This window comes from Drosophila tropicalis, unplaced genomic scaffold (genome assembly GCF_018151085.1).
Source record: "Drosophila tropicalis isolate 14030-0801.00 unplaced genomic scaffold, ASM1815108v1 contig_393, whole genome shotgun sequence".
NCBI classification, from domain to species: Eukaryota; Metazoa; Arthropoda; class Insecta; order Diptera; family Drosophilidae; genus Drosophila; species Drosophila tropicalis.
In genome coordinates this window covers 936,118-1,203,272 of record NW_027172855.1, presented here as the reverse complement: position 1 = coordinate 1,203,272, position 267,155 = coordinate 936,118, and the positions used below count along the sequence as shown (strand labels likewise).

Genomic DNA, 267,155 nt, shown 5'->3' with positions numbered 1-267,155 from the left:
TTACAGTACTCACAAAAGTATGCTGTAAAGTTTTAGTTGGTTCGAAGAGCTTGCAAAGAAACGGATAAAAAATAGTTGAGAATTATAAATTTAAAAAGTTGAAAAGCAAGCAAGGCAAAACGAAACTACCAATCGAAAAAATAGTGAAAAATTTAGTTTTTATGCATACCACACACACCAGCAAAGAAAAGCTTACGGAGAAAAAAAATCAAAGTGTCCTCGGTTCATACATATGTGTGTGCGTGTATTTGTGTGTGTGTGGGTGCGTGAGTGTGTGCATGTGTGTGTGTGTATGTAACAGGGCTATTGAATCCTGCCCACAACCAATTTGACATGCAACCGTTGAGCCCGACATCGAACCTTTGAGCCCAACATCTGCCTTGGCGCCACAATAATAAACAATTAAACAAAAAATGAGGAATCAATGTACAAAATGCATACAATAGCGACAGCACCATTATTCGCCTACAATGCGTTCACCCACGCTTTAAATAAACAAAAGCAAGAAAATCTTCTAAACAAACGAAAAACCAAAAATCACCATTAAAAGTAAGCACCGCTGGCTTTTCAACTGCAATTCTACACATACATACATAAATACAAACAAAAAATAAATGCAATATTAATACGGTTTTTATTTTAATACAATCCGGACAATTTCTAAGTAAAATGCTGCACGGCTTTCACTATAAGCTTATGCCTATTGACGATTATAGATTTTCCACCTCTAGCACCGATAATAACGGCTGTTAAGTTTACAGAGACTAAGCAGACCCAAAACTTGACTCAGTATATTTATAACAGGTTTTCATTTGTTAAATTTTAAAAAATCGACTTTTAAAATGTTGATACAGTTTGAAATATCCAAACTTAAACAATACATTGTTCTCTGTATGTGAAACTTGCATAAAATGTGTTTTTGTATTGGGTTATACATATAGTATATAGTAAAAGCTCGTACGTTTTTTTTCAGTATTGTTTTTGTTTTCAAGTCGAGAGGTCGCGTTTTTGTTTTTCTGTTGCAAACGGGCGAGGACGTGGAAAATAAAAGACTGTAATATAAATAAACGCAGAAACGAGAATTCAAAGATTTACATTTAGCTAAAGTTTAAACTAAAGTGAAGGTTTCTACACATTTACCCGGCAAACCAGGTGTGTGTGTGTGTGTGTATGTGCAAAGAAAAAAAAGAGACCAACACGTGAATTTATTTTATTGCAAAATCTCAAGTGAATTTTAGGCTTAGACCAATTAATATGCAGTAAAAACTGGACCAAATAGAAATAGTTTTGTTTTGCAACGAAAGGGAACAATGAGTTAATGTAGTTAAATGCATTTTATAAAATTTTGTAAGCTTACGTGATTTACTCTCTCTCTTTCACTGTGGTATGATTTCTCTCTCTCGCGCTGTCTTTCTCTCTTATCCAATGTGTGGGTGTGTGTGAGTTTCCGTGTTGTGTTCCCTCTGTCTGTGTGTGTGTGTGTGTGTGTGCATGAGACCTACAAATTTCATTCAAGGAAAACAAAAAGAGCAGAAAACGTGGAAAACTAAATTATAAGCTCGACATTTCATACCATTTTCAGGTTTATTTCCCCAGTTATTTTTTTTCTCTCGCTTCCCTTTTTCCTTTTTTCTTCTTCTTTTTGTATATTTAAACGATTTCGCGTGTGTTTTTTTGGGTAGCTGACAGCATTGTCGTCAGCATAAGGTGGGGGTGGTGGTAGGGGAGTAATGTGTTGGGTGGCTTTGCATTTTTGTTATGTCAATAATTAACACTAGTTATTGTGGCTATTTTATGCGTCGAAATGGTAAATTATAAATCCAACGAAATTTGCACTTATTCTGCTTACTTTTGGTTTGCGCTTTAATCACTTGGAATAAAATTGATTTTTCGCCACAAAAATAAGAAGGATATTTGTCTTGTATTTTTTTTTTTGGGTTTGTAATTTCGCTTTGCTTCAGAGTTTTGCCTTGTTCTCCAGGTGTTTTTCGTTTTTGTTGTTTCTTGTAGTTTCGTCCAATTGCCAGAATTCTTGTCTTTGCTGGTACTCCACCTCGTACCTTTCTTGCTCTCGATCCCTCTCTCTTTCAGTCTCTCTCTTTGGCTTTGATTCCCCTTCTCCTCGGTTTTCTCGTTGAATTACATTAAATATTTAAAGCATATGCAAATTTTAAAAAAAATGAAAAGGAGAAAAAACAACGGTACTTTGCGGCCTTTAACACCGCGACCAGTCACTCTCGCATTGTTGTTTTTGTTGGCCTGCTGGCTGCCCATATGACGACACACCCACACCTTCCTGCAAGCTGTCAAAACTACTTAGTGATGGGATGGTTTGAAATCATAAGACTTGGAGTTTGATGCACTTTTGAAACTATAACCGTTAATTTCCGTGTTTTTAAATTATACAAGTGAATACTATTTTTCTCGAAGTTTTAGAAAATTTTTTAGTTTTCAGTGTTAACAGCTTTAATATTTTATTGTTTTAGTAATGTTCTATACGTATGTACATATGTATGTATGTATGTAATATACACAATTTGGTGCTATTGTTTAATATTTTGTTTTAGTTATGAACAATCTGCATAGTTTAAAATGAAGAACTTGTGAAAACGGTATTAAAGGTTTGGAAACCAATCTCTAACATGTATTTGTAATTTATCTGGTCTCATTACATATGTAGGTATATAATTTGCTTATTATTTGTGTTTTATATAATTTAACTTTAATTTCAACTGGTTTGATAAATTAAAAATTTAAAAACCAATGCCAATATTTTCAAATCTTTATCTATTTTTTTAAATAACTCCTCACGCTTTCATCTCTAGCTAGCCTACTTACCTCTTGCATGCTTGCTATCTCACTTTTACTTCCCGCTCCTCACTTCACAACCAACCAACCAACCAATCCACCCACCCACCACCCATTTTTAGTCACCGCCTTAGGAGAAATTTTTGGCGTGCAAATCGTTTTGTGTGGCCCTTTTTTTTTCCGTTTTTTCCGTGTTGTCGTGTATGTAAGAACTTTTTTTTTTGTGTGTAGTTCTCACCCACACCATCACAAATACACACATAGGAGAGATGCATAGGCAGGCACAGCAATCAGCGCGATATTCTTTCTCACTCGCTCTCGCTCTGATTCTCCGTGTTCTTTCTAACAATTCAAATGCATTTCGATTGCTTCGTTTTCTTTAGCTCTACACTTCATCAACCACCCAACTACTCCCACTTACCAATATTTTCGTGAGTGCTCCATCAACTTAAGATGGGTTGAAAAAGAGGTTTTTTAAATACAATTGTCGCTTGACTTTAAGTCTTCAACCATATATATATGTACAAATGTGTAAAGAAAGAGAGACAGATACTTTTAAGGGTCACCTCTATATATGAACATATGTATACATATATATTCCATTTAATTGTTGATAAGGCCATAATCGTAAATTGTTTTGCTCTTTGACGTAGTTGAAAACTTGTTGATTAAGGCTGTGGGTTGGAGTGACTTTAAAGTAATGATAACATCCATCCATTTTGGAATCAGGTATTGCCCTAAATGGTCATTTGTTCTATGGATGATTCAATTGACTTTTTGCTACGAGAATCTTAAAAAGAAATTGTTAGTTTTATAAGCAATAGGTTGTCAGATCAGATGTTGATATTAGAAGTCGCTTTCAAACGAGATAAATTACAAAAGGAAATCCCTAAGCAGATAAATGTATCCTTTTAAAGTAAAGTAACATTTTTCTCAAGGATACTAGGTTGTTGTAATAATTTAAATAATTATTCAATCTTCAATTCAATTGTTCAATATTTAAAAAAAAATCCAAATGCATAGAGTATCGAAATTTGAATTAATTGCAAGGATGGTCACAATTTTTGCCTGCCTTTGATTAAAACAAAAACATTTTTGTAACTTTCCGCAACTAAATATAACTAATAATCCCCAATTGTTTTTCTTTGCAGGTTAAACTAGTGGAAATAAAATAAGCAGAAAGCAAAATAAGTTTGAAGGCAATTAAAACAAGCCCAAAAAGAAAGCAAAAGTATAAAATTAAATAAAGTGAATCGCATTAAGTGTTCAAAAAAAGAAGAAGAAGAAAATAATAGTGTGTGATCAAGTGAATTAGTGCTTGAGAGAGCAAGAAAGTGAGTGTAGAAATAGTCACAACGTCGTCGTCTACAAAACCAACGACATCCACTGCCGCTGCTGCTGCCGCCGGTGTAGGAGGAGGAGTCGGAGTAGGCGTAGTTGGAACTTCATCATCCATAGCAGGATCAACAACTGCAGCTAATTCACGTAGCGGCGGACGCAGCGGTCAGCGACGTCGCAGTAGCAGCAGTAACCCAAACGCCGGCACAACGAAAGCGACCAGCGGCAGCGGTGGAGCTGGCAGTGCCGGCGGTGGAGGAGGCGGTAGCGGCGGTGGCGGTGGCGTCAAACAAAGCGTCAGTCGCAACAGCAATATTAGGAGTAGCAGCTCCAACAGTACCATGGCCTCGGCCAATCATCGCGGCGGCGGTGGTGGTGGCGGAGCACGTGGCGGTGCCAGTGCTGCTGCCGGCCATGATGGCAATCCCTCGGCCATTATGGGATTACAGATCGGTTCAGCGTGGTTTCAACGCAAAATTAATCTAAGACCGCAACATCGCGGTGTTCATTTAGTTACCGAGGAGATACTGAGACAAATGCCAGAATTGGCGCACTTCTCTGTGGGATTATGTCACATGCAAAGTAAGTACATTCAATAATTAGACCTATGTACATATGTACATACATACATACATATATATGAGAATTTAACCATGCTCTTAAGATAAGTACTTGCACTGGTTTCTAATATATGGGCATACTTGAGAAAGTTTACACTCAATTCAAAATTTTCAAGTTGTCAAAATAATATTTACTTTTTTTTGTTTTTTTTTTATATTTTGTTTTTTTATAAACCAGGAGACAAAGATTTATGTTGACTTTAATATGAGAGTGACCCAAATAATCCGGGTATGCTGATTCTGAATTTGATCTGTTTTTGTGAATTCAGGGTTATAAATCTTGCCCCAAAAGTACTAAAAATAAGTTGATTCTGCGTATTGATAAATCTTTAACTAAAGTTGCCTCACACTTCACTCATTTCGAACAGAAATTTTCTCTTCGACTAAGACGCTTTGCATTTAGTTCAAAGTTTAGATGAACAAAATGAAATGCAGTAAAAAAGGAATAAATACTTGCATATTGTAGTGGAATTTTCGTTATTGAAAGAAGGACGGACAGAGAATGAAGGAAGTAGGAGACGATGGGAAAGCGGCGCGCAGTTCATTTGTATTAGTAAGTAACTGGGTTAAACTACACAGATAAACTCACTGACTGACTTACTTAGCTCCATTTTTTTTTTTTGGGTCCACTCTTATTTCGTCCGTTGGGTCCCAAAAGGAAAAGAGAAATATATGTACATATATATATACATTGACATCTTGTCTAAATTGGCGAAAATCGTTCTTGAAAGACCAAAGAGATGTGGTGGATGACGACGATAGCGATGACCCGAATGTCTGAGTGTGTGTGTGTGTGTGTGTGTGTGTTAGTACAGGAAACTAGTTCAAGTTGTCAATTGCAGTTCGTTTCACCTTTTCTTTCTTAATTCGTTTTTTTTTGCGCCCAACGGCGATATGAAGTTTACTTTTTAACTAAAGCTAAAGTGAAAAATCAAATTCCTTCAAAAATACACCAAATCAATTACATTGACAAGAGAGAAGAAAACCATAAAGAAAAGTTAAATGGGGAAGGGTGAACAAAAAAAAAAACATGAACAATTCATGTACGAAATCGTTCGCTTTGGCATAAGTCCAAAAACTACAAATTGAAACTGGCTAACTAAATATTTACAGCAAACACTTAAATTCATGAATAAAATAGCCAAGCTTAAATTAGTTTTCAAAAAGGAGCAAAAACCATTTCTACCTAGCAACTTGTTATGTCATGTTTTGTGTTGTAATGTGCAAAATAACATTTGGAAATCATTATAAATAATTCGGACTGGACAAATTTTAGACAGGTAAAATGACAGTTTTACAAATTTGCTAAATTGATTTGGTCGAAAGAGACACACACATACACACACACATACACACACACATACACACACATACATATTTAACGGAAAAAACGAGGACAAACAGCGAGCACCACCTTGCTGAACGTTTTAAGGTGGTGAAGGGACTTCGGAGGAGAATGCTCTGCAATTAGTTGGCTCCTCTTGTCTATAACTAAGTATGTCTCCTGTTGCCTACTTCTAAATAAATATGTTAATGCCTTCTTTTTGCCTCGCCACCCCCCTACACCCCTTGCCCTTGCACGTTTTGCCGCAGACATAATTGTGCGTATGAATTTCTTCAGCTTTTTTTCTGCACTCTAACACAACGACGCTTAACTGGCGCATCCGCCTGGAATACTTAACTGACACTTTGCCTCCACATTCTGTGTGGTTTTTACCACCCAATGCACCAAAGAACATTTAGGGGGCACATAAGGAGAGGAGGGATAGAAGAGACCTACTAGGTAGAAAGGACGACTTTAATATGATTTAGCCGTTGGCTTTGTGGTTGGGCGCCTATGTTTGTCTATGAGTAGCATAGGGCTCAGGGCGCTAATAAACGGTTTCCCTGCACTCAAAAAAATTTAGTTTTAAAAACTTTGTATTGACAGGATAAAAACGGGGACATTTTCGAACCAAAATTAGTGTGTCTGCATTTTTTAAGAAAACATTTAAAAAGTGTGGCTGCAATTTTTTATATTTATATTTCGTAGAAAATACAAGACAAACTAAAATACCCATTCCTTTTTTGTGATTAGTTCCGCGTTCAGTGTGGGGATTTTCGCCTGCCAAATTCCTTTTTTAAATGTTATTTTTTTTTCTCAGTGTTGAAACATTAAGTAGCAGGTGGCAACATACTGGTGGCCGTCTGTTTAGTTAAGGCAAAAGCTAGAAAGAGAGAGCGGTACATACATACATAGATAGATAGGAGGAAGTCGTATAAAGAGAGAAAGAGCGAGGGAGAATGGAGGAACTAAAATGAGGGGCTAAAGCATTTAGGCACTACAAAAGTTGGCTAATGTTTTTAAAGAGGCCTTTTTATTATACAAAGTCAAACACACACTGGCATAAGGAACGCACACATCCTGTTTTGCTCTGCTATGCCCTTCCATCATCATTTCAACTCATCTTATCCCATTCCATCCGCATACCGCATTACCCCCACCTCCCCTTAGCAGGCACAACTCGACTCATTCATTCATGTATACGTAGCGAGGTACACATGTAGTGTGGGTAGTATATTTACTTATTCATGCTCACGTGAGGAAACCAAGAAACAAAAAAACCAAAAATGTCTTTACAATATGTTGATATGTACATATGTATGTAGGTACATATCTTTTCACAGGAATATACATACCTATGTATGTATATGTGCTTAATTTCATAATATCTGGGTAACTAGTTCAAGTTTGTTTCGCGTGCATTTAAATTCAGTATATTGATTTATTGGGGTTAGCATAGGAGCAAACAATTTTTAATGAAGAAACCTGTGGTATTGGGTGGCACACATTTCGTTTCGTTTCGTTTTGTTGTCACGACAAACTCGACAAGGAACCCCCCTCAAACGAACTAAAGAAATAAAAGGACAAGGGAACGCTTTCATATTCATCCATCCAATTCGCAATTTTACTCATTTTATGTTGTCCTTAGATGACTCCAATCTCAATTTAATTTACATTACATTTCCCTTTTGATTTATTATCTAGGATCTTGAGGTTCGGAAAGGGGATTATAAATTTAGTGGGAGTCTCTTTTCGCTAGCTACAATAAGTGTATTAAGTTTTCCGAAAAAAACACAATTTACAAATGGTACAAATAGAATGAAAAGGTTAATATGTTTCGCGATATACCCTGTAATGTTATGTTAATAAAGTAAAAATATCCAAAACGGCATCATAGGATTTGAAAAATGTCAATTTAAAAATTCAGATTTGTAATACTTTTATGAAATATAATAATTTAGACCCAGCATCAGTCCTTCTCTAATCTTAAGAGCAGGTCAATGGGGTGACATCATTTCGGCTCCTGGTCTGCATGCTTGGAGCAGCCTAGAGCAGTACCAAATTTCATACCTTCGGATTACGGAGTTAAAACAATTCTGTATTGAAGCTTGTTCTGGAATAGTGGCAGAATTTCAATAAAACAAAGCCATTGGTATACAACTTTTTTTCGACGGATCGAGAAAATCTTTATGGTCGAAGACACTGAAAATATTTAAATGTATGGCTCTAAAATGTGAAGCACCAGTAAATAATCAAACCTTAATCTCTCACGTTTTTGTATGGGTTTCTATTTTAAAGTTTGTTTTTGTCGCCATAAGCTTAAATTCATATCACATATGCATATATAGAAATGTATAAGCAAAAACAATAAACAAAAGTGATTTTATGTTTTTATGAGTATGAGTAATAATGTTTGCTTTAAATCTAAATTGGCTATATATCAATGCAATTCAAATTGAAATCACAGTCCTTACCAAAACATTCTGTGTGAATCATTTTAAATAGAAATAAATAGCTGGCATTAAACGGAAACCCTAACAAATACCCGGGCTCAAGACAAGCTAAACTTCAATATCACACGACCAACAGCCAGCAAATCAACCGCCGACCTCCATAAGCGTCATTCAAATTGCTTGGGAATTGGCGAGGTCCTTTCATTCACACTACAAATACATGTACATGCAAACAAACATATCTAACTTCTGTAGGTCATTTGTTGTTGTATTTGGTGACCAAAGTCCGGAAAGCATTTCACATACATATGAATATTAAATACGAACAACCAAAAGACTAAGACTATATCATTTTCATATACTCTAGTTGTTCCAAAAGTCCTTACATATCTTTATATTTATAAATTGAAAAGAAAAACATTAATCCTATTAGTTTCAAAAGTTTTGATGATGTAGACGCTTGTTTATCTTTAGTTAATTAAGCTTTTTAAGCTACGATGTAAAGTAAATTAGGATTAGTCATAAAAAAAAATCATTTTTTCAATAAATTGGTAAGAAAATGTCTGTTCAAAATAATAAGTACATTTAATTAAAATTATTCTTTTAAGAAAAAGCATTTCTTTTCAATTTTGATCTATTGATTTCGAAATCATGGCCTTATTGGGTAAACATGGCTCATTTGGCTGAACATTTTCACTTGATCTTTTCTTCGAAGAGAGCGAACTCACTCATTTTGTTCGCTTGCTCACTTCATTGTTCAGTTGCTCACTACATTCCTCAGTTATTTAATTGCTCACTACACAGATCACTTAACCAGTTGCTCAGAATACGCATTCTGAATTTGATTTTAATAAGTGCATAGATTCCAAGTTAAATTATTCTGTTTCAAATTGAGTAAATGGAAAGAAAAAATTCAAAAATTCATAAAAATATCATTCTTGAATATTTTCTATTACCAAAATTAAAAAAAATGGAATGTAAAATGACCTGTTGTCGTTTCAGAACGTTTTATAATCGAAATGCCAATGCCATTTTTTATTGAAAATTGTGAAAAAATTAAATTCATTTCCCAAATTAGTTTCAAAAGCACTCACAAACGAAACCTGAGGTATTTTTGTAATTATAAAGCTCGTCAAGCCTGTAAGCTGAGTGGGCGAAGCAAGAGTGATTCGAACTAAGTGACATTTCACTCGAAATTAAGAACAAAAAGCTCTAAAACAAGAGGACTGATTATTAATAATAATTTTTTTTAGTTGGTAAATAAAAAAGATTAATTGAACAAAAAATGACAATTTGAAGGGAACATGTTCGGTTGCTGAACATAATGAACACATCCTTTTTGTTCACACACTTATAAGCAACCCAAACCTAATTGACTGTATGGCATATGAATAGGGTATGATATAGTAAGGATTTTGGATTTAATTTTGTGTTTTCGAACATCGTTTTTTTATTTAACAAGTTACCATTACATGTCGCCTTTTTTTCTATTCCTTATGCCACGGCTCTGCTCCTCACAGTTGTTTTGTTTTTTTTTTTTTTTTTTTTGTTGTTTTTGTGCCTTTTGCATTTCCCCATAGAAACAATGCGGGGATATATGTATGTATATATGTATGGAGATGTATATGTGTAGATTCAGGTCAATAGTAAAAGACAACAACAACGACAAACAAAAAAAAAGCGAACATATGGCAAGGTTGCTTTGGAAATCATTTTTATTAACTTTTTTTCGCTTTGCAGGTGATAGGTATAAGGGGTTAAAGGGTCTAGAAAAGAGGGTCTAATTAGGAAGTCCTTTTACCAAAAAAAAAAGGAAAAAAATAATAAAACCAAAGAAAAAAAATCAATAAACATGTCTTGACCTCAATTAGATTTTTGCTTATAGTTCACAAAACAATTGCACACAACGACAAGAAGGATAATGATGATGATGAGAAGGAGGACCAAGGGTGAGGATGGTTAAATTGGGGCTCTCTCTTTGCTCTCTGCCAGCCACCAGACAACAAACACGCACACAGTGAGAATTGAATGATAGATGTTGGGAATGGGGGAATATAGGAAGACGGTTTTGGCACCGTGTACACGTGCTTTTGATTTGAAGTAAAAATAAGAAAGCAAAAGAAGTTCATGGATGGGTCTCAAAGAGAGTGCGGTGGAAAGTTTGCCTCAAGCATTCACACGCCATGACGATTGCTTTTGCGACTTCACCTAACTTTGCTTACTCTGACTAAATGAGTGTATTCCCTTCATGTATTCCCTTCAACCATATGGAGAAAGGGCATATTGAAGTTACCATAATGTACATTCGTATAAAACTGTTTAAAATTTGCCCTTGATTAGTTACCACAAATGACTGGATCTAAGGGGCAATAAGAGCAATTCATTTAATCTTTCAGTGCGATCGTCAGTGTTGGCAAACGTTAAACTATTAATAGTGTTGTCTATTAAGTTCTTGACTTGGACTTATGTTAGTCACAATGCTTCTTTAGGATAAAAATTAAAAACAACTTTTTATTTAATGTCTGAATATAAAAAATGTCAAGAAAAAATATCAAAACTTTCCAACAAAATAAAAATGCTTAAAGAAATCGTTAAAAGGGTACTTTAAGGTCTGCAACTTTTGGCTTAAACAAATCTTTTGGGGTTCAGTTTATTTGTTCATGCCTCACTCAGTGAAATGCAGAAAGAACATAGACAGAGAGAGAGAAAATGAGAGTGAGAGAGATAGAGTATATACTATTGCTTGACGTTGCGTCCTGGTGGGGCATTGTTGGTGTAATGCAAACTGTCAACATGAAGCAAAAAAGCTTTGCATCTGCTCTACTGCTACCCAAGTCTCCCGTTTTTCACTCTAAATATTAGTGAACGAATTTCTGCTCCCTCTGTCAAAAAGAAACATGCAATATTGCGCATTATATTAGCATTTTTCGAATTTCCATTATTGAAAAAAGATTTGATAATAGAGCATTGGGACATACAAAGAAGCACTTCGCAATGATCTTTAATCAAGGTTTAATAATAACTATAAAAAAATATGATTTGGAAGCTTCAAACAGGTTTAAAAACATTTTGTGTTATTAGTAACTTGAATTTTTAATAAAGTTATAATTCAGAGGCTAAAGGTTTGAAAATTTGCAACAAAATTTCTAAAAATACCCCAAAATTTCATATAGTACAAAATTTCTCTTTATTGCATACTTTTAGGCTAAAATTATTGTTAAAAATTTTGAAAATTATTTACAATGAATTTCTGTTTTAATTTCATATTTTTCCAAAGATTTTTCCTAAAAAGTTAGTTAAAGCATTAATTTAATCTGATTTACCAACAATCCAGTCAAAATAAGGATATAATTTCTTATCTAAAATTTGGCCTAGTACTGTATATTACGAAATATAAGTACAAAAGTCCATAAGTACATCTTTTTGACAGTATTTGTAATTTAGTTGACAAAGATTTAGATGCTTCAGCACAAAGTATCAACTTTCTTTTGTTTTCCAATCTAGTCCCCGACAAGATTATGGTCTGAGTATATTGTTAATCGTGAGGAGAAGAATAGCACAGACAATTTTCGATGAACCCATAGCAATTGCTGACGAAAAACGAAATTAGCCGGAACCGCTGCGTGTAATCCTAATAGAGAATTGAAGGTTGCATGGCTATAGTTATTATTTATACATATACGCCATGTTATATAATAATATAACCATTAACTGTTAGACAAGGAATCAAACTTTAAGCTTTTTGTATTATTTACTATTTGAAAAGTCATTTATAACTATTTTTAGACTTTCGAAATGTTTTTGTTGGAAGTGTTTTGGATTAATTAGATGACTACATGCCACATTCATAGCCCCCCATATCAATTAATTGTCATCTAAATAAATTTGTATACAAAATTTCTCGCTATTTTATTGCTTTACGTGTGCGGCTAAAGCAATTATTATTCATGTTAAATATTTTTGTTGTAGTTTTTCTTTTGACTAATTGGCCAAGCTTAATCTTTTGAGAGATATGAGGCATTATACGCCCACATTTTGTAATGGTCTAATAATCGAGTTAAGATAAATTAATTGACTTTGGTTTTAATTTTTTATTGCAGTTCTTCACACCTCGGCGAGTTTAGCGTTAAACGAAAGCTGGGATCCAGACGTCAGGTGAGTAGAAGTGAGATTAATTTTAATCAATTCAAAATCTCTAATGTTGAATATGTATTTTTGAATATGAATTATTAGAGACGATATGGAAATGATGTTGAATAAAATAGTTCCCGAAGGTTTGCCCTATCGACATTCATGCGAAGGACCCGATGATATGGTAAATAATTTGAAATATATTTGTATTTTGTAAATATTAATTAGTCTTTCTCTATCCTGGTTTTTAGCCGGCCCATGTAAAGGCATGCTTCTTGGGCAGCTCACTGACAATCCCCATAACCGATGGCAAACTTTCATTAGGCACCTGGCAGGGTGTTTGGCTATGCGAGCATCGCGACCAGGCGGGATCACGCAAATTGGTTATCACATTAACCGGATGTCCACGCGAATCATTGGCACGCAGTCCCCTGTCACCAGTATCACCGATTGCCAGTACGTCCAGTTAGGGGCGGCCTCGCTCCACCCGTGATAGTCGGTAATCGCGGGGGAGCGACAATAATGTGCACATTTCGTCGAGGAAGTTGATATTACAAAAGAATTTAGCTAGGGCAACGGCACAACAGCGTGCAGCGGCTGTGATAGCAGCTGGCAGTGGCAATCAAGGATTGAGAGCAGCAGCGGTAGCAGCTGGACGGGATGGTTATGGCATGGCAGCTGGATTTGCAGCAGCGATACCACCAAATGTTCCTTCAATAAAGATGCGTAAACAACAGCTAAGACCATTGCAACTAAATTTGAATGTGCAAGAGACCTTAAAAGATGGCATTGATATGGATGATGTTGATGATGATGACGATGAGGATGATGATGATGATGAAGTGCAGTTAGATGCTGATGATAATATGAAAGAGGTGGATGATAAAGATGATATTATTAATCTACAAACCGTCACATTAGTGCCTCAATTAAGAACTAAGATCACCGCAACAACAACATCAACAACAACAACAACACCATCGAGTGCATTAGCTAAATTCAATCGACTCATTGATTCAACTAGGGATAATAATGAACAACGGGATTGGGTTCAAGAACATGAATTAGATGAACTTAATAGTTCCAATTTACATGAACGTCTATCCATGGCATATCCAGAGTTATTATCATTGGGTACACCATCCGATAGTAAATTAATCAACAACCTCTCAAGGGTTAAACAGGATCATAATCGGCATCATCAAAAGGATTATCATTATAATTATCATCATCGTGGCTCTAAAGTCGTTGATACTAACTTTGGCACACCATTAACATTTTCAGCACAATTCACTCAACAACAACAACAACAACAAGAGCAAGAAGCAACGACACCCGAGATGATATTAGAAAAGAATAAACTTATCGATCATCATCATTTTTTGCATAAAAATGATGTTGATAATGATGATGATCAGAATGATGATGATGTTGAAGATGATGATGTTAATCAAATGAAACGAAATGATGTGCATTATTTGTTGAAACAGTTAAATAGTTTTAGTGATATAGAAGAAATAGAAATTGTTGATATGAAGCAAAGTAAACAGCAGCTGCAATTGCAACTGGAGCAACATCAGCAGCAACAGCTGCAGCAGCGCTACCAACAGCAGCAGCAGCCGCAGCAGCAAATTCAACCCCAACCCTCTCAAACATCTAGCTCTTTATCCCCCACACATTCGCATAAGCAGCAGCTACATCGTCGCCAAAGACAGCGACATCAATTTGCCTCTTTGTCGGCATCGGGCGACTGTTCCATTCTAATGACACCACAATTCGATGATTATCTATTTGAATCATCACATTATTTAGAGACTGCTGTCACCAAAAATTATTGCACTGCCATGATCGAGAGATCAAGCTCGCATGAGTTTCGACATCTTTCGATAAATAGACGTGGTAGCAGCTCAAATAGTTTCCATTTAAATGAAATGGAATTGCCCAGTGTTACTTGCAAAGCACAACCACCACCATCATCGTTCCAAACGATTCCTCTTCAGGTGGAAACACGTCTAACCACAAGTGGTGTACAGACCGAACTGACTGCTGAATCCTTGAATAAACTAAGCCAAAGTTCTAGCGATTCAAGTGGATCAGATCAGCGTGGTTTGCCCTTCTTTAGATGCTGCTATACGCCCATTGATCGCTGGCGTGAAAGGCGCCAACAGAAATCATCAACGTCAACGGCCGCGACGACAAACCAGAAAAATGATAAAAATGGTTGTCATCCTGTCTGACATCGCTTCTGTATGAGGATGTGGTAATGGGAGCGGAAGCGAGAGCATAAGCTAGTTAGGGAAAGTTTTTAGCCAAAAACAAAACTAAGAATTGTTGTTTATAAATCTTTGAGAAGATGAATTTTGTTTGAGTAACGTTTGTCTACATTCCATAAATTTGACTACCGACTCAAGTTTATGGAACAACAAAATACTCACTAATATAAGAAAATGTTCAATTTTATTACTTAAAGAAGATTAAATTAGGCATTAAATTGTTAAAGATTTCACTTGAAGTTGTTAGAATGCTTTTATTTAAATTACTTTTATAAAATTAAATATTTATCATTGAACCATTGTCTTTTTTGTTAGTTGTGATTCTGCTTTTAATATTAATACGATTAATTGTTTTTGCTTAAGTTATAAAGTTTTTGATTAGTCTTTTAAGAAGATAAACAACAATTCTTTGCGCTTAGAGATACAAAATGTGCCTGGTTAAAGAATATTAAAGAAAACAAAACAAACAAAAAACAGATATTATACTAACTGAAACTGTTTTCATTTGCGATATCAACAAGAGATTCCATTTCTTATAAACCCCAAAACACACACTTAACACACGCACATACATACCAAACACACACACACCACAGAAACACACACACAACTATCTTTAATCATTCCAAAAAAGAAAACAAAAACTCTGACTTCATAATCTTGTACAATTTCTATAATGCTATAAAACAAAAAGGATAGAAAAAAAAAAAACAAAAAACGAAAGAAATTATTAGTAAACAATTTTTTATACACAACACATTTTTGCAATACACAGGAAAAATCATTTGAATATTTGTATAAAACCTAAAAAAAGAAAATTAATAATAAACTAAATGAAAATGAAGTAATATTATATAGAAAGTTTGTGTGGCAAAAACAAAAAGTAATAATAATACTAATTATAAAAATAATGAGAACGAAAAAACACAAAACAATTTTTGGCAAACTCTTTGTTAGATATTTCTTGTTAATAATACAATAATTAAAAGGCAAAAGCGGGAAAAACGGAAAGATTAAATAATAAACGAAAGAAAGAGAGAGCTTGTATAGTAAGTTTTTATTATAATAAAGTAAAGCTTTTAGTTTAACACTTAAAACTTTTATGGGTCTATGGAAATTATGTTAATTATTTTAAATTGTTTTTGTTTGATTTTTCTTTAAAAGCTTTTCTTAAGGAATTGTTACAGCACACACACACACACACACACTCACAGTTACACACGCAAAGACAAAACATAAAGCAATATTAGTTTATAAATGATTTTTGTCAATTTGGTTAATGGAAACTTGAAAACCTATATATAAATACCATATATCATTAACATAACAAAAAAAAAAAAAAAAACCAAAACAAAATAAAATAAATATATTAAACAAAACCCAAACAAAAATAAATGATTGCCTGGAAAAAAAATATGAAACACGCTTTTAGTTTAAATACACAATATGCAAGAAAATAAAAAAACAAAAACCCAAACAAAAAAAAAAATTGGACTATAAATGAATGTACTCGTAGTTTCAAGTTCTTTAAGACCCAAAAAGAATATAAATAAATGAATACAAAAATGTATAGAGAAATGATCTGGCAACGCTGACACTGATTAAAGGCTTTTATGACTAACCATAGAAAGGAAAACCAGTTTTTTTGAAAACAAACCCTCATTGGGGTTGGGTTTTCCCGAAGTTCTCGGGTTCCATGACTGCTATTTAAAAAAAAAAATTTTTTTTTTCTCTTTTTTTTTTTTTTTTTTTTTTTTTTTTTTGTGAAAGTTAAACAAAATTTCCAATTTTGACTTATTTCAGCCAGAATTAAAAAAATCTAGCTTGGTTTTTAGCCATGTGGTAGCTTTTTTTTACAGCTAAAACTCCAAAACAAATTTTCTATGACTTTCTAGCTTTTTTTTTCAATTTTAATTAATTATTACATTTTTTGGTCATTGCATTACAGTTAATATGAGCTTCATTTTTAAAAACGTTTTATTTTTTTTTCGGAAACATCTATTATGATTTTATGATATTTACAACAGTTTTGGATAAATGCTGAACTATTTAGCTAATTTGATTTTAATCTGTCAATATTTTTATTAGTTAGTCTCAACAATTTGGCAATTGAATCTCTAAAATAATTCTAAGCAACATTTTATTAAACTTTTAATGTGTTTTTAGGTTCCTCATTTTAATTTAAAATCTAATATTTCTCAATTATCTTCAGCTAGATAGGTCTGAATTTCAAAATCATTTTCAGCTATTTTAAAATTTTGATCCTTTTTTTTTTGTGGGTGTTGCCAAATTATATTTTCTCAGCTCAGTTCTTCCAACAACAAAAATTAAAATAAAAATAAATTAAAAACTAAAGCAAATAAATAAATAAAATCAATAATTAAATTGAAAATCAAATAACTAAACCAAACAAATGCCTTTTACATGCCCACACGTACACTAAAACTAAACAAAACAAGATGAATAATACTATAAATAAATAAAAAACAAAACTAATGTTAATCAGCAAAAAAAAAAAAAAAAAATGACAAAATAAAAGCAACAGCCGAAAGAGAAATTTAAATCTAGTATATCAACTTGTTAATGATTATGTTAATCATAAACGAGAACAGACATTAACCATAAATAAGTTGTTAACAAAATAAAATGAAAAACAAAAAATGTGAAGAAATCAAGAAAAGCATTAAATAAATAAATATTGTTGTATGTTTTATTCGAAGCGCACGAAACAAAAAACATTATAATGAAGAAAAAAATATGTAGCTAAAACGAAGAAAGCAAAAAAAGAAAAAAAAAACTAAGAAAAATGGTAAAATAAACAATTTTTGTAAAACTTTTTGATATGTGATGATGATTAATGAAATTACATTAAACAAAAAATCGTTAGCCAGAAAATTTAGTTATTTGTAGAGCTAATAAAACAAAAACACCAAAAACAAAAAAAAAAAAGGAAACCAACAACATAAAATAAAATTCAATAAATGCAAGCAAAAAGCAGAAGAAAAAAGAAAATTTGTTATAATCTAAAAACAAAAACTAAGGAAAAACATTTGGAAAACACCTTTTCCTATAGCAATATATTCCAAGCAAATGAAAGAAAACAAAAAAATAAGAAAACAATTTGTAGGTTTGTAGTTAAAAAAATCAAATATTAAATAAATAACAACAAAACCAATTTCATATATAATTATACATACATAAATACAATTAAGTAGCAAAAATTATAAAAAAAAAACAAAAATATATATTAAATTGTATATAGATCATTTTTACTTAACAAACAAAATCAACAACAACAAATTGAGTTAGTGATTTTTGCATTCCTTTTTTTTTTGATTTGTTTACTAAATATCTTTTGTTTATACACATAAAGACGCATACAGCTAAACAAAGAAAAACAAACCATAAAAATAAAAAAAAGAAGCTTTAATTAATTTAATTACCAACCAAAATTAAACAAAACATTTTTGATATCATTCCCCCCCACACATTGTAGATACCTAATAACTGAGTAAAGTGTAAGAATTAATATGTATATGCGAAGGTAGCTTAATAAGTCTTTAAAAAAACAAAAAATGATTGAAGGAAAATGATAAAAATGAAAACAAAATGTTAAAAATTAAGCAGATAGAACAAGTAATTGAACGCAAATTTCTATAAATATTTCTGTAAAACGTTCTTTTTAAAAACATTCAATATCCCTGATCAAATACATGATTTTCTCAATCATGTGTAAAATTCCTTTTATATCAGTATCTTTAAAATCAAATAAGTATATAGTTTCTTCATTACCATAATATTTGACTTAAATATGATGTAGTTTAAAATATTTTGTATATACTTATAACATTCAATCGATTTCTATAGGTTTTTCAATGTAGAGTCACATCTTATATGAGTTTCGAAATGATCCTTTAATCTTTTCAGTCTTCTGTGAGGTCGAGGCAAGGAACTGTTTCCAGATCCTTATCGATTCCGAATGAAAATAATTCTAAGATTGCTGTGAAATTTCTTTCCTTGGTTTAAGAACGGAAATCAGGTTCTAAAAACTTTAAAAAAATTGGGTATTTATAGACTTATTAAGCTACTCTCGCATCCAGAAAAGGTTTAGCCAGCTAAGAGTCAATGTCGCCTAAGAAAAAAAACTTCAACAATAAAACTAAAACACATCCACACATACAAAGACACACACACACACACTAACCACAAGCTTTTATAAAACTATTTGAAAATATACACTCACATATATATATATATATATATATATATATATATATGAATAAAAGAAGAAAAAAAATAATAATCCTGCCAAGTAACATTCGAAATACCTGCTTGAAGAAAATGAAGAAAAAACACCCGCTTTTTGCTAAGAAATAAACATTAAAACAAAACAAAAGAAAAAAAAGAAAAAAAAAACAAAACAAAAAAATAACGACAAAAACGAAATACTAAATACAATTTTTATACTTTCGATATAAATGATTTTTTATACACAAAATCGCTTTGATTTGACTATATATATATACATATATATATATATATATATATATATAAACCCTAACAAGAAACTGCAACTAAGGAACGAGAGCACAAATTTTGTTTAACAAAAAAACACCAACACACACACACACACACACACAACCACACACTTAATACACCAACCCACAAACTCACAAACATACAGTCAGCTACAACATAAAATCAAATATATATAATATATATATATATAAATATATATATATAAACTTGTATGTATAAACCAAATCGCACAAATTGTTCTCACCCACAAGAAAGCTTCAAAACCAAAATAATAATAATAAAAAAAAAAATATATATATATAAAGAAAAAAAAAAACAAGAAATTTCTAGCCAAGAAACTGACGAAAAACAACAACAACAACAAATATATATATATATATATATAAAACATCAAATAAATAAATCAATTTATAAAACAAAAACTGTCCACAAAAAAAGGAAAAAAAATTAAAAAACAATTGTTTCTTTGTTTGTTTTTTGTACATATTTTTCTTTTAATGATTCTTTTTTGTCTCTCTCATCTATATATACATATATATATATATATATGACTAACTTTAGATATCGGCAGAGCAAACACTAAGCATACTTTAAAAACAACAACAACAAAAATGTCAAACTACAATATGAAATAAATAAAGAATAAAATGATGAAAAAAAAAAACCAAAATGTTTAGTGCAATAATTAACAAATTTGTAAAGTAAATATGAAAAATTCATGGTAACAATGGTAAATGGAAAAGCGTTGACAGATACCAAACTCCCTCATAACACACACACACCCGACACACACACATATAATACACATGTGTTTTGATATCTCATCTTATAAGCAAAAATGAAATCAATAAGACACAAAAATAAAGTTTAAAACAAAATACATAAACATTAATACATTTGAATATGAAAAGGAACAAAATTAATTACAAAGTAAATGAGTTTATTTCATTAAATTTAAAAAAAAGAAGTTTAACAACGATTCATTGTATTGCTCTGCCCACACCATCGAAGGCTTTATCCTTGTGATCAGCTGCATTGGCTCGGGCTTCATAGTTGCATATAGTTACACCATGATAATGCGCTTCAGAGAATTCGCCACGTAATCCTAAAAAAAACACAAAAAGAAAAAGATTGAAATTGTTATAGACTTTGTGTATAATAACATTAGTGCAAAATATTAGCCAGATTAGCCATGGCCTGTAGCCATGTATGTATATTTAGGGTTCATAAAGCAAATTAAAAAACTTCTTTTCAACTTAAACGAAAACAGGATTAGAAACAAAACCAAAAATTTTTCTATACGATTCTTTGGGAAACTGACAAAAAAATTTGGTTCTTGAGATTAAATTTAAGAGACATGAATATTATAATTAAAGGCAACTTAAAAATAGAGACATGAATTTTTCAAATATTCCAAAAATTAACTTAGAGTTTCAAGAAATTAAGGTTTATTGGAATACTTTATTGCTCATTGGTATTGATAATCAGCAGGATTCAAGCATGGTCCCAATTAAAAATTCCACCTAGGAGCATTAAAATGGTAAATATTTAGCAAAGTTTCAGATCCGTAAACTTATAAGTTTTTGAGAGTATTCAAAATTTTTGCTTATCGTTCGAAACTATACTTTGGTAAATAAAAATCCTAAGATATATTTGATCTGTCACTGTACTGGTTTATATCCATACAATCTACGATCCTGAATTTTAATTCAAACACTTATTCTTAAGTAAATTACACTAAAGACAGTCTTGGGTGTCTCATAACATTGTTAGAATCTAGAAAGAAGGTTCAAAATTTTAGATTTCTCACTTTAAATTATGACTTATATCAATATTACTTCCCTATTAATTTATTTGTGTTTTGCTTAAAACAATATCTCTTAGACTTTCCTAGACATGTATAATTTCATTTAAGTTACGTTTCCAAGTAGATTATTAAGATTTAAACCATTCTCAATGTCTTTTAATATGGATTAGTTTGATTTTTTCAATTGAAAATATCTTGAATTGAAAAAGAAAAGGAAAGAATATAAAGGCTTCGTCTGTCTTAAAACTGTCCATACAATTTTTTCAGATTTTCTATTATCTTCTTTCCGTCGCCTAATATTATATACTTAGGTTCAATGTTAATTGTTTGTCTTACCTATATAGAATATGCGTGTTTTATCATCACCAAAATTGCTAGGAAAATACAAAGACAAATGATGCACCGACGAGAAGGTCACAACTCTATAAAAAAGAATTATTAAATCGAATTTGCAAAAAAAAAAAAAAAAAAAAACACAATATCTCAAGATACAATATAAATATTATATGTAATTCCTACTTGGGTGAATATTCAATTTGTCCGTTTATGTCCCGGGTTAATTCAAATTCTTGATCAGGTTTTACTTTGGCATCATCAAAAGTCATTTTGGGTCTGTTTTTAAAACTTGAGAAGTGCAAAAAGATAGTTAGAAGGGTACAATGTTTTTGTGTTAATTTTCAAACTTACAGTTTAACTTTATTGGGATGAGTATCATCATTAGCTCCACAAATGATAATGCCCTTGAGTTTAATGTTACCGGTGAATGGAATATTGAAAAGTAACTCTTCATCGGCATCACTTTCGACATACTATAATGAAATAAATTTTAGTCTAGACACTTTGAACTAATATCACATTTACCTTGGTCATATCCAAACGGTTTTCATAAGGCTTAAATACGGTTTTACCCGAATTCTCAATTTCTTCGTTCAGGCATTCCATATTATCTTTATCAATTTTGGTGTATAGGCTATATTCAATGCCCATTTCCAAGGCATGATCCACATCCGAGGCTTCATGGCCACATCCTTGGCCATGTGAGTGTGAATGTCCGTGTGGCATGACGAGTTTAATTTTTTACTTAAATATGTTTATTGTGTTTTTGTTTGTCACCGGCACAGTGTTGCTTTGCTTGAGACAGTGTTGTTCATTTTAGACTTTTTGCGGCTAAAATATATATTTTGGCGTGAAAGAAATCGTGGAAATTCATCAACTTTTTCTTATAAGTAAACACAATAATGACAATCAATATGTGTTATTTATTAAATTGTTATCAATATAGTTCTCATTATAACGAATGGGTAAATAACAGATTTCGAGGCATTTAGCTTTTTTATTTCATTGCACTGTTAACATAGTCAGTTAAGCTTTGTTAATAACAATCGATAGGCTACAAAGAATAATCGAAGTTTGAAAATTTAATATAAGCTTTAAAATTCATTTTCCATTAGACCAATTCGCCAACAATTTGTCTAATTATATTGCAATCACACATAATTCATAAACGCCTTAGCATTAGACACGCCAAGCTCATTAGGAGGCGTCACCATAGCCGCGTACTCCCCTCTGTGCACAACAAAGCAGACACCACCAAGTGAAAGTCCTTTCTATAAGGACAGAAGAGTGTGGGTGTGTCAGGTAGGTGGGCTAACTAACTAAACCATATGCAAAAATTACTTTGCAGGACCGTACCAAACTGGGAGCACAAGATACCGCACCCTAATTTTTTGAGTTTGTTGTCATTTGGCCATCCTACTATGAACACAAAATAAACGACTTGCTATACTAGTAAAATATCAAATATTACATTACACGTATATTTTCAGCTTACATTTGTTTAGCAAGAAAAGATGACAAAAGGAAAGGTAATATTGGTAATGAAAACTATGCGAGAGACTTTGCCATTGTGCGAATAAAAGATATAGAAAAATATTGTTCATCTAAAGTTGGGAAATTTATGTCAAAGATAAAAAATAATATTTTTGCAGAATTAAAGTCGTAACAAAGTTTCATCATCAAAAAATCTACCAAATATTATGAAAAATTTCTTGAAATATTTTGAAAGAAACCAAAAAATTATTTAAAAGAAATTTTAACCATTTACTAAATTATACACATAAAACAATCTAGAAAACAACCAAAAACTAAAGATAATAATAAGCTAGTTCAAATTAGTCAAATATTTCACGTTCAATTCGTAATAAAAATTGTTTTAAAGTTTTGTTGACTCAAAGTCAAGATTTTTAAGAACCTCAAGAACTTTAAAAATTTCGAAAACAGATAGAAAGTATCAATTTTTTAAAAGTTATGTAAAAAAAGACCTTTCGAAGAGTATTTTGGCGTCCTTAATGCGTCTGTTCGTTCAAGTTTTTACATAAATTCTTTTGTTTGTTATTTTACAAGTTGATGCGGTCCACTACTCCTCCATCCACTCCCTCACATTTATACAGGGTGTGTGGTATTTTCTTTGCTTAGCTCTAAGCATGTTGGTTTCAGTCGAAGTTCGACCATCAAGCAGACAGGACGCTTTTCGTTTGGCTTCAAGGAATTTCATTTGAAAAATCATAATGGTTAACGATACGGAATTCTTTTGGCTGGAACGGATAGCAGTTGGTAGTTTTCGTTATTGGCATATTATAGCCTCAATTCTAGGCATTTGTTTGGGAATAAGTAAGCAATTGACAGGAAATTTAAAAAAAATATAGAAAAATTATACGATTTATTGCAGTGATTATGGTCTGTTGCTGTATTAGATTTCGGATACCTCGAACTAAACAGGAAATCGAAGCGGACTATCAACGTAAACAGATTACTAAGAAGTTTCGAGAGAAATTACAACTGATTAAAAATTCCGAAATGGATGACATGGATTTGCAGAAAGGTTAGTTAATGAAAAAAATACCACAAAAAAGTGTCCCACTCATAGATATATGTATATATGGACTATGGCAAGCCAAGCCCTTTTATTTTATCTCCTCCTCCTGTTGCTGTTGCTCCCTTTCTACACACGCATATGTATTATACAAAATGATAAACGATTCCTTTTTGACCACAAACCACATGGGTGGAGTCAGAGGGTTGGGATTGTAGCCTTTCTATACTCTTTCATTCACTCACTTCTTTCTTCTATCTACAAATATTGTATATATATATCACACAGCACTTACTTATATCAAATCGGATGCATATGATAATTCTGATCCCTAAAGGACCAATTTGCCAATCATCAACTACTTTGTATATATCAAATAAATCTACAAAAATATAATTCCAATCTTCATCCAAACACAAATCAAACAAAAAAAAAACTGTAAGTAGCACTTCTGTTAAGTAGTTATAAAATCACCAAATTATATTAGATAAATTGATATATGTACATTCATCCATTGTATAACAGTTTTTTAATCTCTGTCATTTTATTGCAGTCTGTGCCCGCATTCAGAGTGATTATATAAATTTGAAATCGAGTGTCGAGAGTGTGAATGGAAAACAGAATGTTAAATTTAAAATTTAAAACAGATAATTACTACAAACTGTTATATGGCTTCACTTCTATTTCTAAGACTAACTGTTATATGAAACTGTTATATAGTATCCCATAAATATTGCCTTATAGAAATTGATATTAGATATTAAAAAGTCACTGCATTCATAAGCATACTTAAGAAAAGTATTATAACTGTTATACCAGAAATATTTGAGTCACCCTTATAACAAAATTTTAGTATTTAATTAATTTTGTATATGACGACGCTTGGAAAATATGTTTGTTTTACGTACAACAAATTCAATAGAAACTTAAAATTGATACTTTCATTCAAGGATTAATCCACTAAATTATCTGTGCAATACTAACCATACTTACTTATGACCACATTAGATATATTTTTCAACCAAAATGTACGGATATATACTTTATATAGAAGGACGACCATGATATAGGTGACACACATCTGTATAACATTGGAAATCATATTCTCTGTTTCCATTTTCAAATGGAAGAAGAAAAAAAACAAAGAAGTCATAAACATATTGCCATGTAATTTTTGTTGTTTTCTTTTTATTAAATTTTTGTTTTGAATTATTTTCGGTTGTCGATAGTATCAAAGGTTTATTTGTTCTTTTAATGGTATTATTTTTAATATAAATTTTATAAATTGTTTCGCTTGTTTTTTCTTTATATATTTTTTTTTTTAATGCGTTCTCTACACATATAGGCTGACGTTCTTTTTTTTGGGATATTTTTTTCCTTTAGTACATTTATTGTAATTCTTATAATGAGGGCAGCATTTTTTTTTTTTTTTTTTAACAAGATGTATTTTGTATTCTGTTCAATATGACATTTATTTTCTAAAAAAAGTTTTAGTTTTGGGTTAAAAAATGTTGTTGTTGTTGTTTTTACGTTCAATGTTGTGTTGGTGTTGTTGTAGTTTCTGGTAACAAATTTAGTGACTCGACAATGCACAAAACACACATGCAAATAATTTAATTGTTGCCATTCACTTGTTTAACTATTAATTCTTTGTTCATTTCGTATGATTTAGCTGAGCTTACATTTTTAGACTTAACGTTTCATTTTCAATAATTTGTTTTGGAATACTTTGTTATGTTTCTTTTTGCCAAAAATTCTGTTTTTCAGTTTACACAAATTTCAATATTTTTATATCTTTTATATATAAAAACAACTAAACTTACTGAACGATAACATTCTATCATTCTTTGCGTATAAATGTTCTCCCCCTGCAATAAACAATCCAAAATTTAACTTTTAGAATATGTTATTTAATCAAAATAATTATTTAAACACTTACGTTATAGTTTTCTTCTCCGTATTTTTGGGTTCGGGCCTTGCACGATTTAGCACCTTAAGAAAATCTGAGGTTTTTGCACGCATACGCGAATGAATATAGGCCTTTGAACACTGTTTAAAAACGTAAAGAATAATATTACAATTCGAAATAATCTTGGATATACAATAGATAAATACCTTGATGTGGTAATGCAAATAATCACGGAACATTTGTATTAAATTGATGGTATTATCCCTGGTTTCTTTATTGGTATGTCGTGGGAAGAGCACTGTAATATATATAAAGGTATGGTGCAAAAGTTAGTTAAGTTACAAAATAGTTTAAAAGAGCGATCCCTATAAGAAATTTTAAAAATAAATCACACAGTACACAAACATAAGTCATCTGTTTTAATATGAAGGATTAAACAGGATGCCGTTCGGATCTTAACTTAATTTCGGAGCATTTGAGACACAAATTGTAAGAATGGAAACTAAATATGCCACTTTGGCTCCGTATAACAGTCGCTCAAAGGGTTTGTTAAAACATTTTAAGGGGTTGTACACAAACATAAGTCATCTGTTTTAATATGAAGGATTAAACAGGATGCCGTTCGGATCTTAACTTAATTTCGGAGCATTTGAGACACAAATTGTAAGAATGGAAACTAAATATGCCACTTTGGCTCCGTATAACAGTCGCTAAAGGGTTTGTTAAAAGATTCGAGGGGATTGTACACAAACATAAGTCATCTGTTTTAATATGAAGGATTAAACAGGATGCCGTTCGGATCTTAACTTAATTTCGGAGCATTTGAGACACAAATTGTAAGAATGGAAACTAAATATGCAACTTTGGCTCCGTATAACAGTCGCTAAAGGGTTTGTTAAAACATTTGAGGGGATTGTACACAAACATAAGTCATCTGTTTTAATATGAAGGATTAAACAGGATGCCGTTCGGATCTCAAGTTCATTTCGGAGCATTTGAGACACAAATTGTAAGAATGGAAACTAAATATGCCACTTTGGCTCCATATAACAGTCGCTAAAGGGTTTGTTGAAACATTTGAAGGGGTTGTACACAAACATAAGTCATCTGTTTTAATATGAAGGATTAAATAGGATGCCGTTCGGATCTTAACTTAATTTCGGAGCATTTGAGACACAAATTGTAAGAATGGAAACTAAATATGCCACTTTGGCTCCGTATAACAGTCGCTAAAGGGTTTGTTAAAACATTTTAAGGGGATTGTACACAAACATAAGTCATCTGTTTTAATATGAAGGATTAAACAGGATGCCGTTCGGATCTTAACTTAATTTCGGAGCATTTGAGACACAAATTGTAAGAATGGAAACTAAATATGCCACTTTGGCTCCGTATAACAGTCGCTAAAGGGTTTGTTAAATCATTTTAAGGGGATTGTACACAAACATAAGTCATCTGTTTTAATATGAAGGATTAAACAGGATGCCGTTCGGATCTTAACTTAATTTCGGAGCATTTGAGACACAAATTGTAAGAATGGAAACTAAATATGCCACTTTGGCTCCGTATAACAGTCGCTAAAGGGTTTGTTAAAAGATTTGAGGGGGTTGTACACAAACATAAGTCATCTGTTTTAATATGAAGGATTAAACAGGATGCCGTTCGGATCTTAACTTAATTTCGGAGCATTTGAGACACAAATTGTAAGAATGGAAACTAAATATGCCACTTTGGCTCCGTATAACAGTCGCTAAAGGGTTTGTTAAAACATTTGAAGGGGTTGTACACAAACATAAGTCATCTGTTTTAATATGAAGGATTAAACAGGATGCCGTTCGGATCTCAAGTTCATTTCGGAGCATTTGAGACACAAATTGTAAGAATAAAAAAAATTATTAAAGTTTTTTAAATTTTTTTTGGGGTTTTTTAAAAAAAAAATTTTTTTTTTTTAATAAGAGGGTTTAAAAAGGGGGGTTTGGGGTCTTAACTTAATTTCGGAGCATTTGAGACACAAATTGTAAGAATGGAAACTAAATATGCCACTTTGGCTCCGTATAACAGTCGCTAAAGGGTTTGTTAAATCATTTTAGGGGATTGTACACAAACATAAGTCATCTGTTTTAATATGAAGGATTAAACAGGATGCCGTTCGGATCTCAAGTTCATTTCGGAGCATTTGAGACACAAATTGTAAGAATGGAAACTAAATATGCCACTTTGGCTCCATATAACAGTCGCTAAAGGGTTTGTTAAAACATTTGAAGGGGTTGTACACAAACATAAGTCATCTGTTTTAATATGAAGGATTAAACAGGATGCCGTTCGGATCTTAACTTAATTTCGGAGCATTTGAGACACAAATTGTAAGAATGGAAACTAAATATGCCACTTTGGCTCCATATAACAGTCGCTAAAGGGTTTGTTAAAACATTTGAAGGGGTTGTACACAAACATAAGTCATCTGTTTTAATATGAAGGATTAAACAGGATGCCGTTCGGATCTTAACTTAATTTCGGAGCATTTGAGACACAAATTGTAAGAATGGAAACTAAATATGCCACTTTGGCTCCGTATAACAGTCGCTAAAGGGTTTGTTAAAACATTTAAGGGGTTGTACACAAACATAAGTCATCTGTTTTAATATGAAGGATTAAACAGGATGCCGTTCGGATCTTAACTTAATTTCGGAGCATTTGAGACACAAATTGTAAGAATGGAAACTAAATATGCCACTTTGGCTCCGTATAACAGTCGCTAAAGGGTTTGTTAAAACATTTTAGGGGATTGTACACAAACATAAGTCATCTGTTTTAATATGAAGGATTAAACAGGATGCCGTTCGGATCTTAATTTAATTTCGGAGCATTTGAGACACAAATTGTAAGAATGGAAACTAAATATGCCACTTTGGCTCCATATAACAGTCGCTAAAGGGTTTGTTAAAACATTTGAAGGGGTTGTACACAAACATAAGTCATCTGTTTTAATATGAAGGATTAAACAGGATGCCGTTCGGATCTTAACTTAATTTCGGAGCATTTGAGACACAAATTGTAAGAATGGAAACTAAATATGCCACTTTGGCTCCATATAACAGTCGCTAAAGGGTTTGTTAAAACATTTGAAGGGGTTGTACACAAACATAAGTCATCTGTTTTAATATGAAGGATTAAACAGGATGCCGTTCGGATCTTAACTTAATTTCGGAGCATTTGAGACACAAATTGTAAGAATGGAAACTAAATATGCCACTTTGGCTCCGTATAACAGTCGCTAAAGGGTTTGTTAAAACATTTTAGGGGATTGTACACAAACATAAGTCATCTGTTTTAATATGAAGGATTAAACAGGATGCCGTTCGGATCTCAAGTTCATTTCGGAGCATTTGAGACACAAATTGTAAGAATGGAAACTAAATATGTATGCCACTTTGGCTCCGTATAACAGTCGCTTAAGGGTTTGTTAAAATATTTAAGGGGATTGTACACAAACATAAGTCATCTGTTTTAATATGAAGGATTAAACAGGATGCCGTTCGAATGTCAAGTTCATTTCGGAGCATTTGAGACACAAATTGAAAGGAAATGGAAACTAAATATGCCACTTTGGCTCCGTATAACAGTCGCTTAAGGGTTTGTTCAAAGATTCGAGGGGATTGTACACAAACACTAGTTTGTTTTTTTTTTAATGTAAAGAACGGAAACTTTGGATCCATTGTTCAACTTACCAAAAGTTACATAACCAATATTATCGCCCACTCTGGCATCCGTATTAGCCAATTCCAGCGGCGGTTCGCGATGCGAGAAGAGCACTTGTGGCGCTGTATGCGAGGCACGGCGTCCCTCTCTCAATTCCTGCATAAATACTTTGCCAATGATCACATCATCTTCGTCTCGAAAAATAGTACTAAAGACAACAGTGACACGATCGGGCTTGGCCTCGACATAACTAATATCAAAGAGATTTCTTTTGTTAGGACAATTGCATACATTTCTGTAAATTTATTTACTAACAGTGTTTCATCGTTGCGATAATTGATAACGGCTCTTTTCTGACCCTCTTCACCTTGCTCTTGGAAGTCGAAATATTTCTCAAATACTGAGGCAAAACAATTACGTTTTAATAAACCAATCTTTTTAACAATTTGCTCATAATCAGATGGTATATCTTCCAGATTGATAAGTACAGAAACATTATATCCTGGAATGCAACAAATAAAAATGATAAATATGTATGTTAACTAAAGCTTAACCAAAAGATACCTTCTTCTGTGTCTGTTAACAGACTTCCGTATTCACGTTTAAGCAGTTCATCGGCACCATGCTCTTGCAATTGCTTATAGAACTTTAATGATATGCTGATCTATAATAAAAAATACCAAAAATTAAAACACAAGTTTATATTATTTTCAGCTCATTTTTATTTATATTCTTATCGAGCAAAAAGCTTACCCGAACTTTCGTTTTATCGCCGTTCACATTAGAAATGTGATAAAGAACACCATCAAAGTCTGCTATTCGTATATCTATCGATTCTGTTTTAAGCCTAGAAAGGTAAAATCAAATTTGGTCATTTCATATATATATCATTATATGTATGTATATGTATCTATATGATGTATCTTTATAAGTATTATAGAAAATAGGGCAGTACTTTGTTTGTTTGCATAGCTAAGCAAACAAATACATCTATCTTATCGTTATAAATACATATATAAATGTAAACAGTAGGTAGCAGAAAAGAGTTTTATTATGATCTGGTTTGCGGGCTCGTATTTGTATTTTAAATGACGATTTCTTGATAGCAAAGCAAAAAATATATTCTGTACACAAACATAAGTCATCTGTTTTAATATGAAAGATTAAACAGGATGCCGTTCGGATCTTAATTTAATTTCGGAGCATTTGAGACACAAATTGTAAGAATGGAAACTAAATATGCCACTTTGGCTCCGTATAACAGTCGCTAAAAGGTTTGTTAAAATATTTGAGGGGTTGTAAAAATTCAAGGATTGTACACAAACATAAGTCATCTGTTTTAATATGAAGGATTAAACAGGATGCCGTTCGGATCTTAACTTAATTTCGGAGCATTTGAGACACAAATTGTAAGAATGGAAACTAAATATGCCACTTTGGCTCCGTATAACAGTCGCTAAAGGTTTTGTTAAAACATTCGAAGGGGATTGTACACAAACATAAGTCATCTGTTTTAATATGAAGGATTAAACAGGATGCCGTTCGGATCTTAACTTAATTTCGGAGCATTTGAGACACAAATTGTAAGAATGGAAACTAAATATGCCACTTTGGCTCCGTATAACAGTCGCTAAAGGGTTTGTTAAAACATTTGAGGGGATTGTACACAAACATAAGTCATCTGTTTTAATATGAAGGATTAAACAGGATGCCGTTCGGATCTTAACTTAATTTCGGAGCATTTGAGACACAAATGGTAAGAATGGAAACTAAATATGCCACTTTGGCTTCCGTATAACAGTCGCTAAAGGGTTTGTTAAAAGATTCGAGGGGATTGTACACAAACATAAGTCATCTGTTTTAATATGAAGGATTAAACAGGATGCCGTTCGGATCTCAAGTTTATTTCGGAGCATTTGAGACACAAATTGTAAGAATGGAAACTAAATATGCCACTTTGGCTCCGTATAACAGTTAGTTAAGTGCTTTTTAGGACTCTTCAAGTATTGTTATTAGAGAATAAGGATGTTGCCGTTCGGGTAACGAACTTATTTCAAAGTAAATGCTACTGTTACACAGTTTTTTATGTTTCGTAGAACAGTTTTGGTCCATTCAAGATAGGATAACTGTTTAGTTCAGTTAATTTTTAAAAGTACAGTAATTGTGCACAATGTCCAATGCTGACCTCCAACCTTTTCTTACATGGGAGTCGCCGCCAAGCATGATGATGAGTCAGTTCCCAAATGGATTATGCACAAAACGATGCGATAAAATGAATTAACAAATACGTTGCGGGTGGTGGAAAACGTGCGGGCGGGGGAAAACTATGAGTGTACAAAATAAAATTCATTTTTTAGAGGGAGCTGATAAACCGAACGGTTGTGTGGAAAAAAATTGCTGATAACACGAGGTTCATCGAATACCAAAAGGAATTAGAGATAAAAAGAAACCAAAAAAAATAAGGTCACATTTAATTATTACTTACCCGGCCTGAGCATTGCGATATTTAAGCAAGAGGGTCTCCTCGATGATGCGATTATTGATTTCGAGCAAGATCATTGTGAATATTTGATTTTTATAAAATTTTCGCTTATTGATGACAAATTTATTTGCTCTTTCTTTGATTTTTTATGACGTTGCCTTCTTTAGCGTTCTCCAAAAACTCGGGTACTGTTTTTCTTCTTTAAGTGGAGAGGTGTGAGAGAGAGAGAGAGATAAAGAGAGGCGATAGCAGCAAATAAGCAAAGAGTGGGTCGGAGGGAGCGGGGGCGACTGCAGCGTTTTTAATGAATCAACAACAGCAACAACACAAATGGGCGCAACTGTGTTTTTCTTCTTTTTTGCTGCTGCTGTTGGCTAATGTCGGCTTTTTTGGTCACAAATTCCCATACACATACACACACGCGGACACACAGACAAATTGGTTTTTCCTTTAATAGGCCAATCGTAGAAGTATAATAACATTAACTAACGTTCTTTACCGAATGCTAGTATCGATTGCAGTTGCATTTATAATTTTAAATGCTTGTAAACATTTTAAATTTCACTTTTGGATACAAATCAGTTTAACCAGTAGTGCTGCAATTGTAGCTATAAAATTATCGGTGTACCGTCGATAGTAATAATTGTTTAGAGGCTATCGATAAGTTCTAGCTAGTTTTTTTTTATTTATTTATTTTAAAACGAAGGTTTATGTTTTTAGAATAACTAATTGCTTGAATTCCTATACCAACTGTTTAATTTTTTATATTAATTAAGAAACAAAATTTCTGACTGATATCTTGTGACTCCTCACTTCACTGTGACTAATAGTCGAGTTCTAGTCTTCCTTATGTGTTTTTCTCATCTCTAAAAACACATTTGACCATCTCTAATTAAGAGTGTAAATAATATTTTTTAGTTTTTGCAATGGATGATTTACAATTAATTAAATTAATTGAAACCTTCTCTATACTTTATGACAAGGATAGTGCAAGAACTGCTAAAAATATGGTACTTAAAGATGAAGCGTGGAAGAAAATATCACAGAAACTAAAAGCGTCAGGTAAATGCCAATTTGCGGTTGTTCCCAGTTTTGATTTCGCCATATTACCTTGACCTGAGTCAACTCGGATTAAACTCGGATTAAAAATCACCTAAAAAATACATAACAAATAATTTAAGAGAAAATGTTGGGTATATTTTCAGAACGCGCCTGTATAACACGCTGGAAAAGCCTACGAGATCGTTTTGGCAAAGAATTTCGGCGCCTTCAAGAGAATCCCGAAGAACCGACAAATTGGGATATATTTCCACATCTGTTATTCCTTAAGGATCACTATAAGCATGGTTTGAATAAAAATGAAAATCTTGATAAACTAATATACCAACCAAAGGAAAAACGTAGAAGATTAAGTACAAAACCAATTGAAAAGAAATCAAAACCAGAAGAACTTCATGCAGATAAGGATGATGGTTCAGAAGATGATTTACAAGAGGATCTGTTAAACCAACAACTAATTGAATTGGTGAAAATGCATCCAGTGTTATATGATAGACATCAGATACGTGTATCAAAAAATTTATCAGCCAAAAATGAGGCCTGGCATGAAATATCCGAGAGCTTAAATGTATCAGGTGAGTACACAATAAAAAAAAAATAATATATTTAATTAACTATTATCTAAATATTTCATTCTCTATTTATGTTTAGAAGAACTTTGCTATAATCGCTGGAAAAAGCTGAGAGATCGTTTTGCCAGAGAATACAGAAATCAACAAATTAACCAAAATGTGCCCATAACCTGGAGACATTTCAATGATTTACTCTTCTTAGATCGGCATTTTCGTAAAGGTGTTCCATTGGTTTTAGAAAATATCAAGAAACGCGGTCGACCTCCCAAAGTCAAAAATTTGGAAACGACTCAAACAAGTAATGAATATAATTATAGTACAGATAATGATATATTGCTTCATGAAGAGAATGACGAGGAGTTTGAAGATGGGGATGTGGAGGAAATTGAGGTACTTTCCGCTTCAGATTTGATACTTAATCAAAGTGAGGTTTCTGTTGTGACAACAACTACAATGGATATACCCTGTACAACGAGTATATATAATTCAATTATTGCCGAGCCCCAGCGCGAAGAAAGTGAAATAAGTTGCTCTTCCAGTCAAATTCTAACAACTGTAATAGCCAATATGGAAACAGTTTTACAACAAACCAAAGAGATGCAGAATCAATTAGAATTAGAGCAACAACAAAATCAACAACAACAAATACCAACGTGTGCCAATAGTTTTTTATCAAAATCAAAATTACTACTCGACGGACTGAGTCCAACAGAAAAACGCAGTGCCGAGCGAAAAATTGTGCAATTTCTTTGCGAATGTCAAATGAAAACATTGGATGGTGAGGAAATTGAAGATTTGAGACATTGTCAATTTAGTTAGTAAGAATTTAAGATGAAAAATTTACCAATACAAGGTGTAAATGTTCTTAAGGTTTATTCTATTATTGTTAAAATACAAAATGTTTCTTGAATTCCAAATAAGTAAAAAAAAAAAACATCATACATTTAAAATTATTATAACGGCCGGTTAACGTTTTTATGGCCAAAACAATTGTTTATCTAAATTGATCCTAGGAAAAGTTTTTATAAGAGAAAATCAAGTGTGGGTTTGTTTTACAACGCCTACTTTAGTATTTTTTTCTATTTTCTGCTCCTCTATCTGTCTTTCGCTCGTTTTATTCATTTATTGCAATTAATAACAATCACATACACTCACACACACTCACACATATGTCTGTATAAAGTTAAATAATTATAAACAAGTAAATGGGTTATGCATCTAACAATTAGAAATATTTATACTTTTGTATTTTTGGGTATAATGAAAAAAGAAGACATCTTAATCAAAGCAATAATCTGTTTTTAATTTTAATTCGAATGGTTATATTCAATGTAGTGTAATGTAACTTTAGCTGGATTGGAATTTATAAAATTTGACTTTTATTAAATCAGTGGATCTTTTTATTCATTTCGAATTAGTACAACATTTTTGCTGTTGCTTATTTACTTTCTGTTTTTCTTACAAATGCTTTTTAAAAATCTTAATCAAAGTTTTCGAAATGCAGTTCAAAGATACTTATATGAAATAATTTGTAAGGGTATTCAAAATTTGTTATGTGCAATGTTTGGTCTGGCCCTCTGGTCTATTTCATTTGCTCTCATTGCAGCTGCTGGGCCAGACTGGCTGCTCCTTTGCGTGTGTCTGTTTCTCTGTCTGTGTGTGTTGTGTGTACGTCAAAGATCGAAATCGGGCAAACAAAAAGAAAGGGGAAGAATAATTTGGAAAAAACTACAAAACCAAAAACAAAACACATCGAGAATTATTAAAATAATAAACGCTAAGAAAAGCAACCGCTGAAAGCGCTTTTTAAGTGTCTGCAAATGGGTTTCCTTGTTGTTCTTGTGGTTCTCGTATTGTTGTTGCGGCATAAACTAATTTTGTATAAATAAACGAAACGAACAACAAAAATGAATTGAAACGTTTGAAGTTTGTAGGATTTTTTCTCTGTTTTCTTTTTGTTGTTTTTTCTTTTTCTCTCAATATTTTATTTTGTATCACGAGGATTTTAACGTTTAAGCGTGCGCCATGTTGTTGTGACACCTGATTGAATGAATGTTCATGTGTGTGGGTGTGAGTGGGTGAATGTGAGACGGGCTAATGTTGTTTTTACTGTCATTTCACCGTTACAACTGTAGAGCCATTTGGATAAATACACACGTTTAAGAAGTAAAATTAAGCTAACTTGTAGCTGATTTTGAATAATAATAATTATATTATTTTTTGTAGAATGTTATAAATTATCCTCTTTATAATAATTAATCTGTTCTTAAGGAAAGTCTACTTTACTAGACATCATTCTTCATTTAGTTAATCCATAATTCTATCAAATCAAGAAATCATTTTAAAATTTTATTGTATTTTTCTATGGTTCAACTAAAATTGTACGAATATTTGTGTATTCCAGGCTTTCATTTTCATATTTAAGAGTTCCTTTTTAATGAACTTACTAAAATTAGTTTAAGAGCCATAACTGAAAATAATTTAATAAGCCTTATACCAATTAAAAAATAAGAGTGAATGAATTTACCACATAAATTTTTACATTCCACAACTTAAGATATATAAAAAATCCCATTTGAAGCATCAAATATAAAGAAAATCTTTTGAAAGAACTGTAATACAATTAGCCGGCTTAGCTATAGGATCAGCAGAAGCTATCGGACACACCCTTTTTGGGTGCTATCAAAACAAATTCATTGTTTATTTATAAAGAAAATAAAATTCTAAGAGATCATTTTTAAAAAATTCACAAAAACTCGTTATTTTTGGGGTAATTTGTAATTTTGACAAATTTTAACCCATTTTCGGAAAGAATATCTCATTTTAATGGTTATAAATTTATAATTCAATTTATTAGACTATAAATGCCAATGAATAAAAAAGTATTGCAATTATCCATTAATTTCATGAAGCTCTAATTAAGTCAATTTTTGAAATACTTAAAAAAATCTATAAATTTTTCAATATGGATTAAAAGCACTATAACATAAATTTTTTGATTTTTAAATATATTATTATTATTTTATCATTAAAGCATAACAATAACTATAAAGTGTGTTTAGTGTTTACCTTTACAAGTTTAAAAACAAAGCCTAGTAAAGTAGACTTACCCTTAGAACAGATGAGTTCAACAAGGAAAAAATTAAATTTATTATAAATAGGTTAATGTGCTTTAAAAACAAGGAATCTGATGAAATGACCATAATGCCAATAAGTAGGTATGTACAGTACTAAACGAAGCATATGCAAAAAGTTTTACTTAGTATTATTTATTATTTTCGTATTTGCCTCAGTGTAGATTGTTGTGTTGCCTTTTGGTTTGACAGTTATTCAAATGGCATTCCATTTATTATTTTGACTATGAAACATTTTGCAACAGAAAATGTAAATGTTACACTTTTATTTTTAAGAGCACATGACCTTTGACCTGAGCTATCTGTGCGCCACCCTGCGTTCTGCTTGTATCTATCAGCAGCCAAGCTACTTAGGAGATGAATCATTTTACATATATACTCGAATGCTCGGTATTCCTGCCACATCGTTTGAGGTCGTCGCTCAGTTGGTTTCATCAATCAAACGTTTTCAATGGGCGGCCTAGTCTGGCCATGGCAACAATTTTGCAGTTGTCGTTTCTCTTTTTATTTTTATTTTTTGCAGTTCTCATTTTTTGTTTTCTTTGTTAGTTTTTTTTTTTTTTGTATAATTGCCAATTGCCACGGATTTACTCAATTGCAGACGACGAAAATAATATTCCACATACGCCGTGTGTGCCAAATTAATTGTAATACATTTTCCCATCGCCATAGTTGCCGACGTCTTCGTAGTCGTCGTCCACAAACAAGTGTGAGTGTTTGTGAGGAAAATGTTTATATGTATGTACATATATAGACTTACAAGTATGTGTGTGTATATGTATGTGTTAAGGTATAAAATTTGTGAAACAATAAATCTAAATGAAACATTTTGCCGGCTTTCTCCTCGTTCTCGAGTTGTCTGATTTTCTGATATGTGTAAAACAAATGTCTATGATTTTGTTTGCCAAAGAGAGCGAGGGAAAACGAGGGGCCTAGTTAGGAAATGGAATATAAAATGAGGTAAGAGATTTGAATTTTCTTATGGAATTTCTTAATTGAAAGCTGGTTAAAAAAAAAAAACCCTAAAAGGATGAAGTTAAAGATTAATTAAGTTCGCATGAAATGCGTGGCCATTATTTACTGGTGTAAGCGTAAATATTTCTACAAGAATAAAAGCGCTTCTCAATATTAATACCCTTGCCCAGAATTCATCTATTGGTCTTTATATAAACTGGTCTCTTAGTTAGAACCATTCAACAAAACTTTGCGTTTAAGCTTCATGTTAATATATGCAGCACCTTTTAAGCAAATCTAGACGATCATACTACTTAAGCAAATAGAAAAGGTTTTCTATATAACATAAGAGAGGATAATAAAAGCAGTGAATAGTTAGACATAAGAAATCTTCCTAGAACCTCCATAAGATAGTTAAGAATTGGTCGATTTCTTTTTTTAAGCTAAAATTTGTAATGAAGCAGGTTTCGTTAGTTGCGCCAAATTGAGCCACTGTGAAACTAAAAGACCTTTTGCTGCCCCTTGTCGAAAAATAACGTATACGTAACATATATATATTTATCGCATACACTAGGTTTTAGTTTAGGGCAGGGCGCAAAAACCCTCTTAAACAAAGTGAACCTTGGCCAAAAGCTTTGGCTCTGCACTGCAGCAACATTTCCTTTTTATTTCTATTTTCTTTTTGGGGTTTTTAGTTGATGGCTAGTTTGTTGTTGTTGTTTTTTTTTTTGTGTTTGTCACAAAATGTTTTGCATGGCCCAAAAAATTGAAAGAGAGAGAGAGAGAAGAAGAGCAAAAAACTGTTGCAAACAATTTGCAATAAAATTGAATGCACAAGCAAAACTCAATCATGTTGGTCCTTGCACTAGACGCACAACAACAGGAGCAACGGGGTGGAGCCACTTAGTGGCCAAACCCCTTACTACCTATGACCGCACCTCGCTGCCCCTTTCATTGGGCAAGTGCACACTGCACGTGCAACCTTTTGTTCGGGGGTCAGGCTCTTTGAACTTTGGCGCCATTTCGCTGCTGCTGCTGTTTCTGTTACTGACCGACAGACGCCGCTCAGTCAAGCGCATAAATTTCCTCTAGCCCGTTTCAAAAGCGAATTTTCCCAGAGTTTTGTAGTTCAAAAAAAAAAAAAACAAAACGAAAAAAAAGACGGAAAAAAAGTTCAATTCAGTTCGAAAGTTTCTTGTTCTTGGTCGTTTCTTTTGGGCTCTCGCTCTCTCCCTTTCTCTCCTTCTATGTCAGCAGCAACAATGACCTATAAAAAGGCATTTAAAATTTACGACTTGGCTGTGAAAATGAATGAAGATAAACTGCATAGACACTGTGAGAGAAGAAAAGAGCAGAGCTAAGATGCTAAAAAAAAGCTAACACCAACAAAAAACAGAAAATGTGTTATATTTATATTTAAAAAATTTAGAATAAATTTATATTAGAATTGTTAGACCTATTAGAAGTTCATTGTGAATAGTTAGTAGACGAATTTATTGAAATATTCCTAATCAGATATAGAATTTGTCTATGCGACAGGTCAAGGACACTGTAAAAAAGTATTTTTACCACCTAAAAGTCGCAAACATTTTATTGAGTTTTGATTTTTTATTTCAGATTCGTGTGGCCATTCCATTAAAGTGGTCTTTGAAGGCCCCTAGCAATAAAGACTAAAAAAAAACTATCGCAATTTCAAGTTCATTTAAGAAATAAAAAGAAAAGACAAGAAATTACATACATAGTTCATTTAGTTTGTTAATTAATTGAACCTTTTCTTAATCAATTTTTAAATACACTTATTCAATTTATCGGAAATACAAAAATTTTCCACACTGTTCGACTTTATTTTCCTTCTGTTTTTAGCTCCTTTATTCCGACGGCCATTTAACAAGGCGTCACTTGCATTTAGCTTCAACGTGGTCCATCAACCCCAGGCCGCCTACCCCATCCTCCTTGGTGTGTGTGTGGGTGTGTCAACTGTTTAATTGCACTTGTGTTTTATTACATTTAAGTAACTGCAAAGGGAACAAAAAAGTCAATGTAGAAGCCAAGTGAGCAATTTGGACAAGAATTACAGGGCACAAATAAAGGAGACGCTCAAGAGGGAGAGAGAGAAGAGAGAGGGGGGGGGAAGAAAGCAAGAAGAATGAGTAAAAGAAAAATAAGTGAACGGGCGGAGGCGTTACCCATCAGCAGCTGCTTCAATTAGCCGACCAACTGTGCGTATACGTAATCAACAAAATATTTTTTTTTTCCCCACCCTAACAATCATTAATGTGTATATACGTCAGTTATGCTCCTAAGGCTTCTGAGCAATCTAAATATATATTTTAATATATAAATATATGTATACGTAAATACGTCTACAATTATATATAGACGCGTGTGTGTGTTTTTTTTCTTTTACTCCCTTTGTTCAAATTTTCCTTAACGATTCTCAATTACTTTATTTGCTATTTGGCAATAGATTTTCCTTTCTCTCACTCTCTCACACTTACCCTCTGGCACTTAGCGTCGCAGGGTCTACGATGCTGCAGTGGGGTGGCCTTATGTAGGGGGTCCTTTGTCTGAACAAGCTCCATGCTCCATATCAGAAATCGAATGCTTTGGCTCATTACTCATACGCAACGTGGCTCAATTTCGCTATTAACAAGGCGGCGAGAGAAAAAGAAAATTCATGCAAAAGTTGAATGAAACCAACAAATATGTTTTGTTTTCGATTCAGAATCATAAATATTTGTGTATGTGTGTGTGTGTGCTTGTGTTTATGTGTTATTGTACAAGTGACACACGAATTTCAATTTGAAAAGTTCATTGCTGGAAATAAACTTTGTTTTTTTTTTGTTAAGGGATAAATGATTTTATCATGTATATGTAAAATAGAGACATAATTTTCATTGTGAATTCGCCAATTAATTTAATAATTATTATATAAAGAAGAAACCTTTTTTCTTCTAAGTTCTTAGTTTACATTGCTTAATTTTTTTTTGATCTCATGTCTTTTGTAGTATAGATATAATCAGTTGTCCTTTTATCCCATCCAATCGTAGTCTGCTCTCATATTATTGAATTTTCCGTTTTCCCAGTGTCCAATGTCATTTTCAAATTGTAAATAAATATAAAATTCAATAGCCGTTGGCAAAACAAAGTTTATTTAATATTAATTATTTATATACAATTATCACCACATTCAATAATATCAAACGGTAATTATGTGAAATTTTTACAAAAGCAAATAGTTTTCCACCCAAAATACATAAATAATAATAAGGTAAAAATTGAATTTGAATTTTCGTAAATTTGAACCAGAAAATGCGAAAGTTAATTATGCGCAAAGTGAAACCAAATGTTTTGGCTCAAACAGAAGGAACAGGCCAACACCAACAACCAACAACAACAAAACACAAACCAAATGTCCAATGCCAAATATTGTCTATGTAAACTGAGAGAAAATATGAAATTCAATGCGTTGACACGGCGAAAGTAAGGGGAGGAGGGAGAGGAGGGAAGGCAAGGCGACCACAAAAGGACACCATCTTTTAATGGCCAAACTGTCCATTTCTTTGACCACAAGCTAGACAATATAGTATATATGTATATCTATGTAGACATGCACATAAATCCACATCGAAAGATTTCGCTTTATTTGATATGAATGTTGAAGCATTTTCAAGAAGCTAAAAGGAAATTGTGGAAATGTTTTGATATGAAAATTGGACAGTTTCGATTAAGATGAACAACGACCGCATAATATCCTGTACTTAAGTTCAGTATAAGCGCTGCCAGAAATCTGTTAGAAGATAAATATTGTTGTTATGAAGTTAAAAATATAGTAAATTGATAAAAACTTAATTTCGTAAATTCTGCAAATTCATAAAAATTCTGAACTTTGCGAGGGTGTGACTTAGAAAAATTTTAACCTATTTTCAAAAGTGATGTCTCTTTTTAATGATTTTATATTCGTTTTGAATTAAAATATAAATCCCATATGTTCTGAAATTTAAAGCTAAACCAAAAGCAACTAAATGAAGAGATTTCAAAAAAACCTTCATTTCATGAAGCTCTAATTTAGTCGATTATTGGAGGATTTAAAAAATGTTTGTGTGAATTTTTTTAAGTTTGAATTATGTAATTGAATTTGCTTTAAAATCTTGAGAAAAGTGTTCTTCTGATGTGCATTCTGTCCTCGAGAAAATATATGATTTGTATTTTAGTGTCCTTGGCATCATACTGTATATCGTATTTTAGTTCGGCATTAGGTCCTGGTGTTGTCTAAAACCCTCAGCTTACTTTGTGCTTCAGAAATTTACATGAACCATTACACAGGTCGACATCTCTTTTGCGGCAAGGGTCACAAATCCTTTTTTAGGGTAATTCAGTCGTTGATTCCGAATAGGAACTCAATTTTTCTGGATTGAATTTTTCCTGAATTTTTAGGTACCTCATTCCCCATTGACATACATTTTTTCCCAAAATTAGATTAATTTAAAAAAATTTAAACTAATTTAGAGTTTTGTAAGTTTTTTCACAAGTATTCAATATTTTCTGGTGATTTGGATCAAAAATAATACTTGTTAATTATGTATTGGTATTTTAGAAAAATATTACTTGAGAAAGGCATTCGAATTTGATGGTTGATTAAGTAACTTTGGTTGAATATGATCAGCCCAATGCACCTTAGTTTAAAGGGTATTACAAATTCAAGCAAACGGCGGCAAATTAGTAAGTCGTTTATATAGTATGTATGTATGTATGTACCATTCACCGAGAATCGAAAAGTTGGCAACAAATTCGCGCGCAAAATATTCTCAAGCATCGTTTTGGCTTTTCACCTACCCATCTTGCACCCTTCGATACCCGGCAAATACCCTCCCTCTGAAGTGCTTGAATGCGGCTGGCACTCGACAATATTTTTTCTCAGATTTTCTTTTTTTTTGGCGTTGGGCGCCCCATTGAAAATATTCTCATGCCATAAAGTTTAGCCGCTTGAGTTTTATATACAGATATATATATATATGTGTGTGTTTATTTTAAGTGTATATCTCTGTGTGTGTGTGTGTATGTGTGCCTATCTGTGTGAGGTTACCAATGCATTATAAAATATTCAATAATAGTCTTCTTCGCCTTGACCAAGCTCATTCCTTCTCTGTTTTTGCATATGTTGAATGCCAAAAAAATGTAAAAATTTGTGTTGTGGTTGAACTTCCCATTCTCAGCAGAGAGTAAGAGAGATAATAAAAAAGTACGAAGATTTCTAAAGGGAATCATTTGCTTACCAAGGGTATTAGTGTAAAGCTTTAAAGAAGATTCCACCAAGAACGAAAAGAGTTCTTATGTATTAGAAAATATTTTTAGTGCAAAATTAAATGGAAATAAACTAAAGAAATGACTTTCTTATATTGATAAAGGAACAAAAGTTATTTCCTTTATTTGAGAAAAACTAAAGCCACAATTAACTAGAGACCTTTGGAACTATTGGATAGATGGCGATTAGAGTCCATTAACATGTTTTAATGGTCCACTTTAAATGCTTTTTGGACAACAATGCGAATCCCTAGCACAAACTCAAGTTTCAAATGGTATAGGATGCCACAAACCATGGTGATAATTGATAAAAATTGGGTTAACTTTCACTGATATTTGACGGAATCGGTTCAAAATTTCATAAAATTAAAAAAAAAAAATTATAAGCGAGGAATAGTGCTAAGGTAAATATTTCAAAAACCATTTTTTAAGTATCTTTTAAATATTAATAAATATATGTGACGTATTCAATTCCTAAACCCAATTCAGTTCGTTGGTGCTTTTACGTTCTACTTGACATTGAATATATAGTGTAGGTTGTCTCTATATGTTTAGGGTTAGGGTAATATATAAGACCCAATTAAATGGAAGTTGAAAATGGAACAGCTGTTGCCCTATGTCCCAGGGAAGTCATGCCAGTAATGTCTGAAATGACTTTTTATGTTGTATTGTATGTGAGCGAAGCCTTTGGTTCGGTTATTACATTTGGTCTTGTTAGTTTCCTAAGCTACTTATAGTTGGCAAAAGAAAAGTGTAATCAACTTTGTTGTTCACTTCATGTTCATATTCAGACAACAATTGGTAAAATTTGCTTTAATTTACAAATATGTAAGCACTTCAGTAGTTCTCTTGTAAATTCACTTTATCTATTATCTTAGACATTTTCGGTGAGTGAAAAGCTAATTACTGTGCCTTGTTCTATGATCAGATAACCTTGCCATTGTAAAATCATTTACAATTGAGGTAATGTTTACATTTAAGCTTATGTTTTGCCAATACTTACGTACAATTGATAAGAAATAAAGATAGTTGGAAGTACTGTAAGATAAGTAAGTACATATTTAACTTTATTATTTTTCACCTTGCAGCGTAAATTATTTGATTTATGTATGTAGAAGAAGGTCGGGATGAATATTTGTCTAGTTAACTTCACTTTTAAATATTGTACTTATGATTTATGTTTTTACTTTTACAAGTTTATTTACTTTACTTTTTGTCTTTGTTTGTTCATAATTTGCTTTGTTGTTTGCTTTTAGATTTATTGTGCTATTGTATTTGCATTAATTAGTCGTAAGTATGACATTTTAATTTTAAACAATTACTGCCAAATGCTTGAGAGCACATTAACCCCGCATCCCCGCAACCCCGTTCCCTGTAATCTTTGGCTCATTTCGCTTTTGATTATAAAAAATTTAATTAAATTTTTTAAGTGTTAGTTTAATGCTTTCTATTTTATATAACTTTTATTTATCTACATATATTGAATGAGGCGACAGTGAAAGGGAAGTAAGAGGACGAAACTTGGCACAATCTAACAGAGAACAAAAAAAAAAAAAAAAAAACCCCGAATATAATGCAGCACACATGACGCAACGAGAATGAATGGTCTTGGTCGAAATGGGAAGATTTTCATTTTGCGGTTAAACGAAATGAAAATGAAAATGTGCAAAATGTGAGAGGGGATATACATATGTACATACATATGAGGAAAATGCTTTTCTTTCTTGTTTTATATTTTGTTGATTTTGCAGTAATTCAAAAGGCATTTTAATTACTTGACAATTAATGGTTCTAAATCAACAAAACGATTCAAATGAATGTCTATAAGTCATAATTATAAACATTCTCTATAGAAACAACATTAATGTAGACCGAATAGTTTTGGATGGGGGAGGGGAGAGTGGGCTTATTTCAACTGCATCGTGTGTTTCAACTAAAAATATCACAAGGTATATTAGCCGTAAATAATAATTTCAACATAGATACCACAAATGAGCCAAAGACAAACGGTTTTCTATATTAAACTCAACGGAAAATGTCGTCAAAAGGAAGCAAAATTGAATCAAAGTTTAGTTTAAATTCGCATAAAATTAAAACTAAATTGTCAATAATTTTTTATGATCAGTTGTAAAGAAAATTCCGGACAGATTTTCTACTTTAACTTTAGGAAAGTAAAAAAATACAAATTAATTACTTTACAAATGAAAATGAAATACAAAGCAAATAGAAAGTAAAAGTAAAATAAAATTTAAATGCATTTAAAATTCAATTTAAACTCAAAGAAAGGTCTATGAATATATACCTATATTTTTTTTTCAATAAATACAAATTAATTACAAATATTTGAATAATGGAATTGTTAATATTTATTTTCGCTTTGCCGCATGACTTCCAAGGGCAACTTTTACATAAAGACCAGAAATTTATTTATGTGCATTAATCTTTTGCCAACAAAAACAGTTGCATCTTCTATTTTTATGAAAAATACAAAGCAATATTTGCTTGTCTAATGCAAAAGAAACCCGCAATTACAATTTCTACAATTCTACATAAATAAATAAAAATATGTGTGAGAAGCCGAATACTAAAATAATGCATGGCTCATTTGTTGCTGCACCTGAAGGCTTATTAAAATATATAGAGAAACAAAACGGGCCACAACGTACCGGACCCGAACGACTCTGATGAACAGGGACCACAGACCAAACTCACATCATCATGGCATAGAGCATAGAGTAGAGTAGAGCGATTCGTACGTTTAGCAGCTAGCCACATAGATGATGACCGTTTCGGCCTGGTTGACAGGCAGCAGATAAAACAGCAAACAGAAAATGTACACAAAAATGAAATTATGATACCCCTAAAAAGTGAGAGAAGCAAGCAAACGAAAGGAAAAGAAGGGTAGGGAAGGCGAGGCAACCAGGCAGTTGGCATTTTCGATTTGCGTCAACGTTGTCGTCGTCAGTGTTGTTGTCGGTGTTCGGACACCAACCTCACCAAGCCAGGAAGGAAGGGACAACACAACCAAAACGATGTATCTTCGTATGTGTGCGTGTGTGTGTGTCTTTCGGATTCATGTAAAAATTTTTGTCTCTGCATGTGAAATAATTATTAATAATAAAAACAAGTATATAGCCATACTATATACAAAGTGCCATGTCGCTGTCGGTGTCCTCGACTGATGCACTTCCGCTTTGCTGACTTTCTGGCAGATGATATTGTGGATTTTTAGGTAATTAATACCCAGCAGGGGTTAGATGTGGAAAACTGCTTGTCTAAAGTCAACTACTTAAAATGGCAAAGTTGGCAACATTATAGGTAGCCAGCATGACATCAAAATAATTAAAAGTAACCTTCAAGGCATAAAGTTGAAAGTCCTTGTCATTACATTTAACTTGCTTGCAAAATTTTGCCAAAAAAAAAAATATTTGATGAGTTTTACTTTCTCTTCTAACGATTTAACTCCACCACCTGTTCCAATTTAATTACTTTCTGTGGGATTTCGAATTTGAATTTCTAATTTAATATTTATGTAGTACATATTTCATTTTGGAATGACAATATTTGTTAGTGTAAGGCTAGCTAGGAGTATTTACATTTTGCATCTCTTTTAATTCCATTTCAATTTATATTTTAATTCCATTTTAAAAAGGTTTCAATTGAGTTTCGATTTCATTTACATATCAGTTTAGTTGTAAGTAAATAATTATGAAATTTTACTTTCTTTAAACTTGACTTTAAATTCTTATTATTAAAATCTCATGTATGTAAAAATTTTCCCAGTTTTCTTGTTTCTTGGCAAAAAAATAAAAATAAATTCTCAGAGTAGATTTTCAATCAAATTATTGTCTGGAAGTTCTGATTTGGTTTTAATTCCAATTTTAATATTAATTGGTATTTAATACCATTTTCGTTCCGTTTCCGTTTGCAGTTGAAGTTATTAAAAATTGTGTAATTTACAAGTTCTCGGCTCACTTAAAGTATTCCATTTGGAGCCCTCATCCTGAAGAAAAAGAAAGAACACAACAAAAACGTAAATGGAACAAAGCGTCAGTGCCTGCATATCCTGGCCTGGGCATTATCCTTACTTATTTTGTCACTGACATGCTGTCTAACAATTCGGAATCCAACTCTAACCATGCTTTCCCCTTCTGTACTCGTTGCCTCTCTCACTCACTTTCTCTTTGCAATTCTCGCCTAACTCATTCCCATTCGGTGTATTTTGATTTGGACGACCTTATCGACTCACAGTTTAGTTTGTTCTTATTTCTTTTTCTTTTTTTACATTTTTCCTTGACATTTTTGTTGTTGGTTTTTCCTTTTTTGTTTGGTTTTGCCATTGTTGGTCTTGTGATTTGTTTTCCTGTGGGCAAACACCAAAAAAAATGTTGTACAGGAGCTGGGTTATTTTTTATCATACACTGAGGGAAAAGGTTTAAAGTATTATTAAGATTAAGAAGAACAAGAACAAGTTCAGTGAACTTCCAATTAGACAAGTGACTTGAAGAGATATTTGACAGCTTTAGCTGTATCCTTAAATTTTCAATAAATGTAAAGACAGATTCCTTTAGAGAAAGCGACTTTTTGCACTATCACAAGATTGAGATGGATTCTTACCAACAAATTTTCTTTCCATGTATTTGTTAGCATTATTTTCACTTTAACTATGAAACTTTTCATCATTGTTGTTATTTTTGGAGGGTACATAGTTTGTGCTGCTTACTAAAAAAGTAAGTAAAAGTAACAAATATGTGGCAAGACGCGTTGAATAAAAAGAAAATAAATAAAACTACACGGACACAAATACACAAACACACACATAGACCGAGATTTTTTCTACATACACACTCACCCATATGATTATTAATATAAATAGAGCCAAACAAAAACAGTTTTCTTTTTTTTGCTTTTAATTGGAGTAAAGACCTACTAATACCCTGTAACTGGCAAGAGGAAAACTTGAAGGACATTTCCTTCAGTTCTTTCATTGATTACCTTTACTGTAAAGGAGAAGACTTTGTTTATGATGATTTTGATTATAACTAAATCTTTGTATTTTTCAATTGAATTAAAAATTATTTTTTTCTTTCGAATTAAAAATTCTTTTTGTCTAAATCGAATATAAACATATTTTTTAGTAAAACAAATAAAGATGAAAATATTGTTTATCGTTTTTGGTTCTTGGAATAGACTTTCTGCTAGTTTTTGTTTCTTCTATCATACCCCTTTCCTCTTAGAATTATAAGGTATGCGAACAGAGACAACAAAAACAATTTGCTCTTGCTGAAAAAGTACCCAAAAAAAAAAAAAGAAAACTTTTGCGTTTTGTTTTCTTCTCTCCTTTTCTCCATAGTCGTCTACCTCTGACTGTTTCCTTCTTCTGTTCATCTTGTTCCTCTTTTTGTTCTTGGCTCTCCCATTAACTTTGGCCGCCCGCCTGTTTGTCTGCCTTGATTCGTCTTTGGCTGGCATTTTATTGTTTTTCACACACAACGCCCCCGCCAAGGCAAAGGCAATGGCAGTGGCAACCAGCAACCAGCTAGCAGCTAAGGCAAGTGAAACGTATTTCCACCTTCCATTTTTTATGAATGAAAATGAATGAAAATTTTTCTGTATGCCCGCTGGCGGCAACAACAACCAAAACATTTAGTTTGCTCGCGTGAAATTTGCACAACAATAACAACACGGAAAATGGAAAACCTCAGGGAAAGGCAAAGAACAAGTAGAAAAAAACAAAACAAAATAGAGAAAAAAATAATAAAAATCTTTAACTCATTTTCCACAAAAACCAAAAATGTTGAGCTATAATTGTTTGAAGGAGCTAATTAAAATTACCACTGAATATCTCTCTTTTGAATATAAATTAAATGAACTTTAAACAAAAGTTTCCCATTATAATTCAAGTGTAGTTTTAATTGAATTTTTAATTAAATCAAATAATGGCACATCATTTTCAATTCGGACAGAATTAACTAAATAATTATTTTTGTAAATCTTTTCAAGTATTTTGGCATTTGAGAAGAATTCCTTGAAGTAATTAAGGACTAAAGATTCTGTAAAACTTAGATGACCATGTCAATTGTTATACAAATGATAAATGGGTCTTAAATTTTCCCTGGTTTTACCACACTTAAACTTGTCAAGTTCTAATATTTTTATTGGCCATCCAAAAGTTAAGAAGGAAACAAGTTAAGGTAAGAAATAAGTGGATCAAACTCAATGGGCAAAACATTGACTTAGTTATAAGCTTACACAAACTTTTCCTAGCAATATGATTAAGTCGGCTAAACCTTACAACTAAGCACTTACACAGCTAACGATTGTACAACTAGTAAAGTTAATATTGTTCGTTAGACAAGTTTCATTTACGTACCTAACTTTTTCTAACAATCGCTAAGCTATAATAGATAAAATTTCAAAAATTTCCAACTTTCTAATTAGGTCAAAGGATTATGAGTGATAAATTAACTAAATAAAATTCAAATTTTAAATGCAAACTTTGTAAAGCGAATTATTTTAATGACTTTGTTTCTGTTTGATTTCTTTAGGTATTATAATTAGTTTAAGTTAATGTACAGTATTTTCCATTTAAAAGCCAAAAAAGCCCTTGAAAAATCAAAAACAAGTCAATTAACATAAATCTAAAAGTTAAACGATTTGTGGCTTAAATAGTTTTCAATCCACCTACCATCCTACATCAACGACAGCCAGCCTCTCTCAGCCACTTGTGGTGTCATCTATGAACTTACATCGAACCACTAAAGAAATATTCAAGCGGTTTTAAGAGGCAATTTTCCGGCTGTTTCTATTATTTTTTTGTAGCTACGCGTATTTCTCTTTAGATTTTGTATTGTCGCGCATATTTTGGTGTCTTAATTTCTAGTGATAAGCGAAGCAACCCGAACCACCCCAAAACGCAGAAGGCGAAGCCCGAAATACCACCCACAGGTTTGTTACATGCAGCCAAACCACCCACACACGATGACGCCTTACAACAAGTTTGGATTCGTCATGCCGCATACGACATGTTGGCTCGCCGCTTTTGCTCTTGCTTTTCAATTTCAATGTTCAGAGGTTTCAGTTTATAGCGCGTCGCTCATACGCAACGTTGTACACAACGGGAAACTGAAATTTATCCCCAAAAACAAAACGAATATAAACGAAACAACAACAAATCATTTTGCACTCAAAAGCGAAACGTGCCAAGGCGTCCATGCGTGTGTGTGCGTGCGCTTCAGTGTGTGTGTGTGTGTGTGTTTGAAATTTTGAAAATTTGAAAAATGTTCTACATTAAAATCGCAATTCAAACAAATTGATCCCAATTCTCTGGCTGGTATAACAAAAACAAAAACAAAAAAGAAAACAAAGTATAAACAAAAACTCTATACATATCTCGCTTATCTTTTGGATCGACAACACATTTTTTTTCGGAGTTGGCTTTGATTTTTTTTTTTTTTTTTGAAGGGTAAGCAACAAAACCAACATTTGTTTTTCCTATCCACTTGGCAACTCGAAATTTAAAAGATTCCATTTCCGAATATATCTTATCTTAACTTAACTTCGATATCGTAAATATAATTAAACTTATCTAATTCCACTTGACTTTAAAGACTTTAATTAAAAACTAACAGAAGGTCAACAAATACTATGTAATTATTCCATTTAAATGAGAATACTATAAGAATTCGTTGAGAGAATTGTGCAATCAAAAAGGTCAATTGAATGTAATTATTATTTCTCTTAAAAGGAGGTTGAATTGTTGCAGTTAAACACAAATATTGCTAAAATAAAATTGAAATTACATTTTTTGTGTTCTCACAATTTTAGGTTCAAGTAAATTATTAATTTAATATTTAAATTTCTATTAGTGGTCAGGTTAATTACATTGTTTTTCAAGAAGTTTATTAAATTGTATAAAGATGAGAGGGAGTTTTTATGTTAAAAGTTTGACGACATGTTAAAGTAATTTATCTATTAGGCAATTAAAGGAACTTCTTTATTAGTTCTCTTTAAATTATAATAGTTTAGTTTTTTTTGGTGTTTGAATATATACATATATATTTATATGTACTAGAACATTCGGCTCAATCCAGTTTGATCAAAGAAAAATGATAATTTTTCAGTATTTGAGTATTAACTTACCCATATAATTGAAAAGTAAACAAATGAATGTGAAAATAAATGATCAGCTGCTTAGCTTACATTGCTTAACCTTAATTAGTTTTTCTTAATTTCTGTTTCCAACATTTTTTTGATTGAAACATCCTTTATTTATAAATAATCATGATTCAAATATGCAATACACCCAAAAAAACGATAGAAAAATCATAATCGTTAAGAAAGTTACTATGTAAACTTAAGTTTATTATTATTCCGAATTCTTTAGTTCATAGAAAGGAAAAGCTCTAAATCCTAAAAGCGACTAATTAGGTCATAAGAGCGACTTAGTTCCTAAAATATTATCTTATTGCATCGTCTATGTTAAAACTAAGCAATTGGCTGAATTATAAAGAACATTAAGGACAAACAAGGAGTCATGGAAAGGCGAATGATTAATGAAAAGTTGTTTTCTTGGACTATTAAATATTTACCAGGTATTGTGGGCCAAGTTGGAAAAAACATGGTTAAGGAAATGAATCTCTAAAGTTTTATAATCGACGCGTCTAATATATCAACAACAAGGTCCTTAATAGACTATAGTATTGAATTGTCTCTGCCAAAATTTGTATTCCAAAATATTTACTTACTTAAATTTTAAATATTTGCGGAGTCGGGGGGCTTATATAACTAGAATTTTGAAGAGCTTTGTATACATTTTTAGGCCTAAGTTAGAAAGCACAAAGGTCCTTGAAAGAAAAGCCATGTTTTTGTTGATTCAATATTTGCAATGATAATTACAAATCGTTAATATAAAATTTGCAAATTCATAATGAATATATTCAAAATATTACCTGGCTTAATAGATTTTAATGACTCTCATCTAAAAAGCTTGTTAAAATTATCATCAAATTTTTGATTTCATTCCTAATAATGAATTATCAATTTGAAATGCAAATTCCCAATTCAATTATGCAAATAATTTAGTCTGATTTTCTATTATGGAATTAGTTAGTTAATTTTGAATTCAAATTACAAAATTTTAGATTTAGTTAAGAAACAAAATTCCCAATTGAAATATGCAAATTTTGTTGTTTGTTATTAAAGGTGTGAGTGCAATTTTCAAAGAGTCTTTGGACTAATTAATTGTATAAAATCTAATCCTGTTTCATTCTTTGTTGAATTTAATATCATAATAAAATAAATCAATTGCTGCTTACCATTTCTCCTTTCATTTGTTTAATTTTCAATCAAATTGTGTCACTTGTAATTTATTTACCTTTTCAAGTTCAATCTTAAATAACAGCTTAAAATTTATCTTTGGTTTTATGACCAATTTAAACTTGAAATCGCCAAACAGCAAAAAACTGACATAAATGTTGATTTATTTAGATATAAAAAAAAAAAACTTTAAATGATGCTGATAAAGACATCAAAAGATAAAGACAGCAAAGCGAAAACAGGGGGACAAATGGTTTTTTTTTCTCTTTTTTGCCATCATAATAAAGTTTTAATACTCTTCCATTCCATTAAGTGAGAATTCGTTGGTTAATCTCTGTATTAATGTTGAAGTTTAGCATTCAGTTAGCACTAAGCGTCGTGTAAAATCACTTTTGTTTTAAGGAGGATTTTAAATTTTGGCAATTTTAAACTTAAAACTAACATCCTTTGCAACAGATTGAAATTCACCAGGAGTTGATAAAAATAAAATAAAATCTGTTTTGCTCCATGGACAAGGATGCTTTGTTCAAAAGAGTATACCAAAAATGAGAAGATTTATTGGATATTTATTGATAAAAGTTGAGTTGATTGGTGCACGGCGTGATGGTGGGTGGTGGGGTTTCAGATAGCTGGCGGGTATGGAGAGGTGGGTATGATATGGATACAATGGTTATTCAAATGTGAAACAATTTGCAATTGCACGTGCCCGGCTAATTTGTCCTTGTCTTTGTTTCTCTATGCGGTTTCTCTTTTTGCCATTTGACATGCCCCACCACACACTTCTCGCCTTTCTCATTCACTGTGGTTCCTTCTAATCTTTGGCTCTTCATCTGCAAATGGCACTAATGTCACGCTGATGAGTATTAATTGAGTTCAACTTGCACACACACACACACACACACATACAGAACTATACAAACACACACTCACACATACCGCCAAATGAACATTGGCATATATGGCTTTAAGGCTATAAATCTAACAAACACTCTGTCCTCAAATCTGCCTATCTCTCCCCACCCTGTCCCTATACACCCATACCTATTCTATATAGAACACATGGCGAAAGCCGTTGCCGCCACCGCCAAAAATCTCTTTGACTGCCTGAGGGCCTTTTACGCTAAAATGCACTGAGAGAAAAGTATTTGTAGCTTGTCATATAATACTAAAAATGTTGATTAGAAGTCTATTGACTCTTTAAAGCCTTCCAAGTTAGATTTAGTTTATGATTTAGCGCAGACATTTTTTCCCTCAAATAAAACCAAAACCCTAAGACTCAACTTAATTAGGTGCAAGTTTTTAACAAAACAAAAAAATAAATGAAGAAAATAATGTCTTTAAGTTCATTACCCTATATATTTGATACTTCTTTAAAAATTCCATAATTATTTAACTAAGACTCTTAATATTAGACGGTTTCAAACAAACAATTCTTTGTTTTTATTGTGGTAGTAATTTCATTTTGGTTGAAGCATTCTTTTTAACTAAGGTAATTATCATGGAATGAAGAACTTTTGGATGCGTTAGTTTTTTTTTGTTGTATTTTATAGTCACTTTGAAGGATGAAGTAAAATCTTGTTTCAAACATTCTCTGAGTGTATCAACTTGTCTTTTTGAATAGGATGAGGGCCGAGAGAATCTATTTGGTTTTGTGACTTATGTTGACCATGTGTGTCTGTGTATGTGGGATATATGTGGGTCTTCTTTGCATATGTGTGTGTGTGAGTGTGTGTAGGTTATGTGTGTGATATGGGGTGTGGTGGCTTTATATTAGGTAGCTGGCCATTGTCCTTTAAGTCCTTATGTTGTGGATTGCCTCAAGCACTTCAAGCCATTGCAAGGCTTTGGTCTCACTTTTGCTTTAGTTGGTTTCTTTTTTGTTGATGCAAGTAATTAGTGAATACTCACACACACACACACACAGGCACAAAACATACGTGTATTGTGTTATCATTAATTAAAACGTACATCAAAGTCATAAACGATTTTACCGATCACAGCATGTCACAAATTTAACCATTACAAGAACAATGGCAAACAATTTTGTGATTTATCGGCAAAAGTTACTCACTGAGACACAGACTCAGCCAGCCAGTCAGCCAGTCAGCCGAGTTCAGTTCAGTTACCACTTGACAGGGCGACGGCTGGCGTCCTTGTAACTTAATTGAATTTTTATTGCCAAGTTTGCATAATGTGTGTGTGTGTGTGTGTGTGAGTGTGAGCAATGCATCCACCAATGCACTTTTAACCCCATAGATGAACAGTAGTATATAGCCCAAAAGGGGCAATTGCGTTTGCCTAAAAAATTAGCACAACCAAATGGTGCACGGCATTCCAATGGGTTAGATCCTGAAGAGCCAAAATTTGAATGAAACACATGTTGTTATCAAAAAACCATTAACCATTAACATTAAAGCAGGGACATGTCCTTTGGTAATCAGAAGGAATCGAACATATTCAATTTAACCTTGTGATTAAATTAAGACCACTAAATGTAAAATGATTGAGAAAATTGAAACTCACCCACTTCTTGCGACTGATTTAAAGGCTTGTTACCTGGGAAAGTTAATATTGGGTACCATTTTTTTTTTATTTTTAGCTATTCTCAATGTGTTATAGGATGAATAACGAAGCATTTAGTATTAAAAAATAAGCCATGTAAGATTTTATCATACATACATACAAATACTGTAGTATCCTATAGCAATTATTTCCAAATTTATTAATCATACATCACAGAAGGATTCCATTAGGTGTCCAAGAAATACTACTTCAAAATAAATTTTGAGTTCCTAATTCATTATAAGATGAGATTATTTGCAGTTTACACCGTTGTTTTTTTATCTTCATTTTTAATTAACAGAATTTCAGTATTCCTCAGATTTAAGCTGTAATAACATTTAGTATTTTGACTGAAATATGATTTGCTATAGAAAAAAGTTTTTTCCCGTCAAAATCCATAAATAAGCAAGAATGGACGATTGACAAAATCAAAAGTAATCATTAATCATAATGATTAATGTTTGAACTCAGAGAAGAAACCAAAAATTAATTTTGAAACCTGAAATCTTCATACTCTTGAGACAAAAATAACAAAATGCGATGAGTTCTATTCAGCAATAAGTAGACGAGACTTTTAAACAGAAAGAAAGTCGAAACTAAACAAAAGCTAATGATTTCTGTATTTAAGTAAACAAAATAATTCCATGTTTTAAAAATAGTCCTTTTTTTTATAAACCAAATAATTTTTAACAGGTCAACAAAGTTTAAAAAAGAAATTTCTCTATATCTTTAATTGATTAGAATGCAATTCATTAAGTTTAAAATCAAATTAAACAGATTTCAGCTTGAAAGAAACGAAATTAAGTTTGCAAACTAAAATTTAAAGACTAATTGCTAGTTTAGATAATTGTAATTCGACAAAAGTCAACCAAGTTTAGTGAGAGTTCAACTGCATTGCAACACCTGGCACACAAAAAGTGTGTCTACGCTTTGGCTAAACGATAAACAGCTGCAGTAACCGCAAAAAAGTTAATGGCAATCACCTACAGAAAAACAAATATATATACGTATAGACAGTCAGGGCGATAGATAATGGCACACACCCAGGAAGGCAGGAAGAGGAATGGTGTGAATGAGATGGAGGGAGCAAAAAAGAGTCAATGTTAGGACACCGTGATTTTTAGATAAGACAAAGCCAACCGAGCATGAGTTGGCATTAGATTTTTTGTAGATTCATATGACACACTTATAATTTGCAAATTTCATTGATTGAAAAGAGATCGAAATACAACCTGAAAGTTTCTTTCTAGGTAAAACACAATCAACAGACCACAAATTAGCTTCATTTTAAGGTAGATAAGCTAATGTTGTTGTTGTTATCCTTCAGTGGTTGACTTATCTTATAAAAGAAAAGAAGAAAGAGTGATTTTTTAGTTGTCTGCCAGGATACTGTGATTCTTGGTCAAGACAAACTCAACCGACCATAAAAGGACAATTGTTGTTTTTTTTTTAAGATTTGATTTCTTTTTTCTTTTGCTTTTGGCCTTTCCATCGTGGGTGGTGTTGCTGCTGTTGTTGTTGTTGTAGTAAAGCTGTCACCCTGTCCATCAGTTAGTCAGTCTATCAGTCACTGCAAGTTCATTTCAGTTAGTTTAGGTTGCCCTCGAGGCCAAAACTATAGTGACAGAAGATGGAGAAGAAAAAAATGTAAGAGTGAGGCGCAAAAAAAGTTGCATGCGTCAAGCTGATTTTTCATTCATTGCAGCTTTATTTTTCTCATTGTTGTTGCAGTTGTTGTAGTTGGCGTTGCTTTCACTCTCCACTCTTGACTTGTGACATGGACACGCAAAGCCCTTCACCGCTTACCCCATCACCCAATCGCCCTTTCCCCCTGTTCCACTTCATCTCTCCATAGCCACTCGAAGCTCAGAGAACTCATTGCGCACACACACGTGCTCATGTGTCAAAGTTCATTAGAAAAAAAAAATATATTATTTATATATATATTTTTGATTTCTATCACCTTCCATCCACCCAAGACCCCGCCGCTCTCTGTTGTGGGGTTATTTGATATGGAAAACAATAACAGGCAAGTCTAAATTGAATTTCTTATACACAAATACAAAATGCAATTGTGCAATGTTCAATGTGAAATGTGCAAAGTGAAATGCCAAATGAAAACTAGTTTTCTATTCTATTGTTTGATTTATGAAAAAAAAAAGAAGAAAATAATCCTCTCACACACAAATAGATAAACTGTTGTAGTTTTTCTTTCCACTTTACATATATTGCGCATACATGTTTTCCAGTTGAAAGATTTATGGTCTCAGATCAGGCCAATGAGAATGATGAAAAAGATGTTGTTGTTGTTTTTGCTCATCTAATGGATAAAATGTTTAAACAATTTTCAAAAGCGTTTGGCATTTGATATTTGCCTTTTTTTTTTTTTTTTTTTTGGGGGAATGTGCTGAATACAAATATCAAATTATTAATAAATTTTGTGGTTTTTTTTTTTTAAATATGGAAAGTTTATTTTACTAATTTGAAATTTATGTTTTAAATTTTTAGAACTTAAGTTAACATAAAATTTATTACCTTATTTATGTAGATCCAAAAATTGTTTTTTATGTTTTAAATTTTAGCTGATTTTTAGGATTCTTTGATTATTCTAAAAATCTTTGCATTTTTTAAACTACTTTAAAAAAACAAAATCATTATTTCGAGTTTTATTGTTAGGGAGTAGTAGGAAGTTATACATATGTCGGGGCGTTAACACTTTTACTGAATTCACTCATGTTTTTATACTATTTACTTTTAACTTTATCACTTTTTATTTAGAACTGTGTGGTTAGTTCCCAGGGTTTTTTATTCAGAGCTCTCTGGCCCGAGGCCCCTCTTTATATAGGACCTGACCTAAAGGCAGCTCTCAACATTTGTTGCTAAGGTTGCTTAGATGCTCATCAAGGGCTACAACTGACCGACCTGTCAATCAATTGGAACCAACTAGAAGGCTTTGACTTATTAGTCACTTAACCAACACTATCCGACATATACATGTGGACTTTCAACCCTCTCCTGAAAGAAATTTCCTTGCCGAGTCCCTGAGATGAAGAGATTCGATTCGAGAGATTGCACACACTAGGTTTTAATTTTGTCAGCTTTATTGTATCTTGTTAAAACTAACAAGCTAATAAACATTAGCTTATCGGTATAATTATTAATTATTTCACAATATTTCTCTTTATTTTTCGAACTCTATTCCACACTCTGCTGTCCGACTGACTGACTACTTCTCACAATTGTATATCGTTTTTATCGATATTACGTCGATACCGATTCTCACTCAAAGTCACCTCCACCATACCGCGATCCTACATACAAAAGAATATTCTTGATCAGCCTGGGCAGCCAAGTTAATATATAGCGATGATCCGTAATAGTAATATTTTGAATGAACTCGTTATAACAGTCTTGCTTTTGTGATAACAAATTTTGATAAAGCAAAAGGATTAGCTACAGCAATTGAAGTCAATTTTTATATGTTCATAAAACACATTATAAAGGGATCAATTGTAATCGTAATCTTTATAAAACCGTTTTAAAGATATAAAAGACACCGAACACAAATAAAAATTACTTGGAGAGGATACTTTCTTGTAATTCAGATAGTATAAATTCGATATAGGGGTTCTTTAAGCTATAGTTTGTTTTTCATTATTTTTATAGTCAGTTGTTATTTGTGCTTATTGTATATCTAATTTGTGTTTATAATATTAAATATTATAAAAAGGTGAGCTTTATTACTTAACCTTGATTAAATGTTAACGAGGAATGTCCGAGGGTGCTGGTCGTCTGTCCAATTGATGCCAGATCGTTGGCTAAAGGATATGGACGAGTAAAGCTATCCTTGGCTAATCGTTATGTAAAGCGAGTAAAGCTAATACTTGGCTAATCGTTATGTAATGCTTAGAATTAAAGCCAATTAAGTCCCACTTTTTTTGGCTAATGTCTGATTCAAAAAGAGATGTTACAAAATATTGCTAAAATGATAACAAAATCAATGAAACTCATTTCGATGTAGTCATCAGCGAATATATATACATATAATATTTTGTTAACATAACATAGAAACTAATTATGTCATTGCGAATTACTATCTCGGCCATAGAATCATTCGATTACCAACAAATTATCGCTATAACCAAAAATAAAAACATGATGGCCCAACAACATTTATATTTATTTCTATAGACAAATTTATTTTGTTTTTTTCTTTCTCTATTTTTTTTTTTATCAAAATCAAAGTCAAATAAAATCATTCACCTGCCACTCAACTTTGAAATAAGACAAATGAAGTAAACATTTTTTGATAAGCACTTGTCAAATTTAGTCAAGTTGCGTAAGCATATTGCTTCGTTTAAGTAAAGTAGTCACTTTTTTGTGAGGGGCAAACGAAACAGAGTGGGGGAGACTCTAAAAAAAGGTCAATTTCGTAGGGAATTCAAGTATGTGGACATATGTGAGTGATGTTTACTTAGTCAGTTGACCCAACCCAATCTAATCGAAGCCGGTGCGTGAGAGCGCTGAAGCGTGTGTGCGTCTCTTTCCAGCTGAGTGATGAAAGCATTTAGACAGACTTATGCATCTCTCTTGCTCTTGTTCCCTCTTGCTTCCCAACATCATCATCATCGTCATGGCAGTTTACCTTTCCTTTGCTCGTTATTCTCCCTCCCTAGCCACCAGCATGTCATCGGCTTTCTCTATATCTCTCTTTATTTTGGCAAAGGACCACTTATGTGAAGAGGGAGCGGGAAAGGGAAAGACATACAGATAAAGGGGGAGAGTTAGAGCAGGAGGAGGTGATAAACGAGACCCTTTAACCAAAATAGGCAACATACCAATTGGGGTTGAAAAGAATGTTGTTAGTACGCAGTTTGGTCGAAATGTAACTTTAATTGTGTACTCATTATTTGAAATCTGTTTTACCGAGGGCTCTAGGAAAAGTATTTGAGGCCACCAAAAATTCCTTCGCATATATTTGGGTATCCGATTTGATGTCGTTATTGCTTTTTAACTCAAATCAAAGCAAAGTAGTACCCAAGGTAATGTTAGACACTGATCTTGACAAGTGGTTTATAAGCAGCATGTCCTTGGACACTTTGGATAATAAAAGGCATACAACATTAGATATTGTTTTGCAAACTTCGCAGGGAAGATCTTGGTAGAGTTATAAGAGGGGAAATAGCAAGCTTTACTTGTGCATTTGGAAAACAAGTAAAGACACTCAGATGATGGAAGATCATTAACGGATTCAGGGAGGGAGTCTGTCCTTTTTGGCCAAACTAGTGAATCGTAGAAGTGCTTGGGCAATTTTGACGATAATTTGTCTATGTTGAAGATTATTATGTTATTAAATTAATACCGACAATAATCATAACCCTCTAGTGGTAGGTAATTGCTATAAATCAATCCCTTCAAAGATTAATGAAGCATTGCCTCTGATTGCTTTTGAATAATAGATAGTCCTTTTCGGGTTTGGTTTGAAAAAAAGCAATAGCTACTTTTTCAGCACTAAAATGCATTGGCAAACGAAATCTCTTATGATTTTGAAAAGACTTCAACCGTTAGACATGAGCCTCTTATCAACTTAGATTTGTTAGGTCATAAAGATGCCATAACATAGTTTTGTACATAAACAATAAACACTTCATATGACTAATTACTTAATGTCTATTTAAAGGATCTTAATAGAAGTTAATGAGTAGTAAGAGTCACTTAAAACTGGTTCCTTATTGCTCTTTAGTTTGAATTAATATTTAATTTCCCTTTTAAGGAAGTTTGCTATACATTTTCCACTTTATCTACAACCGATTTGATTAAACTTTTATAAGGATTTTGTGGGCAAAACAGGATATTTGTGGATATTTCTATGTTTTATGTGGTCTTGAATAATATAAAGGGGTAATAATAAGATTTGCGCACTGCGTATGCTTTCGACAGACAACGAAATTTAACGGTGTATCTATTTTATGGTTTCCCTTTTGGTTGGTTTTTTTTTTTGTTTTTTTTTTTTGTTGTTGTTGTTTTTTTGGTTTATTTTTATTGTTGCAAAGTAAACTTTAATGGCTGACGAGAGTAACTAGTAAAGAGTGGAAATCCCATGGCTCACATTGAAGACACACGTTCAACACATTTTGCTTAACTTGTCTGTTGGGTCTGTTGCTGGCAGCATGGAAGCAGCACCAGGACCAGCACCTGAGGCATATGCAATAGCCCCATCTCCCCAATCATCCCTGAGAGTAAACCAGCTGAACAACCTTATACCCACACATCCACTCCCACTTTCACCCACAAACACACACACACACATACATACATACACAGTCAGTTACAAGGACTATTTATAGAGACTTGACAGAGTGTCCATGTTTTTTCTCTTACATCCGCATCAGCGTTGAGTAGAGGAGCTTCAAAAACTTGGGAAACTGTCACCATGGCAAGTATGTACCAACACACACCCACATCCACTTGGATATATGTACATATATCTGTACTTGGATATGTATATGGAAAATTGTTTATTAGACAAACAATTTTCTTGCTGATTTATGTATGCCAAATATGTACACATATTTATGTATGTATGTATATAGTATTTCCATTTCAAACCTCAACGAAAATTGAGGATAAAAAAAAAAAACGAGAAGTTCTGCCTGTCAGTTCTCTAATTGGTTTAAATCCAATCCTCTTCCCTCTTCTGGGACTCTAGGACTTAATGTCCTTACATATTAAAGTATACAAAGTGGATTAGTTGGTTCGGTTAGCAAGGGGCATGGCGGGGTAAAGAGCATTTCTGTTATGTTAATGTCAGGGGCTGTTATTTTTCAAAATTATGGCGCGTGCCTTGGAACAAGGAACAAGAAGGAATCTTTGTGCTCTGATGATTAAGAGTTTTCTGGGGACAAACAATGCCATACACACACACACACACACACACAAAAAAAAAAGGTCAATTTTCTCTCTAAAGAGGATAATATAATAATTCTTTTTCTTTCGCTCCTCCTTTTTTTTAAGCATCTGAAAATGCCTTACGCGCCTTTCCTCTGAGAGAAGTTTTTCCCAGAAAAATATTTTACATATTTTCAGCGTATGTCGCCAAAACAAAAAAAAAAAAAAAAAATGTGTCATAAGCAGGCACGAGGCAAAACAAAAAAAAAAAAGGATAAACCAAGGAAAAGAAAATTTTGTGTAAAGTTTTAAATTGCCTGCAAATGTCTATATGAGTGAAAAGTCAACAAATTTGTTTAATAAAAATGCAAAAAGTGGAGCTTCGTTTGTAATTAAACTGACTGATGTTTAATAAAACAATTAAACAGAAATAACATTAACATTAAAAATGGGTAAACTTATTTTTAGTTTATGATATTTATAAGGCATTTCGCACTTACAAAACTTGATAGGAAAATAAGAATAAATATTTATTTAGGGCTTATTACGAATTACATTTTATCTAAAGCTCTGTTTAAACTATCAACTCACTAATATTAATTTGTTTTTAAATGTGTTGGCTAGCTATGTACTAAGGAACAAGCTGAACAATTTTAAACTAATACTCACAGATGTTAGGCAAAAACTTTATAACAAAATGTTATTCATGTTATGGCAAATATTGTTCCTAATGGTTAATCAAAGTTTATGCCATATTGTCAAGGGGGTCATATAGGGCTTTTAGAATATTCAAAGGTATTTACTCAAAGATATTGCAATATTTGCTGGTAAAGTCAATAAAAAGTTGCATTACATATTTGCTGTATGTAAACGAACTCATAAGTAATTCAGTCTTCTGGGAGTCTATCAATAATAAGTGTATCATAAATGTAAACAAAAGGTCAACCTTTTAAATGAAAACCTAAGCTTTTATATCGCGTGTATACTAAAAGTAAACCACTTAAACAAGTGGTTAGAAAGCTCTTATAGCAATATAAATATGTCTTAGATTACATTAAACTCTCTCTCTCTCTTCTTTATATATCACTTTTATGTGTTTATAGTTTATGAAGGTAATTGTTGAAACTTGTAAAATGTATTTATAGTTTCCACATGCACATATATATGTACTTGAATATATGAACTTTCTGTACAAACTTTTCAAATCAAATAATGCAAAGAGAAGAAAGTTTTTGCTCATAAATTTTATTTGAGGTAGCAAACAACGTGCAAGACATTTGCCACATAATCGACAAACATTTGTGGAATCTTTTTAAACTTTTCATCTACTATTCTGTGTGAATGTCATCATGCGTTTGCAGTTCGCTTACCTCGATAAGCCAAAAGTGGGGGAAGAGCAAGAAGTGAGGAGGCACAAGTCATGTATTATTATCTTTGACTGAATGAGCATTAATGTATGAATGACAGACCAGACAGGCCAATAAAAAAAACTGACCAGAGACAGAGACAGATGTACTTCCGTTTTCAGTTTAAGGAAATAATTTAATTAATATGGGTTTATTATTATTTTTTCCTCTTTCTTTTTCAATGGTTTTGAACTTCACAACAGATGCGAATATATATACTATATACATGTACATACATATGTATGTGTATTGATTGCGTTGGCGTTTGCCCATTTGGCTTGCAGTCAAGAAAAATCAAAAACAAAAAACAAAAAAGAAATTGGCCAAAAATTGAAAAATTGCGGCGCGGGAGAAAAATCAACTTACAGGCGTAAATCTGGCTGCCTGCATGTTTACTAAACAGTAAACAAATCGTCAAAATAATACACACACACACCCTAAATAGGGAAAGGGATTCTAGGGGGGGGGGTGTGGAGGGACAGACCAGACAGTTAGTTGCTCATAAATCGATGGGGATTATGTGCGCTAATAAAACTTTAAGACTCACCCCAAACAAAAAAAAAAAAGAGGAAAAAAGAAAAAAAAAGGCAAACAAGCATACGTACCGTAGAAACGTTGATTACGAATACGCAACGTATGCAGAACATCATAATGATGAATCGCCAAGAAATATTGTGTACAGACATACACTCCCATGTACATACAAGTGTGTGCAAGTTTGCTTGTGTAAATTTGCAGCAAATGTGTTTGGAATCTCCGTTTCAAATATTGTAAAGTTATGCAAACAGGGAAAACAAGAAGTCCCCTAAGCTGTTACATGAAATTGTTATAGAGATCTTACAAAATAGTTCTAAACTTGTTGGAACACGTGTTTGTTGGTAAACTTGTGCATCAATTGCAATACTTTTACTGCAAATTAATGGAGAATATCACGCTTGAAAATGTTGGAAATAACTTAAATGTTTTTTTAGAAAGGTAGCGAAGAATCAAATCTAGGTTTTAGCTGGGTTTGAATTCAATAAACTTGATCAATTTATAGGATTTTAAATAATAGGCAGCTCAAAAGGTGGCAAGAACCACCAAGTTCTATCATCAGCAGGCTTTCCTTAATAATCTAGAGTTATAATGGCCATACCATATCTTAAATAAATATTTTTTTGAATTAGGGAGTTAAAGAAAGAGCAAGAACAAAATATTTCTACAGGTTTATCATCATATTTTCTATTGGAACACTTTTGTGATAAACATTTGGGTCCTAAGATTTATTTTATAACTAAAAAAAATTGAATAATGAGAAACTTTATAGCTTTGACTATTGCTTTTGACTACGTTTAGACCCCTCTCAGAACCCTTTAAAATAAACGTCTTGATGATCAAATATACATATGCTGATTGCTACTGGACTTTATTTATTTATTTATTATTGAATGGAACCGGATCAAATACTGGACTTTAATTTTATAAGAATTGTCTTCAAAATGAAATTCATTTGATAAGATTTCACCCACCAGAATTATCTTGAATTTGAAGTACTTTTAGTACTTCAATTCAAAGAATAGATTAAAAACCTTAGAGATAGGAAATTAAATTTAAGCTAATAAAGCTTACAGTTGACTTTATTTTACTTCATTGGGTTAATCTAACTCGTGTGTTGTGCCTATTTAAACATTTGTGTATTTTTTTTTTGTCGAACTTCAAGGTCAGAGTCAAAGTGGAAAAAAGAGCGAAAAATAAATAAAGCAAGCTGAACAAATTGTCATAAATAATAAATTTAAGAGTAATGGAAAAAACAGAGACCAAGAGGGGCAGACTGTTCACATCACATATGTGAGATAAGTATATATGTATTATCGGGAATATATACGATTGCGTGTTGCCTGGTCGTTGACAGAAAAAAACACGCAACTTACTTGAGTCGCAACTCAAGTTTTGTTCTTGGTAAACTTTTTGTTCCTTTTGGCAAGAAGAAACTTTTTCAAAGTGATTGAATTGAATTGGATAAATTTGCTTTCATCATCATCATCGCCATCATCTGCCCGAAACCATTGAAGACCCCCACTTCTCTTACGCCTTGGTCCTTCTCTTCATTGCCTTGCCTTGTACTTGCAAATTAAGCTTAGGTGTTAGCAACACGCTTTCCCATAATCACTGACCAAGTTTAACTTTGTTTAAGCCAGGTTTTGGGGCCGGGGCCAAGTTTGTCTTGGGCCCTGGGATTATACATAGTTTAAACTTAAATCTCTCGCGTGAAAAACTTTTCATGTTTTTAATATGCAAATCAAAAAGTTTTCCAAAAAATAAAATACAGAAAACACCCAATCGAGGGGATTGGGGGAGTCAAGTAAAGTTTTTGGGTACAAAAGTAGTTGGAAAGGCTATTAAATATTTGATTACTTTAATCTGAAAAGGCAAGAGCAGATTGATGAAATTTCAATTGGATTTTACAACAAAATGGTGAATTTTTAATTTACTTTTTAAACCAAATGGATTCTTATTTAAAATTTAAAATTAAACAAATAGCTTGTTCAGCAAACAATTGTTCTTTTTTTTTTTGTCGAAAAAGAAAACTTTTGCTTTAAATCTTTAACAACTTTTTTTTTCGTAGTTGACTGTATTAAAATTAGTTGGATGAAGCAAACTTTTTAATCTTATAAAAATTAAGAGCTTGATAACTTTTGCCTTGTGTCTTTTACCTTAGGGAAGAAGTTAAATATCAAAGAAAAGTAACATGCAAAATTTATTACTTTAAAGTAAGTGAAAAATTATGCAAAAATCGTATTCGGTTTAAAAAACACTTAAAAGTGTTGTTTAATGTTTAGTATAAATATAGTTTGATTTCCAATTTTCCAACTAAAAAAAAAAAACAATTAAAATTTAAATTTATTGTGTTGTTTTTTTAGCTTGTTATTAATAATAATTATTATTTGTGTGTTCAATTGTCAATTTCTTTTTCAACTGTCACCTAATTGAGCCTAATTATTTGTTTGGTTATACTCGGCACACCCTGCGTATACTTTATATTTATCCTCAGCACAGGCTGCGTATACTTTATATTAATTGTTTATAGCGTAAGATTGCAAAGTTATCTATTTGCCACGGCAAATTGTTGCTCATTTTCAATGTTTTTAAATTCCGCATAATAAATTCGAACTAGAATGAGTTTTGAATATTTTTGTTTTTCCTCATGGTAAAGAAACTTTATGAGCCTTCATTTTTCCTAGGCTCTACAGAGAAAGGCAGCTATGTCCTGTATTTGTTATTGGAAAATTTCTTTAAGGCTTGACAGGGATCTATTCTTGATATTTAGGTCTTGATAAGAGCGAGATCATAGAGTTTAGGTGAAAGTTTTTAACAATTTAAAAGGTCTGCAAGCATTTAAGTTAGAGTTACATTTCAATAATACAAAAGCATATCCTGTCTTATAAAACTGCGTTTGATTATCAATTAAGTTTAGTTTATGCTTCTGATTTTATGTTTAATTAAGCCAGGAAATATGTATATGTTTATTACACAGCTCGATTCCTTACAAGTGAACAATCATATGACCTCAGAATATTTCTGTAAAGGGTTTAATCTAAGGATGTGGCATAAAGGCACAAGGCTAACCCACTTTACACTCAATTAAAACGCATCCGACCTAATGTATCGTACTAGTTAAGTGCCGCCTGGTAGATGTTTACATATATCTTTTGAATGGTGCTTCAAGTTAATGCTTATGTCGAGAGAGTTAATCGATGCAACTGCAACTAAGTCATGGCAAGTGGTTGCTCTCAAGGGCTATTGAGTGGGAAAGATTATCGAACGCATGTCAAATCATTTTTAATCGTATTTTAATCTTTGACTAATTTATGATTTAACCACACATGGGCTGAACATGCTAATAAACGCTTTCGAACATGTATGCATAATGTATCCATTTTGTGTAAAATAAAATTGGGTTAAGTTCAATGAATTTGCATGAATCATGACCCCGACCTTAAAGTTTACCTAGAATCATATCGGTAGAGGAATGCTGTACAAATTGCACGAATTCCATTCACCTGTCTACTTCCTCCTTGCTCACCCACACACTCAGACTCATTCGAACTCGCTCAACCCATGCACACTCCTTCATATTTACAAACATGGCATTGATTCAGCAGAATTTTAATTACTCGGCCTTTTGATTACGCACTTTACTCATTGCCAACGACCAGACCAGACCAGACCCGACCAGACCAGGGCAGGGCAAACCACAGACCATAGCAAGAGAACTGGTAGGAGTTGGGTCGCAGGTGTCAATGCCCACCCACCGAACAACAAAAACCAAAAAATTAATCAGAAATCTACGCCCATTGTGTGTGGCCGCCTTCTTATCATAGGGACAGACTCCATATGTTTGTTGTTGATGGGTGAAAAACAACAACAATAACAAGAAAAATCCCCCACATCTTCTTCAAAATTTGTGTGTTTTTTGTGTATGTGAAAGAGTTTTCACGTCAGCACAAATTCAAAATTGCTTTTATGAGCTGTAAAATTTCTTAATTTTGATGAATTTATACGCAGTGAAAAATCCATTGCAGGCGGCTAGCCAAGGCGGAAGATGAGGCAAAATGGTTCATACGATTTATATATCTATATACATACAAACCTATGGGTGTGTGTGTGTATAAGATATTCGTTGCTGCTTTAGCGATTTTAAAATGTAATTAACATAGCAATTTTCTTATTTTATTGTTTTTTTTTTTTACCTAATAAGAGAAGTAACTAAGGGGTAGATTAGTTTGTATTGTTCGACTAAATATGACTAAAGTTTTGTAGTCTCATGTGTTTTGTCTTTATATTTTTTAAAATGGGTAACAAGCGATATAACTATAATGGCTATAAGCGATATAATTTCAATTTTAACCATTTTTATTAAAATTAATAATATGATGAAGTGAAACATATGAAATTTTAGAGCTACTATTCTAGAAAGGACTATTTGTAACGATTTTGTGTTTTTTTATACATTTGTTTAAAGTATTAAGTAAATGAAGGATATTCCACTATGGACGTACCTGTTTTTAGTTCCGAGTCTAGAAATATGGGGAGGTCTGGCTGAAGTGCTTTTTGGATCATTTTTTAAACATTTCATCAAAAATGCATGTTCTCCAAGTTCCGACCGAATGAATACTTTGAATACATCATTCCATAGTTTTCTAGTGCTATTTAAGTTATGTTTTCAAAATACCATTACAAAAATTTAATATATCTTTAATTTAGGTATTTAAAACAGGAAACTAAAAGGATATAGAAAACGGTTTAGATAATTTAACTAGGAGAAGGAGAAGGTAGGGTAAATTATAATAAGATATAATAGCCTAGTCCGGAAAGTGATAAGTATCGGTGGATTGTCTTTTGATAGGCTATATTGAGAAAATAAATTGAACATAATGGATAGTAAATGTTAAACAAACTTCTATTTATTTTTGGGACATTGCTTTAGAAACCAAGAAAATCGTCGATGACACATTGCCACAATTGTTCGATAAATCAGTTAGTCCCATCTAAATGATCATTGATCAGTAGTTACACAATGAATTAACCTTTCATTTAAGTGTTTCAAGTCAAGCTATTTATGTATTTAGAAGATTAAAAGAAATTGAGTCGAAATTGCGTTTAAATAAAATGACCTAATAAACTGTTTTAGAAACAAAACGATGTAAGATTAAACAGACAAAACACTTAAGAAACTTGAAAGTACATTAAACAGTTTCTAAACCTTTTCCATTAATAAATTATTAAGCAAGTAGATATTATAATTATATTTTTGTACACGATTCTAAGAAGGTCCTTAAAACAGTTAAAACAAATTATATTTATCAGATATGACAACTATTATATAAGACACAATCATTTTCTATAGGGTATCTCAGTGGTCGTCTCCTCATTGAAATTATTGGAGGATGGACTACTTAATATACATAATTTTGATTTTCATATGCAAAAGATTAGGGAATATTTTATTATACATATTTTTTTTTAGCTTTTTTTATGGTCGAACAATTTGCATTTTTAATGCCATTAAAAATTTATAATTGGATAATAATGGACCAGTGGAAAAGAAAATGTTGAAAAAATGTTGATTATGTATCTACAAAATATTGCGCCTATATAAATTTATCTAATATTTTTCCATTCTCTCTGTGTGTGTGTGTGTTTTTGTTTTGTTTTAGGAAAATGAAAAGCTGAGCACCCCAGAGGAAAAATGCCAATGTCAGCAGCAACAACAGCAGCAGCATCAGTACAACAAAATTCAACAGAGCAAAAGCAAAATCAACTCAACATTGTCCCGGGCAAAGAGATTGAGGCGACGATATCGTTGCTTCTGCACTATAATATTGATAACACGCTGAATGCCTACAAGGAGGAGCACAAAAAGATGACGCTGGATGCCAGCAGATTAGAAACTAATGCGAAAAATTCAAATAATAATCGAGCCAAAGACATAAATCGCAATAATATGACAGAAGAGGAGGAGCTACTCGAGGAAAATGGAAGTGGGGGCAACGCCATGGAAGAGGACAAAACTCAGCATCAGCCCTTTATGCCACCCACACCACCAGCCACGCCCAATTTGCAACAACAACAGAATACCGCACAGAAACGTTGGCGCATTTTGGCCAAAGTATTGCGCAAAGACTCAGAGGAAACGGTGTCCTCCAATTCCAGTGATGCGGAATTCACTGAAGAGCAAACGGCCTCGGTGAGGCGATTCAAAAGCTTCGATCTCCTGCGTCAAGATAGTTTCGAGGATCATGTAAGCCTTAATTGTTTGGGTAAATCCGAGAATTGGTATAAATATCGCATGATGCTATTAGAGGATAAAGAGTATTCGGTCAACATACATCATATGGAAAGACAATTGACTGCCAGCGATTTGATGGGATTCAATAACACCGGTAACATCTGTGTCTGGCCCTCGGAGGAGGCTCTAACTGCCCTGGTCCTGTCCGAAGTCCACGAATATTCGGGCAAATGGATATTAGAACTGGGCGGTGGCTTTACCTCGTTAGCTGGCCTAATGTTGGCAAAGTATGCCAAACCCTATGCCGTCCACTTGACTGATGGCAATGAGATATCGGTGGAGAATGTACGAAAAACCGTTTGTCTAAATGAACTTAGTTGTTATACCAAATGTTCGGTCTTGAAATGGCAAAACATATCCGAACGTTCACCCGATGAACAGGGTAAATTTGAGTACATCCTCTGTGCAGACTGCTTATTCTTCGACGAGGCCCGCTCCGCTCTGGTCGATACAATTTGGTATTATTTGGCTCCACAGGGCATTGCCCTAATTATGGCGCCACGTAGAGGACGTACTCTGAATGTGTTCCAGGAGGAATGCCTGGCCAGAGGATTTCGGGTGGATATATCGACGCGCTACAACGAGACCATCTGGAAACGTCATTTACAATTGAAGGCAGACTCAGCTCTATATGATGAGGACCTACATTATCCTGTGCTGCTACGAATATGCAAGTCGCATAGCTAGAATAGTAAAAACTTTATAGGCAATTCACATTAATCAATGTTTTAGTTGATGGCAAAAAAACCAAAAACCCAAAAAACACAAATTCCAGTTTACACCTAGCACAAGAAACACACAACAAAAACACGCACACAAAAATTCCTTCCCACACATTGCAAACAAAATTAGGAATATCATAAAAAAGAAAAAACGACAAAAAAATGTTTAGGCTGGTCCTTGAAACTAAAACCCAAAGATGAAACCACGATAAAGAAATATATTTTGCTCTGAATTTAAGTGTTTGAAGAAGATTTATTAATTGAAAGATTTAGCACACTTTTTTGTTCACCTATTCTATTTGCTTAAAACAAATGCAGAACGAAAAACTATTTGTTTTCTATTAAGAAAATTTACCTTGACACCCAGAATCCAAGGTATGAATGTTTATTCTTAAACATCAATGTCTTAAATTATTTAAATTTATTTAAATTTAGATCTTATTACAATAACTGACTACGAAGAATATCAAAAGAGCTAAGTCAAGTTAATCACATTTTTAAGGACCAGCCTAATCAGATGAATGAATATAGATTATGTACCTTTTTTAGCATATAGGTCACTTTGTTTCTTGTAACAAAAAAAAAATTCCCTTTGATATGTAAATTTGATTTGCGTTTATTCCACACACAAACACAAATACAAAAAACACACAAAAAACAAAGATTTTTGTAAACTGTTTTACAAAATACTCCTCGTTATATATGTACTTAGATGTGCATATAAAGATAAACATAAATATATATATATACATAAACGTATAGTTGTATCAACAACATACAAACTCACACACACACACGCACACAAACACAAAGTATTATTTAAATTTAATTTCAGTGTATAGCATACTTTTAGGCCACATAAAAAAAACCCACTACAAAAGAAAATTTACTTACAAAAATACGTTGCCAGCGCTCGACCAATTAATTAATAGTTAACTAAACTTAGTTTTTATTGTAATTATAGAGAGCATGTGTTAATGGTTATATCCAGATAGCAACTATGATAACTATGATGACGATGATGATGATGATGATGAGGAGGAGATAAATACAGTATCAAAATGTCAATGTTTGCCTGTGTGTAAGTGTACCTCATTTAATGGGCCAAGACAATGGGAATATGGGTTTTATTGCTATTGCGGAATGATGTCAATGAGAAATATCATTAGCAGCAAACGGAAGCAAGCCGAACGCAGTAAACATATTCTCAAAGTTATTAGCCCAGCCGTTTATTAAGCAAAAGTTGCCCTAGAGAATGATGTGGAATGAGCTCGGAATGGCTGTAAGGTTGGTCCAACTATGTCCAACCAGCTGGGCTAAAAAAAAGTGGGCGTTGCTTTAGTAGTTTTTTCCCCCCCTTCCTTTATATATAGCAATTGTGACAGTGGCCTAGTAATTACTTTAATTGACTCCGGATATAGAGTAAAAATGAGTGCGAGCGAGCAAGTAAAAGAAAAATGCTGACGTAGTCTCCATATCCTGGATATGTGTAAGTATAAAGGGAGGCTCGAAAAGGTATCAAAAATGTTCTATCCCTTAGTGTGTGATAAGGCAGGTGTGGTGTGGTTATAATTCGATTTTTTACAAATTTGTTAGGTTACAGGAGAAACCAAGTTACTTTTTTGTTTATTTTCTTTTTTTAACAATTGGACAGCTGCATTAACAATACTTCTTAAGACTTTATAAGTTGTTTGAAATTTAAAGGTTATAAAATGTTGATCAAAAAAAGTTATAAATTGCTTTATTAGCCAAAATTTTGATGCGTTTGCTTGATTTGAAATTCCCCCTAATGTATGCAATAGGTTGCAAATAGCATACTTTGTTTTCTAACAATTTATTACTTTTTATATGCATTCTTAAGATACAAAATCGACGGATTATTTTTTTTCATATGTTCAAAAAGCAAATTCTTGGACTTCCTCTTTCATACTTTAGGGGACAAAGCTCATCCAATTTGAAAGCTCAAGGTCTGCCAGAAAATCTGAAAATTTCAATTCCATTTTTCCTTATGTGGAGATATTTGGTGAAGAATAACAAAAGTTGATTTAAAATAATTTTAACGTTTCATTCTCTATATACATATTGTCATGTATATTTACCTTTTAGGCTGTTTACTTCAAACACCATTGCATACTTATGTGGGCTTATATTTAACAGGGTATCAATGGAATATATATGATATATAAAAAATTGTATTGTTTTTTATTTTGCTTTCATGTTTGTTTAGTGAAAAGAAGAAAAAAATCAAAAATGAAAATAAATCTGATAAGCGAAAATTACAAAGTAAACTTGAACAACACACGCATACAAATACAAATACACACACTCGTACGTATGTACAAAGGATACATAGTTGCCTTTTTGGTGCGTGTGTGTGTGTGTGTGTCATTAACGAGGTCATTGGTAAGTAAGCTTGTTTGATGTGCTCGAGACATGTAATCCTAGTCCGAGGCAAGTAGTGGGTGGAAGAGCTGAAAAACTGGCGTCAACAGTAACGATGATGATGATGATGACGATGACGTTGCGCATACGCCGCGTGTGGCACGCAGTGGCATGTAAATTTTCGGTCTCTGTCCGTGTCCGTGCCCCTGCCTCAGTCCAATGCCTCTGTCAGCGTGAAGCCAGCTGCTAATGACATGAGCCTAGGAGGACTATGCAAATCACTAAAACTTGGCGACGACGACAATCAAGACCACAAGAGACAGACCTAAGTCCACTTCACTCAATTATGTCAAACATATCACGAAAAAAAAAAAAAGAAACGACGAGAAAAAACATTTTCGTTGTCTACTTTTTGGGTTCGTTTGGACGAAACGAATAAAACCAAACTGTGTTGCTTTTCAATTGGCATATCCTTTTTTTTGTCATGGGAATTTAGCCAAAGAGTTTGTATTGCGCCTGGGACCAACAACAGGTGTTCCCGATTCGTGTTCATTTCGGTTCAGTTATTTTTAGTTTTCCCTTCATATTTTCTTTCCTTCTTTCTTTCTTTCTTTCTTTTGTTTGTTGTTATGTGTCTTGAAAGCCTCATTAAATTTTTAATTAGATAAATTAAGGGATGGCGAGGAAATTTGCTTTTGGCCCAATGTGTGTTTGTGTATGTGTGAAATTTTAATGAGAGTGGATATGGTAATGTGGCGGATTATTCGTATTGTTAGTTGGGTCACTGTACCCTCAAAAGCAAGTATGACGTTACTCATGACCTTGATAAATGTCCAAAAATACTAAGGATAATTATATATGTACATATATACGTTTGTATATAAATAAATAATAGGCTTATCCCCTGTTATTACATATATTCCGCTTGTCCTAATTATCATATAAATGTCCGACCACAAAAAAAAAGCGAAAAAAATCCATAATTGAACAGGAAATTACTTTGCGTGTTTGTGAATTAACAAGTTGCCCCGAAATGAAATAGGAAATTACGTTAAGTTAATAAGGTTAACTTTAGCTGAGGAAATGCTTCTACACCATTGCTAACCAATTAATGTAACCGGTAGCAGGTGAAATATGGGATTGAATTTGCATTACAACAGGAAATTTTAAGGGCAGCCATTATATATAGGCACTTCCTTTGGCCAGATTGCCATCTTGGGGTCATTAATTTTTTAGTTTTACTAGAAAAATGTTAGCCCCTTTAGGAAATTAGTAGCTCCTTTATACAATCTTGAAAAGACTTTAAAAGATGATTTTGCTTCGGGTACTTACCTACCCAAAGACCCATGTTATATTATTTATTATGAGTTAGAAATGATTAAAGATTTTGGTTTACTTGATGTATATTTATAAATTTCATCTATGAAAGAAGTTAAATTAAGTCGATTACATACTGATGATTCGCGGTGGGATCGATTCTGTTGGTTCCTTCATCATATTTTCATATGAACGGGTTTTGGAAAGTAATGTACTATAAATAATATTTTACCACTTACAATGAATATAAAATGGCACTTATTAGTGGATTTTTAATATAGGAAAAACAAATTTTTTTGAAAGATTCATGTAAAATTTGGGACGTATTATGTATCTTGAAACATCCCCGTTTCGTAAGGGACTAAAATAATCGACTAAAGTCGGGAACACCCCAAGATATGTAAGTATAATCATTACTTCATTAAATATTTATATGTAAAGGATTGGCAAGTTAAAAGATTAATAACTTTCTGATGTCCTAATCCAGTGTGAAATGTTTGACATATAATTTACAAATTTGTATGGTATTTTTGTATTTTAAAATGGATCATTCATATTTCATTCACAATACAATACAACAAAATATTGCAAAAGATTTATTACAACTTGCCTCTATTTAGTTTTGTCATCATTAATAAATTTTTTTTTGCTAATTTGATTACGCAATGTTCAAACTATTGAAAAGAAAACATTCAATTCAATAGAAATTGTTTTAATTGTTGCACTTTGATCATTTTATACATATTTATTTATTTATCAAAGAGAAACTCTTTGTTAAGCGCTTTTTGTTATTATACCCTGTATAAATATTGTGAATGGGTATGTTGGAATATGCAAGAAGATGTAAAGATAGATTTCATGACTACATTTTACCATTTTGACAAAAGATAATGACATTTGAAGAAAGATTAATAAAGTTAAATGTGAAATTCAATTTCGTGTCCCCATGGGATGGGAATAGGCGCAGAGACAGTAAACAGAGTCATTAGAAGTTAATTATTATAATTATGCTGAGGCTTTAAATTGATTTGTTTACTGCATAATACTATTTCGTGATATCTAATGTACATAGTAATGCTGACTGCTTTAAATCATTGCTGGAAACTTAGTAACTTTTTGGATTGATGAAATTTTTAACAAGATAACACCACGATTAATATTGCTCGAACAAGAAAGACATTTGCCACGTGTCAAAACGTCAAAATCATCTACCATACTCTCCAGACCTTAACGTAATTGAAAATGCATTGAGCTGGCTTACAAGAACAATTTTTGAAGGATAAGAGCAGAACGACAATAAAAAAGCATTAATCGGAGTAATTAAACTTACTAGGTTAGATTTAGCTCATCCACATAAACTTCTTTCATCTTTCTATGAATTTATATTTTAACCTTCAAATACTTCTCATACAACGTTTTTAAATTGTTTAATAAATAAAGCTGACTATTTTACTTCAAAGATTGACAAAAGAAATTCAAGACAATCAATCCTCTAAAAAAGTACAGGGTATGCTAAAGTCGTTGCATCGAGATCCATACTAAAATAGTTTTTGTTTTCCTTTTGCCATTGATTTGATTCGATGTAGATAAAATAATTTATGAAAATGTGCACAATATTCATGATAAGAGGAACAACAACAACAGCAAAATCGAAAATAGATGTTACCATAGAAAACTAATAACAATAATATTGCTGATTAAGCATTAATCAAAGCCAATGGCAAGAAAGAAACTTAAAGCAGATGCACAAAGAAAGAAAGAAAAAAAAAACAAAGACAACAAGACAATAGACAGTGAAAAGGGAAAGTGAACCAAACAAAATAACGGCAAACGAAGCAAAGTTGTTTGTTTCTTTTCTTATTTTTGGCCTAATTATAGAGAAGCCTATGGATTTTTAAAATTTAAATTTAACATTTTTCATTAATCTCCAAAAAAATAAAAAAACAAAAATCGAAAGAAAAACCAAAAACTTCATTACCAACTGATAAGCCGGTAAATGATAAGCAGAACATTGAGTGAGAAAGAGAAAGAAAACTAGAAAAACCAGAAATAAAGAGAGAGAAGTCCACCATGGTGAGAGCAAAAAGCTCTTCAAAAAGCTTCAACTTTTACATCGGCCTTGGCATTGTAAAACAGCTGCTTCGCAACTTCTTCTTTTGCAACAACTTCTTTTGGGCCAAGTTAGTTGTGCGGCCAACTTCAAGGCGAACGGTTCGAGTTTTCCGATGTATTGCGGCTCCAAGTCAAGGGCGTAACAAATTCTAACGGACGTGACTCTTCGGTTACGGATTTTATTGTGCTGTGACCAATTGCTAAGAAGATTCTCTCCAAATCTTTTGTAATTGCAAAGAAAAAGGTGTAAAATCGTATCAAAGATTGAAATGGAATATATGTATCAAATGTACCTATTGTAATGTAATCAAAGACGAATTGTTAAAAACAGAAAAAGTGCTTCACTTCAGGATTGCAAAGATCACAATTTAAAATGTTGTTGTTTTAAACAAAATTCCGATGGGATTAACCTTATGTGCATTGTGGAATTTATTTATTTAAAAAAGAAGTTTAAACAAAATCCCCTATTGATTCTGTCACTGAGTGATTTGTGTTTTTATAGTTTTTTAGTTTTTTTTATTACCTTTTTTAATTGAAAAACTGATCTGTCAAGTGACTTGCAGTTGTATATTTATACAATACGATTAGATCAAAGTTACCAAATTAATGTTGACCTAGAGATTGTAGAAATCCATAATAAGTAAATGATTCTACAAGAATCATTTCTGTTCTTGTTCCTCAAGAAAAATACATAAAAGACTTAGATTAATTACCCAAACTAACATAAAATTAACAATTCAGAATGCAATTAATTTTTAGTTTATTGCTATGTAGTCCAAAGATCCTTAGAATATGGAATATCAATTGAATATTAAATAATAATTTTCATTACACTTCTAAAGAAACAATTTTTCTATATAAAGCATTTGTTGGTTTGATCTTAAAATTAAACCAATTAAAGGTTTTATTTCGATTAGATAAAGCATAAAGTTCTTAAGGCTTATAAAGATCAAACTAAGTACTTTAAAAATGTAATGATGGACCAATAATTAAAAGCTAAGACTAGTTGAGAATTTTAATTTTGCATATTGAAAGAGACGCCAGCAAATTGCATTGTTATTTGACCGACTATTTGATATATAAAATATCTTAAATTCACTTTGAAGAGAAAAATTCGCTTTGATGTAGAAAGGAGGACACTTAGATTGAAGTTAATTCAATTTGAATTAGCATTTTAATACATTTTTAAAGTATTTATATACAAGCAAGACTAAAACGAATTACTTCAAATTTCTAATGTTTAGGATTGACACACATTTGATGAGTGAAATTGATGAAAAAATATAGTTAAGAATTACTTCAAATTTCTAATGTTTAGGATTGAACACATTTGAGAGTGATATGAAAAATATAGTTAAGACATTGAAATAAATTGAAGCCCAAGACGAAATCATGTCAACATTTAGCTATTGTTGTTTTGGCAACATGTTGCCAATGGTCATGTTGCTTATGTTGCTATGTGTGTTAATGTTAATGCCAGAGGCAAAGGCAGCAGCAGCAGCAACAACAACAACGACAACAGCAGGAGCAGCAGCAGCAGCCACAATGCGAGGCCTAAGACAAAGGCCTAAAACGAACAATGAAACATCTGGCGGCAGCAGCATCAGCAGCAACAACAACAACAGCATGAAAAATAATAATGCCAAAGTTGGTAGCAAATATGGTAAGTCCTACCACAAAAAGCCCCCATGAAAGATGAAGTTCAAGTTGAAGTTGCCAATGAAGTTCAAGTCTTACAGTTTGAAGGAGTTGCATTTGTTCTTGGCTTTGTGTGTGTGTGTGTGTGTGTGTGTGTGTGTGTGTATTTGTGTCTCGTTGTTGCCTAATTGCATTCGGTCACGTTTTCTGTTCAGAATTTTTTTCATACCAACATATTTTTTTTTCTTTTCCCCCCATTGAACCCCCTCTGTTGGTATTCTGTTCGCTCTCACTGCCCTTTGCCAGGGAAAATTGTTTTAAAAGACTTAAACAGCAAACTTGTTTTCATTTTTTTTTTCTCCTCCTTATTTCACCTCCTTATACCCTTTAATATGGGCATACTTCATCTAGAGCTACTGCTGATTGCCAAAGATGGAATAGAAGATAATCTCTATATTTATATATTCAAGAAAATATCTTGTGACTGTGTTATTTTTAGTCTAGATTATAAAATTTTTGAAATTTTAAGAAGAATTTTAGTTTTGGCTTCCATTTATTTTATGTTTTGCATTCGAATTCTTTATTTAAGAAACTTCAAAAACAATTGTTTGACAATTTCAAAATATAATAAACTCATTTATGATCTTTCCATTACTAGATAAAAACCAAATATGCTAAAGGGTGTATGAAATTCGGTACGATGATAAATTAGCCTTATTCTTTACTTTTTAGTCAATGCCAATCAAGTCAGTAAGCTGGAAATGTTTAGACATTTCCTGACCACATAAGCCAGATCGAAAAAAAAAATATAAAGAAAAAAGAGGCCGCTGACACGCCCCTGCTTGAAAAGAACCGCAATAAAAACACCAACAAACGGAAATTGCTTTTGGCGGAGGGGGAACAAAAAAAAAAAAAACCAAGAAAACATAGAAAGAAAAAGAGAGCAAAAGTGTCATTAATGATAGGAAAAAGTAAACATCTGTTGAGTAATTGATATCTATACTTTATTAGATATATTAAAACTTCCTTTTTAGACGCTTCATGCCATATAATTAAATTATATAATAGACAAAACCATGTAATGGAATAAACAAAGAATAATGTCTTTTAACTACATAGTTCTTTGAGAGGTTAGAAGCCATTAATGAAACATTGGGAGTATCATTGAGTCAATAGATTCGACTCAGGCAGGTAAGATGTCATCACGGATTACCTTCGGATTACTTTCTAGTTATGAACTAGAGAACTTTACTTTGCTTTTTAGAATAGATTTCATTAAAGATGTCAATTTCTAAAAGTCTAATATAGTCAATCAATGAATTTTGGCTAAAACTATGTCTTGTATATGTCAAGAAAAAAACCTGCAAAACATTGCATGATGACAAGAAATTTGGCAAACACTCGTTGACTTACTGCTTTTAGTCGATAGATGTATTTCGCCTACATTTTTCAATTTCTCCTCATCAAAGAAGGCTTTTCATCAGAGACTCCTTATTTTCGTCTCATTATCCATTATTTATAGCCGTCTTCTGACAAGAACCTTGCATAATCTGCAATTAGAAATGCCATTTGCTTTAACCAGCAACAACTTGATCTCATCCCCAGCCATCCTCCCCTCAAACCGTCCCACTATCCAACTTGTATCTCTTCTTGTAGTATTTGGCGCTGCTTTTTCCCATGTTCAAATCATTGACACCAATTTTTTTGGTGTTTCTTTGGTAGCAAACATTTTTAGGCGAGTCGCAACATGGAAAAGTGAAAATTCCGTCTTCGTCTACATGGCACAAATTCTGACATCGAGGCTAGTGGAGGCAATGAAGAAAAAAATGCCATTAGAACATGATGATTAGAAAATGCCAAATGGGTGGAGAAGTAGAAGTAGTTGCAGATAGTAAAGAAGTTGAATGTTCAACGTGAAACCAGAAAATGTGCAATGTGACATGATGACTTTGAAATGACTGCTATCCTTCGGAAATAAATTTCAGAATTTCACTGAAAATAAAATGAAAATCCATTTTGGGTTTCCTCACTCTGAGATGACATTGCATTTCAGTTACTCAAATGCGACTGTCATCGATTGGTTATGCAACAAAAGATGGAAAAACCTTTTAAGACGAAAGGTCATTACATGAAAGAAAAACCACAAAAAGAAAAACTCATTACACAGTTGGCAAATTGAAAAGAAAAGTGGTAGTTAAAAATATTATGGGAGAGTTTTGCCTTTTGTTAAAAGGCCATAGACAATTTTTTTCATGGAAAGTTTTTACAGTTATTGTTTCTGAGAGTTTACGGATCGGTAAGATCTTGTCTTGTATGAAAGAATTTTTTATAAAAACCGTATATTGGTAAAAGACAGATGATACAATCCACTTTAAATTATATGAATCGAGAATTTTAATGAATTCGCAAAGTATTTAAAAGTATTTTCCAAATTCAGAGCTTATAAGGGTTTTGCCGCCTATAATTGTTGGGGTCTTTTTAAACTTACCCAAAACGGGTCCAATTTCATAAGTAGGTATTTCTTTTCCATAGAAAACTTTTGGCGGTTGAAATTGATTCTTCATTTTACTTGGAAAGATGACCCGATTCACGATTAATTGAGCTTCAAAGAAATGCGATCGTGATGTGACTCTCATTACCACTAATCACCCAATTGAGAATAAAACTACTTTCGACCTTTTTTTCATTGAAATATATTAAACTTTCAATTGAAATCGTAAATGCTGAAGTTTGTGAGAATTTCCAATCAAACCAAATGAACTACACGACTTTTAAATGAGAATTACTCAACTAAACAAAGTCAAATTAAAATTCTTTTATATATTTGTTGGAAAATACATTTTCTTTAATTGCCTGTCGATGCTTGTTACCTTGAAGTACAATCAAAATACCATTACATTCAGTTTATGGATCAAGTTCAGTGATCATCTGCCAGCAGACATTTATATGCAAGTTGCCATTTTGTAGTTGGTGGTTTTTATTGTTGTCGTTGATGCTAATTCACGTCACACTTCTTGGGCAAATCCTGTAGCTGTAGCTGGGCATCACCTGCCGAGTTTGGTAACAAGGTAGAGTAGAAGGAGAAGAAAAAAAACTGAAACACAAATCGACCATGTAGCCAAGACTAACGCTCTACACTGTCCCAGCCCATGCTCTTATCGACAAACGAGTTCTTTGCCCCTAAACTTTGTGTATATTTTTTTTCCTGCTTCTTGTTCTTTGTCGCTCTGGTAGCTGATTTGCATGCAACTCGGCAACTTGAACTGCAACAATAACAACACCAACAACAACAACAACTTGAGCTACCTTCCGATGAACTAGACACGAATCTGTGGAGTTGCAGTTGCAGTTTCGCTGCAGAGGTTGCTCTAACCCCATTTTCATCAACATACTATATACCTATATACATATACATATATATACTTATATTTTTGTACTCTTTTTTTTTGTAGAGATACGCGGAGTGGCTGGTGAACCAAATTACAAATCGGTGAATCTGACCTGGGAAGTTGAATTCGTGCCACTGGCTGAGGCTGGGACTTGGGCTGGAACTGAAACCGAAACAGCAGCCCATCATGACACACTTGGCCAAGATGCTGGCGATGATGATGTGACAAATATGAGCATCGATACGAAATCAAATAGCGATTCACTTACAAATTTATTACCGCCCAAGCCCAAGGCATTTCAGATATATTACTGTGAAATTCAGAACTATGGTCCACAGAGATGTAGAGTGAAGGTAGTGAATGCCTCGGCAGCGGAAATCAAAGAGGAGGACCAGGATCTGTTGATAAATGAGGAGAGGTAAGCTTGACTTAAATAAATTTACTTACTTTCCAACAAAGAAAATTAAGAAATGGCATTCCGATTTAGTGAATTTATAATTTAAGATTTTGACATGAAATTTTCCTAGAAAATCATAAAGAAGTATGAAGTTAAAGAGTCAAGTTTCTTTTTTACTTACAATATCGAGAAGAAACTGTTTAAATTTTGTTTTGAATTTAACAATCTCTTCTCCATTTGTTTCTAGTAATCACATTCAACACTTTTCAACGGCTGTGGATAATCTTAGAATGGCCACCAAATATAGTTTTCATATACGACCAGCGATGAGTTCCAAACGACTTCAAACACCACGCAGTCAGAATGGTCGATCCGAATTCAATGAAGAGAATGAAATCGAAAGTTTGAATTCAAAGCATTTACCTGGTCAAAGCATCATAATACCAACAAAGGGCTGTAAGTTGCTCTATAGACTCTGATCGATGGATGATCTTCTATGTATTTCAAATGATTTCTCTTTAGTTTCTGCCTATGCCACACAATGTCTGCCACATGCCTCGGAGATCGAAGTGGAAACTGGGCCATATTTTGCCGGACGCATTGTGGTCGATGGTGGTAATTGTGGTGTGAAGGGTGATGCCAATGATCCAGCTGATAAATATACAATGCGTATTGATCATAAGAAATGTGGCAGCATGGTCAAACCGGAGACAAATACAGTGGAAACTTTTATAACTGTGCAAGAGAATTTGGGAATATTCACCCATAGTACGAGGAGGTAATTAGCCAGAAAATTTCTCTTCAAACAAAATGCGAGCCAACATTTTTCTTTCGCATTCTATCTCTTACAGATTTGTTGTGGTCTGTAGTTATCAATCAGGCATGCAGACGGTACGAGCAAGTTTTATGGTGCCTGGTAAAAATGGAGTTGCCGCTGCCTATGAGCCAAACGATCCCTTTCAGCCAGATGGGGAAGATGAGCGTTTTGGTCGTGAAATGCGTCATATGCGTTATGTCAATAAAAGTGAATTGGTACTCAAAGAGCCCGAGGAGTCGGTGGAGCAGGCAGCTATGGTTGTAGAAGAATTAGCACCATCATTATCATCAACGACAGCAGCAACAACCAACGAATTGGCAAGGGGCCAACAACAGGGACGAGCCTTAACTCTGACCAGTCTCAATGAACTAAACAATTTGGCGGAGACCGAAATGGAGACTGAGAGGGGACTGCAAGTGGGTACCAAATATGCCAAACTGGTTGTTGATCAGTCGGAACCGGGACTGGGTCTTAGCTACAATACATGGACAAATCCCTCCGATCACGATGAAGATAGTCAAGATGGTAAGTAGATAATAGTTGGCAAGACATAAGAGGAGGAACAAGACTCAGGAGTTCTCTTATTCTTTTTATCGTCTACGTCCACGTTTTTTTTTTATCTTTGCAGCATTTGCCGCTACCTTACGTTATATAAGCTCTAATCTGGGCAGTGTCCTGGTAACTGTTTCCATATCTGTGATAATAATCAGCATATGCCTCATTCTGCTGCAACGTCGTCAGCATCGACTAAGCTCGAAGTTGTCAGGCAACCGCAACTACTGCTCCTCTGCCAATTCGCCATGTTCATCTGCATCTGGCACTGGCGTATCCCATCTGCCGCATAAGACATTGCCGCGTGCCTTGCAACAACAGCAATATCAATGCACCTTGTAGGTGCAATCGAATCCGAATTCCTCTTCCCCTCTTTCCCCTTTAAAAGTTGCCCCTGAACTATGCCCACTTGTCTTGCTGAATGTTGAATCGAACTTTATGCAAGCACAACTTTTAGCTGAAGACGACTGTGGCATAGACCTGGCCGGGGCCCAATCGACAAATTCCAAATTCTACTTCCCCTCCTTCACCTTCAACACCATCATACTCAACTTGATTTATGAACAAAAATTTCGTGTTTCTTTTTTTTAATTTAGCTTTAACATTGCAATTCGAATGATATTGAATTTAAATATGAATTGATATATTTCTCTATATATACGATAAGACTTTCTCATATTTATATTTACAATTTAAGGATGGAATTTAGGATAAGCTGCAATATTTTTGTATAAAAAAATCTATTTATAATATGAAAAGTAAATATCTATATATATTTTTTAACAAATCAGATTTAACTTTTACTCTGGAGAAAACTGAAAAAGGTAAGAAATAGGTCAAAAGCTAAACACAAATTGTGCGTACAGCTATTTCCCAATTTTGGACTTCCTTTCTCATAAACAATTTTCGAGAAATTAATGGGTAATGTTGTCAGCATAATTCCAGGGCCGGACTAAGAGTTACAAGGGCCCATAAGAGAAGTTATACCTAATTCTCCCATTACATCACATTAAGGTCTAACTTTCCTTTAATTCTTATCATTAACAAGAATTTTTTGTGAGGGCCTACCCTCTACTTTCAAATCCAGCACTGACAATTAAACTCCAGCCACAACAACCAGAAAATTACAAAAATTATGAAATGATGTTAAGAACCTCAAAACAGACGACAATAATTTGCATAAAAGTGGCACAAATTGTGTGTTTGACTTTGAATGTCTTTCTGTCGAAGTTCTTAAACGGAAGCCGGCAGATAAAACAAACAAACCGACAAAAACAACAACAAAAAACATTAAACCAACGAAAAACACATAAACCCTAACTTCAGCTGCAATGCTGAAGTCGTCTGTTGCCCAATATGGTTAGGCCGGCAATGTCCGACTTCGCATGGAGTGGGAGTTGGGGGTAAAGAAAAACCAGCGAAAGGCGTTTAGAAAACTTTCTGATTGAAGTGCCTTGACTTGGGCCACTCTGCACAAGTCTAGGAAGGGGAAGTGCTCAATGTTTGAATTTTTGCATAGGAAAGCCATTAAGCATTTTTTCCCTCATCATCAGCAGCAGCGGCAACAAACAGCAATAAAATCAGATATAAAAGTTTCCTAAACACTGTTCAAAAAATAAGTTTCACAAATTTAAAGTTTAAAATTAAAAACTGTAATTTTATGCTCAATTTAGAGGTTTTTCTGGACAAATCAAATAAGCTGTTAAAATATAATATTTTTAAGAAATTAGCCAAGGTTTAAATAAAATGAAAAAATCATTAAAAGTAATGTCTGCTGAAAAAAGGATTTTAGAATAGTTAAACAGATAATCTCCTTAATTTTTCGGGATTTATAAACCTTTATTGTTAACTAAACCTTTAAGTATGAATACATTTATGTACATATATTTACTTCTATATAGTCTTATTCATGAATCCTTTATAAAATTTGTAAATAAAATCAAAATTTCCGTTTAAGGCAATAATATTTGGTATTATGGATCATTTAAGATTGGGTTTCATAATTAACAATTAACAAAAATGGATGCACTTGCATAAAACTGAAACAGAAATTCAAATGAAATATACAATCTGTTGTTAACTTATCCAAGAATTTAAAAAAAAATTGAGAAATAATAGTTTAACTCTTTCTAAGTTTGGCCCTTCAGCCTTTTAATAACTTAATAGAACGAGTTCATGTTGAACAAAACTTAAAAAACTCATCAAAAAACAAAAAATCTGAAGATTTATGATTAAAGTTGAACAATTTAAGAGATTAGTATAATATATTCTTTTAATGAAATAAAAAACAAGAGATGCAAATCACAAATATCAAAGATAATACTTGAAAAACTTAAACATTAAAAAATTTTGAATAGTATAAATCGATTTAAAGTGAATTGGATAACAAATTTTACATTGAATAAAAACCAAGATACAAATTGAAACAAAGAAAAATTTACTTGTCATCGAAGAGCATCATTAATTTAGGCATTTGAATTGGTTTAGGACGATAAAATTCTATATAGGACTGAATGTTTGCATTAAAAAATAATTAAAACTGGCTTGAAGCTGACTTGAGATCAAGAAATCTAATTAATATATTTAAGATTTTGTAATTGGGTTGTTTGTATAGCTTTCTTAAGAACCCACTGACTAGTAGTTTCATTACCAGCAGACTTTGCCAAAGAAACAAGAGTTGTAATGTAACACCATATGCTCAACGCTAGAACTGGTTGGGAATTACAGCAATAGCAAGCAAAAAAAGAACGGGTTAAACAGTTCTTAACAGTTGTAGAAAAAGTATAAATGCATTTTGTATTATAAAATGCAATAACTCTAGGTTGAGCTCTTTTATTAGTTTTCTTACTATTGGATTGGAATCCTGTATTTGTGTAAACTTATATATATATTTTTTTGCAGTGTACAGCTCTATTGTTTTGTTGTTTCTATTGTTGGATAGTATTATTAGAACACAACAAAAAACTATATATATATAAACCCAAGTGAGCGTTAAGATCGCCAACGAGTGGAGAATACAAAAAAAAAAAAAAAACAACAACAACAAAGCCTAAATAGAAAAATGGAAAACCCAAAGGAAGGAAAAAAAAAAAAAAAACTTTCTCATCTCGCCAGCTAGACCACAAACTAAACTTAGTCAAAAGACCTTAGACTACAAAAATCATTTCTTTCTATCTATTTGTATATTATTTATTTTTTTCTTTCTTTCTTTTTTATCTCTTGCTCATTCTTTTTCTTTTCATCTCTCTTACTTTTCTGCCTTCACCTTCACCCATTTCTAAATGCAGCTCAAATTTCACCCACTCACAGAAGTTGCGTTTCATTATTTTTCGTATTTTTGACGTTGATTAGCATGTGGCATACATAAATCTTCATCTTCTGACTCAGTCTCTGAACCGGCAGCGCCTTCTACTCTTTTTAGGGCTTCCGTTTGCCCACCTCAAGATATAGCATAACCACTGCACTTAGTAGAGGAGATAGTTTTGGTCTTTGGTCTTGGTCTATGACTTCTTTTGTCCATAATTGAGGTCAAGCAACTTTGAGGCTTAATGAGTTAACTCTTTTACATAGAGAATGCGATCAGATCAGATTTTCGGACGAAAGTAAAACCTATTTTGTGAAAGTTTTGCTTCTTATTTTTGGCAAACCAAAAAATAAAACAGAAAATGTCTGAAACGCATTATAATCATCATTAATGTTCATCGGCCATACAATTGAAAATTGTTTATCTAACACCAAAAATCATTATGGCTTGAAACAATTTGCTTTCGGTAAGAAAGCTGGAAAGATTTTTCGTTCCTCGTCTCGTTACAAACTTCAAGTTGGTATATAATTATTGCGATTTGAACTTAAGATTTGGGTTTTGTGTCAGCAGCCGACGCCAGAGCAGCAGATGGGTGAGTAGGAAAAGTTCTCTTTGGAAATAACTGGGTTATCTTTGGGGGTAATCGTGATCTAGCTAAACAAAATGTTAAGGAAATGGAACAGCAACAGCAACAGCAACAATTCTGGGCTAATGACAGTCGCACTTTTAATGATCATGATTATCATTATGAATTTCTATGTGGTTTTGTTTTCGTCATTTCAAACTTAATGGACATTCACTGAAGACAATAGACAATGCCAAGAAACCAGATTGATGTCAACTCATTTTCGGGGAGAATTCTTTGCGGCATCAAAAGGTGTCAGCAGAGCAGAGCAGAGCAAAAGATTTGCTAGGGCAGACTGGAAGTAGTTACCAATAGTTAATCATTCTTAATGGTTTTTAAATTACACTCAAAAGACCCGTTTTTTTTTTTGTTTGTTTATTTTTGCCAGTCGTTTTTAATTTTCTGAACCTTAAGCCAAGTTAACTAAGCAGCTAATGAATTCGTAACTAAACCAAAACTAAGATAAGGAAATCGTTAAAAGGATGTTTATCCTTTCAATTTGGATGCGTACTTAAGTAAACTTTCTTGAAACAAACAAAGATAAGTATTAAAAAGATTTATAGTTTATACTAAATCTACCTACTAAAAAATCTTAAGACTGGTTTTTAATCGTTTATTTGAGAAAGCGAGTCAGTTGCTTTTGTCATGGATGAAATCCTAACATTCAGAGTAAATAGAGTTGAGTATTTTTACGACTTTTTGATGACTTAGGGGATATTATCTGAAAACCACTTGGCTTGGTGAAATGAAATTTGTTTTAGGCTGGTTACATAATAAATGCTGTTAATTTGTATTAACTTAAGTATGTATAAGTCGTATTAGACCCAACCCAAAAGGAATTTTTTAACAAAAATCTGCTTAAATTTTTAAAACTGCTGAGATCCGTACTTGAGTAAAGTTACTTTTAAATCTGACTCTAAAATTTGATAAATATTTAATTTAAAAATTTCGGAAAACTTTTAAAAAAAATTCCAACATTTGGAATCTGAAATTTTGCTAAGTCTTAACACATTTTTTAAATGGGTGACTAATTTAAATGCTTTTTAATTTAATTTAATTTAAAATAAAGCTACGCTAATTATCAACTTATCTTGTCAAAAGAGTCATAAACAGCTAAGAAAGTGCAAAATATTCCAATAAACCTTAAAATCATGAATTTAATTAATATTTCTGAGTAAATTTGACAAATTTATGTCTTTGTTTTAAAGAGGAATAATAAAGAAAAGTTTAATATGCATTAAAAATAGTAATTTTTTCTAATTTTCTTAAAAATCTTTCTGCATACATTAAGATTCTTTAATAAAATTGGGTTTAAATTATTTATCTAAATATTCAAGTATTTGATGTCATTTTAATTGCGATTTAATTAAGGTAAGCTTTTTAAAATCGGTTAGTACTTGGCCAAAACACAGTCTGAAGAAAAAGGCTGATTAGGCAAAAATTATCTTTGATCTTATTTTTAACTGTTTTTCATTCATGTTCTAACTTTTAGTGATCTTCTAATTTGTATTATGACTCCGGAAACTTAAACTAAAAATTTTGAATTGGCCTAAATAGGCAATGGGTCATGAATGAACTGCTTAAATCTTTTTGTTTTTTGTTTGTAAATATTTAAAACTTGGAATTAATTTAGCTAGTTTTTTTTTGTCACCTGTTCTGTGATACAGATGAGATTCATTTACACCAAAATGGGAATTCTAAATAATTATATCTTAGCACATTACATAGTTCTAGTGTTTTTCTTAACTTTGTGAATCCAATGTGATGACTATTAATTTTTTTGCGAATATACATTGGTAACTTTTTTTGTTCATTCTTCTATACCGAATCAAGATAGCTTCTAACTGATGATGAATTAACTGTATTTTGATGATAGTTCTGTGATATCTGTAAATAAGTAATTGCAGAAATAACTAAACATCTTTTATGATCTACCACAAAAATCTCTTAAAATCTGTTTGACATGCAGACAAAGTGTAAGCAGCAAAAAGATTCCAAAGAATTTTAAAAACACAAACTAAAAGATAGTCAAAAGCGATTAGTTCATTGGGTTCCAACATTTCTTTCACAAAAGCCTCTCACTAGCCCGCAGGGACATGGAGGTCAATGCTCATTTCACGCTCATTCAACATAATAAACTAAAAGTCAATTCTAAACTGGTCCCTCAATGACATCATAGACATTATAACCATTCCCATTTGCCATTTCCATCATACAAGTATATAATCAACATAATCATAAGTAGCCCACTAATTTGGCATTATGAAATTGGCATAAACAAACCGACTAAATGCTCTGGTCCAAGTATATGCTAAAGAAATGAAACCAACATGTGGTTAAGTAGAAAACCAACCTAAAGGTAGAAGAATCACATAAGTAAAGTGCCTTGTTGGCTTGTGCCTTGTATCCACCTGTTGCACTCTTCTTGATGTTGCTGATTTTGCTGGTGTTGCTGTTTTGTTGTAGTTGCTGCATCTGATTTCCTGCCTGGTTGCATGCAAGTTATGTCTCTATCTAAGTTTAGTCAAAGGTATTTGTGAAGCTAAGGCTGTGTGCAGAATATTTTGCCGGCCAGAGTCATCAACATGGTATATGAGAGCAATTGAAGCGCAACGCCAGCAGCAGAAGCAGCAAATAGCAACAGCAATAACTAGTCTAGGTAGCCAGGTAGATAGGCAGTTGAGAGCCTATTCGCAACCAGGCCCATACCCATTCCCATTCCTTCCATTTCCAGTCCCCTCTTATTCATTCCGCGTTTCGTATGTATCTTGGTGTCGCAACTTCATTTCCAAGCTCTTGGCTCTCTCATAACTGTTCTTGACGCCAAAAAAAAAAAAAAAAAAAAAAAACCAAAAATTTTTGTGCGTTTTGGGCCAACTTGAGTGACAACAACAGCAACTACAACTATGCCACGCCTACCTCCATCTCATCCTCTTTCGGTTTCTTTTACCGTTGCACAAAAAAGAAAGCAACCAACAAAATAAAATTCTAGTACTTGAAATTTTAGTTAATTTCAAAAAAAAAAAGAAAAAATGTATATTAGTCGTTGTCCGTTAGATATTTGCGTCTTATTATTGCTTAAGCGAAAAATTGTGGGAGATTTCGCATTGTTTTGGAATTATGGCTGCGGTTCCGAGACTCCGATTCAGGTTCACTGAGACTCCGATTTAGATTCTTCCCTGTGCCACACACAATCACATTAAGTCATTTTCTCATTGTATTTGCTCCAGATTCCCATACAATTGGCTCGCTCATCGTACTTATTTTGCTTCCTCCAATTTTTTTTGCTCCTACTTCTTATTTGTTTGCACTAAAAAACAAAAAACTTAACGCAAGGTAAGTTAGAGGTAAGAGGAAAAGAGCAGAATTGCTGCTTTCAGGGCGAAAGTGTGTGGTATGGCACCTAAAATGGTCTTTTTTCGTTGCTTTTTTGCCTGATGAAACTCATTTGGTAATTTTTTTTTTGTGTTTTCGTCTATAAACTTTAATGTCTGCTTCGTGAGAGATTTAGAAAAGATAATCACTAAAAGCTGGTCCAATTAAGTTTTGCCTAAGTCTGGGCTCATAAGTACAGGAGATCAACTAAGGAAGATATATTTAAATGGAAAATTAAGAAAAAAGGGTTTGGAATGAGCAACATATGTAAGTAGTTGGTCGAATATCGTAAACACCTATGAATATCGTAGTTATCCAGTGAAAGGTGGATTGCAAGATTGAACATTTTCATTTTGACTTCTTTATCCTAATGTTTAAAAGTCGAAATGAATAATAAATTTGAAATGAATCAAAGTTTTGAAAAAACCAATTATCCATTTTGATATGTTTAAGTAGATAATTTCTACAAATATTTTTAAGGGCTGTGCTTTAGTTTATTCATTCTTTTACTTAAGTTTATGTTTTTAGTGGGTCGGTAAAAGTTCGAAAAAAATCGGATTCCTGGCAGCAAGCTAAGAAAACTTTACTTTAACCATGTTGTCTTTGATGAAGATGTACATAGATCCAATTGTAGAATTTGTTATAATTTTTTAATGTCAACAAACTTTATAAGTTTAAACATATATGAAAGTACCAACATTTTGTCTAAATGAATTGTCATATAATAAATGTACTAACTAATATCTGTGCCAGATCTTTTTTGGTCTAAAAAATTCAATTTTGTGTCTTATGTGATTATCGTCAAACTTCTTAATAAACAAATTCTCTTAATGAGCTACTCATAATTCTGTAGAGTTGAAACAAAATCGGTTGACTATATCATTGAAATTGATATGTATCTTGGGGTCGGCATTTCTTCGGCTTAAGTTTGTAGAATTTCACGTGGAATTCGATATGTTAGATAAAAATTTTATCACTTTGACTCTGAAAGGTGAAAAACGAAAGACTTTAGTTACCAAATTGGCCAACAAATTGGCAGTTTATGACTTTTAAGCCAAAAGGGTAATATAAAGAATTACAATTTGAAAAAATAAGAGATAATAAACATAAATAAAAGTCGTGAATACGAACATAAAAACTAAAGATCCTAAAGTTGAAGACCATTTACCGCAAGTAATATCTCAATTTCATAGTGCATATTGTAATCTTAGCTAACGATACTTCATTGAGTTACATTTTTATCCACATCTAAGTGGATCTCTCTCCGAATACCCGCTAGATGACTGATTGCACACGTTGCAAATGTGTTGGCCCGCGTGTTTAATTGCATTTGGCTAACGCGCACGTTGGCCCGATGAGCAAATTAAAAGCAAACAATGGATGAAGAAAACAAAAACGAATCCTCCTCACACATCTAACGGGCTAAGATTATGGGCAAAGTGAGAAAAAAAAGTGCAAAACAAATTTTAGCAAATGCAACGGCAATTTGCAATGCATACACATACAAGACACATACCATCCACACACACACACACATCTCTCTATCACCTTTCATCCATTTTCCATTCCTCTCCTTCTTCAGTCATTTCATCAGCTTCTTTCATTTATACTGATTTTCACTCTGCCTTCAACCTCAAAGCACTTTCATTTTCATGCTCATGAAGCTGATTCAAGCATATTAATCTAATAATTAAGTTGTATCTATGTGTGAGTGACTATCTAACAATCTGTGAGTGTGTGTGTGTGTATCTGTATCTTTGTTTTAGTAGACAGTCATAGAATTAAGTTAGTAAATCGTTGGCATTGTTTGTCTTCATGGGCATTTTCTTTTTTTCTTCAGCTTTTTATGGAAATTGTCTTTGATTTAATGGCCCTCTATCCCTCTCTCTCTCTCTCTCTCTCTCTCACTCTTTTTCTCTTCATTTAAATATGTTAAGTATGAGCCACTTTTGATACGGTTTTCATATTTTGATAGTGAAATTAGATAGTTTTTTCCTAAAGGGCCATCTGAAGATTTTTTATTCTTTAACTCGAAAATATGATAAAAATCTTTTGTGTAATTTTCCAGTCGATGATTTTAACTAAACATTCCCACAGAACCACAAATCTTTAATACCCTTGGGAAAATTTAGATTTAGTTGTTCTTGTCAGATGTTTGTAATGTTAAGAAGTAAGTAATGGTAAGAACTTCCATTTGAAGTATTTAAATGTTCTTGAAGAGCTCTACTTTGACTGCACAGTGGTTGAATTTTCTCTGTTTTCTTAACATGACAACCTAAATTTGGTTTCGCTTTCCTTGAAGTTTCTCTCTTTTAAGTCCTTTGTGTCTTTACAAGATGTCGTCAAAATTTTGATACTTTAGACAGGAGAAATGTCTCTGATGAAAGTGTTTATTTTTAGAATGCTTACTATAAAACAATATGTATGTATGGGACCTAACGTTACGTGAAATTACAACCAATATTAATTTGAAACTGTTTATTTACATATTTTTGAAATATAAAGTAAAGGAAGACCAAACATTTTAGGCTGCATGATTAACCAAAACTATTCTGATACATGTATGTAAAATAAACTTTTGATTTTGAATCCAATCAACTTTTATTGCATGAAGCTTTTAAACATCCAACATTATGTGTATTTAGTTTTTAAGATTCGAGTTTAAGTTCGTTCAATTAATTCTGCAAAATCTTTCTTTTCATATTTTGTAATCTCTAATGAGCCAAATAACCTAAGAGAAGTAAATTTAAGTTGTTTTTCAAAGGTTTCAGTTCGGGGACAGGTCTAGAGGGACTGTCCAATCGATGAAAGCGTAATGAAACCGTTCCTGGTTAGGTTAAAATCCTTAATATAATCAACCTAACTAATTATATAAATAAGAAATTAAGAGGATGGAAAAGTTAAGCGCCTTATAAACAATAAAGTTCACAATTGATTATTAATTAAGAAATTATATATATAGTATTTTTGTTAATTAAAGCGGCTTTACATGTAAGTACTGTATGTATTATTCTGATCTTTATTAAAATCCAAGTATTAATTTTTAAAAAACAAATTAACGCCAAAACAAAATTCAAAGTTTTCAAAATTATTTTTGTTTTTTTTTAAGCATTTTTTCAAGCACAAACCTAATTTAGTTTTATAAAAGAAAAGCTAAGCATTTAATGAATAAATTTACCTTTTTATATGTTTCAACCAGCTGAGCGAGATCCAATGACACATTTTCCTTTTACCTTAAGACACTCCATTAATAACTGACTAGTTAAATACAGCCTAAGAGCCTACTCTCGATCTTCTGGTTACCTACAAACGGCAATTAGGGTCAAGCATGTGGTAAGCGGCAGACAATGAATAAAGAGTGCCTCCTGAGGGGAATAACCAAATATGCAGTTCCGTCAACCAACTGGCAGCAATCGATGACAAATGCCGTCCATCAATGCTGAATGCATTGGCATAGACCTTTTTTCCAAATAGATATAGGGCAAAATCCAGCCTCACATCAATCAAATGTCAAAAGAAGGAAAATGAAAAGAGAAGAGAAGATGGTAAAACTTTTGCTTTGCCTACCTCAGAATTGGAATTAGGTTAGAAGCATCACATTGCCAAGTTATCGATGATGCATAAACTAAAGCCAAAGAAGATACGTCCGTACATACATATATCGAATAGATGAGTCTGTGCACAACTTCAGAGTATCAATTGATGAAGAAGCTGTTGATGAGTTGATGAAGTGTTTAACTGGGTCGATTTCTAGCCACATGAAATATTTACAAATTATTGTAGGTAATTAGCCAAAATCAAATTAAATTAACAATTAAACAACTTATGATGTGGTTTTTTGTGGTCAGTAAGAAACCAATAATGATAGAGTTAAACTAAATGAACTTACATAGGCCTCGCCTTCTTTGTGGTTACAAATTAATATAAAATGCTAGATGACCGACAACTGCTTCTCTTTCTTTCATCTCTTGTTCTCTTTTGACCATGAAATGCAGCCTCAACATAAATGGGTTAACACCCTGCAGGTCTTAGCTCAATTGTATGGAATAGAGTTGAGCGATTTTAGTCTATTAAGACTTTAAGGCATAACCAAAGCAAAAGCAAAATCTCAAAGAACAACAACAGAAGCCTAAGCGGTGTACATTTTAGTCTTGGCTAAGTCTATTATTTTGGTAGGAGGAGCTCTTAGCTCTCTCCTTCTCGCCTGCTCTTTTGCTTTCTAGGAATTACACTAAGAAATACAATATCTCACTTTAAGCTGATCTCTAATCTGAGGATATAGGGAATGAAATTTCTTGTTCTTTCTGCAGTTACAACATTTGATGTAAGGCCCAGATTTGATTTGGAATTTGCACTTATTTTGCTTAGTGTACCTATGACCCTCGGATAATAAATATTTTTAGCCTGGCACCAAACATAATTGCTAATTATTAATAATTTTTATAAAGTAAACCCTGTGGCCAACATGCCTGGGTGAAATTGCTAATGATTATCATTAAATAAAAAAATCCAGAGAGTTGGAAGGAAGGAAGGAAGGAGAGATGACTGCTTTAACAATTTTTAACACAATTAAGTTAAGCAGCTGCAATAAATTTTGCAATGCCAACAGAGACTAGTTGGGCTTAACAGTTCCAGGGCCTGAGGGATTTGAGGGAGAGGAAGAAGTGGGGTAAAAACTTCCTTCTTTACAATCTACACACAGGAAGTGGAAGTGACACATCTAGAGAATTGTTCTCTCTTCACATCTCTTCACCTATCGTATCTGTACTAACTAACTGACATACTAAAAATTGTTTTTGTTGCCGTTTCGCTTGTCGCTCATTTGTCGCCAGCTGCCGCTGCTGCTGCCAACACTAATGCCGTTGTCTCTTGTCTCTGTCTCTGTTGTCTGTGGCTGTTGCTCTTGACTGCTGTTGGCTGCCTGATTGCAATCTCATTATGTGTGTCTTCTGTTGGATTTGGCTTAAAGTTAGTCAGACGAACTAGCCATAAGCAGAGCAGAAAGAACTGAGAATTTGTCTAGTCAGAAGCTATGCAAGAAGAATTGCCAAAGCGTTGGAATTGCGGTTGTTCATTGTTTACACCCGCCTAATTATTTATTGAGATCTTATTTTAGTTTCTATACCCTTAAAAAAAAAGGTCGTTGTCGTTTGAATTAGAAATGTTTTCTTTGCGAAAAGTTTATGGTGATTTTTGAATGTACATGAAAAAGTGAGTTAAACGTTTCTTCAATTTGATCAAAATATTTAATCCCAAAAATAATTTTAAACAAGAATATTGGATGAGGATTAGGATTAGGATTGCACTGCTTTGAAAGTTAAAAAAAAAAAAAAAACATTTTTTTAATTTCGTTTCATACTTTAATTGTGAAGAAGCTATTATATTTTTTACTTAAAAAAGAATGCATAAAACTCCCAACAACTCTTGTCAATCACTTTGAACCATCATTGCTCCTTTTTAAAAATGGTTAAAATCATTTATACTTCTTTTTTCTTTAAGTATATCAGTAAATTTGAACAACTTTCTGATGAAAATTAAAACAAATTCTTTGCAAAATATGTATGTTTTTTAAAATTATGCTATCACATCCAAGTTTCCTTACTCATAGATATTGGGATCTTCTTGAAAAAAACAATAGACAAATCACTTACGAATTCTTTTCGGTGGACAAATAACATAAAAAAAATTTTAAACTGAAACTGATTCACAGTTTTTATCGTAGATGAATAATATAATTTAGCCATATAAAAATCCTTTCCAAAACTAACTTATATGTAAGTATAATTAAGGTAATGGATTATAAAAAATAAATCACATCCTACATCTGCCTTTATTATGTCCAGAAAAAATTGAAATAAACATTTTTGAGTTACATCTGTAAAATCATCTTTTACTTTTACTTTGTTTTGAAGAACATAACATAGCAAAATAAAACTTGGTAGTTATTTTTAAGTTTTGATGATTTTGACAAACTCAATCTGAGAATTTTTAATAAGTGGTCTAAAAAAATATTTCTATATTTATTATGCTGTTCTGACAGGTAAGTCTGCCACAGACGGACGTCAATCTTACTTTTTATCTTCAAACTTTGAAAGCAACTCTTAAAGTCGTTTCTTTAGAGAAAGGAAAACAAATTGATATATATTTCATTTACATTTATACTCTTTAATTTCGGTGAATTGTCTATATACTAATATACACATACATTCAAATACATATATATATATAAATACAACTTGCATTGGGAGTTGTTTTTACATACTACAAAATTGGCACATTTTTTGTTTCTTGTTGTTTTGTTCTGTTTCTGAAATTTGCATATATGTAAATACATACAAATGTGTAACTCTGGATCCAAACTGGGTCTGATTGAATTATTACAAAAAACTAAACTAGGACAATTATAGCTAAGTACAAATACAAGAAACTAAAAGTAGTTGATAAATAAAACAAGCCGAACAAAAAAGAGATACATGATGACACAAGTATTGTCCATTTCACAAATAAATATATATATATCTCCTAGGTTTATAAAGGTCCATACATAGGTACATAATATACATTTACATATGTATGTATATGTATATATAATTAATTCTTTTTTGTTTTTTTTTTTTTTTGTGCAAAGTAAAGAATTTTTGCTTAAAGACTACAAAGCAGCAGCGGCGGGCGGTTTGAAGTTGAATCGATAATCCAAGTCCGTATCCAAATCACTTGCATAGTCAACATTTTGGGGTATTCGCCCCACTGCTCACACTACTCGTCTCCAGATGCTGCATCAGCAATTGCTGCAGATCGGCTCTCAGGGCGCGCTCCTCGTTGATTTGCAACTTGATCTGGGACATATCCTGTTGCATTTGTCGTATGGCAGTCCAAAGTTGTCGCAACGTGGGCGTCATGTCCTCATTCTCTAGTCCTGTGATTGGTTGCGTTGTTTGTTGGTTGTTTCATATATTTATTTATTTTTGTTTGTTTGGTTGGTTGTTTTTTAAGTATAAAATAAATTAAGAAATTATAAAATATGTTAGAGTGTTTGTTTGGTTTTTGTGTTGAAATGATATATGAAAATGTAAGATATGGGTAAATGTATGTATGTATGTGATATATAGAAAGATTTAAAAAGTTCAATGTGAAATGTGATAAATGAAAGGACGCAACTGTAGAATGAGATGATATATGGTATATGGATTATGTGGCTAATACTAAGATGCATTGGCTAACTACAATTTTAAAAAAAATATGATAATGTATAATTATATTTATCCTAGAAAAAAAAGTAAAAGTTAAAAAAAATTAAATGCTATGCACACAGACACACACAAAAAAAAATCGTTAAAAAAATATATATATATTTATGTAGCAAATTCTTTTTTATTTCATATTTTTTAATTATCATTATTATTGCGGTTTTTTTTCCATCTTCTTTCGTTTTCTTCAATACAAATGTATAAATATTTATTTGGTTAGACAACATTTTGCACACACAACAAAAACACTTACAATTTAGTTATTAAATTATTCATTTTCAATAGGTTTTTTCCCCCTTTTTTGTGTTTTTGTTTGTTTTTTTTTTTAGTTGACTAACATTTAAAGCATTTAATTTGATTTAAATTTCGATTTTTTTGATTTCGATTAACAACTCACTGGTTCTAGTATTAAGTTTGATTCTCTCTTCAACTATGGCAAATCTCACAAAATATACACATATATATCTTTTTATATTCTACAAAAATCATCATTTTGTTTGGTTCCACTTGTAAAAACAATAAAAAAGCTGCGTGGACGGATTTAAAGCCTTTTTTCTTTTCAATTGTTTAGAGGGCAAGAAATTTGGCTAAAAAGGATAAATCAAGAATTATTAAGTTTCATATATGTATATAGCATCTAATGAACTAGTCTCTGTCTTGGTTTGTTCTCGCTTTACTCTATATAGGCCACACACATTGCATTAATTTCGCACCTAACTAGTTAAGTTTTAGGCTTACACTATAGAAAACATACATATATGTATATACTAAGTATATTGTTTGTATATATCTAGGAAAAAGAATTTCAAATTCAAAAAACATTTTTGTTGTTCGGAAAAGGCAAACAAGTTCTAAATACACAGATACATATACGTATAAGAGTAAGTTTTCGTATAAAAGGCAAATAGCTTAAAGCTAGTCTTAGGCGGGCAAATAATTTGTTCATTTCAATTTAAAAATGTTTTTCGTAGACCAGATAATAGTTTTTAAATTTAAATACAAAAAAATCAATGAAATATATCGCAGTTAGATGAGCAAAACATTCTTCTTTTGTGCACATTATTGTTAGAGAATTTCTTATTCTTTTTTTAAATTTTTTTGTTTGGATTTTTAAACTGTGAACACTTTTGGGATCATTTTCTAAAAATTGTTTGGAATAGTTTTTAGTCTTATTAACAATTAATTTGTTTCTTTTTATTTTTTGGTTTAGAATGGGAAACCAATTTAGAAAGTTTTTTGTGTAAAACAGTTTAAAATATGAGTTAATAATTTTGTTTGTTTTTTGAATTTTATGGCAAATATTTAGTTTAAGGTTTGGCTACAAATTATTTGCCCGTTTTGTAGGTAAATTCTAAGGCCAAACAAAATTACACACACACACAGGCGTACACACACGCACACACACACATATATAGAGCAGCAGCAGCCGCAGCAGCGCATTCAAAGCTATTACTCGAACTGGAGCTGGCGGAGCAGCAGGCGGATGCGTAAATGCGAATGAATATGAGACCCTGCCCTCTGTGACCCCCCAAACCCCTCAAAGATTGTTGATTTTGCGCCACTGTTTCATCACAAAATTACCGCAACACCAGCTGCCCGATTGTCGTTTAGATCCATCCGGATTTAATTCCATTCCCATTCCAGCCGTTCCACTACCGTTTCGCATTAGAGAGGCAGAGGCGCCGCCGCCAACGCCGGAACACTCCACATCACTGTCATCTGTAATTTCGCCAATTCCGCCAACGCTGTTATCCCCCACCAATTGTGGTGTGCTCCTCTGAAGGGTGCTGGTACGTAAGGCACCGCCACAATTCATCAAGTAGCCAGCCCCATAGCCAGCATACCGATGCGAAGTGGATGCAGTGTCAAAGGAACGATTTAAACGACGATCATAGAGTCCTGGATGAACAGCAGCTGAAACTGCTGCTGGATTGGGCTTAACTATGGTCGTTGTGCTGTTACTGCCGCCCGCCCGTTGATAGATAATTTTGGGTTGAGCCTTGTTATTTTTCCTTGGCATCAGAGGTGAGGAGATGCCGCTACTGCAGACATTGTCATAGCCGGAACCAAAGCCACTTTTAAGGCGATTCAGGGATTTTCGTGTGGCTCGCTCTTCGGACAAGGCACGCTGATAGTCCTTCATGGCAGGAGAGCCACCTGTTCCTGCCGCTGCTCCAGCATTGGCACCAGCTCCTGCATTTGTTAGAGAGTAACGTTGTCCCGATGTCACCGAACTGGAGTACAAATTAAAGCTATTCGGACTAGCCTCACGCCAAATGAAGGATGAATTTAAACTGCCTGCCGAATGCTGGCGATTTTGTTGCGATTGCCGTTGCTGGTGCTGGTGTTGATGTTGCTGCTGATGCACTTGATTGACGCCACCGGCATTTATGAAGGGCAACTGCGGATTGGAGGTTGAGAAGGTTTTGCTCGTTTTCAATTTACCACCACGTATGGGTAGACAGGGTGTCCAGGGTTGTAAGGCTAAAATTGTGTAGTTATATTTTTTTTCGTTGGGTTTTTTTTTTTGTTGTGGGGTAACAATACAAAAAGAGAAATAGAGAGAAAGAGAGAAAAATGAAGAGAATTGGTTGGTTGACAAAGAATGTTGAAGAAACAACAAGAACAACAACAACAAGGACAACAGAAAATTAACGACAAAAAAGACAACAATATGAAAACCAATTAAAATCCACACCAACTAAAAATTATACAAAAATAGAGAATGGAAAGTCATAACCAAAATTAAGGTGATATATATATATGTACATGGATCTATAAAGGGTGGAATATTATATGAGAGATTTCCGAAATGGTTCAGAATGGTATATAACAAAATTAAGAACTTTATAATATTTCTATTTTAAACTTCCTACACTTTTTGTGACTATAATTGACTTTTTGTGTGGCCATTTCCATTGAAATATCAGGCTTTACTATAAGTCTCACGATTTTTTGAAAATTGCCCTGTGCTTTTATGATTGATGATTTTTCTGTACCACAAATACAAGTTACTATTTAAGCTAAAAAAAAAACACCCATAATAGTCATCCATGAGATGAATCTAACTAATGTAAACGATAAAGGAAGAGAGCTTCAAAGCCTTTGAAATGTATAAAGTGTATGCTAAACTTTTAATGGAAATGACTATTTACATAAAAATAAAAAAGATTAATCCTTCATCCTTCTATAAATCACACAATTTGATGCTACAGAACTTGCTTCCTAGAAAAGTTAAAATAAAATAAAATAAAAACAACACAAAGTAATTCTCAACATAAATTCTAAAATTCTACTGGCTTTTTTGAATTAAACAAAACTCAAATTCCCATTTTTGAACCATTTAGAAAAAGGAGATGAGATTAAAGTGAAAATTTAGAAAAAGGAGATGAGATTAAAGTAACTATATGGTGGAAGTTTTGGAACCAAACCCAATTAGCTAGTTAAGACAAAAGCACCAAATTTTAACAACCGCAACCAAAGGAAGATGGTGGTGGGAAGGGCGAGATAAAAAGGAAATGAAAGCATTTTTTTATAACGGATTGGGATTGATGGAGACAACGGCTAAGACAAACCACATAATGCTGTTTAAAGAAGCCGGGATAAATGTCTTAAAGCTAATGATTATGGATAGCAAATTAAAATTAACTTAAGTGAGTGGGATTTGCTTGGGCAAAAGAATCAAAGAATATTTATTATAAAATGAAACTAAACAAATTTAATAATATTTTTTGAAACAATAACAAAAATTAAATGTTGTATTACAGGTAATCAATTGTGAGTTTCTGACATTGTGTTTTAACAAATATCAAAGCTTAAAAAGAAATTATTTAAATGCCAATACGTATGTAGTAGTTATTGTTTAAACATTTTTTTTCCATTTCAGTGGTCTGTGTTTTTCCTTTTTGATTTTGTTTGTTATACAGTTTTAGACTTAAGATTAAATTTGATTTTTTTTTTTTGGTTGCTTTGGTTTTTAATTTAAAAAGCTTGTACAATTTTGTGGTTAAAAAAAGGATGAGTAGAATAAAAACAATAACCAAACCAAAATAAATAAAAATTTACATAAATATCAATTATAAATTTTTCTTTGATTTTAGCAGATGATTTCACATTTAGGTGACGTTGTGTGTGTGTGTGTGTGTGAAAGGATTGTACAGTTGATTGTGTGTGTGTGTGTGTGAGTGAGAAAGCATTTCTTTAAAGGCTAACAACATTTGCAAGAAATTTATCTCGTCTTCTTGACACTAGACAAAGCACATATTCGATTTGCGAAACTTACCCGAATGAATCGTATTCCTAGTGCTATTCTGATAGGCGGCACAATAGGCCTCAAAAACCCGCAAAACCAATGCATCCTCCTCATAGGTCGGCTGATTTTTACGACCGCTGCAATAGCCAGCTGCTCCTCCGCCGCTGCTGCTGCTGCTGTTGTTGCCACTGCCGGAGCCAGTTGTGACATTTAATAAACTGGGACGTAATGGCGGAGTGGGACGCAAACAGCTGATGGTCCAGTTAGCTGTAAGTAAAGTCGGTTAATATATTGATTTTCAAATATATACAGTTTAAATATAAGAATATTTTCGTTAATATTTATGGGCTAACCCTTTGTGCTTCCTTTCCTTGCGCTTGGCCCCGCCGCTGGGCCCGTTGCTGCTGCTGCTGCCACCGCTTGATTGCCTTCCGTGGTTGCTAATTGCTGTGGAGCTACTGTCTTGTTGTTTGGTGTCTGGACTAAACTTGATTTGTGGCTTAGTGTTCCCAGATGACTTGGTAGACTTGGTGGTTGTGGTGGATGCATTAGATGTGGTGGAGGCTGAGTGTGCGTGTTGTATTGATTGTAACTGAGGTGATGATTGAAGGACAGGCTCCGTTTGTGTTGTGACATTGAGTTGTTGATGTTGGCTCCCCCCGCCGTTGGCTGCTGTTGTTGTGGGTTGCTCACGCCTCCTACTGTTACTGGCGGCAAGCTTTGTGGCTGCTGTTGACGGTTGTTGCCTGGTGGGATAAGCAGATTGTGGCCCGTTGGCGGTGACATCTAAAAATATATAAAAAGATATATACAAAATTCATTAAAAATAAATCTTTCAACTCGCATTTTAATAGTAAATCTAGTTGATTGGGTTAGAGAATCGAAATCAATCAGAACAACAACAATAACAACAAGTAGAATCTGCGAGCGAGCAAAGCTTGGCAAGCAAATCGAATCGTATGGGTTTTGGTTTGTTTATTATTTTTTTTTTTTTTGTGCATTTATATATGTGCGTGTAGGTGTGTGTGTGTTGCTGAGCGTTAGATAAATGTTTTGTAATTCGTTTGGCCTTTTTGGTAAAAAACAAAGAGAGAAAGAAAAAGTTTTTTTTAAATGATGGAAATGAATGTCCTGATATGTGGTTAAAAGTGAACTAATTGATTATGCTAAAAGGCTGTAGGTCCTTATCAAACGGGAGAAAAAAATCTCTAAAAATTGTTTTGTCGTTAATTCGTAATTATTTAGTGGTTTTTACCACTTCGTACTATTGGGCTTACTATGCGAAACAGTACAGAAACAGGATGCTGAAGGTGCAAAATAGAGATCTGGGTTGCAGATAACATTTTGTCAAAGAACAAATCCTATGAATGTGAAGATGAGTGCAAAATTTAATCAGAAAGTATAATTTTTTTAGGTATTTATAGAAATAACACTTATAGGGTATACACAAAAAGTTGAACTCTGGCATTGTAAGCCTTGCCAATCTTTATTCGCTTCATTTAATTGCAATTTCCAACTAGTTTTAGCGTTGAAGACCATTGGAATTTTGGAATTCTTTAACAAAGTCTGCTGTGGATGCAACTTGGTGGTTCTTAGAATAGCTGTACAGACAACTTTCAATCTTCAACCGCCGTTAATGCACGGTTTGACTTAACCCTTTCAAACTAATTATGAAAACTAAACTATTAGATTAATTTACTTTTAACCAGTTTCATTATAGTACATAAAGCATTTAAAAGAAGGTTTTTTTTTCAAAACTAATGGGCTTTTGGTAAGTCTCACCGAAAGTAGAATGAGCTGTTAGTCAATCAGTTTGAGTTTATAATTTTCATGAGTGAGTGAATCGAAAAGCAAATGAATGAAAAAGAAAAAAAAAATTATTTTTGGACGTGCTGCATTTGATATTTTTGGAGCAAAACGAATATACAAAACAAATCGAAAAACAATCGGAACACGTGCACAACAAAACGGCCATAGACCATGACGACCGATTGGGATTGGATTTGCTTGCCTTCTTCGCGAGCCGCACACAATGAACAATCGATGGAGTTTGAGAGTCTGCCACCGCTTGCTCCAACATTGTCACAATCCTCATCCTCACTGCAAAGAGGACAAAATCCGGAAGTAGATGATGATGAGGTGGCTGTGGTGGCTGTTGTGGTATTTGTGGTGTTGCTTGTGATGCTGCAACCACTACAACAATTCTGACAGATTGAACAATAGAGAGCACCCTCACTATATCCACTGGCCACGTCCAGAGAACAAAAGCAACTCGAACAAATGGAATTTTTCGAATCCATGCTGGAGGAGTCCTTGCTCTTCTTATAGGCATGAACAATGCCGCGAACTACTTCGGGTGGTAGACGTTCCTTCTTCCACCAATGGGCATACATGCCGGAACGAAAAACTGGTCCAGGAGCTGGTACTATTGGAGCAACTGAATCCAGTTGATCCGATGAGTTGGAGGTGAAGAGAAGTTGATCGTTTTGCAAATTATTACAACGATGACTAGTCTCATCTACACTTGAGCTGGAGGGTAAGAAAATACTTTTGGTATACACTTGAAATGGCGAAGGTGGCGGCAATAAAGGACAATCTTCCACATTATTTTCCATCTCCTCGTCCTTTCGGTTAGTGGGGGTGAGCGGCTCCGTTTCCTCCGGCTCCGCCAGTTTGTCTTCATTGAGGTTTTCGTCTTCTACAATTTGACTTGCCTCTGGTGTTAGAAATTTTTCTCTAAATCTACCACAGACGTCAAAATGCTGTTCATCCAAAAGATTCTCATGGCCCCGGGTCTCATTCGGGGGATCGGGTGACGCTATGGTACAACTTCCAGCCATGCCACTATCACTAGACCTCGGACTGGGGCACTGAGAACTCTCACAGCATCGACATTTACAATCTAAATGGAGATCTCCACCCCGATCCCTATAACGATCACGTTCACGATCTCGTCGCGGCGGCGGTGGTGGTGGAGGAGGTGTTGGCGCTTGTCGTGGCTGAGTAGACATCGGTTTGTCATTCATTTGAAGATACTGATAGCTTATACAGCGTCGTATAGAATCACGATTCTTTGTTGCGTTGGTATCTATGCATAATTCTGATGATGAACTACTACTACGATTTGTAGATGGATTGGGTTCAATTGTTCTATTCTCTTTCACAAAGGATGATACATCATTATTATTATTATTAATATTATTGTAGAGTAACTCGGCTTGAAGTTTATCTGGTGCTGTGAGACAAGCAGCCGGCAGATCTAATGAACTTGAGTGGACATCCTCTTCGACACTCTGTTTTTGTATCAACTCCTGACGATCGCGCCAACTGGGCACATAGACTTCAGTGTTTTTCGAATGATTAAAGCGATTGCCCACAAATATGCTAGGCATGCTGTGACGTTCAATGGGTGAACTGGGATTTGAGGCAACGGGAGGATTAGATGAGGCTTCCTCCTCTGCTAGATTCTCGCATGCTGTGAAAGCGCCACCCAAACGTCCGATATACATGGAACTGGCATCAGATCTTTGTTGTTGCAACTGAATGGGACGAGAGGTGTCTTCCACCGTTTCGTCTTCTTCTATATGATTGGTTAGACTAGTGCCACCCAATTCCAAGGTTGCTGTGGATGTGTGAATACTTGAATGCCTTTCCCTTGACTTGCGAGCCAAAGCTCTCAATGCCTGGGAGCCTATTATCAGAGATTCCTTCTTCAATTGATTTTGTCCCAGGAATCTATCTTCATCATCATCGAAAGATTCCAATTTAATTAAATTAATCGATGATAAATGTCTGGGTTTACTTCGTCCACCGTCTTTCTGATGATCCACAAAAGTGCCCGTTGAATTGCAATACAAGGAATCATCGTCTCGTTTATTCTGGTAGAATTTCACATACTCAAATGGATCCGAATCACAGGACCGTAGACTGGTACCATCTTCATATTCGTCTTCATAGCTCTCCGAATCGGTGGGAAATTCAAAAGCATCTTGACGCTCTAGTTCCGATGACTGGTTAGAGAGTTCCATGTTATCGTTTTTGAGATCTTTCAGTTTGGCCGCTGCCTTATGGCAACGTTTCTTACGCAAAGCTATCCGCTTGAGATCAATGCTCTGGCGAGCTTGGGGATAGAGTAGCATCTTTACAATGGCACCACGTAGGCGTCCCGCCTTTACAAGGCAAGCAAAATGGGCACTTAAATTGGCATAGGGTGCTGTGGGCGGATAATTTCTTGGAGGTAGAGTGATGGTTGGGGAAATGTTGTTGTTGTTATTGCTGTTGTAGTAGGCGCACAGGGAGAAGCGTGTACAATAGCCACGCGAATCCAAATGCTGACTGAGCTGCTCACATATCACAAGTATTAAGTATTGGAAATTGCATTTAAATAAAATGAATCTAAATGTCTAAATTTGATCTAAACACTTACATGACTTGCATTCAACTGACCACCCAAAGAGGAATTACTCAGATTGCTCAATTGCCTCTTAATGCCCATGGGCAGACTAGGATTATTTGCATTTAGTAGCTCCACCCATTTGTTGGCTTCATTTGGTCCTTGACAAACGGCTACAATGCGATCAATTAATGAGCTACTAATCTCGAAAGCATTTTTAATGGCCTCCGTATCTTCCAAACGATTCACCACAATGCCAGTTAGGGGAAGTTTGCCCTGAAAATTAAATAGAAGTTATCAATACAAATCCATGAAATGCTATTCAAGTCCCTTCCCAACCTCATAGATAAAAGCACTCATCCTTTGGCTAACACTTAGAATTAGCAGCGTTTGTGGAAAGAGTACAAAATAACGATCTCGATGATCGGCTCCAACAGCCACACTACCCATATGAATGATATCACCCAATGAGCTTAGCTCTTGGCCCTGCCAGCCACGAACTGGACCAGTTAGCACTTGTAACTCCAATTCCTTTTGTCGCCGAGTCGCCGAACATGTGGCAGCAATATCTTTATAGACGGCAACGCTGCGTTGAGTATCACCACGATCTGGATGACTGCTCTCCATATGTCGTTCCAACTCTTGCAGCATGGCAGAATATTTATCCAGGCGGCGAAACGGTTTGGATAGACCTGTTGTAAGAACCAATAGGCCAGGAGTGGCAGCTCCCTGACGTTCCATATACTTTTCTAGCTCATCTCTGCCAATGCAAATACAAATTAATGAATAAACTCATATAAAACAAGGTAAAGTAATCAAATACTCACTTGTACTTATCTAATATGACTATGGCCTTGGGATGAGCAGCACAATAGGCCTGATGTACCTTCTTCATAAGCGGGGCTATGGTTAGAAATAGTTTTCCAACTCTCTCCTTGCACTCTTCAATTTGTGTTAGCAAATCCTCATGGGTACGAACAACTTCCACAAAATTGCACATCAATTGGGCATATTCATCGGGATTCAGACTGCAAAAGAGGGTCAACAAAGTGTTAACAAAAAGGGAATTGCATGTCTTTCTATTTACTTACATTTGTGTCTGGAGCATGGGTTCTAGGAAATTCTCAAAGAGTCCCTGCAATTCAGCCACATGGGCTCGCTCGGAATCTAATAGATCTTTTAGTACAACCGAACGATACTCCTGTATCTCTTCGGGGGCACGTATGGATACCTCTTTTTGTGGCAAGGGGGCATTATATTCATTTACATAATTGCTGGGAAACCAGCCAGTCTTATCATTCAATGTTCCCTCCCACCAGCCGCCGTCCTCACGTTGAGTAACCGTTATTAGATCACCCTTCTTGAAGCATAGCTCATCATTGTTGCTTCCCATAAAGGAAAATTCAGCCTGTACCACCAATGGTTGATCCATGATGATTCGATTATGGCTCGGCTGTGTCTGCTTCTCGGCTAAATTGCTTCAACTGCACCAAAAGAAAAAGAAAAACATAAAAATGAGTGAACTTGAAATATCAACATAGGCCCCGCCTCCTCCCCCGAACCACCCACGCAGACACATATGGAACTAAAAAACTTTTTTTTTCTTGACATCTTTTTTCTTCTCCCCCTCCCTCTCAATTGTAATTGCCTGGAAAACTCTTGGCCAAGGTTAGACATTGAGAGCACAAAAAAATATACAAAATAATTACGAAATGCCTTCTTTTTGAAAAACGAATTTTAGATAGCCAAAATGATGTGAGAAAAAATAAATATTGCATGGATTGGAAAGAAAATATAGTCGAGCATTTTCAATTCTCAATGGGGCCATAAATCATAAACCGTAATTTATGAGCGAGTCGAAATTTTGTTTTCCTATTTTATAGATATGTCCGTATGTTCGAAACATTTACTTTAAGAGGCATGGCATGTACACACATTTGCAAAACATGGCATTTTTATGTGATTATCGTTAAAATTTAACAATATTCACATGGATTTCATTCTTAAGAAAGATCTCAGTCTCTCTTTCATTCTCGCCCCATCACCATGACGTCATAATTAATAAACAAATTTGATAGTTCTGTTTCGTTTATCGTTATCTTATCTGGCATGTGCAAAGAAAGCTTTAATTTAAAACATTTTATAGGCAAATTCATCTAAAATGTGACTAAGATGCACAAAATCTTTTATACTGACATGGAAATTCTTAGTATGAATTTGTTTTTCTCCTTAACGAAGAATAATTTATTTAAGCGTCACAAAAGTTAGTCTCCTTGAGTTTAAGTTTTATATTTTTGTATTGAACTTCCGATAGGCAGTGACAAATGTTTGGAGGAAACTGATGAACTATGAAGAACACTTTGCTTACATCTTCTTGTGTTCAAACCGACATAGCGTTAGTCTTTAGTAAAAGGCTATATTCGAGATCAAAAATGATTTGGGTATCCGTGATCTAAAGAAGATTTTTGTTTGCTTTTTACATATTATTGGAAAAACTTTTCAAACCTTGGACCAATTTTAGATATAAAAGAAAGTTGCCATTGCATAAATAACATACTTGTTCCATAAAAAAAAAGTCTAAATCTATCACTGAAGTCGTTAAAAGTTCCACAAATTAAAAAATATTATACATGAATTTCAAAACTAATAGTTTTTACTGCTTTAGTTAACGAAAAGTGACGTCTGCTCAACAAATTTGAACTGAAATATGTCGATATTTGCTTATAACTCATTAATATAAAATTTTAATGGAAAATTTTAGCTAATATATAGACAACAACATACATATATAATAAGAACGAACCATGATATAAATCTTCTGGATTTGTTAGGCTTATGTCAAGATATTTTCTATAGTTAAAATCTAAAATAACTAAATATTTAGTGGGAGGGAAACTAGATATAACCAAGTAACATTAAGGCGAATATTTAATGAAATATCTTGTCAAAGTTGTTTCTATTTTTTACCTTACATTATTTGCTATATTCGACTTGCTTTCTTTTTCGAATAATTGATTATAAATTACTTTATTGCTTAGTACTACCAAGTATTTGAGGCATTTGAGTGCCTTGTCTTTCTATAAAGTATAAACACTTTATACTACGATGCAGAAAGTAAAATTTCATTAATTTGAAATAAGCATTTCGTGCGATCCGATTTTCTATATGCATCATCAATAAAATATACAAATTATCACAATTTGCTCCATGATATAAAAGGATTAATTGTTCTATTTATGGTACACTTGAGGTTTTCTATATACAAGAAATATGTCTTTATACACATTATACATTGGATTAATCACACATTTTCAATGATTAAACGTAAAAATATGACAAACGTGTGTACCACTTTTTGGTTTGCTAAAAATACGGAAAATAACCAACAAGCCGAAGATAGAAAAATAATTTTTTGTCATTTTGACGTCTGCTTGAACTTCCATATGCTGCATACATACATATATCAGGCGATCATTCGAGTATATACATCATGAGTAGACATAAATTGACAGGAAGAAGACCTTTTCCATTACAGAGTCAGAATATCTGATGAATTCTATAGAGATATAGTATAATTCTACTTGGATTCCCTTTTCCTCTCTCGGACAAGGTCACGTTGTGTGTTAATTTTCCACTTTGAGCAACAAAAAAATTCTCTTTGCCCACTTTTAGGCCACTTTTAACACATATTTTTATATAGATCAGGTATAAATACATATATAAAGTATATATGTAAGTATAGCACTTAATTCTTTTTCATACTTTTTGTTGGTGTACGAAAATTTGCCGTTCGTCAAACGATAAGGCTGCACCGCACGCGTTCATTGCTTCAGCGAAACTGAGGGAAAAACATGGCGACAAAATGCCAAATGAATTTTCACGGTTTTCCCTCAATCTCTCGCTCTCTCTCACTCTCTGTATGTCTCTGTGTCTGTCTGTGGGATCATATATATATTATATAGCATATATTTATACATGAATCTTTTAGCCGGATACATCGCATATTTTCATGACAAAAACAAACCAAACGAAACAACAACAAAAATAAGAAAAACAGTGAGCGAATCTTAATGCTTCTTTTAATTTTCCCATAAGGGGGGATAAATCGGTGGGAAAAATGGCCGAAGAAAATTATACAAAATTCTTTCTTTCTTCTTCTGGTTTTTCTTTCATTGACAAAAATGTTTTCAAAACAGATGAGAATCGGCAAAAAAATCTCTACGGATGTTTTTTTTTTTTTTTTTTTTTTTTTTTCTTTTTTGCATTCTATGTTTATAATTTTGGTAATCGGTTAAGAACTTGAATATCTATATAGACGACTTAACAATGTTAATGGAAAATGATGTGAAAATTCACCTGTTCCATTCAATTTGTGTGCCACACGAGCGAAATGCGAAAGTGGTATCGAAAATATTCAATGGAAATAGAAATGGAATATTTATTACAAATCGGGAATCACCTTTATAAGAACATATAAGCCAAATGTGGTTTTATTTTTGTATACAACTAATTTTAGAGATTTCGTTCATTCGGGTGTAAAGTTAAAGTTTACTCTCCAAAAAAAAAAAAATATAAAATTAAAAACCTTAAAATTCCTGGATTAAAAAACATTAATACAGAGTAATCATAATGTCGATCCGAAATCATTTTATCTTTTGGTTGCTTTTTCTATTTCATTGGTTTTAACATTTCATTTAATAATTATTGTTATTTTTTTTTTGTTAAAATGCAAAACAAATAACATATAGAAATGTTCTTCAAGTCATGCGCCATACAGAAAAAACACAAAAAAACAAAACAAAACAAAGAAATACTTCATCTTTCTATATAGTTGACCTCATTTATCGAAAAAAAATATTTTCTTCACATATATACATATACATATATACACCCAGTATTTATGTATGTGTGTAGTAGGAGTTCTCTCTCAATCAAGTCAAATGAAAACCAATCAAATTATGAACTTCCTACACTTTAGGTTGATCAAGAACTTTACGCCCACTTGAAACTCTATAAATACATATCATGAAAGCGAAGAATGATGAGGAGGAGGTGGAAAAGACGGGCAGCTGCAGAAGGGGGGAAGTAGACAAAAGTCAAATTAAATTCTATTATGGTCATAGATCTTCCCTTACACAGATGTATGCATCCTCAAGTGGTGAATCTCAAAATCGACGAAAACTTAAATAGTGGGAGTGGAAAAGGTGGACAAGACGATGCCAGGGGATAAGGAACCAGATTTTGCCGGCCAACTAACTGCATCAATTTGGTTTTTTTGGTTGACTCTTTTTTTTGTTTAGTTTGTGTTTATCTTTCTCTTGGCTACTCTTTCTAGTTACCTCAATCTGCTCTTTCATTTCTTATAAATTTTTATTTTCATATCATCTCTCATCTGAAAATTGCGCACTTCCGGATGAATGCCCCCCTACTAATCCCTCTGATTTTGGGTGACAGTTGGGTTATTCTTCTTCGTTTTGTCAGTTTCTTTCCATCCATTTATTTGCACATATTTTGCTTGGCACTCTGCCGCACGTCCATCCACTTCCATCTGTTGCATTTAATGAATTAATTACAACGAAAATTGAATGCTTCGATGGTATGAGATCGTACATAATGCCAGAGAAGGGATCTCTGTGTGTTTCTCTCTTTCCGTCGCTTTTTCTCTCATTCTTAGTTTGTTTTGTGACCTCTAGTTGCCTCATTTCGTTGCACCGCCTACGGAAATTTAATTGTTTTGCGGCCATGGACCCCTCTAGCCATAACGAATTCAGGGTTAATAAGCCTAAGGGGAGAATCAAAGTTGATAAACTGTACTACCATCTGAAATTTATTTTATACGCGTTTCTATTAGGTTTAAAAATAACTTATTTGAACAAACTACAATAAAAAATTAAATAAATTTTAAAATGTATCACACATATAGTAAGTCATATAAATCACACTTTTCATTTCAGTGTTAAAACAAAACATAATTCTCGAAATTCTGGTTGTGGGCTCATACACCTCTGCTGAATCTAAACTTCAATTCTGGACGATCCTGAGTCGAAATATCCTTGACTTTAGTGGCCGATAACATTTTAAACAGCTCTCGTTACCGAGGAAAACACTTTTTTTAACTTCATATTGTTATAAATTAAAAAATAACCTCAGTTTCATATGATTAAATAGATTAAAATATAATCAATTAATTAATTTACCATTTATTACAACTGTAAAAAAAAAAAAACGATCCTTTCGGACCTCCTTTAGGTCCTTTGCAATAGATCATTCTCCCTACCTGTTCTATTGAATCATTTATAAATTAAATTTAAATATTTTTGAAGAGAACAGTATTTAAGGGCAAAGTAGTCTCAAATTATTGGAATCCGCAGCCTTTAAAGACATTATAGTGTGAAATGAATATAATTTTTGCAAGGTACTAATCTAAGTTGCATTCCAATGGATAATAAATAAATAAAGATTGCTAAGGCATACAATTCCACAAACTGCATATACCCCAATTGCACTATGGCTCGAGAGGGTATAATAAAATGGCACTAGGTTCAAATTATTTATGAATGGAAGCCATGAAAAGAAGCTCTTTGCAGCAGGAGTCAGAAACTAGGGAGAGGAGCAAGAGAGAGAGAGAGCCGGGGGAACAAGAGTCTGGACTATAAAAAAGTCTGTATACAATTTGGTCTTTTCAGGCGTTGACAGAATTTGTCTTTTCTTTATTTTATTTCAATTTCTTTGGCAAAAGTTCAAATTTTCTTTTTTTTGTATGGCTAGAACCTGACTGTGACTAGGTAGAGCAAACAGGCCTGGACTCGCTCTCCCTATATTGACCCAATGGCTTAGGCAGCATAAAGTGGCAGACCTTTGCGGGGCAATAAATTACAAAAACTAAGACTGGTATGAGACGGAAAAGTGGGAGCAGGAAAACTGAGAGGAGAACGCGAGAAATTTGTTAAATTTACTTGTCGGCTGCAACAAGAAACTGAACGAGGGAAACCAGGGAATAGAGGAAATGCAGCCATGGGCATAGTTGAAATGCTCCCAACTATATATACATCAGAAGGGGGGAAACTGAGGAATCAATATCAGTAAAGTTTCCATTTAGTTGGTTTTTTGCAGTTCTGATAAGAAATTTTTGTTAAACTATCCCCCATTTGCTACGCCCTTGGCCTTAAGAGTTTTCCCCGTTATGCATTTGTTGTTGTTACTGTCGCCAGTCTGACGCATCAATTGTTTGATATTTGGATAACACCACGGCAAGAGCGGGAGCCGAGGGTCTGGGAAGTGCCACTAAACCCTTTTGGTCTATGTAACATAGTCGTAGATATAGAATTCTGACTCATATGTTTATTGCTAATGTTGTTTAAACATTTCCCACCACCTCCATCCTAAGTGTGTGACGTTAGGAGGGGGTGCTGCTGCTGCTGCTCACCTTCAACTTTGTTTCGTTTGGACAAACATTTGTTGCTTTCGTTGGATATACTTCTTTCGTTGTTATATTATCACCGTTTCTTCAACGTTTTCATTAACTTTATCGTATTTTGAGCACTCAGTATCTATAACGCGATTATTTTTCTATATTTATTTATATATTTAACAAAAACAAAACAAAACTGAACGAGAATTTACACTTTTTACCAAAATCGTCCGTACAAACACAACAACGAAAATAGTGGGTTAAAATAGTGGGTACTCTCATTCACTTTAAACCCAGCAAACATTCTGAATTCACATTGACTATTGGGAACCGAGAGAAGCATTTTTTGCCAGAAATCTTGCATTTATGATGTTACAATTCGCGGGTTTAAATTTATAGTATATATTTATTTTCCTCGACAATATTGTTGGGTCCTTTTTCCTTTTTAAGCTACAAGATATAACTGTTCAATTTGGCAGAAACAAATTTTCATTATTTTGTTCTTTCAAATATTCATACATTGTATGTTAGCTGAAATTCAGATGGAAAAATAGGCTTTGGATCAATTTATGGTTCTTTTTTAAACAATTACATTAAAACTCTGACAGGGTGTTTAAGGACTTTTAGTAATTTTTACTTTTCTGAATTAAAATTATCTGTTGCATAATGTTAGGAGTTGTGTTCGCTATTACTTCCCTATATTTGAGAGTCCACAGGCTCGTATTGAGTGACTGTTGACACACCGATCGATGGTCCAACCTATCGTCAATGTTATCGATAGCCCGCCGCACACGTGTTTGGTTTTGCTTTTCGCTCTTTTGGAAAACGTTTGAATTATATTGACGAAGTAATGGCTGACGTTGCAGAAACAGTCCCCGAGAAGCCCCAAGAGGAGGTCAAGCCGGAGGAAGAGCAGAAAGTGGAGGAAACAGCACCAGCCAAGAATGGAAAGACCGAAGAGAAGGAGCTACCGGCATCCGAGCCAGAAAACACGGATGCAGATGCCGAAGCCAATTCCGATTTGACCAAACAAGAGCGCGCTATTATACGTCAGGTAGAGTACTATTTCGGTGACGCCAACCTGAATCGCGATAAATTTCTTCGCGAACAAATAACCAAAAGTGAGGAAGGAGAAGGCTGGGTGCCCCTCTCCGTTTTGATTACGTTCAAGCGCTTGGCCGCTTTGACCACAAATTTCCAAGAGATTATTAATGCCCTCAACAAATCCAATGAGGGTCTGCTGCAGGTCAGTGAAGACAAAGAGAAATTGCGTCGTCATCCCGAACGTCCCATACCCGAACACAATGAGGAGCGTCGCAAGGAGATCCAGGAACGTACAGCCTATGCCAAGGGCTTTCCTCTGGACTCTAAAATGAGTGATCTCCTAGATTTCTTCAGCCCCTACGAAAAGGTTGTAAATCTCACAATGCGCAAACATTACGATAAACCCACAAAATCGTATAAATTCAAAGGCAGCATTTTCCTTACCTTCCAAACCAAGGAGCAGGCCAAAAAGTTCCTCGAGGGCGAGAAGATTTTGTATAAGGAACGTGAATTGCTACTTAAATGGCAAATCGATTATCTCAAAGAGAAGCAAGAAGAATACCAACAGAAGACGGAAAAACGTAAAAATAATCAGAAGAAAGAAGCCAAACCAGAGCCACAAATTGAGCTACCAAAGAATGCTATTGTAGTTTTCGAGGGAGCTCCAGACACTTCAACACGTGAGGAAATTCGGGAAGCTTTTGAAAAAGTCCAGGATTTCCCCATAGCCTATATTGAGTTCAACAAGGGCGACATTAAAGGTTCGGTGCGTCTCACTGAGGCTGATGCAGCTGACAAGTATTTGGAGAAGGTCGATGACGGCAAGGTAAGTCCATCACATAAAATAATTCCCCATAATTTTCTTCTCACACATTTTCTTTCTTCAGCTCAAATTGAATGATGAAACTTCTCTGACGCTACGCAAAGCCACTGAGGCTGAGGAGAAGGAATTTTTGGATAAGGCGATTGATTTCATGAAGAAACGTCGCGATTTCTCACGTAACAAGAATAAACGTTTCAATCGTAAACGCCATGGGGGCCACGATCACAAATCGGGCGCCAAAAAAGCTCGTGCGGACTAAACGTTTTGTTAGCTCTAGTTGGATTTAGCTTTAAGCCACTTACCACCCTACCACTTTCATGTAGTAATTACTGTGAAAAACAAAACGAAGAAAAATTATGTTTCTTTTTATATATATATGCTTCGAAAAACTCGACGAAAAAAAATGCTAAAAATTTAATTTATAACGAAACAATTTTTCAACGACTTAATCACTCAAAATACTGAGAATGGAAATAAAAAATATAATTTTGTAAAAAATTAATACAAGAAAATATGGGTCCTCTCTAATATTATTCTTATTTTCAAAATACTTGACAGGAATAACTACCCAAAATTTAATTGATAAAGAAACATGATTATTTCAACAATTTGATCATTCATTATATCGAAAATGGAAATAAAAAAAATATTATTTTGTAAAAATAAATACAAGAAAATTATTCAAAATGTTTTGTGGATATACCGAAAAGGATATTTTTTTTATTGGAAGCAAAAGGAAAGTCGGTGTGCCACGTCCATCTCCTTGGATTTACCTCTACATACCTACATACAGCTGTATCACTGCGCCTAAAAGCACGCCGTTAATTCTTGACATAAAACATTGATTTTTTAGTATTTTTTATTTTTTGATCTGTTGTGTTTTTTTTCTCTTTTTTATGTATGTGTATTTATTTTTTGTGTGTTTATGAAAAAAGAACTTAAAAACAATAAAATTAATTCAATGATTTTCTTTTTTTACAATATTATAAATTAAGTTTCAAATAATTAATAAAGTTCAATCAATTTTAGGAAAGGTCACTTAAAACAAAAGTAAAGGCAACTAAGAATAAAACTAGATTAATTTACATAGATACAAATATATATATATATAGATAAAGTTCTTTTTGTAGGATTATTTTCTCGATCAGTTAAGTTAAACACAAATATAGACATTTTATATAGAATTTGATCAACAATTCACAACAGTTAGTTATCATAATTATCTCATTCTCTTTCAATATCATCATGCTAAATCGAAGGCATAAGTTCTATATGGATCATAATCATGTACATATATGTAATTATATATATATATATAAATGTTTGTGTTATTATTGTTGTTGCTTGAATCTGTGTGCATGTTTTTCATTTAGAAGACTTGCGAAGACTTTTTATACATTTAAATTAAACAATGAACAAGCAAACGGCTTGATTTATACAGACAGCTACACATATATATGGATATATATAGCATTACAACTTATACATTAATAATATGGTGGGGGGTGCGCTTTAGCGACAAATTTCTCGATATAGTTTGTAGTTTTTGTTAAGCTTATTGTTTTCCTTTACTCGATTTTTTGTTTTTTGTTTATACAATGTTTGATCAATGCAGATTAAACTAAATATTTAACAGTCCTTCTATGTATATTTTGGTTTTTTTTCACTTCTAACAATTTTTAATTATATCTGAACGTGGCCTATTTCCAAACAGGCGTTAAATCCAGTGTGAGATTCTGTATGGTGCGATTTCTAGCCGAGCTTCGCTTCTGTTTCACTGAACTTGTTATCTCGTTGACCAAGCCTTGGCAATCATTGCAAACGGTAACCAAGTCGCCACGTAAATTCTCTTTAGTATCTTGGCTTTGATGGTTGGCCAAATGGCTGCCCGATGATGAGAAAAGACCGAAACCGCGCGGGAAACGGGATCTGGAAAAAACAGAAAGAGAAATTGTTAATAAACCCATTTGGGTTAAATTTAAATTACATTTATTTAAGATTTCTTCATACTTTCTTTCCAATGTACTGCTATTTGATAAAGGACGATGCGCTGGACTGTGTACCGGCAAACTGCGGGGTCCTTCCATGCTCCTGGACATGGTATTCACATTGTTGTAGTGCTGCTGCTGCTGCTGGTGATGATGATGATGCTGATGTGGTTGCGATTGATGATGCTGGGCACCAGATGTTCTTCGCATGGCTGCTGAATAGGAAGCTGACATGGCTGCCTGATCATGTAGGGCTTCAACTGCCTGACCTGGTGCGGTCGAGGCCGATGCTCCCGGGCCCATGGTAATACCCGGTGTACTCATATTTGATCTTTGGTGTTTGGGCGATGATGGTGCACTACCCACAGTGTTGCGAGTCTGAAATAAATATCACAAAATGTAGGCCCAATCAATGTTAAAACAGTTTTCAACTCTGTACTCATACCTTTCGCTCTGACTCGGAACGCAAAAGACGTTCAATTAAGGATTTGGGAAACTGGTCATCCATTATGTTGCCCGTTGAGTTGGCATGCAAAGCCTGATGATGCGATGGTGAGGGTGTATTTGAGCTAGCCGGACTCGATAGCAATGAAGGTGAGATCAATACAAGAGGAACATTACGAAAATGTTCCGATGGAATGCGCATCTACAGGAAAATAGATGTAATGTGAGAGATGTTATATATGCAAGATCTCAACGAACTCACCTTGGTGTAACATTTAGCGCATACAGTGCGCTGACACAGCTTACACTGTATGCCCCACGGTCCGAAGAATGAGAATCTTGTGCGTAGACATAAAAAGCAAACACGACGCTTTTCAACATCCTCCTTGACGCGCACATCCATGGGTAAACCCTCCAGTTCGGCTTTGGTCATGACAGAACGTATGTGTACAATTTCCTCCAATGTCACAGAGAGACGATCATCACCACGTTCCATCCACGTTTGTTTGTCCATAAAGGATTTATTCCATGGGCCCAGGGAGGATGTTGAACCAGCTGCATCTGCGTTTTCCGTGGAAGCTGCTGACGTTGCCGATGTCTGTTGCTGATCCACCATGGCTTGTTGAGATGAGGAATGATGATTATCGTTGGATAGCTGAAAATATAAACAATTTATGAAAATGGTATAAAATTTTCCCTTTAATAATTAAATTGAGTATTTTTGAACCCGTGGTGATCTAAATGCCAAAATTCTTACTTATATTTATAAGATATTTACGATAATGAATTGCATATTAAAAGTAATTGCCTTAACAGTCGATAACTACTGTCTATAAAATCTATATTAATCTCTTGAATCACAATGTATTTGAAAACAATCCCAAGTAATGGCAATTAGCTTTGAAAGACTACTTCGATTCACGACATAAATAAGTTAACGCTGGAATACAAGTGAAACGTGCATACCTCTTTTAGGCCATCTGATTGACGCGATTCGGGACGTGTGGGTGGCATTGAATGCGTCATTATACTCGTTCCGCTTGATGTCGTCGTCGTTGTCGTGCCGGTGACCATTTCATCAAAGTTACTCTGACAACCCACAATGGTGTGACGACGCTGGGAGCTGCGTCTCGCCTCAGATTGCGTGGCCAGGTCGTAGGCTATACAGAAAGGACATAGAGAGTAAAGACAAAAGCGTTAGTTAATATGGTCAATCACGAGGCGGGTGGACGGTTGGGGGATATGTATGTATGTATGTATTTAATTTATAAAGTTATATATAGAAAATAGTGAAAAAGTTGATAATGTTTAAATGTGTGCGAAGCTTTTCTTTTGTGTGGTTCGGTGGTGGGTGGTTGGTTGAGTGGTGCGAAGTGCGTGTGCTATATGTGCTTTTAGAGTGTGTGTGTGTGTGTGTGAGAGAGGATTTAATGAGCGCTTTTATTGAATTTTGTTTTTCTTTTTGTCTGTTTGTTGAAGAAAAGCAAAATGATTTGGAATTATCGAATAATATTTACATTCCAAGGCATTATCGTAGAATGTGTTTAGCTCGTCCTGTGTTAAGGATTGCTCAGCTTGTGGGTGAACTTGTGGCTGCTGCTCATGTTGATTCATTGGCTGCTCCACTGTTGCATAGTTTATTTAATCGTTTTGGTTTTGTTTTTAGGCAAATTATTTTTTGTTCGTTTTTTTTTTTTTTTAACGAAATTGAAAATATATATTCATACATATATTTAAAAAGTTTCATATCAATAATTTTATTTTAATTACTTAAAGCATTTATTGAATTTTTTTTACAAATAATTCGAGATTTTTTTGGTGTTTGTCTGTGGGCGTGGTTGTGTCTGTGTATGTGTGTGTGTGTGCTTTCGCCATAACCCAAAAACAAATTTCAACAATTTAGTTAAATTTGGTGTACTAATTTTGTTCTTAGTGCGTGTTTTTGTTTTTAATACATTTAATAAAATAAGTTTAATAAGTTAAATTAGCGCTTTTTGCAAAATCACCAGTTTAGAGAACTTAAAAAAAACGATCAAATACCTTTTTGCAATCAAAGGGTAATAATATATATAATTTTTTGTTGTTTTTTATTTTTATGTGTTTGTTTTGGTAAGGCAAAAAAGAATAAGAAATAAATAAATAAAAAGAAAAGTAAATTAAATAATAATAAAGAAACTCAAACCACTTAATAATAGTTAAGATTATCAGTGAAATTTTGATAATGTATAAGAATATACAGAGTGCACAGAGTGGGAAAGATTTAGTGCGATTAACTGGAAATTTCGGGTAAACTTTTCTTTGCTTTCTTTTCTGGTTTATTTCGAACCTAGATCGAGTAATGAACTTTGGATAACTAATATTTCAAAACCCTCTTCTGATGGTAAAACATTTCTACTAGAGTCTTTAAGTACATAGATTTATTTGGAGAACTGAAAATATTTTCAAAAGAGTATAAAAGTAGTTCAAGAATGAACATCTAACATAGGCTTTTAAATTTCAACTATGTACTTAAATTAAATTGACCAATTGAAATGGTACAGAGTTTCTAAAGTACTGACATCTTTTGCCCTAGGTTGCTTGAGTAAATACTAATTTGGTATGTACTTAGTTTATGAATTTGCTATAATTAATGACTCGAAACAGATATGTTTAAGGTCAAATCTAAATAGTTGTGACTTTTCGAGTTGTGTAATTTGCAAATGCATTGTTAATTTGAAACTATTTCAGGTATATCACATTTCCTTCTCCCACTTTGCGCTTGGATATGTTAAGATATAAATATGTATATGGATTTGTTCAAGATTTAAAAACTCACTTGTGCGTCTTGGTCGCATCGCTTCACAATCTGGTCTCGCCTGACTGCCTATTATATAGCCACCAATGGGATATGGCGGCATTTTGGGCTGTGAGCAGCGGTGGAATTCCGACAGATGATGATGATGATGGTGATGTGGATGTATGGAATTGGAGCTGCTCAGGCTTGATTCATCGAAGATATGCTCGTCGTCCTATCGCAAAGGAGATTAATATAGCGTACAAAGGAAAGGGTCTCAAGATCTTTCTCACTCACCTGCAACTTTGAGAAATCCACTTTGATGAGTCTCTGTCTGGAACGTGATAATGTAGAGTTTGCATTTGGAAGCACTGCAAATGATAAAAAAAGACAAAGTTTAATTAATGCTCAAGCTCACTGGGAAAAATATATGGGACACATAGGCGCCTCAGGGGAGGTGTTTAGGGTGGGGAACACATTGTGATTAGATTAGACAATGTAAAGAGACTATGGGAGAATTTCTTATAGACCTGAAACCTGCTTCTCTCTTGCCATCACTCTGTCATTACACAGTGATGTTGCGCAATTATGTTGAGGCGACCTGAAATCATGATCGGGTTCTCCTTTCCCCTTACTTTCTGAAAGTGTTTTTTTCTCTTTAGATTTTTTTCTAAGTTGGTTTCGGTTTTTTACTAACCATTAAACTAAAACCGTTAAAACCTGACGCACTTTATGCTTCTACGTAGAGAAAAAAGTATTGTGCAATGTTTGAGCTAAAAGCGGAAAAGGTCGAACAGTTAAATCAACTTGCTATGACAAACTCAAAGAGCTCGAAACTCTATCTTAGGGGTAAACAGCTAACACAATGGTTAATACAATTTGTTCAAAAAGTCTGTCAACCAAATTTGTAAGTTGACGTGACAAATTACAATCTTTTGATGTTGTTTGTTAGTCAATTAGTTATTTAAGTTAAATGCATAGTTTTCGTTGCTTAAGTTTATAAAAAGACTTTCAGACTAAAATCCAAAATCAAAAATGGATTGACAAATGGATAAAGATTATAAACTGTACTCGAATGCGATAAAAAGATATTGTTGTTGGGGTTGAACAGCAAATTTATGAAGCTCCGTGCCTAAAAAGACAAAAAAAACTTTTGATCTCAAGACGGCCAAAGAACTTAAAGGTTTGATAAATTGAAGATGAACTTAGTTTGATTTCTGTGTATGATTTCATACGATAACATAAGAAAAATTCTGAAGAAACCTACGAGGAAAACAGTTTTGTTATGACAACTACTTTATAAAAACTTTATAAATCATTTCACCAAATTCAGATAATGTTTATCAGAACGATGAAACAAAAACGTATCATAATTCGTATAATGCTTTGTGAATTAAGCATATACTTTTGATAAAGGTTATAAATCTCTTTTAGTCTTATGCTTAAAATCGATTAAAACAAAATCTCTCATTATGAAATAAAACGAAATGAAAGTGTATATACTAGGTCACCTAGGTGTTTGCCTACTTTTAATGACAGTTAAATGTTTTGCGAGTCAAAGCTGCAGTCATTACCCCACCACTGCGGGCATCATCATCATCATCATCATTTTGATCATAATGAAAAGGCACTGGCTAAAGTGGCTCAAATAACTCCTTAAGCACACATGCTGTTGTTGACTCCCATCACTCTTTCATTTCGTTCATTCCCCCAACCTTAAGGTCCCGGCCCTTTTCATTCAACCTTTATGTAAACCAGGTCAAAAGTAAAACGATTTTCCTTGAGGCTTCTACCACTACCTTTTGATGATTTGATGGCCTGACGTGGTTTGGGTGTTGGCGGATTAGCCGCTGTGGCACGTGGAGCTGGTCGTGGCGTCGGTTGTGGAGCATTCCCAGCTGCATCTGGTGAAGATTGCTCCTGGTGCTGTTGCTGCTGCTGCTGCTGGTCACCATCGTTGCCACAATAGAGTGAGGCATCACTGGCCATATCGACAATATCCGCATGTCGGACAATGTGATGAGATTTGAACACGGAAGCAGCCGTTGAGCGCTTGGCACTTGGCATTGGCATAGAATTGGCATCCATTTGGATACAGATTTCCTTTAGATTTATTTTTGACAATTTTCTTTTCACTCTTAATGGATCCACATGTCTGCCTGTTGGTTCGCTATTGTTGTGTGTGTGTTTGTTGTTGCTGCTCCTTTTCACTTTTGTTTTTTTAATACGCTTTACACGGTTGCATTCAGGTTATCGATCCGAAATTGAAATGAGAAACAAACCAACCCCAATTCCTTTTGGGGTTTGTTTGACTTTTGAGAGATTTTTAATGCGGATGGCCACAAATGACTAACAGACAGACAGACAAATTGTTGGATAGTTTTCCCTTCATTTAATTCATTCTATTTTCTATTAGTTTTATTAGTCATTTAAGCATTTTCTATCCACTATCCACTTTCCGTCAAGTTTCAAACAAATTAACTACCAAACCCGATTTGTCTCCATTGAGACTCCACATGAAACTGTCAACTGATTTCAAGCGGACTCAAACATGGCCCAAAAGCTGTTTCAAAACGTTGCAAGCTCATGCGCAGAGAGAACAAGCGAGAGCCACTGAGAGAGGAAGACAACAAATGTTTATGTTTTGTCTGTCTCTTGTGACGTCATTAATATATACTAGGCGGCATGCGACAATGACGTCCTTTGAAGGCCAAAAGAGGGTGGAATGTTTCACATATGTGATGAAACATGTATGATGAGTAAGCGCAACGGAAAATACAATATTTAAATGATTACGGCAAAAGTTCTCTCCATCATTCAGTTTTCTTCATTAGTCTAATGGACTTACAAACAGAAAACACACTTCAAAGTTATAATTAAAAATTTCATTAGGAAAAACAAATTTATGACCAATTCGATAAGTCGACTTAACACGTTTCCAAAATTTGAAGCCATGGAAAAGCTTCTTAAATGTCCTGTCTTTTGGAAAATGAACTTTATTTTCTATTTAACATGTTGAACTATGAACTTTCATATAGCATTTGTGATACCTAAGAGTATACATACTTTAAAAGTATTTAAAGATGCTTTCACTGAAAATATAAATCTATTGCCTGCTTTTCAGCTGGTGGATAAAATTCACTGCTTTTAAAGCCTGTCTTGGGAAAATTAAAGCAGTTCGTTGTTTACATATAAAAACTAATAAAACATATGGTCACAGTATTTGGTTTATTAAAGTTGGGTCTTGTCTTAGTAATTACAATCCTAACCGTTTAAGACTCGTAAGGTTTTAATTAATTGTCATTTAATGAATAAAAAATTCAAGCTGAAGTTTTGCTAAATATCTTAACGTGTTTTTTAAGTCCTTTTTAAGAGGATTTAGCCGTCAGAAATGATTGTTTTTCTGTAGGAAAATCAATTACGCCTAGAGGTCCTTTCAAAAACTAATAACCAACCAAAACATCTATAACATCAATATCATTTTTGATAAAAACAATGAGAAAAATTTCTAAGAGAGGATTAAGGTTTTTAAAAATGTTCAAAAATCTTTTCCAAAATATTAATAATTTTCATAAACACTTTAACATTTGCATGTGTGAAGACATAAGTTACAGGTCCTAGTCAAATGAAAGTGGAAATTCTAAAAAAACAACTTAAAGAAACTCTACTAGCCCAATTAGATGACTATTACCATATGTTTAATCGAATATAGGTTTGTTAAGTTTTTGCAACGTGACAAATTTGTTGTATGTATTTTTGGTAATATGATTTTGGTCAGCAGCTGCAGTGACAAAAAGAGATATTCCCACACAAAATCAACTTTGTAAAAACCAACAACAAACAACAACCTCGTGGCTGTGGCTGAGTCTGAGTTTAAGGTGAGGTTGTTGCTTGTTGTCGTGTTACCTCTAGCTGGCTGGCTGGCTGGCTTGTTGCCTCAACGGTTGTCGCTATCTTTGTGTGTCACAATTTTGCACGCTTCCTTCAGCAAAGAGGTTGGGTGCATATATAGGTGGAGGGGCTGAAGGCGGGGCTTTCTCTCTCTCTTTGCTGAAATGTTGCCGTTTTTGATCTATGTTGGCATGCGCGCTGCGCTATTGCAAAAATTGGACAAACAAACGGAGAAAGATAGAGCCAGGGAGGCTGAGTTGCAATCGGAGATGCAACGAGACAAGTGCCAGCGGTGAAAAGTTTTTTTTTTTTTTTGCGGCTAACAAGTTTTTCGTTTTCCCTCTTTTTCCCTCCCTATCTCTCTACCCCACTCTGTCTGTATTTTGGAGATGACTTTGGACCATTGACAACAGCAATTTATGGGCGTTTGGCGTTTAAAATTTGAAATCGATGATGACAACACAGAGGAGTACCGACGACACCAACAACTCTAACAACCCAAACACAACGAGGCAAAGAGAGATGGAAATCCCATGAATTTTGACATTGAATGGAAGTGTGTTTTTCATCTTTTTTGGTATCTGTTTTTTGGGGGGATCTGTGGAGAGTTGCTGCTTATATTTTGGGTTAGGCGTAATTAGAGATTTGCGGAAAATCTTGCAAAGTTCATTAACGTTGACTTTTAAGGGTATTATAATAACGGAATACAATGGGGATACTCCTGGTGGGATTAACGAATAATTTTCCTTTTTAACATAAACTGAAAATCTCTACCAATTCTTTTAGCTAAGAAAGCAAACAAACGAAACGATTCAAGAAGAAAATAAGAAATGATTCTCATTAAGTTTTTTTAACTCAAATTATCTTGAATGTTAATAGTTGGAACATTCGCAAAAATATTAAAATATTGATATTAATTACAATTTCAACGCCTGACTTTTGACCTGACATTTTAGGGACCTTCTACATCTTTTAGACCTGCCATTAGACTATAATAAAACAGCCAAACAAAAATGAGTTAGTTAAAACGAAGATGGAGACCTTGTAAAACACATCTCAACTAAAACATCCTCAACTCGCTTAGCCCAAATAGAGTTATAGGATGGAGCCTTGATTCTGGTATGAGGTATTTGGTAAATTGGGATAATTAAACAGATATTATATCTGATCTGCTGACTTTTTACATTTCTATTCAATGTTATTTTTAAAATATTAAATTCTACAAAATTCATCTTTGTAAATGGGTGTATAGAAAAATATAACTTACTTCTTTCTCTCAATGTTGGTGGTTTTGGTGGTGTAATTTGTTTTAGTTCCGTTCCCTGTCGGATCGACTCCAGTAATTGTTCTCTCGGCGATGGAATGCACTTCAACAATGGCGGCCCCAACTGACGTTCCGAGGCCTATATATAAATATTTTTTTAAAATAAAAAAAAAAAAAAACAAACAAACAAACAAGGTAAATCAACAACAATTTGTAATGCAAAAATGAGTACAGACAACAATTTCAATTTTTATTAAAACAAAATTAAATTTTCTTGACGAACACACAGCAGAGATGTGAGGAGCGACAGAGTGAGGGATCTGGAGTGTGAGTGTGATGGGTAGAGGTAGAGTGAGAGGGAAGATGAAGGGAAAGTTAAATTGGATATTCGATTTTGTTATTGGGAGTTGAATTCATTTGGACTGCGGTTATGCCTTTAGATTTGGTTAGATTGGGGCCAGTAGTAGTTGTTGGAGTTTCGACTTTACTGCCATTGCCGTTGCTGTTGTTGCTGTTGCTGCTGATGCTGCTGCTACCCACCTTCTTCAATGGCGGCCGTGACCTAATGAACTCCAATATCATGGCATGGGCATCTTTCTTAACACGCGGCGGTATATCACCATTGACCATTACTTTGCGCAATTGATACTTTCTGTGAATTAAGAAAAATGAGAGAAATTCGTTGTTAAAATTATTGATGACCAACTGAGACCAGCTGAGATTGATGAAATAATGATGGGAATTCTATAACTTACTTGGCTCGTATATCACCCATGAGTATCTCATAGGGCGTCAACTCGTATTCAATTGGTGTCCGCTCATAGTTGCTCTTCTTCAGGCGTACACCTCGCCGCAGTTCATCGATCACTTGCACCCAAAAGCGTGCCTGGAAAAAGAAAAAGAATGAGCTTAAAATATTGTAAACCCTAAAATCGAGTAGTTTGATTTCTTTAGGACATTGATTTGCGTTAGTCTAATTACCAGCTCAACTAAGAAGAGTATAAGAGGTAATTTCAAACTCAGCTTGTTGAAAACAAAAGTCACAAAAATGCCTCACCATCATTATTTTAACTTATTTCAGCAATTGACAATTGATAAGTAAAATCTCGAGTTGTCTTAAGCAAGTCATAAGTCAATTGAAAGAAGGAAATTGTCAGCAATTGATTAATTTAATCAACATTTCGCTTTTATTTTTTGCTCTCTTTCCTTATTCCTTTTGATGTTGTCAGTCCCGTTACAAAAAAAAAAAAAAAAAAAATTATTTTAATTTGTTATAATTTTTTCTTTTTTTCGCCCGCCGTTAGTTGAATCATTTTGAAATCAATCCAATTATGTTTGTTTGGGGCCTAAGACATGACAAGTTAGTTAGTTAACTGTGCGTATGAGTAATATGGAAATTGTAAGTTGGAATACAGGAAAACTATTTAGCACACAATGAGTAGAGTTAAGAGATAAGAGGCGGGGTTAACTATAGACGCATATGTAACATAGCTATTCGCATTTTCACTTTCCATTTCCATCTCTTCAGTGTGGTTTTTCCTGATTTCCTCTTTCTTTCCTCCTACCTCTCTCCCATAATCACACAACTAACAATTGGCAGCAATAAATTTTGAGACAATTCGCTCATTAAACATGCAAAATGAGGGAGGGAGCGAATTGAAGATGCCGCGACATGCTTCAATTAATGCATTCCATTTTAAAGACGGCAAAGACGGGAGGGGTGTTCCAGCTTCCGGAAGAGAGTTGAGTTTTATGCATGAAATATAGCTTATGTGTGTGTGGTGTGTGTGTGTGCTTTGGAGTATGTGTTTTTGGAACTGTCAGTCATTCAGATGAATTAGCATACAAGTTGGCCCAGATCATCATCATCGTCATCGTCAGCTACGTCGGCTTCATGGTAAGAGGCACCAAAGCGAAACATAGGCCTTTTTTTTTTTTTTCTTTTTCGGTTCGTTGTAGATAGGAAAATGCAGTTTATGTTTTGGATATGCTTGATGAAATAGCTTAAAACGTTTGGAAATGGAAATTGATCATGGTAATAAAGGAATAGTAAGCAACATTAAATTACAATTTCAGATAATTGTACAGATGGAAGTCAATGGGGAGTCAACATTTCTTGGGAAACTATTCACAATCGAAAGTGAAATGGAAGTATTAAAACTATAAAGAACTACTTGCTACTTGATGAAATGATGGCCAGAAGATGTTGTTAATAGAAGATGTTGCCTTGTAATGTCTTGTTTACAAATTAGCTGATTTTTCCAACCACACGGTCTAGAAGGTCCAAGTTCTTCAACTGTAAGTAACCAATAGCTTTAGATACACATACGAATGTATCAAAAACGAGGAGTGTTGATCTAGATCTGTCGGTCTGTTCATTCAATTGTTACAAATCTAAAGTGATCATCTCAAAATTTGTTGCAAATAGTTAAATAAACAATTGACCTCCCCCCCCTTCCCACTCACACACATACCTACACATACACTGAAACAAAGAGTTGCATAGCATTATTCGGAAATGAGGGCTGAGATTAAAAAATAAGAAACCTTCGCATATCGCGTGGGTAAGTACTCAAAGTCTATTGTCGTTCCGGTGATTCCGTGTGACATTCTGAAGGCTGTTTCGTTTCCGAGAACAACAAAAACTAAATGATAAAAATGCTGAGACGACGCAACAGCCAGCCAGCCAGTAACAAAACAAAACAACAGTTGAAGAAGAATTGATGAAAGTCAAGTCAAAAGCAAAATGCACAATATACGCAGAAGTCATAGACAATAAGAACGTTATCAAACAAGTTTCTGATACAGATAAGAAAATTTTTAATCAAAACTTTACATTAAGACCTAAGAAATTGCACCAACTGTCAAGGGGAATTAATTGGGCAATTGGCCAACACACAAGCACACACACACACCAAGCCAACCCACAAAAAAAATCAGAAAGTGAAAAAGATATAGATGTTGCTACTATATATTTATAGTCTATTTATTTAATTACATTTATGGCGTGAGACTCCAGAGATATCTGGTTGATAGATATGTCCTCTGTCACGCAAAGATTTCAATGTTTGGCGGTTTCATTTCTTTTCGCCAAACATGCAAAGTTGACGTGTGCCAAAAAAAACAATCTTTAAACTGAGAAGTAGGAGAGGAGAAACCACAGTCGGAACATTTGAACTGTGAATAATTTTCAGTCAAATACAGTGAACCTCGATATAACGAAGAGGGGACGCAAAAATCGTTATATCTATTGATCCTATAGGTACTGAAAGAAGACCTTAGCCTTTCAGTGGGTTCGTTATAACGAAGTTCGTTATATGAGGTTTCACTGTACCTAAAGCAAACATTGCAGCAAAGAAACCAATTTTACTGTGGGACATATGAGAAAAGTATTTTCAGAAACTAATGGAAATTGATTTCAATTTAACTAAAGATCATATAAAGTAAAGCTGATGCTTAATTCTTACTGTCAAAAAGAAAGAAAAGAAATTTTGAACCCAAGATCTAAAATATTTTAAAATTATTAGAAAAATAGTTTTACGCTCTATTCAGTTCTGTAATTAATTTGCCAAGTAAAATATGTAAAATTTATTTAAGTTTAAGGAACAGTAAAGTTTAGCTTTATTTCTAAACAAATATTTGCTAAATGAAACATTATTCAGATGAGAAAAACTATAAAACTATAAACTAAGGTAGATTTAAAGGTAAACACAATAATATTAACATTTTACTTGTGACAAAGATAACTTTCAATCTAAAACGAAACAACTTTATAGAGAAATTTAAGCTAAAAGCATGTTTACTTCAAATTTAAACTAAAGACCAAACAAATTTGTTGAAATATATTTTCCAATGCGAAATCAATTTGTCCGTAATTGTCTAGCAAATTGTTAATGTTTAAGATGGTCATTTTCTGAATTGTTTACCGAGATAAACTGTAGACAAACAAATTTAAAAAAATGTTTGCATTAAGAAACAAATTTGTACATCATTTAATCATTTGGTTTGTGTGTTGAAGTTTTACTTAAATAATGGTTATTTGGTAAGATTAAAAGACAATATTTGGTTTCAACATGGAAATGTGTTTTCAAATCAAGGAAGTTTGTTTAATGTACATATAAATTTTTAATTTTGTCTGGAAAAGAGACAAATAATTTAATTTATATTCAAATGCAATTTAAAACGCAAAGTTTGACAAAGCACAAAACAAACTTCAAATTGTTAAATTGTTTATTTATTTCATTAGAATTGAGTTCTTTCTTTTAACATTTGCGCAAATTAGTCTGACCATGTTAATTTGTTGAAAAAAAAAGTTTCATGCACCTTTTGCCGCTTCAAGTCAAGGAGTGTAGAATTTTCTGGTTTGCCTGGTTGTTGAAAACTTCGGTGCAAATGAATTTATCTTTTCCATATATCAGATAACATTTCAGGTTTCTGGTCTGAACCAGATCTAGTTTTAATTTGATAATATATTTTTTTTGCTCACCACATTTATTTTACTTTTTTTTTGTGCTTTTTTTGTTGTGTGCTGTTTTAAGTTTGCGTGTTTGGCCAATTTGCGTGTGTGTCTCAATGAGTGTATGGAGAGGTGATGAGTGAATTCCTTTTGGCTCTGGCCTCGACATTTTCAATGACGCAAAGGTCATTTCGTCTAATAGAAATATTCGACCATAAAAATATTGGATAAATTTTTCGCATATATGGGCCAAACTCATTAGGAGGAAGCCGCAGATTTTGCCGCAGGCCAATTATTAAAATTAAAATTAAAAAAAAACTCCAAGGAAAGAAACAAAAAAAGTGAATTTAAGAGTATGAAATAGTTCACTTTTGATGATGATGATGATGATGGCTAGCTGTGTCTAGTGGTTGATGGTGAGGTAGGCCCACTTTAAATTCCATTAGCGGTTTGGTTTCTTACTGTTGTTTTTGTTTGCCGTTGTGTTATATGTTTATTGCATAATAAAACTGAACTTACCCAATCATTGAAGCCCAGCTTCGCCAATTCTTGTTGAGTGGTTTGAGATGATTCTGATGCTTTGATTAGTTTTGCGGCACCTACAAATCGAAAATGAACAACAATAGACGGAAGTGAAAGCCAAGTTAAGTCTATGTCTTGTTTAATTGTTAACTTACCATTATTTAGAACTTGTTGCAGGAAAATGCGTAATTCTATTGTTTCAGTAACCAAAGCTCGACAAACGGCCTTGTAATGATTCTCAGGTAAAGCGGGCTCAATATGTTTTCTACAGGTCTACAAAAACAGAAAAAAAATGTTTAAAAAATGTTGTAGTTAATGTCTAGAACTTTCAAAAACTGTCCCACTCTTAGAATTTATTTCAATTACAATCGATATATCGATCTATTTCAGGTTTTTCGAGTTCGAATTTTCAACAAATTGCAAAAAAGTTTAATAGCAGGAAAAAACATCTCTCTTTAAGTCAAACTAGGCCAACGTTTTTTTTTTTTTGTTACCGCTTTTGTCGAAAGATAACACCTGAACCAACATGAAAAGGAGTCTAATGCAAATGCAAATTTGTACACATTAGTTGCTTTTGTTGTTGTTGCTATTGTTGCTTTTGTTTTCCCCCATTGATATGCTAGAAAAGTCAGACAAGTGGAAAAAATTGCACAACTTATGATGGTGAGGGTAAAGAGAGTAGGAGACATTGTTTAAAGGAGAACGGAACGGTACAGTGGCGGTAAGTGTTCAGTGTTGCTTGACAGCAATGTGTCAATTCTATAAAGTGGCTCATTAGACAAGGTTTTCTTCTCCCCCACCAGCACCATCACCGCCACCACGGACACCACACTTTGGTTCATCCTCCTTTCTGTCTTCTGTTCATCCATAGACGATTCAGTGAAGCGAGACAAAGTGTTGTTTATCACACGCCTCAATGCCAAAGTTAGCTAAATTATTTGATACGATCCAAATCGATCTTATTGCGGATGCACTTGTGCTCTTCTTCAATATGGAAGCAGCAAAAATATAAATTCCTACAACGCATTTGACTGTGAAAACCGAGAAATAGATATAATTTAAATTGATCTAGACTTGGAGACTGATGATCAGTGCGATTTGTGTGTGATTTGTGATTTCCTATTACGAAATTGTGGTTATGGTTATTTCGGTTATTTAATATGCCACAACAAAGTGTAATCGAGTTGCAATTTGAAATCTTGATCTAGAACCCGGGGCCAATTTGAGCCAGTTTATGTGGTTAGCGGCCGTTACAGATACAACAAGTATCTAATAGATACATTTACCCGTTCGTTGTTGCTGCTGAGTGGCAAACAAGTTTCTGTTTTTCTATTTTTTAGTTGCATACAATGCAAAAACTCACAGTCTAATGCCTGGTCAAGAGGTCATAGAATAATATAGATTTGGAGAGGGAATCGAATACAAGTCACAAGATAATCTCAGTAAATACTTTTAGTCTTTAGCTAAAATAAAACTTACCTCAATTATATAGTCTAGTTCTTTGGTATGATTTCGCTCTTCCTCGGTATCATCATCCCAGCGTTTATCGCCCTCGTCAATGCCTTCATCAATGCAGTCTTCGTCATTCTCTGAAAATATAAATGCAAATTTTTTTATATTTAAATGTACTATAAACCTATTTAATTTTGATTCTTTATATAGTTGTATTCTTTGTGAGTCATTTTATAAGATTTGAATTGACCTTCCTAAAATATATGTATGTACATATGTATGTATATAACAGTAGAAGCTGATATCATAATAAGGGGATTGTTTTTATGAATATATTAATATATTTATCTTGGGAAACAACCTTCTGAGTTCCTTAAGGGTGATGCCTGCTTTAATCGTATTTGACGAATCATCAATTGTTGTTCAATTAATACAAATGTATTTCACAATATTACTTTTGAACATTATAGGATTATCTCATTTAGTTTTAATTCTTAGAATTGACTAAATTGAATTAATACTGAAAAAGTTTTAGCATCACTTTTTACTTTCTATTAGTCTGTTGTTTAATATCTTTGCCTAATCTGTTTGTAAACAAGACGTTGTTACTTAATTTTCTATTTTCCTTATTCTAGGAATTTCAGTTTTTTCAAACATTTAGTCTATGGATAGAACACTTCTTTGTCAAAAGAAATCACTTTGTAATCTTAATTTAATCGATGCCTAGAGGTAACAGTATAATTCAAATTAAAATTTGTCTTATTTTTGTATTAAATAATATTCTATTCACTTTTCGTTACCCTGTCGAAGGCGGTACTAGTCGTAATAATAATTTAAAAAGTAAAACTCACCATCTATTGTCATATAGTTGAACAAACTGTTGAGTTCCTGCGATAATTGGCATTCTTCATCCTCTGGCAAATTGTAGTCCAAGGCGGTATAAACAATTGTAACCAGTTCACCGATAATCTGCAATGAAAGCAAAAAAAATATTTTAACAAACAATTCATAAATTTTACGAGATTCCCATTGAAATGAGCAAAGGTTAAGGACGCCTATGAATGTGTACGAATGGTAGTAGCTAGTAGTATAAGCAACTTGTTGGCTGTTGAAGATTGACTTCCCTCTTTGCCACTTGATTGTCTTTTGGCCTGATCGGTCCTAAGGTCTCTACTAGCAGTTCATTAAACTGACACTCTAATTGGAGTTTCCAAGTTGATTTCGTAGAAAACTTAAGCTAAACACTAATTGTTGGTGTTGGTGTTGTGAGCAGGTGGGAGTTGGGAGGGGAAGTTGGCGTTAAAGTTAGAGTTCAGGTGCAACTGCTCCTCTGCGCGCCCAAGTGCAGTTGTTTCACTTTCACTTTTGCTTTTTGGCGTTGGCGAAAAAAACACTTGGCCAAGTGTTAAAAAACCTCCCCAAAAAAACACAAAAAAATAAAAATAAAGACATAAAAAACAACGTCCAAATCCGTACTGAAGAAGCAGTTAAATAATAATTTGCAGCTGCCGGTGCGGCTGCTGTTGCGTTATTTTTAGTATCACTGTAGAGCCCGCCAACCAAGCCAAGCCTCAAAAAAAGTCAAACTCGATCAAATAAAACTTCGCCCACGCAGCCTTCAAATCTCTCACAGCATACATACATATATGTACCTATGTATATCTCTCTTGCATGTTCCCCCCCGTCAACTCTAATCCATCCATGTTATTGTTGTTCACATGATTTCATTTTTATTATGAAAATTAAATGATAAAAAGAAAAGAAATAAAGAGAAGAAACATTGTGACAGCTGTGCATTCGATTCACTTGCTAGGTGACTGGCATTTCCACCACGAAGATGGGGACGACGATGCGAGGTGGAGATTGGAGGTTGTCAACCAACTTACCAAATGGCAGCTAAATGCTTCCCACTTTTTTTGCTTCTCTACCCCACTCTCTTCTGCACGTTTGCCTCTTAACTTATGTCCCTTACATCATTTGCAAAAGAATTGCATAGTTGATTGTGTGAGAGGGAAAAGACATAATAATTAATAGTAGAAAAAAAAAAAAAATAAATTATGAAAAAAGCTAAAGAAATTTAAAATAAATACACAAAGTGTACAGCGAAATACTCTGTAATTATTTGTACATTTTTAAAGAATAAAATTTAGATGTGTTTTTAGGTTTACCAAAGAAAATCTAACAACAATTCCTAGAATTTTTAAAGATTTTACTCAAGGTTGGTCTACGAAATTTAAGAGATTAAACCAATTACTTCTATATTACGTGTTTTTACTTCAATTAAATATATTTTGCAAATTTTTGGTTTCAGTTAATACTCACTATACAAAGCAAAGTTAAAAACATGGCTAGAAATCGTACAAAACTGCAAAGGGAATGTAATACTGACCTTCCAAACTTCTATTATACTATAGTATATAAGTGTGTCTTTCGAACTTGTCAAACTCATAAAATGTAATTGTTTTCGCAATGACCAAATATAGTTGCTTGCACTCGACAAAATGTCATTAAAATAAATGTCAATTCTAAAATGTTTTTTCACTTATGACCTTTAGTGAATAATATAAAAAGTAAAAATCTGTAAACTTCACCTTAAATAGATGAGGGATCAAGTGAAGTTAACCCTTTTTTGGGAAGAGAACTTGAAATAGACTTCTGCAGAAGCCTAGAAAATGCGTCCATCAGTCGAGACCCAATTTCATTCTAGAGATCTTTGTGGAGGTTCCCAAGACAATTAGTGCAAAAGCAGAACACAGTAAGTAAAAACTACTGAAATGTAATGGCCCTGGTGGCAACTCGATGGTAGTCAGTCATTCATGAGAGTTCAAATACCAAAGGGGCTTTTTATTTTTTTTGTTTTGGATAATTTTGCATATCCATTAAGTAAATAGTATGCAAAACACACCCTAGTAGTATACTATACTAGACTATAGACCCGGCCCAAAAAAATGTTTGCAAATTTTCTCACCACAGCCAGAAAAAATAAAATACAAAAAAAAAAAAAAAGGGAAAAGAAAACAAAAGAAAAAACTAAAACGAGCAACTACCATTTTCAATAATATCAAAGTTGAAAACATGCAATGCGGCAATTATACGAGCTAGTTTCGAAATGGGGGAGAGTCAGTCGTCCATGGGGGTGGTGGGAAGTCTTTACTCCCGGCCCGTTTTTTCGGGGGGCCCTCTTAGAGACTCCATGTCCATGTCGTCGCCATTTTATGTGGCTCCGATTGGTGGTGCCTTGTCAATCTTGTCAGTTTAACCTTTTGTCTGACCTCGTTGGCTCTATGGGTTGCTCTTTTTATTTTATTTCAATTTGAATTTTTGCGCTGATTCACATTGCCAATGGAGGTAGGTAGGTAGGTGGTAAGGATGGTAGGAAGGAACTGAGAGGTGCGGTATGAAATTCAGTTTATGTTTATTAGACTTTGTTTTATATATCAGCAGTTCGCAACCCAAAAACACAAAAAGGGGGAGTGCTAAATTCGGTGTTAAAGAACTTGATTACGCCATGGCGTTTATGGAGAATTTCAATTTCTTCGTCACTGCAAAAAGTAAACAAATCGTAACCAAGAAGCAATAATGCCAAATATCTCATTACAATTATTATAGCTATCTCTTTTATTTTGTGCAATCTACTACTTGGGCAATTGTGGGAATATAATGCTATCATTTTTTGTTTTAAACATAATGGATATATCTCTATATATATATAGGAAATTAACCCAGTTCGCACGTCTGTGTTCCGAAACAAATACGAGCCATAGAGAGCGAGATAGAAGAGACAAACAAGTTGCAGAGAAAGACTCTAAAATAAGTACACTGGGTAGAAGGGGGGTTTAAAGGGTAGATAATCATATTGTTGTTGTAGCTTTTGTGCAAATATTATTTCAAGACACTCTTGGTAAATATATAGATATAGTCGGTGGTACGCGCTATACAAAATATAATAATTTGAAATATACTTTTCTTCTTCATATTCCCATACCCATTCACTTTCCCTCGAGCATGACAGACAGAGATAGAGTCTGACAGTAGACGACACCTTGGCTACGATAAACTGAGAACGTAAGTAATTATAATATGAGCATATAACATGCTATCTATGCCCCCACCCTACTTCTTGTCTCCCATTATACACTGCAAGAAACTTTTCTAATTAATTAAAGATTTTAGTTTACAATTGTTAATTTTCATGTTTCATATATGAGAAAAACTTCTGTAGCCCCTGAAGGCAATGGCCCAAAGAAGTTTGAAACATATTGCTAATAAACAAAAGGTAAAAACAACCAACCATTTAATAACTTAAAAAGGATTTGGTCCTTTTGTGGCCACTTAAAAAAAAAGCAAATTCGTCTATTTGAGCTTACAAAAATAAAAAGTAGTAAAAGAATAATTCAAAGCACCTGTTTTTTGTCTCAGTGTAAAGTGCATGTGGCTATATGCATCTATCTTGAGTGAAATATTCATATTTCTTTCTCTTGTTTAACTTGTGTCTTGTATTTGGGTCAAACATGCATACTCATTGGAGGCAATCCCCCCCACCTCTATAGACCCCCACCAACCACCTTAACCCCAACTACATTACCAGCTAGCAACCGCTGCCAACCCCCGCTCAGTAGTCTTTCATGGGGCAACTCCTTGCCTGTCGCATAGAGTTTGCAAGTATGGAAAGAGAAAAAAAAAAAAAAAAAAAGAAACTGGAAAATCTAAAATTGTATAACCTGCTTCAGCCTGTTGTTGGTCAGCAACCGGCAAATGTTGTAGCCGTTTTTGTTTCTGTTGTTGCTTTGTCCAGGTCTAGCCTCCAGTCTGCATCTTGCATCTTGTATCTCTTGGATATCTGAGGCCATAAATTTCTGTACAATTTTGTTGTTGGTTTTTTTTTTTTTTTTGCCTTCTCTGTTTTAGTCACTTTGATCTTGCCACGTTGAATGTAAAGTGCTTAATGGTTTGCAAAGAGACAGAGAGAGGGAGAGAGAGAGACACCAAACTAAACCTTTTTGTGTGGCGCAAAAAAAGGAAAAAAGAACTACAATATATTTCCCAGTTTGCTCTCTCATTGTCTCCCCAGAGATTTTAATCGTTGTCGCCAATCCCCAAGCTGCTTTACATTGGCGTCGCATTTTTTCTTGACCCATTCCTTTCTCCTCCCTTCGATCACGACTGACCGTCACACACTAGATAGTAAAGGATGGATTGAAGGGGGGAATAGGATAGAATTGCCGCTGCTGCTGCTGCGCTTGGCAACTTGTATGGGGGCATTCTTTCTATGGAAACAATTGCATAAAATGTGAATTCTGATAGCAGACAGAAACATTGACAATTGCCAGTTACCACCACCAACAGCAGCAGCAACAGTTGTTGGCCAACCAAATGCTCCATGGTCCAAATGGTCAAGACAAGTGGGCAGCATTGGACACAAAGAAGCTCTCTAGTAATATTTTTATTCAGTTCTCTTTTTTTAATGGATTCTTCCCTTAACAATAGACGAGATCATCTTAAGAATGACTTTGTGCATAAATTGTTACATTTATAAGCATTTATTTCTATCGGAAATCTTTGAGTTTTCCAATATGAAATCGTTTTTTTAGGGAAAAACTAAAATTATAAAAATTAGTCTCAAAAAATTTTTCAAATCAGAAGCAGGCAAAGTCGGCAAAAGGCATCTAAGTAAATTTTAAGTAGCTTAATTTGATCCCCTCAAATGAGTTTTCAACAATCCTATAAGTAATCTAAAATCTGAAAATCTGAATTATACTCCTTGTCAATGAGCTATCAATCAGTCAAAGTCAATTTATGTTGTTCTCGTTCTTGTTCCCATTCCCACCATTTTGGCAAAACGCTTTTAGTCAAAATATTGTTGCCTTTTTTTTTTGTAGCCCAACCCATTTAGAAACTTCCATCAAACTTCAATCATAATTTTGGTAAATGCAGTTCCGGTTTCAGTTCAAGATCAATCTGGCTATGGGCCTGGGCGATGGCTATCAAAAGTAGAAAAAATAATCGCTGAAACAAGTTTCTCGGTTCACACACTGAGAGTTTGGCAAACAACTAATGCTTGACCCAAACATAATCCCTAACAGCATTCTAACGGGAACCCACCGCACCGCTAATTGTACACGCCTCTAAGATAGAAGGAACAACAACAACAACAATATGACTTCAAATCAAAATCAAAAAAAAATCAAAGTCAAAATCAAAGTAATAGCCAGAAGCGGGCCAACAACAAACCAACAAAATGCTATATATCAATATTTTTCTATTTTTTTTTTTTTTTTTTTATGGAGCTAGAAACGGAGGGCAAGGCATGGCAAAGGCGACGATGAGATTGCACAAAATGGTTTTGGCGGTTTAATTGGGTAATTGGCTCAAGTACCGTAAGTACAGACAACATACACACAAAAATTGAAATACTCGCAGAAAAAAAGTAAGCAAAACTTAGACTGAAGAGCTTATGAATTGACGGCAAGCCTCTATCCAGAAAACCCAGTACGTTGCCTGCAACCCAGTCAAATGGCTCTACACTAGAATAGAATGGTCTCTGCCCGTGGAGATAGAATTGGTTGGGATGGGATGGGTGAAATTCGTGACTGGAAACCACCACCGGCACCGAGAGCACCACCAGTTGCCAGTTGGCCGCCTCTAACTCTTAAAAGTTTCCCATGATAGGCACCAGCAACAGCATCCACTTCTCTCGCATCTATGTATATGTATATGCAAGCCCAAAAAAAAAAAAAAAAGGAAAAAGTTTATATAGGAAAAGTAACTGTTAGTCTTTAAGTCCAAGTCCAGCGCCAACTTGTTTTCTCTATACTTATATTTGCAATGCCAGAAGGAGCCACAAGCTCAAGCAGAAGCAAAAGACATGCCAAACGAAGTGGTCTTAAAACTAGATATGTAAATACCTGGATACACTTCTATAATCGAAGAGATATGAATTCATAAAGCAGTGCATTTTATGTAACAATAATTACTTAGGCAATAGCATTGATTACAGATTGTATTCAGTTAAATTTTGGGATTATAAATGAGTAATTGTATTACAAATTTGCCTCACTAACGATTGTATTTATCTAGTAAGGCATATTTTATGAACAATTAATGATAAAGTAGAGATTAGTTATTGAAAAATGCAATAAAAAAACATTATATGCAATATTCTAACATCAAAATACTATAAATTGAATAACAAATTTAACTAGTTGTTAAGATTACCATGTAGAAAAAGATTCTTCTACTAAAGTAAGTCAAGTAAGGCATAAATGACTTCAAAATTGTATAAATAGTTCTTAATAAGTGTCATTACCTAAAGTATTTATTAGTAATTTCATTTTTGTAGCACTCAGTACAAAGAAATGTCCTCATATCATAGCTAAGTCTGTGGTAAATGAATATTTTCAGTAGAGTATTCTTTACGCAAAAGACTGGTTCGCGTTTTGGCCTTAAAGTGGCAAAGCAATTGAACAAGTGAGTAAGTTTTTCTCTTCCCTACCCCCTAAATTTCCTCTCTCTCATTCTATCGTTGTGTCTGTGTATAGGCCAACTCAAGTCCAAGTCTGAGACTCTCTGGATTTGGAGGCTGCCCCATTGAAGTGATGTTTTAATGAGTCCTTTATCACGTCCAGGTAAAAAGAATTATGGCTTCATTGTACGACAGCATCAGCATTAGATGCTGCAATTCCCACACAGCTCTCTCGATGTGCCTGCTATGCAGATGCATTATTCTAATTTCAAGTGTTGGACACTCTTGAAAAGTTTTGGTCTATTCTTGGGAGATTTTTTTCCCGAAATATAAGTACATATTGTTTACCTAACGGTCATTGAATCGGTGGCCAAGTATCAAATATTGACATGCATTCAATTTTGTTTCCCCGGCTTCAACTTAAATGTTTATTTAGGTGCCGAAAAAAAGAAAAAGATTTTCTTTTGCTCTTCGTTGTGGCCGGGTCATTGTCTTTCTCTCCAAGTTTGAGTTGTTCTTGTTGTTGTCTTTAAAGCCGCCTCACACGGCGCATGCAATTACAGTATCTACAATTGCTGCAAAAGTATCGCCGGCACCAGGAACCGACTCAGAAAAGCAGACAGAAAGCCAAGCAACCAGCCATGAAGTTGGCCAACACTCCTTCAATTCTCTCCCCCATCCACCTTCGTCGTCTTCCTCACCAACATCATCTTCTAGGCTGGCCGACAACATTTAGTTGATCGACACTTTTATGTTGACGTCGTGCGCGTTGTCATCGTTCGTCGTGGCAGTTCTGGTGCCTGCCACAGCAATTGATTGATTCTATAGAACAATGTGCAATGCTTGAACGATGTTGATGATAATGATGGAAATGATAATGATGCGACCAGAGCACACGACTGGCAGGCACACTGGGATGGGCCAATAAATATAAATATTAATTCAATTTGCGATCTAATGTTGGCCTTTCTTCTGTGTAGTTTTTACTTTATTAAAATGTTAATTTTGGGTAATGGTATTTACAAAGGGTTCATCCAGAACTTGAAAAGTTAATCTTTCAATTAGACTAATAACTAACTTTAGTTTTATAATTCGATTTCTAAATATCATAAATTAAAAGAATAATGCCTTCGAAGTAAAGAAATTTGAGCTTGAATTTTTTAAATCCAGAATTCTTTTAGGAAGTTTCAAAACAGATATTGATTTTAGACCACTGTGGCGGCAACTTGTTCCGCTTATTACAAATGCGTAGCAATAGGCATAGACCGTGGCCATCCGGACAGCGGGAGCAGCAACAATCAGAGAATCAGAGAACCAGAGAGGCCCCCAAAAGAGTCTAAGCCAGACGGAGCATAAAACAAACGGCGGCCAAGAGGCAGTCAACCAAGTCGCCAAGAGTCAGCAGCACAACCAGATATAAAGTCAGAGAACCAGAGTTGCCATTGTGTGTGTGTGTTTTTTTTTTTTTTTGGCGGCATGGACAGAGTCAACAAGCAGCAGCAGCAACAGCAGCAGCACTTGCAACATTTGCTGCTGCTGATGTTGATGTTGCTGCTGCTACTGAAGCATAAGGTACAAACGAACCCATAAAAGTACGGGCGAGCCAGTTAGCTAAATGGAACAGGTAGCTCAGTGCTAGCAGCAGCTGTTCACGCTCTAAAAAAAACCAAAACCGAAACAAAAATATAATGAAAAATGCTGTAACTTTTTTTTCTACTGTTATCCAGAACTTGAGTCACACACAGACTACATTCTGTTGGTGTTTCATTTCAGGCAAATAATTGTCCACACTTATTTGCACTAACAATAACAGGGGAGAGCCCCTCTATCCATCCATCCATCCAATCGCCATAATGTAATATTTACTTTGATCGGCACAACACAAAACAAAAACAAAACAGAGACCAAAGTTTACATTGCTTAATTGCTTATGAGAGAGAGAAATATATTTTTGTGAAGATTTGAAAAGGGAATGTGATGAATAGGTAAGTACTGTAAACTGACATTTGAGATATGCTCGTTAAACTGGGTATATTTGGTTTTTCGAAGAACTATAACTAAAACTACGCAATGCGTGTTATATTCAACTTCCTTAATTCGATATTTCAAACAAAAGATGAAATCAAAGTTTTAAAAAGTTTTGCTTTACATTCTCAATATTTGCAAATTTTATATATTTACAAAAGAAGACTTCTTTGCATTCAATTTCAACAATTTTGGTCAGCTAAGAGGGTTTATATCTACATACAAATAGGCCAATGTAAATGTTAATTACATTAACAATATTATTTTCGAAATACATATTTCTGTACATACATATATGTACATATATACGCTGGTGTGTGGTATGTGTAATATTTCATCCATAGGCATCGTATGATCAGCAAATTCGGCAATTTGCTAGGGTATTTAGTATCACAGTCGAGGTTACATTTGCAATTTGCTTTGAATTTTAAATTGTTTTTGTCATATTTCTTTTTCAAGTAATAATGAAATGTCTTTTTGTCGTTAAATTAAAATTACAATTATGAAATAATCTTACATTATCTATCTGTATGACAATTTGGGCCATGGCTTCTTTTTATCTTTGTCATAGATATGGGGGGCTAGACTAAAAAGTCTTTTACACGTGACTTGCTGGCCAGCCCTGACAAAACACAACCCAACTGAAGCCAATGACTTTATGATAATTACATTTCATAGATAAGCATAAAAAAATGTGGTTTTTAATAAACATGTTAGAAGTAAATGCATTGTGCAATTTCAATAATCCATTTTGAAGTTTAAAAGTCATAATAATTAATACTTACGATATATACAAGAAAACTAGTCACCCGGATCCAAGATAATTAAGTAGCTGACTACATCAAAGCTGAGAATAACAATATATTTGTATGATTCATTGAAGGCATTAAAAAAAAAGTGTTTCGAATTGTAAAATGTGTTATCGACAAATTGGATAATTTAAAAACTGAAACTGCATTACACATTTTTATAATAAACACAAATCTCTATAATATATAGAATCGTATTATACATAGTCACATTTTAAGTACTGTTTTCTTATAAGATAGACAAAAGCATTGAGAAACAGTTTCTTGCAGAATATCTCTATTCATTTTTAAAATTTAAGTGCTTATAATCAAATGCTTTTTTGTGCTATTACTCTTGTAATCTAACAATTTTTGAGTTGAAGTAATTAACAATGAAGATCAAAGGCAAAATTGTGAATACCCTTCAAATCGTTTCATAAAAGAAAACAACTCGTAATGGAGTATTGATTTAACAAATGCCACTATAACTTGGATGACCTTGTCAACTAGAAATGCGATCATAACCTAGCCCATCATTATGGATTTTTATAATTACTTAATTTTCTTATGGGCTCTGCCCTTATTTTGTATAACTCTTGGGTAATATTTTGCTGTCCCTTTCAACCATTTCCATATTATGTTTCCTTCTTTTTTTTTTTTTTTTTTTTTTGAAAAGCTGTCAAAAGTAAATCCCTCTCTCAGCTGGGGCTGAGAGACCGCACCCAAATAACAAAATATTGAAACCAAATGAAGTTTTAGTTTGTTGCATTGTGCAGGAAAAAGGGTAGACTGAAATTGTGACTATTTATGGCCACAATTGGTCTAACCAAGCCCTTAAAAATGCCATTTTTTCCCTTTATTTGTGCATTGAAGTGCGTCGAAGCATATCAGGGGGAGGGGAAAACAAAAATGATTCACCCATATAGGATAGATGTATGTATGTAGGCATAGATTTATATATATGTATAAATACATATATAGATTACCAATCACCGCAAAAACTGGCATTTCCTAGATCAAAAGTAATGAAGGAAATCACAAGCAGTCAGTTACTCAGTCAGTCAGTCAGTCACGAGCTTAAGCCTCAGTTTCAAATTCAACATTAGCTTAAGCCTTTTGTGGTTAGACGACAGCAATTTGTATATATAGTAGACATATCATGATGATCATGATCATCATTATGTTGATCAGCCATATTTGCATAATAAGTAATACTATTTTGTCATATGATATGTTGGAGTTCCGCATGGTTCCTTTAAAAACCCCAAATTGCATAAGCCTTCGCCTCATTCAAAGGTCAAAAGGAAAAGCGAAGAAGAAAATGTCAACGATGCACGCGCGCAGCCACTCAATTTCAATTGTTTTTCTCGTCTTGTTTGTTTTTTGTGTTAAACAAACAACGTAAAATATAAAAAGTTAAATTGTTTGTTGCTGTGTTTTTTGTTTTTATTATTTATGCTGAATGCAGTCACACTTGCAATTTCTGTTGTTGGTGGGGTTCATCTACTACTAACCACCAACCCCGTTTTATATAGGAAATTTATGCAGATCTGCATACCCTAACAATGAAATAAGTATACTGACTTTTTTTATAAGAAAAGATTGCATAAAATGCTAAAAGCTGAATATTATACAAATTTTAAGAATTTGAAGAAATTCAATAAAAATTATAAAATATAAATTATAAAAATTCAATTTGAATTATAAACTTATTTGAAATATCACTTTTAGAATATATTGTTGAAATGCAATGAACTAAATGGATCTTTCGAAAAACTAAAAAAAAACAACCTAAACCTATTCTCTCTTGTGTACAGATTTATTCGATTCTTGGTAAATACTTTTGGTATCCATTTGTAGACCCCTCCTTGGGAATATAAGAAATACCAAATACGAAAGGGTGTAGAAACTAAAGCAAACTACTATTTGAATTCTACACCCTTCTCTGGTGATTATTGTTGTATAATGTTCAATTGTGGCTTGTTTAGTTGTTAGTCATAAATTGAGGGTAGTTCGCCCTAGTCAATCCCAAATTGAAATAGATAGACAAAAGTATAGCTATATATAGGATTGTGTAACAATAACAGAATTGGCATTCGATGGATAGAATAGAAGGCATTGAAAAAATAAAGATATAAGCTTCCAAAATTTTGATTACTTTACACATGTATCGAGATGTATAAATACAAAAACTATGTACAACTTTTATTTCTGCCAACAAAATGAACCAGAAATCTATTTTACATGAGAATTCTCATATTCAATTCTTGCATTGCTTTGTTCAATGAGTAATTTCAAATATAATTTTTTTTTTTTAGGTTGTAGAGACATTAAAAATAAAATAGAAAATGGAAATCCTTCTAAAAGAGATTTTATGTATAATTTTTACCCCAACTAAGTCTTATGTCTTGATGATATTTTTTCCTCCCTTGTATCATTAAATTATTAAGAATTTCTCAAATCCCAACAAAAGAATGCAGCATGAAAATTTTCACATAAAGACAATGGAATTACATGCTTGCATTTTATGCTAAACACACTTCGCTCCATTCCATTCCGTCCACTCTCTGAAATGGCTGATGGCAAAGAATGAATGAACGAGAAACGTTGGACGACCTCCATTGAGTAGCTGCACATATTTCTCACACACACCCAACGACTCCAACAACCGCACTTAATTGAAAACGGCATCCACCACCACTAACAACAACAACACCTCTTCCCATACTCTAAAGCTAAAACTAAGAGATACATTAAACAGTTTTTTTTTCTTTTTTAAGGCGTAGAGAAACTTTGCGCTTCCATGTTACGATTTTCTTTCCACTTCTTTTCGGTTTAGGGGTCGCCTCCTACTCCTACTCCATCTTTCTTACTCATCAAAGTGCCTAAATGCAGTTGCTGCTTGCAGTTGGTAGTACTTTTAATTACCTTTACCCATCACCAACACCAGCAACAGAACAACTAACGATCATCATGTGAATTCTCTATGCCTAGGAGCACATTTACTCAGCCTATTTGTTATGGTCGCTTAGATACTCTATCATAAAGGTACATATATCAGTTTAAAATGCATCAAAAAATCAAACGTTTTTGATTTGACAAAAACGCTTGAAATTGCATGAAGTTTAAGTTGAATAAGTATCTATCGGTATGATATAAATGGCAATAGATTCTTTGTTCTAGTCAAGATTATATTGTATCAAAAAACAAATACCTATGTACAAATGCAATCTTTAGTTGTTCAATTTCTCAATAATCGCTCCATGGTATACTTATGTATATTTTGTGGAATTTACGCTCTAAGAGTTATACGTTTCAAGATTCTATCATATATACCATTTTAAGGCACTGTATTTCGTTCATGCGGAACTTTAGAGCAGCACAACTAAATCCTATAGATTATAGTTCAATCTGGCCCTCTTTCAGCCAGATATGGCTGGAAATACTACCAAATGTTATGTACCCTTTATTCGCAAAGGTCTGTAATGTAGGAGCCAGTGTATGGACACTTCGGTATGATTGAAAACAAGTCCATAATATCGGAGAAGTTAGCTTTTCTTTTCTTTGTTTTGGTTTTATTCGGTGGGAACCTTCATCAAGTAACCCAAAATGCATTCTTCGTGGGCCTGGAAAACACTTTCGCACTTGAGTTTGGAGTTTCAGTTTGAGCTTGAGCGTTTGGGCCGCATGTGGAAGGGCATGTTGGACATATCTGCTAAAATTGCCATAAAATTGTTTTTTGTTTCTTTTTTTTCGTTTGTTTCTTTTTGCTTTTTGGTGCTTCGAGAGGATCCCGCCAACACTTTCACACATTAATGCTTGTTTGTTGTTAATGTTGTTGTTGTACCTCATTTTGTTTTATGATCTTTAACCGTAAAATTGAACTTTTACAAGACAATACAGTTTACCTTTTGCTTTCTGTGCCAACAATTTCCTAAACAATTTCTTTAACCATAAAAGGCAATAAAAAATTTTATCAATAGTTTTCGTAAATTAAGTTCTAAGTTCTCATATTGACTACTTAAAAACAAGTTTCGTTCCACTTTACACCACAAAATTTATTGTAAATAAAATAACGTGTCAAAATATTTTATTTATAATGGCAACGTAATCAAAAAGATTTAATTTTTATGAGCGTTTTGGATTAAAACCTGATGCTTAGACTCTGCAATGTGTGAACTATAAAAATGGATAAAGAAAGTCACCTGTAAAAATGTCTTTAAATTTAACAGCCAACAAACTTTAAGAGTTGTTAATTTCCTAAGAGTTTGGATTCCAAAATCATTTCCAAAATATCTAACTGAAACACCTAATTATGAAATTAGTTTCAAAAATGGTTTTTTTAACACACACACACACATTTCATTTGGGCCAGAGCTAATGGAATTCTAAGCACAGTTATTATTTAGTCAAGAATAGCTTTTGATCTCTTAAAGAAATTCTTACGTTCCTCCCACCAGTCTACCATTTATTTTTATTATCATAAATCATTAAGACTTAATTAAAATTTTCAACCGGAACCTTGCAGAAAATCAAAATAAACCCATTTGAGTTACTTTATAGGCCATAATTCTAATCGGTAATCTCTAAGCACTTAAAGCAGAGAGATCCATAAAAAAATAAAAAAAAATATTTAAAAAAAAAAAAAAAATCTCTTACCTTTCTGTGGGATAATAATAGCGGCGTGTGATGATGATGATGATGATGGTGATGATGATTGTTGTTCTCAAAGGCTGCAAAATAGAAAATAAAATAAGGAAAAATAATTACTCAATTAATTCCACAAATAAATGAGACAAGTCTAACTTTGGCTTGGCCGAAGTTACAAATACCCTAAGTGAAGAGAAAAATGCATTTTATGGTTAAAAACTATAAGAAACTAGCTAAGTTTCAACATTGATAAAGGGTTCAAAAATTTGTCACAAAATTTGCAATTAAGCAAACAAAATTTCAAAAAACAAAATAAATGTTCACCTTTCCAATTCCAATTCCATTTTTGTTTTGTTTTAAAAATAAATATGCAATCTGTTTGAATTTTCACCCCTCTCCTTCTTTTTGTCTGTTTGCTTCTTGCCCCTGTTTTTGTTACCGCTTTTATTTTTTAAAAAAACTTCCGCACTTAATGGCCAAACTCAAGTTGGCAAAAGATCGAGACAAAGTCAACGAAAGACAGGTGAACCACAAGAGGGAAAGGCAAGGGAAATAAAAAAGGAGGGAGAAGAAAAATTGTAACAAAAATAAAGATAATAAACATGAAACGGGTTCAGCAATCATAAACTTGTTGTGCAGACAAACAGACAGACAGAGAGACAGACAAAGAGACAAACCCACCGACAGTTCACCGGAAAATTGTCAATGAACATTTTTCATATGTAACTTATATATTTACATACATACATATGTATGTATGTATGTATATCCTATACATATATGTATGTATGTGTATACAGTTTGGCACTTGGTTGGCATTTTGTTAAACAATTAAATGCAATTTTTGAACAAAACTTAATCATTTTTTTTGTTGACTCAGCCCCAAAAAATAAAAAAAAATGGCCAAGGTGCTTTTTCTGGGTCCGGCCGGCTTTTGATTACACGGCCCAATTCAGGTGACGAAGCAACAAAAATTTGGAGAAGGGGTACTCGTTGGAGGGATGGCAGGGGGGAAAAACAGAGGTTAGGTTAGCTGTTTACCATTTTGCGGTTTATTAGGCGTGACTGACATTTCAACGTTACGCCCAAAAAATCACACTAAATTGTTATAGACAAAAGAACCGGGTTTAGAGTAGTATACAAAAAATATTTAACGAAACATGGGTATTATATTTCATATTTCAACTACCACACAAAAGATGGCACCTCAAAGCAATCAGAAATCGTATTTTAATACATACAACAACTCTAATTAAAATGAATTTGTTAAAATAACAATGACGACCAGTGCTAGATAAAGACGATTGGACAATACTTTCCAATGTGAAAGTTAGAAGATGAAGCTTCCATGTTTGGTTTTATGCCTTTTTTATCAGCATGTAATTTACGCCAATTTTAAAAAGTTATATATCAATTTAATGACAATTTTAAACTGACCTCAAACGATTGGCATAAAAAGACTAGTTCGAGATGTTATTGCAGAATGAAAGACTTTATTTAAGCTTAAAAATAAGGACATGCATTTTTCAAATACTGCAAAACCTAATCAAATCAGAGCTTCATAAAATACAAATTTATTAAAATATTTTGCTTTTCATTGGCTTTTTTCTCTTTCTTGAATGTAGCATGACATGTAAATTTTAATAAAAATTTGGCAAAGTTAAAGATCCCCAGAATTTTTAATGTAATTATGATTTTTAAGGGTTATTTATGAGAGACACTTTCTAATTACAGTAATACTTCTTGATTTCGATTTCAAAAACCTATTTAATAAAGAAAATCCCAAAATGCTAAATTAATATTTCGAAAAAGTTATAGTCATAACCCATGGAATCCGATTGTGCAATGTTCTTCACTTCATCCCACCCAAACCCAAGTCATTCAGGCAGTTATTTTTTCAGATCTACTAAAACAAATTGCTCAAACTACATACCATAAGTAATAAATTTAGCGAAAACTACAAATATTAGTCATAATATATAAAACTGTTGAATTACTACCTGAAAATGTCATGATCTATGCCCCAGAGTCTGTGTTTTTTGTTTTACCATCAAATTTGTTGAACTTACAACTTGGGTTTAATTTTTTTTTTTTTATTTTCTGCTGTTTTTTATGTTGTTGCCCTTTTTCTGTTTTTCTCGGGTCAGTCGGAGCAGAACAATTTTCGGTAAAAATAAAAAAAGATGAAGCTCCCCAGCATGATATCATTATATGCTAAAGTTATATGTCTTTCCGTCTTTTTCTTTGCGTCTCATCCACATCACTTTCGCAGGAAATGAGGCAAGTCAAGCAAAAAAATAACCAGAGGAAAAAAACATGTGCCAGAAGAGTCTTCACAAATGTGTAGAATGTGAAGGAGGAGAAAGATGTGAATATGCAGAAGGAGGTGGAGGAAGTTGTTGGGGGCGAAGTTTAGAAATTCCAAAAAAAAACATGCGGCGACTATATAATTAAATAAGCGAAATATAATAAATTCAATGCTCGCGGTTCCACTTAATAAACATAATTAATAATTGACATTTGAAATGAATGAAAGATGTGAGAAATTCACTTGATTTATGGCACACATCATGCGTGTGTGTGTGTGTGTGTGTGCGAATTTATTTCAATAGAATGGAATGCCATAAAATTCGTTACAAATTTGAATTTCAATTTAAACATTTTCGGTTATAGCTGTTGAAGTTTTTATGATAGATTAGGCCTAACCAAAACGACATTAACAACTGTCGTATGGATTAAGCTCGTGGATTTCGGGTTTAAGTATTCCATAATGAGTGGCCTAAATGTCAAACTGATCGTTAAAGTCAAGTAGGTAAAAAGCAGGTGGTCCGGGATACCTACTTAGTTGAAAATGCCAAAGGTTACCCTTGAGAATCAGGGTAATTAATCAAGAAAAGGTCGAATTTGCACAAGGATAAGGAATGGTAATTTACAATTCAAACGAATTGAATTATAAAAAGTTGTTTTAAAAAATAAATAATAAAACTAAATTTAGGCACTTCCTAAGTTGATTAGGCACTTGAGTTATCTCTTCGATTAACTTTTGTTATCTCTTCTATCTGTGTGCTATGAAATATTACGTAGTTTCAACTTTAATGCTTGATTAGCACACTCAAATTAGTTTAATAGCACCAGCAAAAAAAAAAAAATGAAAAGGCCATCATTAAAAATAATTAATTAATTTATAAGTCGAAATATAAAAAAAAAAAAAAATAACAAGAAAATGCCAGCTGATTAACGCTAATTGTAAGTATCTCATCTGCCCGCATTTTTGCAGATTTTTTGGTTTTTTTTTGTGGATTGATAAATATTTTTGTATATTTTTTTTTTGTGTAACAAAAATTACAGTTAATTACAAAACTCTCCCAAAAAAAAAAACCACAAAAATTTTTGTTAAAAATTATGATTTTTTGTTGAAAAGTGCCGACAAATGCGACGCCTCAACAGGTCCAAGAGTGTTAATTAATACGGCAGAAATGAAAAATAAAACCAAAAAGGGGGAGAAGAAAAATATGTTAAACTGCGTTAAAAGTTTAAAGAAATCTGCATAGATATTATTTATCAATTTCTTTTAGCGTGGGTAAAACTATAAAAATGAACAAGAGAGGGCCGAGAGGGAGGTTAGTGGATAGAGGGGGTATATATTTATAACCAACAAAAACTTGCACATGACTTTCATGACATTAGAAAGTAAATTGCCATGAGGCCACTTGGTCAACATCATCAGAGAGCTTGGTTGCAACAGCAACAACTTAAAAGGAGAATGGGGGAGGAAATGCTGATGCTGGATTGGACTTGGATAGACTCGGTGATGGGTGGGGTGGGGGGTATAGGTGGATGGTGGTGTCCACCACACAATTGAAAGTCATTCAAACAAAATACTTAAGCCATTTTGTTGGTGTTGTTGTTATTATTATTATTAATTGGATTGGTTTTCTGATCAAGTTCATTTCACATTCACCTCAATTCAACTCTCGTTTCTCAATCGGAAGTGCAGTTTTTTTTTTTTTTTACTTTTTCCTTAAAGCAAATATCTAATCTTATCAAGTAAAAAAGTGGTTTAAAAAAAATTTACTTCTCTTTGTACAAAGTGCAAAATTGAATTATTAATTTTGTTTTTTCCTTTTCGCCTTTATTTCGCCTCTTCGTTTCGATTTTACTTGACTTTTTTGTGACTCATTTTTTTATATTTTTTAGCTGATAAGACAGAGATGCACATACATAAATATTTTTGTTGATTATTTGATTAGGTTAACACATGCGCGAATAAGAACGAACGAGTGAGAATGGAAAGAAAGAAAAAGACAACTGAATGAATTTAGTTTTGATTGTAAATAATTTTAAGATTAATTTATATATTTTCAATATCTTGAAGCGGTTCTTTCATCTTTAATTGTTTGATTGTTTTAGATTTTATATCAATTGTGAAGAATTTATTGTTTTTTGAATATTTTTGAAGTAAGAATGTTAGTTAATAAAAAAATCTATCAACTAATCATTTCTTAGATATTATTAAAAAAATTACGGTGGCCGAAAAGAGTATAGGGCTATATGATATAAATGAATTTTGAACGTATTAAGAACAAAAGAAGCAAAGAAAGGTTTTTATTGAATAAGAGGTAACTCTATCAAGTCTAGTGAAATTTTTCGCACAATTTGACATTAGAGCTTTGCTTATGAAATTATAGTTATTTCTGTTTGTCAATGTTGCACATACAATTACTTGGCAGATTTTGAGTTGGAGAATATCAAGCAATATCAGCAAATCATCTTGAAATGACGCTTTGAGAGATTGCAGAGGACTCTCTCAAGAGAGATGACTTTGCAGTGGTCTATGCCGTCGACCGGCGGCTCAACAAGTAAAATGTAAATTGTAAATTGTAATCGAGACTCTCGCTTTCTACTTGAACGACTCCACCATGGAGTGGACCTGATGACTGTGAAATTAGACATCTAAAGCAGTGGGTGCTATCTCCCTCTGTTATCAAATGGCTGGACTGACTGACTGACTGACTGACTCTCACTTTGCATATTGCCGGCATTACAGTATATTTATTTATATACAAAAAGAAACAATCTTTAATCAGCATTTACGCTTTCATCTTTTCACATTTTTCACAAAAGCGCGACAACAACATTGAAAAAAAAAAAAACTAAAACAAAAACAAAAAAAACCTGTTGACTATGTAGATCTCTTTTTAGACGCTTTGACTTTAGAGCTCGCCAACTATTTTAATTTGACTACTGACTAAATTTACATAGTTTGCATACTTTATGATGCACTTTTTTTTTGTTGTTTTTTATTTTTTCAGTTTTCATTTTATGTTGTAGTCAAATTTGTCTCTTTAAAATTTGGCGGCCCATAAATTTTTTTTGGTTTCTTTCTCTGCTTCTTGGCTTAAACACACAAAAGATGAAAGCAAAAGTCGAATCCAAAAAAATGCCATAAATATATATACATATCTAGGTGGTATCTCCTATTATATATGTATCTACGAGTATAAAGATGTGTCTACTTTTATTTAAGCTTCATTTTTATACTTAGACCCTCTGTTGTTCCATAGCTCTTATGTAAGACATTTGAAGAATCAAAAAGATGGGAATATTTATATATATTTATTTTTGACTCTCTTTGTGTATTATAGAAAAGATGAGTGGTGGGAAAAAAATTGATAATACATTTTTTGATCTTTGTCTTTTGTGCTTAAGCAAGATTCAATGTAATTTGGAATTTATGTAAGATATCTTCAGTCTCTTATATTATTCGTTCCCATCTAGATATAACCTAGATCTAGATACGACCCGAAAGTGTAAGTAACACCTAATTTGTAATTAAAATCCGTTTCATTGAAAACCCAATTTATAATTAAAAATCCTTTTCAGTTTCCTTTTTTTCAGAGAATTTCTACAAAAAGTTTAAAATCTTACACATATTTTTGTTTTGTTTTATTTGTTGGCCCATTTAAAGTTTAATTATGTTTAAATTCCAGCTAAAAAAAACCCTGAAAAAACATCCACACAAAAACTTTATATACATATCGAGCATTTTGCAATACAATTTTCGTGGAATTTCCATAGAAAATGCCAAGCCTCTCCATAGTGAAATGTATTATAATCTTATGGTAATAATTTACCACGTGATTTCAAGTTTCCACAAAAGCATAGAAAAAAAAAAATGATGGTTAACCATTTGTTGTTGCTCCACTTTGGTGGTCGGTGGTAAAAAATTAATATAATAATTTGTGATTTGTTCAGGGATCGGGGCACCATTCATAATGACCACACACACACACAGCAAAAGAAGACACAGACCGAATGACATAAGCTCGGCCAAAAACTGAACCTGAACCAAATTTGATGCTCTACATTTTTGTGGTATTTTCTTTCGTGGTCTTCTTCTTGTCTTGGGCCTTAAAAAAAACTTGTCCACCTGTGCAGTTTGTTGCAGTTTTGTGTGCGGCTTAGCAGAGCATTTGGGTTATGAAAGTGTCGACTGGCAGCAACTTGGCTGAATGCATTTTGAAATTTGTTTTGTTTTGGTGTTTAACGGATTTTGAAAGTGCTTTGTTGTTGTTGTCTGTTATGTTAGTATGTATGTACATAAATCATTTGTATTTGGATGACACTTCTGATTGTCATTGAAATATGGTGTAACTCTCATCTTTGTTAAGTGTTTGAGTTCTTCGAATGACCCTGAAGTAAAATACCTTCATATTATATATTTTATGCAATCATAGTACACGTTATGAATTATAAATAAATTGTTGATGCAACTTGTTTCAACTTTAAACCCAATCGAAAGTGAAAAAGCAACACAAAAGGGGGAAAAATTACTTTAATCACAACGAGAAACTAATACCCTTTGAAAAATTTCAAAATTTCCTTTGAGAAAACTTAGGGTTTTCCATTAGAATGTGAGGGGAATGAGCATGAGATGACCTAAGATGTTAAGACATTTTTAAAAATTTTGAATAATAAATTTGTTACAGAACATTTCTTCTTGTAACTAAACCCTTTTTTGTATAAGAGTGTACAAAATTGGTAAAATGCGCCATCAATAGAACAAGCAATTTTTGCCGGCCTCTATCTTATCGGCAAGAACACAGGTAAATCTATATAAAGCTCTAAACACGACTACTAACACATAGACTCTTTTAGATATGTCAAATGTATGTCGAGTGGTTGTTCTACATTAAACTAAACTGATTTCAGTATAGCAAAATGAAGAGCAGCTTTAAATTAAATTAAAATATTTTTACTTTGTGATTTGTGATATAGCCACTTTTTCAGTTTGCCAGAATAATAGGTGTGATCTACAAATTAAGGTCCCAAGATTTCATTTCTACCTAAGGGCAATGCCAAGGTGACAGAATGTTGTTCTTAGAAGCGGTCATTACCCCTTAACAAGCTTCCGATTACAAATCTTATGATTTCCAATGAATGATTTTACAGGAATGTGACAAATTTTACAGCCATATGCAGATGGGAAAAGGTGGACTCCCAAATCGCAGAATCAGAGGCGATTTCTTGGGCTTCTTGGCATGAGTGTCAAACCTTTTAAGCCGAATTTATACTAAGGGCAAACCAAAGCCATTCAAAAACGTATCATATTAGCTACTGGATATTTCTAATTAAAACATATAAAATGTTATTCATAGTTTGTCAACATCGGTCTGGAGGGACATCTTTACCTTTATGTATTGGTGCATATATAAAAAGAATCTCTGGCATATATGTTTTCAATTATGTAAACAGAATACTGCAGGGTTCTGACCTAATACGTTTTAATTTATAAATAGATGGGACATAAAGGTTTATATTTACTCAAACTAGATTAGTTTAATCAGTCCTGAAGTAGAGAGAGAGAGAGATTAAGCACTTTTAACAACCAAAAGCAGACACAACAAAAATTGCATTGCAAATCGAAATCGAACCTAAAAGTCAACTTGAGTAACTGACCATTTTTTATTTGGCTTTGTTTCAAGATATTTGTTAACTAATTTTTTGTTTGATGTTTGTTTTAGATAAGCATCAAAGAAAAAAGGGGGGAAAAAACATTAGCCATTAGGGGAAATATTTCGACTAAAAAAAAGAGTTTGTGGGTTTAATTTTTGTTCGTTGTTTAACTACTGCACCAATTTGTTGTTATTGTTGCCCCTAAGTAAACTTCGGGTTTCGTTATAATTTTTTAAGTCCATTTTTTTTTTTTTTTTTTGTGGTAATTTTAGTGTAATTATTTAAAGATTAAACCAGTTTCTTTTGTAATTTCCATTGCATATACTACCATAGTGAAAGAAAGCAAGAAAAAGGGGACAAAGAAAAAGATAAGAAAAATCATCAATTTGTTGTTCGTTAGATCTGTCGGCGGAAGAACCAAATAAAATGAATTTTCCCTTATTAGGGCTAAAGATGATGCCGAGAGTGAAGGAGGAAGAGAGAAATATTTTTGGACACAGCTGAGATGAGAGAACCTACCACAACATTTTTCACATATTTTCCATAAGTTTTCCTACGTTGCATTGAAATGCGCATGACCTATGACCTTCAATTTTGAGACTTTCACTTCCCACACACCACTTTACAGCTGTCGGTCTCTCTCTCTCTCTTTCTCTCACTTGGTCTTTTTCTCTCTGTTGCTTGCATCAATTCCTGTTAGCCTGGTGAATATCCTAATGGCGAGTTTGTGTGTTGCCAGTTAAGGGCGCCAAATAAAAACCGAAATGCCAGACACACATATGGATGGACAAACCCAAAAATATATTTCCATCTCAATTTTCTCCTCTTCATTTTCTGCGAGCCTAATCGAGGCGCCAGCAAGCCGCGCCGTCGACGTCGTTTGTCCTCCATCTCTCCATTATTGTGGCCATGGCCAATCTCGCCCACGTCTCGGCTCGGCTCTTTTTCGTTTTTGTTAGAATTTTTACACACAATCAATGATTCGATGCGGCAAGCGATGCGGTTGCCAGAAGTCGATAGACCGCAAATTGAAAATTTCAAATTTTCAAATGTCTCTAACCTACCCGCCCCCACCCCATTTCTCTCACCCCTTCAAGGGAGTGTGAGAGAGAGAGCGGCAAGTTCAAAACAGATGGGAAAAAAAACTTTAATGTAACCTGCGAAAAATTTTCACACTTTTTGCTGCTGTTTAATGGATGTGAACTTGTCTATAACAAAAATCCGAAAAAAATTAATGGAATGTTTTTTTTCCTGCTCTTCTTCTTGTTTTTGGTATCTGTAATAACTTGTTTGAGCAAACTAATTGGCCGCCCAAAGGCGGGAACATAAATCGACACACCAAATAGCTTCTCTTCATGGATCAAGGTAAAACTTCTTTGATAGATAGTCGGTCGGCCGAATGAAGTTTGTTCTTTTGTTACCTGCTAAATTAGTGATAATTAAAGTGTTACAAGTTGTTTGCCTTTTATACCCTGCAAAAAGTCCAATTCGTCGATTTACAAAGAGTATATCAACAAGTTGATTAGAATCATTTCCACCCTCTCTCTCGCTATCTTTCTAGGAAAGTAAAAAGTATTGGATTTAGATTATGACTAATCTAAATCCATGTCTATCGCCTTTTATGAAACGATTAGATCTAACGGCTTGATAGGAAATTTGAAGTTTATATTTAAAAACAATTTTGAAATGGACAACAGGGACAGGGACAATTGTCCTCTACTTGTGCATAAATAATTCATTATTAAAGGGTATCACAAAGTCCATGAACTTGCTGAGTTTCTGTCATGTCTTTTAGCTTGTTTTTTGTTTTGTTGTCTTTTTTTTTGGTAGTCTATGCCCCGAAGAAAGTTAAGCGATTAGCTGCTCTTCTGTTGGTCGGTTGTTGTTGAAAATCAAAAGTTTAAGGTGTGGAAAATTTTTAGAATCCACAGAGTTAATTTTGTTTAAAAATGTAAATTTTAATAAAAAATTGATTTAAAGTTAGAAAATAAAAGTAAACAATAAATCACAGTGTGGAAAATGTTTGAAAAATATTCAAAGAAAATATTCAAGTTGAATATACATATGTTTGTAGATTAAGATTAGGCATTTGACCTCATCTAGGGACATTATTTTTAAGATTCTAGATAGTAAACTCCATAGAAGACCTTTTCTTAGTCCAATCTTAATTAACCAAGATAATTTTTAAAGAAAAATGTAACGTGATCTGACCACCCGCAAGTTAGAGCGACCTCCCAATAAAAGTGATTCCAAAAACCATAAAAGCTAATCTCAGGTCGATGCCCACCTGTTCCTATCTCTTTCTTTTCCTCTCTGTCTATTGTGACAGAACAATAAATGATTAAGCAATTAGTGAAGACACGACATTCTTAAAGAAAGAAAAATATTATCTTACTAATCAGAGAGAGAGAGAGTGAGTGAAAGAGAGCCCCCTCCGTCATCAATTACATTTAACGAAAGATGAGAAGGCTCATTTTTTGGGTCTAAACAAAAGAAAGTGAAAAATTGACTTGATTATGGATAGAGTCCGAGACTTCTTCCTCTTCATTTCCATCACACCATGGGAGTCACCGTTTACACTTTCCCAAAAAAAAAACACGCAATCAGCTGAGGCGAGGAAAGAGAAAAACCTCCAACTTCTCCCCGAGACTCTCGAGCTGCATAACTTAAAAAATGCGGCAGAGGTCATCATCATCATCAAACCAAGCAACTTTGTGTGTGGGTTGTTTGTTTGGAAAGCCAAGAAAACACCAACCAAAAGAAGAATAAAAGAAAATAAATGCCAATGCCTAGATGAATGAGACACGGAAACGCACATCAAAATGTCAAAAAAAGAAAGAAGTTAACTGTAGCTTATTAAGTGAAAATGAAAGCATTTGCCAAAGACCGAAAAAAATGAACTACAACTCTTTTTTCTTAACCGGTTTAATCATCATGGGGCCTAACACCAAAACTATAAACTTAACGCTTTTTTTTTTGGTCACTTAAACTTTGAAACAATCCAAAGATATATTCTCACTTTTCACACAATTGTTAAAATTAGTTTTCCTGTTCGTTGCGACTGGGACTGAGACTAAGAACGAGCTTCAAATGAGGGGACCAGGATTAAACAATTCTTAAATTATTTAGTTACACAAATTTGGTACATTATTCTTTCCTAACATTCTTTCTTTAATCTTTGTTAGCAGATTCAAATAGTTTCTAAAAATCAATAATTCCCTAGGGAAAACGAAACGTTTCTTGAGGATTTCTTTGGGTCATTGGGAATCTAAGATGGAAATTTCATAGATTTTGCCACCAAAAATATGGCCTAGTAGATATATGTAGATCTGTATACCCTCTATTGACCTTTAACTAAGCCAAAGTTAAACTAATTTTCACTATACAAAATGAAAAGCATCTAAATTTTGAAGTGAAATTTATAATTTTCAAGGATATCTTACCTGTAACCAAGCTACTATTGCCACTGCTGCTGGCACTGCTATTAATTTGCTGTTGCTGCTCCTCCTCCTGGGATTTCTCCTGCTCCTCTTGTGAGGTCTCTTTCTTCTTCTCGTCCTTGATGGAGAAATGAACTGAGCCATCACGATGAAAATGCAATTCAAATCTGTACGGCAATGCGCCATCATAATCTCCTAAAGAGTTTTGTGCTTGGACAGCAATTTTATGATAAAGCGATGAGAATTGATAAATCAATGCCCAGGCCTGATCCTCCGAAAGTGGAGCCTTAAATGAATCCAAAATGTTATCCAAAGTGACGCACTGATTGCCGCAATTGCATTGATAGAATGCCTGATTGATTAGATCCAACATGGTGATGGTTGTGTTGGTATTGGTGGTGTTAGTATCACCACGGTTATTATCTTTACTGTTGGGTTTTTTGCAAACATTATTATTATCATTCTTGAGGCCATCACCATTGGCACTGTCCGGTGAGGTTGAGAAAAATGAATGCTCCTCCTCCTCTCTATCCTTGACCTTGGCCATTTCCAAGGATTTCGTTGCGATCTCCATCGACATGGTTGTCGTTGTGTCCGTCGTAGTGTCCGAGAATTCCGTCATAACTGTTGCTTCTGCTTCTTTTAGAGAGAGAGAGCGAGAGCAAAATACTTTTAAATATTCAGTTGCCCAATATTCTTGTCTTTGGCAACTAAATTTTGTTTTTCTTTGGCCAATGCCAACATAAAAATTGATTTTGCTCTTTTTTTCAATGCATCCAAAACTAATAATTTCACTGTTAAAAAAAAAATACTATGGTGTTTTTTTGTCGCTTTTTTTTAACTTTTTATGCTATTTATATTTTGTTTTGTTTGTTGTTTTTTTGTTGATTGTTTCACGAATAAACACACACATAGAAAACTATATACTTTTACATTAGACATACAGAATTTTTATAATCTTTGTCGTCGCTTATATTTTCTAACACAAAAAACACAGATAGGTAGTATTAAACAGATTTTCAACTTTCGTCACGTTTTTTTTTTCTCACTGCCCTTTTTCATTCTTTATGAATTTCCATTTTCTTTATTCTTTTGGCACTTTGCGCTTTTATTTCGCTAACAAATTTCACAACACTATAACGGATTTTGAATTCTTTCTTGTATATTTTTCTTCTCCTCGCTTTTGGTCTGCTTTCGCATGATTTGCTGATATTCAATTGGTTTTAATCAACAAAACTATATTTTCGCATTTGCTTTTAATTCACGTTTTCTTAAGCGCGTTTTAGCTTTGATTACGACTTTTGACAAGCCGCTTAAATTTTAATTTTTCCCGCGTCTTTTGACAACACAACCGCTCGCTCTAAATTTCGAAATTTTTTTAAATTTAAATTTTTCTCTTCTCGATGGCAGCTATTATCGTTGCTCTGTTGAACATGTTGCAAGCATCCAACATGCAACAAAAGAGTAAAAATCGTGAAAAATAGTACCAACATCAGGTAAAGGAGACGAACTCGAGCAATGATGTCCAGCAAAAGAGTCGAACATGCAACCTTGGAGTCGAACATCGTGCAAAAGAGTACGTCCGTCGACCAAAAGAGAACGACAAGAGATAGAAAGAGAACTAACAAAAATAAAAACCGTTGTTGGCAAAACAAAAACATAACCCAGCTAACATTTCTTAGCTAGCTTAGCTTGAAATGTTAGCGTGCAATTTGCCTGCATGGACCCTGCTGCCATGCGTTTTGTCACCGATCTTTATCGGGGATAATGGAAAGAAATATGGTTAACAACTAATTTTTATACCCTTGCAGAGGGTATTATAAAATTGATCAGATGTTTGTAACGCACAGAAGGAGACGTTTCCGACCCCATAAAGTATATATATTCTTGATCAGCGTGAGAAGCTGAGTTGATATAGCCATGTCCGTCTGTCCATCCGTCTGTGCGTACGCGTTTTACTCAGCCGTCTTAAGAGCTATCGGGCTGAAATTTTTTTTCGTGGGTTTTTATTACCCGGCAAAAATAAAGTATGAAAACCATAAGGATCGGACCACTATATAATAGAAGAACTAGAAGAAACATTTTCATAAAAATCGAGTATGCTATGAAATTTACATACATATATGAGAGTAAAATTGTTTTGTTTGTATATTGATGAATTGAGTTGCAGAAAACAAATTTTGAACATGTAAAATTATTATTACCAAGGACTGCAAGGGTATACAGACTTCGGCATAGCCGATGTTAGCTTCTTTGATTTTTTTTATACATTTACATACTTTTTTAAATAAATTTTTCAATTTATATCGTTTATGATAAGCATTGCTGTTAACCAAATTCCCGCTAGACTTAGTAGGAAAACAGCTGAAGTATCAACACTGAGCACACACTCTCTCAAGCTCTCTTCTGTTCTCTTTGTGTTTGCTTATTGGTTTTTATTTGATTCCGGTTTTCGTTGGCAACTGATAAGCGGCTTTTGGCTTTGTTTCTGTCGTTTCGCTGTGGTCTTTTAATTTTGTCTTTGTGTTTTTTTTGGTTTCTGATTTTTTCTTAAGGTCAATAGTTTTATTACACAGATGTTGTGGGCGTGGAGGGGGGTTTTCGGAAATGGGAGAGGCCACTATAACAATGAGGAAATTACTAAATACTCTTTTTCAAGCGATATCATTTAGTATTTAGAACTTTTATTATACCTACATTTTTTATTTTTATAATAGAAGTGAAAAATTTTATTTCAAGAGCTACCTAGTACCTACTTTTAGTGGCAAATTTTCAGGATTGGCATTAATCAGTCGAATTAACTCAAAGAATAGAGCGATCATCTTCCCCATATACATTTATTCTTAAATGTTTTTTTTAGGATTAATATATTATGATTGCCATCAATATTATTTTAAAGAGTATAGAAACTTCGTTGTGACAATGTTTATTTCCGTTATATTTCTTTTTTATCATTCTAAAAGCTAATTAGTTTTGAGAACAAATGGTTACTTGTATTAATTTTGGGTTTTTTGACCGTAATTTAATATAAACTCAATTAAATATCCATAAGTATATACGCTTCTGGAGTTCCAAAATAATGTAGAATAATTTTCGTAGCCATAATCAGTAGCGGATTAAGCCAACGCGGGGTCTGTAGTTATAAAAAACTAAAATATTAGTTTTCGAGGACTTAAGGCAAATTAAAAGATCACTTTCCGAAAATCTATTAACAGTTCTGATAAACAAATTTAAGAATTTACAGAATTAATGAATTTAAATTTTTGACAATTTAACGATTATTTCTGGACTGCATTTTGGTAAATGATTAAATTAATAATATTATTACCTAAAGTATTTGCTAATCCTCCGAAATGGGTAATCCGGCACTGGCAACACTTTAGAAATCATATAAATATATTTCATAATATTAAAAAAGATAAAATTTTAAATCTAAGATGATTATGCTCTCTGCCTTAACGTTTTATATTAACTCTTGTTTAATATTGGCTTTCAACCTAGAAAGATGGATTAAAATTGAGACAAAATATCTGTTTTTACATGGGTATTTTATACTTAGATAAATGCTTTTGAATTTTGAGTTATTTCAGTTTTTAGTTTTTACAAACTTTCAGGTGTTTTGTATTGTTGCATTTTAAAACAAATTCCTAATAAATACATTTCCGAGGAATTATAAATTTCTAAGGTTTTCATTACGGCTAAAAATTACAATTACTTTATGCTTTATCTTAACAGTTGTGATTGAATGAGTAAGTTTTTAAAGACTTTTAACCTTTGATTCTTTTATTTTCTAAATATTTGGATTAAAATCAGATCAGATTTTTAAGACTATTGTAAAATATGCACCCAAGTGGCTTATAAACTATGATACTTAATCAAACAGATAGAATCGATATTATTGACATTCTAAGTACATACATACTGATTGGACAGAGACACATGGAGAAATGATTATAAAATTCCAATCAAATCATAAGTAGCATGCATCAGTATCATCTTCAAGGTCTCCATGTTACCGCAAAACATTCGACCACAATAACAACAGAAAATCGATGTAAAAATCAGATATGGTGACACTCGCAATTTTTACGATTTAATAAGCTTCGCCACATGTACGAACAACAAGTAAGTACCCAGATATGATATATGAGCCGTAAATTGAAACTTTATATCAATGGCAGATTATTTGCAAAGATGCAAATATTATTACAACATCAGACGCATCGTCAATTTTAATGACAACGGAATGAACAAAATTTCACTCTACGCATTTTATTAATTGACCAAAACCTGAGGTGGAGACTCAATCTGCCCACGTAATCATGATGACGACGATGATGATGATGATGATGATGATGATCATTCGATAGCCATAAAAACTAGGTAGTTGCAGCTGCATCTGCAATTTGCTGATGACATCAGCAGACAGAAGCCAATTGGCATCTTTGGATGTGGCAATGTTTAACTTCTTCTACTTCTTTTGCTTTCGCATATTATTTTCCTCTTTTTCCATCGTTTGCTAATGAATTAATTAAGTGTAGGTAGTTGTTTGGGTTTTGTGTGGCTCTTTATTGCCAATGCAATTAAATTACCCATCAATTGAACAAATTTTTTTAACCACAATTGTCTTCAATATCAGACAGAACTTGACTTGTTAACCTCTTCGATTTTAGGAGAAATCTACTCAAAATGGTTCTAAAAACAAAATGACGAAATATTTATATCATGCAAATTTAACTTTGTTCTTTGGTGAACAAAAGTTGTATTATGAAATCGAAATTGAAATCGATATAGCGTAACATATATGTTTATTTAAATCATACAAGCATAACGGACAATTTAAAGTAATTAATACTTGCATCATGCTATCTACATACAAGCATTATTTATGTACTTCCTCAATGCTAAACATAAAAAAGAATTGTTTTAGAGCAATTCTAAATATAAGCAAAAAGCTAACTTAATATAAGTACTCTTACCGTCATGGACTATTGTTCCTATGACAGCTAACTTGCAGCTGGCAAACAATTTAAAAGGTTAAAAACAGATAAGTACCGAGTTTTATCTCATGACTAAATGAAAGCATATAAGTTTTCGTATTTATTAGTAAACAGGACAGATCGAAAATTCGTAGTCCATATCCACTTTGATAAAAGTTTTTTTTGGCATTAGGAAATGATAGATGATCCATCATAAAGGAGAAACATAGAAATTTCCCAGGTATGCGAATTAGCCTTAAAGTCCTGGGGACCAGCACGGATTCCCTCGACTAACCCCCTCGATTCGCCACTGGGTCAGATTATGGTATTTCCACTTTTGTGCAAGGTTGGGTTGGTTGTCTGCTTTACCTGTTCGGGCTCAATAATGTTGACAGTAATCGTCTCTGATATTGACAATATGTATGTATGTATGTACATAGTCTCTCATAACATCCAGGCTGAACTCCTCTTCGATATTTATGGCGCATAAGACAATTGCCCCAAATATATAGAATATTATTCTCAACATTTAAGTTCAAAATTTAAAAATTTACTGATGCAGACAGAGGGAAAGAAGTCTTGCTCAAAGGATATTCCGGAAAAACATATGTACACATGGATAAAAAGTATAATTTTTACCAATCAAACAACAGAACAGAATTAAAATAAATCAAATAACACAAACAATTTGTTTTAAAGCCGTGCCAAAAATAAAATGCAGTACAACACAAAAACCTTAACGTTATCTCGAAACGTATTAGAATGAGATTGGGAGGCTTGATTTTCCAATATAAAGGGTGTTTCAAAGATTTTGTATGAAGTAATTTTTACCCGATATTGTATTCCATACATACATAACCCTGAAAAATTTCTATTATAAATCATATTTATGTATATATTTATATCAAAGTTACTTCTTGCCCGATTAATGTGACACACTTTACTTATGTACTGGGTTAGGAATTTCCAAGAAATTATCAAAACTGTATTTCTATTGAATTTGATAAAATTCGAACAAATATGTATATATCGTTCAACAAACGCAAGCCCTTTTCACAATCAGAGAAAATATGGTGTATATACATATGACATATATCGAATTTTACAGTCGATTGATTAAACAAGACAAAAGTATTGGAAAATTGAGAATTTTTTAAAATTTTTTAAAAAAATATTAATGTAAATACTTTTTATTTCTGAAAGTTCTAAAAATATCATAAAAATTAAGACTGGAATTACATTAATTCTTTATGTAAAGTCGTCTTAAATTTAAATTTCAGACGATCCTTCGTCGAGTTATACTTGCCTCTAGCAGGATGGCCAAAAACTATTTAAACAGCCCTCGCACCAATTTTGTTATGTTTCTTTAACTGTAATTTCTCCTTACCTAAAAAAATAAACAATATACCAATAACTCTTTCTGTTATTATTGTTAAAAAGAATCCAAAAAACACTCTCCCAACCAAGAATATTCCTTAATTTTGAAAATTACATCCATATTTTATTATTTATTTTAATTTATGTCTCTGCTGTTCATTTTGTTTGTTTTATTCTCAAAGCAGCCAAGCGTTACATATTTGGTCAATTACATTTTGTCGCGCGGGTGGCTCCACTTGGTAGTTCATTTAAGTTGGATTGGACTTTGCATTTTGGTCTGGTCAGTTCGATTGCATTGTTTGTCATGCAACTGCTAGTAACTAGCCAGCCCACTCCAAGGCAAGAACCAACCCACCGGAAATGTGCATCCGTTTTGTGTTTTGGTGGGGAGGCCTACCATTTGATATTTTATTCTCCGCCACGTACAAATAACCAAATTAAATGTTGTTGTGCAAATTTTTGTTTCAGTCAGTTGTGATCTGTCTCTCTCTCTTTCTGTTTTTGGGCTTAAGACCAAATTTGGCTTTTGCCCAGCAAATGCGTAAGAAGATTGCCACATTTTAGTTGCAAGTTGTTGTAACTGAAGTTTATAGTTGTACTTGTAGAGGATGCAACGCTTGGTTGACGCTTGACACTTGCAACAACCGCAACGAAACTCGGTGGCATTAAAAAGAAGAAGAAAACAAAAATTGGAAAAGGGAACATTTGCTCATAGTGACTAAGTAGTAAATGTAACGAGTGTAACAACGAATAGCGATTAGCGGATTCAAAGATGTTAAACTCTTTCATAAAATTTGAATTTACTTAAGTTCAACTAAACTTTTGCTGGTGTAAGCCGAAACCAACGACAATATTAACTAGTTAGTCAGCTTTTTTCTCTGATTTTTAGTTTGTTTTAGATGAGCTTAGAAATGTTAGCTAGACTTGTTATTTCTACGATAATTTAAAGAATTTAAAGAACTTGCTCCCAAAAGTATGCAATAAGCACTCAAAGCAATCGTTTCTTCAAACATACATATAAAGAAACTTTTGAATATTCTTGTGGATAAAAAGAAATCCTCAAAGCAAATATTGCTTGTACACAATTTTTCGGTTTTAAGGATTACGAGCTATAAATTTGTTGCAAATAATGAATACTTTTCCAGCCTATTGCATACTTTTGGGAGCAAATTTCACTTATTAAATTTTAGAATTTCGAAAACTTAAAACAACTGTAAAATAAACAATCATTATTAGATTAAGAATTGTTTATTTTTTAGAGACATTTATTTTAGTTGTTATTAAACTTTCTTTTTGTTTGCTCGCAGTACTGGTTATTAAAGAAACATAAAGTTCTTACATACATATATTTCAATCTTTCCAGTGAATTTTGTTTTATTAAATACGTTAAATAGCCTTATAGATAGAAAGGTTAAGACTAGATTTTTGTATGTATACTCTAATGAAGAAATGAAAAAAACGCACAATTCGAGAAGTTTTTCCTGTTTTATTTAAGCAAGTCTAGAGATGAAAAGACGCCAGTCAGTCAATGAGTCAGTCAAAGAGACACTCACACATCCATATGCACACATGTACGTACATATGTATGTGGAAATCATTACAACTAATGTGCATTATTTCTCTTTCTTCTGCACATGCAACTGCAACAGCTTCCCCCCTCTCTGAGCAGCATTCAAACAATTGTGTAATATTCTGTCGGCATGTTGATGTTTTGTGCCCCCAAGTTGAAGTTGCTCTAAAAACGTGATGCAATTAAGCCTACTAAGAGGATCCGCCAACAAACCAACCAACCGAGTAAGTAAGCCAGCACTGCAGTTGGGCTCCATTATAATGGATGATGGCCAAAGAAGTGTGAAAAGGGGTTCAGGCGGAGAGTTACCCTAGAGTTATGATTATCGGTACGTGTTCTTCTACATTGGTCGAGAGGTAATCAATTTTTTTGTTGTTGTTGTTCTCGGCTTTTTGTTTTTCGAGTGTGAGAATTTTACATGACTTAATGGATGTTTCGGTTTAGGTTGAGAGCCTGAGAAAGTTTTCAATGAAAATGTCTTAATTGTGATGGGGAGCGAAAAACTATAACATTCTATGATCTTTAACATCGTGGCAGGAGACTCGGTCCTAAGTAAAGCAATTTGTATGAGGAAGTCAAAAGGTTAAAACTAAGTATCAAGAGTGTATAAGACTATCAAGTCGTCAAGATCTTAAATATTATAACATTTTCTACTTCTACTACTAAGTTGCCTAAATATTGGGTATATCACTTTTATTTGGTAAAATGATTAGATCAAAAAGTTTTTCCATCTAAAAAAATACTTTTCATTTTCAAAAGTCATGTTTTCTTTTTGCCTTCATCTTCTGATTGCATTGAAAACTTGTTAAATTCTCATATCCCACGCAAATTGCCAGCAAATCAACAATTTAACTTAAATTTATTTCGTCTGTCAACACGCAAGTAAAATGGTTGATTACCCCTTTAGGGGCTACTGTTAACCATTTTTGGTAACAAATTAAGAAGCCCCATAAAACCAATAAAAAAAAAATTGAAAACAATTCTCAAATGTAAGAAACAACAAAGAAAGGAAAAACCCACACAGAAAAACCAAAGAAAGGCGTTTAGCTCGACAATGCCGACCCATCAATATCCTTTTAGTCTCCCCAGTTCCTCGGTGGATATCTACTCAATCTATGATGTATTCTGATTACATCCTGAATCTAAGACAAATATTTCGGTATTTCAGTATGTTAGATCTAGTACATTTAGGACCATAATTTCCAATTCGAAAACCTTCCGTTCCAAACGTCCAGATATAGCAGATGTACTCTCTTTATGAAGGGTCATAACAACACCCACGAAATGCCAATCGATCGACAGTCAACACGACACGATCAGCGGTTTTTATTTGATCTAGGCAATAGGAAAAACAAAGAAGAAAAATACAATGCGATATGAAAGAAGAAAAAAAGTACACGAAAATCTGAAAAACAAACCAGACTTTTCACAATATTCCCTGGCTTGGAGCTACCATAATCGTTTAGGGGACGAAACTGTCTGTAAGTGATTCGAGTCAACGAATATTCAACTCTAAGACACAAATTATATTAATGGGGTCTTTTCCCTGTGTGTGTGTCTCTGTGCACGAATCACGTTTTGTCAGCAATTGCAGAAAGGCATGTGAATGGATGAATAGATGGTCTGGAAGGGTCTCACTTACTTACCTCTCTATGAATCTGTTGTCAGGGCTTTTTGCGCAAGTTCTTAAGTGGCAGTTAGATTTAAGTTAAACTTATTTTTCTTTTTTGTTTTGTCTACTTCCAACTTTAGCAGAAATAATTATATAAATTTAAGAAATTGGAGCATTAGTTATATGGAAATGGTTATGGAGAACTATTCTCTACTGATTACTTGCTTTCACTCAATCTTCAGTCACTCAAGTCACTCAGGACTCAACTGATGATGATGATGACAATGCTGAGATGGGTTGCCTTCCTCTTTCTGTGCCTCTTCCATTCTTTGGCGAATGGCACGATACATTTAAGCTGCTAAAAAATGATAAGTAATAGTAATGAAAATAAATAGAAAATTGGTGACAGTTTTTTTTTTTATGGTTTCTAGGTTAACTTCTGCTTTGATGGTTGGGTTCATTGTTCCACAAAGAAACTCAAAAATTAAAAGCAAGACGAAGCTATGAGTAAGAGTAATGGAATGAGGGTGAAGATAAGTGGAAGCTGTACTACATATAAGACCTTGTGGAATTTAGGTCTCAATTACAAATTGCTAAGTATATGGAAAAACACAGGTCATAAAAAAAATTGCAAAGAAAAAGTTTGCCAAAAATTGTGCAATTTGATAAGAAAATTTAGGCTAATTTCTATATAACTTTTGAAGACTATTTTTCATGTCAAATAAGAATCGTTTATTAAAAGTGGGTAGAAGATTTAAAAAAACGCCAGACAAATATTAAAAGAGGGAAATTCTCTTTAAAGACTTTTGGATTTTGTGGAACATAGAATAAATTAAATTCAATTGTTAGCATTTCTCTGTTTAGTAAATAAGATTTATTTATATAAATTAAAGGTCTCAAAAGTTAGGAGAAATTCAATTTTCATTTTTCCATCAAATATTTCAACATTTTTGAGCCAATTAAGAAAAATATCGAAAAAAAATCCCAAAAAATAAAACCGAGAAAAACAAACACCTTTAACAAGAAAACCTCCTTCAATTGGTGGCAAAGAGTCATGGGGCCATTTTCCTTGTCATTTTACCTGGTTGGTTGCCACAAATCAAAACCCAAAACAAGCTAAAGCAAAGTGCCAACTTTCATTAAAAGTATTTTTCGTGCAAGTTTCGGTTTCAATTGTTTATTTGATTTGGCTTTTTCGGCTTTCAGGGTTTGTTAGCCTCACCAAAGTTTAGCTAAATCCTGATCATGATCTGCACTGACCTTCTTTGGCCAAGAAAATCCACAAAAAAAAAGTGTGTTGTTTTTTTTTTTTTTTTGCTTTTGAGTCGAAGGAAAGTGAATTTCTTTTTAAGCAAATCAACTTGCCACGCCAAACTGCGCTTAGACTGGGCGACTCTCTCAGTAGGGGAGATTCCGCTCGATGCTGTTTTTTTCCTTCTTTTCTTTTTTTTTTTTTTTTTTTTGGTGAAATTTTCATGTGCCATTAAACTGGTTCTGTCAGGCGGCAGTCGATTGGATCGGTTCACTAGCAACACTCCTTGCAGAATGAAAATAGCAACGACTTAAAGTTATACCTTATAAAACTGGACAAAAGTTTATGTTCAATCACTAATAATTGAACGACTTATTTACATGTTTTCACATATGAAAGAAGAAATATATTGAATATACCTTTTTAGCTAAAAACTTGGATGAGTTTTGGGAATCCGGTAAGATTTACTTTAAATAGGTTTTTTGCAGTGTATGTAGTTAAATGAAATTTGTACACTATTTGAATAAAATTGTATTAAATTCTAAAATCGGAAACAAAATTTGTGATTCCAATTTTGGACTTTCAATTTAAGAATTCTTATTCCATTACAGGACTCAAAAAAATGGTCTATTCGAAGAATAATTAAGTATTATTGTCAACAGTCACTTTAAGCATTTAACTTGGTGTAGTATATGTAGTACATTGAGTTAGTTTAGTTAATATATGTATATAGTTTTTAAGGACTTCTAATAAAGTAACGTAGTTTTTTCAATCTATCTGATCTACTGATTAAAGTTATATGAACTGGACCCGTTTTTGCATTGTTTTCCTTTCTAAAGATCAAGTTGGACGACTATGAGTAATCGTTTTGACTATTTATAACTTAAAAACATAATCATATATGACAAAAATTACAGTTAAGGTATTTTAATTAACGTTTTATCATAAAATACAGCGTTTCTCGAGATTTTACTTGATCTGATATCCTAATTCAATCAAAAATTAAAGTCAAATCGATTACAAAGTAAAGTTTAGAAATCAACTATTCCTGTTTAACTGATGGGAAAATGAAAAACTTTCATTTGATAGTTGGTCTAATATACCCCATAAAATTCGTAGCGATATAACTAGGTACATATGTATATATCTTTGTAATTTATAAACATTGAATGCTGAATCGTGTGAATGAGGCATGAACTCAGCTCCCCTTTTCATTTCCTCACTCTTTGTGCGGCTCGTGGGCGTCCTTCTGCAAATAAATACAGAGCCCAAGTGGAGGGAATGATTACGAGGGGGGGTAAGCACACTTGTTGCACTTGCCACAAGTTTGCCGTTGCGTCAGTTTAGTGTGTCAAAAGAAGCCCAGAAGAAGAAAGTTGCCTCTTGCCAGCGATTTGATCCGGTTTCTGTTTCTGTGCGTTGTCTTGTACATATATATTGTGTCTCCCCCCTCCCCAGAAAAGCAACAGGTTCGTTGTTCCTGACAAAACTTTTTACTTTCTGCCAATACAGAAAACTTTCGGTCGCAATTAATTATGCCTGAAAATGAAAGTGCCCCTCCAATTGGAGGATATTGCGATATCTTACAGAATGCAATTCTCTATCACTCTCACTCTCCCCACTGATTTCCTCACTCTGTGTGGTCAATTCTAAAGAAGTGAGAACATTGTCTTTGTAATCATTAAAAGGTTTTCTTTTGTTTTGCCTTTTCTGCTGCCTTCCGACCAAGCCGTTGCGGTTGCGGAGTTGTCTCATAAAGAACTTTGCTTTATGTTAACCGATTTGAAGTGTCATTTCAGTGGTGGCCAACCCAGCAGCCAACCAACCAACCAGGTGGTCACTTAGTTTATGGGCGGATGGTTTTTTTTGTTGCTTTACCCCATTTGTTGTGCCACGTATTCCAGACAGAATCCAAGCAAAATGAGAAGTTCAAAAAATGTTCATCAATTTAACAAAAAAGGAAGTAAAACTAATTGTTATACTTTAAATTTCAAGCAATTTGTGCTCTGGTGTTTTTTTTTTTTAAGATATCGGCTTATACAGAAGCGGATTAACTTGACTATTTATCTTTACTGAAACTTTATCTATTAATATACATCACATAATAGGATAACTGGTTGGACAACGATCTTTTTGAAACTTTTCTTCTTTCTTTTGCAATGTCTTCAAATCTAAAACTAGTTGGGAATTGCAACTAAATGAAGCGAACAAAAAGAAACCGAAATCTCTTGGCACTCGACCATTGACAGCGCTTAGTACACAATCTGGTGGAACAATTTTAATTGATAAAATTTGAAATTACTTTTTTTAATGTTCATTTAGGAACTTTTAATTCAATTACACACATTGCGAAACAATTGCCACGCTGTTGCTGATCTTAAACCTTAATTCAAGTTTGTGAGTGTGTATGTGTGTGTGTGCGTGTGGGTGTATGGAAATCCAGTAAAAGAATCTTATAACTTGAAGTCACCGTTTAAAATGTGTTTTTGTTTTGAAATACTTGTACTTGTTATTTCTGTTGCTCCTCTGCCATCTCCTGTTCAGCCAGACGCTGCTGCTCCAATAGCTCCTGTCGCTCCCGCTCCTCCGCATCCGGATCGATGCCATTGTGCAGCTTGGACCAGCGTGGCATTTGGGATAGAGCCCAAAATGGTATGATCATCATTGCCAGTATAGAGCCCCAGCCCATGATGAGACGCTGTCCAGTTGATAAGGGGAATCGTGGTGGACCGGCAATTGGCATATGATGACGTATCTGTTGCAACTGTCCGCCGGCTCCAATTTGCATCATTGTTGCTGCTGTCGCCTTGGTTGTGGATGCCACAGTTTTTGGCAGCGCAGCATCACAGGCCCGCTTAAAGGGCAGCAGAAGTAGTTTACGCATCATCGCAAAACTCATTTTGATTGGTTGTCCTAACAGAAAATAACTTTTTTTTTTTGTTTTTAAATTACTTTCTCCAAATATTTTTAGTTTTACTTACTCTGTTTCGTTTACCAACTCAGTGTGACTGAAAGTAAATTTGAATCAATTTCAATATACTCATCAAAAATTATTTGAAAGTAAAGTCGCAGTCTACTGCGCAGTCTACTAATAACAAAAAGTGACAAAATTGAAATTTTATGGATTAACATTATAAGTTGCCTCAAGCAAACGCTTAATTTCAAATTTAACCCAATTTCAATTTCTTCAAGTAAACAAAAAGTATGCGCAAGATTTGGCATATAAAAATCCAAGTTAAATCAACAACAAATTTAACTTTTTATTATCTTTTCTATATCTTCTTTATTGAAGACTGGCAATAGGTAAACCAAAGAAAATTTTGTGGAAATTAAGTTGAATTTAAAAATAAAAAAAAGGAAAATCTTGGTCCAGACCATTTCGTTAGTTTGCTGGCTCAATTTCTATCGCCTCCAACTCCTGGCTCTCTTCTATCGTCTTGTGGGGCAAAGCATAGATAAGTTTACTCCAGAAATTGGCATCATTTCGCAGCAAGTAGGCATTGAGTTTCAAATAGCTCTGTAGTTCATTATCGAGATTATCAAAGTTTTCCACACCCGGATAGATGATGACAATGAGCCGCTTGTACTGATCCTTGGAAGTGGCATGAAGGGCCAAACGAAATTCCAAACGACCCCAAACAGACTTTAGAAAATGTTTGGTCATTAGGATAACAGTGCACTTGGAATTCTCCACAGAGTGGCAAATGCAGTCAGGAATCGGTTCCCCAGCCAGCCAATCTCGTTCATAGAAGCACAGACGAAGTCGGTTGCGTCCATGCTCCAATCTATCCACATATTCCCTCACCAACTGAGAGTCCTTGTGGCAGTAGGCCAAGAAGCAGTCATACTTCGTTTTGGTGCCTTTCTCCTGACGAGTGGTCAGTTTCAGGAAGAGTCTCTTATCATACAGCCATACTCGTAAGGACATCCAATGGCACTGGAGGAAACTCAACAGGCAGCTCAACATTATAAATGATGTAAAGTAGATGACATAGAACGGAATTTGTTCAGGGCATAGATCCTTCTCCTCCAGGGAAACAAACAATCTGGAATCGCTGCATTCGGTTTTACATAGATCCTTGATGTTCTCTGCCAGATTCTTGGTAAATCGGAAAAAGTGAATTTCTTTGCAGTGACAAATCCATTTATTGCCTGATATGAGCATAGTCAGATAAGACTTATTTGATTTTTCGGCTAAAAGTTGTCTTAAATTCCTACTCAGTGTCAATAAAGAATTGTTACGTATGTCAAGGAAACGAATCTTCTCTGGAAGAACCTCTATCTCTGTTATGTTATTGAACCTCAGATGAAGTTCTTTCAGTTCATCAAAACCTTCGATTTTGGTGGACCTGTCCAAGGACTGTAGGTTATTATTTTCAAACAGAAGGGTGGCATTTTCAGTTATGGGTAACTTTGAGGGTATCTTCAGCAATCCATGTCTACTGCAATCAATAATAAACTTTTGGCTCTCGTCTTCTTTGCAACAACTGCACCGGTTAGGGCAATATTCTTGTCCACTGCATCGCCATAAAGCTGCTCTGTATTCTGTTGGATAATATTGGCTAAGATGGGCCAGAAATTTGGTGTACTTACAACTGCATTGCCAAGGATTTCCCGACAATTGTACTTTCTTTACGGAAGAAATGAACTGGGTCACATGGTCATCAAGTTCTGTCAATTTATTAAGACGAATATCTAGATTTGTTATATTGATTGGGAGTTGATTCAGGTAAAGATGGGTAAGTCGGTTGTTCTTCAAGTGAAGTTCCCCCAGATTAGAGCTCCGAAGTGAAGAGGTTGGAAGAGCTTCGATGAGGTTATCATCCAGTAAAAGTGAAGAGTCACCAATTATATTATTCGTAAAACTTGGAACTGTTTTTAATGCTTTGCTTGTGCAGTTGATAATAAACTGTTTTTGAGTTTCATTGACACAACAGAAACAGTCATCCGGGCAAGGTCCTTGTAGATGATAAAAGAGTACAGGGTCATTTATTTCCTTATATTTTCCTCTGTTCCTTAGGAAGTCCAGGTAACTCAAAAGCTCATTATTCTTGCAATTGCATTCCCAATGTGTTCCAGATTGGGAAAAAGTGATTCTATCTTTTTGCTCTAATAGACATGCTGCTACACTAGAATCGAGAGACATTTTGCTATTATTTCGTATATCCAGCAATTTCAGGTTCTGGGGCAATTGATTGATTTGTATGTTAGTTAGGTTGTTATAGGCCAGATGAAGCTCCCGCAGATTATTATAGCCATCTGATGAAATGTTGGGCAATTCCATTAAACCATTGCCTTCGAAATGTAAGGACACATCGCCCCTAATCGGAATAGGTAGTTCTGGAATAGTTGTTAGTCCTCTCTTGGCGCAGTTTATATCAAACTCATTTCTACGCATATTCTTCGACCTACAAATGCATTCGCTGGGACAACGTTTGCCATTTATGCCCAAATTAAAGTAACACAGCGAATCGAAATTGAAGCAAATAAAAGCCGTTATATTCGTCTTGACAATCTCTTGCAAATAATATGATTTCGACTCGATGTATGCAAATATAATTTCAAGTTTTCGATATTTTTCAAAATATGTCAATTCAATGTCCTTATCATTGTAAAAAGTAACAAATTCCAAATTATTTTGAAGCACACTGGATCTGAAATAAATATAAATAAATACTATTATTCAACATCTATTTATAAAGCACTGATACCAACCTTAGAAATTCATGGTCAGGCAAAATACACTCGGAAAATCTTAAAATTTTTAAATTTGTTAAATTTTCAAATATATCTGAGTTCAGATTTTCTAAAGTTAAAAGGGCAAATGAAATTTCCTCCAACTGGGTATTATGATGGAAAGTGTCATTGCTAAGGAAAAGTGTTCCTCCATAAGTAATTTTTATTAATTTCAAAAGGATTGCCTTAGTTAAATAATTGTTTAATAACATTGTGATATTAAAAGGTTGTTTTTCAATTTCATTGCCTGTATAAAAACTTGCAAACTTCGGTCCATTTGAAATGTCAACTTCACTTTCATAAATAATTAAATTGAAGCTCGTCATTGTATTTGTATATTTTGCATATTTTAAATTCAAAGCTTTCATATAATCAGTCGATCGAACAGATGTCTCGTCTGTCATATTTCGATGAAATATTATGTTAAGAGAAAAAACGTTTGTATTATTGTCCGATTGACTTAATTTTTTCAAATGTGTTGGGTTTATTTCATTCGTTGTCCAAGTTATCGTTACTCCAGATTCATTTACACTGATTTCGTATTGGTCAGTGATTATTGCATTTTCAGTCTTAGTGCATGTTTTAGCGAACTCCTGACATTGATTAGCACAATAATCTTTGCAGTAATCGTCCCTGATATTGACCTTGTAATCTCTGATGTTATCCATGGCATTTTCATCTTCCATTTTAGGTGCACATAAACCAATTGCCAGAAATAGCAAAAAATTATAAAATATTTTCGGCAACATTTTAATGTTCACTCCAGTTCTAAATTCAAAACTTTACTGATGCAGAACCAACAAATAAAGAAAAGGTCAACTTGGAGAACCCCAACAAGAGCTCTTCCATAGGGATTTAATGGAAATGGTGAGTAATTATTTTGATTTATATACATACATACATACATAGTATATACTTATGTATGTTGTTATAAAAAAAACATAAATTAATCAACATATTTCGAAATATACTTTTTATCCATGCATTTATCCAAATGTACAGAAATAAAATAATACATCTATATTTCATATAATTAACAAAAATACAATTAAATAATATTATTTTTAATGTTAAATGTATGTATGTATTTATAGGTATATTATTTATTTCTTTTTCTCAAAATCTATGATAAAATAAAAGTCAAAATGATTAACAGTCTTTTGAAAAAACATTGTTTATTATTTATTTATATTATTTATTTATTAGAAGGTATATAAAACTAACTAACTTAATAACGTACTAGCTGCTATTATGTATTATTTAAAAAGTAACGATATTTTTATATTCACACGGTCACACTAAGAAAAATATGGGTTGAGAAGAAAAATACTGGGCAGGCAAGTGTGAGTGGGATGAAGAGACTACAGCCAACAGCTGATTGGCAATGTAAAGAGAAACTGAACACAAAATGCAAACAAATCCGCATCAGGCTCGAATTACACAAATCGAGGAATTTATTAATGATGTTCTTAAGGAAGACCTAAGACAGTTGGAGCAATGTCTGCAACAATTCAACAAGGAGATTATGGAATATGTGCAACTTAAGAATACACTGGAAACCTTTGAGTCGAATTTGCCGGATGGCTACAGGACTCAAGTAAATATTGGCAGCAATATGTTTATGCAGGCCAAAGTGAAATCCGATCAAATGGACAAAATAATGGTCAATATTGGCAAAGATGTATACCTATCCATGAGCATGAAGGAGGCCCAACAATTCAGCGATGTCCGAGTGAAAATCTTAACAAAACAGGCGGATGTTGTGCGAGAGGAGAGCGTCAAGAAGAGGGCTCAAATCAAAATGGCTCTTTTGGCCATTAGTGAGAGGGAAAAGCTGTTAATAGACGAGCAGGAGGCAGCGAGGAGAACATAAGCCAAACTCTGATTACTTAGTTTTTATTAAACTACAATTTACAAATATCTATATAATATATAATTTACAGATACAAATGCAATTGGCCGAATTTGGTTTTGTCAAAAAGTTTACTTGGTTTCGAAAGGATGAGGAGATGATTGAACGCTACTTTGATGCTGATGGCAGTTCATTTGAGAATTGATTGGCTTCCAGTGACCACAGTGGAGAGGCTCTTGTTGCTTGGGATCCCTCTTGTTGTTGTTGCTGGTACATTCGTTGTTCGCCTCCTGGTGCCCTGAATGGCAGTTGATAAAGCGATTTGTCATTAAGATCGGCTATGCGTCGCGATGTATCACTTAGATCTTGCACACATTTGGCCATCTAAGGGAAAAATGTGTCACTTAAGTTCATGTTATGAGGTGGGTAGATTGCTAATGGTCTGTAGAAGATTTGGACATGTGGCTATAATGTAATATCAATGTCTGAAGCGCTTCTTGAATTCCTTCAAGGTTCAAAGTATTTGCAATTTTTAAATGGAAATAGGAACGATATTTGTTTTTCTCTTAGAATAATGAAAATTTGCCGATTGGCTAATGCTATCAAAATGCTATACAAATTGCTTCAATGACTTGATTTCACACATATAGACTCCATATGTATTCCAATAGAAGAATGCAACAAAAAAAAAAAACTATTGATAAGAAGACTCTGTTGTTGGCTGTTGTTGTGGCTGTATCTCTAGTTGTTGTTGTTGTTCTTGGTAGTAAAGAGGATAGGATGAGGAGTAGGACTCGGGATAGAAATCGTTAATTATATGTGATGATTGCTGTTGATATGGTTGGTCATTACTCTGACTCACATCGTTGCCTATAGGATCACTTGAATTAACTAACTTCTGAGATGATCCACGACTATTAACCGCTTGTTTAACCCTCTGCATTTCGTTTTCCAGCACATCATAATCCCGATGCAATTTCTGATATTCATCGCACAAACTCTGATTCTCTTTGAGCAGCGTACTGATATGATCCTCGCCACGTTTCACACACTGCCGCATGGCTTCATCTGATCTAACTTGGGCAATTTTCCAATTCCGAAATGATTCGATTATCAAGTGCTGCTGTTGATTGACATCAGTTTGCTGCCTGCAATACAAGAAGATGGTAACTGTTTTTAAATATATATATGTAGTACATTATATGTTCTCGATCGATAAGTAAGTTCCATAATACATACTTCAATTTGACCTGCATCTGTCTGCATTCGTCGGCAATATGTCCCATCTGTTCACGTATATCATTGTTTGCATGTTCCAATTTCATTACAGTATCCTGATGATGGGCTTCCTCCAGTTTCAGATGGCACTGCATGTTGCGTATGAGTATTCGAGATTGCTCAATTTCCGAGCGGCAGCATTTCAATTGATCGCATAGAGCACGTTCGTGACCATTGCGTTTGGCATCTTTCTCTTTCAGGGCTATGACTTCCTCGCGCAGGATATTGCGCTAAAAAGGATATGAGTATAAATTGATTTGTTAAACAGTAAATCATGAGCAAGACCCACCTCAGTTCTTAGCTCCTGTTGCAGCTTCTCAACTTGACCTAATCTCTCCTGCAATGTGTTAACACGACTATTGGCCCGTTTCAATTCCTCACATTGCTCCTCAAAGCTACCCAAAAGTTTCTTGTACTTATCACAAAGTTCAATACGCTGCTCCTCTTCACCCTTCAGCTGTGAGCCCATTTTACGTACTACTCTCGCTTGAACGCCTGTTTTGAGAGAGAGATATATTATTAGGTTACTTTTAGTTAATTTAACTATTTACTCACAATTCTTTTGTTTTAAGTCGTAAATCTCGTTTTTAAGTCGTGTATTCTCATGGATATCGTTAAAGCCAGTGATCATGTCATGCAATTGCTTAATCTGATGATCTCGATCCTTTAAAGTTTGATGTAGATTATCAATTTCGCAGGCCAAACGTTGATTCTACATGAAGAAGAGGTTTTTCCAATACAAAGAAATAGAGATAAGAAATAGGAATAAATTGTTGAGTGTTTCTTGTTTATGGAATAAAAGTGGTTTTTGTATAAATAACTTGTAATTCCAGCACGCTGTGTGTAGGCTCTTCACATGGAGGGTCCTGTGGTTGCACGTTCTCATGTTGTTGTTGTTGTTGTTGTTCTTGGTGCTGGTGTTGCTCGTGTTGCTGTTGTTCCACCTGTACAGTCAATTCCTCTAAATCGCGCTTAAACTCATCTATAATACTAAGATAATTATCTCGTGTCACTTGTAAAATCTCCTTCTGTGTCTGACAATGGAGTAAAGTATCCTCCAGTTGCTGCCGATGTGGACAGTCCTCTCCACTATCCTGAAGAATATACACAAAAATATTTGAGACTATTCCACGATTTTAGAGCCTAAGCCCCTTGCAGAAAAAGCCTGAAGACAAATTGGTCTTCAAATTTAGGTTTAAATGAACTTGATATCAAAAGGCAAAATCTTTTTTTTTTTCTTTTTTTTTTAGGGCGTCCTTAAGATCTTTGATGTTCTTTACAATAACGTAAAGCTTTTATTATAGAAGTTGAGTGACACTTTCATCCTGACCATCACTTATTTTTCAGAGACACACATACATATATTTTTGAAAGAATTTTTGTTTTATGATCATAACTTCAAAATTTTTAATGTAGTAGAACTTAAATAGTAAAATTATATATTTATGTAAAAATTGCGAGAAAAATCAAAACAAAACGAAGTTTTGCTAAGTTAATAAGGAAAAAGATTTTGGATCTCTTTTATTTAATTAAGAAGAAACGAAGTACAGATCTACCTACATATGTACATATGTATGTATAAGCAATCCCTTATCAACAATAAAATTTTATAGCCTGGACGCTGACGTGTACAATGCGATGTATGTACGTACAAGTGGCCCATACGACAACGGGACATAAATTGTTTGGGGCCAGACCAAGGCTCCACGACCGACATTGGGGCGCATACGTGGACAAATACAAATAAAATGGACAAACAATTCAAATATAATTAACTACAGCTAATTAAGAGCTACATAAATGTGATAGATCAGAGGTTTTAGTAAAGAAAGGGAGTCTTCTTATTTGATTACGAAATAAAGAAGATTGTAGGACTCGAAAAGGTTCAAGCAAAGCATAGTTAGAAATACAATGAGGAATAAAATTTCTGGTAGGTCTACGGGGTGCAGATACATATAACTGGCTCAGGATAGTTTATTTCACCTATTACAAGTTTGTAATAGGTAGGTATACGCTCAATATCCTTTTCTACATTTATGAACTGTTGAACTTTTTGGCATTTCTGGCGACTTTTGATCTCAGAGGTCAATAAACCTAATCATCTGGATAACAAGATGGTTTGGAAGGCCGTTACCAAAACTCTTCAGCGTGGTATTTAAATCTTCTGATTCCGAAGAATGGATATGCTCTTCTTGCAAGGGTATAAATGAGAGAGAGAAAATTGTTCAAGTCTTACCATTGCTGTTCGAATTTAGTTGAAACTTTGTTTTTGTGGTGTCAAATTCTTGATATTTTCAAGCTCTTCGTGTTAGATGGTACAACAATATTCATACTTATTTACACATACATACATATGTACAATGTACATACATTTATAGTATTTTATTTTATTTACTTTTGACGCGAATTTTGCCTTCATTACCGTTTCATTTCATTTCAATAATATTGCTATTAAAACTTTGTCACGAAAATAAAACTGAATCGAACCAAAGTTTCAGGTTACACCAAACTTTCGTTTCACTCACAATTACACACACATACACCCACACCCACAAAGGAACACCCAAATCAGAAGTCAAATGATTATTATTTTATTCACTCTGACGATTCGACTGTTTGACACGATTTGGAAAATAAAGTCACCAGCGGGTGGTGGCATGAAATTAGATCGTTGTAGGCACTACACAACGAGGAGCAGGAGGAGCGTGGCTAGGTGCACTTAATACACTTTAGGTTTTATTTTTATTTTATTTTTTAAGGAGTCATTTTTCATATCATATCGCATCGTATCGTTTTGTTATTATTCCGAATATGATAGCCCAAAGAGTGGGAGAGAAGTGGCGAGGAGGCAGCTGAAAATCGATTAAGATAAATTGCTGTTGCTTGTTCTGTTGTCAGAACACACAAAAAAAAAAAAAGAAAAAAAAAATCACTGGAGGGCATTGAATTGTTAATAACTGTAATAAAAAACGGTTCAATTACACGCAAAAATATATGAAAAAAAAAATATTGTTTGAAATATTAATAGCGTGTTGATGGTATTTATTTTGGTAATGCAAATTATCCTTTTTACCTGACATATATGAGACGGAATTTGTAATTTGTTTACAAAAAAAACAGTAAATATTTTTGACAACTAAAAAATTTAAATAATTTATTAACTATTCCGAGCATTGTTTACTTTGTTTAAGTGTCGAATTTTCTAAAGATGTTCCTTTGGAGGACTCTTTTTTTGGAACGTTTCTTCATTGAAAGATACGAAATCAAAAATATATAAAAACAATGCAAATTATTGTACAAAATAATGCCTTATATTATCTAATATAATATATATATCTAATATAACATATTAAGCTATCTTTAAGCTACATATATAAAATAATTAAGGATATAAAGCACATAATGAAATTTCGAATAAATTAAAAAATAAAAAACTGAACGAAACAGAATATAAAATTCTCAATAAATATATAGGTAAAATTTTAAAAACTTTTGATTGAAGACTAAGAAATTTTTAAAACCTCTTTCCCATTTAGTGTTTGTTATAAAAATTGATCAAATTTTAACTAAAAGTTATGAAAAACTAATAAATTTAATATTTTGAAACTGGCATGAAACGAACAAATTTAAAAACTTTACACTGTTGTTAATTCTATCAATTAATTATATTTGAAAAAAATATATGTTATGAAGAGTTTTGTGTTATTTGTATCCAACAAATCGTCCAGCCACAAACTATTTAAAGAACTTAAATACATTTTTAAACTGTGTCAAAGCAAATTAAACTTTTGAATTCCTTTATACATATATTAGATGATATTTCTGGATTCGACACAATTAGCTAGGACATTTGCAATTGACATGCAATTACACTTTACACTTGCCAAAAACACTTTTCATAGTTTGACAGGTTTTTAATTCCATAACTTTTCATCAATCCACACGAAAGTTCTCGTTTCGAGCGAGCTCCTCCTAATTTGCACATTTACAGTTTCAGTTTCAGTTATCCTCATCAAGCACTTCGTCCTTCCGACCGTGTCGTAGTCCTTTGGGTCGGACCACTCAAAAAACAATTTGCCCGACAACTTTTCCCGCTCGTTTCGTCTCACACTATTCTTAAAACGGAATGAAGTCAAAAACTTTTGACGCTAATTGCACGACTTTTGCCGTGTAGATATTTTATTTATCCTTTGGGTGTTGACGGTTGCCTTGCCACCTAGTTTTCCGGTGGGTGCAACTAATTAAGGCTCGTAAATTGTCAGGTTTTACTTTTTTTTCCCCTTTTTTTCCCGATTTTCGGTTATTCTCCCTTTTCTGTTTTATGTGTTTATTTTGTGAGGCGACGACGAGGAGTCCTCTGATTATAATATTCAAAGTTCCGTGTGCATCCCGTTTTGAGTGGCGTTTCCGTTTGATTTGTTTCACGCGAATAAACAGCAACCGAAAATGACGAACGCTGGAAAGGACATACCAAAACGGCGGGAACAGGACTAGGGCAACGATTCCAAAGCCGATTCCGATTTCCGAATTGCTGTACCGAGGAGAACTTGGGGCTCTAGCTGATTTTTACAAGCTCTCTGTGTATGTTGATGGGCGATGGCATCGTGACACGGATGTCAAATAATTTTTAAAAGAATTCTCAAGTGAATACACACTGAATTTAAATTTGAAAACCTGTACGTGTTTTTTGATTTCGAGCCCGATTTTTCGGTTTCAAATCATTTCATTAATTTACAAGAATATTCTAAGATATGCATATCAGGAAATTGATTGATAATTGGGAAAACATCGGCCAAATAGTTAAAACGAAAGACTCATAGAATATCTATAACTCTTCTAAAAGTCATGAAAAATAATATTTTTATATGTCAATGTTAACCAATTCTTAAAATTTCTAGATTTGAAAACATTTATTATGTAGAAATGAAAATTGGATTTCCCCGAAAAAGTTCTACAACTTCCGATATTTTGAACACGAAATGATGAACAATGCTCCGCGCCAAGTAGATTCTTTCCATCCACACATTGAATCGCCCCCCTCCTCCCTTTAGACAACTCTCATCGATATGCATATCATTGTACGTTTTGAGCTCGCGTGTCGATTGTGGGTAAATAAATAACACGAAACCTATTTCCGATGCCGCCAGGTTCTCTAGTCCTTCCTGCTTCCTACCCAAAGATGCCTGGATAGGTGACTACCTAAGCCCTGCCCCCGACCCGCGGCCCATCATTCAGGACCCTCCGACCATCAGACGTTTTCTTTAACCGTCTCAGCGCAATTGCAGTTGGAATAAATACATTTGACTCTAGTGTGCGATTTGTATTTGTCGGAGGGGAAAACAAAAAGGAAATGATTTTTTATTTTTATTTCGAATAAAATATATATGGGTAAATAAATCAGAAGACAAAACAAACCAAAAGCTAGCGAACACAGTAACAACAAACAACAATATTTTTCTTGTCATTTGTAAAGTTTTTCTTTTTTGGTTTCGTTTCTATATTCTTTTTTTATGGTGTATATTGGATTTCTGACTTTAACCCTCAGGAAATGGAATGTACATAAATGTCATTTACCATATAGGTTTTCCTTTTTGCATGTGTAAATCAAATATAATATATATACATACATAAGTAGGCGGTTAACATATGTACTATATAACATGTGGATAGAATCTGTTTTGTTTTTATACATCAACTTAGTCTAAGAGCTTAAAAACTTGAGCGGCAAAAGTAAACTTAGTTCAAAAGTCTTAAGTGAAGTTCTTTTCTTTTTGCCTTTCCTTTGTGGCGGGTCAACAAGTGACCTAGTTTAGTTTATGTTGAGCTTCTTGGTGGTGCTTGGCGGTGGTGTTGATGTTGTGGTTGATGTTGTTGTTGTGGTTGATGTTGTTGTTGGTGGTGGTGTTGGTGTTGATTGTGTATCTTTTTCATTTTTCTACAATTTGTTTAAATAAAATGTTTTTTTTTTTTTTTTTTTTAGATATTACTTTAGACTTACATAAGTTATTAGTTGTTGCTCTTGGCGATCATTATTTTCAAATATATCCATAACGGCCGCACAGAAAGGATTTCTCGTTGATGATTCCGTATAAATGTCACTATATGAGAATTCCATTGAGCGCTAATAGAAAGCGAAAAGGAAGTCAATAAAGTTAAAATTTCTTGCGGGTTATAGAAAGGACAATTAGAGATTTAAGATGGTAATATAAAATCGGGGAAGAGAAAATATCCAAACGAAATAGAGTAGAATATGTAGAAACTAACAACTAACTTAACACAAACTACTTTAAAAATTATAATCAAATTTTCCATTTTACAATTGTTCTTCAATCGTATTAGAACTACTTTAATAAGATTTTAAATGGTATCATCCCATTATCGGATCACTAAAAATCCATTTTGATCTACAAAACTTACCAATCTACAAATGAGGTCAGCCAATTCCTTGAGAATAGTGCAATTTCTTTGATTTATGCAGTTATCAGTTTCATATTTAGCGAGTAATTCTAGGAAAAAAGGAAAAACTAAGCGATGAGAAGGATTAACTAGAGAATTGCATTTCAACCTGCATATTGCACTTCCATGTGCTGGCACTTAGATCTTAATTCCTTATTATTGCAGTTTAAGGATAGTAAACGACGTCGCAAGGAATCCAAAACTTGCAGTTCCGAATTGTCTTCCATCTGAAGTTTCTGTGGCTTTTGTGTGCTGGAGGCCAAGGGGACCGCTGTCTTATCCATTTCACATTCTAATAAAGCGATTTGATTTCGTATGAATTCCAACTTTTTCAAAGATTCCGAATGTTCAGTGTTCTGTGAATTCGAAACAAAAGAAAAGTTTAAACCAATAATTTGCGTAGAGTATATAAAAATTTACAATTTTTCTTATGTAACTGGCCAAGGTCTTTTTAGAACATTCCATTGATGTTTTGGTTTGATTACTCAAACTGAAGAGTTCGTTTAGTTCCGCATTGAGTATCTTTAAGACTTCAGTCTCCTGTTGATCCCGATGGCTCAATCCTTCCAATAAACCAAAATTAAATTGCTCATCGGCTTGGCTAAATGAATTTTCTTGCGATTTTATATCCTCTGAGGACTTCTCAAGATTGGCCAAACGCTCTGTGACATCTGCTAGCTGCGACATATTTTGAAATTTGTTTTTGTAAAAAAAGAAGAAGAAGAATCAAATTGATGAAATTATTTATATAATTTTTAAAGAGTTAGTGGATGAAATTTGCAAAATTTATTAATAAATATATTAAAGAAGAAACTTGTATGAGTTTCAGTGATTTAGAAACAAATATACATGAGTATTTATATCAAAGGGAACTAGATTTCATTTAGGAAAACAAAAAGTAAGTAAGTTTTTTTTTTAAATCCTTTTTACATTTTCTATCCGTCTCATTACTCACCTGTTGATTAAGCTGGGCTATGCACTCATCCTTAAGGATAATCTTTTGACTAGCTGTTTGTACGACCCCATCTAGGGCACACAATTGCCTCTGCAAATGGCAGACCTCATCATGTTTGGCTGCCATTTCATTGACCAAGGATTTCATGCATTTATTTGCCTACAAATACAAATAATAACAAATACAGAAATGTAAATACTTGAAGACAATTAACATTTATTTTGATATAAATGAAATGAAAACAAAAAAAAAAAAAACCGTCAAAACATAAACAACTATAAGTTTGCAACAAAAATTATTTGTTATTTCATTATTTTAAAAGACTCGCTCAAGGGGTGACCACATTTTGGATCCTTGCAACCGCAGTCGCCGCATCCCCTGTCGCTAGTCTATAAGAAACACAAATAAGAGACATCGTATTTTTTATATTTGCCTAAATACCTTCTCACTTTCACTCTCCGTCGGCGTCTGATCCCGTGGAATGCCCAGCAAGTGGTTTACGGTCAGTGTTTCCAGGCACATGTCTTTGGTATTCCACACATTCTTGTGATAGGCATTCTGAACGAGTTTCATTATCTCGCAGATATCTCGACGCAATTTGCGATTCTCCTCTAGAGATTCCTGTTGTTCCCCGCGAATCGAATGAAAATAAGCTGATATTTTTCATAGGCTTCCTCCTCCAAGGCGGACATATTGCCGAACATTATACTATTCACATGTAGAAGCAAATCGACCCATTCTTGATATGTAATCAAACGCAATTGCGGTGTAAGATTCTACAAATGACAAAGAGAACAAACACCAAAAGATGGTAGATAGTAGAGTAAAAACCAACATGATTTTAAAAATGTCCAAAAGTTTCTTATAACGTTTTTAAACATTTGAATCAATATTTATACAAGTAGATTTTACCCAAGCTAAGAGTTAAAATTTTTAAACTAAAACCAGAAGCGAAATTCTAATGGAAATAACCGAATGACGTTGTTTTCAAATGAGGTTTTCACGGTCATAAAAGAAAGCCCTATATATTCCGAGTAAATTTTACTATAATTAAGCCCTTACTTATGTGTATATATGTATTTATAAATAGGCTTATAATAATAATATTTATAGCCCATACACGGCTCTTCCTAAGGAGCAGAAGTCGGTAGTTTTGGAGATCTCACAATGTTTCTTTAGAATCTTTTTTTAAACTCTCTACATCCAAACAATGAGTCTTTGAAACGGTGTTCTATAAACAAAATCCCATTAGCAAAATTCATATTTTTTTTTGAGTAAAAAATTAAATTAAAATTAAATTTTCCATGTTATGGCCTATTAAATTTCTTCGATCCATTTTTTGAGCAAGTTTGGGTGCGCTTTTGGATGATTTTAATGGAAAAGTAAACCACAATTATCCTTCATCAACTTATATATGAGAATTTACCACATTATTAAGAAGCTGAGTTCAGAAGGCTAAGCCCAATTTCAATTTTGGTAATTAAAAATATATACGTATACACGACACTTTTAAGCCTTAATGAAACTAATTGAGAATAAGCCTTAGCTTTTTGCCCCATGTTGCATGACTAAAATTGGAATTTCGAATATGTTGATTACTTTGCAAGACTAGAAATGAAATTTTCAATACTTTTGGCTTCTTTGCAGAACAAGAATTAGAATTTTGAATATTTTTGACTACACTCCAAGACTAAAATTGGAATTTTAAATATTTTTGGCCAAGCTATGAAAATTCTACAAACTTTAATCCCAATAATCTAATCCATCTTGCCTACAAGCATAAATCAGGTAATTCTGTCATGTCATTTGGCATAGTTAATGTTGGTACGTAGATCTAGGTTAATTGATTCTGTTTTATGTATACTAAGTAGTCAAGATTATTGCACTTTGGGACTCATCTCACCGATGCATCACCCTTTTGCTTGTCCAGACAATCAATCTCCTCCAATCGCTTGACAAATATGTTATTCAGCTCAAAGTTCATTTGGGCCGTATCGCCGGAAAGGTCACGTAGACGGTTCAAACGACATCGATAGTAATCTGTGGATATGGTGTCGGTGGTAACATTGCATTGAGCTTGTGGAGGACAAACTGATGATCCAGCAGCCTCCAAGCGACCCACATCGTTGTGGATAGGAAATAAAGTGGATGTGGTTGGCCCAACTAAGGTTGTTTGTGGGTTCTCTGGCTGCTGCTGCTTTTGCTCCTCTTCCTGTGGATTACTGCAAATAACTCTCCTCTCCCTAGTCGGTGAGCTGGAGGGAGAAGAACGCGAGGGAAGACTGTGATGCTGATGGTGATGATGATGAGATGCCCATCGTTTTGGCATTTAAAACGAAACCCGTGTGTCTTTCACTCATATTACATCAAAGCGAAAACCAATCTTTGTCTTGCCCCAGACGTTGGGGAATTTGTAGAATTTTGAGTTTAAAAAATGATAATTTATTTACTTTGTTTTTTAGATTTTGTATTATTTTCGTTTGTTAATTCAAAAAACATTCACTTGAAATAGATATGTGTGTACAGAAACTCAAGGCACTGCCGATATTCATGTTGGGCGAGATTCAAATGCAGTTTTTCCACTCACTAAACTAAATCAACAAATCGAACAGAAAAACAATAATAAAACAAAAAGGTCACTTAACTTTACACGCAAAATTAAATCGGAAAAAACATAAAATTAAAACCTTGGCAGCGACTTCAAAACGACAACGTCAACGTCAACGCAACGTTGCGTTCATATCTTTTGTTTGTATTCCTCTGACGTCGCAAAATGTAGTTTTCTGTACATATACATAATATACATATATGTATGTACTTCATAAATACTTATATATATATATAAATATATCGGTTTCACACACGCGTTTACAAATTCAGTTTGTTGCTTTCCGTTACGCTTGGAGACGGCAACTGATTCGGTTTCGGAATCAGGTCTCAGTATGGGCAAAATATTATATATATGTATATATTAACTCACTCTCTTGAAACTCTCTCCACCGATCCACTACTCTCCTCATCGTTCGTTTAGATACTCTCATTTTTTCGCCTTATCAGTGGTTGGATCGGTTGCTTGTTTACCCAAGAACTTAGCGAAAAACAAAAAAAAAAGGTTTACCGCTTTAGTTCAAGACACCGATCTTGCTCTACCCTATATTTCCCTAGGGTATGGTAGTAGGTAGGAAAGAACAAGACTTCAAATACCAAAAGCCTGACCCATAATTCAATCTACTTCTTCTGATTCAAATAGATGAACTTCAAAGAAATACCTACATATAATACCCCTCTAAGTTAGGTTTACTTTGGACATCGATCCTTTTCAGATGTCCTTAGTAGGTATTTGAAAATCCTTAAATTAAGTACACACGAAGAACCAAATCCTGATCTACTTCATTTCTTCGATAAGTAAAAGGTATCAACATTTGCTAACTTTTGTTGGTACTTCTGTCTGTTGGCTAAAATAATAGTTAAATAATTTCTTTTGTTGTTGTTATTGACTTTGAGGTCGGCTTACTATTTGTTGTTAGATAAAATTTATTTGCATAATTTTCGAAGGCCAAAGAAATTAAAATTGGTCTAGAAAAGTTATAATTTCTTTGTTGTCATTAGTCATTCCACCCAGAATATAAAACCAATCCTACCAATCTAAAAATGTTAAAATTGATTAAATGAGGGAAACATATTTAACTCATTAATACTGGGACAACAATTTTCCCCCCGAAAAATGGTGCCTATAATATGATATTGTTGACTTTAGTGAGCGATTTTTATCGAGTTCGATTTTGCACGACTAATGATAAAAGTCTAAATTTCAAATATTATTCAATTCAAAATATATACATATGTATATTTCGTTTTCCGCCCAAAAGAAATCTCTTCTACACCTACAATCAATTAGATATGTCAATATATGTACATATAGAACAATTTATGGTTTTATTTACTCCCTTATTTATGCATAAAAAAATAATATATCAATTGAAGTGTTAACGCTCATTATACGTTTTATTTATATCGATTTTTCCGTATGTAAAGAACAAAAATTATTATTTGTATGTACAAGTTTGAATCATTTCCTTTTTGTTTTTCGTATTCAATTTAATTTCTTAGATTTGCATTCACACACAATTTTTCTTTTCATACATATTTGTATTATAATCGTGTTCAAATCCATTGGAAAACTGCTGCCATTGAGTTATGAATATATAACTTTTTTTTTAATAGTTGACATTAACTGAATAAGATAAAAACAATTTTGCGGAAAAAAAAATATATATATATAAGTATATGTATATGATTTAAAATTCTCAATCTCAAATTGTGTCCGTGTTAGTGTGGAAGGAGGGGAAGGTGTGTGGGGGTTGTGGCAGAGGCTGGCAGGCAGGTAGACATAAAAATTTACATCGAAACGCTTACTAAAAAATTTAATAATTCATTTATAAATTTATTATTTTAGCTATATGTATAATTATTAGAATTATTCTGTTGCTGGTTGTAGTTTTCTCTTTTTTTTTTTTTTGTTTTCTTTAAGGTATTGTTATTAATATATATATTTATAATTTTTTGTTTTTGCTGCTTACAATTAAGGGGAGGGGGATTTTGCATTTTGCAATTCTATTCTTATTTTGCTTTGCGTACAATTTTATAACTTTTTCTGTTTTTCATCGGTCGGAAAGGGCTGAGGGTGAGTTCTAGTTCATTTCTCTTATTTCTTTTTGGGCTTATTGCTTTACATCTTGTGTGTGTGTGTGTAATTTAAATGAAATTAATGACGAAAAATGTGTAAATGAACGGCATACACACACACATATATATATATATATATATATATATATATATATGATTTCTTTAAAGTTCGGTAAGTTTTTATTTTTGTATTTCGTTTGAAACTGTTGAACTTGAAACGGTTGAGTTTTCAAAAATAATCGAAATATATATTGAGGTCAAATGCATCTATTAAATATATATATATATATATATATATATATATATATATATATGGGGGTGTGTGTGTATATGCATATATATATATATATACTTGAGGACTTTTGTTTTATAGTTATTCTGGGTTTATGATTGAGTTTGTAAGATGCTTATGAGAATGGTGAATTTTTGATGTTAATTTATGTATGGATATATATATATATATATATATATATATATATATATATATATGTGTGATACGGCGCCCTTAAGCCAAATAGTTATAGACTTTGCGATCCTCAGCTGATCGTTGCAGATATTCACGCTCAATAAGACCTTCAATGCGCTTCTTGATGAACACAGGCGAGGGCAAAAAGCGGGACTTCAGTTGTGATGTTACATCCGATACCAGCAAATTGTGCTATAAAATATATCAAATTTGAATTATTATTGTTTTATTTTTGTTAAATAATAAATGTCTTGGTGATGGTTTTCTAGGGAGATCTATTAATTATTCTCTGCGTCGATTACAGCCTTCTCTTACTCTACTAAAAAAAATATCTATCTTTTCCTAACTCCTTAATTTACGCATTGTATGTCGATATCCTGCTAATTTGATTGTAGTTAAATTAAGGAAGACAAATATAATTGAAGATTACTTTTATTACTTTTTATGGGAATTCCTAGAAACCATTATAACTGTTCGGATTAATTAAAAATTGTTGCTGTAACAGCATTTTGTTCATTAAAGCAGAATTTCCACGTATGTATATGGTTGAAAATATATTTTATAACAAATTAAATAGTTTTAAATTCTATGAAATATTGTATGAATCACTTTAACTGCAACAGTTTTAGTCCAATTATTTCAAAAAACAAGGATAAATAGAGAACTTTCTTCTACAGATAAGACTCTATCGACGACTATATTTAAGTAATTTATGTGATATAACTTACCGCCATTCGTTTGCGTGCCTTCATTATTCTTACAATTGCCGCTTCAATTTCATGCTTACGATCCTCATCGACCTTTCCTCTAGTTTCTTTGCGCTCGGGTTCTGATTCACCTTTAGCTGCAACCGTTTGGATTTTTACCCTGCAAAACAAGTATAGATATATAATAAATGGACATTCTTGAAATTGATTAACTTGGTTAAATGACAAACCTATGGAATTTAGAGACAAACGCATCATTCACATAGAACTCATCTGTTGGTTCAATATCTTTTGTTTTCGTCTTTGAATTTCTAACTAATAAACGTTGCGCTGGTTTGCCCATTGATAGCGATTGTAATGCTCTAACCAGTTCACGTTCGGGTATATCTGTTTCTTGGTGTATGTCATCATAAGTGAGTATATCGCGATTATTGAATAGCAGCAAAACACACATCTGTAAACCAAATGATTAATATTATTATGAATCAAGTTAATTTATTTGCACACTTTCTTCTCACCTGATAAGTTGAGACTTGTAATATATGTTTCCGCGTTGTTGTTGGCCCAGCAGTACCACCGCTTGAACTAGAGCTGGGGGCATCTTTGTCTTTCTCGCTTTCGTTTGCTGGTTTACGGCCATAAAATACGGCATTTATGTAGGCAGTACCTGAAAAAAAGAAGACAGTTCAGTAAATTATTTTGGTCATCTCCTACTTAATTAATTTTCCTTACCCATTTGGGGTTGTAACGTCAATTGACGTCCTGAATGTTTATTTAAATAGAAATTCTTAAAGATCTCAAAGGCTTCACGCGGCGCTGATGGTATGTTGCAATTGGGAGTTGCTGTCTGAAATTCATCAAAGACAACATTATTTCGCTAACTGGCACTTGAAGGATATTCAAAATCACAAGACTTACCTGTGTGGGCCAAAAGCCAGTAGTTAAGATGCGAACTGTTAGTTCCACACCGCCCAAAGATAAATTATTATTATTTACAAAACTCTTGAACTCATCCATAATGGTATTGGACACGGACATGTCCTTGAACATGCCCTCCAGTTTTGAGGTAAATTGACAGCCACATTCAGTCTGAAAAAACAAATTGATTTCATGTTTTTTACAAAAGGTCTGTTCAATAAAGTCGCCATTAAAGCATAATTTGTCTATATATATTCAATAAACTTAATACATAATTAGCAATCGATTAAACCCAAATAGTGCAAGAAGAAGCCAGGGAAAGGACATGATTTGGTAATTAAATGACAGAATGGTGGCAGTAGCCCAAAGAGTAAAACGAGAATGAATTTATAATGGCCTATCTGATAAATTTGTATAGCCAATTTTACGAAATATAGGGACATAAATTGTTAATAATAATCGAAATCGAATTAATCAGACGAAGGATTGTCTTGTGTTTTTCACAGACTTCAAGTTATATTTAATTATAAATCATAGTTGATGTTTACCCAAGTACAGACAAATTTACTGGGATTGGTGAGGAAGGAATGCCTGTTTTCGGTACACAAATGTAATGATTGATATTCAACACCCGTAAGCTCATGTATACATAAATTATATGAATGTATAAAGAATTTAGCTCGAAGTTTCTAGTTTCTAGTTACTTACAATGTACCACATTCTATTAAAAATCACATTGTTTGCGTTTTAAAGAAGGCCTTTTAGAAAACTTACTGACATATAGGTTTTTTTTTGGTTTCGAGAGGTAAGTATTATAGGCAAACCCTCCCACATTGCCGTTCATAGGTATCCTGATTGATAAGTTTAGCTTACCTTTAGTTTGGATATCATATTCTTTTCGAAATCATCTGAGACTGATTTATTGAGCAGCAATCGTTTGGCCAAATGCGTCTTATAATAACGTTCGAACACATCCTTCTCCAGTAGAAAACGGAATAGTACCATTGTTTTATCCAATATGGTTTCAATTTCCTGTTCGCTCATCTAAGTAAGACGAGGGTAAATACGTTGTAAAGTGAAATAATTTTTTAGTTTCTTTTTACTTACTCCCTTGCCACCCTTTTTCAGTTTATCATCAATGAAGAGCGATAAATACTCTGGTGATTTGTTATTTAAATTGAGAAAATGTTCAAAATCCGATGAGATGACATTCTTAAAGATGCGATCATTGCTAAACGAATGCACTAGAAATTGATCGAAACGATCCTTGAGATCTAATAGATTTTGCACAAATGTTATGGGATTTGTGTTGCCATTCTCCTCCTCCTTTACCAGCATTCGTCCTTGCTCTCGTAAATATGCCGACATTGTGTCGGCTATCACCTTAAGGCCTTCCTCTTTTAATCTTGAGAACAATTTGTATGTGCATGCTAGATCTTCAGTTTTAGAATTCTTGATCATATAGACAACACCAGAATTTTCCATTTCGACTATGGTACGCATATGTTTCTTAATTAATTCCTCCTCAACAACACGAACAATTCGCGGTTCGGTATCCTTGTCCAAATAGAGGGCCGCCCGCGAAGATTCTTCGGTGATGCGAGCCTCCACTTTCTTGATGTAAACGCCAGCGTTATTCTCGGCAAGAAAGTTTTGTGATTCAAATTTATAGAATGCAGCCGATTGAGAGAGAAACGGTTTTTCGAAATCCTCTTCATACACAGTCCGGGAATTGATGCCAAGTGTAATCAGCATAGTGCATGCGTTCTTAATGGCCAAATGATTAATCGCCTCACCGTGACGCTCCTCCATGACCATGCCTAAGAGTTTCTCACGCAAAGCCTTTTGGATTTCCGAGAAGCGTACCACCTGCATTAGGAGAATGAAACACAATTCGATCGACACAAAAACAGGTTATTAACTAGAAAATTAAATCAATTTTAAGTCCTAAAACAAAACCTTTCTAATAAAATCAGTAAGAAAACGTGAGAAATTTTTCAAATTATTATGCTGTACTTAACCTTTTAAAGATTATCTTAACAGAGGTCAATACAAAAAATTGTATTAAAGCTAATAACAAAAAAATTTCACGAATTCAAAGTTCAATTTGTTGTTCAGCAATTATCTCTTACCTGATCTCTAAAGAGTATTAAACCCAAATTATAAACATTGTCCACTTCACGCTGTTGAACATAGACACGATCCATATACATTAGAATATCTCTGATCATAACCATTGATGTTTGATGATCTGTCCAGGCTTGATTCAATTTGGGTAAGAAATTGCTATGCAAACTCTCTAAAACCTCTTGACGAACTTTATGTTCCAAGTGTTCTGACACAACCTCTCGTAGGCCATAATATAAGCGATTTCCATGCTTATGTAGGACCATATTATAAGCATTACGATATAGTTGTTCGAACGATAGGCCAGAATTGTTTTTCTTTTGTATCTCTTGTATGGCATTTTTTAAACTGGCCCATATGGTCTCCACATATTTCTCATCCATAGAGGCCTAGAAAATGAAATGAAATGCAAAAGAAAGGATATAACAAAGTATTAATTGTGATTTGTAAGTTATTAAAAATTGATTATTCTTATACTAGTAAGTACATTAAAGGCCCGTCGTCGGTATTCGGGTAACCATAGTGGATATTTGCGTATTATTTCACGTAATCGTGAACTGCCTGGCATAAAAGCAACTTCATTCTCCAAAGTTATGGCATTTGCTGAGCCGGCTAACACACGATTCCCACGCTGGGATCGTCTCTGAAAAACAGCACCCGCTGATGACAGACGGAGCATTTGCTGTTGCTGTACTGGTGGACAATGATGTGGCTGCCGCTGAGTTGAACGTGGACTATTTGGATTTTCACCGCATCCACCACCTGGAAAGTTATTTGAGCCTGCCATAATGCGATTATTATTTCCGGGACGATTTAGATTATTCAGTTGTTGTTGTTGTTGTTGTTGTTGTTGTTGTTGGTCAGGTGACTGATGAAGATCTGTATTCTGTTGCTGCATCCTGCTTCTCTAACGTTTCAATATCTCTCTAAGTTACATGTATTAAATAAAGTTAATACTATTGTTTCTGTGGCCTTTTTTTTTTTTTTTTTTTTTTTGATTTTAGTATGTTTACAATAATTTATCGAAAAAGAAAACTAAGATGAAATCAGTTGTACATTATTGTTGAGCAATGAAACAATATTTTTTCCCTGTTTTTTTTTTTCTTACAAATTTTGCAATATTAAAAAATATATATGTATGTACATACATAAATAGTTACACAAAATAGAAGTAATGCATTAGAACCTTAACATTGAATTTTGAAACTGAGGCAACTGATTTTTTAAATTTAAGTCAGATTTTTGAATTGTTTCTTCTTTTTTTATTTTGGTTTCTTGGGTTATTTTTTTGGAACATCGGAACGGAACCAATAAATGTAGCCAGATTCGTCTGATATAAAATAAATATGAGATTTTAGGAAATATTATTCTAATCTCCCATCAAGAAATCGCTGTAAATTGTTAAATGCATAATCTGTATACGTTTGTGTTTAGACATACTTTTGGTAGCTATTATACAATTTGAACGATCATTTGAATCATGTACCAAGTAAAAGCTTTAAACTCTGAATAAAATATAGACCATAGTACTAACAAATATGTGCACTAAATATAGAAATGAACTTACAATTAATACAATCAAGTTATTTTGGTTCACTTAAATTTATCTTATATTTATTTTTAGTCATAAGTTGTTGTATAATTTAATGCAATGTCATGCTTAATCTCTTGAAATATTTTCATTTTCTGTTTCTTACCGGGAAGGCCCGTATGCGCATTTTGCCCTCCTTCTTGGGAGGATTGCCCCTTATATTCATATTTTGTAGTCGTCGGCACTGCTCCTCCACTTTTAGGGTCTAGAGTCCGGAGCCAACGAGAGGGAGCTAAGGGCAGGTGATTAGATTATTGTTGTGCAGGTATTTAAGCTTTTGCTTGTTCGATTCTCAATCAGTTATTGATCCGTCAGCTGCTTGTTGTCAATTGATAAAACTAAATAAATAAAGCAAGCAAGGAAAGGAGATATATGTATGTAGTTCGTAACAAAAATCAGCTGATTTTAAGCTATATTTATATAGTACATATATACATAGTATTTGTTTAACATGACCGGAATATTTACTTTTTTCTTTTTAACACGACCAATTTTAGAAAAAAGTTAACCGTCTGAATTGCAATATATTTTTACAAAAGGGTTGAGCAACAACAAATGAAGCTAAATTGGTTTTCCAAATTATCTAAAAAACAGTCACTATTAGTAATTTTCAAAAATATCGATATGTGCCTTAAGGCCCTCTTAAATCTTAGATTGTTAATGAAAACTGATATTTTTGAATATTGAAATAGTTAAAGTAATTTTTATTTTCATTTTAAGACTAGGTGGTCTAATAATCACAAGTGTTTCATGGCTAATACATATATTAAGACATTTCAAATAATAATAAATAATTTTCAACTGAATTAAACAAATTGTTTGCGCGAATAATTTGCAGCCCTGGCAACTCTTTCTCTCAGTATCTCCCTCGTCTCACCGCTCCCGCTGTCTTTTCTTTCTGGGTCTGTCTATATTGCACTTTTCCTTACTTTCTTTGTTGGGAACGCTTTATATATCTGAATTTTTATTTAAACAGCATAGATATGACTAGCATATATACAATAGATATATACTTCTGTGCCCCTTTTGTCTTTATCCGATATTTGAATTTTCTCTGCCTTCTTTCGCTATTGCTGTTTTTTTTTTTTTTGTTTAATTGTTGTTATGTATGAGAGTGTACGAGAGACCGAGCGACCGCAATTAATGAAATTCCCTTTGTTGCGATTATTACCAAAAATTAAGTTAAACAAATATGGCAAATTTACTAGTTTGCATTTTGGAATTTATTCCTCAATTTGTTCGTTCTGTTTCTTTGCGTTGGCCGCACTTTTTAACACGGCTCGGCTAGAGTTTTTTTCTTCTCTCTCGCTTATGTATTTTTTTTTTCGTTTTTGCTTTTGCTATTTCACTTTTTCATACATGGCATGTCTGTGTGGCTGTGTAAGTGTGGCTCTGTGTGCTGTGCGTGTGTGTGCGTTATTGTGTGAGAGAGTCTGTTTGCTGTGTTGTTGGTGTGCCATGATTTTATAGATAAAACGAATGATTATTTAACTTAATTGCTATTTCGATTAATTTCTCACATTTTAATCACTGGTCACAATGTATTATTTTGATTCGTTTTGCAATTGTTGTTGTTTAATATCCATTTATTTGACTGTTTACTCAAGTTTGGTATTTTGTACACTAATTTGTATGGTCACTTTAACCCAACGGCTGGTGGTGCCAGATGTTGAACAGCCGTTTCTGGCAACTCTGGTGAACTCAGCTGAGAGTGTGGCCGCATTTACTGCCACTGTAATGGTGAAATATTTGGGGGAATACCCCCTTTTGGAGGGTAAATTACATATGTAAATTTTAAGAAAGATTTAAATAAATTTTTAATTTATATAAGGGAATGTATAGAAAAGGTATGTGTTCGGTAAGTTGGTATTAAACGTCAGAGGGCGATTCAGTGGCACCATCTATTGTCTCTTAGGCGTGTAAAAGAACAAAAGCATATCTTAAAGCGCATAGAAGGTGTCATTTGAAACCAAAGTATTTATGTAATATTTATTATAAATCAGTTTAATTAAACCTAAAAAGTGTCTAAATTAAATTTTGTACCTTTGATGTATTGAACATTAAGAAAATAATGAAGATGGAATTTTGTAAAATTTAATATAACAATATATGTATGTACATATATGCCGACGTTGATCCTGACTCACTGGAATTAGATGCATATGTGATATAACCTTCACTCATGGACATTTAGAAATCTTCAAGTTCAATACAAAATGTTGCCTTTCGTCCACTGATTAATTGTGAAAGGTTCAACCATTGGAGCGTTATCAACGTTATCATCCAGTTAACTGAAATGGAATTCAATATGATCTAGACTCCTTTTTTTAATGATTAGTAACAATTGAACTTAACGTCATAGTGTCATTGGTTTACAAACCTCTTTAATAAACATTCAAGATAGGAATACACAGATATATATACATAGAAAATAGGAATATATTTTCCCTTCTATTAACACACTCAGACAGATACATCATTAGTCACTTCTAATGGCAAATGCAAAAAAGAATGCAAAGAATAAATCGAATTTATCAACTATCTTGGCCCAAGAAAGAAAAAAAGCAAACAGCTATCATTTTCACGATTTACGGGATTCGATCAGAAAAATATTGAGGAGACATTACATATACCAATTGGGGAACGTGATTACGGTTTCATTCGAGCCAACAAAAATACTGCAACACCATATCTTACGGGCAAAAAGGCACTGGACACTACCAGTCTGTTGACGCACTTAAGATTGGCCCAAGCCAATGAAATTAAAGCGGCCAATAAACGGCACAAGGAACGAAAAGAATCACCGACTCAAGGTAGCACTGATGGTTCGAGTTTGGCGTCAAATTGCGAACTGGAAACGGATTTGCCATGCAAAATGCAGCTGAAGTCCGAATCATCTACAATGAACTTTCAACTCAAGCGAAAATTGTTCGATGAGGGTGAATATACTATAACGCGGGGGCAGAAATTAAGCGAAGTGTATCACGCCGCGGCTGTGATCGACGACACGGCAAATTCTTTAAAACGCAACACTCATTTGTATTCACTCAGGGAAATGGAGGCCTTCTGTCGAAAAATGAACATTAGGATAAACCAAGGATTTAGTCCAACCCTACATTAGTTTTTGATTAGGTTACAGGCATTATCTGGTTTTCAATTTATAGATTCTGCGTTAAATTTCACTAATAAGCTGAATAAACTTTTTTAAAAAAAAGATACAAAGAAAAAACAAAAATTGTTACATAAATATGGCCAAAGTATTTAAAAAGTACCTTTTGGCCTCTCAGCTAATGTTTATAGGGCACAACAACAATAAGCTGGATTCATTCTGAATTTTCTTCAGGAATACTTAAAGTTGGATATTGAATGGATAAGACTTTGGAATATTGTTCCAAAGGCAACACAAATACCAGTACAATTATATAATGTAAGTACGGTTTGCAAATTACAACTACACTCTTTTTCAGCTTTACTTAGTTGTAATTTACAAGTGGCATTAACAGTCAATCCTCTATTTGACGATAAGAAATCTTTACTATCTTATCTAATCAATTTATTTATGATCAATTTATTGCTATGATTTCAAACTGAGAGAATGTTGGTTGTTATTTTGCTTCATCCACTTCCTCAAATATCCCTTACCCCCCTTACCCATGATGTGCTTTTTTATGACTATTTGATAAATTAATTCTACGTAATGCAAGGCACTTCAAAATACAAAAATGTTATCAATGCTAGATTGCAAACGAGTGGCTAATCAGTTTCAGCCTGCAATTGGTCATTTTATTTCAGACGATTTTCTTGACGAACACGGTTGTGTCATTCCGAATAAAGTGTTTTTTGTTGCCTTAAGATAATCCTAATTATTGTTAATGGAAGCCCCAAGTCATAGCCAATCAATTGATATAAGCGATCTCAATGATCTGCTGCACGATCTGATTGATGTATATCGGAATAAAAAGGACGAATTGCTAATGAAATCAGTGCTGCGGTGTATCGTGAACTTGATTCAAAATAAGAATGTGAATTTGTGTTCAAGAATTTTTGAAAAGCTCATATCGGCATTATTTGCTGCCTGCGATGGAAATGCAGATCCTGCTTCCTCGATGCAACATCAGTTGGTGACCAATATTTTGACATGTGTGCAACTCCAAATGACAAAGTTTCCCAGTGCTGAGGGCAAGTTGTGGTTGGATCAATTGTGGTCACTTACTTTTAATGGTGAACAGGTACATCCTCTTGCGGAACAAGTACTTGTCCATTTGTTTGATAATTTCGTTTGTGATCTTGGCCTCGAGCGGTGTCTACAGTTGCTGAAGATCATTCAACAGCTACTCCAAGCAAAAGAGAGGAAGAATCGTCAAGGAGCTTTCATCCTTATGCACAAGCTGGAGAAGACATTTAACACAATTGAAGTGATTGGAAATACCATAAAGTGCAGCCATCAGCAGTGGGTGGGTTATATTGCTGCTATGGAGCACCTGGAAGAGCAGCAAATGCCCGTTAATATAATTAGTTTCTTGGATGACATGAAAACCGTTAATGATTTTTCATGTTGGCTCCGTATCTTATTAGTCAGACTGCTTCAATTAGAGAATATTTCGATTGTTAATAAGTCTATCAAATATATTGCAGCCAATTTTAAATTGACTCAGTTAAGTGAATGGAATATGCTTGAACCATTCCTAGAAGCCACCAATAGAATTCAGTTGTACGATGTCAACGAAGACGATCGTTTGTGTACAATCTTTAAAAACTTGATATTAAGTGAAGTCGAATCCTTTGCCGAAGCTCTTGTCAACGTACCATGGGAATGGCACGACGTTTCATTATGCGAATGGCTTCATAGTGTGCCTAAGGAGGAAAAGGAACCTTGCATTAGGATGGACTTGCTTTACCAACTTGGCCATCGAGTAAAAGAAATACAAAATTCCAGATTGCGGAAAGCAGCTCAAAAAACAGTTGAAGATAAATTCCAGGTAAGTTAAGTAAAAGACTTTCGAATAATGCCTATATCATTGTATGCTTAATTACAGGCAACATTTGACAATTTGTCGCTTAGGGATTATTTGCTCTACATTCAGATGATGTACAAGAACACAAACTATGCCTATTTCGATAATGACCGCCTAACACGTCTAGTATATGATTGTGACAATTTCGAAATAGCAATCAAAAGCTGTACTAAAGTTTTCTTGTCTGCAATCATCAATTGCCATATGAATATCAATTTAGCCATAGCTTTTATTGTTAAATTGAGAACAGTGTCAAAAGCTAATCATGGATGGTTACGCATTTTTCTTTTATCATGTGCACATCACGATCATAGGTTTTATGATTTGTATTCCACAGATTATGGTGTGGAAATTTCTCTGATTTTCAATGAGAAAGATCTAAGGAAATTGCAGCGACATTTACTTGATAAACTAATTTGTGAAACTAACGAAGAGAAATCTCTGCTGCTTAACGTTTCTTTGCATTTATTTGTTCAAATGCATATAAAGGAGTGGAGTGACATGGAAAAGTTGCAGTTGAATCCACTGCAACTACTTAGAGATGAGAACGAAATAACAATGCAAACAATGGGATGGTGTTTGGAAAAATGTAAAGAACGTTTAAAGGACGAGAATATATTGGCAACTTTTGTGAGTTTACTAAAAAAGTATCCTGATTGTTCTATGTAAGTTATTAACTATTATTTTAACATGATGATGTTTATATTTGTTCCTACTTTTTTTAAATACTCATAGAGCCCAAAGAATTGCAAGATATGCATCAAAACATTTGACCTTGGAAGAGCAATATACACTTTCTGAGGATATAATCAGCTATCATATACATTCCAATCCAGATGTTGTTAAGGGAATATTGAGGCCTAGACTACTTGTGCCGCTACATCAAGTTGTACAAGGAATTATCCATTTCTCAACACTAAATGATGATGCCTGGTAAGAAACAATTTCATTGATTGATAAAGGTAAAAGTGACAATTAATCTATATATGTTTTTTACCAACCAGCATTGAGGCTAATTATGAAATTTTAAATGGCTTCGAGCCAATATCAGGTTGCTTTATTGATTACGCCGTTAACCAAGATAAATATTATTTAAAGGAAATCACAAACAAATTATTACATATGAACAAGGAATTATCCGAATCCCATCCACAATACCTGAGAAATTCCAAGGATCATAGATTAAAATTTTGCATTGCTTTTGGTTTGCTGTTTATAGAAGAGAGATCTCATGTTTTAGATCCACTTTGGTCAGAATTATTTTCCTCAAATGATCTAATAAACATTAAGGGCATATATGAGGGGATAGTGGCCATAACCCTACGCCAACCCGATGAGCTTATAGAGCGTTTGCAATCGATATCAAGTCTCCAGACAAGTCAGCAAATGTCCCTACTTTCGGTTACATATATATATTTATACCATCAAAGGAATGCACTGAATGAGAAAGAACTTAAAAGGATGGTCGAGTTGTTGCTGCCATTAACAATGGAAACAGATTTACAAGTTCTTGAGTTTTCACAACTAATATTATCAAAACTAAATGTAGAGTGCAAACAGAAAGGGTAAATAGTAGTTTCTGATTTTAAAATGATCAATTATAAACCATTTTTATTTACCAGATTGCAACCTCAAATTGATAATACATTGTTGACTTCTATTGAAGGCGGTTTAAAGGAAACATCGATTGGACCTGAACTAAAAAGGTGCATTGTGATGAGTTTGACTGGTACTTATGAGAACATTTGGACAACATTGCAATGCATTGGTGCTGCTTAAATAAGCCTAAAAGTATGCAAATAAATTACAAATTTCATTTTTTTTAAATAACTCATACTCAGCGTCTAGCCTTGTATTGAGATGACCCTTTTATGGCGATTTTGTTTATTATTAATCAGCAACTACAATTAATCAACAGTGAAGAAGCTAGTGATCAGACTTCAGACATTAACATTGCACAAAAATTATATAAACATATACATATTTTACAAGAAATATTTAACTAGAGTATAAATGAAACCATCTTTAATTTTTAATAACTTCAAAAATTTATGCATGTTTAACAATAATAACAACAAATAAAATAAGTCTGTTCTGCCTCTAATTGATTAAAAATTTTTCTTGTTAAGCAGTGTAAAACAATTCCATATACAAGAATTCTCATTAAACAGGTGAAAGCCAAGCTAAAGCAAGTCATCATTTAATTATGACAGTAAAGAAATGCCAAATACGGGATAATGGTAATTGGATACCCTCTGCGCTTAAAGCCCGGGCTACCGCATGTGGCTTGCTTAATTGGTCAAAAAACTGAAATGCATCCCCTGAGCTGATAAGCAAATTGTCCATTTAATTTACTTAACTCGAGACCGATGTGTGACTAATGTGCACTTTCACCATTGACACTCGAGGGTCTCTTAACTTTGGATTTACCTTTTGGCAATTAATAAGCCAGCTCGTGGGTGGAACACTAGCAACAGCAAAAGGATTATACAATAAATATTTACATGCCTACATATGTACATATAGGGAGATATATGAATGAATGTACATATATTCATATGATTTCAAATAATCGTGCCTTCAAATAAACACCAAAATATTCACACCGCAGCACTACAACAAGGATAATAAATCATCCAACAAGCGAGTGCAGACAAATTCAGTGAACAACCAGCCAAACAAAAAACAATGTTTGAAAGCCAAAATAAGACAAGACAAAGAGGGGGGCAGAGAGGAAAGGTAAAAAGAAAAGGCAAACACAAGTCCCGTCGGGACCAAAAGCAAGTTGCAGTTGCCGGCATTATGAATAACTTTTAAATTTGAATGTGAAATAAATGCTTTGTCTAAACTGGCTGGCTACCGTTAGAGTCTACCTTTCTGGCTTATGATTTATGCCAGGGCAGCCTTTGATGAAATATAATACAACAAAATAAAAACAGCAGCAACAACAACAACAACAACATACATAGCATAAAGACAAATAGCCACTGCCCAACTAAGCGCTGACTATTTAGAGTATAAAAGAAAACTATCCAAAATTGGATAATATAAGTTAACAATTATCATAAATAAAAAATGGGAAGGAAAGAAAAATTGTTCCAATTTCGAATATGCTTAGGTACCTAAAAAGTTAAATCGGTTTTGTTTTCAAACGGAACAAATTTATTATAATTATGTGATTAAAGGATACTAAAGACATCAGACTAGGGCAAGAGGCAAAGACTTTATTTAAAATGCAATATATTGAAATATATTTATAAAGGTTGTTCTAAAGAAGAGTAAATCTGTTGCTTTCGTAGGCATAGGTCAATACATTTCTTATCAGACAATGTCATAGAAAGTATGATTAAAACGAACGAATAAAGAAGCAACGTTTTAATTTTGCTAAGAATTAGATTGTTAAACATACTCGTTTGTTAATAAATTCATTGGATTTACTAGGTAGTTTGAATTTGTTTACAATTTGTATTCACAATTTGCTGTTCTTTGATTGCTATTCGACAGTTACAGTGTTAACTGGACCAGTTATGGCAATGCATTCGATTTCTACTAGAGCATCCATTGGTAATTTGGCCACTTGGAAACAACTGCGTGCTGGGAAATCCTTATTAAACACTGCAAAAACAAACAGAGCAAAACAAATTAATTTTATAACTGATAAGCTGATTGATAATAAACGTATAATGTTTATTGTTTGTGATAAGGTCCAAAAACCGATGCCGATTCTCTTATCATCAGTCAAGAGGCCCGCGCCGATGAAATTGTATTCAACCCACCTTGCTTGTACACCTCATTGACGGCTCCAAAATCATTAAGATCCTTAAGGAATACAGTGTTTTTAATAACCTTATCTACACCAGAATCGGCTGCCTTTAATACAGCTTCCAAATTCTCCAAAGCCTTTTGAGTTTGTTCAGTGGCTCCGCCGGGTACCAGTTTCATGGTTGACTTGTCCAATCCCAAGCAGCCAGATACATAGACAGTGCGATCGGCCACAACAGCTTGGCTAATAGAAGAGGTTATTATTATTAACTATTTCACTTTTTCTTTTGTTTGATGGCTTACTTGTAAGGCGCCACAGGCTTGGCAGCATTCGCTGTGCTAATTAGTTTTCTCACAATAGTCGACATGTTTTATTTTATTCTTAATGTTAACCTGTTGCTGCTCAGAACTTGACTGAGCTTTCAACTTTTGTTATATTGACTTGATAAGTGGCGCTCTTTTTCTTGTTATCAGCTGTTTATTGCTCTCATTTCGTTCCAGAAAGCTTTTAGATTTAGTTAGTGCTGGCTTCAAGTCACACTCTTTTATGGCTAAATTTAGCTTTTTTTTATACAGCCATTTTATTCCAACCGTTGAATTTCTTTTGAAATGTGACTTTAAAAAAAAGTTAAAAAAAAAGAAAACATTAAAATATTATATGCGTTATAAGATATTTGTATAAAGATTTTCTCAAAAATCCAAATAATAATGATTGATTTTATTTAAAACACGATTGGCATAAAGAATTTATGTTTAAATAACTTCTACAAAAATATCAAATATCTTTTAAAATTTAATTAATTTATGTTATCCAATTTTAAGGAATTTTAACAATTTAAAAGTCAAAATAACGGACATAATAATTACAATTTAAAAACAAAAAAAGGGTTTTTTTTTTTTTTATTAATTTCTTTAAAGTTATATTGTCAATAAAATAACATATTAATTATTTTGTATTAAATAAAAACCAGTGTAAAATATCAAAGAAGTTAAATTCGGCTATGCCGAAGTTTATAACCCTTGCAGTCCTTGACAATAATAATTTCACATGTTCAAAATTTGTTTTCTGCAACTCAATTCATTAATATACAAACAAAACAATTTTACTCTTCATACTATGTACAATTTGTTCTTCTTCTTCCCTCATTCCCTAAGCAAAGCAAGCACGCATACACATACAGTTTATGTAGCGTTGCGTCTGTGTGTGTATGCATGTGCTCTGTTGATTTGATGATGACGTAGTAGGCAGCAAGCAGAGCTGCCGGCAGCGATTGAACCGATTTATATAGACTGTAACTTGTGTTCTATTTATCCGATCAGGGTCAAATTTTGGGATCTGAGATTTTATATCAAATTCTATTATATTGGTAAATTTCATGGGGATACTCCAATTTTTGCAAAAATTTTTGTTCCAGAGTTATATGATATAGTAGTCCGATCCCAAAGATTTTCATACTTTATCTCACCCGGTAAAAAAAGCTCCCAAAAAAATTTCATCCCGATAGCCTTAAGATGGCTGAGTAAAACGCGTACGCACCGACGGACAGACGGACAGACGGACATGGCTATATCGACTTAGCTTCTCATGCTGATCAAGAATATATAACTTTATGGGGTCGGAAACGTCTCCTTCTGTGCGTTACAAACATCTGACCAATTTTATAATACCCTCTGCAAGGGTATAAAAAAAACTTAAAAAAGGACCGATCGAACTGAGAAATATTACAGAATATTGAGTCCAAATTTTGTATTCTTAAACAATTGATTAAGTCCCAAATTAATTTTTACTAATTTTTTTTCATTTTGTTAGTTACTTGAAATTTTCAAAACGTTATAGATTTAAAATTTAACAAAAATACTTCTTATTGTATTAAACATTTGAGCCATATTAGACATATTACATAACTATTAGCTTTAAACTTTCTAACTTGAAAGACATATCGAAAGTTTTTTCTGTTTGTTAAACTACTTTTGGAATATAATATAAACTTATCATCATTTGACTAGATTTTTAAAATATTTTGAAAAATCCAAAGGAGATTTAAATTGGTTGCTAATCTGTCATCTATCTATCATATATGTATTTATATGTATGTATGTAATTCCACATTTTGAATCGAATTCGAAATTGTCAAGACGGAAATTGGTTATTCCTTGTGGGACATAAAGAATTATTTAGGTCATCCTGAGTGCAAAGCTTTCTCGCCGCAAATATTTGATTTAACGCCAATGAAAAATGCATGTCATGTCACTTGGCCACGCCCCCAACGCTGAATACAACACACGGCCGCAGACTAATTATTTATTATTTGGCAATTGCTGTCTGTCAGTCGCTGTCAAAAAAGAAAGCCCCAAAAGTAGTGGTAGAGTGTAGTAGTATTAGTAGTAGATGATGCTGGTGGTTGTGGTGGTGGTGGTGGTGGTGGTGGTGGAGGAAGCAGAACAAGTCCAAGACCAAGAAGATGCGAAGAAAATGAAAAATAATCAAGCTATGTAATTATATGTGGATGTTGGTGGTTAAAGGGTCTTAATCCCAGACCAGACTGGGTGCAGCAGCAGTCGCATCAGCCTCAACAGAGAGGCGTAGGTGCAAGCCAAAAGAGAGCAAAGAGAACACGCCCAGGAAAAAAGGAAACCAGTCGAGAATATTACACGATATCACCTGTATTGTGATACCCTATAAATCAAGGGATTAAAGCTATTCTCAGTACTCAAATTAAGTTTTGTTTCAATTACATACATGATCTTTCAAATTTGTTTTGTATTCCAAATCATTTGCTGATACTGACAAGAAATGTGTGGGTACTTGTTTCTCATGTAGCCTTGAAGTCCCTCTGCACCCAATCAGTCCATAGGGTATGCAAAAAGAGATTGATTGCAGTCGCCTTTCGTGGCTGCAGTTGCCTTTAGCATTTTAATGTCGCATTTTAGTGCATTAATTACTTTATGATCCATAAAATATGCAAAAGAAAAATGCTTATAATAAAACAAATAATAAAAAACCAAAATAAAAAACGAGAAAAAAAAACCACCATCATCTTTGTGGGTGAAAAAATGCACCTCAATTTCTTTTCAGTTTTTATTTTCATCTTTTTGCCCTGTGGCTTGGGCAAACAATTTTATATCTTAAATGCTTTTAATAAATAAAATGAACAACAAGCAGAGTAGTTGGCCATATAATTAAACTGGCAAATAACAAATTGCACTAAGATGCAGTGGCCAAACCCCTTGCCAACTTCCCCTATCCCCCGCAATGTATCCAAGAAACAAAGGTGTGCATTAAGAAAGGGCGAAACTTTAAGAATTCAACCAGAAAGACTGAAGAGAAAGAGAGAACAGACTGTTGGTTGCATATTTATGGCACTTGCTGCAAGCAGACTGAAATGCGAATGACTGCAAGGAGCAGGAGCGGCAACTGTACTTCAACTGCTGACAGTCAACAAATGTCGGTTGTGTAGGATTGAACCTTAAAATTTCAAGTAATACCCTTCCAGTCTGAAAATTCTCTAAAGTAGAGCAAAAACCATAAGTTTTAAAAGATTTATCAAAATCAAAAAAATCCGCTTTAGTATGGGCGGGTTATCTCTCTTGACATTTCAAGAATCTCCAAGTTTTATTAAACTTTGATAGAGACTTTAAAGAATGGCCATAACAGATGTTAAACGCTAAAACTTGTTGAGAATTATAAATAAATTAAGCTAAAAAGAATGACAAAAAGAAGTTATAAATTAAGATTCTAACAGAGTTGAACTTAAAAATATGAACAATTTCTGATGAAACCGATATTAAGGATTAACTTTACAAAAAGGGAATAGCCGCTATACCCTAAACTCACAACTTTTACCATTAGAATCATTATTGGGAATTTGTGACTAGAGAAAATTTTTAAATATAATAACAGAACTATAAATTATACTATTATAACTAGAGCTTTTGAAAGGCATAATAAATAAACGTGACCGGCAATTAGGGTGATACGCTCCTGTTTTCCTTATCGCAACTTTCGCTTTTGCGCATTTTGACAAGTTCCTGGCAAAAGTTTACCTTCATCTTGTCCACCTCCTTCTTTTACATTTTGTTGTTGCTCCTCATCGTGAACATTTTTAAAGGCTACCCATTTTTTATTGGCTCAAATAACTTCATTTGTTTAAAGCTTTATTGAAGTGGAGAGCCGCTGGCTAGCCTTTGGATCTGCTGGGGTGCTGAGACAGGTCTCTGAGATCGCCTCTTCTTCTTCGACAACCACATCCCCAACAACGATCAGTAGAGCAAATTACAACAATTTCTCAGAGCTTCATTCTCATGCTCCTCCATCTGTGCATTTAGAGGCTGTCTTTTTGGTCATTGGATACTCTATAATTTGCATGTGATTTTTTATTGGCCATTTTTCGGATTTTCATGCTAAGTTATTTGATTTTAATTTAACTGGATAATTGTAGTTGAGGCCACGGCTACTGAGATGCTACTGAAGCTACGGTTGCCTCTTAAGTGAGACAGATTTATGATTATGGCTCTATTGACGCTAACCACTTTTGCTAGAAATAGACTACAAGTCAATTGGTTATGGCCAAAGGAGAAGGTGTGTGTCTGTAGCCCGAGTAAGTACGGCGAGCAATCGATGTAAGTTTCAAGGACAAACAAAAGTTTTGAAATGACCAAGAGTTAAGGTAAAGGAAAAGAAGTATCATAAAGTGGTCTTATGATACTTTCTCTGACGTTCAAACTGCCTGTAAGATTTTTTCAATTCTCTTATGATTACGTAATTCTTAAACTTTTAGAATTGCACACTCAAATTTGAGCAATCAGATTTTCTTGGTCAAAATTAATTTTAAAGAATTGTTGAAATTTCTTGAATAACTTGTGATTAAAAGATAAGATAAGTCTTTTTCCAAGAATTTATTAAGACAATACATTAAAAATGTTTTGCTTATTTATCAAAACACCTCAAAGCAGATTTGAATAGAATTTTTTAAACTTTTGGTTTGATATCTTTGAATGAATTTTCAAACCATCATTTTTATGATCATACTTAAAATTAGTCAAATATCTATACATAAGAATCGAAATAGGTACATAGTTTGTATCTTATTTTCTTAAATTCTGATTTGTATCTATTTGAATATATAGAAAAAATGGATTAAGGAGAGAAAAACACTTATATAGAGTTGCCAATAGCTCATTTCAGAAAGGGCATATAAACATCGATATGAAAATGGCGAGTCTAAAGCATTTATATAACTTAGTGCCTATAATTACATATATTCACGTATTACGTATGTAAATATAACTGTGGAAATTCCACAAACAAATATTTTGAAATCCCTGTGGAATAGGTTTGCTCTTAAGTACGCCAAGCAAGCCCTCGCCTCGTCTGTACCATTCTGAATCCGTATCAGTAAAGTTTGGATTTCCCGTCTAAGTGAACTTTGAAATGTTTCTGAAAATAATTATTATATTTTTGCTGTTTTCGACAAGAGCCTTATGTGAATTGGACATTGAAGATGAATATTTTATATATAATGAGATGAACTTCATAGATAATATCAGAGACGATTACTGTGCCGATTATTGTGCCAATGAATGTAAAATGGATACTGACAACGAAAACTTTACATCATGCACAAAAATTGGAAATACTATAGTAACTGACAAGTACGAAATAAGCCTAGAAAAAGATAGTGTATCAATAACTTGGACAACCAATCTGGTGAACCTAACATACCTAAAAAGTCTTAAAAATACCCACAATAAACTCAAGGCTTATCAACTTGACATTATTAATGGAATGGTGAAAGAAGAAACACTTGTTCGATCCACTCACTATATGAAAGCTCTTAATTTATATTATGTTTACGACATTAATATGATGAATCGTTTGAATCTAACAATAAAAGAGTCTAGAGTTCATGTGTTGACCGGACCCGAAAGTACAGATATTTATATGAAGAATGATATTGAAAATCAACATTTTAACATGTCAATATATTCGAATAACTACTTATCAGAGTTCATGTACAATTTTCGATACATATCTATTGATTATAATGGGGCGCTTCTTCTTAACAACAACATTTTTCAACGTAATACCCAATTGAAATCAATTAAATTCGTTTCTATAACTTTTAAGAATCTAAGCTCAAAGACTTTTGAAAATTTGTCAAGCATAATATGGTTGACATTTTGTAATTGTACTCTGGATAATCATGAGTTTCTCAGGTAAGTGTATACAAAGATTTCTGACTCCCAGATACAGATACTGTAAATTCAATGAATTCCAGATCCAGGGCACTTCAAAATAATTTGATGTTTTTAAATTTCTTTCACGATAAGAAAATTGACTTGAAAGTTTTTGAAAGTTACCAAAAACTGGAAATTATCTACGTAAATACAAAGGATAAATTCTATTATTCACAAGAGATTGTCAAAACCAATGTGACAGCATTTATTTGTGACGATTTCAATACGTTGTGTGTCTTTAATGTAGGCATTAATGGCAAACGTTGTCCCAGCGAATGCACTTGTGGATCGAAAGAGATTCAGCCGATTGAGTTTATCATAAATTGTACTCGTCAAGGACAACCAAACATTCCAGAGCTGCCTATTCCAATTAAAGGCAATACATCTCTAATTTTTGAAGGCAATAATCTTATTCAATTAGCCAATACTTCGGCGGAGGGCTATCATAATATTCGAAAACTCTATCTGGCTAACAACAACCTAACTAATATACAAATATATCAATTGCCCAAGAACATACGACGGCTGGACATAAGAAACAATAGCATAACATCCTTGGATCAAAATGTGGCTTTATACTTGTTGGAGCGAAAAAAAATATCATTTTGTACCAATCGGGAATCTATTGGAAGTGCAGTTGCCAGAATAGGAATCTTATAAAATACCTAGAATTTATCAGGACGGAAGCGCGAATCAAATGGAGTGATCATCCTTATAAAGAAATAGATATTCCCGTACACTTTCATCATCTTAAGGGACCTTGCCCCGAATCCTGCACATGCTGTTTTAATGGATCTCAAGATCAATTTATAATCGACTGCAGAAGCAAAGTCCTAGAAACATTTCCCACTTTACCAAATAATATAATTGGCGACTCTTCACTTCTTCTGGATGATAACCGCATTGAAACCCTGTCAACCACGTCACCTGCGGGGCTCCACTTTAGGGGAACTGCACTTGAAGAATAATAGCCTAACTCACCTCCATTTGGATCAGCTACCATCGAATCTCAAAGTTCTCGATATTCGGCAAAACAACTTAACAGGACTCGATAACGATGTGACACAGTTTGTATCAAACTTAGAAGAGATTCAATTATCGGAAAACCCTTGGCAATGCAGTTGTAAGTTCACCAAGTTTCTTGCCCATCTCAGAAGGAGTTACCTCCCAGAATACCACGCTGCATTAAGACGTTGCAGTGGACAAGAATATTGCCCAGATCTGTGCACCTGTTGCAAAGAAGACGATAGCAAGAGGTTTATAATCAACTGCAATAGTCTGGGATTGGTGGAGATACCTGCAAAGCTACCCATAACAGATAATGCCACCCTTCTCTTTGAAAATAATAACCTACAGACCTTGGACAAATCCATCAAAATCGAAGGCTTTAATCTACTGAAAGAGCTTCATCTAAGGTACAATGACATAACTGAGATAGAGGTTCTTCCAGAATCTATTCAATTTTTGGATATAAGAAACAATTCTTTGTGGACACTAAATGAGAACTTAAGAGAACTCTTAAGCCAACAAGCGAAAAAGTCCCATCTGACTATGTTTATATCAGGTAATCGATGGATTTGTCATTGCAAAGATATACATTTTTTCCGATTTACCAAGAATCTGGCAGAGAATATAATAGATCTGTGTAAAACAGAATGCAGCGATTCCAGATTGTTTGTTTCCCTGGAGGAGAAGGATCTATGCCCTGAAAAAATTCCGTTCTATATCATCTACTTCACGACATTCATCATGTTGAGCTGCCTGTTGAGTATCCTGCAATGTTTTTGGAAGTCTATTCCAATGTGGTTGTACGAAAAGAGACTATTCCTGAAACTGACCACTCGTCTGGAGAAGGGCACCGAGACGAAGTATGATTGTTTCTTGGCCTACTGCCACAAGGATTCACATTTCGTAAAGGAGTACGTCGAAAGGCTGGAGCATGGATGTAACCGACTTCGTTTGTGCTTCTACGAAAGAGATTGGTTGGCTGGTGAACCGATTCCCGACTGCATTTGCCACTCTGTGGAGAATTCCAAGTGCACAGTCATATTAATGACCAAAAACTTCCTGAAATCCGTTTGGGGTCGTTTGGAATTCCGGTTGGCCCTTCATGCCACTTCCAAGGATCAGTACAAGCGGCTTATTGTGATCATCTATCCGGGTGTGGAGAACTTTGATAATCTCGATGGCGAACTACAAAGCTACCTGAAACTGAATACCTATCTGATGCGGAATGATGTAAATTTCTGGAATAAACTTATCTATGCTTTGCCCCACAAGATAGATGATGGAATGGACTTGATTGATATCGCACCTTAAATATACAATTTATTTATTTGTTATTTGTTGTTTTTTTCCAAGTTGTAATTCTAATTAGAAATATATAATTTTTGAAAAACACTTCTCCTTCACCTTCTTTCTTTTTTGAGCGAGCTTGGTACACAAATGAGATTAATTTGCCATATAGGCTTGCTTTATTAAAGCAAATTTAATATTGCTCAAGGGTATTAAAAGTTTTATTTGGCTAAAACAGTTATAAGTTAATTAAAATAAGGTTCTTATTGCCAACGGAGTGACCATTTCATTAAGTGGGCTTTTCCCCGATTAATTGGAATTCCATACTCAAATTCACTTCCGTCATGTAATCCCCTTTGGAATAACACTATCTAACAAAAATAACAAATTTCTCAGACAATCACATTGTCATGGTGACGAAAGTAAAGTTTTCGAGGAATATTTTGTGGTTTCCATACTTTTAAGACATAACAGTTTTTATTTTTATATATCAGTAAGTACTTATTTAAAAAAAAAACGCTGCCATGTTTAGAAAAGCAAAGTTATCTTGGGACAATATCTGTTTTCCATAGTTTTGGGACCTAGTTGAATAGGAAATAACAATTACAGCCCATGGACAAAAATCTTGTTACATAGTGTATTTAAACTCTGCTGGCATAATTCAAAGATTCTGCGACGCGTCGTCTGTTTTGTACTTTGCATTAGTAGAGTTTTGAACTTTCGTCAGAATGAACATAAAAATGTTGCTGAATATAATTAATATATTTCTGGTCTTCATGGCAATCAGTTATTGTGAACTAAGTATTCCAGAACCATACGAAATAGATCTCATCAGACCAGATTACTGTGATGATTATTGTGCTGATATTGGTATAAGATGCAATGACAGTGAGAATGATAAAACGTGCACGAATTCTGGAAATACTGTGACCACTGATATATACATAATCGAAATAAAAGAAAAACGAAAATTTAATAAACTGGTATTAATAACTTGGAAAACCAAACTGATAGACCTTACACAGCTGAGAAAACTGATAGCGTTGCCTAGTAAAATTATGGCAACTTATTTGGAAATACGATATACGGAAACGGCTACAGAAGATATACCTATTCAAACCACTCAATATATGAAAGTTCTTAATTTAAATTATATTGTGAGTGCAAAATTAATGAAAACAAAACATATTGAAATTGATGAGGTTGAAGTTTTTCTCTCAGGTGGACCGCAAATTGCAAGTTTCCGTTGCTATAGGCCAAATAAAAACCAACCACTCGAAATGTCAATAATTTTAAATAAGTACTTAATGAACAGAATGAGCAATTTACGAGAATTAAAAATTACGTGTAATCGTAGACATGTTTTTCGCAACGACACTTTTCAATTTAATCCGCAATTGAAGATTATTGAATTCTCACAATTAACTTTGAAAAATCTGAACTCATTGATTTTTGAAAATTTAACAAATCTAAAAGAATTGACATTTTCTAGTTGCACTTTCGACGACAGTGAGTTTCTGAGGTTGGTATTAAACAAATACTATATAAATTCATTTGTAGGTCTACCTTTTTTTAAATTTTTACTATATTATTTCAGATCCACTTCACTTCAGAAGAGTTTAGAAAGCATTGATTTGATATACCTTAATAAAATCGAGTTAAAATATCTTGAAAATTACAAAGCACTTAAATTTATCAATGTGGATGATGAGAAAAAAATCCATTACTCGAAAGAGATGGCCAAAACAAAGATAACAGCTTTTATTTGTGCGACTTATGGGGAATTATGTTACTTTAATTTCGGTATAAATGGCAAACATTGTCCTAGCGAATGCATTTGTCAAGTGGATCAGTCCAGTATATCGTCTTTCATAAACTGCTCTGGGCAAGGACTAAGAAATATTCCAGAATTACCTAAGCCAATTAAAGGGGAGGTATCTCTATTTTTTGAAAACAATGGTCTAACACAATTACCTAACGCTTCGTTAGAGGGCTATGATAATTTAGTCGGACTGCAACTAGCTAATAATAATCTAACTAGTGTACAGATCAATCGATTGCCTAAGAACCTAAAGTGGCTGGATATACGAAATAATAATATAATGTCCTTTGATGCAAATGTAGCCGAGTTCTTATTGAATCGGAAGGATAATATGTTGCTGATTCAATCTGGTATACATTGGAAATGCGATTGCACCAATACAAACCTATTCCGCTACCTAAACTTTCTTAGGAAGAACAAGAAAGTGGAGTTAAATTATCGTCCTTATACAAGATTTGACAATGCTGTATATTTTTACCATTTAAAAGGACCTTGCCCCGAGTCCTGCACATGCTGTTTTAATGGATCTCAAGATCAATTTATAATCGACTGCAGAAGCAAAGTCCTAGAAACATTTCCCACTTTACCAAATAATATAATTGGCGACTCTTCACTTCTTCTGGATGATAACCGCATTGAAACCCTCTCAACCACGTCCCTGCGGGACTCCACTTTAGGGGAACTGCACTTGAAGAATAATAGCCTAACTCATCTCCATTTGGATCAGCTACCGTCGAATCTCAAAGTTCTCGATATTCGCCAAAACAACTTAAGAGGACTCGATGATGATGTGACACAGTTTGTATCAAACTTAGAAGAGATTCAATTATCGGAAAATCCTTGGCAATGCAGTTGTAAGTTCACCAAGTTTCTTGCCCATCTCAGAAGCAGTTATCTCCCAGAATACCACGCTGCTTTGAGACGTTGCAGTGGACAAGAACATTGTCCCGATCTGTGCACCTGTTGCAAAGAAGACGATAGCAAGAGGTTTATAATCAAGTGCAATAGTCTGGGATTGTTGGAGATACCCTCAAAACTACCCATAACAGATAATGCCACTCTTCTCTTCGAAAATAATAACCTACAGACCTTGGACAGGTCCCTCAAAATCGAAGGCTTTAATCTACTGAAAGAGCTTCATCTGAGGTACAATGACATAACAGAGATAGAGGTTCTTCCAGAATCTGTTCAATTTTTGGATATAAGAAACAATTCTTTGTTGACACTAAATGAGAACTTAAGAGAACTCTTAAGCCAACAAGCGAAAAAGTCCCATCTGACTATGTTTATATCAGGTAATCGATGGATTTGTCATTGCAAAGATATACATTTTTTCCGATTTACCAAGAATCTTGCAGAGAATATAATAGATCTGTGTAAAACAGAATGCAGCGATTCCAGATTGTTTGTTTCCCTGGAGGAGAAGGATCTATGCCCTGAAAAAATTCCGTTCTATGTCATCTACTTCACGACATTCATCATGTTGAGCTGCCTGTTGAGTATCCTGCAATGTTTTTGGAAGTCTATTCCAATGTGGTTGTACGAAAAGAGACTATTCCTGAAATTGACCACTCGTCTGGAGAAGGGCACCGAGACGAAGTATGATTGTTTCTTGGCCTACTGCCACAAGGACTCACATTTCGTAAAGGAGTATGTCGAAAGGTTGGAGCATGGATGTAACCGACTTCGTTTGTGCTTCTACGAAAGAGATTGGTTGGCTGGTGAACCGATTCCCGACTGCATTTGCCACTCTGTGGAGAATTCCAAGTGCACAGTCATATTAATGACCAAAAACTTCCTGAAATCCGTTTGGGGTCGTTTGGAATTCCGATTGGCGCTTCATGCCACTTCCAAGGATCAGTACAAGCGGCTTATTGTGATCATCTATCCGGGTGTGGAGAACTTTGATAATCTCGATGGCGAACTACAAAGCTACCTGAAACTGAATACCTATCTGATGCGGAATGATGTAAATTTCTGGAGTAAACTTATTTATGCTTTGCCCCACAAGACTATAGAAGAGGACGAGAATATGGAGATAGTCTATATTGAACCGGGAAACTCAAGAGGAGAACCTTGATTAATTTTAAAGTATTTAATACTTAAATATTTAAGTGTTTTATTTGTTTCAAGATTTCACTTTTATTACACCTTTTTTTAAAGTCTCCATAGAATCATTTCAACTAAGCCCATTAGTTTGCATTGCGTATTGGATTGGGAAAATTCTTCAAGTTACGAAAAATGTTTTACTATTGCAAAAAAAAAAAATTTCTAAAATCCAAACAAATTTGGAAATTTATTCTCAATTCTTTTTAACTAATTTGCCATTGAGGCTCGTTTTTAAATTTCCGACATTAATACCATGAAAACACAAATCTCCAGCGGCTTTAAGACAATCGTTTTTGAAAGAGAGATTTCATATCTTTACCTCCTTCTGTCGCTTTGTCTGTGTGCAAGAGTTGGCTCTGTCTCTGGTCTGAGATCTTGGCAAACTCTCCACCTTCGGTTGTTAAGCAAACAACAATCAATAAGTAAAAACTGCCTGACCACGCCCACCCACCCAGAGCCACATCCTTGTACTTATATGAATGTGTGTCTGCCACAAATTTGCCCCTGCCAATAATTCAATTAGAGGAGACAGGAGAAACCTGCTGCCTCCTGATGGTGGTGGTAGAAGGGAAGCAACTTCAGCTACAGCTTCAGTTCCAGCATTTTTATTATTATTATTTTTTTTTTTTTTTGTTGTTGCTGTTGTTGTTGCCCAATTGCCGCACATTAATCAATTGGCACGATCACAGGCCAAGTGAAGCCAACAACAAGTACCCCAAGTAAGCCAACTTGGAATGGCAATTAAAAGCAGATTAATAAGTCGCTTTTATCCAGTTGCCCAGTTCTCAATTTCAGTTCCACAAACAGTTCAGTTCAGTTTAGTTCAGGTGCAAAGAGTAGATAGAGCAAGAGTGAGAGCAAGCCCAATGATGATCTCGAATTACTTCGGCTCAAACTTTAATTGCACTTTTCAAACTTGTTAATTTTTCAATTTTCCTGCCCACCACCAGCTCCACCACCAACTGAGTGGGACTTAAGACGCACAACGATTGCGACGACGACGTCGACGACTGTTGACCAGTTGCCAACTGTCGAATATCGAACATTGAATTTGTTCGTTTGTCATCGCCGGAGACCACACGGATGCCGATCGATGCAGGTGGACATGTTTGCCCCACCATCTAGCACCACCAGCTGAGAGCACTCATTGTGGGGGCGCCTGCTTCCAGGTCGCTTTTCTACTGCCCATTTTTACTTTTTTTCCCCCATTTCTGTGGAGCAAATTAATTGCTGGCGATTAAATTTCAAATTTTCCATGCAACTTTGCGTGAGGCAACTTTTTCTATCTCTCTCTCTCTCTCTCTTTTTTCTCTCTCGTTCTATTTGAATAAAGTAACAATCATGTACAACATTTTTGGGCGTGGATCGTGTGGGTAACTCGTGCAACTTATTTTGCATTGCAAATTCGCCATGAAATTTTCACTTGATCATTGAGTCCATTAGTCCACAAATGTCATGACATCTCTTAGTGAATGTCCAGGACATCGAAAACTGTGAAACAGAAATTAGAAGAAATTATTTACACTCAACGGAAATCACTTAAAGAAAAGGTCAAACTGTAATGTACTTCAAAGCCCATTAGGAATGCGTGAAAGTCCAAGTTTTTAAATTGATAGTTGAAACATTTAATAACTTTAAGCAATTGTTTACCAGCCTCTCTTACTGAGCTAAGAGCAGACCTCATACAAGTTAGGGGCGATATCTTAGAAATGGGGTCTAAAATAACTAAAATTTGAAGTTTATTTTAATATCTGGTTAGATTACGACGTATTTGAATTTAAAATCAATTTAGCCGACTCGAGGTCAATCCTCCAAAAGAAGATTATTTCAAAGTCAACAAAAAGGTGTGTATTAAATTAATTTACAGCTATTATTGAACTTTGATTTGTCAAGGAAAGAACATGATCCTGTTCCAGTTTCAGTTCATTATAGATAGCAAAAAGAAAAAGATCTCTACCAAAGAGAGTCAAGTGCCTCTAGGATTAGTTTAACTGAAGTATCCTTTTTTTATTAGGCAAGCCTAATGTAAATAATTTTCAAGTACTCTATCAAAAAATTCAACTACTGTGTGACAAAAAAAAAATTGATTTGATTTTTCGCATCCTTCTAAGTATACTCAAACTAACAAGAACATATAAGGACTTTACATCTGAGCGCAAACACATAGAAAGGAAAATTATTTAAAAGGATATTGATTGGTTTTAAACATGATTTAACAAAAAACCACAACATTTTCTCAACTCAAAAATCAGCTGCAGTGGCAATTTGGCATAAGCCCCCCAAAAATGGTTTTTTTTGAAGAGTTTTGGGAAGAAGAAACCAATGAAATGCAAACTTAAACGATTTTCTTATGAGCTTTTCCCTTAGTTGAACTAGTGTTTGCAGTGACATTATTTAGTTAGCATTCGCAATGGTAACACCATAACCCATTTAAAAGGTTCTTGATAAAAGGTTAATAGGTAAGTTTTTGTAAAGAAGGTTGCAGCAAATATTTTCCCCAGTTGGCCTAATGAACCCAACAAAAAAAAAAAGCGAAAATCAATAATCATCTGGCAGTCAATCTTTCTTTCTTCTACATTTTTTGTTTTTGTTTTTGTTTCTTTTGTGGCCTAAACCGCTCAGCTTGAAAGTCAAGAGCAAGTAGCCAAAGTTCAAGTCATAACTCAGTGATTCCTGGCCCCGCCATCATCATAATCATCAAGGCACATCATCATCTGCATCAACTGCAAGGGGCCAGCAGTATGCCAGCAAAAAATGCACAAAAAAAAAAAAAAAAACGTTTGCCACTAAATCAAGCCCACATAAGAGAACAAGGAGGAGTCGGCTGGAACAGGAGGCAGTCTAGGTAGGGTCTTCGTTTTTCTGTTGTCTTTTGTTTTTTTTTTTTGACAGTTTTGCTAAAAACAGTAGCCAGTGGAAAAAATCGCCATCATCATCGTCATTGCGAACATGTGTAGAACCCACAGCTTGGACTTGGCTACAATAAATTGTGAAATATCTGAAATGATGCTGCATCTTCTAGCCATATTTGGTTCTATATAAATGCAGTTTTTATACGTTTTTATTGACCTGCTAAGAGGCCTCTGGGCGGTTACCATTAGCGTTGTATGAGTAATATTTTTGGCTTTTTCTTTTTTACTTCTCAAATTTACACGATTAATTTGTTAACAAACATTTTTTATTCAAGCATAAGCATAAATCTATTAATTAAGTTGACATTTGTTTTGCTGTAGCTTGTTAATAAATTGGCTATGATTTTTCAAGAAAAGCCCAGAGAGTCTCTAGAGATCTCTCTGTCTCCCTCGCTCGCTCTTTCTCTAGCCTCTGATTGTTTTACGCTCTCCTGCTCTCTCTTGTTGCCTTCCTTTGAGTAGAGTTGTGTGTAAATTTGTTGAAATTTAAGACAGTGGGTGGTCTCTAGGCAATTGGCAAACGGGTGTTATGAATCAACTTCCACTCTCATAGTGAATACAGCAAAGATTCAATATGATGATCGTGTTTTTCGCACAACGATTAAGTTCAAACTTTACAATTTTTAGTTTAGTTGAATTAATTGTCTAAGCCTGATCAACTGAATGAATCTACAAACAATTTTTAGGTTTCCATATTAAAGGGTCAAAAACTATACGAGAAAACTAATTATTAAACAAAAGATCTCCAACTTCTTAAATTTAGTTTCAAATTTTGATTTAAATTGAAATATTTAATACCATAAATATAAGTTCACCAGTGATTTCAGAATCTGTCAAATAGCTTAAACTACATTTATCTAAATTGACCATTTTAAGTAAGTACCTATAACAGAAATATGAGTGAAGCAACTAACTAGTTATTTTTCCAAAAGCTTCTTACTAGACTAGAGAGAACTCTACACTATTCAATGTAGATTTCCTATATTTAAATGGAGAAATAAGCACTTAAAAGGTAAATTTAAAGAGTTTACAAACTTCTGCTGAAAAGAACCCAAACATATGTATGTAATACTACTCGATCATTAATGCCAAATACAATTCATAATTCTGTTTGTTTAATAATCATTTATAATCACTTTTCTGTTATTAAAAAGAGTTTTTATACCTAGACCATCTTACGACAAAGGTCAATTCGATTTTTGAGCAAAGAACTTTACAATTAACATGATCAATATTGGGAGCTTTCACTGTGACAAAACTCTTTTATGCAGTGCTGCTGTTTTGGTGTGTATAAATTTGCCAAATTAAAAAGCAACAACACGACCAACAACCCATTTGAAGTTGAAAACTAAAGCTAGTGGGCCACCCACCGCCGCCCCCAGATGACGATGCCGTTGACGATGACGCAACAGGGTGCCCCTGTCGTCTATAAATAAACCAAGCTGGCAAAGTAAATCAAAACCAACCAGCGACTCCAACGACGTCTGAACATGTGGCGCTCCAGTTGATGTTGGTGGATATGAGAGAACTGAAGTCAAAGACAGGGCCCAGTGCCAGAGCCCGCCAACAGTCAGTCCAGTTACTTAGAGTTGGCAGGATCAAGTGGGCCGCCAACACTCGCTGGTGGTCGGGTGTGGTCCGATTCCAACTGGCCTGGTATTTTTGGTTTTTCTTTTTTTTTTTTTTTGGAGGGGGATTTGGATTTGTCATCATCATCACATAAATTCGTTACGCATTTTTTTTTTCTCCTGTTTTTCTGTACACAGACAATGCAACCATAAAATGTTACTGATCTTTTGATCTCTTTGCGATCTGCGATATGGCATCTGCTGTGCTCTGGCTCTCCTCTTCAATCCTGTCAACATCTTATTCCCAACTCTTGACATGATTGATTTTTCATGTTCACGCAGACTCATAGTCCATACCGATACCAAGTCTGGCCTTGTGTGGACTTTCTCAACAAATATTTCACACACAGAAATGATGGTGCAAAAAGAAAAGATTTTTGAAACATTTTCTTAACCAAATTCCATTAGTTTGGTCATATGAAAACTTTCTTATGCTCTGTAGAGTTAAAAGGTGTACAAATTTTAATGAAGAATTCTGTTATGATAATATAAATTAGTGTTGTAAAACGGTATAGTAATCAAAAATTGTTTCTTCAGGTTCAGAAATACATTAGAAATGAAAAAAAAATTCCTTTGCTAACGTCTTTTATTTAAGTGTTTCAAGTGATATTAGGCTTAATCTTTATAAATAGTTTTTATTTGCAAATGTTTTTTGTGGATATTTGGACAAATTTTGTAAATATTCTCTAGAAAATCGCTAGAAATGCTTGGAATTTTGCCATTTTAGATGGTCCAAAGCGTTTACTTTTATTTATACCTAAAAACCTCAGAAGCTTCTTAGCCGTTTTCTTAAAACATTTACAGACAATATAAACAAAAAAACTCCTCTATCTGATTTACAGTAGGTCAAAATATTCAATTAAAAAATATGTTCCTACTATTTCGAATGTTGTTTTTTGTATATATTTTAATTTGTATTTATAGGAATTTGTCAAGCACCAATCAAACGATAAGCCATAGTAAATGGACTTTTGAACACTTTACTTAACAAATATTTTTCCGTTTATGGGAATTATGTACCAGATTCCCGCTACAGTCCCCCTTTTATCCACAATTTTTCAAGAGTTTTCCACACACATACTCACACACACTTACACTTGATGTTCCCAGATCGGGGGCAACAACAACAACAGATTCTTTTAGCAGTAAAAGTGCCTTAAAATGTAAGTAATTGAAATTTATCGTTTTGCCTGATGTTGCGCAAATTATTTTGTTGTGAACGAACAACTAACGTCTTTAGGCCGGCTTTTTGTGGTGCAACAATCAATCGAACCGACTGACGACTATATATGGACAGGAACTGAAGAAAACACTTAGGCTGGTGAGACAATTTCATTTGACCAAAATTAGAAGGTAAAAAGCAAAGAAATAACGTTAGAAATGTGTGTGAGAAACAGAAGACGAAACAGTTAAGTTTAGATTATTCTTTCCTATTTTTTTTTTTTTTTTTTATTTTTTGGGTGGCTGGGAAAAGTTATTAATTTGGGTCGTTTGGAGAAGGTAACAGCAAACAAAACAAAAAGGTGCCTTAAAAAAGGTTTGCCAATTTTGGTAGCTTGATTTGTCACGATGCCTTTTTTCCCCCAGAGGGTTTGTTTTCTTGTGTTTCCTTTAAGAAGACAAACAAATTGGTCTGTAGTTGAAAATTGACAAGAATTTCGTGACTTTGTCACCTTCCTTTTTTTCTGTGGTTTTCTTTTTCTTTTTGTGGCTGATCTTACAACGCCCTGAAAAGGCAGGCACAGGCTGAGCTTTCTTTACCTCACTCTTTTTTTTTTTTTTTTAATTTATTTTTTATTTTTCTCTCCCTTTGTGCCGCTCGTTAAGGTGGCAGGCAGCGCGTGCTCCTTCCCAACCAGCATCAGAAACAGTACCAGCGAATTGCTCTTCCTGCCCTCCACCAAATCACTTCATCATCATCATCATCATCGACACTGAGCCAGGGTGAACAGGGACTGTGGAGGGGGGATAGCTTCTAAAGTCAAAGCTGCTGCTGCAACTGCAAAACTCTTGTCAGATTTATTTGTTTGTTTGTTTTTTTTATTCAGCCTTTTGTTTGTAGTTTGATTTTGTTGTTTGTTTTTGTGAATGCTCTTTTTGGTTTCGAAAGTTATTACAAATAGTCAAATCATTTGGAAATATCATAAAATTTATTACTGCCATTTTCAAGATGGTAATATATTCTGTATTTATGACTTTAACTGATTTTGCATTAAGACAAAAGTAGTTGCCAATGTTTTCTTTAGATTGATGCTTGGCTTTTGCTTATTTTTGGCTTAAATGTAAATGCATATAAATAAGAAATAAAATGTGTTAATCCAAAGTTGAAAAGAAAAGACAGCTACATTTATGCTAGGACTCCAAAAATAGTTAATTTTCAGAGCGAGAATTAATTTTAAAATATAGTTGGTAAAAAAAATATGCAAAAATTAAGTAAGAGAATGTATTCAAAATATTAAAAATTTCGTGAGTAATAAACAAAGTTAGTCGACAAGAAAAAGAAAAAACTAAGAACAAAAATAAATTTAGTAAATTAAAGTAAAAAAAAAGTGTTACAAGGTGCCACATTTTATTCGCTGGAATGAAAGAATAAAAAATAAAAATCAAGTTCAATATTAGATTAAATTTAGGAATGCTCAAAGAATTTTCATATATCCTCGTCTAAAAGTGATTAAGCATAATAGGAAAGATAATTACAATAATAAGAAAATATTTAAAGAAAAAATTAATAAATGTTTTCTATTCATCAAACCGTTTTTTTAATTTTTAACTTAACTCGTTGATTCTTCTAGTGAGAAGTGATCTAGATGGGATAAAAAGGTTAAAAAAATAACTTAAATTTAAAAACCCGCCACATGTCTAAAATTTGTTCAGTTCAGTTTTTGTAGAGTATTCCAAATTCATCTACATATAAAAACTTTGTGTTATATCTTTTCCTTTTATTTGATTTAAGTTTAGCTTTTTAGCTTACTTTTTACTTGACGTTTGTTTCGTTGGTTTGCTTTTGGTTGTACCTGTAACCTTTTGCACTTGGTACCCTGTTGTTTGTTTGGCGTTTTTTTTTTACTTACTTCTCTTTCTGTCGTACTTCGCTCCTTTAATTTAATGAATTTTTTTGGCGATCCTACAGTTTTCTGACAGTTACACGGACAGGGCGGAAAGAGGTGGAACAAAGGCAAGAAATGGAAGCGGAATTGTCGCCTTTTTTGTGTGGGGCATTGAATTTCTCGAATTTATTCCCTTTGAGTGTTATTTTTATACGGTTTTCTTTTTATGTGTGTTTTTGTTATCACATGGAAAGCATCAGGTCAGGTGAGACGAGGCTTGGCAACGCCCTGAATTGAACCAGCCTACATACTATATATGCTGAACCGATTGTTACTGCGTTTTCGTTTTTGTTTATGGCAAATATAGCCAAATTGAGTAAGAAAACTTCGTGTCTGGATGTCACCTACTCTACCTAACACAAAGTTTTGTATGTTTAGTTTTTTTTTTTTTTTTAGCCCATTTTTATTTGAGGCCAACTCTAAGAAGTTTTGCCATTATGAGTTGACATTGGAAAAGAAAAGCCAAGAACACAGAACATGGCCAAGTATATCGATATGGCCCTAGACTGACCTCATTGGCAACATGTTTCTGTTGGCCATTGTTGGCCAATTTGTTGCAATTGGCCATTCTGCCTGTGCCACTTTAAAGTTTAAGCTGAACAAGCTGACAACACAACAACGAACAAACAAACAGGAAAAAACTAACATTTTCGAGGCCAAAGACAAGACTGGCCTGGTCAAAACAGAATCAAACGAATATTTGTTTCAAATATAAGCAAATTCTGTTAAATCATAATAGAATTCTAGAATTTGCATAGTTTTAGCTTATTGATCAACAAGTGGAAACAAGTAAAAACTTTCAACTTCAACTTCATTTTGAGAGCAATTAACACCTGATGAAGAAAGTTGTATCCTTCTTCGTCGTCAAACTAAGCTACAGCTACAATTAAACCTTGATGCGCCTTGTCCTGGATGAGTCCTAAGTACTAAAATGTGAAGTTCAGTCTTTAATAAACTTATAAAAGTAAATCAAATTTTACATTTCTAGCTTTGCCCAAGATATTTAGATATACTATTTTTCTTTAAGTGTAAAACTTTGACTATATTCGACTATCTTTTGTCTAAATGATTAAATTCACACTTTGAATACTGCCATATGCCCGCATGTGAAGTAAACATTAAGAGGCTATAACTCTATAAATCACCATTAATTTGACAGATTTGTTTTTTACATAACTCACGGGTACAGGTATGACCAACAGGTGAAAGCGACAATAAAATAAACAAAAAAAAATCACAAGAAAAATTGCAGCTGGAAAAACTTTTGCCACTCGTAAAAATTTACTAACTCTCCTACATTATGCCCCCCATTTTCCTCCCCCCTCCTCCTCCTCGTCCTCCTCCTTGTCCACCCTTCCTGGTCATGGCATGCAAAATCGAATTGTGTGCTAATATTTGCCCGTAAACAAAATAAAGAAAATAAAAAAAGGAGAAAAAACTATAAACTTTTTGCCTAAGGCCTACCAAAAATGGAGTCAAGTTGTGGGGGAGAGAGGCTGCTGATGCTGCTGCTGCTGCTGATCGACATGCAATGTCAGTGAAAATGTTTTGCGAATGGGTAAAAGTTGTTGAAAGTTGAAAAAATCATAATTTGCCCTATTATGCAAGTGTAAACAGGCAAGGCCATATTGTGATCACTAAAGTGTGTATCTAGAAGACTTGGGATCATCCTTAAACTTAAACGATTTAAGTTGAGATCATCCAAAGAATGTTAAACCACACAACAAAATGCCAACAAGTAAGAAAAACTTGTCAAAGGCAATTACCTTCCTCTGACTGGACATCACATTTTGACTGAGTGATGGTCGATCCTCATCTTGATCTTGGCCCCAGCTTCAGGCGCTCCGACGCGACAAAATGCCACCACACACAATTCCACAGTCGCGTCTTTTCCGTTGGTGACAATAAAAGTGCCAAAGCAATTTGCGAATGCGTCTCTAATTGAGCTTCGGGCGCAGTTTTCATACCCATGCAATACGCCCCAGACATAGTCAATATGAGGAGCAGACACGTGTGACTTTCAGTTGAAAGAGTTTATGTACACTGCAAGAAATTAAACTGTTTAAAATTGTATCATTTAAAAGTGAAAGTGAAAAAAATGGTGGATAAAATTAATAGAATGAGCGAATTATTTGGACTTAGGCACAAATTGGTTATTTGTCAAAAGCATATTTAACAACTTTTTTAGTCATTGAGCTTAGCAGTTTTCTTACAGTGTACATTAAATTTATATTACCCATAGCCATGGGAGAAAGGTTTCTTTTTGGATGTCAAAGCGTTTGATTTAGTCAAAGTTTTCTGGGTCTGGGTTGGAGTCTGAATCTGGCATTTGGCTTTTGGCTCTCTCGCCTGCCAAATGACAATCAATTTGTATATTTTTGCTTGAAATTATTTCTTTAATTTTGTGCACACATGCCACCAGGTTGCAACAACATAAACACCAACACCAACACCAATTACAACTGCAACGGCAACTGCAACAGTATCTGTAGCACAGATACAGGACAGAGTATTGAACCGTTTTAAAGGAATTTGAATTTTCCCCATTTAGAAAGTTGCAGTGGGTGGATAGAAAAGATAGACTGGCACGGGGGAGAGGAGTTTTTGTAGCCAGATATTTGCTTTCTGCTTCAAAGTCAACTGGGTCATTTAATAAAAACAATTTCATATTCTAATTCCGTCAATCATATATCAGTCATCAGATATCTTTACTCAGCCAACACTGCAACTGTTTCACTCTAATTTGATCTTGATCTTTGATTTTTGCCACTCCTTCTCCCTAAATACTTCTCTTCGACTATAGTTTTTCTGATGAAATGCTTTCTACTTCATTGTTTCGAACTAAACAGACAAAAAAGTCTGGGGGACTGGAACAAGCAAGACAAAAAACAAAAAAAAAACAACAAAAATGAAATAACGTTTGACTTTTAATGGCTTTTGATTGATTATCGCGTGCCACTCTTGACTCTGTGGGTGATTCCACTACGTCGGTACTCCAACTCCATGTGGTGTCTCGTTTAACCCACGTATTTCATTTCTATTTGAAGCTCTGCTCTACTCAACTCTGATCTCCTCTGAACGTCTGCTTAATTAGCTATCAGATATTTGTCTATACTCCTATAATTGTATGTATCTATATCTACATACCTTTTGACTTTTGTGCACGTGCTGTGTATGATTTCCTGGTATAATTGACGGTGGAAAGGGGTCTTTTCGCGGGGAGGTACTGAGAAGGGCAGCCATATCAAATCGATCCATCGAAATTGAAATTTAGAACAAGTTTTGAACGTGCATGAGATGTTAGATAGAGTTTTGTATGCTTGTTGGTACATGAGTACCTATGTTGTTCGATGATTAGATGCAGCCACTCAGGCAGACGTCTTCGACAAGAATTGAGAGCATATTGAGATATACAAATGTTGTATGTATTTATGTACATATGTACATACCTTTCTAACCAATAAATAATCGCTTTGCTAAAAAGTTGCTAATATTTCTGCCTAGATTTAGTTAATCTTGGGAATCTTATCTTTAATTAGATGGATAGAAATGGATGAACGATCGAATCTTGGCATTAATCAGTCGAAAGCTATACCTTTCACTCAGTGTTAAATAATATTTATAATATGAAATCTATTTTATTTTAAGTCTTAAAATAAGTTAACATGTTAGTTAGATTCTGAGTAAAACTTTGAGAAGTTCATAGCTAAGCAACTTTTATTATCACGTATAGATATTACATACGTTCCCACTATTAACTATCACAATACAATCCCATTGAACCTCACAAGTCACCTTTAAGGATTAGCATACAAAACAAGTGCTTACAAATTGTCATTTAGTCTTCAAACTTTCTAAGTTCATCAATATGTTTTGATCGAAAAACAGCATAAAGCTAAACTTTCCATCTAATCACAATCTAATGTTGCCAACCTTTTTGGGTTACTGGCTATTAGGAGATCCACTGTTTGTGATGGCGGTTTAAGGTTACCCAACTTGAGTCTCTTCTTCCCGATGCCTTCCTTTGTCTCTTTGATGCTCTCCTTTGCATGGTTACATATGTCAACACCAATGAACTTGAAACCCAATGGAGGGAAGTTTGAAGTCAACATCGCATCAGGACTTTTTGGTCTTTTTGGACTTGGTGCATTTTGTATTCTAATTAGATTGTCAGCGGCACGACAACAACCTCATTTTGCCTTACAAAATGCCATTTCACATTTGCATTAGCGCCAACGTGGTTGAAGACTTTCAGACAAAAATCTCCATAAACTTTCGGATAGGGGAAGGAGAACGAAGACAAGAGAGGGCACTGAAAGAAAAATTGTTAAAACCTTAAATCTAAAACTAATCTTCTAACATTTATATCTTGATTTTCTTTTCTAATATATCCTCAAAAAGATTAAAACATAAATTTATAAGTTCATACGTCTACTGAGATTATTAGAAGACTTATATTCTAGACTTAATTAAATCTACTCTTAAATAAACGAATTGTTTTACTATTACAGATTTATGAGGTCAATTTTTATTCGTTATTATTTCAAATTTTCTTAGCATAAATATTTAAAAATAATTTCTGTTTCAATCGGGCTAAAACCTAAGTTTTATTCGTTAGTATTTCAAATTAACAAAATTACATATAGATAAAGTTAAAAAATAAAAATCTTCATTGAAGCTCTTGGTTGAAAAATAAATGTTTTAAATGATTAAAGCTTATATTTCTGGTTAATACAATATTAAATGCACTTTAAATAAATGTTATGAGTCGGGTAAATAGCTTGCAGACTTGGCTAGATCTTTGTCCTATTAACTGTTCTGATATTTAAGACTATTTTCGTTTTAGCCCCATTCTAGTACTTTTGTGCAGTGTAAACGTTTTGTTGTTTTTGTTTTCTTGTAGGAGGAGAGAAGTCAAAGTCAAAGTCAAAGGCAGACCATTTGCATCGTTTGAAGTTCATTAACATGCACAGGTTAATTACCGTTGTTTTTGTTTGTAGTTGCTGTTGCTATTGTTGTTGCGGTTGTTGTTGTTACCTCTTGGCAACTCAAGGAAATGAGCCATTAGAGGAGAAGCTGTAATGCTTCCGCGCAAGTAGCCAAAAAAAAACACACACACACACAAAATAAAAACCAAAAGATAAAATGGCTAAAAGCATACATAAAAAAGACACATGTAAAATTGTTGTTGCGCTTAAGCGTCGCGTGTGTGTATGTGTTTGTGTGTGTGGGACTGTGACAAATGCCTAAGCTTGAAGAAGAGGACGTGGTTGTTTTTTGTTTTAGTGTGCATGCAAAATGTTTCCACTGATAAGAAGTCCAGTGGAGTCATCCCATCCCCAGCCATCCAGCTGCTGCTGCTGCTGCTTTGCACGATCATTAAAACAAAAGCGGCCGGCGACACAGGAGTCCTGCCTCCTTCACAACTAACTGCTCCTCCATTGCTGGGTGGGTGACAACAAGCCATGACCAAGTGAACAGTAACTGGTAGCTGCTTCTGCACTTTGGTGTTGGATTGCCTTAAACGATCCGCGTGAATAACTAATTTCAATGGTAGAACTTTTCTCCTGGCTTCTGCACACACGCGCGACTCAAGTCCTAAACATTTATCACCCACCATCGTAGCAGTCTTGGAAGTCGGTGGAGTCTCAGGAGCTATAACAGCTACCTGGCCTAGTCCAAGAGACAATGGCATAGTCATAGTCTCTTTGTTTTCATCCTTCTTGTCGTCTCTTTTTCTCGGTCTTCCACTCGACTTAATGAAACAAAAAATAAATAAAAAAATAGTCAAGACAACTGCGTAAAGAAAACCGACAGACCAAGTCTAATGAGTAGCGAGAAATCGGTTAAAAATTGGTAACAAGTTTTTTGTTTTCGTTTTACTTTTTTGCATATTCAGTTTAAATGGGTTACACAGAGACACAATAAGGAAGTGGTATGATGGAAACTGAGAAAACCTATTATAATTAATAAATGTCTAAACATCACTTATGGTTTTTCCATAAGAAACAATTATGTGAACTCCCAGAAAAGAAAATATCAAATTTGTTTACTTTTATTCATAAAGTACAGTAGCTTCTAATTATTATATGATGTTAAAGTTACTACGTAATTCCAATTCCACTTTTGACTAGTGTAGATTGTTACCTCTAGGTTGCATCCTTTGTGTTTCTTTTGTACCTAATATTTGAAGGTTTCTCTTTCGAATATAAAGTTTGTGATAGTTTAATACAAAACCAAGCCCACCAATTGACTAAGCTGCTTAAGGGCATATAGTATTTATCACACCTTAAGTATAACTAAACTTAAATAAGGTCTAAACTGATCTGTTAACTGTTCATTTTTATATGGACCTCTTTATTTCCTCTTTCTAGCATATGTTTTACGTCTTACGACTTTTGCTCTGATTTTACTTTTTTGTATGAAGTCATTAGCCCTTATTAAGTAAGTCAATATTTTCCACTTTATAATAAACTAAGATTTATTGCAAGATCAAATGAAATATTAATTAATGCATACCACCTATAAAACTTTTCTAAAAGTAACATTACACTCAGATTTTGAGAGTCACCAAATGAATTCCACTTTAAACTCCATTGGCTATAGTATAGTTTTAGCTTGGCTTATAAAGATGAACAAAAAAAAAAAAAAAAATAATAATTTGGAAAATCAAATTAAAGTTAATTAAAGTTATATTCGTGGAAATGTTTCCTTAGTGATTTCCCTTATTCTCGACTCCTGTAACGTGTTGGCCAAGGATACCATTAAGGTGTCTATGAAGTTTCAGCATAATCCAACCGCAAGTCAACTAGGACCTCTAACTGTCACTATTCATTGCAATACGAAACGTTTTTTTTTTCTCCATTTTCGTCTGGTGTGAATCATGGAATGAATTTCTTACCCTAAACCATCAGGTGACATGTTTCTTCCAAAAAAAAAAATGTTAAACCTTTTTTTGGTTTCTTAAAGAAAAATAAAATTTCACTTTAAAAATCTCTCCCATACTTGTTGCTGGTGGGGAGGGGTGAGAAACACAGCTTTTGTTTTAAGGCCTTCCCACAAAACTTTGGGGCTAAAGCTAAAAGCATTTCTCCATTCTACCAATTGATGCGGCATGACAGGCAATTTGTTTTCTTCACTGCATTTTCACATGTGTACATAGACGATGTCCACATATGTAGGTTCTTATATAGATGAATTGATTGCTTTTCTATACTTTCACATCAGTGAAGTATCAACTTTTTGCCCACTGCCCTGGATGCTCTTCGACCTGTTCGTAGTTGGTCATCGGACATATATTTGTTCGAACTGGAGAGCACATGACTGGTAATCTTGTGACGATTCATTTCCAGCGTGGTATCCGATTTGGGTGAAGCCAATAGATTGATCTCTTGCATTTGCCTACTCAAGTGATGTTCCATGCCTCGAACACGTTGCGATTCCATTCTGTAATGCCTAGACCGGCTGGACATATCTTGATTTTCTGTTTCCTCTGGCTCAATTGTTTCAGTCTGAATAAAGGACATAATGCCATGAAGATCATATATGCAATTCTCAAACGAGTCCAGACTACATGTAAAGCTGTTCAACATTTTTGAAGATTTACGCTTAAAATGCTCTGCGAATGTCGTCTCATCCAGAAACATATTGCGGGCAGCTTTCCCAGAAGATAAATTATTTGTTGAAGTTGAATGTCTCGGTAGAGAAAAATTTGTTCGCACTTTATTCACTAAATTCTGTTGGCTTGGCGTAGGTGTGCCTGCTGAGCGACTAGAACATGGTTGCAGATCATTACAAAAATTCAAGCCGATTTCGGTCTCTCTTAGCTGTTTGCACATTTCCCCTTGAAGATTATCAGCTGCTTTGAACAGGACAGCCATCTTGCCGTTGTTTTTCTTGGCCAATAAACTACATCCTGGTGATGCCGCCATTTCAAAATCTTGTAACCTTTTGTTTCTCTCTTCTAATCGCTTTTTAGTTGCTTTAATTAAAGTACATATTTTACCCCTAGTTAAGATGTTCGAATGACCTAAGGATATGGGATCTCTGAATAAGCCATATTTATCAGATTGCACACCTTTCATTGGTGATTGCATCAATCTATTCAATCTATTTTGCCAAGCTGCAATGGTAGTGAATTGATGTGAAGTAGTGCTAGCTTTCTCTGGTCCACTTCTTACTTCATTAACTGAACTATCTGGGGTTTGATTCAGTCTGTTACACAGAATGCGTTTGCCATCACCTACAGTTTCGTTGATGTGACCGCCAGGTGGCGTTTGAAATTCGCTGCCTTCATGTTGCAGCATATCCTGTAGAAGCTCCTCAGACAAGGGTATTAGACGTTGCATCTTATTGTCGTTCACTGAATCCTTGGCCATTATGTTTGTGTTATTGTTTTTGAGTTAATTTTAAAATCTGTTTAAAGGGCCGAAAAATTTTGTATTTTTTTGGGTGTTTTGTTTTTGAATAGTAAGAGAATGACTTAAGTTTCACATATAGGGTTGTTCATAATTTAAAATCAATTTCGAAAACCATTGCAATTTATGATTTGATAATATTCTATTAGCCAAGAAGTTAATACAGCTATCAAACTAGTATTTAGTAATCACAATACAATTTACTTTAACTCACAACTTAATGTTTATGACTAAAATATATTAATCAGGTTCATTTCTAGTTTAACTCTTCGCATTTCCCATCTTAAGACCATTTTTTAATCACATTTAGTAATTTAAGAATAGAGAATTAGCTATTTAGTGATTAAAATTTAACCCGATTTCTGTTGAAAAGTCAATCAAAATTCAATGTATTTAAGTTACTTTTTCGAAAACTGCTAAATTAAATAAATTACTTTACAACAAACCAAAGTCTACGTTATCGTATCTTACTTAGCCATCAGCCATGGCCATCTACTTGAAAAAATGTTGCTTCTTCTTATCCCTTCGAGTGGGCATAATATTGGTGGCCGTTTTCCTCATTTGTCAAGGAATGGGTGCTCTTATATTTTCCGGATTCGCTGACTTAAAAATATGCCTTCGTCTTCTGACTCTATGGTTCTTGGCTGCTGGTTTTAATATTATGACTGGGTTTTTCTTATTCATTGCTGCGTTTCGGGTAGGTCAATGGAATATTATAGAATTTAGAACATGACATATGTATTTAAATATTTACAGGATAGACACCGAATATTGCCTGTGGCAATAGTACTTAAATTGACTGGCTTAATTATTGAAATGTTTTTTCATTTATTTATTGCAAGTACTGGATATGTGGCACCATATTTAGTCATTTATTCGATGTTTTCCATTTGCTGTGAGTTTTGAGATTAATACTGTTTTAAGTATCTTACACTAAAGATAGTATATAGAATAGAAAAAGTTTTTCCGAGGCGTTTGAAAGTATACAATCTTTATCCCATATTAATTCAATTTCTTTCCTAGTTCTAGCACTTTGTGGTATGCAGTTTAACTTAGTTTTGCTAGATCTACAGCTTTACTATTAAAGATTTTAATTTTAATAAATTCCTTACCTTACACTAAACTTTGTTTTTAACTATATTTTGTTTTTTCTTCCTTTTTTTCCCCCACTTTAGCTACAATTTTTTCAGTAACCATGATCTTTTCCTACTTTCAACAAGAGGAATTGGATGTATAATTTCCCGCTGCTCCATTAACCCAAAGATGGAAATTGATAGTGTGACTTGAAAAAGAAGGCTAAAACGGTAGTTCCAACACTCTTTCCGTTTTTTTTTTTCTGATTTGGCTTAAATAATCACAGCGTGTAACATTTGCCATGTGTGTGCGAGAGTGTGTGTTTACGATTAAATGCAAAATTTATTAGGCAAATGTTGCGCAATCTATTCAGACACACACACACACACTAGCGTAAATGTATCTGTATTTGTATGAACCTATAAATCGTGTGGCAATTGTCACCAGGCTCAGGCATTGAGCTCTCGTTTAATTATCGCCTAGCGCCTTGCGCCTTGCGCCTGGCTGGAGAGTTAAGCTCTACATGCGTGCTAATTGACTTCAAAACTGAAACGAAAAACCAAAATTGTATACTTGGACCAACTTTGTTCAATTGATAACAACAACGATGAAAACGCATGCTGAGCCAAATGAAAATTATGTTGCAATGTAACTAAAAAAAAAAAAAAAAATACAACAACAACAAAATTGTGCCCGCTGGCTTTACTTTGTGGTCACTGAACCTTAATTAATTTCGTTGATTAATTGAAAGTAAGCTTGGATTTCTTTTACCCATTTTTCTTGCACATTTTCAATACCCTTACCACGTGTGGGGCATATTCAAAAGGCATTGATGAAGAGATTTTCTTCATTTTTGTGCCTTCTTTGCTAAATTCTTAGATTTATAGCTTTTTTTTTTGTAAATTTTTAGTTCTTTATTCAGAAACATTTTTCCATCAATATCTGAATAGATTTTTATAGTCATTTGTAGTTTATTTTCTTCTTGTTAAATCTTTCTATAGTGGGAATTTTTTATATTCTTAATTCTTATTATTCTGAGGTGATAATAAAAAAAAAAAAGTTGGTTCTTGTTCACAAGATTTTTTTTAACATTATGAAATGAATGAAAGGAAGAAATACATAAATAAAGAAAATCCATTTTTTTTTTTTTTCATTTGGTTATCGATTTTTCTTACCCAGGGTATACACGCTTCGATATATACGATGTGCCTGGGTTTATTTTTTGGCAATGCTAAAGTTGAAGGCAAAATATAAAATTATTTCCCATTCGATTCGGTAGTATGTTGAGGGCGTACCCAAAAGGGCCAACCCTTTAACATAATTTTTATTCCTTATTTTTTTCTTTTTCTTTGCTTTTGATATTCGATTATAAATTCCAAAATGAAAATATTGTATGTTTTTTTTTTGGCTAAAGGGCAACATGTATACGTATGTGTATATGTGTACAGAGTAGGCGGCACTTGAGCTTAAGCTTCGAGCTCAATTACCCGAAGAAGTAATGACTGTGCGGGATTTTAAAAGTTATTGATTTTGTCTTGTGCTATAAACTATTAAATCAATACTAAATTTTGACTTAAATGACCTATCAATTATATGGGGGAAACTTTTGAACAAATAACTCAGCAAAAACTCATATATCTGTTAATTCGGCAGGGTTATAAATGATATTTAGTTGGGACTTTGGGGATCTTCAAACACAAAATCAAGTTTTGGAGACAAGTTACAAAATGCCACTCCCCAATTTTGTTTAGCCGCCCCTGTAATGATTCAAAATTGTTTAACTTGACAAACAGAAAAAGTTTGTAGCTTAAGTCATTCAGCAAACTTTTTGAAACGATTCAAAAGACTTAAACAACAAACTTTCTTTTGTTCTCTTTTAATGGCTTAGGCAACAAACTTTTTGAAACGATTTAAAAGACTTAAACAACAAACTTTGTTTTGATCTCTTTTAATGACTTAAGCAACAAAAGAGGATGCAACTTTTTGAAATTTTCCTAACATTTACTTCTATTGAAAATAAAATAATAATCAAATTATGACTTTTTTTTATTTTGTGTGTTTCTTTGCATTTTTGCATGGTTTTGGCTTAGAAATAGAAGGAGAAGGAAAAGAGAACATTTTTATTACAAATAAATTCAAGTTCACATTTTCTTTGTCTAAAAAGGAAACATATTATCACGACTACAAATTTAAATAAAATTCTATTAAAAATATTTAATATTTTACCTCGACAATAATAAAAACATATTAAACGAATACTACCTATTATATTTCTATAATAAATCAACGAGAATTGTGATGTGAAACAAATTTTAAAATTATATATTTGTCTTTAACATCTTCATGGTAAAAAGATGTTCCCATATTAGAAGCCAGTCTAGCTAACCCAAAATCGTTAACCTTGCTCATGTGTCTATGCAATCGCAAAGTTTGCCACAAAACCATTGAATACGAATTGTCTTTGGCTTAATAATGCAATTGCAAGTCAATTTTTGTGCTGCTGATCGTTGATTAAATCGATTTCATAAAATCTTACGATAAATGTCCATCCAAAAACATATTTTATTGCTTATAACTGCAAAGCGACATTAAATGCTAAAATAATATACCAGAAAGCAGAAAACCCAAAAACGAAAACCAACTGAAAACGTAACGGAATTGTCTTCATTTTGTACATTTAATGGTATTTCATTGCATTTTTGATGCAACTTGAACGAACAGATACAAAAAAAAAAAAAAATAAAAACAAAAACATGAGAGTCGAGAGACAAAATCCTTGGCCTCCGCTACGATCTTCAGGTTTTATTTGTGGTTTCTGTGATTCTTTTTGGATTTCTGAGTCTGGTTTGGACACTTGAAATATGACCACATGTCAATGCAAGTGCCCTACGCCCATTTTTATATATGCCAAAAGTTGAAACGGAAGGTAAGGTTTACATTTACTTCGATCGCTTCACAATCTCCGGCGTAAATTCAATTTGAAGGTAAAATCGAAACCAACTGCTTCATTTTTTTTATATACCTTTTTTTTTTTTTAGAGGGGGCTTTCACTTGACCCGCCTTGGCGCTGCGTAAATAAATTTTATCGCTCCGTTGACACGTGCGCGTAATATTTCATTAAAGTTGAGAGAAGAAAAAAAAATCAGAGGGGAAAAATATAATTGCAATGACTTGAAGTTGAAGGAGAGTAGCATAAACAAATCGGCATTTGGCTTTGTCGTTTCGTTTTCAATTTTCGGCCAAGTTAGTTCATTTTTTCTTTTTATTTTAGTGCCCATACTTTCCCGTCCCTCAACTGATTTTGTAACTGGGGGGCTACCTGTTGTCGCTGTTGCCGTTTTCTTAGGCCATTCACTTGCCGATAGTATGGCCGTCTTTCTGACTTTGATGCTGACTACAGCTGCAAATTACATAAATTCGAATTTTAATCCCATAGATTTGGCAGGTTGCCTATTCCTTATATCTTTTTTGACTAAACAAGCCGACAAGCCAAGGCATCTTTCAATTCCTAAGCCGTTAAGAAGAAGAACGAATTGAAGCAGGTGACTAAATGAGGGGTAAGCAATCATTTCTAAGCTGCAACGCTGATTTGGATTTGTTTTGTTTCAGTTTTCTACAAACTCCATCCACAGTGATAAACTAATTGAAAGTGCAAAAGGTTAAAGTTGCCTCAAATTGAATATTTAAAAGAAAAACCGCCAATTATAAAAATCCAATACCAAACTTTAGCTGTAAAACGCAATTATTTTCATGTACATTTTTGTAATGTAAAAAAAGAGAACTAAATTCCTTAATTCTCTTCAGCTATTAAATGAAAAAAACGTGTCTGATCTCACCTTGACTCCGACGACCCACTCCACATAACACCATGATCTACGCCTTATTGTGCATAATTTTTAAAAGCTGCAAAGAACGTAAACATAAACATATGTAACTAGTATTATATGGTGGGCCATTACAATGAACGCTTTAGCTAATGACCCAAGAAGGCACACAAGCAGGGAGCCACCGACCGCCACACAGTTCCAATGAGATCGTAAAACTTAACCAACCACTGAGGATCTTCACTATACGACGACGACGACAAAGAGCAGAAAACTACTGTGGGGATGATGCACAGCTACAAGTGGCTGGTCGGGTCCAGTTTGGTCTGGTCATTAGGAGTAGTAAAGTGTAGATACAAACCTCCCTGCCTACCTACCTACCTTTCTCCCCCCACTCCGGCAAGTGAGTGATGCTGATGCTTGCAATCATTTGGGCTGTGTGTCTGTGTGTCGGCAAAAATGGGGCGTCACTTAGGCCAAAGTTAATTTCCATAATGCACTTACAACAGGTACAGATATCCCTCTGCAAATATACAAATATAAACAGGAGATACAGAGAAAAAAAGTTTTTTTTACAGATTGAATCATTCACTTTTACAACTTGGATTATAATTATAATTATGAAGAAAGATTTATTTTAGAATAAATTAAACATACGTTAAAGACAAATTTTCAAAACTTTATTAATGACAGAAGCTTAAGGAATTGAAATTTCTGATCTAAAGTAATTACAAACATGTTTAAACAGTATTTACTGCCATAAAAAGAATCCTTATATATGCATATATTAGATGAACACTTTTTTCTCTCACTGGGCCATCTCTAATCTTCTGATGCTTCTGATGACGACGATGGCCAGACTTAGGCTTCACTTGTTCCTGGTCAACTAAGCAAATTTAATGGCTCAACAATTGGCCTGGCCCCGCTCTGGTCTCTGGCTCTTTGGCTTTGGGAACATGAGTATGATTTATTGTGGGGTATATGAGGATGAGGAGAACATCCAAGGAGGAGAAGACTTTAGCCACTGCCATTTCGAGTGCATTTCGTGATGCCAATTCTGTGGTGTGGATCATTTTTCTTATTGCCCACTGGCATTGAATGGATGTGTTTTTGTTCTCTGCTGTTTCACTCATATATTCTTAAAGATTTAAATATACATATTTATTACTATTATACATGATGCACCTGATTTTTACATTAGCATGAAAAAGATTTGTTGATTTCATTTCGCTTAAGAAGGCAAATGAGGGAAGTGGAAGTGCTTGAGCTATTAAGGCAACCAAAAGCCCACACGCCCTCGACTTGTCCCAGTCTCTGCCTCGTTTCCTATTTTCCCAGTTATATGCGGCATTTTCTTTTGTCAATTTCCAGTGATGTGGCTTTAAGTGCCCCAGCAGCAACAGTTGCAGCCTCAGTGCTTAGGCAACAAAAAAAGATGAGATTTATGTTAACTCCAAGTGTCATTTTAAGTTAATGGGTTATACTCCCTTCTGTCCAGATTTACCTGCGAAGTCAAGAGACCCCGTTCCTTGCTCCGTCTGTCTTTCTCTCTCTCTCTCTCTCTCTGCTTTGAATTCCGCGTGCAGGTGAATTTTTGCCTTTGGCTTTTTTAAGCAAATTTACGACTTTGGATTTTAAATTGGTTTATGGCAATTTCCTTGGCACCCACACACACACACACACACAAATACACGTTAGCAGACATAAATGTAGGATTTTTTAAGCGTTTTTCTTATCTGTTGCCTTATAAATCATAAAAAATATATATATTTACTCAAATGCAGGCAATTTGTGGTATTTTTTAATCATCAGCATAATTAAAGGAATAGTTCAGTCACCATAAGAGAAAGAGAGAAAATCTTCCTTGATGGCCTGCCTAAAAAACAGCTTAAGAGGGAGAGAAATGGAAATTGTCTTAACGGGAGAAAGGTAGACAGTCCTTTGCTCAACGTCTGCTATTTTCCACTTTCAAAAATCTAGAAATGAATTGAAATGAAATGGCCACATCATAGGAAGAGTCTTGAGTCCTTTAATAACTTCAAAAATTATATGCGCGACTTGGAGTCTGAAAAATAAACTAAATTCAAAATTAAACACCATTTGAATTTAAAATTTTTGCTTGCCAAGTGTAGCAACTAGTCATTTTTACCCCACACAACATTTATAATTATATATGAGTCTGCTTTGAATAAAATTATCATAAGTGAAACTATTTGCTGATCAAAAATAACTTATTTGACAAGTAAAAGTGGTATCCTAATCGCGATTTTTCTTTGACTCCTTTTTCTAATCAATTTGGATTCTTATTTGAGTCACTTAACCAAGGAAAGAGTAATTTTCGTGACTTGATTAAGTGAATCATATTTTAATCACCAAAACGACTCAAAAAAACACTCTTAGATATGATTTCGTTTGAAACAATCGTCCAAGTGCCAATTTTAAGTAAATATTATGTTGATTTTAATTAATTACCTAAAAATTATTTTTCAAACTATTTTCTATTCAAGATTTGTTTCTTTATTCTTTTATTTATGCTAAATGTATGAATGCCAGAAAAAGCATTGAGGTCGGTTAAAAACTTGAATTCAAATGTTAAATAAATTATGGGCAGCACTTGAGAACAGTGTTGCCAGCATGATTGTAGTCACTCTGGCAACTTAAAACAATGTGACCAGACATTTTGTAGCATTTGACACACGAACAACACAAAGTAGGTGACAAATTCAGAAACTTTGACACTTCTTCGATAAAATTTCCTGTTCAACGTTTTCTTTTTTTAGAACTGATACATTTTTCGTGCATCTAAATCGCAATGCATGTTTTATGTGTCCACAATTAAAACAAGAGACGGGTCAAATTTATTTCTGAGTAAATCGCTTAAATTTTATAGAAATTTGTAAGTTTTCTCTTTGTGGAGTTATCAAACGATGAAACGCCAAAACGGTATGGAAAGATTGCCATCAGCCATAGGATCGACAGCGACTCCATTGCCGCCATTGCAATCAGCCGACGAATCAGGATTCGGGAAAATGGTAGGACACAATGGAGCGATTGGCGGAGTTGCATCGACCGTTTTATATGTAGATGTTGTGAAGAATATGCCCAAACCGGAGACAGCGCCTTCGGTACGTCCGACTGCACAGTCGTCTCCAGAGTTTAGCATATTCCATGAGGATTTCCCAGCCTTGCCAGGCACGACCGCCGTTGGAAACAGCGCACGGATTACGACGACCTCTTTGCTAGAATCCAGGACCGTTCCGGACAATTGGACTGATATAATTAGCAGCGATGATGAAGATGCCAATAGCCACATTGACAATAATGTCGAATCTGGAGCAAATGAGAATCGTAATACTAACGATGCTGATGATAAAGTTGAAAACAAAAGCGACGTGGTTGACGATCATGATGATGATGAGGACGACGACGACGACGAAGACGATGATGATGATGACGATGACGATGTTGAGGAAGATAAGGCTAGTGTTACGCCAGCTAGTGCATCCACTGCATCGCCTTTATCATCGGAAGATAATAAGTCCTTGACTAGTCTTGAATCCAATTCCAGTTCAAATGTGAGTCTTAAACCTGTCACCTCGAACCTGAACACCAATGTAGTAGTCAAAGAAGACCAAGAAAAAGAAGTAGCAACATCCGTATCGACCAATTTGAGCAACAATAACTCACCAGCGTCTACGCCACCACCACCGCCTTCTTCACCGGCAAGCGCATGTGAAGCCCTGCCCCAGTTGCTTGATTATTGGCCTCATCTTGAACGACGTTACGCCGTTAGTCAAATCTTTGACAAGCAGTTCATCAATGTGGGCGTACGACAAAGGACCCTCAATGGCAACCGACCTTCGGTTGAATCATTTACCCCTTGTCCTGCTCCACCAGGATTCGAATCGGCGAAATTGTATGCACGTCTGCGTACCAATGATCAAGGCATGCCTTTGGGCGGTGTTAAACTGGATAAAATGCCGCCACCACGTGACAGCCCTTCCTCATCATCATCGGACGCCGCCTCCTCCTCGTCGGCATCGCCTTCTGCCTTGTCCCCAGCGAAGTTGGATAGTTTTGGGCTCTTGGGTCTGGCCACAAATCTGGGCTATGCCAATGAATATCCAAATATGTTCGGGGATGATGCCTATCGACTAAATATCGATAAGCATTGCTGTGCCACCGCAGCATCATCCTTTAACTTGCATTCAGCTTTTGCTGGGCCATTGCAAGGTGGACGTTGTCCACCGCACGAAGTAGCATACGATGTGCCTAACCATTATCATTTTACCGGTCGCTTGACCCTGCAGCAGCCAAAGATACATCAAATGCAGGTTGAATTGCTATTCTTCTTCTTCTATACCTATCCAGGCGATATGATGCAAATGTTGGCTGCCGCCGAATTGGCGGAACGTAATTGGCGTTATCATAAATACGAACGACTTTGGCTAAAACGTCAGCCGGATAATCCCAATTATATATATCATGGACAACAAGAGGCTGGCGAATATAACTATTTCAATATGATTCAATGGAAGGTATTACCTCGTTATTTCAATTTGGTTCCCGAGCATATAGAACGTACCATCACCAAGACCGAATTATTGGAACAACATGGCTATCATCCGCAAATGAGGTGGGCAATTCAATTCAAACGTTTTAGATTTCTAAAATAGCTACTAATTCCCTCTCTATCTCTCTCTCTTTGTCTCTTTTTACTAACCTCTATTGTTAACATTTTTCTTTACAGTTTTTACTAATTTGCCATTCCACTATGCCAATCTTGAATACCAGATCGATGAAAACCAGACCAAAAGAAACATACATATTGTATACGATACCTTTTTTATTGGTTTTTAGAATGGCCAACCCAAAAATAATGCTAAGAACCATCTGAATATTATTTTTGGTTGCCATCAAATCGGTATAAAGATTGTAGCGAAATTTCTTATCAAAGGGTTGGTCTCTCTTATCTGTAATTTTTAAATGATAAAGAAAATTTATATAAATTTGTTATCCGGTAGGAGAAATTAGCATTTGCAAAAATCATATGTTCTATACATATTTAATAAGTGTATAATCAGCAACATAATGTATAACAAAACCATGTACAATCATATGTAATATATAATATGTATCTTGAAAAATTCCATTAAAATTATGTACTTCAATTGGAAATGTCGAAAAAGTTTTGTTTTTAAATTTCGATTGTTGGGGAAATTCGTTAGTAATAAAGATAAGAGGAGATACTTCCATAGTCACAATGTCTAGATCTAATCTTAGTTAACCAACATATTTCAGTTAATTAACATATTTTGTTATCTTTATTTTAGCGAAAACTTATTCCATGTATTCATTGTGTCCAGCTAAGGAAAATTCTCTGTGCCCAATGACTTCTCGTTTATGGTAGAGATTGTATGTGTACACCGGCTTCTTCGTGTGTTTTGCTCATTGATCGAAATTGAATTGGAATTGGACATAAATAAAACAAGATCAATCAATTGATTTATTTTGACATGTTGCAACGCTGCGGCGCTCCAACTTCAACTTCAACACGCTTCCCCGCCTGCTGTGTGACCAGTTTTTGTTGCTTCTACTGTTCCACTGGCCTCCTCCACCATATGCAATTGGCTCTCGATCACTGTGACTCTCTCTCCCTCTCTCTGTCTTTCTTTGGCTATGTTATTTGTTTTGTCACTGGGGAGATTGGAGTCTTGATCTAGTGGAACAGGGGCTATTGTTTCGATTTTGGTATGGTTAATGATGATTCGCTGATTAATTTTTATATATCCAGTTGACATTGGTCACTAACGAGAACTTTTATCCCATTCTATTAAAGTTGAAGGTCATTTGACAACTGGTAGAGACAAATGTAGGTTATGAACTAGGGGATTATAATCCTAATTATATGGATTACTCTTTACTTACTGTAAATTAAATTTATTATATTGTCTGTAAAGTGAAGAAAACTTTGCTAAAATCAAATAAATAAGAAAGAACTGCTATTCAAGTTTTAAATAAACTTCTTTGTTCTTTGTTATCAAAAAGCAATGCTAAGGCTTGATTTAAAACTTCTTAATATACCACGAAAGTTTTATTCTTAAAATGTTAGCTAGGAAAATGTATTCCAATCCATGTTAATCAGTCTGTTTAATAGATTTCCAAAAATTTTTCAGTAAAATTCCATTCATAAAGTTGTCTCCTCTCACGAGGTATCGTCTTACATACATATAGCTAGGAAGCAAATCTATAATCCATAACAGATTCTGGGAGCTTTAACCTCTTGTCATAACCATGCAAATTTCACCTGTGACAAAAGATTTTTGTTTTCACGTATCCGTGGGGTGGGGAGGAAAAGTAAAGAAGAAATTGCATATTTTGTCATAAGTCAGAAAAGTCTATTAAATATGTGCATGCCATGGATGCAAAATGCAAAATTGATATGTATATAGAGAAACTGATAGATGAAAGAGTTATGGACATATCAAATACCCAGCAAGATAATAAGAAGAAACAAGGCATTATGTTAATCAACTAATTATATAAAGACTATTTTATTAACTAGTGTCTCCTTATAACTGAATTATACTTACAAATCTTCTTTATTTGTTACTAATTGATTTGTATGTTTATTTAAATAAAAATATATTAAGATAATGCATTTGGACCTTTTATATTTGTTTTTCTATTTCTGATTTATGAAACGATGTTCAAGGTCAACAAATTTTATTCCCTTAAAAGTTTATACAGTTAAATCCATAAAATATTCAAAAGAAACATTTTTGTCCTTAATTCTTTGCAAGGATCACTAAAGTTTTTCAATATTTTTCAAGACACTCAACATAAGACTAAATGGTATTTAGTTAAATCAGTTCCACATATAAGTATTAGTATCACATGCCCAATATTTTTAAGTCACAATATATATAAGTAAGATTTAAATACTTGAAAAAAAGAAAAGAATGCCAATCTAAATTAATTGCTCCATTTGCATTGCATTTTCCTAAATATTTATTATTATAATTAAGAAAAAAGTTAACAAATTAAATTTTCAAACTACTCTTATAGTTTCTAACAAAGCCAGAGGCTTTGAATATATTGGCTTTAATATTCAAGATACATTACATTTTTGTTTAACTTTATTTTCAAAACAATTAGCTAATTGTAAGTAAGTAAGTTTACTCAAATACTTGTAAGATTACTTAAATACGGATAAAATAAGTATACAGGTAGGTACATATACATGGGTTTCAGTTTTAGCCATTGAACTATTGTTGCTAAGCCATTTTTTGACAAAGAAAAATTTTAAGTTCATATTAACAGTTTTTAAAATAATTGGTTTAATTTTCAATCAGAGTCGAATAAAGCAAGAGAATAGCTCTTAAAATTCGTTATCTGAAGTAATGCAAATTCAAAATTGCTCCAAATTGTTTTATTACAATTAAACTGATTGATTGGGCAAATAGGTTTTTTTTCTTTAGCATTTTGGAATGCGAATTTGTTTCGGCGACAAACGGAAACATTTGCTGCAATCCCATGTGCTTTACGTTCAAGAGAGTAGGGTACCCAATTTAGTCTCCAGAGCATAGACATCTGAGTGCAGGTCGTGGGGCTTAGATGCCCTAGCCACCCCCACCACCCAACCACCGCAAACAACCGAATCGCCCCCTGGCACAAACAAAAAAAAAAAAAACAAACAGTATTCATAACAAAAACGAAAAAAATTCGAATTGCAATTGCATTTTTTTGCATCAATAAAAATCAAATAATACTGCAAAAAAAAAAAAGCCTCATACTCAACTGGGGGATCAATCACATTTATGCTAATAAACTTACATAATACGACTGAGATAGCAAATCGGGTGGGTGGAGAGGGGACTGAAAGGAGCTGATGTTGTGGAGCTGCATTTGGAGTATGCCATGACAAATTCAATTCAAATTTAGTTGCAGTTTTTCTACATATTTTTTTTGTGTAAATGTTTTGACAAATTTGTCAAAGGCCTTAGATAAGATTGAGAGGGAAAGACAGACATGCGGACAGACACAAAAAAGACAGAAGGAAAGAAAGAATGAAATATACATATGTATCAATCTATAAGATATTTTTATATCTACAGGCAATTTGTTGGAATAGTTGGAGATAGGGCGGGTTGGGGGGGGCGGTGAATATCAGCTACATGGAAATTGATGTGGCAATTTCTTGTTGTTTGTTGTTTATTTTGCTATAAAAGTTCTTTAGCACTTTCACTATTTAATAATGCATATCACCTACATTTTGAGGTTGACTGAGGTTGTAGCTTTTTTTTTTTTTTTTTGCTGCTGTGTTTTTTTTTATTTTATTTTAATTTTTGATTTTGGTTTGAATTCTCCTCAGTTCAGTGGCCAAATGAAAATCCGTTAATTTTCTTTTTTTATTGTTGCTTTTGCATACTACAAAAAGAAAAAGAAAAAAACCTCAACTGAAGATACAAGCAAAGAGTCGAGAGCAAGAGGAGAAGAAGATGCGGATGCCATGTCCATTGTTCTACAAACTGAATTGCAAATCATTTTGATACGAAAAAGTCACAATCGCATAGTTGGTTCGTTTTGGGCTGGGTTGACTTCAGTTAGCTCTCAGTTGGTTGCAATTTGTTGGGGCAGGCAGTAAAGATCAGCGAAATGATCATCCAGCCTCTGAGTTACAGATTCGACGGTGGCGGTGGCCGTTGCGGTGGTTGTTCCTTCTCGGTTCAATCAACCTTAAAGGGGAAGACCTGGGCTAGCGGATGATGGTCAATGACTTCTTATAGGTAAAGTCTACACACACGTGGGTGTCTGTGTATAAACGTTGCTCTTCTTTGATCTTCTTGTGGCCTTGTCATCGTCATTCCTCGCTAGAGTTGAATGTACCGTTGTGTCTTTGAACTTTCTGGAGGATTGGGTATATGGAGATGGCATAATGCCTTGATATCTCTACCAGACACTCAGACGACTCTGATGAATGAGACACTGAACTTTCCAGATACAGATAGATGATGCCGCCGGAATATACCTGACGCGTTCTTCATATGCTAATTCCTCTTACTTCCACACACTAAAACAGAGAGAGAGCAAAAGATTGACCATAGAGGGTGAAGTGAAAAAGAAGTAGTGAAAGAGAGAGGGAGAGAGCAATTAACATTACAAATATATTTATATATAAATAAAAGGAAGAAGCATTGGTTAATATGCTAAAATCAGCAACGAGACACTGAATGAACGATCTGTTTTACTCTCTGATCTGGTGATGTTGGCGTTGATGATGACAACAAAATAAAATATAAAATCCTTGATCACAACGTTCATTGATCTTACCTTAAGGTTCGCACAACTGTTGTCAAGTTGTTTCTTTCTATTTTAGTCCCCACCACCTCCAACTCAGAAGCTAATGAAGAAGCCCCAGCCAAGTCAGAGGTGTTGCCCTTTCCGACAACTAACCAGAAAATACAGTGGCTCAATATTAAAGTATTTATTTTATCAAATTCATTTGATAGGCCATTAAGTTCTCATTCACTTAGTTAATTTTTGCTTAATTATGCTTTACAAAAAATTAAAAACTAATAACTTAAAAGTTGTTAATTGTTTACCTAAGGCTAAATGCAATAAAAAGTGCAATTTTAATTTAATGTCTTCCTTATTAGCCAAAAGGTAAACTAAAAATTAACTGGTGCTTTTATTTTTATTCTCTGAGGTACTCAACATTTGATTATCGATTCTTTATGCTTATTTTATGTTTTCCTTAATAGCTCTGCCCAATAAATTTAACAACAATTTCTTAATCGAAAGTAAGCAAGAAGAATATAAGAAATTATAATTATAGTCTCAGATGGTTCTTTTAGGTTGACTCGTTCAGAAGAATTCTTAGTACATAACTTTCGATCTATGAAGATTGTATTTTTAAAATCATTGCCATCTTTTCGACGATAACACTAAAGTACTTCTATTGGTAAGATTTTCTTGTTGATATATATTAAAATAGTAGTAAAGATAAACTACTAAACTAACTAGTTTCTTTGTGTTTTTTTGCAAAGACTAATCTGTGCTCCCTACAAACAAAATACATCATACTGGAATTAGGTCTACTAATTTTGAACTTAATTATTCACAAGAATGATTCCCAAAGTTTCTTATTAACAGTTTTTATCTTAAATAACAATTTAAGCTAAGCAGTGTGTAATGAATCTTAAAAAAGATACTCCACATTAATATAGTTAGTTATAGTTTCTAGTCACTTAGTTTTACTCTTCAGCCTCTCAAAATCTAGTGAGTAGACTGTCTTAACCCACAGTGCCTGCTGCTGATGATGCTTTCTTTGCTTATATGCCTTTGCCTTGGTCATGGCTTGCATTTGTCCGATAAATAAATTCTGGCATTAACTTGCCATATATTTTCATTATAAGCGGACACAGAAAGTCATGTTTTATTTCAACACAAGTGGATTTTAATAATAAAATGTGTCTAATTTTGGCAAGTGAAGGCAGTAAAAGAAAAGCCTGCAAAGAAAACGCAAAAAAAAGGCCTACAAACCTGATTGCCGCTCAGTGGACGACACATGGTCAAAGGCTTCCAACTCCTCCGCCAGTATTCTCTGCTTACGTTTCTTTTCTCTTTTTTTTTTTTGTTATTTTGGTACGTGCGAGGCGTCAATGCTTCATTTTCACTGTCATCTTAAGTTGATTGCAAGTTACGAGCATGTTGACACCTCTTTCTTGTATGTACTTACACTCTCCTTTTGGGACTTGGGATAACCTGTAACTGTAATTGTGTGGTACAGTACAGTTAAAGTTGCGCAAGCCATATGATTCATGCTTAATTGGTCTAACGAAACTTCTCCTCCCCCATATTAAACCGACTACAACTACTACTCGAAATCTCACCCAAAACTTGTCAATTTCTTAGACAACACATTTCAATCAATTTTTGCTAAGCCATAAATAAAACTCCCCAAAAACCAATTGGACAGTTGCAGCAAACAAAAATATCGATATATACACTCGTATATATAAATCTGGTCCTGGCTCCATTCACATTTTTCCACATGAAATTATGAAGTTGGCCAGGCAATTAATACGCATGAAGTCTGAAGTTTGAAGTTTTCTAGGCGGGTGATGTCAATTTGATGGCAATTAAAGTTTAGTTTTCCTTCAATTCAAGTCTCTCTTCGTCTCCATCCCTCCCTCTCCCCCTCCCACTTCCACACTCTCTCTGGCTCTGTGTCTGCGTCTTTGTTTAATAACAAAAGCAAATTTAATGAGCTTATGGCCAAAAATGGTTGCAAATTTACGCGGCAATTAGTTAAGTAACAACAAACACAGAAAACACTTGGCTATGCTAGAGATCTTTACCAAGATCTTTTTGACTGGACCCAAACTAAACCATCGACTGACTTTGGCTTAATGAGACGGCAGGCTGCTGTCGAGCTAGCGGCTTTAAGCGAAGGCTTGGCTTTAAAGGTGGTGCTAGTGGTTTATGTGTTGGAATTCAATTTTTACAGGGTGTGGTGATTGTGAAGTGATTTAGTTTACTTTGCCATGATTATAAGGTGGAATTTATCTGTTGATTAGGAGTAAGGCAAGTAACCTAATCAGAAAACAACTTAACTAAAGTAAATATTTGTTAAGCTAATACTAGAACTTTAATTGACTACAACTCAATTATGGGCTGACTTTTAAGAAATATTCAAAATTATTTAGTCAATTTTTATTTTTATATTGAAATGTAGAATATATATATCTACAATGTTATATAAAATATATAATGCTAGACCTAAACAAAATAAAAGTACTAACTACTTGAAATTTTCTAAATTGACTTATCATTGAATTATGTATAAAATTTTTTATAAATTCATACACTGCGAATATTTCGGTAGGGACTCTTTAGTAGAGGGGATATCAGTTATGATATTGAGATAGATTAAGATATAGAAGATTGTAGAATAATTTTAGCAAGTTGCCTTGGGCTCACTTGGGCACTTTTACCAAAATCGTCTGTAGAAATTGAGGTCTTTCTACCTAATTCAGATTTTCAGAAGTCACTTTCCAAACTTTTTACTCTTATGTCCATATGAACGCCCAGATCTCGTAGACTATACAAGATAGAGCCACCAACTTCGGCTCCTGTGGTATGTTAAGGGATCGAATTTATTTCAAATTTTTGACACGCCCCTTTCCGTCTCCGCAATTTAAAAAAAAACTTCATATTTGGTATGTATATTTGCTTCATAAAAGCGCAGAGTTTGTATGTGTAATAATTTTGCCACATTTTAAAGTATATAGATTTTCGATCAGAATGATAAAAACATGTCGAAACGATTGGGCCAGTAAATTGTCCTTAGACAAGCCACTTTCTGAAAGCTAAGAATAACGAGCTTTTACGATAAGTTAAAACTATTTTTCGGTATGTAATTGTCATTTATTGAAGAGTCATGCTCGTGGCATTTCATGGAAAGGCATTTTAATTTTATTTAATGATATTATGTTATAAGTTACACTTTATCAATTCCCTTCACCAAAATCGTCTACTATAAATAGTTGCAACGGAATGTGCCAATTTCAGAAAAGTTTTAAATCCATAACAACAATGAAGTCGTTATTCGTACTGCTGCTCATTGGATAAGTTTTATCTACTCTTGCAAAGGATTACTAACTATTAATAGAACGGTGTCGGGTTGTGTAGGCGTATGCCCCAAAACGTGTGCACAAAGATCTGGTGCTTGCGTAATGAAGGGCATGATGAATGCTTGTACGTGTACGCCGGGATACAACATCGATGAATCTCGACCTGCATGTGTTCTCCGAGCGCATTGCCCTAAGGGGGTCCAACAAGAAATCGTACAATTCTACCAAACCCGGCATAAGCCTTGGGTCTAAGCTTTCGTGTAGTAAAATTATAATTGAATTTCCAGATTCATGTATGTATAAAGGAAAATTGACGATTTGAAGTCAATCTGTGTCCTGTCTTGTTGTTTCCATGTTGTTTTCCTTATATATCTTTTGATTTACGACTTTGGGAAGTTTAGGTACCCGAAGTTGTGCTTTAAACAAAATTGAAACACTTTTCGGTACATAACTATGAAAATTGTACGACCAATTGACGACTCTTGAATTTCCATTTAAATTGCACTTAATATCATTAGTCACCCTTAATCAATTCTTCATACGAACCTTTTACTATAAAAAGGTGCAACCGAGTATGCAAATTGTAGAAAAGATTTTATGTCTATAACAACAATGAAGTCGTTGTTCGTACTGCTGCTCCTCGGACTAGTTTTATCTGTGTTTGCCAGGGACTGTACCATTAATGGAACGCAAGTGACATGTGGAGCCGTTTGTCCCGACACTTGCGCATTTAAATCTAAATCTTGCGTAATGCTGTGCATAAAAGACGGGTGTAAGTGTAACAGAGGATATCTCATCGACGAAACGCGACGAGCATGTGTGCTTCCAAAGGATTGCCCTGCAGGAGGTCGAGCAAAAAGTTGTAGAGTTTTACCGCAGCGGGAATTTGCCTTGGAGCTAAACATTCGGCAATGTAAAAATATAATTGAATTTCCAGATTTATATACAAAGAGAAATTCGCAATTAAAAATCAATTCATGTCTTTCCTTGTTGTTTCTACATATGTTTTACTGGTACATGGTATATCTAAGTCGGCTTGACAACTTACTTCATTTTTGCTATAAAATCTGTAGATAGGAAAAGATTGATACAAAGGGTAAAAAAACTTCGTCATGTTTAAAGTCCCACCGTTGAAAATTTAAAATTCGTTTTATTTTGATTGGCTAATTACAAAAAAGTTTATTTTCAAAATGTCAACTTCTGAGGGTTAAGACTTCTAAGTTCCAAAATGGGAAAATAAATTGCATAATTTAATACGATTATAGGGTATCGGTATACACTAACACGAAAAGTTCTTGTGGGAAATCGCATCCCATTTCAGACATCGTGTTATTATTTTTAGTGGAGATCAATCATTTGGCAAATTAATTAGCAAATACAAATCTAATACAAATCCTTTCTAACTTGTTCAAAATTTAACTTATTGGTCATGGAGTTTGGTCTTGTTTTTTTTTATCATTTATCAACTCAAAAGCACTGAAAACCAACGTTAAATGGCAAGTCTACAAGTTGAAATGAAAACATCAATGCGAACATAAATATTACATATACATTGTAGCAGAAGGCTGTGGTTTTTGAAGGGAGGGGGGCATAGAGGGAAACGAAACCCGAAACGAAATATGAAATAGTGCGTGTCGTGCCTTTAAGAGAAGGAGACCAAAACTATTTGGCACTTGGCAGTTGTCAGTTGGCAGTTGGCGGCGTGACATTTCAATTAAAATGCTAATTTCAAGACGGACAACATCTTGTTAAAAATTGGTTAAAATTGCCTAGAGGCAACTATTTAGTGAGGTAAATTACTTTATTAGACTCTAGTCAGCCACCGTGGGCTTGGGTCTTGGGGCTGGGATCTGGAGTCTGGGGCGGCTGGCATAGAAATAAGGCGTGACCCATACGGGATACCTCCGCATTGACTCTCTGCAAGTGCATTAATCAAGCCCACATGACTTTGAAAGTGGAATTGGAGTTTTTTGGTGTTTTTGGAGTTGGAGGCAGTTACTCACCACACACTTGAAGCACTTACTCCCAGACCTAGAGAGACTTACGCCCTGACACTCGTGACTTTTTCTAAAATAATTTATCATCTTGTTGTTGTTGTTCTTGTTGTTGCTTCTCCCTGCGTGATGCACTTTCTCTACATTTCTAGCCCATTGATGATAAATTCTCTCGCAGTAAACGGAAGTTTATATATACATATATTTACAGGATTGTTCAATCGGGGCCCTTCACCTTAGTTTTTTTTTTTTTTTTTTTTGTTTGGTCTCTGTGACACATGGAATTGGAAAATCAAAAGAAAAATGAGAAAGCTTAACATTAATCTAACCATCTGCTTGCCAATTTCAGGTTGGGCTCTCTTGAATTTTAAATTAGAGAAAACTGTTTTCAAATTTTTTTTTTTTTCCTGTGTGGGTGGAAGAACATGTGAGGCAATTAAAAAAGAAAAAAAACAAAATAAACTTGTGCCAAGGTAAAGGGAAAAAGGGCCAGGTGCAAAAGCAGTAAAAGAAATCTTTTTTTCCCTTTAATTAAATTGAGGAAAAGCATCTTAAGATGAAGCCAAAAAAAGTGCAAAATTGAGCAAGACCATAATAATTATATATTTATTATGATATTTCCCTAAGAATCAATAATTAACCATAATTAAAATGTGCTATGAAACAACATTTTCTGGAAGTTATAAAAAGTCCTATTAGAAGTGGTATAAGAAGATCGTAAAGGTCTTATACATATATGACGTTCGATTACTTTCAATTGGCTTGATCTAAGGGACTTGCAGTGGGTTCTTATTGGATATATAGAAAAACTCAAAAACCTCCTTGTCTTATTTCCAAAGGATCACAAATTCTTATTGCATATATGTTGATACATATGCTTGTCATACTTCTACAGGACCAACCTACTATATTTTTCTAATAAAGTCCAATTACCCACATAGTCTAACTTATTTCTAATGGGTATTTAAATACTTCGAATAGGAAGAAAAAAACTCACTAGTTTCTGGAAGGCATTTCCACGTTGATTAGCATTTTCCCAGGCTTCTTTCACACCGCGTCGATTGGTTATTTCATAAATAAGAAGAATAAAGCCCCAAACTCAAGTGGAATTGAGACTTCCCTCCATGGATTGGTTGCAGTCTCATCGAATCTCAGCCAACATCGTCATCACCTTCATTAGTGGCAAAGCCACAGCGAAAGGTGACAATCCTGAGAAACAAATTTGAAAGCGTTCTCCGGCTGTCTGCAATTGTCTAGTGGTTGCCTTCATTTTCTTTCCCTCTGCAGCAGCACCACATAATAATTTTCGCCTTCTCCTCATCCTCTGCCTCGGAGTCACCTCTAATCAACAGTTGAACGCGTGACTGTGGAGAGACAGAGGCAGATGCAGATGCCTCTCTTTCACTTTCCCCTCCAGAGACAATAATAATTATTATTTATAAATAATATGCACTCCGAACAGAAAAAGGCTCACGTGTTGAGACTAAATCTTCTCTTCCCCCCCCACCTACACACACACAGACTCTCATAGACACTCACTCTCCTCTCGATTGAGTTATGGATCGGTAGCTAACTCATGCTGATCATCTTCATTTCACTTTTGCTTTTTCGGTTTTTCGGGGATTTTCCGGTTGTTTTTTTTTTCGGTGTTAATAAATTTCAGCATTTTGTGCATAAATTATTATTAATAATAATTGGGGTTAGAGGGAAAATGTCGAGCATATGTAGAGTTATAAGTAGCTTGTACAATTCATATATTATTTATGGTGTTACACGTGTTATAATGGCACCCTGGGGGCGAACGCTTCTGATCTGATCTGATAAATAAGTATTAACTCCCCAGACAAGCAGATGAGCGGCTAAAATTACTAAAATTTATTAACCAAAGGGTTTAGTTTCCATTCCTCTGCAAGAGAAAGTCACTTTAAATTGGTATCACAAAATTTATAATAAATGTGTTTAAATGCAATGTACATATGTTCATAGTTTTCTAATATAAATCATTTAAGTATGACAAATTTTACAGTTTCATAGAGTGGCGTGTGGATAACTCAATCAGCTTTTAATTATATTTTGCTTTAAATAACATTAAGTTGTTATGTCCGAATGCTCATATTGCTTAAATGTCGTTAGTACATAAATTATTTGTGAAATTAAAATACTATTTCAAAATCAGTTATAATATTTCATTCTTTAAATATAGTTGGCAAAGTTAAATCTATACCATACTTAGATCATCTTCAAATGTTGGTAATTGTAAGACGAAATTGAGTCTACTCCTTAATTAAGAGTTGTTCTTAATTACACTAGAAGTGAACTTTCTAATGACTTAAAGTTCAAGAACTCGTTGAATAGATATGTTTATTTTTTTTTGTCACCGTTTTTGAGATTTTCACAAAAGGAAAGTATAGAAATATTTGAACATTAAGAACTACTTGATTTTAGCCACTTTTCAAAGTTCCAATGCCATTTTTTTTTGGCACACAAGCATTATTTGTGTTATTGTGTTATTTTTTAATAGTATTTCAAAAGTTTTAAGCTAAACAAACCAATCTGAGTCTCGACACACTAAAGAACGTTTTATTCTTAAGTATATTAATCCATATTCAATGACAAATGATTTGCTGGTGAAACATTCTTTACTACATCTACAAAACTTTACTACATATCAATTACTACTTAACAAAAAAAATTCAAATGTCGAAACATTAAATAAAATTACATACATATGTAACTACACCTGGTTCTTTCTTCTCACTTTTAACACTAATCGATCCTATAGGATTGCAAACTTGTCATCTTTTCTCTCTTAATACGGCCTAAACGACAGTTTTTGACAGTTTTTGAGGGAAAGTGAATGATTCGAGTATCACACAATAGATGACGTGAAAGATATGTTGGAAGATCCAAGCATATATTCTTGATTCGACGACTATTTATTACTTTTACTAGCATTTAGAAATCTTCTGCTGTTTTAATCAGTGAAGTTCGAACAATAAAAAGTTTCCTCAAACCATTTTTCTCTAACCCCTTCTATATAATTAACTCATATCTTGTTTAACAAGCATTTGCTTAATACGGAATTTTTGAATGGTAAACTCCGAATGTTAGTTGGACTTATAATATCACTTAAATAACCAAGTTGTTGGCATGGACCAAGTATTTCTAGAATGGGATAGAAATCAGAGATTTACAGCTTTGTATAGATGTAAGCTATACAATTCTAGACATAAACAGAGCAAATAACTAGTTTTAATCTTTATCTTATGTGTGATATTTTATGAGCAATGGCAATAATTGAAACTATTTTGGTTTAGATAATTGGCAAACACTAGTTAAACTATGCAACTAATTGAAAATAAAAGGTAATTTGAATATTAATAGGATTTTAAAATCAGGTGGCTCAAGTAATTGATATCAAATGGAACTAAATGAGACTATTAAATCAAGTGAACGATATTTTTACTTATAGTAGAAACGTAAAGTCTGAAATCTGTCTTAAGTTTAGTTATAATAAATAATTTATAAGGTATTTAGTCAGTAATTAACTCACACATTTAGCATTTACCACAAATTTTTAAATTGTAAGCAGTTTTTGTTAGCCATTGCTATTAATTTACATTTAACGTACTAATTTTTAAATTTATAACACAAATCTAGTAATTTTTATTGCATTAACAATTGTTTGCAGGTGAAGCTTAAGTATCTTGCAAATTATAGTATATAAAAGGGAAACTTTATTCAGTATTAACTTATTCATATATCAAACCGTATTAAGACCTTTTCTTTCTACCATTTCTATTGTCTGTCTGGGCAACAAGTTGAGACGAGTGAAAGTACTTTGAAAAGAGGCTTACGAAAAGTAGGGAAACTCAACCTATCTCTCGGCCAATTAATTACTCATTAATTGCTTTCAGTTATTGTTTGCAAAACCCAAAAAATTACATCATCAATTTCAATTTTCAAGTCTTAAATGAGATGCAAAAAAAAAAAAGGGAAAAAAAATAGTTTAGACTTCCGCCTCAAAGTTTATTTCGATTGCGGAAAAAAAAGACCTTACCAAAAATATAAGAAACAAAAAAAAAAACTTAACCCGATTGTACCGAAACAAACAAACATATGTCCATATTTGTATTATGTGTAGCGTAAAACGCAATTCCAATTTCGTTTCCAATTGGTATTTATAGCCCCTCTGACATTTCGGTTTTTGTCTAGTTAACATGTGTTTTTCTTCTTTTTCCTACTTATTTGTTGCTTTTTTTCTGGTTTTCATTGGTTTTTTTGAGGCTCTGCACCTGCGATTGCTATTGAGTATTGGAAAATTTACAATAGCCACCATTTTTGGACTGATGTTGCCTCCAAAGAAGATGAAGATGTTGTCGTTGTGGTTGTCGTTGTTGTTGTTGTTGTTGTCGTTTTCGATTCGTTCCATTGCGTTTCCTTTTGGCGTCGTTTTGGCTGAGCTGAAAGTGAAATGTTAAAGTTTTTTGTGTGATGCATATAAGTGTATGAGGAGGTCAAGCCATTTCGAACCGTTCTTGGAAAAGACATACATTACCCAAAACCAAGACCAAAACAGCCAAAACAAAAAAGAAGAAAAAAAAAAACAGTTCAAATTGGTCATAAAGCAGACAAAAGCACCTAAAACAGAGTCAACGACAACAATGTAAGTTAAGCAGAAGAAATGAATTGGAATTGGAATAAAGCAACATGAAAATAGGCGAAGTCCTAAATACTCTTCAAAATTGAAATATTAAGGAACTGGTAAATTAAATAAAGCACATTTAAACAGTTTAAAAGCATCAAAGGACAGAAGCAATGGAATTTAATTAGATAAATTGCTATTTAACATCTTTTCAAATACAAAAAAAAAAAAAGAGATTGAATTGAAATGAATGATGAATTGAAATAAATAAAAATAATCATATCACATCAAATTTAAAATGCATTCAATAAAAAAACATATCACATCAAATTTAAAATGCATTCAAAACAACTATTAGTATTTTAAGATTTCAAAGATATATTATTGAAGGAAACAAATAGAATCACCTGATTCTTATTATATTTATACTATTTTTATTTATGTATAATTGTTAAAACTTATATTATTTTTAGTGGGTACATGCCCAAAATATAATATGGGTTAATTTCTTAGAAGATAAATTAGATAAAGTATTAATACTAGATCTTAACAAAAATAAGAAAAGGCCTTCGATTATTTGACTTAAAAAACCAATTAGGCTTAATTTTAAATTTATGAAACTAACTCAAATTTATTGAAACTATCATTGGTCAAAATATTTAAGCATTTTATACCATTTTCATCAATATATTGAGAAGGACAATGAGATAACTGATAACCATTTAAAAATTAAATGTGAAACCTTTTTTAATGTTTACGAACTTTTTATATATATGTAAAATAAAGCAAATGGTATTTGCAGAACTTTTTACTTATCCCATTTAACTTTAAATCGAATAAATGCTTATTTATGTTTTGCTTAAAATTATTGTTATTGTTATTATTGTTCGTACCTTAAAGTATGCAATAGACTAGAAACGTATTCTACTATACATTTTGATTCATTTGCATCTTCAAAATGGTCTATTAACAAGGCTAGCTTCCAGGATTAAGGAAATTAAAAACTTTCATTACGATTTTCAAAAAAAAAAATATTCTCGAACTGCTTTTTGTATACTTTGGGCGCAACGTTACCTTTATTTCATAGCCTTTGAGGCTTAAGCTGAAAGCCTTTGCAGTGGTCCTTAGTCTCTCTTAGTCTATATTTCAATGTTAGCTTTCAAAAATACATAACGATCAATAGCACTGTGTCTCAACACCTGCACCTCTTTAATAACTCCTAAAACAGATTGAAAAATCGTTTAAGGTCTTTTTATAAAGCAAATACTCACCTTGAGAACTTATTGCAAATGCATACCCTAAAACAAAAAGTAGTTTATTTCTAAATTTATAGATTTTATACCATCGTTACAGAATTTTTAAGTACTAATTATAAAGAGAACAATCAAAATTACTATTCAATCTATCGAGAGCTATATATTTTGCCATTTTCGTTTAAATGTATTGTAGAGGTCAGTTGCAAACTATCATAAGATAAGGTATAGCTAGATTGCCTTCACCAACGAGCCACAACCAAAAGCCAAAAGAAAAAGAAAAAAAAACAGAAAACCAAACCGACACGCACCATTTCAAAGTTCAAAAGGAAACAAGCTGCACGAACTTGGTGGCGGTGGTGATGGCGGCAGAAAAAAAAAACAAAAAAAAGTTAATTTCATTTTACAAGCGTACAAATTAAAAATGCCCAAAGTCTGCGCTTTAATTAGTCAAACTCGCGCCAAAGTCACAAAAAGCAAAACCAAAGCCAAACGACAAGGAGTTGGCGACGCACGAACCGACCAAAGAAAAAACTACACACACACACACACACACACACAAAACTTGGCCTAAACTGGGAAATTGAAGTCAGAGTCACAGTCATGGCGACAAATTTTGAACTGAACTTCTTGGTATTCCACTTGAGGCGACTGCGACTTGGCATGCGGCTTTTGACTTCCGCTGCAAGTCCAAAAAAAAACTAAATTAAAACCTAGATAAATTCAAAAACTCGAAATGTAAGTTGGTCACTGACCAAAAGGCACTTGTCAACTAATTTTGTTTGTTTGGGTTTTGTTTTTTCTATTTTTTTATGGACCAACTTCTGCCACACTTGGGGCCAACTTTTTTTATTTTACAACTAAATTTCCAAATAAACTTGGTTTTTATGATATGTCTTTGTTGATGTCAATCATTTCCAAGGAACTTGTAAATGGAGTAACAAGTGGAAAAGCATCAGATGATGAGGCCTACTGGTTTCGTTTGTCTCTCTCTTTCTCTCTCTCTCTCTCTGTACATTTTATAATGCGGCTTCTATGAATTTTGGGTTGAAACAAAAAAAAATGAGATATTACAGTATGCGTTTAAAATTAATTGCTCAAGATGCCAGCCGAGATATCCCTCTCATTCATACCATAGAAGGCAGAGAGAACGTGACGAGAACCAGATTGAGATAAATCACAATGAATGTAAAGAAACAGTTCAAGTTCAGAAAATGTTGCAATCTCTCTCTACTTACAAGAATTTGTCAAAAGGGACTTGGCTTATAAGATGGCGCCTCAAAAATTAACTTGCTTTAACATTTTATGTTTGTCTTAAACGAATTTTACAATATCTAATCTCATATGGCAATGATAAGCAATGTTTAAACTGTTTACTTTGAAACAGGTTACTTCGAATCGTCTATTGAGTACACCCACTTGAAATTTTGATTCATTTGCTACCATTTGATTTTATTCAATTTATTGCCACACATTCGCACCCAACAGTTACAGCATCACTTTCATTGTTTATGTTATACTTTTTTTGCGCTACCTGTTTTTTTAGTTAACTTTTTCTCACACACACACACAATGATGTTAGGTGGAATCACTTGTTGTGTGGGCGTTCCGATTTCAATGGTTTCCAATAGAAATGGGCAAAAAAACAATAACACATTCCATGATTTTTCAATTGTTCTGCAAGTGAATCGCCCAAAACGAAGCAAAAGTGAATGAATGATATTGAGCCATTTGAAATGGAATGGCATCTAAATCTATTGTTCAAGGGACAACAAGTAACTAAAAAAAAACACCTGAAAAGAAAGCCAGACAAAAAATCTATACGCCGTGTGTGGTGCAAAAAAAAAACAAAAACTAAGAAATCGAGAAAAGATTGAAATTGTTTTCTGTCTGGGAAAGCGATTAAAATCCGTTAACATTCATTGTCCAAATTCGGCTTTTATTTATTTTTTTAACTTTTTTTTCGTCTCTCTTACTTTTAGGGGGTCAAGTGTGAGTCAAGTTTGTGGCTTAAGTCTTTCGTTTTGCGCCTGTCAGCAAATTTGTGAAACATGCTGAAATGAAATTTAATTTTATTTCAGTTTATTGTTGCAGTATATTTTTTATTTTTCTTTCTTTTCTCGTTTTTTTTTTTTTTTTTTGTTGCGGTTCCTTTTAATTAGTGGATTCTGCACAATTAAGGCGTGAGTCCGGTGCGATTAAATCAGCAAAACGTGGACAGGCAGAAGAAAAGAGATGATGATCTGATCTCATAAATGGAGCAGACGCACCACTGGCATGTCATTTAGGGCTTATTGTGTCTGCACGTCTGCAACCACTTTGAAAGCCAACCAAAAAAAAAAACAACAAAAAACATCAACAAAATTATGAAAAATATGTGTAAAAAAGCAAAATAAATAAATAAAGAAATGTTTAAGAATAACATGCATTGCGTTGAAATCAGCATATTTATTTGCTTCTTTTTTTTTGGTATACCCTTTTGCCAACACGAGAGGGAAAGGTATATTAAAGCAAGCAAATCATAATATTTTAGGCATTTATTTCAGATGAATGATGAAATTGAGTTTTTCATTTGATTGTAAAGTTATTCAAAGAGAACGTAGGTTGAACGAATTCAATACGATACGAATCGAAATAGGAATACATAAGTGAAGATCAATTCTGCGATTTATGTATGTATGTATCATCTATGTAGATATTTCAACCTTAATTAAAGTTTCAATGAATTTGACTGGTCTTGGAAAGAATTGATAGACCTTCGGTGAGATTGGTATTATTCTTGTACAGAAGCTCAAGTCTTAAACTTGGAATTTATCGACTAAAATTAATGTCTTAAACAACAAAAAAAAACAAGACTCAAAGAACTTCACTTTTTATTGTTTTCTTATAAACTTTGCCTTTATAAGTACCGAAAGTAAGCAGGTTAGATATATCATCATAGATACGACTTTGATGACCAAACTCTTGGTTTCACTTTATTTAGGGTCTTGAGAATCAAACTGATTGTTTCAAATACAATTTTGCCTTTTTGCCCTTTTCAAAAAGGTTTTTTTCATTGCTTCCAAATTCTAAAACATTTAATTTTTGATCACCAATTTGGTCTTTATGTCTTAAATTCAACTCCTATAACGATGTTTCTTTGAGAATCGAAGCAAGCAGCAATATCTTATCGTTATAACCGATATAAAAACCAACCAAACTTTCCTTCGATTTATGTTTAAAGAAGATCCTTTATTCGCATATTAGACTTCTTCAACATCAAAATCTTAGAAAATTGAACAACAAACAATGCTGGTAAATAAAACCAAATTGAAAAGAGTCTATAGTAAAATATAAAACTGTTTAATTGTAATAAGACCACGACTAAAATAATAGAAGAATACCGTAAACCAAATAAGCTAAAACGGCAATTAGTAAGATCCTCTTAAGGTTGTACCTAAATCTTATAGGATATATTAAAGTCGATATTTCCAGAAATTTCATATATGAATTCTTATTTTTGTCATGTCATCGAAATGATATACTCACTTGGTTGCTGTTGTCATCGTGTGACAAGTGCCACAGCAATTGAGTCTCTCCATGACCACCAACCACTGCCGCCGCCATAATCATTGTCCCCATCATCATTATCGTCTTCAACCACATAATGATCCACATCATCATCTCCGTCTTCACTGGCCTGTCACCAAGTTGGAGCATTGTCTTTTCGGTTGTTTTTTGTGTGTTTTGTCTTTATTTTTTTTTTCTCTCTCTCTTCTCATGTCGAACAGGTGAAGTTGGTTGTTTGTCAGTGAAATCGAGCGAACAGCATTTATTTGCGCTTTTTTTTGTGGATTTTTGTTGGATCTGAATCTCCTCCTCGTTGTCTGTGGCATTGATTTATGGTCAACAATTTAAGCAATTTCATTTTTTGTTTTTCTTTCTTTTTGTTTTGTTTAAATGTAATGTCAACTGCTTTGCATGTCATTCGAGTGGGAAAGGTTGAGGTGTTGTTGTTGTTGCTGTGGCTCAGCTTGTTGCTGCTGTTGCTTGTCAGTTTGGCAAGTGAGCATTGGACTTTAATAGGAAACGACTTGGCAGAGAAAGTAGATGGAATTGCTTCAAAACAAAACAAAAAAAAATACGAATCAAAATTATGCCTATTTTCAGAAGTAATTGTACATAAAAATAAATCATTGTAAGTCAGCAAATCTTCATGGACATAACATTTAGATTAATTTAAATATATTTTTTATACTTTAATTAAACTAATTTTTAAATTTTGATATAAAAGATTTGAAATAACTAAATTGCCTGCCTTATCTGATTACAACAATTTCTGTCCAATAAAAAATTACAAAATGTTTGCTGAGCTGAAAATTCAACTCGATGACTTATGTTAATCATGAAAACAAGTGAAATCCAGTTAAGGGGTCAAAATACGAAATTTCTAACATTAATTTTTTTTTGCTCTCCATATTCTGAATCATCCAGAAGAGATTCCTTCCCAAATTCACACGCTCTTGCCTGCGGGTGTTCTTCCTGCATTGAGACAAAAGGAAAAAACGAGGCACGTAATTTGCCAAAATTCTTGGACTGCGGCTGCTGTTGCACTTGTTCCCACAAAAATGCCACAGCCTCTGCATAGGCAATTTCCATGAAGAAAATAAAGCAAAAACAAAACGACAACCGAAAAAAATTTCACACTCAACAGAAAAATTGCCACTGAATGAAGAAGGGACAAGAAGAACCTGCCGATGAGGCCATGGGAAATTGTATGACCCAGCAGAGGTGTAGTCAAAGAGGGATTCAAGTATACTTTTTGAGTTCAACTATACATTTCCTTTCTTAGTAGATAATACTGGCAAATTATTTTTTAAAGGATACTAAAACTAGGTTCTTAAAACTATGTAATGTCTTAGAAAGATACAACTTTAGACGATAATTTTAAAAATACTAAGATTATGCGACAAAACTATATAATTTGTGTCAAAAGTGTTGCTTTTGTTTTTTCGAATTCATAGCAATATTAAAAGCAAATCTGAAAACTCCAAAATACTATATGTAGCTTTTGCCAACATTGTTCAAAAGTTATTTCATTTTGTAACAATAGAAATATAGTGAAAGATAGTTGAAAGCTCCACAAGCTTTTGATGGTATATTCGTCCTGGGGTTTTCACAGATTTAAAACTATTCAAAATTCACATTAATGTTTTGACCCTATCTATAACTTTCTGTGGAATCTAATCTAATCTATTTATAAACAATAATCCCAGGTATATCGTATCCTTATCCTGTTAACATTCACAAAAATTCAAGCTGATGAACTAAGTATTTTCTTAAGAGTTAAAGTATGACTCCCAAAGAACTCAAGATTTGCCCCCTTTTCAAACTATAGTCACACTTACGCCACTGAAATCTATATGTAGGTACGTGTATATAGTTCACTTGTATTCAATGTGTTTTTTTTTTTTTTTTTGTGTCTTCACCATAATCAACAACAAAGATCACGCATCAAACGAGACGACAGCAGCGGCATAAGAATGCAAACATTAAGAGATTTTTAGGCGAGTTTTATGTTCACATGCCAAAAGCAAAATCAGACGAAAACTCACAAAAGCGTCTATCCAGAAAGCAGGTAAACAGGTACACAGGACGATTATCCTGTCATTCACTTGTTGCTCACACACACACACACAAACACACAGTTGTTAGTGAATAATTTCTCCTTTTGCACACACACACACTTCCTGCGGTGGTCCAAGCGTGTGAACGAACCTGTTTTGCTACCTCTTCTACAACTTCACCAGCTTCTCCTCCTCCTCCTCTTCAACTCCTATTCCTTCTTGCCACTTGGCAAAAATTCGTTTCGATGCTAATCTTTTTCTCTTCCAATTTTTGCACAAATCGCCTTGTTATACCCTGTATACATAAAGAAAACAGAAAGCATATCGAATTTCCGTTCTCAAAAATTAGATAGACATTTGATGTAGCATGTCCTTGAAGTATGTTTAAAATAAGGAAATGTTTTACAAATTTTAAATATAATAAAACTATTTTCATAAAGACAACTAACTTTAGGTCTGTCTAAAAGACAAATTATTAAAAAATCTTTAAACATTTGCTAGTTGAACCCATGCATTTAAATCGAACTAATTTAAAACTTAAAGTTCTTAAAATATTTAGTTTCTTTAATATCCCATTAAATTGTGTAACAAATATATCATCTTATATAGGGTATTTGAAAGTCGTTTTATCCACTTGATACATTAAATTGCCAAAATATATATTTTTTATGGTGTTTTGTTTTATATTTTTAATAGACCACAAACTGGGTCTCTTTTTGGGTTCGTGTTTTTCGATAATTTATTACAGTTGCCCAATTGTTGCCGTTCAGTTTTTTTTAGTTTTTTGTTTTATTGTCATAGTTTTTTAATATTTGGTGCGATTAGTTTTTCAGTCGTTGTTGTTGTTGCTGCTGCTTTGTTTTTTTTCTTCTTCTCTTCATTTTTCGCCTGGCTTAGTTTTATTCCATCAAAACAAAAATGAAAAGGAGAGACCTCAATTTTTGCACGCAAAATCAGTAAAAACAACAAATTGCTCGACGATTCCCACGCATTTTCAGACTCGTGATCGAAAATGTAAAAGAAGCCGAGAAAAAAAATGTGAAACGATGAATTTTATTGTTCTTATTATTTGTGTGAAACTTACAAACAACAAAAAAAAAATAATACTAAATATAAATTGTGAGAAAACTGGAGTAAACGGTAAATGAAAGAAAGAGTTTTTATGTCATAAAAGTGAAACGTTTTCAATAATTATTCAGAACAAAATATTTAGCAAATAAAAAATACAATTTATTTGCTTTAAAACATATCTTAGATATGGAAGCCTTGAATCTTAGATCTATTAAGATCTTAAGTAGCTTGAACTTGGAAAACTGCGTTCGATTGTAAGCGCTAAAATTGTTTTAATATTTTAAGCAACAGACACTTAACTAACAGTAGGTACTAAGTATTCTTAAAAGTCCCTGGCCAAAAGTTAACCAAATTGTATTTCATCGTTTAAAACTTGGCAAAGGATTCTAAAGAATTTTGTGCCCCATTTGTAAGAGCAATCTCAAGGCTTTTTCTATGGACCATTTTCAGCCACAACAATTACACTTCTTCAAAGAAGAATAATCTTGTTTTTCTATGTGATTAAGTAGCCTAAAATGGGTTTACTTTGTAGTCATAAATGACTACTTTTTCGGGAGAAAACCTTAGCCAAGACTATTTTTGATGAGTTGCTTATTAGAACTTGAGAGATTGGCACCTTTTTGAGTAATATTTTTAAAATCATAAATGGCAATTTTTCAAGTTTCAAAATAATTTTTGTATCACATGCGACTAATTTTAAAGTCATATTCAATATCGTGCTCGACTTTAAGATGTTAAATAAGAAAATACAAGTTTCTTATTGTTAGACAACAAGTAAACTTAAAATAGATTCATCAAATTCAAAACCTTCCAAGTTTCAATTCTTTGACTTAAGTGCTCTAAAAATAATAAACTAAAGGTTTTTTTAATTAAGTAATTTAATGTTTAAGTAAAATTTTGATTCGCATAGGAACTGTCTATGAACTACATAAGTGACGAGTAAAGAGGAGCACAAAGATGAGCAACAGTCCATCATTTGGTCTGAAAAAGTA

At 33.8% G+C, this 267,155-nt stretch overlaps 17 protein-coding genes and 1 long non-coding RNA gene across 32 annotated transcripts; 10 read left to right on the top strand and 8 right to left on the bottom strand.

The window, feature by feature from the left end:
• Positions 1-777: 777 nt before the first annotated feature.
• On the top strand, positions 778-15,436 carry LOC137572863 (myb-like protein I). The gene is given in 5 exon segments (XM_068284706.1): positions 778-891; positions 3,960-4,728; positions 12,644-12,698; positions 12,777-12,858; positions 12,926-15,436. Coding segments are annotated over 4 exon segments (2,364 nt in total). The 5' UTR covers positions 778-891; positions 3,960-4,487; the 3' UTR covers positions 14,912-15,436.
• A 4,973-nt stretch (positions 15,437-20,409) lies between these two features.
• On the bottom strand, positions 20,410-22,432 carry LOC137572777 (PITH domain-containing protein GA19395). The gene is made up of 5 exons (XM_068284603.1): positions 22,155-22,432; positions 21,981-22,102; positions 21,813-21,917; positions 21,630-21,715; positions 20,410-20,591 (listed from the first exon to the last, which is right to left on the bottom strand). Exons 1-5 carry the CDS (start codon positions 22,353-22,355, stop codon positions 20,467-20,469), a joined length of 639 nt encoding a protein of 212 aa, XP_068140704.1. The 5' UTR covers positions 22,356-22,432; the 3' UTR covers positions 20,410-20,466.
• Positions 22,433-23,820: 1,388 nt separating this feature from the next.
• On the top strand, positions 23,821-24,807 carry LOC137573049 (transmembrane inner ear expressed protein). Of its 2 annotated transcripts, none has more exons than XM_068284892.1 (3): positions 23,821-23,963; positions 24,022-24,174; positions 24,719-24,807. In XM_068284892.1, the coding sequence occupies exons 1-3, from the start codon at positions 23,861-23,863 to the stop codon at positions 24,805-24,807; spliced, it is 345 nt and encodes a 114-aa protein (XP_068140993.1). In that variant the 5' UTR covers positions 23,821-23,860. The 2 variants fall into 2 exon arrangements, with proteins under 2 accessions (XP_068140993.1, XP_068140994.1); XM_068284893.1 differs by lacking the exon at positions 24,719-24,807 and adding an exon at positions 24,454-24,594 and having other exon boundaries at positions 23,823-23,963.
• Positions 24,808-25,611: 804 nt separating this feature from the next.
• Positions 25,612-32,422, bottom strand: Arpc2 (Actin-related protein 2/3 complex, subunit 2). The gene is made up of 8 exons (XM_068284382.1): positions 32,259-32,422; positions 30,527-30,620; positions 30,338-30,437; positions 30,089-30,275; positions 29,803-30,023; positions 26,281-26,372; positions 26,105-26,214; positions 25,612-26,033 (listed from the first exon to the last, which is right to left on the bottom strand). Exons 1-8 carry the CDS (start codon positions 32,330-32,332, stop codon positions 26,006-26,008), a joined length of 906 nt encoding a protein of 301 aa, XP_068140483.1. The 5' UTR covers positions 32,333-32,422; the 3' UTR covers positions 25,612-26,005.
• Positions 32,423-33,131: 709 nt separating this feature from the next.
• Positions 33,132-35,118, top strand: LOC137572799 (uncharacterized). 3 transcript variants are annotated; one of them, XM_068284635.1, is made up of 4 exons: positions 33,132-33,155; positions 33,244-33,317; positions 33,461-33,889; positions 33,966-35,118. In XM_068284635.1, the coding sequence occupies exons 2-4, from the start codon at positions 33,263-33,265 to the stop codon at positions 34,703-34,705; spliced, it is 1,224 nt and encodes a 407-aa protein (XP_068140736.1). In that variant the 5' UTR covers positions 33,132-33,155; positions 33,244-33,262; the 3' UTR covers positions 34,706-35,118. The 3 variants fall into 3 exon arrangements, with proteins under 3 accessions (XP_068140736.1, XP_068140735.1, XP_068140734.1); XM_068284634.1 differs by having other exon boundaries at positions 33,138-33,317; positions 33,969-35,118; XM_068284633.1 differs by having other exon boundaries at positions 33,138-33,317.
• Positions 35,119-69,638: 34,520 nt separating this feature from the next.
• Positions 69,639-71,236, top strand: LOC137572706 (calmodulin-lysine N-methyltransferase). Its single transcript, XM_068284483.1, has one exon. It carries the CDS (start codon positions 69,682-69,684, stop codon positions 70,966-70,968), a length of 1,287 nt encoding a protein of 428 aa, XP_068140584.1. The 5' UTR covers positions 69,639-69,681; the 3' UTR covers positions 70,969-71,236.
• A 5,775-nt stretch (positions 71,237-77,011) lies between these two features.
• Positions 77,012-84,136, top strand: LOC137572951 (uncharacterized). The gene is made up of 8 exons (XM_068284805.1): positions 77,012-77,058; positions 78,059-78,107; positions 78,175-78,477; positions 81,905-82,259; positions 82,486-82,694; positions 82,761-83,016; positions 83,090-83,580; positions 83,684-84,136. Exons 3-8 carry the CDS (start codon positions 78,207-78,209, stop codon positions 83,947-83,949), a joined length of 1,848 nt encoding a protein of 615 aa, XP_068140906.1. The 5' UTR covers positions 77,012-77,058; positions 78,059-78,107; positions 78,175-78,206; the 3' UTR covers positions 83,950-84,136.
• A 12,915-nt stretch (positions 84,137-97,051) lies between these two features.
• RtGEF (Rho-type guanine nucleotide exchange factor) lies at positions 97,052-114,474 on the bottom strand. 5 transcript variants are annotated; one of them, XM_068284539.1, is made up of 9 exons: positions 114,230-114,459; positions 107,895-108,287; positions 107,631-107,831; positions 107,143-107,563; positions 106,837-107,079; positions 102,764-103,196; positions 102,441-102,677; positions 99,740-100,642; positions 97,052-97,827 (listed from the first exon to the last, which is right to left on the bottom strand). In XM_068284539.1, exons 2-9 carry the CDS (start codon positions 108,233-108,235, stop codon positions 97,634-97,636), a joined length of 2,973 nt encoding a protein of 990 aa, XP_068140640.1. In that variant the 5' UTR covers positions 108,236-108,287; positions 114,230-114,459; the 3' UTR covers positions 97,052-97,633. The 5 variants fall into 5 exon arrangements, with proteins under 5 accessions (XP_068140640.1, XP_068140641.1, XP_068140643.1 ...); XM_068284540.1 differs by lacking the exon at positions 99,740-100,642 and having other exon boundaries at positions 114,230-114,451; XM_068284542.1 differs by lacking the exons at positions 97,052-97,827; positions 99,740-100,642 and adding an exon at positions 98,430-98,745 and having other exon boundaries at positions 114,230-114,452.
• A 514-nt stretch (positions 114,475-114,988) lies between these two features.
• Positions 114,989-116,593, top strand: La (La autoantigen-like). The gene is made up of 2 exons (XM_068284370.1): positions 114,989-116,084; positions 116,146-116,593. Exons 1-2 carry the CDS (start codon positions 115,065-115,067, stop codon positions 116,338-116,340), a joined length of 1,215 nt encoding a protein of 404 aa, XP_068140471.1. The 5' UTR covers positions 114,989-115,064; the 3' UTR covers positions 116,341-116,593.
• A 1,138-nt stretch (positions 116,594-117,731) lies between these two features.
• spir (spire type actin nucleation factor) lies at positions 117,732-160,590 on the bottom strand. 4 transcript variants are annotated; one of them, XM_068284388.1, is made up of 17 exons: positions 159,196-160,590; positions 147,806-147,879; positions 133,723-133,840; positions 132,899-133,008; positions 131,575-131,692; positions 131,417-131,496; positions 127,197-127,327; positions 126,982-127,093; positions 126,445-126,580; positions 121,584-121,657; positions 121,329-121,521; positions 120,031-120,138; positions 119,480-119,673; positions 118,776-119,168; positions 118,515-118,715; positions 118,092-118,447; positions 117,732-118,010 (listed from the first exon to the last, which is right to left on the bottom strand). In XM_068284388.1, the coding sequence occupies exons 1-17, from the start codon at positions 159,812-159,814 to the stop codon at positions 117,782-117,784; spliced, it is 3,246 nt and encodes a 1,081-aa protein (XP_068140489.1). In that variant the 5' UTR covers positions 159,815-160,590; the 3' UTR covers positions 117,732-117,781. The 4 variants fall into 4 exon arrangements, with proteins under 4 accessions (XP_068140489.1, XP_068140490.1, XP_068140491.1 ...); XM_068284389.1 differs by lacking the exon at positions 120,031-120,138 and having other exon boundaries at positions 159,196-160,588; XM_068284391.1 differs by lacking the exons at positions 117,732-118,010; positions 118,092-118,447; positions 118,515-118,715; ... (1 more) ...; positions 119,480-119,673; positions 120,031-120,138 and adding an exon at positions 120,309-120,553 and having other exon boundaries at positions 159,196-160,587.
• Positions 160,591-172,280: 11,690 nt separating this feature from the next.
• LOC137572944 (uncharacterized) lies at positions 172,281-173,022 on the bottom strand. Of its 2 annotated transcripts, none has more exons than XM_068284799.1 (2): positions 172,964-173,022; positions 172,281-172,909 (listed from the first exon to the last, which is right to left on the bottom strand). In XM_068284799.1, the coding sequence occupies exon 2, from the start codon at positions 172,879-172,881 to the stop codon at positions 172,492-172,494; it is 390 nt and encodes a 129-aa protein (XP_068140900.1). In that variant the 5' UTR covers positions 172,882-172,909; positions 172,964-173,022; the 3' UTR covers positions 172,281-172,491. The 2 variants fall into 2 exon arrangements, with proteins under 2 accessions (XP_068140900.1, XP_068140901.1); XM_068284800.1 differs by having other exon boundaries at positions 172,281-172,895; positions 172,964-172,985.
• A 4,059-nt stretch (positions 173,023-177,081) lies between these two features.
• Uxt (Uxt prefoldin-like subunit) lies at positions 177,082-177,673 on the top strand. The gene has a single exon (XM_068284670.1). The coding sequence runs from the start codon at positions 177,127-177,129 to the stop codon at positions 177,589-177,591; it is 465 nt and encodes a 154-aa protein (XP_068140771.1). The 5' UTR covers positions 177,082-177,126; the 3' UTR covers positions 177,592-177,673.
• Positions 177,599-189,073, bottom strand: yuri (yuri gagarin). Its single transcript, XM_068284669.1, is given in 13 exon segments — positions 177,599-177,954; positions 178,433-178,718; positions 178,810-179,078; positions 179,138-179,343; positions 179,404-179,560; positions 184,847-184,969; positions 185,266-185,354; positions 185,414-185,660; positions 185,725-185,982; positions 186,260-186,418; positions 186,701-186,924; positions 186,927-187,035; positions 188,163-189,073. Coding segments are annotated over 13 exon segments (2,769 nt in total). The 5' UTR covers positions 188,589-189,073; the 3' UTR covers positions 177,599-177,738.
• Positions 189,074-190,237: 1,164 nt separating this feature from the next.
• Positions 190,238-198,414, bottom strand: Cul3 (cullin 3). 4 transcript variants are annotated; one of them, XM_068284565.1, is made up of 11 exons: positions 198,275-198,414; positions 196,861-197,092; positions 195,169-195,552; positions 194,144-194,905; positions 193,910-194,080; positions 193,037-193,207; positions 192,851-192,965; positions 192,637-192,785; positions 192,349-192,572; positions 192,140-192,278; positions 190,238-191,603 (listed from the first exon to the last, which is right to left on the bottom strand). In XM_068284565.1, the coding sequence occupies exons 2-11, from the start codon at positions 196,918-196,920 to the stop codon at positions 191,451-191,453; spliced, it is 2,328 nt and encodes a 775-aa protein (XP_068140666.1). In that variant the 5' UTR covers positions 196,921-197,092; positions 198,275-198,414; the 3' UTR covers positions 190,238-191,450. The 4 variants fall into 4 exon arrangements, with proteins under 4 accessions (XP_068140666.1, XP_068140668.1, XP_068140669.1 ...); XM_068284567.1 differs by lacking the exon at positions 198,275-198,414 and adding an exon at positions 197,926-198,187; XM_068284568.1 differs by lacking the exon at positions 198,275-198,414 and adding an exon at positions 197,960-198,187.
• A 2,128-nt stretch (positions 198,415-200,542) lies between these two features.
• Positions 200,543-203,873, top strand: LOC137572738 (uncharacterized). The gene is made up of 6 exons (XM_068284531.1): positions 200,543-201,733; positions 201,791-202,434; positions 202,505-202,702; positions 202,774-203,334; positions 203,392-203,560; positions 203,618-203,873. Exons 1-5 carry the CDS (start codon positions 200,627-200,629, stop codon positions 203,546-203,548), a joined length of 2,667 nt encoding a protein of 888 aa, XP_068140632.1. The 5' UTR covers positions 200,543-200,626; the 3' UTR covers positions 203,549-203,560; positions 203,618-203,873.
• A 1,100-nt stretch (positions 203,874-204,973) lies between these two features.
• UK114 lies at positions 204,974-205,969 on the bottom strand. The gene is made up of 3 exons (XM_068284719.1): positions 205,835-205,969; positions 205,546-205,775; positions 204,974-205,384 (listed from the first exon to the last, which is right to left on the bottom strand). Exons 1-3 carry the CDS (start codon positions 205,897-205,899, stop codon positions 205,263-205,265), a joined length of 417 nt encoding a protein of 138 aa, XP_068140820.1. The 5' UTR covers positions 205,900-205,969; the 3' UTR covers positions 204,974-205,262.
• Positions 205,970-234,465: 28,496 nt separating this feature from the next.
• Positions 234,466-235,794, top strand: LOC137573054 (uncharacterized). Its single transcript, XR_011031795.1, has 3 exons — positions 234,466-234,755; positions 234,815-234,953; positions 235,234-235,794. It is a non-coding gene; the product is annotated as an uncharacterized lncRNA (long non-coding RNA).
• A 5,902-nt stretch (positions 235,795-241,696) lies between these two features.
• LOC137572829 (uncharacterized) lies at positions 241,697-244,134 on the top strand. Its single transcript, XM_068284671.1, has 2 exons — positions 241,697-243,592; positions 243,707-244,134. The coding sequence occupies exons 1-2, from the start codon at positions 241,884-241,886 to the stop codon at positions 243,714-243,716; spliced, it is 1,719 nt and encodes a 572-aa protein (XP_068140772.1). The 5' UTR covers positions 241,697-241,883; the 3' UTR covers positions 243,717-244,134.
• Positions 244,135-267,155: the final 23,021 nt, after the last annotated feature.

Coding starts and splice junctions, on each gene's coding strand:
- LOC137572799 (XM_068284633.1), top strand. CDS start 33,182: ATGGATGATTTACAATTAATTAAATTAATTGAAACCTTCTCTATACTT. Junction 33,318..33,460: donor ACAGAAACTAAAAGCGTCAG/GTAAATGCCAAT, acceptor GTATATTTTCAG/AACGCGCCTGTATAACACGC. Junction 33,890..33,965: donor CGAGAGCTTAAATGTATCAG/GTGAGTACACAA, acceptor ATTTATGTTTAG/AAGAACTTTGCTATAATCGC.
- La (XM_068284370.1), top strand. CDS start 115,065: ATGGCTGACGTTGCAGAAACAGTCCCCGAGAAGCCCCAAGAGGAGGTC. Junction 116,085..116,145: donor AGAAGGTCGATGACGGCAAG/GTAAGTCCATCA, acceptor TTCTTTCTTCAG/CTCAAATTGAATGATGAAAC.
- Cul3 (XM_068284564.1), bottom strand. CDS start 196,061: ATGCAGCAACAGAATACAGATCTTCATCAGTCACCTGACCAACAACAA. Junction 195,553..195,650: donor ACCGACGACGGGCCTTTAAT/GTACTTACTAGT, acceptor TTCATTTTCTAG/GCCTCTATGGATGAGAAATA. Junction 192,966..193,036: donor CTGGCTTTTGGCCCACACAG/GTAAGTCTTGTG, acceptor GATGAATTTCAG/ACAGCAACTCCCAATTGCAA.
- LOC137572738 (XM_068284531.1), top strand. CDS start 200,627: ATGGAAGCCCCAAGTCATAGCCAATCAATTGATATAAGCGATCTCAAT. Junction 201,734..201,790: donor CAGTTGAAGATAAATTCCAG/GTAAGTTAAGTA, acceptor GCTTAATTACAG/GCAACATTTGACAATTTGTC. Junction 202,703..202,773: donor ACACTAAATGATGATGCCTG/GTAAGAAACAAT, acceptor TTTACCAACCAG/CATTGAGGCTAATTATGAAA.
- LOC137572706 (XM_068284483.1), top strand. CDS start 69,682: ATGCCAATGTCAGCAGCAACAACAGCAGCAGCATCAGTACAACAAAAT.
- LOC137572944 (XM_068284799.1), bottom strand. CDS start 172,881: ATGAGTTTTGCGATGATGCGTAAACTACTTCTGCTGCCCTTTAAGCGG.
- RtGEF (XM_068284538.1), bottom strand. CDS start 108,235: ATGGATCAACCATTGGTGGTACAGGCTGAATTTTCCTTTATGGGAAGC. Junction 107,080..107,142: donor TGAGTGCTTTTATCTATGAG/GTTGGGAAGGGA, acceptor TTTAATTTTCAG/GGCAAACTTCCCCTAACTGG. Junction 103,197..104,421: donor GTGTGCGGCTCGCGAAGAAG/GCAAGCAAATCC, acceptor ATATATTTTTAG/ATGTCACCGCCAACGGGCCA.
- UK114 (XM_068284719.1), bottom strand. CDS start 205,899: ATGTCGACTATTGTGAGAAAACTAATTAGCACAGCGAATGCTGCCAAG. Junction 205,776..205,834: donor AAGCCTGTGGCGCCTTACAA/GTAAGCCATCAA, acceptor CTCTTCTATTAG/CCAAGCTGTTGTGGCCGATC. Junction 205,385..205,545: donor CAATGAGGTGTACAAGCAAG/GTGGGTTGAATA, acceptor TTGTTTTTGCAG/TGTTTAATAAGGATTTCCCA.
- LOC137572951 (XM_068284805.1), top strand. CDS start 78,207: ATGTCAACATTTAGCTATTGTTGTTTTGGCAACATGTTGCCAATGGTC. Junction 82,260..82,485: donor CTGTTGATAAATGAGGAGAG/GTAAGCTTGACT, acceptor ATTTGTTTCTAG/TAATCACATTCAACACTTTT. Junction 83,017..83,089: donor TTCACCCATAGTACGAGGAG/GTAATTAGCCAG, acceptor TATCTCTTACAG/ATTTGTTGTGGTCTGTAGTT.
- Uxt (XM_068284670.1), top strand. CDS start 177,127: ATGCAAACAAATCCGCATCAGGCTCGAATTACACAAATCGAGGAATTT.
- spir (XM_068284388.1), bottom strand. CDS start 159,814: ATGACGGAATTCTCGGACACTACGACGGACACAACGACAACCATGTCG. Junction 147,880..159,195: donor CAATAGTAGCTTGGTTACAG/GTAAGATATCCT, acceptor TCTATTTTGCAG/CCTTTGAGAACAACAATCAT. Junction 118,448..118,514: donor GTTCCGAGTCAGAGCGAAAG/GTATGAGTACAG, acceptor TATTTATTTCAG/ACTCGCAACACTGTGGGTAG.
- LOC137572829 (XM_068284671.1), top strand. CDS start 241,884: ATGAAACGCCAAAACGGTATGGAAAGATTGCCATCAGCCATAGGATCG.
- Arpc2 (XM_068284382.1), bottom strand. CDS start 32,332: ATGATCTTGCTCGAAATCAATAATCGCATCATCGAGGAGACCCTCTTG. Junction 30,621..32,258: donor TATCGCAATGCTCAGGCCGG/GTAAGTAATAAT, acceptor TTACCTTTCTAG/GCTTAAAACAGAATCGATAG. Junction 26,034..26,104: donor ACGGAGAAGAAAACTATAAC/GTAAGTGTTTAA, acceptor TGTTTATTGCAG/GGGGAGAACATTTATACGCA.
- LOC137572777 (XM_068284603.1), bottom strand. CDS start 22,355: ATGCCACACGGACATTCACACTCACATGGCCAAGGATGTGGCCATGAA. Junction 21,918..21,980: donor CATCCCAATAAAGTTAAACT/GTAAGTTTGAAA, acceptor GCACTTCTCAAG/TTTTAAAAACAGACCCAAAA. Junction 21,716..21,812: donor CAAATTGAATATTCACCCAA/GTAGGAATTACA, acceptor TCTTTTTTATAG/AGTTGTGACCTTCTCGTCGG.
- LOC137573049 (XM_068284892.1), top strand. CDS start 23,861: ATGGTTAACGATACGGAATTCTTTTGGCTGGAACGGATAGCAGTTGGT. Junction 23,964..24,021: donor AGGCATTTGTTTGGGAATAA/GTAAGCAATTGA, acceptor GATTTATTGCAG/TGATTATGGTCTGTTGCTGT. Junction 24,175..24,718: donor TGACATGGATTTGCAGAAAG/GTTAGTTAATGA, acceptor ATTTTATTGCAG/TCTGTGCCCGCATTCAGAGT.